Source organism: Condylostylus longicornis, unplaced genomic scaffold (genome assembly GCF_029603195.1).
Source record: "Condylostylus longicornis isolate FDR11 unplaced genomic scaffold, ASM2960319v2 ptg000022l, whole genome shotgun sequence".
NCBI classification, from domain to species: Eukaryota; Metazoa; Arthropoda; class Insecta; order Diptera; family Dolichopodidae; genus Condylostylus; species Condylostylus longicornis.
In genome coordinates, this window is record NW_026577991.1 from 4,923,625 (window position 1) to 5,211,982 (window position 288,358).

The 288,358-nt window shown below is 24.0% G+C and overlaps 15 protein-coding genes across 19 annotated transcripts; 7 read left to right on the forward strand and 8 right to left on the reverse strand.

Annotated features, from left to right (window-relative positions):
• Positions 1 to 1,833: 1,833 nt before the first annotated feature.
• LOC129606790 (adenylyl cyclase 78C) lies at positions 1,834 to 100,248 on the forward strand. Of its 4 annotated transcripts, XM_055517349.1 has the most exons (28): positions 1,834 to 1,911; positions 43,094 to 43,665; positions 44,044 to 44,365; positions 74,536 to 74,872; positions 74,950 to 75,415; positions 75,946 to 76,202; positions 76,284 to 76,449; positions 78,957 to 79,153; positions 80,457 to 80,646; positions 83,931 to 84,064; positions 84,345 to 84,437; positions 85,197 to 85,358; positions 85,438 to 85,574; positions 85,661 to 85,801; positions 85,863 to 85,960; positions 86,022 to 86,398; positions 86,784 to 86,897; positions 87,090 to 87,229; positions 89,442 to 89,599; positions 93,619 to 94,928; positions 95,175 to 95,270; positions 95,396 to 95,576; positions 95,797 to 95,903; positions 96,673 to 96,793; positions 98,040 to 98,215; positions 98,318 to 98,546; positions 98,688 to 98,833; positions 98,984 to 100,248. In XM_055517349.1, the coding sequence occupies exons 4-28, from the start codon at positions 74,612 to 74,614 to the stop codon at positions 99,086 to 99,088; spliced, it is 5,562 nt and encodes a 1,853-aa protein (XP_055373324.1). In that variant the 5' UTR covers positions 1,834 to 1,911; positions 43,094 to 43,665; positions 44,044 to 44,365; positions 74,536 to 74,611; the 3' UTR covers positions 99,089 to 100,248. The 4 variants fall into 4 exon arrangements, with proteins under 4 accessions (XP_055373324.1, XP_055373320.1, XP_055373322.1 ...); XM_055517345.1 differs by having other exon boundaries at positions 43,094 to 44,365; XM_055517347.1 differs by lacking the exon at positions 1,834 to 1,911 and adding an exon at positions 30,595 to 30,688 and having other exon boundaries at positions 43,094 to 44,365.
• Positions 100,249 to 100,567: 319 nt separating this feature from the next.
• LOC129606951 (uncharacterized) lies at positions 100,568 to 105,811 on the reverse strand. The gene is made up of 8 exons (XM_055517600.1): positions 105,673 to 105,811; positions 104,319 to 105,610; positions 103,521 to 104,234; positions 103,265 to 103,461; positions 103,068 to 103,205; positions 102,341 to 103,004; positions 102,097 to 102,282; positions 100,568 to 101,997 (listed from the first exon to the last, which is right to left on the reverse strand). Exons 2-8 carry the CDS (start codon positions 105,478 to 105,480, stop codon positions 100,568 to 100,570), a joined length of 4,491 nt encoding a protein of 1,496 aa, XP_055373575.1. The 5' UTR covers positions 105,481 to 105,610; positions 105,673 to 105,811.
• Positions 105,812 to 106,621: 810 nt separating this feature from the next.
• LOC129606757 (monocyte to macrophage differentiation factor) lies at positions 106,622 to 108,076 on the forward strand. The gene is made up of 3 exons (XM_055517275.1): positions 106,622 to 106,772; positions 106,885 to 106,951; positions 107,016 to 108,076. Exon 3 carries the CDS (start codon positions 107,171 to 107,173, stop codon positions 107,969 to 107,971), a length of 801 nt encoding a protein of 266 aa, XP_055373250.1. The 5' UTR covers positions 106,622 to 106,772; positions 106,885 to 106,951; positions 107,016 to 107,170; the 3' UTR covers positions 107,972 to 108,076.
• Positions 108,077 to 114,386: 6,310 nt separating this feature from the next.
• Positions 114,387 to 116,159, reverse strand: LOC129606756 (DNA-directed RNA polymerase III subunit RPC5). The gene is made up of 3 exons (XM_055517274.1): positions 116,003 to 116,159; positions 114,895 to 115,950; positions 114,387 to 114,826 (listed from the first exon to the last, which is right to left on the reverse strand). Exons 1-3 carry the CDS (start codon positions 116,033 to 116,035, stop codon positions 114,524 to 114,526), a joined length of 1,392 nt encoding a protein of 463 aa, XP_055373249.1. The 5' UTR covers positions 116,036 to 116,159; the 3' UTR covers positions 114,387 to 114,523.
• Positions 116,160 to 116,892: 733 nt separating this feature from the next.
• On the forward strand, positions 116,893 to 118,484 carry LOC129606891 (phosphatidylinositol N-acetylglucosaminyltransferase subunit C). Its single transcript, XM_055517509.1, has one exon. It carries the CDS (start codon positions 116,939 to 116,941, stop codon positions 117,755 to 117,757), a length of 819 nt encoding a protein of 272 aa, XP_055373484.1. The 5' UTR covers positions 116,893 to 116,938; the 3' UTR covers positions 117,758 to 118,484.
• A 9,717-nt stretch (positions 118,485 to 128,201) lies between these two features.
• Positions 128,202 to 166,707, reverse strand: LOC129606867 (zinc transporter 10). The gene is made up of 9 exons (XM_055517477.1): positions 166,556 to 166,707; positions 133,615 to 133,801; positions 131,557 to 131,681; positions 130,390 to 130,487; positions 130,128 to 130,243; positions 129,287 to 129,562; positions 129,076 to 129,188; positions 128,769 to 129,006; positions 128,202 to 128,688 (listed from the first exon to the last, which is right to left on the reverse strand). The coding sequence occupies exons 2-9, from the start codon at positions 133,789 to 133,791 to the stop codon at positions 128,485 to 128,487; spliced, it is 1,347 nt and encodes a 448-aa protein (XP_055373452.1). The 5' UTR covers positions 133,792 to 133,801; positions 166,556 to 166,707; the 3' UTR covers positions 128,202 to 128,484.
• A 2,573-nt stretch (positions 166,708 to 169,280) lies between these two features.
• On the forward strand, positions 169,281 to 171,263 carry LOC129606775 (WD repeat domain phosphoinositide-interacting protein 2). Its single transcript, XM_055517320.1, has 7 exons — positions 169,281 to 169,549; positions 169,621 to 169,792; positions 169,872 to 170,223; positions 170,287 to 170,515; positions 170,576 to 170,716; positions 170,781 to 170,908; positions 170,990 to 171,263. Exons 1-7 carry the CDS (start codon positions 169,491 to 169,493, stop codon positions 171,070 to 171,072), a joined length of 1,164 nt encoding a protein of 387 aa, XP_055373295.1. The 5' UTR covers positions 169,281 to 169,490; the 3' UTR covers positions 171,073 to 171,263.
• Positions 171,264 to 171,590: 327 nt separating this feature from the next.
• Positions 171,591 to 172,995, reverse strand: LOC129606776 (probable deoxyhypusine synthase). Its single transcript, XM_055517321.1, has 3 exons — positions 172,720 to 172,995; positions 172,386 to 172,623; positions 171,591 to 172,322 (listed from the first exon to the last, which is right to left on the reverse strand). The coding sequence occupies exons 1-3, from the start codon at positions 172,906 to 172,908 to the stop codon at positions 171,679 to 171,681; spliced, it is 1,071 nt and encodes a 356-aa protein (XP_055373296.1). The 5' UTR covers positions 172,909 to 172,995; the 3' UTR covers positions 171,591 to 171,678.
• A 108-nt stretch (positions 172,996 to 173,103) lies between these two features.
• Positions 173,104 to 174,260, reverse strand: LOC129606914 (uncharacterized). Its single transcript, XM_055517545.1, has 4 exons — positions 174,054 to 174,260; positions 173,858 to 173,990; positions 173,439 to 173,774; positions 173,104 to 173,371 (listed from the first exon to the last, which is right to left on the reverse strand). Exons 1-4 carry the CDS (start codon positions 174,258 to 174,260, stop codon positions 173,235 to 173,237), a joined length of 813 nt encoding a protein of 270 aa, XP_055373520.1. The 3' UTR covers positions 173,104 to 173,234.
• A 308-nt stretch (positions 174,261 to 174,568) lies between these two features.
• Positions 174,569 to 175,874, reverse strand: LOC129606905 (uncharacterized). The gene is made up of 4 exons (XM_055517534.1): positions 175,593 to 175,874; positions 175,401 to 175,533; positions 174,918 to 175,337; positions 174,569 to 174,855 (listed from the first exon to the last, which is right to left on the reverse strand). Exons 1-4 carry the CDS (start codon positions 175,803 to 175,805, stop codon positions 174,716 to 174,718), a joined length of 906 nt encoding a protein of 301 aa, XP_055373509.1. The 5' UTR covers positions 175,806 to 175,874; the 3' UTR covers positions 174,569 to 174,715.
• Positions 175,875 to 176,603: 729 nt separating this feature from the next.
• On the forward strand, positions 176,604 to 182,014 carry LOC129606765 (ATP-dependent DNA helicase Q4). The gene is made up of 9 exons (XM_055517292.1): positions 176,604 to 176,786; positions 176,892 to 178,176; positions 178,275 to 180,030; positions 180,084 to 180,171; positions 180,228 to 180,643; positions 180,707 to 181,015; positions 181,074 to 181,249; positions 181,311 to 181,627; positions 181,690 to 182,014. The coding sequence occupies exons 1-9, from the start codon at positions 176,685 to 176,687 to the stop codon at positions 181,921 to 181,923; spliced, it is 4,683 nt and encodes a 1,560-aa protein (XP_055373267.1). The 5' UTR covers positions 176,604 to 176,684; the 3' UTR covers positions 181,924 to 182,014.
• A 579-nt stretch (positions 182,015 to 182,593) lies between these two features.
• On the forward strand, positions 182,594 to 188,579 carry LOC129606803 (mediator of RNA polymerase II transcription subunit 24). The gene is made up of 12 exons (XM_055517367.1): positions 182,594 to 182,745; positions 182,826 to 182,912; positions 182,968 to 183,125; positions 183,176 to 183,291; positions 183,356 to 183,880; positions 183,940 to 184,129; positions 184,183 to 184,349; positions 186,521 to 186,717; positions 186,783 to 187,577; positions 187,638 to 187,750; positions 187,820 to 188,311; positions 188,388 to 188,579. The coding sequence occupies exons 1-12, from the start codon at positions 182,638 to 182,640 to the stop codon at positions 188,485 to 188,487; spliced, it is 3,048 nt and encodes a 1,015-aa protein (XP_055373342.1). The 5' UTR covers positions 182,594 to 182,637; the 3' UTR covers positions 188,488 to 188,579.
• A 3,350-nt stretch (positions 188,580 to 191,929) lies between these two features.
• LOC129606861 (NEDD8-conjugating enzyme Ubc12) lies at positions 191,930 to 193,340 on the reverse strand. The gene is made up of 3 exons (XM_055517467.1): positions 193,082 to 193,340; positions 192,502 to 192,803; positions 191,930 to 192,421 (listed from the first exon to the last, which is right to left on the reverse strand). Exons 1-3 carry the CDS (start codon positions 193,182 to 193,184, stop codon positions 192,281 to 192,283), a joined length of 546 nt encoding a protein of 181 aa, XP_055373442.1. The 5' UTR covers positions 193,185 to 193,340; the 3' UTR covers positions 191,930 to 192,280.
• Positions 193,341 to 194,219: 879 nt separating this feature from the next.
• Positions 194,220 to 196,019, forward strand: LOC129606906 (zinc finger protein 708). The gene is made up of 6 exons (XM_055517535.1): positions 194,220 to 194,607; positions 194,660 to 194,889; positions 194,957 to 195,216; positions 195,304 to 195,601; positions 195,680 to 195,756; positions 195,865 to 196,019. Exons 1-6 carry the CDS (start codon positions 194,318 to 194,320, stop codon positions 195,976 to 195,978), a joined length of 1,269 nt encoding a protein of 422 aa, XP_055373510.1. The 5' UTR covers positions 194,220 to 194,317; the 3' UTR covers positions 195,979 to 196,019.
• A 7,020-nt stretch (positions 196,020 to 203,039) lies between these two features.
• LOC129606743 (uncharacterized) lies at positions 203,040 to 269,146 on the reverse strand. Of its 2 annotated transcripts, XM_055517255.1 has the most exons (18): positions 269,003 to 269,146; positions 259,595 to 261,025; positions 257,199 to 257,335; positions 241,412 to 241,599; positions 237,625 to 237,728; positions 234,599 to 234,994; positions 232,977 to 233,107; positions 222,953 to 223,174; positions 219,608 to 219,649; positions 206,058 to 206,249; positions 205,504 to 205,925; positions 205,214 to 205,432; positions 204,811 to 205,141; positions 204,477 to 204,743; positions 204,213 to 204,402; positions 203,877 to 204,083; positions 203,555 to 203,756; positions 203,040 to 203,441 (listed from the first exon to the last, which is right to left on the reverse strand). In XM_055517255.1, the coding sequence occupies exons 2-18, from the start codon at positions 261,015 to 261,017 to the stop codon at positions 203,336 to 203,338; spliced, it is 4,779 nt and encodes a 1,592-aa protein (XP_055373230.1). In that variant the 5' UTR covers positions 261,018 to 261,025; positions 269,003 to 269,146; the 3' UTR covers positions 203,040 to 203,335. The 2 variants fall into 2 exon arrangements, with proteins under 2 accessions (XP_055373230.1, XP_055373231.1); XM_055517256.1 differs by lacking the exon at positions 219,608 to 219,649.
• Positions 269,147 to 288,358: the final 19,212 nt, after the last annotated feature.

Genomic DNA, 288,358 nt, shown 5'->3' on the forward strand with positions numbered 1-288,358 from the left:
TACTCATATACAATTCCAAAAGCAGTTATCAATAAAGTTGTTATTTGATTAATATATACGCTGTTATTAGTATATGTGATTCCGTCGGTTATCTAATAGTTATTCATTTCTACAATCGTTCTTGTTGCCAGACTTTGATGTAAAATTTTCCTCGAAGCTATGTCTTCTTATTATATATAATTTTTTGGTAACCGCAGGATTAGAATGTATTTCGAAACCTTCCCACGGTTCCTTAAACCAATAATTCCCACTCCGCTTCTACAACTTCTGCCTAACCTTAGAAATCAAAGTTAAGACGCACTCTATTGTAAATATTTTTTCTATATCATGCGGTAAAACAATATTCTCAATTAATAATTCAATTTCATATTAAAAAAACAAGACATTTTTCTTAATTTCAACTATCGAAAACAAATAAGTATCCGTTTCGACTCTTTTTCTCTTTTGTTTTTTTATTTATTTATAACAATCCTTTGTGTAATTATAACGGAAACATTATAAAATTAATACATCCGTATCCTTTGACAAAAATACAAAAGCCTTTTCTATACTGCGTGCAAACATACATGTATACCTAACCTTAACTCGTATTGTTATATTGTAACACACAACAACAACAACGACAAACACAAATACAATAAATTTATAGCAACATTTTTTCATTATAAATACTTGGTTGATTAAATGGTTATTTGGCTTGTGAATGAATAAAAACAAAATTGAAAACAAAATAAAAAATAAAAAACAAATAAAAACAAAAAAAAAAACCAGTATAAAAGTAAACATAAACAAAATATAAAAATAAACTATTGAAAGCGTAAATCTAGAAGCCGGTCAATTATACATACAAACGGCAAGGCAATTTCTCTACCTTTATTTTCTTTTTAACAACACATTTAAAAATCAAACAACAAAATATTATTCACAAGCTTTTATGCTCTTTATTTATGTTTACAAAGCTAATATGTACATACAAACATATATATACACAAGAGAAGAGACAGAGGAGAGGATGTAGTCAAAAAGAATAATAATAAATAAATAAAATAATAATAAGAAAAATTAAAGAGCAATAATACGGAAAAAATGAAAAAGCTCTCAATTTTTACTAATTTTTGCAGTTTAAATGTCTATAAAGAAAGTTTACAAACAATAATAATATTGCAGCTACATTTCTGCATTGAAATTATATTCCTACTCTAAATTGTTTCTATACACATTAAAATTTGCAATATTGTTATATATCAACATTTACTCTAATTCTAATATAAATTTTCAAAAATATTTGTGTAGCAACATTTCTCTTTTTACTCATTCTACATATTAAGAAACATCATACATAAACGGAATTAATATTTATTTAAAGATTAGTTTGTTTATTACCGTGGTCGGATTATGTTGTATAATAGCGGGGAAAATTTTTTTAATTGTTATAAGTACCGTGAATACTAACAAATGTCAAGTGTATAATACAATTCAATAAAAATAATGATAATTCAAATTTTAATTGTATATTCAAAATATTAAATTAAAAGTGTAATTAAATTATTGGTACATATAGCTAATTAAAATATTATAGTATATTAAATGAAGTGTTTTATAAATATATTGATTTTATTTAAGTAATTAAAAAAAAAAAATATTTATTCAAATTTCAAGTTTTCATTAAATTTTCAAAAGTACTTAATATAAAAATTCTGAAATTTTTTAATCAATTATGTAGTGTTTTTATTATTAAAATAATCGAGAATAATAAAATATTTAAAATTATAAATCTTATAAAAAATTTATTAATAATTAAAATTTATAATTCTTAAATTTCATATTTTAATATTTAATAATAAATTTAAGTACAGTAAAAATGAAAAAAAATTATTGTGAATTGAAAAAAAAGGTGCTTGTAATTAAAATGTAAGTTTTTGACAAATTTTAGATTAAAATTTTCTATTATTTTTATTTGATTTGATGGGGAAATAATGTTGAAATTTTGGTGGAAATAAGCTGTAAATGATTTTGAATGATTTTACAGCACCTTGAGTTGCAAACATTTAAGATTTTCAAGCATTTATTAAATTTTTCAGCTGTTTTACTTTATGATTTATATATGAGGGTCTTCTGTTCTTTTTGATAGTTTTTAGTAATTCTAGTTGCAAATATTTTAGAGCTTCTGGCAGTTTTTAAATATTTTAAGAGTCTATTGTTCATATAAATATTCTTTAAGTTTTTTTAAGTTTAAGTCTGATAAATATAACAAGTATTATACTTTAAACAGTGGAATTTATAGTATAAAACTTCAATTTGTGTGGGAGCAGAGTTTGCATTTGTTATATATAGCGGAATACATTATACATGTAATAATATACATTTGTGTGTACTTACACTTTTTCAACAAATTTAATATTAAAAAAGTTATTTATAATATACAATTAAGAGTATATCCTGTATTGAAATCTTATCAGTATATTAAAAATTTCATGTTATCTTATACAGTGATTTCAATTTTTATTAAAAATTTGAATATTCAGAATATTACAAAATTTTTTTGTTGTTTCATCTTATCAGTAGGTATCGATTTTAATTTTCAATAAAATACACAATATATTTGTAATTAAAAGATTAGGAAATAGATAATAATTATTTTTTACTCATATGTAAATTCCCAACTAACTACTTAAGTAATATGTTCAAAAATGTTAAGGATTTTTCCCTTCAATTACCCGACAAACAATTTTCAGCTTTACAAACAAGCGCAGCTTTAAGACGACATCCAATTAGAAAGGGAACAGATTTTAGTCTTATAATGTCTTGTGACTTATAAGTAAGAGCGTAAATGTGCGATTTAAAAGTATACTCGGTAATTTTTTAAGCAAAATAAATGTAAGTGTTCGATTATGTTTTGTTTGTCGCGGGTTAAAATTTCTGTTAATTATATAAGTATATGGTACAAAATTATTAATTAATTTTGTATTAATTATTAATATTTATAACGAAACATTTACAAACGTTTATAATTAACTCAATTTTAATTCAATTAGGTCTATTTTTTTTTTAAATTTTAAATTTATTATAGAATTCAATGAAACACCTAATATATCAAATAGATTTACGATTTATGTTCATATGTATGTATATATATATATATATATATAAATTCGAAATAGTTTGTTAATTACTTGTCAAAATTAAACTAGAAAAAAAAAATAACTTCTATGATTCAATAACTAGTTTTTTATTAGCGTCAATTACTAAAAAAAAAAAACGTGTTATAATTCTCTAATAAAAGTTACTATTTTTAACAAGTTATATAATTGAGTTAAATGCTAGTTGGATAATAACTAATTAAATATATTATTGGTAAAATAGTTTTAAAATGAATCACAAAACTATGGATTGGAAATTTTTCTAGTTTAAACAAAAAATTTAATTTTTCTTTTAATTTTTCCTGTTAAAATTTTTTTTAAACAGTGTGAAAAACCAATTTACTTTGGTTTTTGCGTTGAATATATTTTTGCTTCATAATTTTATGGTCCGATGGTCATTTTTTTTAATGGAAATCTGAAATTTGTGTTCATATTTAAATTTTATGGTAATCGTTACCTGTACAACATAAAAAAAAAAGTAGAAAACAAATCGAAATTTCTCAATCATGTCATAAGGATAATTGGAATAAATTAATCGGTATCAAAATTTAAAATTAAAAATTTCTAGAATAAAAAACTAATTTAGATGGCAAAAATCATCCACATTAGTGTGAAAGACCTAAAAATAAAATTTAATTGGAAAAGTGAACAAATTATTTTTTAAAACAAAAATTCAGAAAATCAAACTAGAGATCAGTAAATAAAATCTACCTCCCCAATCCGAACTACGTATATTATAATAATAAGATTAACTGTATATATATATTATGATTATTATAAAGTAAACAAGATTTGATCTAACTGTAAAGATTTCTAATTCAGTTGAATTATTCTTATTAATATATTTACATTATGGTATGTCATTATTATTGCATATATTTAGGATGAGTACAAAATTAAAAATTTATGAAACAAAACAAACAAGCAAGTTACTTATTTCTCGCGCATACTGAATTCAATAAATTGTTTAAATCGTATAATATGCTGTGTATGAAGAGAGTAAGACTGTGTAAGACTTGATTGCTTTAGACATAAATTAATTTTAAATGGGTAGCTCTTTCAGAAATTTATGATAAAATTAATACCTCGATATTGCAAATACCTCAAATTAATATTTTCTTGGCAATTATAATACTTTTTATAAAAAAAATATTTCACAACTTATATTAAATTACATATTATGTTCCTTAAACTATCCATTGTGCTCTTGTAATTTGAAAAAAGAAAAACGGAATTATTATTGAATTTAGCTTGTTAATTTTTTTTTTGTTTTTTTTAGGTTTAAGCTTATTTAGCATAAATTTTATTGTATACCCCACAATATTGAGTTATATTTTTAGTTTAGTAATTTAATTTTAGATATTGTTAATATAATACATTTGTAATATAGTATTAACCATTGATTTCCAAAATACAGTAATACGGTAATAATAGACAATTCAGCATTTTATACTGCATGTAAGTCTTACTGCATTTTATAAGTCATGGATAATGCATACATATATATTTAATATTAAGATATCAAATATAATAAATATATATAATTATTTAAAAAATATTATTTTGTCAAATTAAATTTGAAAAAACGGGGAGTAGATATAAATTATCTTTCAAAACAAAATTTGTGTTCTTGAAGGAGAGTAAAAGTTTTGTAAACGCAAATGCACAGACTGTAAGGGTTAAACTTCCATTTACAATGTTTTTGCTCGTAACCACAGAAATATTCATAGAAATTTTTTTACATTTAATTCTTTTAATATTGAATTCTTATTCACATCCATATTTAGTATGATACATTTAATATAATTTAAGAACTACACTTTTGCAAAACCCAAAATTACTGCAATTTTTTTAAAGAAATAAATTCAATCTATAAAAATTTTAAATTCAATTCAATATTTTTTTTTATAATACTATAGAAACTTGCTTGTTGATTATTATTTTTGGTAATTTTATCTTTAAAATTGTTTTCTTAACTACTTGATATGAAATTCAATTACCAATTTAATATAATAAAAATAATAAACATTATCTAGATCTGTAAAATTTTGTATAATTTTCATACTTAATATTTAATTTAAAGATTTTTTGTTTTATACTGCTTATAATTGCTTTATAAGATATTTTTTTCATGTACATTAAACGTGTTCGAAATTTTCTTATATCTAAATATGCAACCTAAATTTCTAATAAAATTTCTCTACATACTTATAATATTATCTTCTTTTTAGAATCTGAATTTTTGTTTTTTTATTCAATATCTATCCAATTTGAAAATTAAAACCTTGAAACTTTTTTTTTTTGTGAAAATTTAACTTTGTTAGAGAATTTATGCTACTGCATACTTGTATCGTATACAATATGAATTTTTCTTATAATATGGGAAACATACAATTGTACACATATTATAATTGCATATATACAAGTAAGATGTGTTGGAATTCTTTTGTTGTATTGGTCTCTCTCCCTATACTTTGTGAATATAAACGAGAATAAGAATAAAAAAAAAAGTTTTCATACTTTTAATGATTTTAATATTTTTTGTATTGTTTCAATTCCTTGTATATGCAACTATTATTTTTATTTTCTAAAAATATATTTCTTAATGAGTTTGGAAATGAATGTTGAACATTTAATGTACATACATGCTTACATATACTATATACAATATGATAAAATACGGAAATGTGAGAAAGAAATTAAAAGGGGGACAAAAAAAAATGAGACATTAAATAAAATATTATAAAACTTGTAAAAAGGACTCTTAAAGGATTCTATATGAATATAATTTGTGTGTGTAAATATATGAATATGTTTGGATTGTATAGTGAGGATTATTTCGTTGGTCATTCGAGTATTAATCTGATACCAAGATATATTAGATATAACAAGAAGGAATAGCAATAAGTAGAACGGCATTTAAAAAAAAAATTGGGTCAAATAAAGTTTAGTATAATTATACTAAGAGGTACAAATTATGTGAAATATCTTCTAGGTATGTGTGTGTGTTTATTTCTTTAAGACATTTCTGAACAATAATTGTTCTAATCTATAATAGTATAAGGAGAAATGATTTAAACGGCAAAATAAGGATAAAGAAAATCACTCAAAAAATCTCATAAGCAACTTATCAAATGTATACCTCACAAACAATTAACTATATAAACCTTAACTACGATTTACTTTAATTATTTTAATTAATTAAATCTTTGAGCTTATAAGTATTAATTCCAAGCTTGAGACAAAAAACCAACACATTATTAATAATGCCATCCTTTAGTAAGTACCGAAAATATCTCTCCTTCGAACTGCAAATATTTTCCGGTGATACGTATCGGGTTTTCTTCCTCATAACCTGAGACTGGCGTTTCGAATTTACTACCTCATTTATTGATTATGTAAAATCGATTCGAAGTGCAATTGAAAAACGAAGAAAAACGATTGAATAGCAGTATTTGATGGCGTCCTGATTTGTCAATATTCTTTATTATTGTAATTTTCTAATCTAATTGCTCGATAATCTGTTTGTGTTTCACTAGAGTACTTGTATAAGACGAGTAAGTAAATTGTTCGTAGTAAGTTTATGTGTTACTACTCATGATTTAAAATTGAGGCTCAAAATTCACTAGAGATTGGTCAATTTGAGTTTGGAGTAACAAAATAATAGTGTGCTTTAATGGTATTTGGGATCTAGAGGAAACAAATCTGGCAGTTATCACATTGAACTAAATAGTAGTTAACATTTTGAAATACCTCAACATAACATACTTCATATCACTTGAGATTTTTAAAAATTTACATAGAAACATACATATATACATTGGTATATTACAATTTATTCCACATGGTTACCATTAAACGGTTCTCATTTAAAAATGAAAATAAAAAATTTGTTATTCGCAAAAAAAAAAGAAAAGAAAAAAAAAATTATTTTCATTTTAATTCAAAAATAAATTTTTCGATCTTTAAAATTTCCGAGAAAAATAATAATAATAAAAAATTTCAATTCCTATCGAACACTTAACCTTACAAAAATTTGTTTTAACCAATCTTTATTGATTTTGTCTATTCTACGGAGCAATGAAATGAATAAGAACGAAACAAATCAAAACAAAAAGTAAAATAAACCAAAAATTTGTAATAAGGAATGCCAAAATGTCATTGCACTAAACTGTTATACTAGCTATGTTAATTTTAATGTCAGTGTGTCACAAGGCAAATTTTTAAAAAAAATTGCAAATTATAATTTGTTTTTCATTTTGTGTTCTTGATGTTAGAATGATTGATTTTTTTGTCTAGACAAACATTTTATTTTTATTCTTGTAAACTTTTCTCTTCTTTTTTTGGTTAATTTGTAAAATCGATTCCCAATATGCAATTGAATAAGTTGAATAGGTTTTATTTATTATAAAAAAAATTGTTCTACAGAAATGGTTTTCATGAGATTATAAATGAGAATGAATTAAAAAGGATTAAGTTTTAAAGGACTATCTGGAAGGTGAGAAATAGAATTTTTTTCGGATATAATTAAGTGGTAATTTGAAGATAATTGGATTTCAAAAAGGTAAAATTTGGAATTATTGATGATAGAATGAAGTGCAAATTTTAATATCTTCTTTGTACTAAGTTACAGTAGAAACTCCTTGATTTTCAAAATAATTAAATTTTTAGAGTTCTCAAGAAAATTATTAATTGTTTGTGTGTTCATAGCAATCATTGCAAATCTAAATTATAGCTGAATACGAATATGTTCTAGAACGGCCCCCTAAAAATAATAAATAATGAATAACGGAATAGAAATAATGACTAAAAGATATTATTGGACTCTGCTAAGGAAAATCTGAAAAAGGAGAAGTATCTCTTATATAGTGCATGCAAAATAAAATGCCACAAATCCGACAAATTTAATATCGATCAAACGAAAAGAACAGCAACAATAAGATTATAAGAGAGGAGAACTTTAAATTAATGAAGAACAACGGACAAGAAGACTAGGAATACAAAATTTTGAATCCTATTGCTTCTAAACATTTACATGAGGCGAATTACACAACAGTTAATAATCTGAATGTTATACGAGAGGCAAAAGAAAAATACAAAAGAGAAATTTGTGAGATTATGCAACTATATACATAGATTGAATAAGAACTACCTTTTGTATGTGGGTGGCGATATTGCAAATCCCTGGCTAAAACCTGCTTTTGAAATATTTTGGGAAAATAATGATCATCGAGGTTGATTCATCCTATTGTGTCGAACATCGAATTTAACATATCACACGATTAACTAAGTTAAAAGCATGTCTGTAGCCTATAAGTAGGCAATAATTATTAAATTTTACATTTCATCTAGAAATTTTCTTTGAAGTTGTAGTTAATTTAAAAAATCATTAAAAATTATCAAAGAATTTGATGTTGACATACAAGTCACTACCAATGCAATTTATACTTCCACTAAATCAAAACTTACCGTTATAGTGAGATCACAACTATGTCGCGTTGTGTAACATTACAATATTTGTTATGATCCTTAAACTTTTATTTTACTATAATTAAGTACTTAAGACTTATTTACTATCGCAAGCTCTTCATAGATTCAAGCACGTGACCTACTTCTGAAAACTTTTTCAGTAATAAAAAATTATTTAATTTTTCAGTTAATCTTAAATTGAAAGCTTTCAAATTATTCTTTTCTAAAAATCTTCAAATTAATTTCTTTCACGTTTTTCATTTTTCGTTCTATTTTTTTTTTGTTTTTAACTTTTAAATACTTTTTCTTTGGGGATAATTTAAGATAACTTACCCTAAGATAAAGAACACTGAAGACAATCCAAAAAAGTTTCAATAAGGTAAAAAGAAAAAAAAATTTTATTCTCATTCTAAGTAAAATTTTAAATAAAGAAAAAAAAAACAAAAGTTTTTAGGACCTTTTAATGAAAACAGAACCCTTTTCTCGTATTATTTTTGATCCTTTTTTAAGTTCTTTATCTGACACTTCTATAAAGTACTTGTATTTGTTTTTAAAGGAAACAAAGGCAAAAAAAAAACAAAAACGTAGTATTTTTTATTTGAACACAAGAAAAAAATGCTAACAAAATAAACTCAAACCTACACACACATACATACAATTTTGTATATATTATGTACAATAAAATGTGACATAGGAAACATTTGTGTCCATATAAAGATTTATGAAGTTGTTTATTTAAAAAATAAGTATATATAGAAAAACTATTTGTATTCCTTCGAGGAGGATCTTAGTCTAGACGCTATACAAAATAAGTACAGAAAAATGTTTTCGTAATAAACTTTAATTTTATTCAAATAATTTTTATTTCACATAATAAATTCAAATACGATTAATGTAGTAGGAAAATATACTTACTTGAAATTTATTAAAATAATTGATTGAGATTGAAATTTTAACGGAGATAAGGAGATAAAACTTTAATTTCTAAGTTTAACTAGGTTTTTTTTTTTGAGAAACTTGTAAATCAAGTTTTTTTATTATAGAAAATCTTAAATTAATTTGGGAATTTGATGAAAATTTTGAATTTTATATTATGTAGTTCGAACTTTTCATATAATATATAAGTAGTAGGGATTACATATAGTATTAAGTACGCTTAACTCTTTCGCTACCTTTCCCCTTTACAGTGGACACTATATTGAGTTGATGTAGCTTGAAAACTATTTGATATTTTTGAAAAATTTCTTCTGCAAAGTTATACAGTATTCAGTATATTTTTAGTAAGAAATCCAATTTAATTTTAATTTCGAGAACGTAGTCGTATTTCGGGATTATAATTGATTTTATGCAACCACGCCATAATTTTTCATTCTCTCTACGATTAAGCACTCTTTGTAATACAAAAATATTTTTCAATTTTTCTACACAAAATTATTTGTATTTTTCAATAATACAAAAAAAAAATTTATGTCTTTCAATTTTAGCTGGATATAGGAAAGGGTTAATTATCTACATTTTATGTGGTTGTAATAAACGTGAAATAAATTGCTTAGTTAAGAAAAACTGATTTCATATGGTTAACTCATTTCATATGTGTTAAATTTTACTTAGAATTAAGAGAATTGTATTGGAAATCTTCATAAAATAATTTTCGGTTAAAATCCATATGAATCCCTTAATAAAATTATTACGATTAAAGAAAATCATAAAGTATTCTAGAAAACCCCAAATGATTTCTTAAATTTTAAGATTTTTTATTTAAATTCATAATGTTAACGTTTACGATTTAAAACATTCCCATATATAGTACTATAAAATAAAATTCATAAAAAATGTATGATTACGTTTTATGCTCTAACCTCATTTCATAGTACTCTTAATCAATTTATTATATTAGAATTTAAGATCAAGCAATCACCATATATTTATTAGCTTATAACAGGAATCCCCAAAAATCCTTTTCCTGAAATAACAAAAAATAAATTATTATTTAATAATCAACTTATTTTTAATGCATTTAAAATTCAGGATTTCTTTCCTCCTACTCTCTCACCCTCAGCCCCATCTCTTGTGGTTTTTTTTTATTTCTCTTGAAATTTCATTCAATATTTCATTTTTAAAATCATATTTTCCTTTATATACGAGTATTGTTCTTTTTTTTTTCAATTCTTTTACACAATAAAAACAATGTGAAACAGGATAATAAAGGAAAATAAAAATAATAAAAAAAAAATATTTAGAATTTTTTGTTTTTTAAATTTGTTTATTATAAATCAAAATGTATATTGAGTATCTGTGTGTATCTCTGTTATATCTCTAATAATAAATATAATAATAAAGTATAATATAAAATTAATCTGCTATAATTTGAGAAATAAAATTCGAGAAAACAAACCTGATGTGGTCAGCACATAACCGCCCGAATCGTGTACTATAAATTCCAATAAATCATGTAAGTCTAACGAAAGTTTTATACAAGACTATCAAAATATTTCTTTTAACACTGAATTCGAATTCTACGAATAAATGTACTTTTAAAATCTTAACATTGTTCTCGTTAATGTACTTTTAAAAATATTAATTGAGTTCGTAGTAGAATTTTAATTTGAAACTCACCCGAAATCGATTTCGGTTATCGAACTCCGATATTTTTCAACATCTTGTCTTGAGTAAGCTTATTATTTTAACAAACAGGGTTGAAATAATTTGAAAAATTTAAATGCTGGTAGTAAAAATCTAGTTGCCTAGCGACTTTATTCAAACTAACCAAGTGACCAGACTAGCATCTCGCTAGACTATTTATAGGAAATTCGATGACATCACAATACTTCCTTTAATAAATTCATTACGATCAGTAATAAAAGATATTACAGTATATAAAATAATATTAGGTTATTCTATATTCATTCTATTGGTTCCAAATCTCATGAATTCAAATTACACATGTAAACATGTGTGTAAAAATCCTCTGATATGGGGTAGATACTGAAAAAACAATTGAACACATTCAAAAATCAATCACGTTACATTGTTTCACTATATGGAACTTTAAAATACTTGTCAGAGCGAGAAAATGGCGGCGGGATAAGGAGACTAAAAGAAAAAGGTTGAAATTCATTTTAAATTTTTTTTTTTTTTGAGAAAATATTAAAGGATTTTTAAATAAATTTAAGTTTATTTTCTTATTTTCATAAATAATTATTAAATTTTATTCAATTTTTATTATTTCAGTTAAGGAAATCCTAAGAAATTATTTTTGGGAAGGATTCAAATGTTGTTATGAATAACCATGTAGAGTTGACGTTTTTATGTACTCGTATATCCTCTTAATATTTAATATTGGATTAAATTGAGTTAATTTCAAAAAAATATTGAAGATTTGAAAATTTTGTGGCAACAAGGTTAAAAATTTAATCTCTCGGTATGAAGGGTAGAATTTATTCTCGTCGTAGGAGGGGGCGGGGGGTGAAAACCTTTGAAAGAAGTTTATAAATAAAAATATTCGTGAGTACTTAGTATTAAATCGAGTAAATTAAATCGGTTTTGGTGTGGAACCAGTTGTTAACCTTAGTTCATATTAGTGACTGGAAATTGTAGACTAGGTTGTAGACTTGCATAAATTGGAACAATCTGAGGTCTGTTTGTGTAGATTTGAGTATACATGATAAAGATGAAACTGTAAAGCATATTTTCTGCTTTTGGGAAGCATTGGAAAAAGATTAATTAGTTCTCTTGGGGTACTATGTGATGGCATACTCGAACTTGCGGAAGATGATGTTCGGACAAATCTGTAATTTCGAGAGAATTATAGTCCTAGATGGCACTTTATAAACGGTCAAATGTTACAATAAGTCTTTATATGGCTACAGTGACCTGGTCTTAGAAATGAAGTCTGCCAATCCACAAATCTAATCGAATCTAGTGACATGTATTCAAAAGAATTAAGTCGAAGGTCTCAACGCATGTTAGTGTTATTTATATGAGATTTGAAAAAATAAAATAATGACATTAAATTTAAAAAGAAAAAATAAACTTTAAATGAATTTTCTTAGTTTATATTTTGAGTACTTATATAAAAGAAATATGATATTTGACATTGATTCAAAAATACAAAAATTGCAAGAATAAATTTAGAAACGTTCCGTAAATCACGTTCATGTACGATACATGTATTTTTAGAATAATAAGGCAACTGTTTTAGAAAAAGGATAAAATCCGGACATATCAGTTTTGGTTTTTTTTTATGTTTGTTGAAAAAATAGAAATTAATTTGCATATGAAAAGAAAAAGTGTAGAAAGCATTTGTCAAGTCGGTAGTCTAAAAGAATTTATTTCATAAAATTATGGTAATTCATATTCCTTATGGGTTTTTTTTCTATATTACAAATTGGTGTCCCAGAAGCTAACTGAAGTGTATATGTACATACCCAATATGTGGAGATTTACATACACCTATAATCGTATAGATATACACTTGCTTGTTAGCTTGATATGCATTTGAATGTGTAAAACATTGGAATATGCTGATATTAATAATTTTTGTGGAAATGAGCAAAATAAAATGGTTAACCCAAATGTGGTAGATTTTTTTTTTCATTTGATTTTAGATGAATTTTTAGCTGTAGTTCATTTTGTATTCTAGACCATAAAAATTTACGTACGAAGAAACATTTTTGGTTTTCTTCTTTTAAATTTGTGCTTATTTTTTTTTTTTTTGGTTAAAATGTTAAAGAAAAAATCTATTGAAAAAAAAAATTATTTTATAAATTTATTTTTAGAATAAATAAAAATCTAAACACAAAGCAATAGAATTCATCCATATTTTAATTACATATATGATTATTTCAGTTTATTGAGGTAATCAACAGCTGCAGGAATATTACCAAAAAAAAATATAACGAAAACCCTTCAAGAATATCGTCATATTGAAGGGAATATATCCTGATTTCATGAAAATTCAAGTGAAAATACGTAAATCAGAACAAAAAGTATGGCTAGCACTGATTACCGGTCAACACGAAAGCACAATTAGGGTTACATGGAATGCTGCAAACCTAAAATAATATGATATTTACCAAATATATGGAAAATAAGGCTAAATGAAAGTAAATCTGTAATGTGAATTTCACAAATAAAAATTAAGTGAACCGAACCATAATATAGTTTGAATGATGCTAAAATATCAATCCTAGGTACTACTTTGGATGTCAAATTCAGATGGAAAGAATATGTAAAGAAGAAAAGAATATAAATAAAGAGAAAGCTATTGGCTCCTAGGTTGTAGGTCTGGATTGTCAACATACAATAAGCTGTTGATATAAAACCCAATGGTAAAGCCTGTGTGGGTGTATGGCTTGCAGCTATAAGGTTGTGTTAAGCAAACACTTAAAAAAGAAATAAACTTTCCAGAACGAGATCCTTCTTAATATTGTAGGCTCCCCCTGGCTGTGCCATTAAACATAGAGCACATTTGAGACAGCATATAAATGTCAAGGCCTCCCGACTTATATGGGAGAGGGTTTGCAAAAAAGACTGAAGCGAACGAGACTTCTCGAATTAGCCTCAAGTGCCGTGACAGCACCTCCTTGCCTTCCATCACAGAATGTAGACATTTAGATTAGTTTTAGGATTTTATGACCATCCAGGTGTGTTTTAGGTTGGGTTAACGTCCTCCATTATTATCCCCCATTAGATCTGATAACAGGTTGGGTCCACCTATCTTTGTCTTTCGATGATTTTTAACACAAGTATTAACAAAAAAAAAAATATTTACCAAAAGAATACATAAAAAATTCTTGAATGCTGTAAACAACCAAAATAAATAAATAATAAATTCTTGGACAGGTTACTGTCCTTATCAATTAAAATGCTGCATCTGCACATTTTATGCTTTTTGAATTATGTAAATTTAATTACTAAGCATAAAATAAAAATGACAAAGAAATTGAAATAATTTAAATAAATGTTTGCAGCATCTACACACACAATTTGTGACCACATTCATGAAGTGTGAGCGAATTTACATTTGGTAAATGAATTTAATAAATTGCTTTGTTTTTTTTACTGAATAAATTACAATGTTTAAAGTGTAAATAAAGGAAAATGTTGGTTTCAGAATATTTTATAGTTGAATTAACCTTTAAAAAAGAAAATCATGATCTTTGTAATTTGCTTTTTTGGTTGCTCTTTATTAATTATTAATATTTTTACAACATACAAACCACAAAAAAGGAGAAATGTAAAAAAAACTGCACCATTTTAAAAAAATTTAATGGTGATTAATTTAAAAAAAAATTTTTTTTTGGTGGAAAATATTTCACATGTTTAGTTTTGTGTGCTTTTGAATTTACAACGTCTGGTATATTTTTTTATTTAATCTAGGGGGAAGCAGAAAATAGAAGAATTTGATGGCGTCTTTATAATTAGTATACTTACTCTGGTAAATCATCATGACTCTAACTGTGGGCACAGGCTGATATTATGTTGGGAAATATGAACCTTTTGCAGTTTACAAATTGTGGCAGCATTAAATCAGATTGCAGTTTAGATTGTTATTAGTTTAAATCCTTACACTTTCATGATCATTGGTGTTCTATTTGAAAATGTGAATGAAATTTATTCATATAAAATATTGTTTCAGCAAAATTACGATATATGCCTCACTGCAATGATAGCAATGGACTTTAATTAGAAAGAGGTAGACCTGCAATTTGACTTTCAAAGACATGTAGAAGTACGGTTGTATCTTACAGGATATGAAGTCCAAAAGCAGCCGCGGACTAATTTTTATTTATTATATAAGCATGTCAATGTCAAAGATCATGTCAATGTCCTCTCTCATAACATTTGAAGAAAAGTCTACCATGAATCAAGGTTTTCAATCTAATTAATTCATGAAAAAATGTTCTTCTTTAGTTAGCAAATATGCAAGTAACGTAACTGTAGAGAATATTTACCGTTAAAGTTGTAAAAATTGCTTGTGTAAAAAATTTATAAAATTGTTCTTCTATACATTTATGAATAGTTCATAAGAAAACTTTAAAGAGGGACAAAAAAATTGTAAAATTAAAAGCATTTACATTTCTTCTTCGTCCTCTAAATATTTACTTCTTCATCCCTTAATGGAAGTTTAAATATGTAAAAATTTTTACAATAGAAATTTTTAAAAATATTCCAGTATATGTGCATAATTTTACTCTATACTTATGTGTTGAGTGGTTTTTTTTGTTTAAATGGAATAATTATATAACCTTGGCTATAATATATGTATATTATAAGCTTATAGGTATAGTTATTAATTTGGATGGAGCTTCATTATCATTTTTATAGCAAATCGTAGGTACTTATGCGTGAAAAATGAATTTTAATTAATGCGTTCCCTTCCATGTCCTTCTACAGTTTGATGTGCGAAACGTTTTCAATTATTTTTCATAATTATCTGAATAAAATATTAATTTTATTTTTTGGATCTAATGTATGCTAAGATTTTTGTGTACCAATAGTATTGAAAAACTTATATAACATTTTAATAGAGCATAATTTTTGGAAATATTTCAAGATTCAAATTTAACAATATTTATATTGGATTACAATAGAAAGTATTCGATAAAAAAAGCATTAATTCTACAATCACATTAAGAATAAGCTAATACTGTGTGAGTCTATTAAAGTTAAATTTAAGATGGGAGGCCTATTTATAATATACTTGAGAAATCTTCATATAATGTGATAAAACTTTTAGAAAGATATAGCTCATCCTTTTAAACGAAATTCAGTGTATTTCTAAATAGGATTTTCAAATATACCTGTTCACGTGTAAATGTGATTGGAAAAATTAAAATTAAATCGCGGTTTTCCATAATTTTATTATTCATATTCTTCCATTTTATATAATTTTTCCTAACAAATTTATGTGAGAGAAATTCTTACATTAGTGTAATCGATCGTATAAATAGAAACGAAATAAATTAATGTCACAACTAACAATAAAAAGTCTATGGTTCGTTTATGCACTATTTCACACATTCGGCAGTGTATTCAATTTTAATAAAATTTTTAACTTTACTTAACGAAAATTAGCTTTATAAACATCTTTACAACATGTTTGAAATGCTTTGCAACATGTTCGAGACGTAGAATTTTTTCTTCTAATTGGGATTGAAAAAACTTAGGTATGAGTGTATTTACCTTTCAAAATGGCATGGAACAATATGAATTGTAAGTAATGACTCAGTTTATCAATAATTCACATTCTCATTACATTTAAATTACTACTCCGCATTTATTGTTGTATGTAAATTCAGATGTTAAAAAGGATTTCCTTTCAGAAAGTTTGCACATTTTTAATCAGTAAGTCGTGCCATATAAAATGCCTTACAATTAATAAATGTTACTTCTAGTACATTGCGTAGTTTTCATCTTGCATACACCAATTCCCGCTTTTATTTCTTACAGTACTGATTTTTACAATTTTATGATAACTTTTTATAAAAACAACTAAGAAGGTATATATTTGTTATTTGCTTATTTAAGGATTCATTGTGAAAAAAAAATTTTAAATTCTATAATTCAATTTTTTTATTTCCGGTTGAAAAACATTGATGTTTACAATTTGAAAGCGATTTCATAAGCTATAAAACGATAACACTTTGCTATATTTTTTATGTTATTTATACATACGAGTATTTGATTTTGCTGTAAATATAATGTACTTGAGTAAATTTCAAATGGAAGTGATAAAATAAAATCAATATAAGTTAAATGTTCTTGTGCTTTTGTGAAATATTAAATTGTATCATGGAAATCTGAAATCGTTTACTTTTCAACGAGAAATTTTGCAAAGGATTTGATATGATGTACGCTTTCATATATGGATTGGAAAACATGTGTGAAGCTTGTGGCTCAAATGTGTACTTGTTTGTGAAATTAATCTGTATCTAGGTAAATTGAATAAGGCTGCATGATTCTTTATAGAACTCAAAGAGGTTACGATTATTTAAGAGTTTCCAAATAAACAATTTCAAAAATGCCATTTAAAGTTAATTCGAATTCGATTAGTGAATTTTCGAAAATTCACTAATCGAATGTTATTTGAATTCGCTGTATTATAAGTTTTATTTTTCAATCATACTCATACTTAAAGATTTCATGCAAACTGTATTAAAGCAGATAAACATGTCAGTACAACTGCTTATTACGAGTATTGTAATTATTATTCTTCCATGTATTTGATTATTTTCTCTTTCTCTCTATTTAGAATATTTTTGAGATAATTCAACATATTCAAACAATTACTTCCTATTCCTCCAATATCACACGTATTGTATGATACCATATTTGTGTTTAAATCATACATGTATCTCTTCAGACGTGCATATATGAAGGTACCTGTGAATATACTTCTTATTATGATGTGAGATAAGTGAATTTATAATTGTGGTAGAGAAAATAATTTCATTGTCATATAGAAAAAGAAAAAATAATTACTGAAAACGTGTTGAAATCTAAATACAACATTTACTTACTTTCTGTACTCTATCGGCTCTTCCCCCTACCAATTTTCAGTATTTCTTTAAATTTTCAAATACTTATGCAAGTAATAATAAAATAAAGTATGTTTGTATCTTATTAGCATCTTAGCTCATTTCAAATCCTCCAATTCCACAGTTGAAGAAACTGAAGTCTTTTATAATATTAAATTTAATCAATTGTTTTTATAAAATTTCAGCATCTTATAAAATTATTCCATATTTCAAGTTGTAAGTAAATAAAAATAAAATTAATATGAGGAAAAATATAAAGCAGATATTCTGAATTTTTTTATGTAAATTTTATTTCAAATCTATTATATAATATGGGAAAATGATATTTTTGATTTAATTCAAAAAAACAAAAAAAAATTTACTTAAGAAAATCCTGACAAAAATAATATGTAAATTATATGAATATATTATGGGATTAAAAATATGAAATATAAAATAAATATAAGATAATTCTTATAACATGGTGTTAGTAAAGAAATGAAAAGTGGGCTATAATGCTAAACAACCGGTATATGATGAAGATAATATGAAGTCTTAGAATGAATTATAGTCAAAAATAGAATTGAATTATTTCACAGAAATATTATTATTCATTCTGTGATTTCAAAGTCTTTCTTTAATATAGGTTCCATATATTTCAGCTATTAAAGAAATCCATTCCATTTCAAATCCGTTCACAGAATCCTTAAAAACAGCAATAGACCTTTGAATAAACAGCACTGCAAGCTGACATATTTTTGCATGTCAGCGATTTTTCAAAAGATTCAATTCAAAACCAAATGATTTCTTTTTATATTTAAAATTTTCCCCGGTAAATATGCAATTTGTTTTTTCTTAATTTTCAAATTAAACTATATATATTTCACTAGTCCCTTAGAATTGCGTTCCAGGCAAACTTACTTCCAAAATCCAGCAGTTTTTTTATATAAATTGCATCCCAGACAAAATATTATATCAGTTATTTAGAAATAAATGTTTGCCCCTAAAAATATGCAATTTTTTTTAAAAATTTGCAATAGCATTATTTTATTCAAAATTTAAGAAATTCTCAACTCTAAAATTGAATATAATTATTTTTTTTTTAAATTTCTAAAGCGTAATGAATTGATATTGGTAATATTAAATTAATTATTTTCTTTTTTCATCAAAAATTTGTAACCGTAATTCGGGTTAATTTTCAATCGAAATTTTTTTTCCGTTCTTTATAGTCTATTTTAGCAACAACACAATAATATTAGAAGCAATCGAAATTATAAGAATGATTACAAAGAAATTAGAAGATCAAAAAAGAAAAAAAAAGAGGAAAATGAAATTTTTGGTGTTTTCTTTTCCTTTTACAAATCCATTTTTTGGTTTAGATTATCCTTTCATCCTTTTTATTTAAATTATTGTGTTCAAATATCTTAAAAAGCTTAGCAAAAAAATGTTAAATTCGCGGAGGATATCAATATATACACACAACACATACAAACATTTATATTTTCTGTTTTAGATTTTAATCTTTAAGAATTCACTAATCACTAAGAAATCATTCCACTTTTCTTCATTATCCTTGTATGTATATATATATACATAGAAATTATTTTGAAAATTATGCTGATGATTATACCCTAAGGATTTCATAAAATTCCATATTCAATGAAAAAAAAGAAATAGAAAACAAATTTAAATGAATAAAGAGCAACAAAAATTATAAGAAAAAAAAATCTAAGTATAATCACCCTTTATTATGTCAGGATTTATATTATTAAATACATACAAATAAAACATTAAAGTAAAATCGATAAATAACATAAAAAAACCTTTTTTTTTTTTGAATGGTTATCAATTTCAGTTGTGTTAGTTGAAATGGGTTTAATTTGAAAAAGATATCAAATGCTTACTTGAAAATTGGAAAATGTTACTTAATAAAGACAGTAAAATTGATAATGCAATAAAAATCTGTTTGTATAACATAAATTTATAGGCTGTAATGAATGATAAATTGGTTCAATTTGTAACGAAATAGGGCGCAAGACGTTTGGGAATGTACAAAACTATTTTATGATTATACAATATTTTCCTTTGATCCTTTGAGCGTAAAGTATAGTTGACAAAATAACACCGGGTAAAGGATTAATACTTTGAGAAACAGAGTAAGAATGAGAGGAAGAATAAGTAAGCTACGGATTTCCATTGCAATTAATTGTGAAAAATAACATGCTTCTCATAAAGGAACTACAACTTTTAGAGGAATGAACACGACTACAATTTTTTTCCTAGATTAAAAGGTTTCTCTTGAAGATCAAATTGTATATAAAAGTAGCTTTCCACGTTAAAGGGTGTAGACGTTTTGTAAATAGTCTCACGGACAACCAGCAATCAAAAACAGTAATCAATAATTTTAAAACTGCTTCCTGTATATTTTTTGTCGCTAAATGTTAAGACTACATGTTTTAATAAATAAAAATGTAAAAATATTCATATTAAATATTTTATTCAAATTATAAAAAGAAATTTCAAAATTTATTTAGATGCAAGTGCAATTCTCTAATAAAGACTCTCACTTCAAGAACTTTATAGGAAAGAATAGTGAGAACCAACAAATTATGTACAACAATAAATTTATTTCTAAGAAAAATAAAAAGATGAAGAAGAAGTAAAAAAACTTATTAAGTATCATTAATTTTACAAATTTATTTTTATAAAAATTTATTAAAATAATTTATTTTTTGTTTTTACATTCAATTTTTTTGTACTTGAAATGAATTTTAATGTCATATGTGTAATATGTCAAATAACACACAATTCAAATAAAATTAAAGAACTTTTCATTCAGCCACGTATACACCCGAACTTTTTGTTTTTCTTATTTTAAAATTTATCACTCACTTATTTTGTTTGCATCAATTTATTGACTTGATTAATGACAGTTTTACAAGTTTACATTCGCATTATACATCATGTATCCATATATGTAAATAAATATAATATGTGCATGTATAAACATGTTTACAATATCCCAAGTAAAAAATTTAAGACTCAATGATTTCTTATGACGTTTTATAATATAAGAATAACAATAGCCATAAAAGAAAGCGACATCTACATAACAGAAGAGTACATAATGTATATACAGATATGAAAATGATGGGAACATAAATAGCTTAACTTTATTCTAATATAAATTGAGTATAAATAGATATATGCACATACCAGGTACATTATGTATGTGGTATATGAAGAAATATATTTATAAAAATAAACTTAGAACGGAAGTTATTTTGTAATTTTCGAAATATTTTTTTTAGTAAATTTGTTACCATTCTTTCAATATTAATAATGTCAAACTCATGAAATTTAATATTTTTATGTTTATATAATATACAAAAAATTCTTTATATTATATACATAGTATGTATACAAGTATTACAATTACTTTTTGATTTTTCTAATTCGGAAAAAAAACTTAGAATTTCATTGATTATTTTTTTATTCATATAATTTTGACATTTTTATTTAATCAAATAATTTTAATAAAATATTCTCATATAGATGGAGCTTTCATACGAATTCAATTTTTATCATAAATGAGTAACTGAGATTATGTCATTTTAATAACATTTGTCAACGTCATTCTAACTTATGCTAATTAAATTATGGTCTACATATAATGTAACCTTTTTCTTTAAATTTTTCATTTAATTAATTTAAGTTAAATAAAATTTAAGATTAACATTTATTTTCAGTTTATTGGAATGCTTTACGAAAATCTGACAGTGAAATTGGGTGATATTCGAAAATTTATATACCAATATTTTGAAAATTAAGAAAAATTGCCTGAAATTCGGGTCAAACAGAAGAACTTAGTTGTTAATATCAGTTCTTTAATGTTAGATCAGTTCCAGGCATTTCCGGCATTGATTTAGAAAGTTTTTCAAATTCTCGTCACTTTATCATTTCATCTGCGTCAATTTTTTTTGTAAAATATAAGAAGCAAAGCCGTACAAACAGTAAACAATTTTGTGTTAAAGTTTTGATAAATTAAAATTTATTCAGATTTTCGATCTTAAACTCTTTCTTTTAATTATTGTTATACACTTTGATTTATGAAAATTCAAAGATTTCTTATTACATACATACATATATAAATTCTTGTACATACTAAATGCCATGATATGCAAATTTTTTTCTTAAAATATTCAAATTTTTTATGTTTTTCGGATTTTGGTAAAGTATTCGTACATATTCCTTATAAAAGGGATCTTTTAGATAAGGATTGGCTTTAAAAATTATTATTTTTATAGAAAATTGCTTAATAATAACAATAATAAAGTTTATAAAAATTTCTTTAATTAGAAAACTTTTCTGAATATATTTATTATGTGATATTTCATCTTTATTAAATTGTTGCCTAGTGATTTTTAAACATTAAAAGCAAAAAAAAAAAATATTAATTTGTACGTAGTAATAGAATGAGCAAAAGTACTCAATATTTTATTTAATATTTAAGTAATAAAATCTATTAAGAATTCATTATTTTATTTAGAAACTTTTTATTAAATAATTAATGTATAGAAATTCGAAGCAAACCAAAAAGGAAAAAAATTGTGAAAAAAATAAATTTAAATAAGAAACCTAAGACCACTTATCGAATTTAAAACACTAGCGTATTGATAGGAAAACTAAAACAATTATTACTCCCGTAACAATATGTTCAAGTTCTTGAATTATACATAGGGCTGACGAGATATTACGAATTAAATAAGAGGAGAAATATTCATCGCTTGAAGATATTATAATACCACAGACGACTAAAATTGTGTTTGCTGTATATCTGTGACAATCCACGAATAAAACTGGTGTCAAATGCAACATTTTTTGACAATACTGCAATAATTGCTGTATGACAATGTGTAAGTGGGGTTATGTACAAAGTTTAGAAATCCAATAATAAGATAGGTTAGAAAAAAGTTAATGAAATTCAATTAAATCGTTTCATCTAACTTCACTAACTTTCAATTCAACTGTAGTTGGCTATGACGCTAGATGGAAGGAGCATATAAGAAAGAAAACATTTCTCATTAAATGAAAAATAAAGACAATTTTAAACAACTTCCCGGAACGAGACTCTTCTTATATTAAAATTTTCATACACCATAAAATAATCAAACTCACTTACTGTTGTATTACCTTATTACTATTGTTAAATGCAAATGTAGGGTAACATATAACATTACGTGGACCTACTTTAAAAACAATTGAATCAAAAATTAATGAAGTTCAATAGAAAAATATTAGAACACATAACGGTTAATCGTTGTTGACTACTTTTGCAGGATAAATGTAGTTAATCTTAATAGTGAATAAGAGTACCGGTCTTTCGTCTTTAATCAGCAGAACCTTTCGAAATTCTCACATTCTATAGAATGCGGAACAAGAAAGTGAGAATTTTTACTTTCCTCTCTTCTTAATTATTATTTTCATTATCTGTTATATAATTTCGTTTAAATTCTTTTAATAAACATTCTATATTAGATAATGTCGAAATTATTTAATTAAATTCTCATTAAATGTAATAGAATAAAAATTACAAAATATTGTTGTGATGTATGCGTTGAACAACTCAATTTAGTTTTAAATAGCTTAATTTCTCACGTATATGTGAAATTTTTTTATATATACGCATATAACAACTATTCATTTGTCCATTCGATTCACTCATATTTGTTATACATAAGTTGATCCAAAATTATAGCCACCACATACAATTGAATAAAGTGAGTAAATTTTATTTCAGAATAGAAAAAAAAAACTTACAAATTTAATTTGTTTTTGTTTACTTTTCCATTTATAACACAATTTTCATTCTGTTATACTTAATGAAATCGTTTCTATAATTCTTTGATTGTGTACTACTATAATAATTATCAAGAAAATATAATTTAACTTTTTTTTTTATTTTATTTTTTGTATTGTAAAATCATTCATTTGAAATTTAAAGCTGTCTTACGCCCCTCATTCCAGTCTCATCACATTTCTGTTCAATTTACTTTTTTTGTTTGTAAAACTTTTAAGTCGGTTATTATTGTAATTTGTCGTAAATTGAAAAGCTTTCATTATGTAGTAACAAAAAAAAAAATTGTGTAATTTATCAGCTTCAATTGTTACTTTGATGCGAAAATGATTGAAAATTAAAAAGTATAGAAAAAATGGCGATATAATTGTGGAAAAATTTCGCATATAAATACGTACATGAATTTAATTTTAGTAAACATGTGTAATGAATTAGGAATGTTGGTTTGAGTTCAAAATATGAGATTTTACAAAATTTTATAACCAAGATAATTTCAATCAATAATATACGAGTATTAGGAAATTTCATTGATGAACTTTGAGCGTAAGTAAAACAGTGTAAGGTGACAAACATTCAATATGAAAATTAAAGTGATAAACATTAAGAAGTAGAAATATAAGTTTCTTTTCAATCGCCGGATTAAGATGCACCAGTCAGCTGCCATTCCTCACTCGAGTTTAGAGTTGTGATCCGAAACACTGCCACTCATCACTTAACCAGCTGAAAAAACCTACCCTTTTCTAGAAATATCACACGGATGATGCCGAAAGCTTCTTAAATCATGGAATTGGTATTCTTTCAAAGAACATCTTCTCAGTCACGTATTCAGACGAAGACACTCGCAGAACATACAGAAGGTATCTCAAAACCGTAACGTACTAGAAAAGTATTGAAAAATATCGTACTAGATAATCTTCAGCTGACTAAGAGTCAGCTTAATTAACAAACATCGTCCCATTAATATAACAACTGCAGTAGGAACCCCAAAAAAATGGAGCGGTTACCTTACCAATGCAAATATTTCTAATGTCGTCAGCTCAATCTGCAGCCTTAATTTCCATTTTCGATCACAAATTTATTTATCCATCTATTGCTTCAAAGTTTTGCTTGTTGTTGTCGCGAATTTCGATTACTAATTTTTAGGAAATTCACTCTATATTTTCAAATAATTTGTATATAAAATAACATTTAAGCAGCTTATAAAATGCTTTAAAATTACTGTTAGATGTTTTGCAATTTTCTTTTATCTAGTTTCAATTATCACTTTCAATTTTTATTATACTTGTATAAATAAATCAATAAATTAAACATGCTTTATTGATTTTAAATATTGGATTTTGATAATGAATTTAATTGGAAAAATAAAAAGTAGAAAAAGAGCAAATAAGCATTGAAAAAGAGATAAAAATGAAAATTTTCTGCTCTTAATGTGAAACAGGATAAAAAAATCAGTAGAAATTTGTAATAAAATAGTTAAGTTTCAAATATTTTCTATTCCGATAAATAAATTTGATGAAGTTGCAAAAAGAAAATCCACAAAATACAAAAGTTAAAATTTTCTCACGTTCTAAATTTATTTTAAAAGATATGAGAGATGATTTATGATTATAAAAGTTTTAAGTTTAATGAAAAAAGTTTTAAAAATGTAAGAGAATAATAAATTTGAATAATTATACCATATAGGATATCGATATATAAGGAGAAATATTATATTTGACCTCGAAATTGTTGTTCAAATTTCTCTATTTTATTGATTATGTAGTTTATTAATTGGGGGTCGTCTATTCTTTAAATTCTTTAAAAGAAGAGACTCAAAAATACAATTTAAGTTATCATTAGTAATGTAGTGTATAGTTACCCTATGAAAAGAGGTATTTTATTTCTAAAATATATCCATTAATTAATTATAAACATAAGCCTTTACTTTTACATATGATTGCATTTGTAGAAGCTCGATTAAACTTAGAGTGTTATGAAATTGAAGATAAAAATTTTGCAAAATTTAATGGAAAACAACTCAGCCGGTGGAGGAAATACAAGAAAATTTTGTTCTATTAAAATAAAGTACTTATTAAATAAAAAGTTAAGAAATTTATACTAATTTAACTTCTATTTTAGGAGAAAAACGGTTTCCATTCAATTCTATTAAAATTTGAAAATTTTAATTCAACCATATGAGGAGGAAGCGGGGATACTAACCACTATACTACCGAGTAAAATTCAATTGCCATTGGTTTACAGTATTCTATGATAGGAGAATTAAATATTGATCCTCCTGCGTTTACAGAAATTACTATTACAATCAGTGTACAAAAGCAACAGAGATTATCGACAGTGATTGTCATACTTTTCATGACAAAATATGTACAAGCGATAAACAACCAGGCTCAAATAAGTAGACTAACTTCCACGTTTCGGTTTTAAAAAACCGCTCGCCTGCCCTTATACGGGACGCCCACCCTTCTACCCACTATAGCCAACTAAGCCTTCACTTAGAATCTTGACAGACCATAAAAGTGCTCACGCCTTTTTTTAGGCAAAAAATTTTCTAATGGAAAAACTTAATGTTTCTACTTTAATTTCTAATTTTCATTAAATATTTAATTTTTATTCTATGCGATGCTTACCAAAATCGCTTCTTTAATCGCTTAAATATTTACGTAATTATTGAAAAAAACAAGAAAAATAAAATTTTTATCCTAGTTAATTCCTTTTCGGAAAAAAAAAAATTGAAAATAATAAAATTTTTTATTCAATATGTTTACAGCATTTTATATATAGAATGTTTTAATTAATCTACCATATTCACCACATTCACCAATTATATGAATACCTATACATATGTATATTTAAATATACAAAAGTGTATAAGAATGAATCACGTATTATGAAAATATAGGAGTGAAATTATTCTATCGTCACCAATGAACTAAATAAATAAAAATAGAAAAAATATTATGTATGTATTTACAAAAACTTCTATTTTCTATTAAAAATAAAAGAAAGCACAAAACAAAACAAGAATAGAACAAAAAGCTCATCCTGTTGAAGGAATTATAGAGAAATTTCTAATATGATGGTGCAATAATAATGTTATACGACATATGGTGTGGTATATAACTTATTCTTCTTATTCAAACAACTTATATATTTTATGTATATTTATACAGGATGTTTTTTGGTTTAAAAAAGAAAATATTTTTCTATCTCAGTTTTTCTTTTAAATTTAGATTGTCTCAACGAGTCCTAAAAGAGTGATTTCTACTAAATGCTTCCACTAGTCCGACTTGATGCTAAATGAGGGAAAAACTAAGATTTTAAAAATTAAATACGCGTTAGTAATAAACAGCCGCAATACAAAATATGTTAGTTTTCTAATATCGTAGAAGAAGTAATAAACATTAAGCTGGAAAAATTAATATTATGCAAGCCCTCGATATCAATAGGTGATAAATAGGTGATTTTTGCGGCAAAATGTCATCTTCTTATTACACATATACAGACCTTCATATGTAATCCATAATTTTCCGACCACTCATTCCGAACATTTTTTGACACCTACCCGTATATTCTAATAATCATTATCCACTTTAATGCGAAGCATTCTGTACGTAATATACAATTATTTCCGCACCTTATATTTGCATACTTACTTAAGTTACAATATTATAACAATCTTATTATTTTATTAAATAAAAAATAAAAACAAGTATAATTATGGAAAAGGGGAGTGTCAATAATAAAAAAAATTTTTATTGATATTGTCAAATTGTATTTTCTCGAAAATATATAGAACGGATTTTAAACTTAAATATTTAGTATAAGATCATCAGCTTAGGATCTCTATGTAACATACTACATACATATTGTGTCTATACACAATAGATCAAAGAAATTACAGGCATGTATATTCGAAAATTTAACTATCATATTATATATGAGAAAAAAATTTTCTCGTTTAAAATTTCAACTTTATTTTAAATTGAAAATACAAATTGTGAATTTTGCTCTCACTCTCATTTCAAGTTCGACTGCGAACCTGACTGTGATTTTGCCTTCAATTTTGGCTACGGCTTATACTTCGATTTTGATTCTGACTGGTACTTGCTCGAGTTCTGTTTCTAATTTGAACTCCGCGTCAACTCCATTTTCCATTACCACCAGTACGACACTGACTCCGAATTTTACTCCGAAAGTCAGAGATAACATACAATAATTCTTATAATTTTTTTATTCTAATTTTTAAATTTTATAGAAATGCAAAAACGGTTAAAGCCCTAGGCCCCTTCCTCATTCTCAACAATTGTAGTTAACCGGTCAATTTATCAATTTTTTACATTGAAATTCTTAAGGCGGTATTAATTTTCGATTAATTGTATAACATACCAATTTTTACCTTAAAATACATTAAGTTAATAAGTAATTTATACTGAAATTCTGTAGGAGACGGGGCGCCACGAGACATGCGAAATATATAAATGTTTAAAGTACGTTTTAAGTACCTCTGATTTATCCATTATTATCGGGTATTGGAAAAAATGCGATAACAGAATAAATTTGCATAAAATATGAATATATTGCTAAAAGAAAGTTATTTTAAGAAAAAGTGGAGACGCTTTAATTGTTAATGTCCTTAATTTCATGACGCATATTGTTATAACGTTTAAATGCTAATGCATTCTTTTATTGTATATTTTATAATAAAAATAACTTTTGTATATTTGACAACAAGGACAACATATTCTTTTGATTCTTTATTCTTTTCTATTTTGTTTTTTCATTATCAAGGCTATTAAGCGAAAACGTTTCATTAATCATTAGTCAAATTTCTATTTGCGGAAGAAAGAAAAAAAAAAACACAATATTAGACTGCAAAATAAAAATTATGAAAATTTATAAAGAAAAATAACGGAAAGAGGGGAAGGGGAGGGAGATAAGGCTATTACAATGGTATTGAAAATGCTTCTGCTTTTATTTTATTAGAAAAATATTAAATTAAGCTCAGCTTAGAAAATAGATTTTTAGAAAATCATTTTATTTAATGATTCTTTTATTTGAATTTTCAAACTTTTTAACCAGATAAATAATAAAACTTTGGTATTCAAGTAGTTACAATTCTACTTATTGTATTCTTACTTAATTGTATTCTTACAATTCTACAAATTATTGTATTCTTACTTAACAGATTTAAGAAAAAATACTTTTACTGCAATAATTAATTCATAGATTTCTTTACAGTGCTTAATACCTTAGCTAAGTTACAAACTAAAAGAGATTTTAAATTAACCGTGTATCATAGACCCCTAAAACTATGCTATTTTTTCTATTCTTTAAATAGAAATAAAGAATTCAGAAAATTTTTGTCTCTTACTATTAAGTAAGTGATTATTAATTAATTGTGAATAATAAGGGATAAGAAAAAAAAAATTTCAAACCTTTATAATTAAATTTTCATATTTTTTCCATTAATTTTGTTAAAACTATTAAAAATACTTTTTATCCTTTTCTTTTTCTGTTCTTACATAGCATTTGCGTCAAAGTTGCGCCGCAAAAAGGAAAAAAAAATTATTATTCAAATCGAGTGTTTTGCTTTGCATAGTCTATAGATAAACATAGAGTTTTTTTTTTGCAATAATAGTAATTTTAATAATTACTATAATTTTTAATAATTAAGTACAGTAATTTTAATATTTATAAACATTTTCAAGACACCAAATAAATATTTTGAATTAGAATATTAAGAATAACAATATTAGAATGCAGTGAGATTTTTATGTAAAGAACACCTTAAACAAGATAAGTTTTATACATAATTCTCAAATTTACATACAATAGAATCTCTATATGTCGAACACTCTTAATACTGCAAATTTCGTTGGTATACCACAGAAATTTCATAATGTCTGCATTAAAGAATCTACATCACAAACAATTATAATCTATGTCTAAATATATTATAAATTATGTAATAAATCAGAAACTGTCCCAGCTTAGTGAAATGTTCGCTATATGGAGATTCTACTGCATATTTATATTTCAATACTATAAACCTTTTATGACAATTATTTATAAATAATCAAATATAGACGGTTAATACTTATCTAAATTTCGTTTTTCCCCTTAAAACTCAATCAAGGATTTTAGAAATCTCTTATTGTACATAGATTGGATAGATACGTAACGTGATTGGTGTATTACATGCTCAGATTTAAATTTAACAGTACATAAAACTTTTCATTTTGAATTTAAAAATTTAACTCATATATTTATGGGGAGGGGGGGGGGGGGGGTGGGAAGGGGTTATTGACCAACTGGTTGATAATCTCTATAATATTATAATTTTCCTGCAAATACATTATATAAAATACCTTCGTATAAAAATCTCTTCCATTTAAAAAGCAAAAAATTATGTAGATGACCTTTACTTTGAAGGTCTTTCAACTTTAACTTTTGATTATTTATTATTTTGTAAATATTATAATTTTATCTTTACAAAGTTAAAGTTTCTTTTGCCACCTTTTAAAAATTTTACCATGAATATTCTTTGTTACATTTATTATAAGTATGTGTAAAATAATATTAAATTATATATTTTTTTTACTTGTAGTTCCATGATATGGCATGAGTATAAGTTTCAGCAATCATTTGCGTTTATTTTGGGAAAGATGATTCAATGGAACAATATTGAGCAGTGTGAAATGGTATGAAGTATATTGTTCAATGGAACAAGATTGAATGGTATGAATAACACTCGAATTACTGACCACATTTTATAAGTTTGACAAAATGATTTTTGAAAGTTGCAAACATTTATACAAATTCATCTTACCTTATCTGTGGTTCGCAAATCAAATGTTGCTAACGAACTTGTATGATTCCATCAAAATTTAATAAAAGTTTGATTTGCAAGAGGCATTGTTTGATGCGTATAACCAGTTTTGTTTGATTGAATAAAAACATATTGTAGATTGTAGATATATACAACGGAGGCAACTGTGCACCGCAACCACGTATAAGAATTTATTGTGCGCCCTCTAATCCCCCACCCAAGTTTGAACCAAAACATGTAGAATATTGTTTGATTCTCATCCAGCTAAATTCATGTTCTATTATAATTGTTGTTTATTCCTGTTTTAGTAGGGACAAGAAATTTGCATCGTCCTTTGATGATTAATATTAAATTATTTGTGAGACATTTGTTTGACTTTTCATTTAAATTGTTTTACCGCAGTTGACACCAATCAAATGTGATGAATTACTCTTTGTAATTTGAATTATAAATTACCAGTACTTATATATGATGAATTATTTTGCACCTTTGAATTTATAGAGTTATGAACTTAACCACAATATAAATTATTTTCTGATCTTTCAACATTTTATATATTAGGTTACCATATAATTATGTGGGAGTTCTTCCTTAGGAAACTACATAATATGACCACATAATATAAATTGAGAAGGTGTGTCCTTGCGGCATTATTAGAGATTCACTATAGGTACATTTACATAATTAATATTACATTGTATACTAACTACTACTGTCCTCTTTTTTTCTAAAAATCGGACATTACAATGTAAAATGCTAAAAAAAAATAAAAGAAAAATTAAAAGGAAGGTAAAATAAAACCGGAGAATTTTTTTTTTTGAACAAGATAGTACAATTAAATAATGTGTGACAATTAGCATAAAAGAGAACTAAAAAGGATATTCTAGGATAAGTAAATAAGGATCAACATAGAAAATGAAAAAAAGTACTTTATTTTTTTCTCTCTATTCATTCTTGTTTATTTTTTCTTGCTGTTTTTTTGCAGTAATCTTAAAGGACTCCCCTTTATTTTTTTATTCATTGGGGGTTCAAATGTTCTATAGAATTTTAATTTTTTTTTTCTTGTTTTTATTATTATTTGCTTCTCAAGGATATTTTGGCACATGGTATATTATTGTAGGTTATGTGTAATGAGGTTAAATACCTGTAATCAATCTTTAGGTGTTAATACAAAAGGAAAGAGGAAGAAGAAAAATATAAAAGCATAAAATGAAAAGTGACGGAAAAAGTTTCAAAATAATGAGTTTTTACACCTTATTAAAGTGTTGAAAACATTTTGGTAACATTATTGGGTGGTGGATAATAAAAAGAAAATGAAAAAGATTTTGTGGTTATATTAAATGAATTTTTTATGAAAAATGTTTTGACTACTGCACGTGCAATTTAATAACTTATGTTCATGAATATTAGAATAACTGGAGCTAATAATTTTTGAATTATTTGTGATTTATACTGCTGGATTGTTTTGAAGGTGAATTTAGTGGTAATTTTGCAAAAAAATATTGCTGAATAAAATTTATTTTTTTGAAAAAAATCTGATTTGACCTTGTTTTTGTAGCAGTCTAATTGTGTTAATGCGAGTTAGTTATAAAATACTTGAGTTTCAGTCAACACGATTAAAATAGGACTAAATTAAAGAAAAATGAGTCTTTGAATTCGTAGTTTTTAACGTATTACGAATATTTTCGTTCCGGCTTCCATTTAAAACTTTTTCGAATATATAAAAGTAAAAGAAGGAGTTGCGGATAACTGATCCTCACACAGCGCTTGGATTTCTTTGAAAGGTAGGTCTCGGAAAGGCACAATAGATTCAACTTATGATGGGCTGATATGTATTGTCACCCTGTTCTTGCAATCTACAATCTAGTGCGTACTACCGAGCAACTTTAAAAAAAAACAATATTTTAATACAAATTCAATTACAAGGGCGTGATTCTTCCTACACAATTAAATTAAACTTCTCAATTTAACAATTTATTAATTTCTAATTAAAAAATTTTATATATTCTTCTTCCTCCAATATTAGATTAAAATATAAATAGAATTCTATGTGTAAAATATTACATTTGAAAAAAAAATTACATATTACAATCAATATGTATGAAAAATATTTATTTTTACATTTTAAGGCTGAAACTTTTTTAAATATTGGTGACGTCTTGATCATTTACAACACTTAAATAACTTACGAATGATCTAATTATAAAAATATCAGTATATGAGCAACAAGTGTTTTTCTTTCTAATATTTTCCCCCTCATTTTTCTAATTTCTTAGATTATTTCTATTGACCTTGAGTCTTCAAATAGCGATTGCGACAACTTATTGTGTGCCTAGATATACCGGGTTCTTTAACTATTTTTAGAGTTTACTTTTATACTTAAACTTGTGTTTTTCAATATACTTAGCATTATTTCAGGTATAATGCGAGGATATCATTATTTTCATATATATATATATATATATATACGAAAATAAGAATGTTGGTTAATATTTTGTTTGTAGTGTAAATATTTTGTTAGTAAATTTATTTACCTTGTTTTTTTTTTTTGATAGTAGACAATATATTGTATGGCTACAAAAAATAAACAAAATTCGATAAGATTCTTGTATAAACAAAATAAAAAAATTAAATTTTATTATTTTGTGTTTATTCAATATTAGCCGAAAAAAAATTGAGGTACTTTAATGGGAAAGTAAATTATAGCTTATATAGTGTGAAACAATACGAAATGTGTAAAATTATTGAAAAATTATTGCTTTAAACCGTAGAATAATAAACTAAATTAAAAAAATAAAATAAATGTTGTTCGTATATTAGTTCTACGAATAGCTAGGAAAAGGATAGTCCGCTACGCCTCTCTCTGAGATAAGCTGGTATTAGAGAGAATTCCTTTGTAGCAGCCAGTATGCTTTCAGGCTAACATATAGTGCACTGAGAACAAATCGTGTAATACCCACCCGATTGAATGGTAAAATTTATTGAAGAAAAAATTATTGCCGTTATTTCAAGCATATTGAGATTCTCTTAGTTTTCAGATCTCTCTCTCTCTGGATTTTTTTCGGTGTATAGTTAAATCTGTCATACTGCCCATCGGTATTTTTGTCATGCTTATCGCCTTTGCAACTCATGTATTTACTGCACTTAATCGTCCTCACCGCACAAAAATTGAATATCGCCAGAACAGAGCCTGATATATTAGAATAATGCTTAAATATTTCCTATTTTAAATTTTTGTATTAATTTTGTAATAATTAATGCAAATTTAGTTTCAAAATTATTTCATATTTTTTAAATATATGCAACAAAATCTAAAAATAAAAAATTTATTATTTAACAATAATTTTTAATCCAATAAATAAATTTAATTTTGTTTTTTTCAAATTCGTTTACACGTAAATATTGTATAAATCATGAATAAACAAGTAATGTGCGAATATGCACATTATTAAAGATAATGACAAAAATATTATTATTGAAAATAATGTTGTGAAACATGAAAATGTTTATCAACATTCCATTGTACGTGAGCTAAATTTCATGTTATTAAAATGTCATTTTTAAATTTAGTTTTTTTTTTTGTTTTGTATAAAGTAGATAAATTTGTTTCTAATACAGTGTTTGCCATAAAAAATAATTTAGTATTCACATAGATCTTCATTTGAGTAACGTGTGGGTGCATATGTAAATGTTTCAATTCTCAAATATTGAAAATTTTTAAAAACAAATTGATTCTAATTAATCTTATATGCGCTAGCACCTGTTAAATTTTTTTGTTAATCTTATATGCAAAAAATAATAACTTATTTTTTTTTTTACCGTTAAAAGTTAGTATTAGAAATTTTTATTATTTTTCGTTAAAATTTTGCATTCCTATACAAATAGCAAGTTAATTTAGAATATCGATTTTAATAATATTTATTGCTTAGATGACATAAAGAGGAAAATGTGAAATTGGAACATGGGAACAAAAAATTCTTTTGTGTAATAAATTTCAAATTTAATGTTTTTGTATATTGCCGTATTTATGGTTCCAATTAACACCTTACGGCAAATTTAATATTTCATATGGAATTTTTTTTATAAATTTCAATGGAAAATATTTTGTTTTTTCAAGAGAATTGTTTTTTTTTTCAGATACTTATTGAACTTTGGTGACATTTAATTTATTTTGAATTTGTTTTAAAAGAAAATAAACAAAGTCATCATAACAACAATTGAAAATATTCATAAATTTATTTGCTAATTTAGTCATACACTTAAAGTTGATTTGTGTACGATTAGATGATGTCAATAATTTGTATTAAGGTTTACGTTATGTAGAGAGTTTATATTATGTGGCAACTATAGTCCTTGAACTATAAACTCCAACTTAAATTCTTACTTATCTTTAAATTAAATATTTATTTTTGTTAATTAAAATAATTAATTAAAGTTTTTTTAAATTATACAATCTAAGATTGAGGTTTGAATTTTGAGGTTGATTTTTATTATAACAAAAATTTGACTAAGAATCCCAGTTCCCCCTACCGCTCAATGTGTTGAATTTTTTTTTAATGCAATTATACACATAATATAAAATCTGTGTTCACCATACAAAATTTGATGTGGTGAAAATAAAACATTAAAACAAGGAAAATATAAAATTTCATTCTCGCATTAAAATTTAATTTTTTCAAAAGCAAAGAAAAATTTGCAGTCTATGTCATATGCCACTATTCTTTAACTTAATATTTCAAATAAAAAAACAAATAAAATAATTTAAAATGAAGTCTTAATGCAAGTGCATAAAAAGGATACAAGAATGGCTACAGTATAGCATATAAACAGACCATCTAAAGATTTTTATTCATGCACAGTGCGACAAAATCACAAAAAAAATGAACAAAAAAATGTAAAAGTTAACTATGGTTATCGCCAATGGTGACTGTTATGTCATTGCCTGCTATATAAAATTAAAATATCAAAGAATCTTTCATTTACCAGAAATTATTTTAATCTTGTTTAGTTTATTTCAAAAATTTATATACGGGTATGTGAAAGGCAATGATATTTGTTCCTTGCTGAAGAAAATTTCTTATAAAATTTATCATTTTATGAATAGTTTTAAAGCAATTGAGCTCATGATTATATTACAGACCAAATATCTTTTGTTTTCTATTTTTAATTTATATATTAGTCCATAAAAATTTTAATAGAATCATATTAAAATTTGATATATCATTTTATATATGTAAATTTTTAGTATTGTTAGTGTTCCATTTAAGAGAGTATAACACTCATAGTATATAATACTCGTATAACACTCATGGTGTATAACAGTTTTAATTACATCAGACTGTATAAAAAATCGGTTAAAGTAAGTAATGATGCAGAAGACTTTTTATTTTTATCACAAAATTATATAAAATGTGCTTCGTAATATGAAAGGTGCTCCCCGGAATGTACTCAATAGTGATATTTATCGAGATTTGGGTGTCCCCGAAGTGAATTATAAAATAGGGAGCGGTACCATGGACGCGTTTGGAACAGCATATAAATATTGAGTTCTATCAACTTACTTATACAAGAGAGGGTCAGAACAGAGAGACTGAAGCGAATAAGACCTTTCGATTTAGCATAAAATGTTGAGACAGCACTTCCGTGCCTTCCTTCACAGAATGACGACATAAAAACACGATAGAGAAAAACTAATACGGCTGTTCAGTTTAAGCAGTTTTAGGTAATTTTAAGGAAATGTTTCTGTTTTTTGTTACGATAAAGTCCTGTACTTTTGATATAGATATATAAAAATATTAAAGCCATCTATCGGAATAAAAATAAATAATTATTCTATTCAATTTCTCTTTTACTCAGATTGGCTTAGTTTTGAATAATCAGGATTATGGCATGCTCTTCAAAAGAACGTAACCCTGTAATAAAAAAATGTAAAAGTAATAAAATTCTAGTTTTATAATCGGAAGAATTAAAAATTTATCGTTTTCGTCACATGAAAATATTGTCACTATATAAAAATTTTTTAATAGTAAATTTTAATAGTAACTGTAGAAATATTTTTAAAGTATAATCTTTTATATAGCGTCATTAAAAAGAGGAAGCAAACCATTTTAAAACTTATTTAAAAAAAAAAACCCAATTATAAATGATTGTGCAGTTATTTGTATTCCAAAAAAAAGAATAATATACTAGTGAATCTTCCGGTACAAAATTTAATTGCATTTGATTTTGTTCTTCTTTTTTTTTTTAATTTAAACTGATCAAGCTCAATTTGACTCCAGACTGTACGTGTGCTCACATATAAAAATGCGATTTCGTCAGTACGTGAGTACCTTATATGCAAAAATATTTTGTTTCTTCTTTTGTTGTTGCTTTATAGATGGAGGCTATTAATAATAGGGATATTTTGTTGGAATGTTCTTTTACTAAATTGGAATCTAAATTTTTTAATGTTTCATTTTTGCTTTGTGTGTAATTTAATCTTTCCAAATTTCTAAAGTATAAATAAATTTAAATCTTATTTGTATTTATAGAATTTAAATTTATTTATGAGTGACATTTAGTGCCACTATTCTGCTATTCTTAAAAGCGGTGTTTGTAATTAAGTGTTCGAGAAAAAAATTTGAGTATACTGAGTACGTTTTTCGCGAATTTTTTATTTTAACAACAATAAATATGCGATTTGACTCTCCTATGCTTAACACAGAATCTAAATCATAAAATTTTCATTTATACCAGGATATTCGAATTGTTTCCAATTGAATCAAAGAAAGCTTAATTAAAATATTTAGGATTTTAATACTTTAATTGGCCTACCGTTACTATCCAATTTTAAACTATAAATTTGATGTGGAATAGGGATGTACATCAAAAGCTGATGAACAACAATGGTAGATCGTGAAGAATGTTTTGAAAGAAAATTTTCTTTATGCATACCGGTACAAGTTACTTTTTGTAATAGTGCAATATTATTGGAAATTTGGTATTCATAAAAGGAAAATCCGAAAAGCAGTAAATAATTCGGCAGTAGTGCCAGTTATTTGTCTCTTATTCCTTTCTCAACTGAAATAACAAGGAAATTGTTATGATTTTAAAGAAAAACTGTACCCAAAGACTGCCTGCAAAATAATCACTCCTCGAAATTTGAAAAATTTGTATTTTAAGCTCCTCTTATCTTAACTTTTATGCTCTTATCTTAATTTTTTTGGTTTTGCATACATAAATTTCATATGTTCAGGTTCATATGCACACGCTTTTAAATTTCCAATTATTTTAATTAAAATTTATTTATTGCTACAATGAATTTTGTGGCAAATTGCATTCTTAATTGGTATAAAGAAACTGATTTCCGTTTTTTTTTTGTTTTTTTTTTTTCATTTTTCCCCCAAAAAAAAATAAATTATAATTTGTTGCACATTGATTTTATCTTATATAAAATAACAAAATGATAATTTTACTGACCGCATCATATCCAATAAGTGAGGTATTGTAACCGTATTTCGACGGCAACACAGTTCTTTTGTTGCAATGCTCCGCGAGAGAGAGATTTTTTCTAACAAAATGTCTGCAGGTTCGTCAGGCTATTGACAGAGAAATTTCAAATGCAGCTGAACAGATTCTCACAAAAATTTATATCTGAGTTTATTATACGATTTGATAAACTTTTAGGGCATACAACCTTCAGTCATTTCAACTAATTTGACATTTTAAATATATTTAATTAAAATATTCGCTCAAATGATAGAAAATCAGGGGCCATTGACTAGAACTTTACTATAAAAGGCAAAGTAAAAAATTTGCCCATAATGTATACGAGAAAATAGTTAATATGGAAAAGCGAAACTTTTATACACCAAACGAAACTGTTATACAAGTTTTATTTTATAAACTTCGAAGAAAATTAAAGTGTATTAAGAATCAAATTTTTGTTTTTGAAGTTGGACGTTTACTGAGAGAACAATATGGTTACGATTTCATTCAATTACGTACAGACCACATCCTATATATTTTTTAATATACACATGCAAATTGTTCCTTGATCGTCCTTCACCTCATTAATAATGCATTATTATGGTAAAATGCTAATTTGTATATGATAATGTGTACGTAGGCAAGGAAAATGCATTAAATAAGATAATGTACAGGAAAAGGATATTGTATCGGTAATAAATTGGTAAATATATGCAAATTAAGTTCATAAAATATTTTAATAAAGATTATTTATAAAAAAAAAGGATTTCTGGTATACAATATAAAAATTATTTTTTTTATACCGGTACGAACGTATGTTCGAAGGGTATACTAAATTTGCCTTACCGTTTGTAACGCTAAGAAATAATGGTGTTAGATATAGACTCAAGTGTATGTTTTTGATCAGCGTCAAATTCTGAGTTGATTTAGCTTTGTCTGTCCGTCCGTCCGTCCGAACGATAACGCAAAAACTAATTGAGCTAAGTTCACCAAATTTTCACAAATGATTTATTGTAGCAAGTGCCAGAACCCTATTTAAATTTGACGTGATCGGGGTACCGGTTCGGGTAGCTGTCATACAACTTCAAAAGTTATTTGGCTATATCTCAGAAACTATAAAAGCTGTGATATTGAGATTTCACACAAGTGAATATATTAATAGGGCCGATGTGCTTGATAAAATTCGCTAAAATTTCTTGGCTCTTTCTGGTAGCTGCTATACAACTTTAATAGTAGTTTGGCACAACCAGTATTTTGAAAAACACATTGTACTGAAATTTTGCATAAATTAATATGGTAATACGGCAACTTAAAGTCATAGTCTGCCCCATACTTAGTTACGGCACATTAGTTATTCGCACATAGGATAACAAATTCGTACGGGTATCACAGAGTTGACAAGGTCAACTCTACTTTTTTTCTCGTTTAATAATAATTTTGTATTGGTTATGCTTCACTTAATAGCGAAGGAAGTTTTATTTCCAATATCTCATTTATTTTGTATGTGTATATATTAAATTATAAATGTAATAATGTGTGTGTTCATTTTGGTGTTTATTAAAATATATTATTAATGGACCATAAAAATTACATTGAAATAAATGAAAATATTTTTTAAATGAATTTCAAGTTGAAAATTTTTTAAAATTATGAAAACTTGTTGAAAATTTTTTTTTAATATAAAAGTTAATTATCGGATATAGCGAAAAATTAATTTATTGTTTGTTCGCTTAAAATTCCTTTTAATTAAACTTTTAATAAAATGGCTTTCATTTTTTGCATATATATATTAAAAATAAATTAATAACAATGTTTATCAAGGTAATAATTTTATTTGTAGAAGCATAATAATTTCATACTTCTTTATCATACCTTACTACTAGAACTATTAATTCTTTAGGCTTGTATAAATATATTGTGTTTGTAGATTTAAAATATATTTATAATTAAAATCTCCTTATATAATGCAGTTATTAAATTACATAAAATGCATTGAATTTTACACGGTTTTTAATGGTATTTATTAATTATTAATATACGTATAAGGTTGGACTGTGTGGTTATTTAATTATTAAGGAGTGTTTTAAAATAGTTTTAAAGGCTGTAATGGAAGTGACATATTAATTATCGGAATATGCAAATATGTTTTCAGCTCATCATGCTCATTGTGTTCCGTAATTGAAGTACTTTCCTTATAATCCTTTAATGTACTATGTTCTACTATGGTGTAGTAGATAAATTGAATGATTCCCTTTCCTTTGCGACTTCTTTATCATATTGCTCTTAGCCAAGATTTTGTTAAAAATCTCATTATCCAATTCATACAAGTTATAATCAAAATAATTTCTTGTAAAAAGGACCTCAACAAAGTCTTAATTTGCGCCTAAAAATATGCTATAGTTATTATATTGACTTTCCGTTTTTGTTAAGTTTATAAAATTTTGCCTAAAGAAAAACATTTTTTTTGTGGCATTCTGTGAAAATATTTAGAAATTATTTAGAATTCTGTGAAAATATTTAGAAAATATTTGGAAATCTGTGGATATTTAGAAATTAGGCGCCTCACTTCCATCCCTGGGTATAGGTAGTTTTTATATTATGCAGTGGCTTTTTATATTTTTGGATATCACGCTTCTTTTGTCGAAATTTTGAAAACGTATCACTCTAAACGCCCTTTGGCATTTGATTTTGAATAATGGAAAACTCGTTGAAAGAATTTGAGAATCTGAAATTATTAAAAAAATTAAACGATTAAACACGTTTAATATATTTTTTTCCAGATTTTCAGAAACAATGAAATTTTAAAAATATTTCCTCAATTTCATTTTACTGTGTGATTATACTAAAAATATTTTCAGAACAATTTTTCTATGAACCTTAAAGGCATACAAATGTATATAATGAAATTTTATTTTGCAAAGTCAAAATTATTAAACATGAAAAATTACTTAAACATAAAAACAAAATAAAATTTTCCTTTTTCATGTCATAATATCCTTTTAATTATGATTTGGATGAATTTTAGAGAATTTAAATGATAATCATTAGTAAAACACAATATTTCAAATATAATTAAAATTTAATTTATTTCTAAGAAACTGTTTCTTATATTTTAATGTAGCCGGAACAGTAAAATTTTATAAATTGCAATTGAGGATATGCAATATTAATGCTAGTAAATCATCATTTACGTACTTCGTTCACCTTAATAATATTTTGACAAATAAATTTTATAATCATTTTAATAATTAATTAAAATATTTCAAAATTACCATGACAAATAAATTGTTATTATTTCAAGATTGTTGAAAAAAATTTTAATTTCTTTCCTGTACAGAAGTAATTTTTCAATTAATTTCATTGGTTTGTTTTTAGAAATTGTAATTACAATTTAATGCTATGAGTACATTATGTAAGTTTGTACATGTTTGCAAAATCTTATGTAATTAAAATAATCCTTAAATTTTATTTCCTTCTTGTTCTAATTGCCATTTGTATGTAGACGGTATTCACTCACGTAAATAGAAATTCAAAAGTAATTTAAATAAGTCAAAAGTTACAATTTCAATTAATTTTAGTGAATTCTATGGAATGATGTAAAATATTAAGATATTCAAGTACAATAGCTAAAGAAAACGCATATTTTATATATTGTATGTAAGAAGAGGAAAGAAACATTAAAGAAATATAAAGGTAAAAAGTCTAATTTTATTGAATTACGTAACTCAGTTGCATTTAATTCATATTACGGCTACTATTACTATAACTTATCACAAATCTTATCTTAACTTCGGTTTGAGCGCTGGAGAAGTCTTCTGGGGCTGCGGCAAGCCAAGGAGCTCCTGGGAGATTATGACCAGAAGCGATTTAAGAAAATTATAGGGATGGGCAAGAACCAGGTGAGAGTCCTCACTGTCATTTTGACGGGTCACTGCAGGCTTAGAGGACACCTCAGTCGGCTGGGCCTGGAAAATGAGGATACTTGCAGATTCTGTGGGGAGTATGGAGAGACCTCGGTGCGCCTCCTGGGGGAGTGTGATGCTCTTGCTCGTAGAAGGGGGCTTTGCTCCAACGGTGGCGGAGTTACGGTCTTCTGGTCTTCACAAGTTGCTTGGGTTCATTAGGAGGGTGGGCCTCGAGCGTGTTTTGTAGGGCATGCCCCGCACTCGGATAGGGGCGCACAATAGATCCTTATACGTGGTCGCGGTGCACTGTTGCCCCCGTTGTACAAATCTACAAATTTAAAAATCTATCTTAACTTCCTACTATTCCGACTTCAAATACCTTTGATAAGGTGTTAAGAATCACAATTGTTATAATTTTTGAACCACAGTGGAAAAGGTCTGGAGATTTTAATTTCATTTTTATAAATTTTAAATTTCAGTAGCTTTCTTTTTTGCAGAAATACTAGCTGTTATCTAATAAATTTTGATCTAGTAGAAGAATATTTTATTATAATATTTGTGGATTCATGCCAAGCAATATGGACAAGAAATTTTCAAATTCGAATTTCATTATGCAAATTTTAATAAATTTTAGAATTGGGAAGTTTTGAAAATGAAATTGTAGTAATTTGACGAAGTTATTCTATAGGTGCCGGACATTAAATTGGTTGTTTAAATTCACATCGTCCTTTCCCTACGGAGTGTTTTCACTCTCTTTCATAGATTTTAAACTAGTAACATTAAAAATCCCTGTAGGTTTTGAAAAAAAAAATATACAATTTTTTTAAATTTTTCCTCAAAAAATTTTATTGTACGATTAACCTTTTTTAAAATCGCTATTTTAATTTTTATTTGTTTATTTTCAGTTTAACAACAAACGCGAATTCAAACATCAATGGCCATAAATCATAAACAATTAAATGCATTTGGTATTTATCAGACTTTTCAAAAACATTTTTAAAAAATAAAACAAAAACTAACAATACAATAAAAGTTTTTCCATCGTAAATCATAATCACAATTTTGATAGCCGAATAAAGAAAATAGAACAGAAAATAAAAGACAACAAACAATTCTATATAAGCTCCCCATGTTATGTAAGAATTAACAAAAGGAGAATTTATTGCACAACGCATCAAAACAATAAACAGTTGGCAACAAAAAAAAATATTCACCATAACCAGACTCTTCTAATTGTTATAAAACATAAAACAAATTTATGGTAACCATTTTGGAATATTTACAAAGCACCATCTATATATTTACGCCTGAATATATGCAATAAATCGTTATAAATGGATAAACTGTGAGATTAGTAATAGCTACTGGAAATACTAACAAACATTAAATAAATAAATAAAAACAGAAGGATTTTTCAATATTAACAGCATATCCTTTTTCAGGATAATTTTCAGTTGCAACACTAAACCATAATATGGTATGGAGATCTTGTGTTCTATACTTAAATTTTGTTTAATTTTAAAATCTATCAGTAAAAGATAAAAGAGAAAAGGATATAAGAGAAAAAGGTTTAAAATTTTGAAAAATCAAAAAAACCAAAACAGTCAAATTCAAAAGGGTTGCAAGATTTTAATAAATTTTCCTATACTTTTATGTGCAAAACTACAGAAAAAAAAAATCGAACCAAGTTTCAAACAATTTTTCTTTAAAGTACTCAATTTTAATTTTTATAGTATCCTTTTTAACATAAAATAAAAAATAAAACAAATAATTGGTTTTTTACATAACAATAAACAAATTTTCAATAACATTTCACATTTTTTTTACATACACACACATACACATACATACAAAGTATACAAATATCCTCAAATCAAATTAAATGGGCAATCAATAATGGTACTAAAAATAAAAAACAACAGCAAAACAAATAACACAAAGCTTTCTTTAAAGTGATAACAAAAATGATGTCATAGTAAGTGAAAATGGTTTAAGTGCCAATTTAAAAAAAATTTCGAAATATTGAAAATTAATTATAAAATTTTGCATAATGTTAAAGTGTTATAAAATTAAAGAAAAATTCAAATATGAAATCGTATTATGGAAAATGGAAAATCAATTAAACAAGAGAAAATTATCAAAAAAGATGGCTAGCAGGAACGAAATTAATAATTTAGGTAAGTGAATTTAAATATTTTTTTGTTAAAAAGAAAACAACAATATACGAGTAGTTATAGCAATATTAAAGACGCAGCAAACTGTTATAAATTTTCTGAATGTTAATATGAAATAAATCCCAAAAATTATTTGAATTTTAAAAATTCAATTCTGCTGAATGGGATAAGGTTGCATATTTTTTGTTCATATCCAAGTTTTGAATTTCAGTCAAAAAAATTTAAAAATTTTGATATTATACCATACATGGATATGCGCTTTAAAAAATTTTTATATACAAAATTTTGAGTTACAGATGATCGAGATAAATCGGGATAATACTCAATTATAATCGGCGTAAATATTCTGTAAATATATTTATTACTGGAATCTGGACCAGCACATACATATATTTTACTTTAAATGAAATAGTCCAAATCTCTTACAAATACAATCACCAAGAATTGTTCTCTTTCGCATATTTAAGTACAAAGTTGCTATACAATATGTGCTGCACAGCCCCCGTTTCTGATTGCATTCCGAAATCCTTGCAAATATAGTCATCCGTAATGTTATGACTAATTGTAATATTGATTTCGTTCTATTTCAAAAAAAGAAATGCAAAAATTGAGAATAAAAATTCATGTATAAATAAATGAAAGTTTTAAAAAAGGATCATTTGCACTCTAAAAAAAAACAAACCCCAATACCATTGTATGCAATTCAAAATAAATGAAAAAAAAAATTATTACTCGTAAAGTGAGAAAATAAATTTTAATTTTATTATTCTTTTTCCCATTTCATATATTGAGTGACCATTTGAAATTTGATGTAAGCAAATAAAAATTTTTTATTACAAATGCATATTATGTGCATAAAATGGAAGTTGATCCTTTAAACTGAAGTCAAAGGATTAGTTAAAAATATTTTGTTAAAAATCAGATTTACATTCAATCAAATATTCAAGTACCTACTGATTTTATTTGTAAAATTATTTGAATTTCATAGCCTTGTCCAGTTTCTATTTAAAATACAAAAGCACATTGTGTACAACAGTGCAAAATTTTTGGAATTTTTCACACATGAATTCATTGATTCTATTCTAAATTAGAACTAAATTTTGTATAAAAGCCAAATATGTGAACGCATTGCTGTATAAATCTCAATGATTTTGTTGTTGGGATGAACGAATGTGTTGAAATTTTAGAGTTGTTTTAACGGAAGACCATTTATTGCTTCCGGTATAAAACACTTGGAATTACAAGTGAATTACACGTGGTTTAAGAATTATTGGAACTTTTCCATAATAGTAGTAGTAGTCTCCTTCATCTTATTTACTAACTTTACAATTGAATTAATTTGCTTTGCAATATTTAATAATTTTAAAATTGAATGGCTGCTCTCTTTCTATGTTTTATTTATTCAATGCAATTGATGGAAATTTACCAATGAATTGCATTTGACAATCACAATTTATGTCATATTTATATTTTCATATTCCACTCACTCTCACTCTCTGTTTTCGATTCTATCCCAACTCCTCATCCATATTTACTCACATATTGAATGAACTATTTATAAATTCGAAAACAATATTGAAATTTCATATTTTCAATAAATATTTAAATTTAATATTGAAAAGAGAAAAAAAAAATTAGCTAGCTTGCTCATTTTTTTCCAATATTTTTTATTATAATTTTTTTTTTTTATAATTGAAAAATATGACATAGATTTTTTTTTTGTTTACATGAGTACAAACATATGCAATGAGATGTAAGAATAAAAATATAAAGGACATTATAAGGGTGCCATTGTTTGTGAGTTCCACGAATTGTTCATTTTTTATTGGAGCAATTTATAGAGGAAAAAAAGAGAATATGAAAATATAAAAATAATTTTTTTTTTCTTAGACTTTTATAATAAAAAATTGAGAAATTCAATTTAAATAATAATAAAATAGATAATAGAGAATAAAGCTAAAATACTCTACCATTTAAACTTTTGGTTGTAATTCTAACCCCATTAAAATATTTTACATGAAATATTTATTTTTGAATTCGAAATTCCTCGGAAATCTGACAGCTTTGAATTTAAAGCAAAATAAAATAAAAATAGGAAATTTGAGTATAGTCGAGGAATTCAGACAGTAAAAATCACAGATTTCGTTTTCTCCTAAATTCTGTCCGAAATTTTCCATAATTACGTATCCGCAAAATAGTAATTTTTCGATATGACTATTCGGAAATTTCGGAGAAAAGAATTGAGTCATTATATAGCACTTTTTTCCTTTTTAATTCAGGAGCTCTCCCATCAACTCTCAACAGGATAATAAAATTGATAGTTTGCATTAGTTTTTCATTATTATATATAAAATTAGCAAAAATTGAGGTTACCAAATTTCGGCAAAATCCTACGGAATTACGTTCATAAACCAAAATTTCATTTAAGTCGTAATTGTTAAAAGAAAATAATGTATGAGTCATTTAGTACACAAGTTTTCTATAAGGTAAACTTATAGGGTATACTTTCAAATATTTTGCTTGTTGCTTCATTTCTTAGATATGAATGTCTTCTATACCATAATACAAAATTTTTAATAGAATATTGGCAATTTAAATTATTTTCATATACTTAAATTGAACACGATATTTATTTTTCTTACTCCTTATAGAATAACTATTTTCTATATATTATTAAAAAACATAATAGCTATATGTGTGGGATTTTTAATTTAATCCAGAAAATCTGAAATTGAAAAAACCTGTAGCATTTAAATTGTGCATAAAATTAAAAAATTTATTAAACATGCTATTGTTTTAAATTTAAATTCAATTATGTGAATATTGCATGTCTTATCAGTTTTTTCATTCTTATTATGGTTAAAATTTTATTTAAAATAATTAAGTAATTGTATAAAAGGATAATTGTGTAATGAAGATTATTGTAGAAAATTTTTATAAACTTTGTCCAATAAATTTTAATTTACTTTTAATTGGAATTAAGGCTATCTGGCTTAGTGTTAAGAAAAATTTTTTATTATGCAAATAGATTTTAAATATTAAATTTAAAAAAAATTATTAAATAAAATTTTCGAATGATTTTTAAATATTTGAATTTGAATAGCTATTAATTAGCTAGTCAAAAAAAAGAAAATGTGAAATTTGAATTGGTTAAATTTGAAAAAATTGCATACTTTTCGGGGGAAAATTTTATTCGTTTCATTTCAGTTGTTAAAATTTGTTGTTAAAAGTTTTTTTAATTAATTTTGTTTGTTAGTTTTAGTATTGCTGTTTTTTTGGTTATTGCAGCTGCATTTTAACTTATAAGCAATGTAAAACTCGTACTAATTAATATTTAATAAAATTTGCATACTTTTAGGTGAATTTTTTTTTTAACAGTCGCATATTTGATCCGTTTATTAAAGTCAGTCCGATTTTATTGGTATTATAGTAAATACGAATTTAATTTCTTTTAATATCACGAAAATAATTCGGGACATTAATAATTTCGTAGATTTTCGAGTATTTATATATTTTCTTGATTTTATTCTAATCAATATCTTCTGAACAACTAACTGAATGTGAGTTTTTCACCGTTCTCTCTTTGAATTTCCAAATTATCAATTAGAATTTCAATTGGGAATAACTGTTTTTGATTTCTATAGCTTCTTCTTCATTTTTATTTCATATTTCAAAACCATATTCATTAATCTTCTCAACTAACAATGAATATATTAAGCAGTTGAATGAATATTATTCCAATTTATATTTAAAATTCAATTAAATTTACATTTCTAAAATTCTAATTAAATTTCCTATACCAGCAATTATTTTCAATATTATTTTCATAATATGCCAAAAAAAAAATAATATCATAAAAGGTGTGATAAATTTTATTACTCTTGTCCTTTTTCTTTTCTATTAATTTTTTGATATAGCACTTCTCTCTACAATATGTTCCTTAAAAAATAAAAAAATTATAATAAAAGGAATCCTTAAGAGGAAAAATGTGAAACCGAAAATCAAATTTAACTTTGTCGATTTCCTTTAAAAATCAAAAAAAAACCAAACCAAATAGACCTCAATTTATATTTAAAAAAAATACAAATTTCTTTTACAAATATGAAGAATAAAATTCAAGGACAGTTTCATTTCTATGTATAGGTTTTAATTAAATAGAAAATTTTTGTTTTGCATTTAGAAAACTTTAATATTATGTTTTTGACAAAAATTTTTTCCAAAAAATTTTCATTGTAATATTATAAAAGTTAATGTTTAAGAAAATTTGAAATTCCTAACATTAACAAAAAAATATTTAAGAAAACTTTAAAATTCAAAATTTTCTTGGGACCAAAATTCTCTATATTATAAGTAAAAATTAGATGTTCTTGGAAAAAATATAAAATTCATAAGAATAAAAAATTATAAAGTCGCATTTTTATAAATTCAACACAAAATTTTTTCTAAAAATCTTTAAAGTTCAATTGCATTTTAGGAAAAGTTTAAATAAATTGCACGTGTGTTTATTGAAATACTCGTGCACATACCCACGAACGAGTATCTCAATCCGAATAGAGTCTTCAATTTACGAAAAGTAAAAAATTTTTAAAATTAATTGCATAGTGTTTTGTGAATTCAATATTCTACTTAAATGGCGTATATGGTTCTTATAAGGTTACAAATAAAAAATGTAATCATAAATTAAAAATCTCAGTAAAAAATTTTTTAAAATTTCTTCAAAATTATGTAAACCACATACATAAACATAGAACCACATAAAATTATGAATTTATTGCACATAAGAGTAAGTTACACTTGTACTAACTACATTTTCTCTCGCTTCCACACAAATTATAATTAAAAATTGTTTCTAACATTACAATATTGTACACTTACTGTGTTCTTGTAGCTTTGATGACATTAAATTGCATTATCAATAACAAATTATTATTTTTTGAATACTCTTACTGTTATACCTCTTTCTCTTCATTTCTCTTTTATTAATATTCAATAAATTTTTTTTTTATTTTAACATTAAAAAATATAAATCTCTCTCTCCCTCTCTCTCACTCTCTAGTGTATAATATTACAGATTTGCAATAACAATGTTGTAAGTGTACAATACACATGTTAAAATATGTGTTTTTGGTATTGTATTCACATTCAAGAGTTTTTATAGTTATTCGTATGAAGTATCTGTACACAAGTATGTATAACAATTTAATTATTATATATTAATTATCTTTACCAATATGCTCTAAACTAGATATAATTAGATGATGTGCAAAGTTTGGAATGACAAGAACTCGTTACGTAAAATGAGAATCTAATGTACTGGTTTCGACTAGATGAATACTCCCCGAAACCTGCATCCTTGATAAATTTGAGTATTTTATAGAGTACTGCTATGGAAATCCATTAAGAACGCAATATTTAACTTGTTTAGTTACTTATCTAGGTATCGAGTTCTTACATAATTTGTTTCCGGGACTAAAAGTTCCAAAATCTGATACCGTCGGGTAATGTGTAATGTACTCCCATCGTCCGAAATGAATGAATTTCCATTTGAATGAAAATATTTTATATATGTATATGCCATGCAAAATTTAGCGGCGGACAGGAAGAAACGTAGAATTTCAAATGAAAATAGCTTAGAATACAACTGGAACAAGCTACTTTTTTGAAAAGTTCATTACATATTCGACATGCATTTTTATTCGAAATCGAAACATAGAAATATAGGAACCCTTATCCGAAACAATATGCAAACATAGAGTTGATCTAGGTATAACCACAAAATTTCTATCATTCTCCTTAGTTAATCTTTTTTCGTATTATTAATACTAGTAGTATGTAAATTGCATTTAACATATAAATTTGAATTATTTGGAAAATTGCCAACAATATTCTTTTTTAATAGAAAGGACATATGAAAATATGAAAATAATTGCATTGTATTTGCTATTATGATTTTTAATTATATTTGACAACATATGGAAAATACTTCAATTTATTGTATAAAGGACATCATATAAAAATGATTATCTATTGTACATTAAGCTCTATATATATTTATAAATATGTATAACAGAACACATATCAAAATATATAAAACTGGTATACGTTTATAATAAATCTAATATAAAAGAGTAAAAATAAATATTTATTTCAGAATGTCCTTCCTTGCTCAGTATATATTGGAATCTATATATATATATATACATATATATATATATATATATATACATATATATACAGCTTATATATATAATATTAAACAAAAATAAATATTCATAATAAAAATAATTCAATGTATATGTAAAGAAATCCCTTTCATATGAGTATAACACAATTTCTAATTAAAAAATTTTCATATAAAGTATATTATGGGGAATGAATAATTTTGAAATATAGAGGGGCTTTCATATAATGTACATACAATGAATTTATTAGCATATAATAATTAAATTATTACTATATATATGAAAATATTAAAATAAAAATAATTTTTGGGTTATTTATGATAAAAGAACTCTTATTAAAATACCGAGAAATTGAAGCTATCTAGAGCAAGAATTCATGGTCCTTGTTATTGCAAATCATAAATTTTTTATCTCTTTAAAATTATCTTTTAGAAGATCAGTTAGGAGCATGAGATATGTGGGTGCTTTAATATAAAATTAAATGATTATGATGATATTTACATATTCCAAATAAAAATAAGGGTTACTAAAACAATTATACTTGAGTGATATAAATACGGATATAATTCTCTTTCTTCTCTCTTAATAGAGAGAGAACTTAAGTGATAGAAGGGAAGTTAAATGAAGATATTATAAGAAAGAAACTGATGAGAATATATTCATATATAAATTGAAGAAAAATTGACTGTTAAGAACAGATGGAAGCAATTTGATTAAGGCATGATAACTTTTTCAATATTTTAACAATTCCTAGCAAAAAATCAGCTCTAATATCAAAAGTGTACATCACCATTATCAACTACAATTAGATAACCAAATAAGTTCTTAGAAAACAAGTCCTAAATTATTATAATCATAGCCTAAGGGTATTCAAAAGAAAAGTAAATAGGAAAATATTTGAGGTAAGAAAATCAGAAAACAACGAATACCAAAAAAGAAGCAACGAGGAAATAAACAAAATCATAGGTGGGGAAGATATAGTAAGATTTGTAAAGGCTCAAAAATTGAGATAGGCAGATTACTTAGTACGAATGCATGAGAACCGGGCTCTATGAAAACTTTTCAAAAGTGGATGAACTTACACCAGAATAAGAAGTACGCCAAGGTTAAAATAGAAGGACAACAATGAAAATAATGCGAGAAAAATTGGCGTTGAAAATTGGCTAATTATCGCACACAACCGTTCCGATTGGAAGAGAATTGTTGAAAAGACCACGACTCACCTCGAGCTGTAGTCTCATAAGAAGAAGAAATTATTAAAATCACGGCTATATCAAACATGCTAAATTAATTGTAAAACTACTTATAAAACTCAATTCTATTTTTCAAATTCTAATATTAAAAACTTTAAGTTGTGATAAAATTTAATAAGAAAATTTAGATTTTCATATAAAATTGTAAGAAAATCAATTTCAATATTTTCTTAAGAATTTAGTCTCCAAAAATAATATTTATTATGTGTCTAATAAAAATAATCTTTTCAATTTAAAAAATTCCATTAAATATGATAATTGGCTTAATAATTATATTTCACACACGCATACATAAATAATAATATATGTAAATGGAATCTAACATTACCGATCTAAATCTACGTGTGTAACCATAAAAACACATTCTTATTATTTAATTTATCGCATCTACTCGTAATATACAAAAGAATAATGGAATAACAAAAGTGAATAAGAATTTATTAATCTTCTTACAATTAAGTTCTGTATATACATATATATGTAATGATTAATTGTTAAAAAAATCGTAGATAATAAAAATCGATTTTATTCGATACTCGTATTTTGTATTCGATGTCATTTTATCCTATATATATGTAAAAGATAAAATTACTATAATAAATTTAAATTCGAAATAAGTATGAATTTGTTAAGAAATTTTATCCTTGACATTTTTATATAATTTATTTTATTTTTTCAAATTAATTATTCTCGCATATACATATAGGAAGTGTGATTGATGGTAGTTTGACTGTAAGAGATAGTAAGAATCATAATTAGTAAAAATTATTTAATTAATTTCATTTTATAGTCATTAACATTGAATTCTGAATTTTGCATAAAATATTTATAGTGAGAAATTTAAAAATTTAAGTATGAAATGTATTCTCCTGCATTCTTCCTGTTAAATCTACCCGCCACTAGGCTTGTTATTATGAACAGTGCATAACCACCTACTGGTAAGAAGGTTAAGAACAAAAATATTAGGAATTAAATTAAAAGTTTCTCTAAATATCAATAATGCTATTAATGTTAAGGCACTATACTCACTAAATACGCACATACCACAAGTCACATTGTAATTTTAATCTTAATTAATATATTTGCCTGCTACACTGTACACAACTAACTCAAATAATTTCATTCGAATTCAAACAATAAAAATTAATCAAATCTAATTCAATTTAGAAAAAATTATTAAGGTCTAAAAGTTTTTAATTACTAAGGGTCTTTTAACGTTTTCTGTTCTGTTTCTATCATACTGTAATAATTTTTAACAAAAGGACAACCTTAAATTTTAAATTAATTAAGTATAAAAACAAATATACTTTAAATTTTGTTAAAAAATAAAAATTACCAACTTAAAACTAAGCCCTATTGTCCTTTTTTTAAAATTTATTTATAATAAGAATAAAAATTTTACAATTAGAAATATTTTAAAATAATAAACTATAAGTAAAAACAAAAGGTATAGATGTGGAATAGAAAAAAAAAACCAGAAATAAAAGGACGAAAAATTAAATTAAAATTTTAAAAACAAAAAAATTACAATTTTATTTTTACAAAATACATAGGTATATTTTTTACGTATACATAAACCAAATCAACTCAATGTCATCATATAAAGCGGAAAAAGAGCATTTTGTAAACTAACTATAAAATGGAAACTATGTATATGTGTAATCATAAATATGATTTTATCTTTCATTTCCACATTTCTATTGCCATCCCATTGATATAGAATAATTTCTACTTTTGATTCTTTTAGTTTGCGTCCTTAAAGGACAATAATAGTGGAACAATATGACTTCGCTAAAATTATTCTACGTGAAATAATGGAAGTATTGTAAATTTGAATGACAATTCTAACAAAAAATTAACTCTAACTCTAGCTTTCTATGAAACTCAAAATCAATACGCATTAGCAAATTTTACTATTTTGAAACAATTTTGATAGATTTCATCCGTAAAATCACTAATAGCATATTTAATATTGTTTTCGAGAATAAGAATCCAAGAATATTGAGACGTGGAAAGAAAATTCCTGTTAAACTGCAAATCATCTTGCCTGCTAACAAAGAGATCTCAACTCGTAATAGGAATTTTCAATAATCACAAGGCTATGCGAGCTATGTGGAATGTTAAACATTTCAGTGTCATTAACATATCAGAGAGGCTCAACGTTTTGTATTTTTTTATTTCTTAAAGTATATAGTAGTAGATTCGCTTTAATGCTGTGTGGGTGCGGTAAAATTGAGAATTTTATTAACTCTTTTGTAGCTGTAATGTGTAGTAATATTTCTCTCTCATTCTTACTGTACGCTTCCTTATTTTTAGCTTTATTTTCATGGTAATGTAGGTCTAGCGTGAAAAGCATTGTCCATATTGCTTCAGTCTTTCAATGATAAAATGATGAATTCATGAAAAATCATTCATGGTTAATTTTACAATGGCTAATCACACTATGGTTTTACAAACCTTATAGAAGTAGAAATCTTCGTACATAAATTCAGTTTTTCTTTATTTAAAGCAATATCTTATGAGATCACTAGGTAAAATTTTTAAAAAAATCCTTTAAGTAATTAAAAAACCATTTTCCTTTCCTATTCAACATTTCAATTTTAAACCTTTAAGATATTTTTAAGATATATTAAATGCCAAATTGTATTATAAGATTTCTCTCAATTCTTTTAAAAACCTTTATAATTACAATTAAGTGAAATTCTTTATAATATTAAAGTTATACCCCTAGAACCTTTTTAGGTAATTTTTAAAAACAAAATTACAAATGAATAAAATAGAAAGTGTTTATAGTTGTTGTTGTTTTTTTCTGTGTAAGACCCAAAAGTAAAACTAGCGTCCTTTCACATAAATATGTTTGTGAAATTTTTTCCGTTACTATTTTATACCCTACTTTTCTCTATTAATTTTTCCTTTATATATGTACAGTTAATCCTTTTAACCTTATATACATTTCACTGAACACAAAAAGGATCTTAATGAAAAATTATCACATAATATCTAATCTACATACACATGTACACATTTATAATAATTTGCAATTAAATTTTACAACAAATATATAGAAAATTTAAATTTTATCATTTAAAGCCGAATTAATGTCAGAATAATGATGATGTCATTGAGATTTTTAAACGAAATTCTTTCAGATTTCTGGTGGATATTATATAATATAGACTATGTTATAAAATTCAAAATATGTATATTAAAAATTTTCACATTTGAATTTTAAAATCTTTGCAATCTAGAAAAATATAAGCTACTTGCTCCCTTCCCCTCCCCTTCTTCCACATGCCAAACACCGTCTTAACTGGCCATAATTTGATGTCTTTCACAAGCTAGGAAAATTTAAACTATTCTCTTACCGTACCCTCTACCTCCAACCCTCCCCCATTCCCTTCTTCACACCATTCAATATTTTAAGAAGCGATCGCTATTTTATTTGTCTCCCCGTTTACCCTCCATTCCATCCTTGATTCTACTCACTATTTGAACTGTTTATCATTATCATATTTCCTCTTTTGACTTATTTTGGTTTTCCTCCTAGAAGTATGCAAATAAAATCTAATTTAAAAAAAAAACACCATAATTTTAATTGTAAATAAAGGAAATGTGCTTTGTTGTGAACCAACGAATCTAATCCGATTCCATTCAATAATTTGTTCCTTTTTTCTTACAATTTTTACCAATCTATATAGCGCGAATATTTCAAGGACTGTAGAAAAATTTTCAATGTATTTCATATTGTATATTATGTAGGTTGACATTAGAAAATGCCTAAATATATGCAAGGCCCATATACATTATGCTAATAATATCTATATGACTGTAAATGTTCGCATTCACAATACATTTAAAATGTATGCATTAAGATTCAGCGCAAATTTTCTTTTTTTGTTGTCCTCTTCTAATTGTGTTTACGTGTAAATGCAAATATACATACGCTCTCATGTGCATTTATATACGTACAAGTATGAGTATATTAAGTATATAATCATGTTTTATTTTTTCCATTGTACTCGTATATTATTAGGTAAAAGAAGATGAAAGAACTTTCAACTAGGTTGCATTTTGAACCTTATTGTTTAGCTTCTTTTTATTTTAATATTGATTTGAAATTGCCATTGTTTATAGTTCAAGGTTCTTTTTTTTTTTTATTGTTTTATTAAAATTTAATTTTAACTTTGTAACAAAGAAATAAAATATCTAGCCTTAATTTAGTTACTAAATATATGTACGTATGTTTGTATGTATTTGATTATATTACGAAGAAACGTGATTAATTTAGATGCAATCAAAATCAAATTGCAATTTCCAACTGAATGAAATTATTTTTCCTTGCCATATACACAAAATTTTTGTGATCTTGATATTTAAAAAAAAAAATTTGTATTTTATTTTTTTACCATAGAACCGATTTTTATGTAAAATTACAATTGATATGACAATGAATTTTATTTATGTATGTATGTATGTATGTATGTATGCGATTATATACTTTGAGTATATAGGAGCAAGAATAGAATCAAGTTTAAGTTTATGAAGTTTTTCGTTCGATTCTGTTTTTTTTCTTTTTCAATATGACCTTGATGGAAAAATATTTGTAAAAATAATTTTTTACATACCTATATATAAAATGAAGGACACTTAAAATTTTAAATTTAAATTCATTCACAAATTATTTTTTTTTTTTGAAAAATTTAAAATTAAATTTATATAAATTAAAAATTGCAAACTGATTAATGAATTTTAGATTATATTTTTTGAAAAAAAAAAACTTAACCTTAAGTACTTTTTGTAGTTTCAAGTACAAATATTGACAATGAAATTGTACTATATGATTATAAAATTTGGAGGGATTTCTTTTATTAAGTAGTAGTTAAAATATATTGAGGTTGTACTTGAAATTAAAATTTGTGAATTAAGACATAATTGTTTGAGCAAAAAACTCAAATATGACCTTCTCGGGTCAAGCCGTAAGATATTTTGGTTTCCTATACCCAATTCCATACGTTTATTACCGAGACGAGCAGCTTTGCTGCACTCAATTCCAAAAAGATCATTGATCATGAGCACAAATTTCCTGATACTCAGAAAGCAAGTTTTCTTACTCAGCTCAAAGCGGCTCTACGATATTTTTTTCCAAAAAGAGTCAGTTTGAGCCGCAACTGCCTGACGCTTACACAACAAGTACTCTACCGTTCCATTTTCCTATAACTAAAGCTAATCTTTTTCTTCTTCTGCTGGCGATACATCCCGTTGTGAGATTTGTCCTTCTTTACAATTTGCACCATTATTTCCATTCGTTATCCGAGGCATTTGTAAAGATTACATAACACGGTTCATTTTTTTGGAGTGTCCGGTGTTAACCGTACGACTAACCCCCAACCTGGAGGACTGGGTCATTTGATTTCGGAGTTTCCGTCTCCTAGTCTTTAAGAAGCCAATCTCACGTCATGCAAGGCAGCACCACCGGCAGTTGCTTCGGAATTTTGTTCTGCATGAAGGAGTCTAGATAGTTATGCTATCAAGCCTTCCCTAAAAATCAAAAAACTTACTCCTTGCACGCTCTACGTATTAGTCCATTTTATTGGTGACCAGGAGGGACCACGAGGAGGTTGGTAGAATGCGGTTTACTCCCCCCCCCCCCCAATAACTAAAGCTAATAGAATCGAAAATCATTTCGGATTTTGTTTTTTACTAATTTTTTTAAAAATTTTATGCTGCAAAAATCTTTTAAAACTTTTATGTTGTAAGAAAACCTTTTTTTTTTTTCACTATTTAAAAATATTAAAAATGAATTCTAAAAATAATTTTTATAATTACCCTATCCATTTACGAGTTCTTGTACATAAAAGTATGATTCAAATATCATGACATTTAATAGCACTCTTCGTTAAATATAGCTTCTATCTCCCTCTTTCTCTCTCCCTCATACTCTCTTTTTCTCTTCCTTCCTCTCACTTTCATAATTATTTTAAATGTGTATTCTTTTAACAGCAACAATCGTTTCATATTTTATTTTTTACATTTTCCATGACTCCTTTGAACTAAAAAGTTATTCTTTTCATAAATTCACTTCCTTTCATACAGAATTTTTCCATATTTACATGCATTTATGCATATTCCCTGTACTGTATCCAATACACTTCTAGGATAATCTCTTATATTGTGTATATACTTAATATACACGTATATAGAGTAGTTGAGGAACCTTCAACTATATTTTTAAAACTTTTTTAAGAACAGAAAAGATATGAACGTTATATTAATAGTGAAAAGATTTTTACTTTAAAATTTTCTGAAAAAAAAAAATATTATAATGAACTCATATTAAAAAAAAATAACAAAAACATTTCAAATATCTTGTTATTCTTTTTATGGAAACATTATGATGTACTATAGTAAATTGTATGATAATAAAAACCATAACGAAATGTTCAGCTCATACCAAAAAGTGAATGAATGAATAGTGCTCTTTTAATTTATCTTCTCTGCTTCGTACATACATTCACACATATTTATATATATGGAAAATTTGGAAAGTAAAAAATACAAATTTGGATACAAAAAAAAAAGAATTATTATTTTAATGATGAAAGATTCTGTTTGACTTTGAAAACAGGGTCTCCAAGACATTATGGTATTTACGAAGCCAAATTGAGTTTAAAATAATTAAAATTTTCATATTCGATACCGACACGTCGATGTTTATGGACGCGATGTAAAGCATGTATGTCGTGCAATATCAAAACAAACGTGAGATTTAAGGATATACAACTGTAAAATGAGAGAAAATTTTATCAATCAACGTCAAGAGTACCATTGAACATTGGACATCCTACATAAATGCATATAGAGCTAGGTAATGTGCGAGAACGAATGCTTGAATGCATCAGTTTAACAAAAATTTTAAAAACTGAACTGATAAAGGGAACAACATGCTGTAGTGTACGGTTCGTTAATTTAATGTACAGGATATTAAAATGAAAGTTTCTCATAATTTCTCATAATTTGTAGTAACTGTAACAAAAAATTATATTTTTCTTGTGTGGGTGACATTTAATGTTCTTTCAATATCTTCTTAATTTCAGTTAGGCAAATTTCCTTTTAGACACAGAATTAAAAATAATACTCTTATAATGATTAACTCTGAAGTTAATGTTAAGATGAAACACCGTTTTTTTTGCTATTAAGCTGTGGAATTTAATTTGTAACATCTTTAATGAAATTTTTTTAAATTTTTAATGCTATCAATTCCAGAAATTTTGTAGAATGTTTGTTTTTTCTGCGTAAATTTAAAGTTAAAACAGAAATTTTTAATTTATACCTTATTATTTTTTACATTTATGTCATACTTTTTAAATAGTATGTCATATATATACACATACTATGTAGTCGTTTTATTGCTTTATGAAGAATTTTAATGAAAAGTGAAAATTTTATGCTACATTGAACCTGCATCATTATTCAATTAAATTTATTCGCCTTTAGATATGCAATTATTTAAAAAAAAAAAACACATTGAAAATTAAACATTTTTAAGAAATCATCATTAGTTTAAGTAAAAAATACAACAATTTTAATTTTAATAAAATTTACAATATTGTCAGATAAATGATTCAGGCAATTTTAAGAGTCATGGCCCTTCTAACATATCCAGCTATTCCATTTATCAATTTTCGACTTATTTTTTTCTTTTTAACAAAATAAGGTTATATTTTCTGTCATAAGTTGTTTACTATTATGGAAAATAAAGGTTATTGTCATATTAAATATTTTTTCTAATAATAGTAATTATATCACTAAAACCTTTCAATGATCATAGTCTGCCGAAACGACAACGTTTATTTTAAGATAACCAAAACAACGAGAGAAGTAAGAGATACGTGAATAGAAAAAATAGATCCAAAATTGTTAAATGACACAATTTCGTCTTCCAAAAATTTTTAATTTATAGTTAAAAATATTTACTTATTTCAAATTATTGCAGCCTTCTATGTGTATATACACTATACTTACATATGTATTTATTATTTCTACCTACGACGTGTAATTCTTAGGGGCTAGTTTAATATATAACAAAAATTTTTACCTACCGATCGTATGGCATACAATATGGGAGGTTATATGATAGCACCAAATTACGGATCTCGAGTTTTCGGTGGAAATGAAAGTGCAGACATTTGACAGGTGACAGTTGACATTTGACGAGGGACACTTGACAGGTGACAGTTGACAGCTGTCAATTGACATTTGACAGTTGACAGGTGACAGTTCACTTTTGACATGTGATAGAAATGTTCAACCAATTTCCTTGCAATTTAATATTTAAATTCTGGGTGCTATGTTCATTACCTATACATTTGTTTGAACAGATCGGACACTGAACTAGGGGCCGATATTACATTTTTTATCATATCTACGGCACAAATAGATGAAATTTCTTGGAGTTTAACATTTGAGTTCTGGTTGTTTCCGAAACTGACCGGCGAACTTTTCGGTTAATTCAAATAGCACAAAACGAAACTCTACCATGAGATACACTTACATTTTTCCGAAAAATGTTAACTAAGAGTTTACTAGCGTCCTTAAAATTGTAAAAAAGTGTTTAAAACGCATTTTCATAATCTTCTTTATCACTTTCACTAAACTAGACCAAAAAATACATTGCGGTCGGTTATGTGCTGACCACATCAGATTTTTTCATTTGTTATCGCTGTTATTTATACCACTCGATTTATTAACCAGTTCGATTAGTTTTTTTTTTCTTTCAACCAGCCCCCCTTCTCTCTTCCTCTGCATATGTTATTTGATTTGCATATTGAATGGCATTTGGTTTGGTATTATAAATTTAATAAAGCTTTTTTAATATTTTTAAAAAATACTCTTTTTTTACTTCCGATATTCTATATAAAAAATTTTTAATATGCCTAAGTTGCCGGATTGGACGAATAAAAGAAAAGGAAACAACAATGCACTTTTCTCTGTAGCATCATACGTTGTTAACTAGAAGGAGGCTTTCGCTTTTATCAAGTAACAAGCTCTCTATAAGTTTTTTTTAGCCGAATCACATATATCGTATATTTTAATTTCTCTAATTTAAGTTTCTCTAATTCAAACTTTTTTTTCGATATTCACAGTTCCAGATATATTTCATATTGACACAAGTTTCACGGTATAACAGTTATCTGGAATTAGGTATTTTCAAAAAATACTTTTTTAATTCTTTTATTATTAGATAACTGTTATACGAATAAAACTGTTATACAGAGACAAGTTTCATGGTATAACAGTTATCTGAAATTAGATAATTTAATAATATAGAAACATAACATTCCGACGGCATCGGAAACATTATCCGTTAATACGTTATATTGATCCTATACAAATAAAATTTCCCGTTCTCTTTATTGTCAAGAATAATTGGCACTAACTCTAATTTCGTTATATTATCATTGAAAGTCTCTTTGACTGTTTATGTTAACAATCTCTCTCACTCATCTCTGCATAGTAATTAAATCAGCGTGTTCATTATTAAAAATAAATGTATAAGTACAGGTTATAGATAGGTATAGGTAATCATATCAATGTAAAATAAAAGAGAATAACTCTCATTTCAAGATAAAAGCTTTCAATAAAAACAAAATATATTACAAATTTTATTAATCATTTAGTTATTAGATTTTAATACGATGTGGCGGTAGTTTTTATTACCAAAAAAAAAATGTTAAAACAATAACATTGTCTTAATTAATAACAAAACAAAAAAATAATAACATTGAAAAGAAGAATTGAGAAAAAAAAAATTACAAAATTGTTTATTTAAAATTATTAAAAATCTCAAACTGTGTTAAATTACCAACAAAATTAAAGTATGGTGAATTAAACTAAAATAATTTTAAGATACCACGGAGGTCATGTTAATCGTATTGATAATTATGATTATTTTGTGATGTTAATAAATTCAAATTAAATAAAGTCTTGAGTGCAAAAAATTAAATATACAATTATAAGTGAGTATAACACTTAATTTTCTATTTCAATTATTATATAAAAATTTTTATCGTAAATATTTTTTGAAATTCAATTAATTTTATTATTCCATTAATATGCGTAACAACTTTATCAATGTTAATTTTTCAAAACATATTTTATTTAAATGTAAAATCGAGCTAGAATTGCATTCAATCGCGAATTAAAAATTATTCACAGTCATTATTATATTGAGTTTTAACAAATTAAAATTCTCTTTTAAAATGCAATCAAGTTTGCAAAGTTTTTTAAATTATTTTAATTATTTCATTAAAGATTTCATGAAATTCTTGGAATAAGTCGATTTTTAATTAGTAATGATGCTATAATATTGTGTGTACGGCAGTAAAGTTATGTTTAAAACCAAATTTAATATATTTTTCTTTGGCCTGACTGAACTTAAGCACTAGTTCTATCCGGATTTAAGTTAGTATTTTGCAGATTTATAATGATAAATCGAAATTTAGAAAATTTTTTTAAATTTTTTAAAACTAATTTAAATAAATTTTGAGTATAAATACGCAATTTTTTATTGTTAATTAAATGAAAAAATTTTACTACTTACTTATACTACGAATTTTAATTATTTATAATATATTCAGTTCTTCCTCTAAAAAAAATTAGCCGAATTCCGAATTTGTCCTGATTCATTCTAATTGAATGAAATTTTTATTTTGATATTTACAACCTCTTATAATCCTATTGACCTCAGACTTGCCGCTAAGTAGAAAAATCATATTAAATATTTGAGAAAAATAAACTGATTACAATAACAATCAATTTGAAAAGCTAATGATTGTGACATCCCATTTGACAAAAGGACGGGCTTGCTTTAAATAATTCGTTCACATAGAACAGATACGTCGGAAATTTTTTGTGCAAATTTTGTTCTTACAAATGGTCTTATAAGTAACGGCAATTTATTATGTCGATTTTCACAAAGAAACGCAAAATCAACAAATTAAAACCAAAGGGTGTCAAATAGTTAAAATTAGAAATAAATATATTATTTTAATCATCTTTATTTTAATAGATCTAAAAATACTTTTTAGCACTTTTCCAAAAAATTTTTGAAAAAAAGTACTTATTAGTTTCACTCTGTCCGTCCGTCCATCCGCCCGTCCGTCCGTCCGTCTGTCCGTGTGTCTGTTTACAAAACTTCTACACCTTTGAAGATAGAAAGCTGAAATTTTGTATGCACATATATTTTTACTAGAATCTTATTTCCGTAGAACAAAATTTTTACCTATCTCCCCCCCCCCTCTAGAAATTATACCCCTCCAAAACCCTAAAAATAATCTTTAAACCATAAACATTTTAGAAATTTTGCAAACGCATAAAGGCAGCAGCTTGCTTCCCCTAGCGCGGTATACTATAGTTAAATTTTAGAAAAACAAAATGGCCGTTCAAATTTACCGTTATCTAAAGTTTTTTTTTTCCAAATTTTTGATTTCGTTTTTCTTCTAGACCTCAGCCTGTAGAAGGTTGAAATTTTATAGGCTTTTAGACATTAACAGTTCATTAGTTCATTTTGTTAGAAGAAAATTTTTTTCCATCTCCACTCCCTCTCAAGCTATCGCCTCTTGAAATTTGTAAAATTTGAATTTTCGACACTTTATATTTCCGAAACCGCAAGCTTTTGCAAATTTCTATAAACACAAAAATCTAACGGTAAATTCCATGACATTGAAAAATATAATTATTTTTCTTAACTCATACAAATAAACCTTAAAATCGAGCACTATGTTAACCCCTCTGTATATTAATTTTTGCGTTATTTCAAAGACTGCATGTATGCATCATCCTAAGTATATGCAATCCTAGAAATAGTTTTGTATATGAATGAAAATAATTTTAAAACTGTGATAGGTATACATAGACTGTATTTAAAAGCAAAATTTTCACTTGTTGAAGGGAAAAGTGCTAAAATACAAACCATTGGTTTGACCCAACTTTATTAAATATAATTGCATACTTACCTCTATATATGGTTTACGCAATCGAAACCTCTCTATATGTCATAATTTAATTTTTATAATCTACATTAATTTCAAAAATCAAATCACTTTATTAACGCCAATACAACGTCATCACTTCAAATGTCTACAAGTATATTGTAATACATGCTACGTGGTGATACATCATTAATACTTTATTATTTATTATTATCCTTTAAATTATATAAATTGCGTCACCTTGAGAATAAATAATGTCAAATACAATAATTGATACCTGAGATTTCATTTCTTGTTTTTTGTTTTTTTTTTCATATGTTTTATTTTTGATTTCTTGTTTTTATTACGCTAAAATTACACGTATCTTCATACAAATATTATGTTCGTATATATATATATATGTATGAGTTTAAATGATAATGTTATTGACAGCTTAATATATCATATCCTGACAAATGTTTAATATTTTTTTTTTCTATTTTTATTAATTCTACCTGCTTGACCAAAAAGAAAACATAAAATAAAATATGAAAAATTACATGACATTATTGTTCAATTCCATAGTGGTTATAACTAAAAATCGATTCTTAAAATTTGACGTTTATATAAGAAATGTGATTTTGTATCGAAAATTTTATTGTAGTGTTACTGTCTGTCACTAATATCATTTATTAGCATGTAAGAGACCATGATTTTGTGAAAGAATAAGAAAAAATTTGATTTTTTTTTAATCTGGCATCTCAATTGATATTTGGAAGCAATATTCAGCGCATGTTGATTAAAATACCTCAGATGACGCGTCGTCATACAGGCTTGCAGACGCTAATTGTTACAGAAATTATGAATAGAAATAATAATGCACATTTTTGTAAGCAGCTATATTTTGTATGACAAACATTCTTAAGGATATGACTCTCTTTTTAAATTTCATTAATAATTAATATTCTATTCTATCGCCACCTATAATCAACTTTAATAAAATTATAATAGAACACAAATCTTAACCTTTAATATTGATTTAATTGACTTTGATAGAAATTGACTAGGTTTATGTACACAAAAAGATTTTGGAAAAAAAATTTTCTTCACCATACCTTTGAAACAAAATGATTGTCAAATGCTACACTAATTGTTTCATTTCAAACTGAATTTCATTCCAACAAAAAGTTATTTCCTAATATTAACAATTAGGGGGAACGAAAGGGTTAAGAGATTTTTTGTTATTTTACCTGTTTTGCAAATAAATGCAAAAACTATTCTTTGCAACAAAATTGAAAAAGGTTTAATTACATATTTTCATGTTATGCCTTCGAGAGCAACCTTAAATATTTTATAATATTATTAAATTTTCTTTCAATATTGAAAATATATTAAAAATTCGTATGAAAAAAGCAAATCAATAAAACGCCTTAAAATCAAAAAACTATCAAAATATCAAATATGTATTTTGGTATTTAAAGCAAATATCTGCAAAGAATGAAAAAGGAGGTGTCCGCATTGAATATCTTTAAAGAAAAGGACCAAAATGAATTCTCCGAATAACTATATAACAGTATTTATATTCTTTTATATAATTATTATTAAATATTTGTATTACTACTTGTATTGTGAATGGCAACAATAAAAATTGAGAATATTAAAATAGAAGACAATATAGAACTCCATACTTCCGCAGCTCTCAAAAGGAGAAAATAACATAGAATATAGATAAATAGGGTATGGTCATTTTTCGAAATTAAAATGATGAATATAGAGATGAAAATACGAATGAAAAGAAATGTTAAAAATATTTTCAGTTTCTTTGTATATTTTATTGTTCTTTTATTTGTTCAATTGTAAATCATATACGTATGTGACTTGGCAAAATTTTCATTATATAGCAATGGCAAAACTTTTGAAATTCATTATGAATTAAACATTTTCTTTTTTTTTTATATTGAAATTCATTGAATATATAGAAAAAGAAGAGATTTTTTTTTTACATATAAGCATTTTTAATAAAAGTTCCTTTATTGAATTTATTAATTTTTGTTTCCTTTTTCATTATATTTTTGTTAAAGATTTAAAAAAAAATAGAGTAACAATGGATATATAGACTCTAGCATCCCTATCAAACATAGTTGAGTTATAGATTTGCATCTCTTCCAGAATAATTTAATATTTCACACTTATGATTTATTGTGATACAAAACAAAAGAAATCTTCAGAGAAGCTACAAATTTTCACATCAATTGTAAAACATATAAGTTTACATAATTTGGCGTTATTCATTCGGTTAAAAATAATTCGAGAATATTTAGAAATGTTAAATTATGAAAAGAAATCCAAATGAAGGCGAAAATCTATTGTAATTAAGTAGAAAACTTTAGAATGTGTGAAAGAGTAGAAAGGAGCCGAATAGTTGAAATAATAGAAAATCGTGATAGCTAGACTGCGCGAGTCTAGAAATGATAGATTTCAGATTGAGCCAAAAATTACCAGAGATCCATGTTAAATTATTTTAGTTCTACTGTATTAAATAGAAATCGTATTGTAGCTACAATTACGCATTTACATTCTAGAATATTTTTGTTTGTTTTGTCAACTATACAATTCCAATACAATTTTTACTTATAAATACAAAAACTATCTAAAATTAACAAATTAAAATAGAATAATTTTTTCATATCAAAGAAAAATTTTATTCAAAATATACCATAAATCTAAAAATAAAATCAAATTTCCATTATCACTTTTTTTTAATATCCTTTGTCCAACAAAAAAAAAGCTGAACAAGAAAAACTACATCATAAATTCTCGTACGTATACTAACACATATGTGCACATATATAATTATATACGATTACGATTTTACCGTATTATTTAATTTTTGCTAATTTTATTTCTTATCTTCAACACCTTTTCCCCATAAACAAAATACAATATAATAAAAATGAAAATTTAAATAGAAATATTTAGATAAGAACAAAAAAAAAGGTTTTACAGGAGCGCAATATATCATTCGCCATATTTGCGTATGTATGTAGGAACACTCGCACACACACACATAAAAAATTGGTTATCAAAATTATTATCACATTACCAGCTCACATTTTATTTATAATTAATTGTATAAAAAACTACGAGCATAAAGGCAAAATTTTAGATAAAAAATAAAAAAAAAATTATTGTTCTCAATAAAATAAATTATAAAATATTTATGGTACAGGGTGATTTTATAATAATGGAAATTCAATAAAATTAAAATTAGATTTCTTCGTAAACTAGACTCGAACCAGAGACATTACACTTTCTAAGCGAATGTGGATACAACTGCATTTGGAAAAATATAAAACTATAACATCACCCGTACCCAAAGCAATGTTTCGTTGTCAAATTTATTAGAATCTGAAAAAAATAATATTTGAAGGCTTTTATCTCGAAATTCGACCAAAATTAAATGAGAAAATATGCAAAATACCGAAAGTTTTCGCGAAATTTCAAGATTATATGCGAAATATCGTGTTTGACGAGCTTTTTTATATAGAGACGCACACCTCTCAACACCCATCAATTACCTGTAATATAAGCACCTGTAGTAAACAGCTCCGAAGATATAAGTATATTCATTTGTATAAAATAAGAGTAGATTCGCCACTCAGATTTTTTTTTAAAAAAAACTGTAGCTTAAAAACGGCCGTATCTGGACCCTTTCTCTTCTTCCACCATTCATCATTTTTTTTCCTGGAAATAAATGAAATTTTTTGCTAGAAATTTAATCACTTCAAAAATCAATTGCAAAATTTATGCGTAACACCAATTTTGGCAATTCTTCGCAAATAAAACTTCAACACTGGTTACTCGTATGTTCCTGAATCAACCATTCATTTTGCTATGAATAAACTCTTATACATCCTGTATTGTCCTAGTCTATATTATCATATTAAAATGTATCATATAAAATATATTTCACCTGTAAATTCCATGATAATAATTAATATACATAATAAATATAGAAAAAATTAATTCTCAAACAAGTGGTCGAATAAAAAAATAATTATATTTTTTTTTCTAGCTTTATCTTAGTCACAATTTTATCCCCCAACAAATACATATGCAATATTTTGAATTCATAATAATTCAATTGAATTAATAATCACATTTTACTTTTTCTGTGTGTATATAATTAGTTCTATAGTGAGTTTGCAACGTTAAGGATGAAATTTAAAGTTTACGTTCCGATTCGTGTAGATTAAGTATTGTGAAAAAAAACAAAGCTCTAAAGTGATTAATAAAATTTTGAAAATTAAAATTATGTTAATGAGATAAGTGAAAGTAAACGACAGGATAATTTGTAAGAATACACTGGAAAAAAAAGAGAGTAGCATTAAAAAATAATTTAAAATAATTTTTAATTACTTTTTGTGTTTTTGTAATAAAACAAGAAATCAAATATAACCGAAAGGAAAAAAAAAGGTTTTTTTATGAGGAAACCCAAATAATACAAAAAAAAAGGTTATAAAAATTTTTATTATAATAAGAAAAGTCATTATTTAGTAATAAAAAAGTGGGGAATCCTTTTTGATTCTTTTAATGAAATTTTGTGCATGAAAATCTTTTATTACAACACGAGTTTTTATGGTATAATTAATTAGGTTTTTACTTGTTGATCCTTTCATTTCATTTCTATGGAAAAATTCTTATTGTTAAATTAAAAGGAAGTTTTAAATATACAATTGAATTCTATATAATTTGATTTTTACATGTCAGAAAATTAATAAAGGAATTTTTGAAGTCTTTTGATATGCAATTATTTTAATTAAATTTTAAATATATTTTTTGATTACTGATTTTTGTCAACTACAATTTCTTATATTTTGAGTAATAGCAATTAATTAACCCATTAGAGGCCAATTGAAAACGCATATGCTAAACGTATAATAAGCACAAAGTCTATACAATTTACTCTTAACAGGTCCCTTCCTGATAATTTATGACATTTTAAATTTTTACAAACGGAATCTGGTCAGCGATAAATTACTTCATTCAGTAAAAAACAGGTAGTCTCGATTTCTGATAGAAGTTGGTGAACAATTTTTGTTACATCAGCCACTTCTCTGCTCGATCGTTGAGGGATTACACTCTATTACTGCAGTAATTTATATTGATTCAAAAACCCAAATCAGCTCAATGCAAAAATATACGCCTAACAATACCGTAACGAAACTTAAATTGAAATTCACTACTCGATTTTTTTACTCATTTTATAATTTTTTATATATTTTTGCACCAATGTTAGTAACAAAATTTTTAGTAATAGGCTCAATACAGCTCAATGTTCAATAATATGCTAAAATAAAGGTGTCCGTATTTCTCACTTAATTGGTAGAAGAATGATTAATAATTTGAAAAAATTATTAATATTAAAATCGCATATTTTGAATATTTTAATATTGAAATTTGTCAAATATTTTAGCCTATTCAACACCTTTTATTATATTAGGAGCAATACTGATTAAAATATTATTACAGCACGGCAACACCATTTTAACTTCAAAAATATCTCGATATTTTTGATATCTTCAAATATGATAATTAAAAATATTATAAAAACTCTTGCGCTTCATTCATTAATCTTCAATGGAATTTTAATCCAAACCTTTAAATTACAATAATTAAAATTATTATAAATCATTTACGTGATTTTATTTCAATACAAAATAATTAAAAACGGTCAAAAAAGTAATTACAATTATTTTTATTTTATATTTTTCTTTTTTATTTTCTCTTGGATTAATTAATGAATTTACACAATATCATTTGAAATAATCTTAGGTATATGAAGATTTAATAAAGGTTAAACGAATTCAAAACGCAATTTGTGCCTATGTAAGTAAAGAATTGATAAAATAAAGGTGAAATAATTTACGTTTGTTATAAAAGTGTTTGGATGTTTGTTAAATATACAAAATTGTGGTGAAGTTATTCAAGTTTTAAAGAAAATAAAATTTAATAATGATTAATTTGAAAGGCTTTTATAAAATTATAAGAAAAGATTTCTTATATAAATGAACTGCCCCCCCCCCCCCCCACCCCCTCCCTTTTTCATTTATTCAAAAGTCACAAGAATTTTAAAGAGAAAATTTAATTTAAATTTTCGTTTTCTTTGTTTTCCTTTGTTTAAAAAGAAAAATTAATTACGTGCTTCACTTCACTCAAATTGAATATTTTACTTATTTTAGAAAAGATGGCGTATATAGGGTAATTAATTTAAAGTAAAAATAATTTTTAAATGTTTTACAAAATGTGTGACTTTGTATATTGTAGAAACAATGTCGATTGATTTCGTGTACTGTAGAAAATTTTTCATTATTTCATAGTTTTTCTACTTGTTGACTTATTTTGGTTGTACTGTCGGCTCACGGAATTTATTTAGTAGAATTAACAGGAATTTTAGAAATTACGTGCCGATAAATCTATTTATACGTGTTTGCATTGAGTGTATGCACAACATTTACTTTGTGTTTCTCACGTTCTCAAGTAAGCATTGAGCGTACACATTTAATTTGTACTCCTCACATTCTTTCATCTCTCCTACATATGAGTTTTATTTTTATACAAGAGAGGATGTGAGAGACATAAAAGAATAGAGTGTACACGTGTAAACAGGCTCATTGCGGCTCAAATTTTTCATAAATTTATATACGATTATTTCTCGGTAGAATGTGTCACTCAAAAGGTATTTACATTAACTTTTTCAATGCTTATTGATTCTTTTACTAAATTGCAGATTTTTGTCATTTTAATTTTAATTTCGTTTCTATTTTCAGAATAGTATAGTTTCAGAATAGATTACTTATTACTCCTCCCTCGTACATTCAATAAATTTTCATTTGATGCCATTAAATTATAAATTAAATTGAGAATTGTAAATCATATTTTTTTTTTTTTTTTTGGAAAATACAATTTAATCAATATTGAGAATAAAAATAAAAAAAAAGAGAAATTAAACAAAAGATTTTATCGCTTGGAAATTTTAATTACAATATAATGAAGATATCACCATATTATTACCTAATTATATGCAAAATTAATCGTAAATCGAATTAACAAGGCTCGTTAAATAGCACATTTCTTTTAATCGAATGAGATGAAGAAAAGGAAATTTTTTTTTTTGTACTACTCTTGTTATGTAAACTGCTATTAATATTTCCTAACTTTCAAAATTTCAAAATTCTAAAACATGTCATATGATAACTGTCAAAAATGACATTTCCTAAATTTAACGTAGGAAGATTATGTTAAAATTTGTTTTTAAATTAATACGTTTTTCATGACAGCTCGTAAGTAACCTAACATTCTATCTTAAAAGGCATAGGAGTTTGTTAAATAAAAGTACTATAAAGACCCGAACGAATAGACAAAATCAAACTATTAAGCATATTTTTTTATTTCTTCAATTTTGTTCGAAATACGGTAAAAATTATATAAAATATTTAGATATTTATTTAGCTTAATGTATATTTATATATAAGACATGATAAAGATAATAAATAATAATATGATTTTAATACAAATTCAAATAAAATAAAAATATAATTTATATAAAATGATATTGAGTTGAAATTATTATAATTTTTTTATCTCATTTTATTCAATTTTATTAATTCTACATAGATACACGTATTTCGAATGAATACATACATACACATACGAATAGTTTTTGTTATAAAATTTCTATTCAAATTATGTACATTCGTACGCAGCTCAGAAGGAATTCCAAGACTGAGTGAAAAATATTTTACCCCATTATCCGATTCTGTACTGTTCTAAAATGAAACTTGATAATTTTTCTATAATATTAATACATTTTTATTTGTATAAACCTATACATTTGCATAATAGAAAGAATTTTTATTATATATTTGTTTAAGGATATTTCAATAATATACGAATTATTATTTATATATACTAATTATAATGAAAATTGAAAGAGTTATTATAAATACCTTTTGAATGACACATTCTGCTGAGCCATAATCGTATAAAATTTATGAAAAAAATTGCATACATTAGGGCGTACGTTATCATAATATAGCGAAATTGTAATAAGAGAATCAATTTAATTAAACAATAGTTAAATGATTTAAAAAATATAAAAAAAAATATTTTAATGAATCACAATAGAAATTACAATATTTATAAAATTACAATATTCAAAATATTCAACAATACAAATAAAACAAATAATTTTATAAAATTTATTACAAAATTATTTTTGACATTTTCACATTTACATAAATTAAAAAAAAAAATTAATTCGATTTTATTTAAAAAAAAATATGGAATATCACTGCATTAAAATGCATAAAATTAAATCGAATTAAAAATAAATTTTGTATTTATTATGCAAATTACATGATATTATTAAAAGTATTTAAAATTATAAATATAAAGGGTCGATCATTTATAATTTTGTACTTAATTTTAAGGTAAAACATAAAATGGGCAAATACAATTTATTTGCAGTTTAATAAATAAATTTATTTTAATTTTAAGAGAGAAATTTATTTCATTTTCTTTTGTATTACATAATTTCATGCTGTCAAACTAAATTAACTGTCTGCCAAATTAGCAGTCAAAAAAAATTATATTTGAGCTACGCTCATTTTTCATTTATTGCTTATATTACTGGAAATATTATTTTTGCGTAAATTACAATCAAAATTTTATAAAAAAATTCAGTACAAAACCGAGTAGTACAATTATCGCCCAGTAGATTGATTACCTTGTCGTACAATCGGTAACTGTTTTATAGTTGATTTAGTGACATCCAGTAAATTTTAGTAATCAAACAATTATGTTGAATAGAATGATTTAAAGTGTACACTTCAATCATTTTCAGTTGACTTGTATAACAGTTTCTACAATAATATAATTTTGTTTAGTTGGGACAGGAAGGTCCGTTGTAATACCGTCGGATTCACCAAATCCAGCACTAATTTTTCAAACCGGCTAAGGCCCTTAGCATTAACATTCGCCAGTTCCGTAGTCCGTAAAAAGAAAAATGAAACAAGGAATCTTAGCCTTCTTTCTGTTCACCACTGTTTCCTTCTCCTCTTCGTTACAGCAGCTCCTGCAAAGATCGTTTTTTACGTAATTAATTATTGTTAAGAACTTCAACAGCCTACTATTATATCAAAATACAAAACCTCAAAATATACTACTTAAATTCCATGAGATTTAAATATTACAAATTTATTCCATTTATAACTCACCGCACAACTTCCCTTTTTTAACAATATTTTAACTAAAACACGATAGCTATACAATTTTAGTAATATGTGCTACAAATATTCTTACAAATCACACAAGTTTGTGTAAAAATACTTAAAATTTCGTTTTTTGTATACAGCCTTAAGGATTTATTCGAGGATAAGAATATTATTGATCGGATATTTAATATGAAAAAAAAAATGGAAAAAATCTTCTACTATGTCTTCTTTAGCACAAACATTAAAGCAAAACATTAGTCTAAATGGTGTACCGCAAAAATTATGTGTCTTACTAAACAGAAACAAAATAAAATACAAAATTTATACTTTTTCGCCTTTCGGGACAATAAATTTTAATAGCAATCGATTATATATTTAATAATTTTTTATAATATTTTTCCACTTATTTTACAACTATAGATAGTAAAAATAAAATGAATATGTTTCTCATATATACCATAAATAAATTTATTACAATAAAAATGAAAAACAATAATTTATAAACTCAATTTCTTTAAAACTTTAGAATTAGTATAGAATTTTTTAACCTTCGCAAAAAAATTGATTAATATGGTGCATATGCAATATTTGTATTGTACCAGCTCCTTACTATATGCAACTTTTATTAATTTGCTTTCCATTTATTCTTTCATTCATAGACTACTCAATGTACTTTAAAATTGGAAGTTCTTCATCCTCTTTGAATTATATCTATTGGGAATACAAATCTTTACAATTTAAATTTACAAATAGAAATTTACCTAACCAATCCTCTAATACTAAAAAATAATGGAAAATTGTGAGAATTTTCAAGTGCATCTTTTAAATTAATTGTTATCATATTTACGGTTTTTTTGGTTTTAAGATTAATTCTGGCTTGGCGGGCAACTCGGAACAGTAGTAATTTTTGGGCAGTATATCATAAGAAGTGATAAAATATTTTAATTGAAAAAAGCACAATTTGTTTGTAACATCTTCTCGTCACCATTAATATTTCTTTTGACAACCGCAAAATGTCAATTTCTCAAGAAATTATATTGCCTTAACACTAGGGGCGTCCCTTAGCTTCTATAAAAGTAAATACAATTAATACGTTAATTAAATATTAATGTACAATCTATTTCACGCTTAGCTTGTACATAAACCATCTTTTTTAAATAATTATTTTAAAATTCCTCCTATATGTATGCAATATGGTAGCATTAATATTACGTTATATTAGAAAATTAATTTTTAATATTAAATATCAAAATCCTTGTTATCAGTATTAATAAAAAATAACTTTTAAAATTCTAATTATTAAATATTTAGACAATTTTTCCAAATTTTCCGAGTTGACGTATGAAAATTAAATGTAATTGCAACTACTTGCATAATCATAACTTTTTATTAAATAATTAAAAATTAAAAACTACTCAACTATTTTTAATGCAAAATAAAATCTTGAATTTAAATTTAACTTATTCTATTTTTGTTTTTTATTTTCTCTTCCAGAAAACACTCATCAAGATTATTATTATCTTCAGAAGCAGAAAATAATTTTAAAAAATATTATTGAGTTTAAAAAGCAATGGAGAAACTTTTATCAAAAGAAGTTGAATTAAAATCCTTTACTGAATATCCAAAATTATCAAAAGAATTACAAAAAAATTTTTATCAACTTGAAAAAAATAATGTTGATTCAAAGGACATTATCATTAATTTTAATAATAGTAAAAATATTTTTAAATTAAATGATTATTATTATGATGAAGGTGGCATTATAAATACAGCACTTAATACTGATTCAGACAATTTATCTGATAGTGGTTACGATAGAGCAGAAATTGAGGTAAGAATAAACAAAAATTTTGAGGAGAGCCAAGATTTACAATTTTAATTCTTTTTTTCAAAATTATTCATTTATAGGAAATCTCACAATCAGATAGTAGTATAATGCCACGTTTACCTGGTGATAGTGATCCACATAGTGATGATGATAATTGTAGTATTACAAATCATGATAATAATAAAGAAAATTTTGAAAATTTAAAAGAAATTTTAAGAAATAATAATAAAAAAACTGATATAATCAATACGAATTTAAATCAAGAACATAATAATCTTGATTTAATAAATAATAGTAAAACAACAATTAATATGTTGCAAAATTCTATAAGATCACCGGTACCGACAACATTAAATGTTAAAGGAATTGAAACTGGAAAAATTATTGAAAAAAATATTAATAATGATTTTATAATAAATGGGACCAAAACAACAAATACAACAACAACAACGACAACAACAACACCAATTGAAAGAAGAAAATCATCAACACAAGATAGAGCGATAATTGGTGAAGAAGGTCTTAATATTAATGGAATATCAGGAGGTTTGTATAATTTTGAAATTTAGTTTTTTAAACGCTAACGAAAATCTTATTTCCCGTCGAGTTCTGCGCTTATTGAGCTATTTCAGTCCGTTTTTTTGTATGTCTGTTTGTATATATAAATCGAATATTATTTCCTCTGAGCACGTCAAATTTTTAAAAATAGTTAAAAATAGTAAGTACACAAACCATATTTACTTTAAATCCAATCAGGATGACGGTTTACAATCAGCTGTTGTACAAGTTTAAAAATTGTTTTAACACATCTCAAAAACTATGTGAGTAACAGTACTGCAATTTACACTCAGCGCAGTTTTCAAATTTTCCTTGAACGAGTTGTGAAATAAAGCCGCACTGCCCCATGATAATTTAATCGTGAACTTTTATAAAATTTCTTATTTCCCCTTTTCGTATTCTACTACCAGTTTCTTGCCGTTTCGTTCTTAATAAAATTCTGCTTGCTAGTACAATATTTTTTTTAAGACCTCCATAACAGTAACCTTACGTAATATTTCTTATTTTATTAATTACAGGCGATTACGATTCATTAAAACAAAATCAAAAAGTATTTAATAATGAAATTTATTCAGCATTTAAAAAAGCTAATGTTGTTAAAGGTATTCTATGTCCGTCATTAACAAATTCATTTAAAAATCGATCACTTGAACGTTCCTATTTAACATATACACATCGTCAGAGGCAAAAATCATTAATAATTGTGAATATTGTTGATTTTATATTAAAGGCTGTGTTAGCAATAGTATGGTTACACAATTTAGACAAAGATAAAGTAAGTAGTACAGATAAAGTTCATAAATAATTTTTTAAAAAATTGGAAAAAATTGAATAATTTTAACTTTTTTAATTAAAGGAGAAACGTACAACTGGAAATGTTAATATAGAAAATCCAATAGCTTGGTCAGTTTGTTGTATGATAGCAAATTTAGCGATATGTGGTTTAGGTTTATGGAGATGTTTTGCTAATAATTATTTACATTGGGCCGCAACATGTACATGGTTATTATTTAATATACAAGGTAATATTAGAGGTAAATTGTAAATGTATCCGCAATTTATGAATATTTATAAGAAATTTTTAATATATAGACAAAAAAAAAAATATTTATATTTTCAATCCTCAAATTCACTTAATTGGAAAAGTAACAAAATTGTAAGGAATTTTTTGAGTTTTCTTTTTTCTATAACCCTCTATAGAATTTTCAAAATGTCATATAAAATTTTAATTTTGTATATTTTTTAATAATTTCCCTAAACTGGTTTTAAAACTTGAAAATATTAAAAATATTTTTCAATTATTACAAAAGAGAAAACTCCACTGAAGGTATTGTAGTCGTATCAAATTCAACATGTCGGGTTAACTTTAGAAATGAATTTCAATATGATTAAGATATCTAAATAAACAAAGCTTTCTGATAACGTGAGATATGATTCTCTTGTCCTAGTCACAATATAACAATTCCTACTTTAATATTAGATACTTTTCATTTTAAAGGAAATAATTCAAAAATTTTCTTAAATTTTTATATGGATCATGTATAAGCTCTCTCTGCCACTCATACAAAATCAAATTATTTTACTTTTACAAAAGGGGAAATAAATATTTTTGCCCTTATATATAAGTAGTGGGAAATATTCCCAAGAAACAAAAGAAATTTACCTCGACTCTAGCGGTTGAAACCGTAAACTAATAAATTTTTGGAAAATATTCGGCACAATTCTCTAATCCTGATTTTTCTCATTTTGATGATCAATAAATTTTTAATTTTTTCATTTTGAGTTCCTGTTCGTCAATGGAACTGTTTACCGAACAATTTTTAGGATAATAAGACTCCAGTAAGTGAATATGTTCCAGGATCCAAATAAAATTCACGAATTTGATCGGACATGTGCTGAACACATAAATTTTTTTTTTCTTTTTGATTTTTATAACATAAACCGAATATTTTCCAATTCAGCATTCATTCTTTTCATTGTTTACGTTTCAAAAATAACTTAAAATTAAGAGAAAGAATTAAAAAATAAAAAAAAGGAAAAAAATCCATCATCCTTGAGCAGAATTTTTCTTTATTTTTCATTTTGTTTAACTTTACTCGTATACGTTTCGAAAAATGTCAATAACAGATTTTCATAATGCAAAAGAAAACTGTGGAAAAAAAAAACAAAAAACCAAGAAAAACAGGAAAGTAAAAATTTAATAAAGAAGTAAAGAAGATGGAAAAACAAATTTCAATGTTCAACAAAAGGACATTGTTATTTGACTTTAATTTTATATTCAAATAGTCAATAACTTGTCAAACCAGAGGATAATGACCACCACCATGCACCATACATAATGTAATGGAATGATTTATGATTACATATTTTTTCTTTTATCGGTTTAATTTACAAAAAATTTAAATTCAATTAATTCTTAATTTTCATTCCATGTATTCCACTTTATTGGTATCAATTGTAGTGGGAAAAGGAAACACAAGTGAAAATCATTATAAAAATTTCTTAAACTACCAGCAATTAATTTGAATTTGAATTTTTTTAATATTGTTTGTGGGCAACAAAGAAAGTTAAACAGAAATGTTAATAATCCTGATTTAGAAATTGAATGAATAATTAAATTATTGTATTAAAAATTTCAACAATGTGAAAATTAAAATATAAAAACTTTTGATTTGAATTTTTTGTGAAAACTTTAGAAAATTTAACTGAATTATTTTTGTGTACAACTTTGTTCATGGTAACGTTAAAACAATTGATTGCAAAAATTATTTATATTTCATCTTTTATTTAAGAAAATTAATTTTATTTTGTGAAAATTTTATTCGGAATGTAATCGAAATGAGATCAATTCAATATTGTAAACTTTTGAGAGGAATTCAAATTTATGGCAAAAATTATTTACTTTTTTAAATCTTAAAAACTAAAGTGTGCTGAATGAAATATAAAAAACTCCGATTGAAATTCGGCCCTCTATAATTCTAATTGTATAGTGTATAATTCAAGCGAGAAACAGAAATTGTTTCCAACACAAATAAAATAAGACCAAATTTTAATCGGAACTTTCCTCAAAATTTATCGATTTTAAAGTTTTCCAATTGGAATTTCGTACAAATTTTAAATTTTTGAAAGAATAATTCTCCCATATTTACAACTATTTTAGATTTATTCAAGCATTTATTTGAAAATTTTTTAATTTAAAGCAAAATTTCGAAATTTTACGGAAATATTTTCATATTGCCCCTAAATATATGCAATTTCATTTTTACAGTGAGTTACTGTTAAAATGCATAATATTTTACTGAGGATCGAAAATTGATTGTGAATATTAGTCCCAATTTTAATTATTTATACTTAATAATTTTACGATATTAAAATATTTACGATATTAAGAACATATAGCCAAAAATTTTAAATAATTTCATACCATATATTCTTAAATTCTGAAAAAAGAAAATTAAATTATTTTTAAAAAATATAAAAATTTAAAATTTTCAATTTGCAATTTCATTTTTTTTTTTATCTCATATAGGTTTTGTTGGCGAAGGACTTGGTTTCGAAGATCGTGAATATTATTTAGTTTGGTATATTTTATTTATTATTTTTGTACCATACGCAATGTTACCGTTACCATTAAGATGGTGTGTTATAGCTGGAACAATGTCTGCTTGTTGTCATTTAATTGTCATAGCTATTGTTAAATTGACAAAAGAAAATGATTTGGAAGGTGTAAGTATTCAAAAATTTTTTTAATTTAAATTAATATTTTTGTATTGTTATTTATTTAATTAATTTCTTTTTTTATTTAAATAATACAGAGTGTTTCAACTACTCACCCCTTTCCCTTTTGAAAAATTCTTCAGAAAATGCAATTCGGATCTAACAGATGTCATACTTGACTAAAACTTCACCTCACGTGTATTGCTCAATTTTTAGGATTTCAATTGCTTGGAGTCCCAATTGCTGTTCGTCGCATATTTCCAGTCACGAATAATCTCCAGATCTCAAGTAGTCCTAGTACAGTCATCACCACATACTTCTCCGTTCTGTCTCAAATAATTTTCTTTTTTTTTGTTAATCGGTGTTGCCGCAGACCACCAAACTAACGCTTCACAGGTTAAAATTACGGACGTATAGAACCAATAAATCAAGTGAACACGTAAACCCTAACATTATTTACAAGCAAACAATTACGTTTGCGACCCTCCCTACTCTATATTTTCATTATAGAACACATTTTAGAGAATCACGTTACATTCTTTCCAATGGCCATTACTTAAAGTTGATTCATCGTGTACTATTCGTAATACACTGCTCCACTTCCACAAGAAATAATTTAAATAGAACACGATTTTGATAAAAGTCAACTGTGCTTCCGCCTGTTTAATTTATATGTGTTTCTAAATTCTCATTAATTTCATTCGAACGTAATTAACCCTAGCTTAACTACAATACTATATTTGTTATAAAAATTTAAACAATTTCGACAAAAATATTTCAATTCGAGCAAAATTTAATTGATCAATTAATTTTTGATTCAAAACATTTCTATATTCTATAAAAATTAACATATATTATGACAATACATGTGGTATGTCGAAGTACGACACATAATGTCTAGAGGACTTCATTACACGATGAGAATTTTAAATAATTTTTTGTCCTTTTCACAAAGAGAATTCCCAAGAATTCTCATTAAAATTCTTAAAGATTTAAGAAATTTTGTAAGACAATTTTTTTTTCTTAGGAAAACTATAATGTCCTTTAACAGGATATTATGTTAAAATGTATAGGACACAACATCATAACATAAAAATCTTTATAGAAACTTTTATAAATTTCTTTCTTTTCTTTTTTGAAACACTCTGTTTAAATTATCCTTAAAAAATAAGAGAAGCAAAAATATTTTGTCTCCTCACAACTGAATTTTTCTTGTTTTCTTTTTTTTTCTATTTTGTTTAGAAATTTTCCTAATATTTTCTAATATTTTTTTTTTCTCTCTATTTCTATATTCTTGTCATTTCTTATATAGACTGATTGTGTCCTTTATCAAATTTTCACCAACTTTTTATTATATACGGCAATAAATGTTGCTGGTATGTATACAAAATATTTAACAGATAGAGGACAACGTTTGGCATTTATTGAAACTCATAAAGCAATGGAACATAAAAAAGAATCAGAAAATGAATTTTTAAAAACTCAAAAGTTACTCGATTCAAGTAAGTTTTTTTTTTCTTGGAAAATACAGAATGTTTTTTAGATTATATACGAGTATGTGTGTATGCCTGTGTGTCTTTTTTTCCAAAGTTATCTTTACAAAATTATCATATACTAAAATAATATTCATTTTTATAACTTGATAACTAGCACGAGCAGATTGAAAGCGATGCAATATGTACAGCAGAAGCGTATACAATAATTTATTTATAAAAATTTTAGACTAGAATTTAACAGAAGTTTTCAAAAATATTAAAAATTTTTCTAAGAATTTATTTTATATACAAAGTACACAAATAGTACACCAAATAATTTAAGATAACTAGAAATTTTCTCAATCATTTTAAGTTATTCTGTTGTGGAATTTCAGAATTAATAATCTTTTTTAAACAAATTGCGGTCATAAATTTTTAAATTTGCATTTTTAGACCAAAATTTGTATATTTTGAAATTAAAAGAGATGAAGAGTATATTATGTATGAATTAAGTATAAATATAAAAAACCTCTGTAGATTTGAAGTAGACTTATAATGTTGGAATAATTATTATTATTAATCTAGTATTGTAATGCGAAATTCACCAGAAGTTTTCCAGAATTCTGCGAAAATTCAAAAGCTTAATCATATATTTACAAATTGAATTGAGGGTAATTACCCGCAATAGGAGTAATTGATCTGCCTCTATAAATTACAGTTATCTTTGACCGACGAGGTAATTACCCTTAAGGATAGCACGGTAGTTACCATTAGACATAGTCGAGTAATTACTCCCGAGTGTAGTCCTCGAACATAATTGTTTAATTATCTTCTACCGCAACAAAATAATTAACCTCAACAATGAAGGGTAGTTTTTTTGAGTAAAGGAAGTAAAGAGAGTAATTACCCTCCAACAGAGTAATTAATTTTGACTGTAATACTCTCATATGTAATTAAGTAAATATCTTTGCTATCATCTACGTAATTACTCCCAACTACCTCAAATAATTACCCAACTGTAAATATTACAGATTTGAAAAGAGTATGTTGCTGAGAATGTAGACAATTATGATGAAATTTCACAGTAGACTACAAAAATTTTAGAGAATAACCGAAAGTTTATATCAAGTTGAGTTGAAGTCGAAAAGTTCAACAGTAAAAATATTTGTTAAACTTTTCAGTTGACACGCTGTAGTCTGTACTGTCTTTCTACCCTCTCTACTAACAAGATTGCGTAGAATTGTAATCAAAAATAGATTTTTTTAGTAAAGTTCCTCTTTTATTTCTTTACTTTCTTTTTTATTGTTGTTTGAAAGAGTTTGTAATTTTACTATAACTATGATTATGTGAATATTTGCGTATAGTTCTCTCTGGTTTTGATAATTTAGTTAATTTTGACCTATTTTTAAATTTTTATTTTTCCTATTATTTAGAAATTATGTAACCTGTGTATATGTATGTGCACATATGTACATATTTATTCGTTAAAAGTTAAAAAATTTTTTTGTTTGAATTTAAAAATTACATGAATTTTTGTTCATTTATTTTTTAAAATTAGAATTTAAAATATTGTTTTAGTACAAATATAGAATATTTTGCAGCAGCCTGACATTTTTTTGACTTGGAAAAATGTGAACAATTTGAAATTTTTACATTTCCATATAAAGTTGAGGGTAATTTTGTAATGAAAAGCAATACAATAGAATAACAAGAGAAAATTGTTTCTTAGTAAAGTGCTTCTATAGAATAAATTGGAAATCTTGTTTTGAAAATCCAAGACCTCTCTTCCCCCCCTCCCCTCCCTTGTTCAGCTTAACATCCCGTAGAAATGTTGAACATATTTACAGTCTAAATTAAATTTTTAATAAAAAATAAATTTTTCGGTTTAAAATACTAATTTTCAATAAAAAAAAGAAGTGGCACGTGTCTAGTAAATAGAAAAAATATTTTAAAAAAGATTCCTTTTCTGAAAACTTCATATAATATTTTCTTGCTTATTTTTATATCTATTCCCGGCCCGAATAATTCCAAATTTCTACTTTGTTTTTGAATTTAGTTTTATTATTTCCTAGTCTTAGTTTTATTACTGAGGAAATTATTCTACATAAATTTATTTTAAAGCATGAAATTTCGTGTTTTTCACTGATCTTTTTTTTTCAATAATTTTGGGTTTCAACAGAATTTCAATAAAGAAATTGAAATTCTAGAACTATATTGTTACTTCTTACTTGCTATATTGTAATAAAGCAAGACACGTTTTCTGTTGGTCAATAGTATTTCAACTAATTAATGAAATATGACAGAAAGAGAGTGGGTGGAAGGGGGGGGGGAGGGGAATTATTTTTTTCAAATAATTGAATATGAAATCAATTTGTGAGAGAACATGAAAATTTAATATGAATTTCCATTATATGGAACTAATTTATTAAAAAATAAAATACAATATGCAAAATTAAAAATTTGATAATTTACAAAATAAAATCAACAACAATTTACCAACAAATTTGATGCATCTGAAATCTTCACTTACATTCCATTAGGGAACACATGATATAGCTCAATGGATTCCGCGGCATACTGTACCAGTATGAAAGAAAATTAATAATAAAATTAAGTATTAACAGGAAATATCACAAGTTTTCAGTGTCCGATAAAAATTTCTGATGAGAAATTGTTGATGCACCATACGAATTCATATAGAATCCATCCCTAATGAGGAACGAAATAATTACTTACACTTACGTACTAATTATACTAAAAGTGGGGCTACTTTTATTAGCTATTGTATTAAAATTTCTTGTATGGTAGAGAATGTCATAATATTCTATTAAATAACCCGATTTAGCAATGATGAATCAAAAACGACCACAGACACAGCATTGAAGTACACATTCTTACAAATATTTTAATCAATACACATACAATTGGATTCACAATTCAGTCTATGTATACTTATAAAACATTCTGAGAAAAATTTTAAAATTAAATCCCGAAATGGAACAGTATATTAAAAATAAGATTAAGATTACGTTCCTGTCCCAGTTAATTTTAAAAAATGTTGGTTTTTATTTAATCTTTTCAACCCAATTTACCTTAATTCTGTTCATATACAATATTAAATAAAGATCCTTATATAAATGGTTTAGAAGTTCATAAATATATTTTTAAATTATTATATATACACACATATACACACATACTTTATTCGTGCACAAAATAATATTAGTAGAACACATTAACGTCCTTTAAATAATAATAATTTTAGAAAGAGAATTTCTTTTCTTCTTTTGTTTTTTTTTGTGTTTCTCCAGTTTTACCAACTGTAGTTAACAATGAAATCCGTAAGGAGATGTACAGAAGTCCTGATACTAATGTTGAATATCAATTTAATAAATTATACGTTTATCCAATGGAAAATGTCAGTATCCTTTTTGCAGATATTGTGGTAAGTTGCTATTTTTTACTTTTTTCATAAATTATCCTTTAACTCCTTTACAAAAATCAGCGATTTCATAAAATGCAATTTTTTGAAAAACTAAAAAAAAAATGAAGACAATGTTTTTTAATTTTAGACAACAAATCTTCTGTTTATTCCGTTTTTACTTTAATCTCCTTACATACATAAAAATAAATATTTTCCAAAACACTAAACTCATAAAAAATCCAAATAGATGTTATAAAAATAGATCATTATTTTCTTTTTTTAATTTTTCTTTAAAAAACAGGGTTTTACAAAGTTTGCCAAAGAAGTGAAATCAGCCCAAGAACTAGTAAAAATTTTAAATGATTTATTTGCAAGATTTGATCGGATTGCTGAGGTAAGATTTCTACAAGTTTTTTGTCACAAAATTAAATTTAATAAGAAAAATGAAAATTGAAAATAATTTGGATGTTTGTTCGGAGTCCCTACGAATTGGTGAGTTATTAATTGTCATAGATAAGAAAACAAGGAGAGCGGAAGAGGTTATATATGGGCCCCTGTGTAGACGTATGACAGAAAATAAGCTTTCTAACCGACGAAAGAAACGGCAAGTGCGTTGGACATATCATTTACCATTGTAAAAAATGTTGTCACTCTAAAAAAATTTGGAAGTGAAAATGAACGTGCGAAACATACTATATGCAATTGCCCGAATTTGATGCAGAAGCGAAAAGGAAGGGACTTGGCCGAATACGGAAGAAATGGCATGTCCAGTGGATTTTTTGTTGAATTTTTGTTAAAGACGGGAATATGAAAGATTACTGATTAGCCTTCTATTTGCTTTGTGTTGGACGGTCACATTGGAAGTAGCGCACCATCCCGCCTCCTTAAAATTTTAAGTTTACATCAAAATTTATTTATATAAATTTGAAATGTGATTCGTTTTTTGTGTTCTTTTAACGATTACTGAATAAGGTTCCCGAACTTTTACGGAATCCATTACCAAAATTTCTCTTATATTTAAATCTCATTTATTTCACTGTTAATCTAGACCCAAACACAATTCAATCAAATTTAATTATTTCATATATGCAATCAATAATTTTTAAAACTTAATTAATATTTTAATTTCTCATCTCTTTCTATACATAAAAAGGATAATCATTGTTTACGTATTAAATTACTTGGTGATTGTTATTATTGTGTTTCAATGTTTGAAGATCATAATTGGAAAACGAGACCAGATCATGCTGTTTGTAGTGTTGAAACTGGTTTACATATGATTAAAGCAATTAAGGATGTTAGACATAATACACAAGTAAGTAATTCAAATTAAATAATGAATTCACAATAGTATATTTAATTATAATTTAAATAATATATATATATATATATAGGTTAATCTTGAAATGAGAATTGGTATACATAGTGGTTCAGTTATGTGTGGTGTTTTAGGTAATAAAAAATGGCATTTTGATGTATGGTCAAATGATGTTATTATTGCAAATCATATGGAACAAGGTGGTATACCAGGGTAAGTTTGAAAATAAATTAAAAACAAAAAAAAAAATTTTACTAAAAAATACTTGAAATCACTAAAATAATTTATTCAATTTCTAGGCGTGTTCATATATCTGAGGCAACTTTAAAATGTTTAAATGATGCTTATGAAGTTTTACCAGGAAATGGTGGTACACGAGATTCTCATTTACAAAAATTAAATATTAAAACTTATATTATAAAACGAGATGAGCCATTAAGGTAAAAATTTTTATTATTATTTAATTATTTAAGATAATTTTTGTTTTTCTCTTCTATCCAGATTATTCCGTAGATTTGGTAATCGAAGTGAACGTAAATCAAATAATAGAACAACAAAATTAATAAATGGTAATAGTGGTGCCAATGGAAATAATGATGGTAATAATATTTAATAAAAGAAAAAATAATAAAATTTATAATATTAAAATACTCAACATAGCAACAACAATTATGACGACAACACCAGCGACACCTTCAAAAATACCAACAAATATAATACAATCAACAAGACAAGAAACAATTGTTGTCATGAATACTGATAACAATAGTAATAATGATGATAAAAATGTTATTAATGATGAAAGTATTAAAATAGCATCAGTAATAAAAAGTACTGGTGGCAGTAATGATGGTAACATTATACAACCAACCAATACAATTACAAGTACAACTAGTACAATAGGAAATAATAAAAATAATAATTTAAGTGATAATAATGTTATTGGTGTTGTTGGTGGTGGTGCTGAGGATAGTATTGCAACAATACAAGAAGATGAACCGACAACTGAATGGACACCTGAAATACCATTTAAAAATGTAAGAATTAATATTAATATTAATTAAAATATTAAAATTTAAATTATCTGAATTGTGGATTTAACTTGACCATGCAATTGAAAATATTTAAAAAATTTCTTAAATTTACCTTGTAACAAATAAGTGTGTGGTGGATAATTCAAAACTAAAAAACAATTATTCTAATTGCAAAAAAAGTAGCAATATTATGATTGTAGTGAAAAGATTACAGAGCTTAAGGGTGCTTCTGAATAATTTTGTAAATCAACTATGTTATGTTGCAAGATTGTTATGTAATGATTATAAGTTCCTATCATACAAACATATTATATTCAGTTTAAATTTATATTATTACTATTCCACATTAATTTCATATACAATAATAAGATTTGTATAATCTTAATAGCTTAACGAGTCAGAAGACGGCCTCAATCGATCAGATTCATTTATTGTTGGAGGTAATGGTATTGATATGACAAAACAACAACCATATAGTGATTCAATAAGCACGGCTGAAGAGGTGAGTATTTTAAAAAGTAAATGTTTTCAGTTCATTTCATCTCATATCATTTGTAAATCAGTTTAAAATTTTCAATATTCAGAAATTATTCCATTCATTAATTCAAACCTTCACAACTCATTCAAATTTATTAAAAAAAAAATTAAATTTTATTAAAATTACTTTTTAAATATTTATTTTACTGTTACCCAGATTGACGAATTTATTGATCAAAACATTCAAATCAATTCTAATAAAGAAATTCGCCAAGAATATCTAAATAATTGGACATTGAAATTTAAGGATCCTGAACAGGAGCAGAAATTTTGTCAATTACGTGAGGATATGTTTAGGTATTATACTTATTAAATTCACTTATACAATATTATTTTTAAAATTATTTATAAGAAACGCACAGAATTTTTTGAGTTTTCAATTCTAATTTTAAATTTTAATTTTAAGAAGTGAATAATTTGTTACAAAATGACTCTAGGAACACTTCATTAAATTATATATGAAGAAATTTTAATAAAATTTCAAATTAAACCAAACCAATTTTAAATAAGACAATCTTTTCCAAAAAATTAATTATAAAAGAAAATGAAAATTCTAAATAAAGATCTTCTAAAATTTTAATATTAATTATTTAAGGAGTAAAAAGGAACAAGTTACGATTCATTAATTTTATTATTACATTTCTTCTGACTTATTTACAAGAATAAAGAGAACAATAATAATAATTTTAAAGAACAAATAAATCACAATTAAAATAAGTTTGCATGTATGTACATGTTGCTCTTCAATATTGCTTTTGGATTTGACCTCATTTTTAACGCAGAAATAATTTAATTTTAAACTATTTTTGATTTTTTTCCTTACAATTAATTTGAAAGATTTTAAAGCTTAAAAATTTTAGGATTATTGCGTATGTGTGAATTTGTTAGGTCTTGTCACCATATAACTATTTCAAAATAAGTTTTTCAAGAAAAAATTTTCAAAATTTTATAAATTATCTAAGAGAAAAATCGTAAAAAAGCGTATATGAGAGCTGTTCTACGATTTTGTGATGATCCGTTACTTAGAAAGGGTATTGTCATCGGTCATCATAAAATGTCGCGACACAATAAGTGCCGGAATAAAAAAAATGTCTTCTTAAAAATGAACTGGTTGGAGGTGCTCAGCATTTTCGGGCCGAAACGGGTTTTTGTTCTCATCAATGACAAAAAAATATATATAGACATTACCTATCGTGCCAATTTCAGACGGAAAGCCTTGTCCACATGGAAAATGAGGCAAATATATGACCTTAGGAAATCGGATGGGCACATTGCCCGCCTTAGAGTAATCTATACGAAATATTGGCCGTTGGGGAAGCATTTTTGTATTATATTGCAGTTGCCCGGCAATAGACAAGAAAGAGACTGTTTTCCATTATATCTGGCAGTGTGCAACTCTGGGAGTGCAACGCAAAGGAAGTTCGACGGGGCTGTTTGTGATATCTAAGAATAAGCATCGAAAATTTAGATAGACTCCTCAAGAGAACCGAATGACTTAAATAGGTCACCAGTAATCGTATGCTGAATGACGGCCTGGTGACCACGGGGAAGTGTTGGCAAAAAAGGCAAATATGTGCTAATTTGGGAGAGATGGATCTGCTGCACCGATCACGTGAACCAATCTACCTACCAATATATTAAGGATTTTGTAAGGCTATAACTGTTAAAAGGAGTCGTGATTGTAAAAAATTTCTTCTTGTAGGACAGACAGAATGAAATCAATAAGCAAAATTTTTCATAATCAACAAGTTTTCATATAAATATTTCAAAATATTTCCTTATATTTTATATTTATACTTTTAAATCACGCAACTACTACAAACAAAAAAAAATTGGAGAATATTATGTTTTAAAGGACCCTATGATTAAATGTTTAACTTAGTTAATTATTTCTAGATTCTTGATTTTTATAAATTCCATTTATATATAATTTATACATGTACATATGTATGTGTATATTCAATATCATATATGGTTCTATTACTCAATATTTTTATTAAAAAAAATTTTAGAAGTCCTCATTTAATTTTAGTCATTATCCTTGTACGAAAATATATTTAATTTTTAAAATAAATTTAATTATAAAATATATACTTGCAATATATAGGTGATTGAACATTATATATGTGTATGTAGATACGCATACATATATGTATATAGTGTAAAATGTTTATGTACATAGGGCTTTCTATCGTGTAAGATAAATTAAGATTTACCCTCTTTAATGTTACAATTGAATGATTATTTTTTTTGATGAAATGTTTTAAAAATGTTCCATACTTTGAAAAAAAGGTTCTTGTTTTACTAAGTATACATATATACTCATTTTATATAAGTGCTATATATATGTGTAGTATAGTCAAATAATAGAATTCTCTCGAAAGATTTAGGATATTTGTATACATAAAATTTGATAGATTATTTAACAACTTCTCTATAAATTAAATTTTCCCTCACCATTCCGTATTAATTTTAAAAGAAAATTTTTCATTTTCTTTGGAATTTTCAGATCGAACATGCTGTGCATTTTTGTTATATGGATTTTTATTGTATTATGTCAGGCAATTATCATTCAAAAATGTACGTATTTAATAATTTGTTTAGCTGTTGGAACACTTTTATTGATAGCAGGTGGAATTATATTAGTTATGGCTGAAGAATTTTCAAGTAAGTATTTTTCTTTTCAATTTAAAATTTATTAATTTTTTTTTAGGTATTTAAACAAAATTGTGTTCAAATTAAATGATTTAAAGGTTCTTGGCCTTAAATGGTTAGCTAAGTGATACCATTTCCTCCTCCTTTCCCCACTTTCTACAGAAATCATTTGCGTGGCGACATATCGTGCTTACATGTTCGCCAATCAAACAATGATCCGTCAGAACAACTCTTGCCAGAGAGATTTCAGATTATATGTGCAACGGAAGTCTAGCTTTGGAGATAATTCCTTGTCGCATTACACGTTGTTCAATTCGCCAGTTGTGAGCACTTAGAGGCTTGCATACTTGTGAGTACTTAGAGGTTCTCCTTCCCAGGTAGAATACCGAGGGTTGTGCCATGTCTCGCAAACTTGTCCACTTTACTGTTCTCCCGAACCCCATTGTGTAATAGTAACTACTCATAAAATATAACACTATTGCCGTGCAATGCTCTCAACTATAGCAGCCAATATAAAAGCTGTTATTAGGATTATCATGATTACTTATATTTGTACCGGTAGATGGCCGCCTATTTTCATATGTATATAAGAAATAATCGTAAAAACTTTAATGTTTGCATTTAAAGAATACTGTTGGTAATGAAAAATCGAGATATAGTGCACTAATACTCAATTCAGCTGATAAGTTGTAATTGCTGAATTGTGTATTAATATCGTATTTACACAATTTAGAAGTCAGAATTAATATTTATTTCAGTATGATCGAAATTACTCCTAATATCAATATTTCTCTTTTGCCGGGTTAATTTGAGTTATAAATCTTACTTAAATATGAATTAACATAGTTTTTTATAAAATCCCAAATTTCTGTTAACATTCTAATATTATAAATTCAGCACTTTTCTCTTTCTGTAGTTTCACTTTATTAAGTAAATTTTCTTTATGAATTTTTTTTTTTCTTATTTTTAATAAATTATACAAACATTTATCTTTTTAAAACTAATGTAGTATAAAAAGGCTCTTAAAGGAATTTAACTTTATTATCAATATCATATTGTCATCATAATCATTATCATTGTCATCCTGATTCAACTGTTTCCATTTGTATAACAAAGAAATAAAACGAAAAACCTAAAAGTAAATCATATATAGTTTTTTTTTCTCTTAATAAAAATAAAAAACAAAAATAAATCTTTGGCAAACAAAGAGAATATTTCAATTTTTTTTAGCATATCCTTTACAATAAAATTACAATTCTGTCCATGAATAACAAGAAAAAAAAAAGAAATAGTAAAAAAAATCAATGTCCTTTTTTAGAGAATATTTCCTCTATCCTTTTGGCCATTGACCTAGAATAATTTTTAGAAAAGATTCCTTTTTTCTTTGTTTCTTTTCTTCTCTCTTTTGTTGTAGTTCAAAGTTTCTTGGACTAAGCGATGACGCATTGAAATAGCGGAATAAAGGAAGAAATTAATAAAAAATGCATTCTGTAGAATTTTTTTTTATCATTGCACTTGAAAATTTCAACAAAAGAAATTTATTTTTTTCCGTATCAAATTGCAATTGTAATTATTTTATAATTAAAGGATTAGCTTAGAGACCCTTGTATTTCCATATGTAATCGACGAAGATTTTGTAATTGCCAATTTTTTAGCAATTAACGGATCATTCACCTAATTCAGCAGTTGAAGCGTGTATATAACTGAATAAAATACAAATGATCTTAAATTTATATTTTTTGTTAAAAAATGTATGCCTCATTAATTTAAAATTAAAAAACAATGTTTTTGATATCAGAATCACAGTAATAATATATTAATACACAATTCAGCAAATAAGAATTATAAGCTGAATTGTACTCATACAATTTTTGTTCAAATTCCATAATCCCGGTATAAAGAGTATCAAATTAAGAAAACAAAGTTCATTTTAGCTGAAATATTTCCTAAATTATTATTGAAATGATTCCAAAATTATTTTTCTCGAATAATTTTTAAGGCTTCTTAACTTGAGAAGAAGGGCCTAAAAAGGCAAATTTCACTAGGTGTTTTTTGTTCGTTTGCTATCATTCTATTAGTTTGATTCAAGAGTACTGTCGAATCTCGGATATCTTTGTACACATATTCTACTATATTACTATACAATTATGAAAATAACTTATTCAGCAATGTCATTTATATTGCTGAATTAATCAATGTGAAAAAAAAAACCAAATCCGACTAGAATTTATTGAATTTTCTTTGACTTCAAATTTTTACTTAAAATATTTTTTAAAAAAAATTTTGTTCAAGAGATTTTAGACCAAATTTCTACCTTCCTACCAAAATTTTTTAATATTTATTTATACAATTCTAATGAGATGAATTTTTTTTTCGAAATCTTGTTTCTCTTTTCTCTTCTTAAATTTTCTACAAATCAGAAAACAAAGTAAATAAAATTTTCACTATATTTGACCATTTCCAGTCAGCACTTTTAAACTTTAATTTTTTTTTTTATTACATTGAAATACTTGAGGAATTTTTCACTTACTTCACTTGTACATGAACACACACACATAATATAGAAAATTAAAAATAAAACAGATTTTATCCTTAAATCATAAGAGACGTAAAAATTTATAAGAAAAATATTTGCTTTTTATTTTTCCTTTAACAAAAGAAAAAAAAAAAATTTATCCTTGAACAACAATTTCATTATAAAATTTTTATAATAAAAAAAAATCAAAATAATAGCAAAAACAAAAATAAAGGACCTTCTTAAAAATTCAATTTATTCATTCAAATTTTTTCCTTATTAATATTAAACTTCACCTAAAATTCTGTATAAACACAAGTGATTAACAAAAGTGATGAGGAGTGCTGATTAGTGAATATAAAATATTTAAGACCCGTGGTCATTAACAAAGTCATTTTCACTATTTTAATAGGAATTTTACAACATTCAACTATAAAGGATTGGAAAGAACTTAAACTTCATATTCGAACGAAATTGGAAGAAACCTCCTTTATATTACATTCATTCTAAGATTTTTGAGAATATTCCGGGAATGACATAATTCCGGGTGCAGTGTAATCTAATTTTCAATCAACTGAAATTTATAAAAATTTCAAAATAAAAGTATTCATTTATTTTAGTAAAAGACTATAAAAATATTTTAATGAAGAAAAATTTTTCAATAAAACCTTGAAAAAAATATTTTCAAAATATTTATTAGAAAAAAATTACTTATTTAATTATTGAACAACAAAAAACAAAATAATTCATTTTATGTGTTGTTTTCAATATTAAATTATGCTATAAATAAAATTTAATAACCTAAGCAGTTCTAAGATACTTTGCGTCCTGTTACAAATAGTAATGCATCGCAGATAAGGTTTATATATTACCTCCTACTCCAGCGCCTCTCTTCTACTTACTAGATTCATTTATTACAAAATTCCTTCAAGACTAGAATCACTAATGACTTCAGCGAAACAAAGCTACACCACCGTCCTTATTTTTTATCTATTCATACATAGTGATTCTTTCTCTTATATAAGGACTAAACAAAATTTCGCTCTCTTCCAGAAAATATGCTGAATATCGCTCCAATTCTCAAAAAATTAATCAAGTAACGTCAGATAATTATGCTTAATTTTCGGAATCGTTTTATCAATAGCTACAATTGGTTCAACAAAATGTGAGCAGAGACTCTCAGAAATGAAATTATATATATCGCTGAATTAGTCAAATTGATATTAATATATTTATTAAAATCTGTTTATAAATTGATATTGAATGTTGTACAAGATTAGCACATATTGTAAAAATTTACTGCATAATATGCCCTTACTTAAATATAGGTTGAATAATATATTCAACCTATAACTTGCAGAATCTGAATTTATTGATATCATTTGCTATGTTACAAACGAAATCATAAATTAATTTTACTACTCAATAATACTTAATTTTCAATATAAATATTTAAGATGGCTTGTTAATACAATAAGATCAATAAAATAATTTTAATATTAAAATTTTATTTCAGTATTTCCGTCCATATTACAAAAAAGTTCAGCAACATTAGTACATCGTCGAAATCGTCGTACAATATTTATATGTTCTGTTGTAATATTAATGTCAGTTGCAAGTACAGTCGGTTTAGCATTTTGTCCAGTAGAACGTGAAATCGATTTAGAAAATGAACAAATTATAATACCAACAAATACAAATAGTGATAACATAAATAATTTCAATAATAATAATAATAATATACAAAATATAATTACAAATACAAATAATAATAATGAAATAAAATTAAATGTTCATATATCAGCAACAATACATCATAATATAACAATTAATCAATCACCAATACAACAATCATCATCATCATCATCGAATACTGGCACATCTAATTTGAATTCACCAAATACAATTAATTATATTGTTGATACAACAATTTTAGATGATAATTTTACAGCAAATACAAGTCAATTATCAACAAATAATAATTATAACAGTAATAATAATGTTATTGGTAATAGTATAACAAATGATATTGTTGATCCAAATTCAATGGCATTAGCATTAGCTGCTGTTGCGATACCAGAAAATGTAGAAATTGTTAAAAAAACAATTGTTGATGTATTAAAAAGAAATCATTCAAATAGTAACAGTATATTATTAAAATCATCATCGTTGCTGGCATCTCAATCATCGTCATCGTCGTCGTCATCATCATCGTCATCGTTAACATTAGAATCATTAAAAGAACCGGGATCATCACATTCTTTAATTTATGTGCCAAATAGTAATACAAATACTAATATTAATAATAATAATAATAATATTAATAATTTAGAAAAATCATCAACTGATAATAATAATAATAATAATTATATTAATGGTTATAATAATAAAATATATACAAATAATAATAATAATAAATTTATAAATATTTATTATGATGAAAATAATACAAATTATTATTTTGATGATATAAATAGTAATATATATAATAATAATAATACAAATCAAGATAAATTAAAATGTTTTCGTCCAGAATATGTTGTATTTACATGGATTTTATGTTTAATTGCATTAGCAACAGCATTAAAATTATATTATTTAGTTAAAACATTTATGGCTGTTATAATGGTTGCAACATATGCAATATTAATATCAGTTGTATTTAAACAAATGTTTGATCAACCAATAATACAAAAAATTCATGGTAATAGTAATAATAATAATACAACAATTGATGGTAGTATTACAATGCCAATGGCAACACAAATGTTAATGTTATTACTTGTATTTTTTACAATGGTAGCATATCATGCAAGATTAGTTGAGGTAAATATATAAATGAATATATTAATTATAATTAATCATGACTTTCAAAATTGCAATAATACAATATTAATATACAATTCAGCAAATAAAAGTCATAAGCTGAATTGCATATTAATACAATATTAGTGAAATTTTGAAATAAGAGACTTTTATAATTGTATTACATGTATGTATGTATGTATCTTTAACGTGACCCCTAACGCTATGCAATTTTTTTTTAAATTAAATTTTTAATTATATATTTAGGTAACATCACGTTTAGATTTTATATGGAAGGAACAAGCAGAAAAAGAATTATGTAATATGAAATCAAATCGTAATCTTAATGATTTATTAATAAAGGTAAAATATAAAATTTAATTAAAATATTATGTTACAGGTGCGGTGCGGTGTAGCGCCTAAAACAAATACCATAAATATTTAAAAAATTTTTGTTAAATTTATTTTTTTTTTTTTTTTGTTTTTAGAATATTCTTCCGGATCATGTAGCAACATATTATTTATCACATGAAATGAATGATGAACTTTATTCAAAAGATCATTTATTATGTGGTGTTATGTTTGCATCAATACCAAATTTTCAAGATTTTTATAATGAAGATATTGAAAATGGTAAAGCATGTATAAGAATATTAAATGAAATAATATGTAAGTATGCTTATTTTCAATATTTATACTATAATCCCGAATTTTAAAAAAATTAAAATAATAAATATAGTGTTTATATACAATTCAGCTTATACAAAATCTATTTGCTGAATTGTAGAATAACTCAATTATTTTTGAATTAAACGCAATTTTTGATGTTATTAAATCATAAATTAACATTTTAATATAACAATTTATATAACAAATTTGCATTTAATAGGTGATTTTGATGCATTATTAGATGAAACACGTTTCACATCAATTGAAAAAATTAAAACAGTTGGTGCAAGTTATATGGCAGCATCAGGATTAGATTGTAAAGAATTGGTAAGAAGAGAAATTGAAAATCAAACTCTAAGAATAATTTAATTTATTCAGCAATTTAAAAAATTGTATTCAGCTATTGCTGAATAAATCAAATTAATAATAAAAATCACATGAATTTTTTTATTCTGACATTGACTATACTTTATTACTATCACTATTCAACTTATATGTGTTCGCTGAATTGCTGAATTGTATAATAATGCAGTATTATAGTAAATTTAATATTTAAAAAGTAACTCTCAATTATATAATCTATATTATGATATAAGAGTTGTATACGACTGCTTTTGCACGTTCTTTTTAAAAATGCCCAGATATGAAAAACAGAATTATGGAAGAACATATCAATTTTAAAATTAATTTTATAAAATGGCTTATTATTTTATAAAATCAATACTTTTGTAAAATGCTCTGTCGATAGTTCAAAAGAATGTTCAAAACCAATCGAATACAACTTTTTAAAAATTCACATTAGAAAAATATAATAGATAATATTGTTTGTCAGCAAGACTATAAGCGACCCCTAGTCTATATTATAAAATAATAAAATTAGTTTTGACCGCAAATACTTAAACCACTTTAATTTAATTGTTATATAAACTAAATGTTATTGTTTTTGCATTCATTTATTTAATTAATAAAAATAATTACCAACACGTACACAATTAATTTAAATATTTAATTGAAATAATGCAATTTTATTTTTTTTTTATTCTATAAAATCTATGTAATTCTATTTATAAATGTATATTTCTATATAAAAATATAGGCAAATCGAGGACAAACTTGTGAAGATTCTGTTTGTACATTAGTTGATTTTGCATTGGCAATGAAACAAAAATTACAAGAAGTTAACAAGGATGCATTTAATACATTTCAATTGAGAGTTGGTAAGTTTTGTTTTTACTTTTATTTTCAAATAAAATAGAAATTTTGAAATAAAAATAGAAATGCAATTATATATGTGTTTAACTATAAAAATAATTTGTTTAAAAACTTTCTGATATTTTTATCGTGAATTCTCAGTATTCCTACTATAATTTTTTTAATATATTTTTTAAAACTATGAAGCAGGATAAAGTTGAAATGAATTCATTTAAATATAAACATTTTTTTTTTTTTGTTAGAAATTTTATCCTTAGGGGAGAAAATTAGTTTTATGATTTTTATATTGTTAAAATACAAAAACACAAAAAGAGCAAAGATTTTCTTTAACATTTTCATTCAATAGTTTTTGGTTTTTAAATTCCCTATTCAGTATTTTGGAATTTTTCTATATTTTTCTATATAAAAATATCAAAAAAAAAATGCTAAAGTTAATTATACTCTTGTGAAAATTGTGTGTTTTTTTTTTTAATATTTTTATTATATTTGTAAAAAAAAAAATAATTATGAAAGTTTTTCAAAACTTTAAATGACTGCTTTCTATTTAAAAAATTCACTAAATTTTTGCTATGAACGTAGAAAATTATTATTTAAAATTTAAATTTTTTAATCAATATTTACATACATATACGTACAAATGCCATGTATAACTAAAATATTTTCGGCACATTCAAATAGGTTTATTCACTTGAATACGAAAAATTAAAGCAGCTACCTATAACAATTATTTCAGATTTGAATTCTGAAAGAAGAGAAATGAGTAAATAATTGGCTCTCTTTTTCTTACAATTTTGAAAATTTACAAAAATTTTTTGACATTCCCGTTATTCCTTCTGATATTTGCTACTATTTTCGAATTTAAACTATTCTAGGGCCTTAATATTGTACGTAATTCGATTTTCGTAAAACTATTTTTATATTTGTAGAAATAAAAAATACAAATTAATTCCTACCTTACTATTTTTACGGATACGAAAATCGAATAACATATATAGTAAGGCCCCTGATCTTAATATCATTTAGTATTTTCGAATCTGCTGATCTAAATTAGATTAAAGATTCTTATTCTGATTTAAGATTCAAATCATTGTTGTTAGCAAATCAGTTATTCGTGTTGTAAATTGTATGTTCTCAAGAGGATCCATTTTTTTTTTTATAAAATTATAAGAAATAATCACATCTTTTATTAAATTATTACCTATTTAATTATATTTAATTGAAAATAATTTATAATTAATATTCAAATTAAAGGTATTAGTAGTGGACCATTAGTAAGTGGTGTTATTGGTGCTAGAAAACCAGTATATGATATATGGGGTACAACAGTAAATGTTGCATCTAGAATGGATTCAACTGGTGAAAATTGGAGAATACAAGTACCATCATATACAGCAACATTATTACAATCAAAAGGATATACATGTGTCGTAAGTTTAATTTCATATTTTAAAAAACTAGAAAAAATGCGGGAACTAGAAAAAAATATACTAATATTAATAAATTAAATTTTTTTTTTTTTTAAATTGTAGGAACGTGGTGAACGTGAAGTAAAAGGTTTAGGTCATATGAAAACATGTTTTGTTCTTGGTAAAGGAATATCATCTAGTCAAGTAACATCACCAATAATAATGCCAGCTGGTATACCATTAGCACAAACACCATCATTACAACGTCAAACATCACAACATGGTAGTTTTAGTGCTGTTGTATTTGGTATGATGCAAGCATCAAAACGTAGTAGTAATTTACAACCAACACGTAAGTTTTATAATTAAAATAAAATTAAAAATATTAATAATATACAATAATTTTTTTAGATAATATTTATATTATATATTTTTAATAGCAACAAAATATATTCATGATTTAAAAAAAAAAAAAATTATTTTATAATTGTAGCAACCGGTACACCATCTCCACAAATAAGACGTGGACGTCGTGGTAGTACATTCAGTTCTGTAAGAATATCATCAAAAGATACAAAAATAGTTACAAATCCAGTTAGAAGAAATACAACAAGAGTAAGAGGATATCATCAAAAAAAGGTATTATAACCACCATTTATTATAATTTAACATTATTGTAAATATCCCAATTCATGCCTAATAATATTATAGAAAATGAAAATTTTTGCTTATATATTTATAAATTTACAATTTATTTTATTAATTAATTTTTGATTTTTCATTTTTTAGAGTTCTTCCAATAATTCAATAATAGTCGGTAATCAACAAAACAATTATATTCCAAGTTTTAGAAAATTTGAACAAAAAGAAAATAATCAAAATTCAGCTCTTTAATAAAATTTTAATAATAATAATAAAAAAAAAAATTTAAATTACTTATATTATAAAAAAAAAAAAAAATTAATTGTATTGTAATTTACCATTAAATCAGGCTATTTTAATATAATAATTATTAAATAAAAATAATATTGTATTTTTATGTAAAGTATTATAAAAGTAAAAAAAACAATATGTATTAAAATCAAATATTAAAAAAGAATATGCAGGGTGTCTCCAATTAATTAATATTAAAAAATTATTAAAAAAAAAAGTATATACAAATTAAATAGAATTTTACTACGAAACTATTAAAGTCTATGTATATTAAAAAAAATTCCTAAATATTAAGATTTACAAAAAAAAATTTCTCTTTCTTCTATTAAAACCTGATCACCTAAATCATTTAGAAGCCATGTAAAGCTTTGAATTTTGAGTACATACAACGTGTTCATTTATTATTTAAAATATAAATTTCTTTTTCTAATTAATAAACTATAAAAATAATATAATCGGTTCGTGTTGTGTAAATTTTTTATTAAATTTTAAAATCAAACCATTAAAAAACTTTAAATTATAAACGTACAATTTAAAACTCTTTGAAAATTAAGTGAAATTCAGATAAATAATTGAGATTTTAAAACTTCCCTTATTTAGTGATGAAAATGTAATAAATTCAATTTTTAAACAATATTGCAAAATATTTTTAATTACAAAAATTAAATTACTTGAATTTGGAGCATGAAACACTTTGCATATAAAGCACAAAAAATATAATCAAATCTTTTTGAAAAATTTCAAAATATTTTTGAATATTTTCTAAATTTAGAAAAATTATATTTTAACAAAATTAGTAGATACTTATGTAATAATAAAAATAAATGTTAAATTTAAGAATTCGTACATTTAATAATGAAAAGGTGAAGAAAACAGTTTTACAGCAACATTCAATCTAATTGAGAGAGCTAATGTACAATAGAGCTTTAAATAGTGTTATATAAGTAATAGATAAAAATTAAAATATAAGATTTTACTTTTATTACAAAAAGAAATCATTAAATTAATAAAAAAAATTTAATTAATGTTTTATTAAATATGTAAATTAACTAAAAAAAAAAAAAATTAATATAAAAAAATTTAGATTAATTTATTTTCAAGAAAACACAAAAATAAAATATATCAAAAATAAAATTTCATAAATAAAAATATAAAAAATTTGTTTAAATTTTGATTAAATATCTTGTCCCTATAAAACGTTCGTATTAAAAATAGTGACCATATTATTGGAATTGTTAAATTTCAAATTAATTATGACTTGAATTAATTTATTAAAATATTAATATTAAATAAAAATCAAAAAAAAAAAACTATTTTTAACGTAAATACAAAAATTTTATTCAGGCTTCCATTACAAAAACAGAAAACTAAAAGGTACATGATATTTATATTTTGAAAATATACAATTAATCAACAGCTTAAAAAAATTCAAGTATCAAATTATGAAATCTGTAATATTAGAGAATTTACAATATTTCTAATTGATACAATATTTTTATAATCACTATGTGATAATAAACCATTTTTTGAATTATTTAAAGCTATTGTAATTTTTTTTTTGATATCATCATTCCAATTATGTTTATTTAAAATTTCATTTAAATGTTTTATAGATTCTTTTGACCAAAATGGACTTGGCATTTTTGCACTTAATAATGGTTTCTTTTCAATCTGAGAATTTTTTTGATTATTTATTTCATCCAATAATTGTCCAATTTTATTTAAATTTGCAAAATATAAATTATTTTGAACAGATTTTTCTATTGTATTATTATCATTTTTATTACTATTATTATTATTACTGTTAGTGTTATTATTATTATTATTATTATTTATTTGATTTTGATTTAAAAATGTTGAAAAACTATTTGAATTTGAATCAGTTATATTTAAAAATAATTTTGGTATTTTAACATTTAAAAGTTGATCAAATCCAGTAAGATTTTCTTTTCTTTTTAATTGATTTTGAGATTTTTCTAATTCCATTTTATTAAGATTATCAGATTTATTTTCATTTATTGTATTTGTAATTGATTTTATTGTAAGAGATGAATTACCCTGTTTTATTCTATCACGAATTTTTAATAATGGTAGGGCATTATGACGTTTCATTGCATAATAAGCATCAATTAATTCATTATAATTTGGATGTTCTATTGGAGAGAATATATATTTCCATGATTTATCAATTTCATCCCTTATTTGAGATGTTACAATACTTAATATATTTTGATTTTGATTTGAATTTTCTTTTCTTAGTTGTATTAAATGTTTCATTAATATTTCTAAATTAATTTTACCATCACGTAAACCAGCTTGACCAAGTAATATCATATTTAATTTTGTACGAATTTTTTGAGCTTGTCTTAAACCATTTTTTGATTGTTGATGCTCATATAATTGCAATTGTTTATGTAAATCAAAAACATTTCCAATTTTACTATCTAAACGCTCTAAATCATCCTGCAAAAATTTTATCAATACTGAACGTTTCTTTGGTACACGTAAACTTTGTTCTAATAAATCATTTTTAATTTTCTTAGGTAACGAACGTAATTCTAGCATAAGTTTTATATGGAATTGATTTTGATTTTCTTTTAAACCTTCAAGTACAAGTACATTACCAACCGATGTCCAATCAATACTAGCTTTAATATTATATTTATTGGAATTTTCTATTAAAAATTTATTTCCATTTGGAGAAAGCAAATAATCACTGAAATTTTTAGGTAAAAATATTTTTCCGAAACATGGTGCTTCTGGAAATGTACTTTCATCAACATCACTTTCAGAAATATTTCTAAATTTGTGCGATATCCCGATTCCAGTTGTGATATCTTCTTCATCATCTTTCTCTTCTGTAGAATCCTCTTAATTATGAGAAAATGCGTTTGATGAATGTAAAAATAAAATTATTTTTTAAAATACTGTATATGAATCATTTAAATTTTTAGAAGCATTAAGGTTACCTTCATTATTTTGAACAAATTCAATGAAATTTTCATTTTCATTAGGTTCTTTTTCCAAATTGTCGTCATTTTTTTCCTTTTCTTCAGTTTGAACATTATCAATTACTTCTTTGTCAGAACTGCTTAAAGGTATGAAATCTAATAAATCACCCATTGGACGAGATATCCTTTGAGGTTTACTTAAATCTAAATTTTATACATTAAGTAATTATATTATAAATTATATATTTAATTTACAACTAACCTAATTCTTTTGTCTTTTCCTTGAAATTAAATGTTGCTTCAGTTGACTTTGATTTAGCAGGTGTTGATTTAGGAACATCAAAATGGTCCGAAAAACTATAATTCGAATCCGAATCACATACAAAATCTTTAGAAACTGAACTTATTGCATCTTTTTCTTCTGACTCATTATCCTTTTCTGATATTTTACTTTTTTCCTCATTTGAAGCAAGGCTCTTTTCTGTTGCTATTGGTGATTTAAACTCATGCTCAACTGTTTTTTTCTTAGGTTCATTTGATATTTCACTAATATTAAGCAATTTTTTCTCATTTTTTTTTTTTAAATCCAAATTATAAACTAAATGTTCCAACTTAACAGCTTTTAAAAATCTTCCATAATATTGGTTTAATTTAAATTTTTTATTAAAAGAGAAAGTAAAGCGTAAATTGCTATTTGGTTGATGTAGTAAGTTATATGTTATCGTACTTTTGGATAGTAAAGAAGGATTTGGTTGACTCTGTATAGGTTTGACATAAGACTTTATTTGAGTTGATATTGGAGAATATTCTAAATAAATTTTTGCAAATCTACATGTCTCTGCAAAATGACCACGGCCTGCGCACACAGAACAATATTTTATGTTGCTGTATTTTACATTACTATTGAGATCAGAGTTCGGATTAACCTAAAATAAAAATTTGATATTGATATTTAAATAAATAAAAAAAGATTTATAAAGTGCGCATACTGTTGAATGATATCTTCTCCATTTATCTGGACACAAGGTAACATTATGACCACTTAACTTACAAATAAAACAAGTTTGCTTGTTTTGTGAAATACACTTAACACATTGCCTTGTGTAACTTGAGGTTTTTGATCCACACTATAAAATATATTTGTTTTGAAATCAAATTTATTTTTCAAAATATTTCAATATTTTACCTTTAAGCAAATTGTATTTGGGCATCGTGGTTCACGATGTCCATGCTCGCCGCACATATAGCAGACAATAGGTTTTCTCGGTCTCGTGCATCTTGCTGAAATGTGACCAAATTCACAACAATTGAAACACTTCATTCTCGATGATTTAGTAAATTTTGGGAAACGATCGCTTGAATTTATATTCCAATTAGCTTTTCCTTAAAAAAATATAAGAAATTATACAATAATGTTCCAGCAACTTTAATAAGAATATTACGGTCTAATGTCTGTTTCATCTTTTTAACAGAAAAATTTTCACCACCCCACGACATATTATAAAAACGATACATTTCTTCACACCATCCTATGTTGTCAGTTGTATGTGAATCAACTCTATAATAAACAATGCCATTAACTTCAGTTGAGTTTTCTTCAAAATTCATTTCATTATTCTCCACTTCTTTATCTTGGTCGTTATCTTCAATATCACTTTGTGTTATATCAAGAGAAACCATTTCTGGTGTTAACTCCCTAGAAATTTTAGAGCTAAAAGTAAGATTATCGATTTCCTCAAAAGCTGCTTTTAATATTTGCTCATTTTTAGCGGGTTCTCTGCTCATATCTTCAATTTCTGTTTGAGCTTCGAGGGAATCCTTGTCAGAAATTACATTTGTTTCAGATGACTCTTTAATATTTGTAGACCGTGATTCATGTTTAGTTTTTTCAAATTTGTTTTGCTGTGATTTTTTTATGACATCTTCAGCAATTTTTCTTGCGGTCACACATTCCCTTGCATCATCTGATACGTCGCTTTCGTTACGAATATTCTCCATATTCCTTGCAGAGTCAGGAATTTTTTCTTCTTTATTTTTGTGTACAATTTTACTTAGCTTCGAAATAAATTCATTGTCCGAAGAATTAACGTCAATTGCAATATTCAAATTAGGTTCAGACGCCCTCCGCCTTTTTTTCGTACTCTCTACGGCTTCTCCTAAAAATTAAAATACAAGTTAAAGCAATATTCATATAACAAAAAGTTTTATGTATTTCTTTAATATGAGTTTAAGTTACTAACCTTTACTTATATACGGAAGGCCTGTACTTGTTTTATTTATTTCATTTTCACTTTCAGACTCAGTATCTTTTTTATCTGATTCTTTGTTAGAAGAAACCCTCCTTTTCCGCAATCTTTTCACTTTTTGTATTATATTTTCTTGACAAGAATCAGACAAAGAAGATGATGATGATGATGTTGATAGGCATAACGCAGACGTCTCCCCTTTATTATTCAGTTGTCTTTTGCTTGATAGTGATCCTTTCGAATACACACTTAAATCAGATTCACTTTCATCATAAACATCAAGAGCTCTGAAGTCGTTTTCCTTAACCAAATAATCATTCTTTTTCTTTTTTTTCTTACATACTTGCTGTTGATTTTTTGGTCCTGCATCCAAAGGAGGTGGCATGTTGCAAGCTTTGAAATTTGATAACTCATCTTCTATTATTGTAGTTGATTTGTTCTGTCTTGAAACGAATGAATCTACAGTTTCGGCTAAAGTTAAATCATCATCATTAACAACTGAAGTTTTCAGTAACTTCGATTTTTCTCCTTGAGAAATGAAATCATCAGTCGAAAAGACCGAGCATGGGCTTGTACATCGAGAAGATTCATTACTTCTAACTATCGATGCTGGAGCAGAACTACTCTTTTTATTTTTAGGTTTTGTAAATGTAGTGGAACTTAAATTACCAATAGTGTCTTTTTCGATGGATGAGTTCCCTTTTAAATCTTCTGTATTATCAACATTGTTACTTTCGTTATCAGATTCATCTATTGCAATCAATGGTGGTGGTGAAACAGGAATACATATAACATCGTCATTATCATCATCAACATCACTATCGTCTAACAAAACAACCTCAATTCCTTTTTCTTCATTTTTGATTTTATCGCGAACACTTTTGGATTTCGCCTTTTTTTCTCTTATTCTTCTAATAGAATCCAACTTTTTCTGTTTTGTCTGATTTGCCATGGTGATTTTTGTTTTGCTAGCAATATTTTTATAAGACTGGATTAACTGTGCATTTTGATGTAGTTTTCTTCGTTGTTTATTGTCTAATTTTTTGTGATTTTTATATTTTACATGTATCCCTGTAGATAAATTCTCGTTATGATCACTAACGACACTTTCCTGGCATTTATTAGCTTGAGAAGTATTAATACAATCATTTGTCATTGGTGGATTAAAAATTATTGGTTCATAGGGCTTTAAAAAAGACGATGAAATCTCTTTTGTTGTAGTCTCTTGTTCCTTTGTGGAAGACTTTTGTTGCTTAACGTCTGCACTTAAAATAGGTTTTGGTTTCCTTAAATTTTTAAACATGTTTATCATAGGTTTCTTGTCACGAATTTTATTTTCGGAACGAACCCAATATCTTTTTTTTTGAAAGGCTAAAACCTTTTGATTCGGGGTGGCAGATGTAATATCATTTAAGACTACTGATTCCTTTTCCAATGTATGATCGACATGGTCATGAAAAACTTGCGAATAAAGTCTTGATTCAATTTCTTGTAGATCTTCCGGATTATCAGATTCAATATCCTAAAATGATTACTTTTTATATTGTTTATATTTTTTAAAGTAAGAGCACATACCATTATAAATTGTTTAATAGCAAAACTATCATATTATGTACTATTCTTTTATACATTAAATGAAGTTCTCTAAAAACTAAAAGTGCAAAAATATTCAAGTAATTTTAAATCTAAAATCAACAAATTAAAAAACATGGATGAGGAACTAAATGACAGTACTATTGACAATTGAATACTCACGTTTTTTTGATTGACTGTTTTTGAGTGTTACCGTTTCAATTAAAAAAAATGTCTACAAATTTATAAGGTCTCTTGCGGAATCAAAAATTAAAAAATTTTCCGATCGTTTATGATACCATAAGCATACTTAAAAACTATAAGAATAGCAAAAACGATCAAAAACTTTTTATTTAAGCAAAATAACAGAACAAAAGCGATTTTTCGCTTCGAATACATGTTTAATATTTAATACAAATGTATAAATAGGATTATGGCTGCCGGTTTTTTTTCGTCATCATTTGTGTGGTTACATTATATGGAAAATACTGAATAGATGATTTTGTCTTTCCGCTATTGTTTGGTTTTAAGAAGTGAAATCGTTCGTTCCGATCAAAATAGTAGAATGAAATCAAAAAGTTTTGATATTACTGATACTCTGAACGTAGTATAAATCCAATTTTATGTCAGCTGTTTATTTTTATCGTTTCGATAAACTATTTATCTGTCAAATGGCAATTAAACTAAAAAAGTTTTTTAATGTGAGTTGAGTTGTGTTATGACTTTAGAACGTGAAGGTAATTAGACTAAACTAGGAAGTAAAAAGTGAAACAAACTTATTAATAGAGAGAAATCTTTTTTTTTTTTTTGTAAAAATCAAAATTAATCCTTAAATAAGACAATGATATAATAAATACTCCTTTTAAATCCAAAGTGGTAAATATCTTTTTATCCTATTATTTCAATTTTTCATTTGTTGAATACAAAAATTAAATTATCCTGGTGATATAAATTTACGATTGATGTGAATACGTTGTACATATTATAGTTATCTAACTAATGAAATTGAAGGCTGTTTATTAGAATTTTCTTAAGTAAAAACATAAACTTATTAGGTAAACATATCCTTAATTTTTAATGTTTTTTTTATGAAATAATCAATTTTCTATTGATTTGTAGATAAAGATGCGTTAAAATTTTAAAAGACTTCCCAATTAATAAAAATAAAATGTAAAATAGATAAAATTTATAAATAAGAAAATAAAGAGTAAAACGAAGAAAAGGAGAAAATAAATTTTTTTGAAAATTTAGTTTAACAAAAAAACATATTAAATATGCTGCAACAACTTAAAATCGATATGATGTGGAATAATTTAAAATATTCCGGTAAAAGATATTATCATCGAGCTATGAGAATTGAACTAAAACAAATTGCATGGAAAAATCCAAGAGCAATGCCAGGATGTCAATATAGTCCAACAAGAATTGAACATTTTTTAAATATTTTTACACATGGTATTTGGATATTACCAGCATTATTTGGTACTGTTGAATTAGTTTCACGTAGTTATTCAAGAACCCAATTAATTGCCGCATGGATATATGGTTTAGCGCTTATATTTTTATTTGTAATATCAACAATATTTCATAGTGTATCATATGTTAATTGCTGTAAGGGACATCGTCGAAATCGACAAATAAAAGATGTTTTTCATAGATGTGATCGTGCTATGATTTATGTATTTATAGCTGGATCATATTTTCCATGGTTACATTTAGTACATTTTGCACCATATTCTTTAGTATTTGAATCATTACAATGGATAATATGGGTATTAGCAGCGCTTGGTATTACTTATCAACAAATATTTCATGAAAGATTTAAATGTTTAGAAACATTTTTATATATTGTAATGGGATTGGGACCTTCATTAGTTGTATTAGCTAGTGGACATGAATTTCCTGGTATGGTAGAATTAAAATGGGGCGGTTGTATTTATATTATTGGAGTTTGTTTTTTTAAATCAGATGGTATTATTCCTTTAGCTCACGCAATTTGGCATTTATTTGTAGCATTAGCCGCCTCTGTACATTATTTTGCTATATTAAAATATTTATTTCCCATGGAATTGTAAACAAAGACAAATTAATATTTAATTAATGTAATGAAGTTTTTGGCAAAAAAAAAAAAAAAAAGAACAAAAAAAAAAAACAACCTAATTTTTATTTAAAAATCTATAAGATTTTGCTATTATGATAAAATTATGAATAGTGCTAAAAAAAAAAAAAAAACGACAGAGTATTGTTTAAATTGAATGTTTAAATTTTAATTTTAAAGGCATTCAAATCATATTTAAACCATTTAAGAAGAAAAGTGTGAAATTATAATTATATAAAAAATAAATGTAATATTTATTCTCATATATAATATATATGTATATATATATATATATTTTTTTTTTTGCTACCAAAGATATACTTCATTGCCATTTTAATTGTTAGTTTAATTATATAAGCATATCAAAACTGAAAATTAGGAAAACAAAACAGAAACAATTTCAATTTAAGTATATATTTTTATTTTTTAAATTAATTTTGAATATTATCCATAGTCACATTATAATAATTAGTCTTCTGATATGCAAAATTTTCATTACAATATCAATTAAAAAACAATATAAGTTTAAAGTCGAAAGCAATAAATTTTTTGTTATTTTTAGCTCATAGTTTTTCATATATAACATACATGTAATGTAGATATATGTATACATATTACAATTTTTTACCGTAGTTGCCAAGACCGGAAAAAAATTTTCAAAAAATTTTCCGATAATATTATTTATTTTTTTTGTAAATTTTTATTTTTTTAAGATATTTCCTAATTAGTCTTCAAATCATTATAAGACTTCCATTACGTATATATGTATGTACAATAATATTACAAAAAATATATTATAAATTTAATTAAAATATTAATTATGTAAACAAATAGTAATTTGAAAAAAGGAGGAAGAAAGATATTATATAAAAAAGAAATTTAAAACAGTATTACATTATTAATTAAATTTTAGAAAATACAAAAAAAAAAAAAAACGTGGATAAATGAAAAAGATTGTAAAAAAAAAATTCAAAGAAATTCCAATTTCTTTTGTCATTAAATGGAAAAGTTAAAAAACAAAACAATCCTAATTAAAATTCATAAAATATAAAAAAATTTGTAAAATGCACTTTTTTTCTATAACAACCTATACAAAAATATCTTTTTATCTTTTAATTTAAACTAGAACTTAATCTAAAAATATCAAATTTATTACTCTATTATTATACAACTTCTGAAATTAATGATTTTAAACATGTACATGAATTAAATACAAATTAAATATAATTAACAAATTACAAAAATTAATTTCATTTCAAAACGTTTTCCATTATATTTAAATTTAATTAACTTTGCTTTCTTTTTTAAAAACAAATTTATTTTAAGTACATTATGTAAAAAATTAACACATTATAATTATGTAGAATTATTATATGGTATTAAATATTCATTGCATAAATATTAAAATATTTAATTGTATTTAAATACAAAAATATAGTAAAAAGAAATTTAATTAACAAAAAAAAAGATTTGAAAAAAAATTTTAATCTCATTATTTTTGTAGTCCAGTGTAATAATTGAGCAATTTATTGAAAAACAAAAAAAAAAAAAAAACTAACAAATAGAATTTTGAATTAATAAGTGCACATTTTATAAAAAAAAAAAATGCAATTAAAATAACAACAATTAAACACTATTCAAAATGCTACCCTCCGATATTATATAATATATATACTAATATTATATAAAATTAATTAAATAAAATCTGTCCAATATTACTAATATTCTAACTTTTCTTCTTTATTATCTCTATTTTGCAAAATTTATATAAGCTCTCGTTTCATCTTAAATTTTTTACACAATATTAAATTTAATTTAAACTATAATATATAGTTATAACATTATCATTTTATAATATTAAATCACATTAAAAAAAAAAAAAAAAAACTAAAAAAATAAAAAAAAAAAAGGTGTAAACTAAAAAACTTTGTATAAAACTTATCAATAAATTAATGTTTTTTGTCCATTATTATTAATATTAAAATAAAATTTTCTTTAAAATTTCAACCTTAACTTTAATTCTACATATTTAAATAATAAAATACACTTTTTCAACTTTTGTCAAAAAAAAAAAAATAATTTTAAAAAGCCAAAATCAAATTTATTTAATAAATTATTTTTTTTATTTAAAAATAAGGGTGCAGAAAGCACTAGTAACCACTAGCTTAATTGTTTATTTTCACTTAAATGACTAATTGTTTAAGATACTTAAATTTAAAAAATATAATTCTATTGAAAGTTATTAATATTAATTCTTTATAAAAAAAAAAAAAAGATATTAATTCAAAAACAAGGATTAATTGTTCATATATTGTAGCTATTATTTGTGATTTCATTAAATTTCAAGTAAATGAGTCTTATGATGCTAGAACTGAACCTATGCTAGCAATTTTAACAAATTGTATAGAAATTGAAGCTGCATTATTTTTTTCTTTTTCTTTTGCTAGCAAAATTATGTTAAAGCATAGGAAATTAGAGTATATAAATATTTTTTTAGATTTAGTTAAAGTCAATAGACGCATTGAACTTTTTTGAATCAGTAATAAAAACAATTAGTTTTTAATCTGAAATTTCTTAAATTTTGTTGTTAAAAAATACTGAAACAAAAATATATTTGCTGTTAAGGTATCGGAATCAAAATTTTCATTTAATTTTTTTTTTAAGTTTTCCAATTGTTAAAAAAATTGTAAACTGTTCGGATATTAGTGCTTGCCTCTTCTGCCTTATAAATGAAAGAAAATTTTTATAAATATTTTTGTTCACAATTTCAATTTTTTTTTTTTTTTTTTTGTTTATTTTAAGTATTTCATCTAATTTTATTTAATACATTTCGCATACAATACATTCTATATTAGTTTTTAACAAATAAATATATACAATTGTATTAATATTAGCTACGTTTTTTTTATTACAATTAAAAATTATAATTAATTATTTTTTTAGATAAGGGTTTTTTATTTTAATTTAAATTATTTGCAAGAATAAAGAAAATTATGAGAAAATTTATATATTTAAATTTTCATAAAATTATTTTTATAAAATTAAAAAATTTGTGATAACAAAATTAAAAGCATGTTAGAGTTCATTATAACCATTTTCACAGATTTGGTTTTTTATTATTTTAAAAAAGTTGAAAAAGTATTAAAAAATATGTTAATTTTAAGGTAAGGGTTTAGAATTTATTAGTTTTAAATTAAGTAAAATTATAACGAAAATCTAATTTAAATTGTATAAAATGTAAATTTTCATAATTTATATTATATTATTTTTTTTCGTTTTTCATTTTATTTCGGTACCTGATCATTTAATTTTAAAGAAAATAATAAAACTGAATGTAAAATATTATTTTTTTTTATACTTATACGTTATTACAAACATTGTATACACATAAAAAGAAATAAAAAATATTTTGATATTTTTAATTATTTTTGTGCGTTTAAAATTTAATTTTAAGTTCGATAAACAAAAAAAAATAAAATAAAATTTACTCAAATTATGTTTTCCTATTAAATTATAAATTTGTAAACTAATAAATAAATATAAAAACAAATAAAAAACAAATACCATGAGCAAATTAGATTATTTTTATTAAAAAAAAAATATTTAATTAAATAAAAATATTAAAAATTTATTTTTTTTAAAAATATTATTATTATTTTTATAAAATTTATTCTAATAAATTAAATAAAATAAATTTGGGAAAAAAAAATTGTATAAAAAATAATATGAAATTATAATTTATATTTATAATTTCATTTATCTAGTTAATTATGTAAGTTTAAATTTTCAATTGAGTTTAAAACTCTCCCATGAAATTGTAGTAAAAACAAAAAAATTACAAAAAAAAATTTAGTAAAAATTATAAATGTTATACAAAATTAAAAAAAAAAAAACAAAAAAAAATACAAAAGAATTGTAAAGCTATACAATTAAAAAAAAAAATAGCTAAAGTTCTGTAGAAAACAAAAAAAGAAAAGGATAAAATATTTCTATAAAAAAACTAATAAAAAATTTTATTTTATTTATAAAAAAAACATCAAATCACAAATAAGTAATGAGCTTGCCTTTCAAGAGCCTTCGTATTATTAAAAGTATGACAATTTTTGAAAATTTAATTCTTACTTCAATCCTAATATAAAAAGCATGTTCAATAGTCCAAAAAAAAACTAAAAAATTTTCCAGTCTAGCATTTATCGGATAAATCTTTTGTAAAAAAAAAGACAAGCTTGTATCGAGAAAATCGTAGAACTGCTTAAAGTTCTAAGATTTTAAATGCTGCAAAAATATTTGAAATTTGCGAAAAAAATCACATGGAAAAACTTAAAACGTATTAAAAATCTGAAAAAAAATGAACAAATTTTGTAGCTCTTGCAAATTTGTAATTTTGCAAAATAATATATTTTTAAAATTTAATTTAGAGCTTTTATCAGTTCATAGCTGAACTATTAAGAATCCCCAAAAATTTTGAAATAAAATCGTGTCTATTTGAAATTCTTTATAAAATATTTTTTACCTCCTTATATAGACAGTCCAAAATTTAACAAAAGATTTTGGTATCATACGAAATTTTGATAAATGAAAATTGTGTCGAGAAATTTTGTTTTTTAACAATATTTTCGGACCTCTAATCTGAGATCTCTATATGATAATGAAATATCCTGTTTGATAATACATACATATTTACGATAATTTAACAAAATTAACTAAATTTTTATCTTGGGTACTTATTGGAGAAAATCCCTTTGAATTTATTATTTAATGAGCCTTCGAATTAATAATGCATAATTAGTGACAACATTCTTTTACAAAATTACTTATATTTTGATATTGGTTCAGGGCGACTGTAAATTTATTTTCTATATGTTTTAAGATATTAAAAAATAAAATTTACAATTTTCAAATAATTAATTTAAGTTTTTGATTTAAGTTTTTTGTTTTTTTTTTTTTTTTTACAGATTAGATTATTAAATGAAATACTAAATTAATAGCTAATATTATCCGATATGTGCGATAAGATATCACTTGTCTTATTAACTGGTATGCCAGGTAAGTTAAATCAATCTACATTATATCAATGGCTTAATTAGATTTACAGCTTATACACATACATATAAGTATATGTAAGTAATAGCTCTGTACATTAAGGGACTATAATTATTCGATACTACATTTTATTTGGTCTGGAATTATTGTGTTTTTACAATTTAAAATTGTGTTCATAATGTGGCTAACTAAATTGTGTTTAATTTATAATATAAAAAAAAAATTTATTTACTTAGAACATTAATTTTTAGCGCCGTCAATATTTTATTTTAGAACAATTATTTTAAAATTTCTATTGGTTATTTATAGACAAAAAAAAAAAAACGTATAACGTAAACATACCTCGTGTCTCACTAAAAAAAAAAAAAAGAAAAATAATAAAAATTCTCTTAAGTAATTTTGTTGAATTGGCTATAAAAAAAAGATCACTTTGCTCCCCACTTAATCTTATTATGAGGGAAAATTTTCAGTATATCTACATATACTTATGTATTAAGAATATTTGACCTATGATCCTGAAAAATTCTAATTATTTTTGTAATTTACATTGCCACGATCTCTATCAATTATACATACATATATAGTTTTTTTTTTTATTATCTTAAGATTATGACACCAAAAATAATTCTTAAATTTTTAAAATATTTGCAAAATAAAGAAAAAAAAAAAATTTGAACTTTCTATAAGACCTTGACATTATAATTTAAAATTAGAAATATAATCTTTTTTTTGCATTTTTCAGGTGTTGGCAAAACTACAATAATAAAAAAGCTATTTAATTCATTAAAAGATAAACAAATTCAATGTTATGGATTCTATACAGAAGAAATTCGAAATAAAAATAAAGGTGAACGTTTAGGTTTTGATGTTATAAATTTAAATGAAAATGAAAGGAAACCTTTAGCACGTTCTGAACAGAGTGCTATAAGGAGACCAAAAATTGGAAAATATTCTGTTTACATAAATGAATTTGAAGATATTTCTTTAAAAATTTTCTCAAATCTAAACGATTTCAATTCCACAAACAATAGATTTTGTTTAATAATAGATGAAATTGGAAAAATGGAATTATTAAGTAAAAAATTTGAAATTGAAATACGGAAATTAATTGAAAAAATTAAGTGTAATAATATTAAAATTATTGCAACAATACCAGATCAAAATCGTGTCAATTTAAAAATAATTGATCAGCTTATATCATTATCAAATGGGGTAATATTTAATATAACTAAAGAGAATCGAAATCAAATTTATAATGAAATTGAAGATTTGTGTCACAATATGTTGAAATAATATCATAAAACTTTCGATAACAGCCCAAATTACAAGAAAACGTTGTAAACTTTAAAAGAAAAAAGTTTATGTATTTAAAAAAATAACAATAAATGTATCTTTTACAAGTAATTCATAATTAACAATATTATTGGATATATAGTATTACATGTTCATAATATTTCAAAAAATATGAAATTTACATTAATGTTGTTCATGATTTTGGTTCTACTTTAACTTCTCTGAGTGATCTCTTGCGAGAACGTTTTGGCGATTTTTCAAAATCCATTCCCAAATATTTTTCTTGAGTTAAATTCCACATTCCTTCTTGCCGCTGTACTAAATCGGGATATCGTGATTCAAAACCAACATCTGGTGGTAATAGTAATTCCCATTTTTTTTCTGGATTTAATTTTGCTATCGATGTTAAAATTTCTGTTGTTTCTTCTGGAGGTAATTGTGTGGCTATTATTACTTTACGACGATGTAAATATTCTTGTTTGGAAAATTTATAAATCTACACATAAAATAAAAGTCATAATTAGTATTTATATAATTGAAAATCAGTATTTTCTAAAATATTACCACATAATCTCTAGCACGGCACATTAATTCAGCGCTAACACCATTTGTTTTTGATACAGATTCTTCTGGATATAATATTTCTGATTGTACAACCCAATTCCCTCTAATTAAAACACCAATTAAAGGTAAATTTCTAAGAACTTTTTCGGTTGTGATATCTTGATCACATTTTTCTAAAATTGTCATAATATCAATGAATGATAACATTCGACCATCTTTCAAAATATGTTTTAATTGATTAGTTATATTCATTGTTTTGAGTTTTGCTTTACTAACAATATTTGATGGTAAAATAGATTCTAAATTTTGATCAGAACGTTCTGGAGGAATTAGTAATTCTATATATTTTTTACCACTCATACTCAAAGCATAATCTGCTATATCAGTTTTATTAGAGAATAGTTTTTGTCTTTCCTTTTCGGCAGTCGGTGAATTGCTTGGATACCACATTGCCTCACACCATGGTTCTTCGGCAGATTTTTTTATAAAATGTTCATAACTTTTTTCTAAAGCTTTTTTAACACTTTCGGATGTTTGACCTGTTTTTGAAAATTTTACAGTAACTTGTTGTAATTCTTCATCTTCATCATCAGCATCTTGTGAGGCAGCAGCTTTTTGTTCTGCTTTTGTTCTTTTATCTTCTTTATCAAAATATGAAAAGTTAGGACGCATTTGTAAAATGTCTGCAATTGGAGTCAAATGCATTTCTTTATCAAAAAATATTCCCACAAAATATTTATTGGAATTTTCAATTGGCTTTGAACTAATATAAGCTTGTTTGTCCATAATTCCATTTGGAAAACTTGGCCTTTCATTTTGATTTTTAGTTGATGTTTGTGTTTTACCATCTGATGCTATTGCAAAACTTTTCCCTTTAAAGCGATCATAAAATTTAGATTCACTATCCACGTGGAAATCTATTTTAATTTCTCGATTAATAGGCTTTATACAAGAATTAACTATATCTTCACCGTCAGTACTTCTATCGCTACTTCGATTCGGAAATTGTAATACAAAAAGGTTATTTTCTAAAGATTTTGACAAAAATATTGGAATCTGAAAATGAAATTCTTTTATAATTTGTAACAAAGATAAATTAGATATTTACTTCTTCAACAATAGGATCATCATCTTCATCCATATCTCTTCAAATTTTAATATTGTAAATTAATTCAAAATTAGCAAATTTTTCTTATTAAATAATTCTAAATATTTATATAAAATTTTTTTGAAGAAAAATAAATAATTTTAATATGTAAATAAAAACAAAAGTCACTTAACTAGAACCGTTCATATAATATTGTATATACATATACACAAGAATGGTATATACATAAAACATTTCAAATTTGACATTTTATAAATTCACCAAACCGGCTTTTTGACAATGGTGAATAAATTATGACAGCTAGGAGCTTCAATTTCCCGTTTAACAATTTATGAGTAAGGATGAGGAATCTATTGTAAAATTTGTTCTTCGTATGGTAGAAATATTGGAAGTTAATCACGATCTATTTCTGACAAAATCATTTACAAATCTGACGGACTAAAAATGTTGGATAAGCTTCAAATTTTTATGTATTTAATATTTTTATGTATATTACACGTTTTTTACATATATTAAAAATTCAGTCGAAAATATTTCTGATTACGTAGAGAATATTGAAAAAAAATCCGTTCAGTTTTAATATGAAAGAGCAACAATTGACGCCCATGTACGAACTTGTCAAAAAATATTTAATTCCATATTTTAAATTTAAAATTCGAATTTTTCAATGTGAAAACTGCAGGAAATAAAAATATGTACATATATGTGTTGTTTTCGTTTTTTACAATAACATCAATTTAAATAATGCTTTTTACAAATAAAATTTCGATTTTTATTAAATATGTCAAACAAAGACAGAGTTATGTGTCAATAAAGAGTTGTGTAATATAATTTTCTCATTCGCTTATCAACATTAATAAAACCCAATCATTGGTTTTGACATTAGTCAGCTGTTTACAATTTTTTTACAAAATTGTTTTAAAATTCCAAACATTAATGGATAATTCAATAGAATCATCTAAAATTAAGAAAAAACCTTGGAAGAAAAATTTATATGAGAATAAGGATTATGATGATAATTATACACATGAGCCAACTTTTTTAAAGGATTTGGAAAGGAACAAAAATATACAAATTTTTACATTGTCAGAATCGATTAAAGGAGCAACTTTACTTAATAATCAAATATCTTGTATTACTGCATTTCTTATTGTATTTTATTTACTATATGATAATATTCTTCAACCAACATTTGTTCTTGCAATTAGTGGTATATCAACATTTATAGGATATTCAATATTTATAGGTGGATCATATAAATTATTAAATTTAAGTGATGATTTAAAAACTGTTATTACAGTATTATTTTTTGGTTATATATTTTCACCATTATTGTATCGTTTAACTGATAGTGTTAGCACGGATACAATATTTTCATTAACATTTTTTGTATTTTTCTTAAATTTAATATTTTTTAATTATGGTTTACCGGCAGCTATTGTTTCAAAACCAATATCAATTAATTCAGCTATATTTGGTTCAATATGTTTAGCATCAAGATTATCATCATCACATCATGCATTCGTTCTTTTAGTAGTATCCGTTCAATTTTTTGTATTATATCCGATGTTTACTGAAAAATTTTGGAAATCATATTTTATTATACCAATTATATGCTGTTGTTCATTAATATTATTTATATATTCTTTATCAATTCTAATGACATATTTATTTGTTATGATTTTTATTAATTTTTTTTGCCCTTGGTTATTTGTAAGATTACAGAAATACAAAAATAATATTCATGGACCATGAGATGAAGCTATTGTTAAAAATTCCATTAAATTGTAAATTAATAAAAATATTTATGTAATATAATATATAATATTGTATTTTAATAAAATTAAACATAGTAAAATATTGTAAATTAATTAAATTTTTATTAGGTATACAATAAATATAATTTTATTTAACTGCAACACAATTGAAATAGAATAGTCATTAATATATGTACATATGAATTTTTTTTTATTGCTCATATTAAATTTTGAAAAAATGTTTTATTGAGTCCGTATAGCTCATACGGAAAGTTTCCGCTTTTTAAGAGAAATATACCTAGCTAATTAAGATAAATCTACATATATGGTTTTGCTATTAGAGTTTAAGTAGATTTTAGGTCCAAATTTGACTCTGTTTCAACAAAGAACTAAAAAATATTCAAAATATGTCATAATTACTTACAGATTAGAGCATCGTGTTATAAGAATAAGTAAGACATCCTTACTATCACTGCCCCCCCTATTATTTATATTTCATATCTGGGATAATGAAGCAAGCAGTATGTTTCCAAATGTATTGTTTATTCAAATCCACTGCTAATAACAATTGAAAAGATAAGTAGACACAAGGGGTTAACTAATATTTTGACGAAATGATCGATTTGTTCGGATAGAACATCATTAAATTTCATATATTTTCAACTGTGATTACTCTTATAGCTAGAAACTTAATAGAAGACGAGATTGACAGTGCACATTAGGAGTTAAGTAACAAATAGAATTAATATTTTTACAATTTGTTAATGAAAAAAAAAAAGTATCAGAATGCAAATGTAAGTTAACCCTTTTGTCCACTTACCCGCTTCAAATTGATTAATAATTCAAGAATAATAAATTTGAATAAATAAAATAAAATTAAACAATTTTTTTTAGTTTTTAACGTTCTTCATATAATTTATTTCTTTTCACTTTATTCGTGTTTTATTTGTTTTTTTTTTTAATAACTTTTTTTTATAAAAAAAAAATACGGGATTTATAGTGTGATTTTGTTTCAATATAAACAATAATTTGATAAAATTAATTTTTTAACCTACAAAGACCAGTTTTTACTAGAAAATTAAATATAGATATAAATAAGGTATTATTTAAATTCTTTTAATTAAATCATAAATGAAATTATTATAGCTTTATATTTAATTAAACATAATTAAAACAAAAAAAAAATATTTTTAAAGTGAATCTTTTCATATTTGAACTGGTTTTTTTGAAAGTGGTATAAGTCCACTTGTTAAAAAGGCTAAGTTAATGGTAATTTTAGTGACTTATAGACAACTTCTCTCCACTATTTACAATCAAAATTTCAACAGAGTTCTATGTAGACATAAAACTAACAAATTATGTTACTATGGCCAGAATGTTTAAATTGATTCAAACGCAAGCCCATAAATATCTGAATATGTAAAGAAATGGACTTATACGACTTTCAAAAAAACCAGTTCATTTTATCAAATTCAAAATTAGGTTTCCCTAATTTGTTATGTTACAAATTTAATACAAATGTATATAATAAAATAATTAAAAAAATATTATATTTTTGAAAACATATATTTTTTTTTTTTTAAAGTGAAATTATAAAAATAATTACGTTCATATTTTCTAAAACGTATCATTTGAGGTGAGATAATATATTCTTTAAAAATTTTTGTAATTTTCAGAATAAAATTAATAATTTTAAAATTTGAGGTACTATATATATATAGATCTACGGTAGGCTAGTCAAATACCTAGCTAACTCTCTATGACTATAGAAACTAGGGCATGATAGATATCATGCACTAGCCCTATACTTCTCCTAGGAGTGAAGAAGGAAAACAAAAAATATATATATAGGTACTGAAAATATAATGCTTTTTCATAATATGCGTCTAACACATAATCTTTGTATTTAAAATAAAATTATTTATTTTAAAAACTGAATATATTTATTTACTTTTTTGTTTTGTTTTTTTTTTAAATTTTTGGTATATAACACATTAGATAGGAGGTAGAATTTATTTAAAACTTATGAAAAAATATATATTAATATTATTAGAAATAAAATTTTTACGAATAAAATTTAAGATTTTATTTTTAAAAAATTATGTTCTCAATATTTACGTACACTAAGTCCTCGAGATACGACATCTTCTAATACGACATTTCGTGTTACGACATGATATAAATTTGGATCATTTTTATTCGGCTTACGACATTGTTCCTAATACGACATTGAAAATTTAAAAAAAAAAAAAATGTTTTTTTTTGACAGATTTTACTGTTTTTTGAATAAAAATCTATACCGAATTTAGTTATAAAACGAGACTAAAGCACATACTTCAACAATGAACTCTTTCTAGTTAAAAATTCTAGTTAGTAGTTAAGAATACGAATTGAAGTGATAAAATATCAACTTATTTAGATTTTATTTTATTTATTTTTGTTACATCATTGAATTTTTTTGATTTTGTTATTATATTTTGTTGTTTTTTTTCAAACTTTGTTACCTTTTTGTAAAAAAAAAAAGGTAAATTATTTTATAACATAGTTTGTCTAATTCACTTTTTGTTTCAATACATTTTTTTTTGCTCCTCAAACGACAATTCGAGTTACGACATAAATTTCTGGAACCAAAAATGTCGTATCTCGAGGACTTAGTGTATTTGTATAATAAAATTGGGATATTTCTTTTAAATTTTTTTTTAGAAATAATACATTTGCATTTTTTAAATAATTTAAATATGTGTAATTTATAAAAAAAAATAATTAAAAGAATTAAGAGTAAGTAACAGAATAATAAATTTGATAACAAATTTTTTTTACAAAAATTATCACATAGATTTTATTTAAAAATTTTAAGAAAAAAAAAAAAAATTATTAAAAAAATAAAAATAATTAAACCCATTCTCTTTTATATAAATAAATATGTACAACAAATTTTAATAAAAATTTTGTTCGTTTTTTTTTTCAATTATTCTTAATTTTTATCATTTTTTTTTATTATACCAACTATAATATATATTCAATATTGTTATACAAATTTAAATTCATAATTTTTTATTTAATAAACAACAAAAAGATATCAGCATTTTACATTTTATTTCTTTTTTTTTGTATATATTGAATTTTTATTTAATTTATTTTTATTTAGTTTTCTTAATTAATTAATAATAAATGGAAATATAATTAAATATATACATAAAATATAATATATATATATATATATATTTGTTTTTATTTTCTTCTATTTTTTATTATTTAATTTTAATAAGTCACTTTATTTATAAGATATTTTTTAATAATTATGGTAGTTACATATAACAACAATAAATTAATACTAAAAATATTGTAAATAAGTAGAGGAAAAATTTCAATAATTAAGTGTAAATGAAAAAATATTTTATCTGTTTTTTTTTTTTTTTTTTATATTTTAATTATTTATTTTTTTAATTATACATATTTTATTTAAAACGGCTAAAAAAAAAAACACAAACATCTTGTATGAAAATTAAGTTTTTGTGGGTTTTTTAACATTTTCTTTTTTATTGTGGGGGGGGGGGGGGAGTTTCGTTTACGCACGCTGCGCTGATTTAAGTTCTACATTTGAACTAGAATATCTAAATCGCAGTTTTAAACAGTATGCGAAAATTCTAACTAAGTTTTTTTTTTTGTTTACGCAGTCTACATATTCTGAAACTTTTAAATAATCAGTAGTTCGAAAATAACAGTAATAATATTGTTTATGAAATTGTTTCCTAAATCCTTTACGTCTTCCAATTCATTGCAAAATAAAAAAATTTAAACAAGATTTGAAAAGACTTATATCTGAATGTGCCATTTTAAAATTTAAAAATTTTTTTTTTAATTTTTAAATTTAATTTCTTTAATTTTTAAATACAATAATTTCTTTATTGAAGATTGAATTTCTGAATGCACTTTATATTATGCAGCCAGTAATTTCCGAACGATCTATATTTGAATTGAATTGAATGAAAGGTGAATTTTCGAACGTACTACAAGCTAAAACTATTCTAGAACTGAATAAACGAAAACCCCCTAAGATATTTTTTTTGTAATTTTTAATCTGATACGAAAATTTCTATAAATTAATTTTAATTTTGCAAATTTGAATGGTAAATAATGTTAGTAAAAAAAATGAAGAAATTTGAATTTTAATATTGCTTGGAATCTATTGTTCTTTTAAAAGTGAAATCATGTCGGGGTGGGGGGGGACAAAAATATAATTAAATTTTCATTTTGTCTAAAAGTGTGAATAACCAAACTCTTATTTACATATTATATTAGTAAAAAAAACAAGTTGAAATAATCAGATAGCACATGGTTTACAAATTAATAATTTAAAAATAAAATTTAATAAATATTTTGTATTGTAATTGATTCAATTTAATTAAACTCGAATTTTATTTAAAAACCAAAAAAAAATATTTTGTAAAGAAGATAAAAATACAAAAAATTTCCAAGCTTTGAGAAAATTTTTTTTTAAAAATTCATATACATATGTATGTAGAGAAACCTACAATCACTTAATTATCAAGACCCGGTTTTGTTATAAATTCAACAATTTATATTATTGTTATTATATAATTGTGATCTTTGTAGATTTATATTGTTTGTTTTGCATCTTTTTTTTTTTTTTTTTTTTTGTAACTTACATCACAGAATTTTTTCAACATGTTTTGTAATAATTTCAAAAATATTAAAAATAATTTTAATTAAAAATTTTTATATTTAATTTTCTTTTAATAAAAGTAATATTTTGTTTAAAAATATTTTAAGATTTCCTATTAATATTATAGAATGTGATATTATTTTCGAATCGTATTAGAATTTATAAAACTCTAATCTTCGGAATTTTCAAATTAAAAACTATGAAATGGAATTCTAAAAATTACATTTTGCTCAATATTTTTTTTAAAATAGTTTAATAAGTTTTTAAATTAAATTTTTATTTATCTTTATCTTTTTCTTTATATATTGCAAACAAAGTGGTAACTTTAACAAAACAATTTCAACAAAAGCTAGTTATTTTAACTGGGATAAGCCCAATAATCTTTATGTAATTATTATGAAAAATCCAATTATAATCCAGTTAGAAATGAACATGATTTTTCAAAAAATTTTCATATCACATTCTATGACAGAAAATAAAATTGAATTTTTAATTTCTTTTAAGGTTTGAATTTTAAAAATTAAGTTGCTTTATTATTTAATTAAAAATATAAAATTATAAAAGAAAAAAAGCATATTAAAAATTTATATTCAATTCTGTTCACATTTTTTCTAAACATATAAAAAATTTAAAAAGTATTTTTATTAGAAAAATTACACTTATTATGAATTAAAAATTGTTTTTGAATACATTTAATAATTAAAACATATGTTTTTTATTTTATATATGGTAAATTCTTAAACGTCAAATTTTACAAAATCTGAGTTGTCTGAGTTTACGAATACTCTACTGCGTTTTTACTTTCAGTCAAAGTTTAAATTCTTAAACGTTTAAAAAAAGTCAATTAGGCGTCAAAATTACAGATTTTTTTTTTTACCTGCAGACAGTCTGACGTAGTAATTCAGTAAATAAATTAGATGTATTGAGTGACTATCATTACGTTAAAAATAATATAAAAAATATTTTTTTTCTTAATTTTTAATATGTAAGTATAAAATTATTTTAAATCTAAAAAAAATTTTTTTTTTTCAAAGTCAATTACGGGTAAAAAGTTTACTACATTTCTGTCCGTAAAAGTTTTATACGTCAGACAGTTTGCAGACTGAAAACAAAATTTTGACGTTAAAGAATTTGCGGATAGTTACATGTATGAGCTAGGTGTTTTTTTTTTTTTGTTTTTGATTTTTGAATTTTAATTGAATCGATCAAATATTTTTAAAATTTTTGTTTTCTTTTTTCAAAAAACACGATTTACACAAATAATTAAAAAAAATTTCCACATCAATTTACAAAATACATAAAATTTTTATACATACATAATTATAATCTTATATTAAAAAAATGCAAAAAATATGAAAAAAAAAATAAAACAACATTTTACAAAAAAAAATTTATTTTTATCATAATTATGTGCTTATGTACGTAACTTATTAATTTTTAAAATGTAAAATTTAATTAATATTTTTTTTTTTAATCCTGTAATTTCTACAATAAATGTTTATTTTTATTTATTTTTTTGTTTTTCAAGAAATCTTATACAAAATTCCTATATCATAATGGACTTTTTAATATTCATCATTGATATTATTTATATTATTTTATTTTAAAATTACAAATATATCAATTTAATCGGAAAATTAGAAAAAAAATTTAATTAATACTCAATATTTAAAAAAGATTATCACACCATATTCTGTAAGTTGCAGTACTAGTTATTATTCAAATATTTTTGATGTTTTCAGTAATGCCATATATATTAATATATATACATATATGTATATATATCAGGCCTCAAAACTGAAATTATTTTCCAAATATTTGAATCGAAAAAATTTTTTCAGTATTCTTTAGTAATTCTCTTTTTATTTAGTATAATTTTAAAAGCCATCTAGATTGTAATAATTATTTTTTTTTCACGTTTTTCTTCAATTTATTTTTAAATTCTATTTCTTATTCAAAAATTTTTACTGAATTACATTCAGTACCCTTCCATTTGGAAGACAAGAAGAGGTTGTCCGGGATTTTTTTTGAAATTTAAATTTTAAATTTCAAAAAATATGTAAAATCAGTAGACCCAAAAATATTAATCAAATTCCTAAACACAAATAAATTCTGACACATCTTCCATTTAAAATTAATAAATTCTATTTTTCATATAAATTTGTAATTTATTTTTAATTTGCTTTCTGATTATGATGGCCTAATAGATATTATATATGACATTATTTTCAGAATAAAATCAAAATTTGATATTCTATACTGACAGCTTAAATACTTTTTAATAATATCTCCCATTACCAGTTGCTCAAATTACTGGCAGCAAAATTTTCTTGCAAGTTGAACTGCAAGTAAACAAGCAAGTAGAAATATTTGAATGTGTTAGTAAAATTTTTGTATGTATTGCAACTTTCTTGCAAGTAACTTGCATGTGTAAATGCTGGGTTAAGTAATGGGACAAATAAACAGAATAATGGTTGTTACTTTTCTAATTTGTTTTCTCTTTAAATTTTTGCGAAAAAAAAGAAAATTATTTCAATTTTAAGAATATTAATTAGTAATAATTAGGAATATTCTATTATATTATTCAGAAATTGTATTATTAGGTATGCTGTATAAAATTTTTTATTTAATAAGTATATATTATTTTTAATTATTATTTATTATACCTAAATATGCATTAAGAATCGAAATAATTTTAAATTTTCTTCCTAATTTTTTCCAGAAAAAAAACTATTTTAATTTTTCCTTTTTTATATTTATAAATTTTTTTAATATTTCTATTATCATTGAATCGTTTATTTTTTTATTTTATTCGTAAATATTATTAAAACAAGTAAAAGTAAAATTACAATAGGATATTATAAATATATTTCATACAATGAACACAGATATAACAATGATTACTTATATATATCGATAAGTAATCAAGGTATATATTAGACGATAATATTTTAATACTTTTAGAATAGAAGCAACTGAAAAAAAAAATTACATTAATTTTTTTTTTATATATTATTTATATACTCTTCTATTCATATATATATATATATATGTTTCAATATATATTAAATATACATGTTGTGACGTAAATATTTAAATATACAATTAAAATAACAAAAATAAAAAAATATTAAATATATTTTCTTATTTTTAGACATGTTACAATTACAATTTCTATTTTTCATTATTAAAACTTTTAATTTTTATTTTTTGCATTTTATTTTTCCTTTCAAAGAAAAAAAACAAAAGAAGATTGCATAATTATGTACTATTTAAAAAAAAAAACAAATTATTTGTATTTTCTTTTTTTTTTTTTATTTCTTTATCTCATTTCATTAATTTCTACCGAAAAAATTTAAGCAAGTATATACTTTATATTTCATTATCATTTGTAATATTATGTATTTTCTTGTATTATTGTATAAAAACTAAAATGATGCTATATTTTTATGATTTTATTTTTCAAATGAAATTATGGTGTATACAATAAAATAAGGCTTAAGCACATTTCTCTAATTGACTACTAATTTTATTATTCAAACAATATTAATTATATTAACATTAAAGTAATATTCAGTTCTGATAAGTTATTGTTAATATAGGAGCTGGAATAAGTTATTTGATACGAGAAGAACTGTCGATGACATTGTAAATATTCAAATAAATTCTTTGAATAAAAACAATTGGATAGACCCATAACTAGGGAAGATTACTGTGATATATCAATTATTGATTAATGTGATATAAAATTGGTGATGATCCTATTTAATTCTACTCAGTAATAATAAATAAAATTTAAAATGAAAACAGTAAAATTTTCTAATAATTTAAGCCTTATTTTAAAAATATTAACCTTAAATCAAATGAAAAAATAATTTCTCTAATGACTTAATATAAAATAAAATGTGTTATTTTTCATCCTACTATTACTAACTATTTTTTATTATCCCTACATTAATCATCACTTTTATAATATGTTTTATAACAAAAGAAACAAAAAAAAAAAATCTTTTTTATTTTTTTAAAATTCTATTTAAAAATTATTACGTGAATTTAAAAAATATAAAAAATTTCAATACATAAATTTTATTAAAAAAAAAATTACTTTTGTTTAATTAATTTTTAATAAAAAAAAAAACCTTATCATAATTTACAAATTATATGTACAACGACGAATACACACTAACAGAATATTAAAATTTAAAATAATTAAAAAATTACAAAATATGCACCATTATTCATAAAAATAAAAAAAATATGCATTAGTATATATGGTAAGTATGCATAATATTTTCATATTTCCATTTTTATATTTTAATTTCAAAAACTTTGTAAGTTTTGATTATTTACCAATCATTAAATAAGTAAATATTATAAAAGTCCTCTATAAAATTTTATGTATATTAAATATAATTTGTATTTATGATATTTTCTTTTTTTTTTAAATGTTTTATTTTCTTATTTTCTTATAATTAACATAATTGCATTTAACAACAGTTCTTTCAATATTTTTTGTTCTAGTTTCATTAAGTTTAAATTTTATGTTTAGTTTTTATCTTTCTATTTCGAAAAAAATTAAAAGCTTTGTCATATTTTATTAAATACGAATAAACATTTAAAATCATTTTAAATTTCTTGTTTTTCTGTTTAATTTTTTTTTATAATTGGGGATTTTAAATAATTCAAAGATGCACTTAAAGTTCCAACTTAAAATCTTTGTTTGCAGAATTAAAAATTTGCTTTTAAGCATTTACAAAAAAAAATGTTTTAAAATTTTAAGCATAGCAACAATTTTTTTAATGTGCATTACTTTTTTTTTGTCTCCGAAAAAAAAAAACGATCGAACTAAGATATTTTTGTAAATTTTGCAGTTTTAATTTATCAAGCGTGCGTGGCTTTATATGATAAGATTTAAGTTAAAACTGAATTATCGAAAATCCCCAATATATTACTAAAAATTTTACAATAATATTTATACATTTTCTTTTCGCAAATGTTTTCTTTTCTTTTTAAGTTTTTTTTTAATTTTTTAATTTTTTTTAATTTTTGTGTTATTTTTTAATTTTTTTTTTATAAAATATTAAAGTATAGAATGTAATAAGCCTATAAAATTTTCTTGTTTTTTTTTTTTTTTATGATTAATATGCAATAACTTTAAAAAAATTCTAAACATAAGGGAATTAATTCTTAGTTATTATTTTAATTGTTTTGTTTCATTTTTTTTTTGTTTGTTTGTTTGTATAGTGGCTATATTTTCTTTTTTAGTTTTCTATTTTTTTCTATTTTCTTTTTATGGACAATTCATTTTATATTTTAATCTTATTTTGTATAATTACTTTAATTATTAATTAAAAGAATAATTTTCGTTTTCGGTTTGATTGATAACATTATTGATTTTTCAATTAAATTTAAATAATAAAATTAAGAATTACTCAATATGAAAATTTAATAAAAAAAATTGTTTTTTCTTTTATTTTTGGTTAAAATAACAAATACAATTTTTTTTGTTATTTTTAAATATATGCATATACATATTATATGCATTTACATAATTATATATTACAATATTTTTCGATTTTTAATTTTGATTTTAAATTTATTAATTTATATATTTTTTAAAAACACATATTTATATTAATAATTAATTATATAATTAATTTATATACATATATATATATATATATATATATATATATATATAGATTTTGTTTTTTTCACAGCGCTTATTAAGTTGCAATGAATAAAATATTATTTATTAAACATCTATTAAATTTAAATAAAGTATTCATTTTAAAATTATTATATTTAATATAATTTTTTTTTAATAGCATTAAAATTAATATTATTTTTACAAATATTGATAATAATAATAATAATATTATATTTGTTAATAATGATAATAAGAAATTTTCAATATAAATAACATTTTTGGTAATAATTATTATTATATTTTGTTTTAAAATAATTTTATATATATGAAATAATTCAAAATTTATATTATTATTTTTTATTATATTTTTAATTATAAATTTTTGTTGTCAAACATTAACTTTTTGTAATTCCTCAACTTCGGCTAATGGTGCATTTGTTGTACCAGTTTGTTGTAAATTATTATCTAAATTACCAACTGTTGATATTTCCAAAAGAGAGCCAGATTCAACATCATTAAGACTTGTTCGATTATTACTTGCATTTCTTTGGCGTACTGTATATGGTGTAGTTTGAGGTGATGGCAGTTGATTCTTAAATAAAAAAAAAAAACATTAATAATTCGAAATGAAAAATTATAACAAAAAAAAAAAAGTTATATTTTTTATATTACAATTTTATTATTTGTTTGGCAGCATGTTGCTTTTATACATCCTTCATCTGTTATCGGACAATCAAGTGCACAACCATCTTGTGAACCACTTATATTTAAACTTGATACACCATCAGACATATTTAATCCTTCTAATTCAATAAATTCTGGTTGTATTGTTGTGGAATGAATACCTTCATTATGAAAAAATTCTTTTACTTTTTCAGCTATTTTCATATATTCTGATAAATTTCGACATCTAAAAAATATTAATTAATTTCATTAATTTTTAATTTTAAATGAAAATATATATAAAAAAAAAAAATACCTAATATGTGCTGAAGCAATAATTCTATCACCAGCTAATTGCCAAACATGAAATTCATGAACTGCAACTACTCCATCAACTTTTTCTAATAATCGTCTTTGAATAGCATCGACCTTTATTAATTTTTTTATTATTATATATATTTAAATTAGTTTCTTTTTATGAAAATTTAAAAATTAAATCATATATTTTATGTGTGTATATGTTATACCTGAATATGTGTTGGAACTGTTTGTAATAAAATTAATGCTGATTCTCTTAATAATGGCCATACCGAATGTAAGATTAATAATACTAAAACAATTGATAAAGCTGGATCCATATAATATTTATATTCCCAATTTGTTTTCCATACAATTAGTGCACTTATAATTACAATGATACTACCTAAAGCATCACTTAATACATGTAAAAATGCTCCACGCATATTCATTTGTGATGAAGAATGTGAATGTCCATGATTAGATTTCTTTGGTTGTGGTTTTTCCTATAAATAATAATAAATATTTTAAAGACTTTAAATTAAAATTGAACTAAGTAAATGTGAAAAAGTTAAATACTGCTAATTATATATATATGAAAAAATTCGACGAAAATTCTCCATAAAAATTTAAAAAATGCGCTTACGTCACAAGACTTTTAAATTCTTGTATAACAATAATTTATTATACTTTACAAATAATTGAGGAGTTAAAGAACAAATTTCGAAATTATTGAAATTACGAAATATAACTTGAAATATTGTATAACAATATACAAAACTAGTTAAATTAAAATAGCAGGAATGACTCAAAGAAATTATTTCTTTTCAGCATGTTTCGATACCATTATAATCTTTTAAAGCTCGTAGTCAATTCGTTGTCATTATAGTATAAATTAAATGAAGAAAGCTACGTCTAGAAAACTTAATTAAAACTTTGCACAACTGCATAACAATTTCTTCCGATATTCAAATGAAAAATTATATTGAATAACATTTAGAAAGTGTTATATATATATATATATATATATATATACATATATGTAATTAAATTTCTTTAATTACAACTTACATAAATAAATGAATTGTTGTCATTATCTAAATCATTATCATCTGTATTTGCTAATTCAACTAATTTACTATGATTGCGTGTTAAACCATGTGAATGTCCATGATGTCCACCATGCTCTATAATAAATTAAAATATAAAGCATAAAAATAATTGTTATTAAATTCATATTTTATAAAATAATAACAATTAATAAAGAAAAATAACGAAAAACAATAATAATTACAATACTAAATTTTTTTTTTTTTTTTACTCGTCAACTCACCATAAAGCAATGCTATACCGATTATATTAACTATAAGACCGACAACACCTGTCGTCACTAAAAGTTCAGGTTCATGAATTTGTTCTTCCTCAATAAATCTAAAAGTGAAAAAAAAAATGTTACAAAAAAAAATATTTATTACTCGTTTTTTTTTTTATTAAATTGTTTTTGTTCAATTTAACCCAGTTTTGGCCGAAAGTATGAAAGTTTTCAAAAATAGTATTTTTAATAATAAATTGCTTAAGAAATATTTGATATTACTGAAACCAAAAAAAAATTAAACAGTTTCTTTCCTCGTAGACCATTAAAATTTTACGTTTTAATTTTTTGAAAGATTGAAATTTTGTGGATATACCTATTTTGCCCAAAAGCAGTCAAACAGACTGCATTTTGTAAGAACAACTAATGTATAAAAAATTTTGTTTAAAATTCATTTTTAATATTCTTTTTGTATTATTTACATTTAAATCACAAGTTATTAGTAAATATTTAGGACGCATATGATATAAAATAAACAACTTGTTAGAACAAGTATCATTGCATAAAGATACAAAAAAAACAATTATTGAGCCACTGCAAATTATCTAGTTGCAGCACGTTGAAATCGACAATTTATCATATTGCATGCCATTTAGCTTGCATGCCATATCACATACTTGCATGCCATTATGGTAACGATCATCGAAATAAATATTATTTCAATACAGAACCCCGACATTGGCCATATAAGAAATTTACTCAGTTCAATACCAAATCATTTGATTATTTTAAATTTCACTAGCAGTGAAAATGAAAGCTTTTGGACAATATAGGTATGACACATTTATATACCGGAAATTTAAGAATGGGGGGGAGGGGGGGCCTAAATACGATTATTAATTAACGCATTTTTATGTTGTACAAAATTTTCTCAAATTATATCATTGCATTCATTCTAATTAATATTAACAAGCATTTAAAATGACTTCCTTAGGGCAATCTAGTGTTAAATATAACAAATAATGAGTTTAATATAAATAAAATGTCTAAAATTTAGTCTAAGTATAAAATGTCTAAGATTCTGGTACAGCTCTAATATTTTAATTTAAATACCAAAAATTGGGTTAAATAAATTCAATATTTAATGTTATAACAATTTAAAAACAATGTAAATAAATTTTTATTTACCTTTTACATGCTTCTATTGTTATACTAAAACATAAAGCTACTAAGAATACAGCATTAACTAGAGCACCTAAAACTTCAGCTCTTGCCCAACCAAATGTGTTTTTAGACCATTTCTTTGGTGACATCTAAAATAAAATAATGAATAATATAAAAAACAATTAATATGATTAATAATAATGTGAAAAAAAAAATTTATTTCTAAAAAAAAAAAAATTTACGGGAAATCGCAGTTAATCATAAAATGAAAAGAAATTTTGACACAAAAAATAGTAGACAAAACCACTGTGGCAATGATAAAAAAAAAATAAACTGAAAAAAAAATTAAATATGAAAAATGCAATAGAAATTAATTTTTAATTATAAATTTCGCAATAATAATTTTTCATAATAAATTTTTATAATTATTAATTAAATTCGCTTTTTTGTTCCTTGGTACATAAGTGTATGAAATTGAAATTTTTAATGGTTTTTAATTATTTAACTCTCATTCTTTAATTAAACAATATTGTTTGTTAAATACATACATTAAATTTTTTTTAAAATATTTATTTAATTATAATTATTTTAATATTATTTAGGTTAGTTTTTCTATATTGTTTATATGTTAAACCATTAATTAATTGTGGATTAAATCGTAATCATTTTTGTTAATAATGAAAATTATTTTGGAAAAAAAACAACAATTAAATTAGAATTATTCGATTCCCCATAAATCTAATAAATTTAGAAATTTACAAGTTTTATAAATATTATTTAAATATAAATTCCAATTTGAAAATTTTTTAAGCTAAACGCAAAAAATATAGACCGAAATAATTACTGAATTCTGAAACTGTATTCAATTTAATTTCAGAAATCTTAAGAATCCAAATTTCTATAATCCTAAAATGATTAAAATTATTAAGCTTTCTTATATCGTTCCGAAATCTTTTTGTTCTAACATAATATTTTCAGTTTCGTAGCATGCCTTAAAATTCTAAAAGATTTTTAATGATTTTTTTTTTAAATATGAAAAAAAAATATGCTGAAAAAATATTTTAAGTTTGAAAATTATCGTATAGGAAAATATAAGACACTATGAAAGAGTCAATTACATATGTAGCCAGTTTCTTCCGATCTGTAATATAATAGATAAGTTGGGATTTTAAGTGTATATCATATTTATTACATACATATATAATTCTTAGGACCTGGATCGTTTATCTACTCGGAATTAACCTGCTATTTTACTCGGAAAATGAGAAGAAAGTGAGTAATTATCATATACTTGTATAATGTAATTTTCCCGAGTGAGAAGGAATTATTTCATATTGCATATCTTGTTATTTTTTTCCCCCAAAATGTATACAACATTTATTCACATTGTTTTTGAAAGTAAAACATTCAGTCAATAATTTGAGAAAAAATGCAAAAATCCAATTTGAAAAAAAAAATAAGTAATCTTATTGGAAAAGTGAAAGATCAATTAGAAAATACTTATAATTCTGATTTGAAAGTGAATAAAAAGTGAGTAAAAAAGTGAGTAATCCACGATCAGGTTGTTAATTTCAATTTTAGTTAGTTATAAACATGTAAAATTATTTCCAAATAATTTACAAGTTCAAAGCGAATACAAGTAAAATTTGTTATTTACTTACTTAACACAAATAAAAAATTAAATTAATTAAATAATTTTAATTAATTCGATTGAAATTTAATTATGTTTTTTTTTTAATATTTAATTTCCATCATTTTAATTTTGAGCTTATTGAACACGTACTTAGAAAGAAAATTATTAATTCATTCTCACCACATTATGTGTCAAAATAAAATTATCTTTCAAAATTTCATTGAAATTCCCGATCATAATTACTTATAAAGAAAAATACATCAATACGGATTACATGTCAAAATAATTTTTATAAATATTTATAAAACTTATTAAAAATTTGAAATATCGTAAACATTTTCGAATTTTTTTAAGTTTCAATAACACAAAATAGGTTAGAATATTTGACAATTAATAATATCATTTGCCTTAAAATTAAACTAAAAAAAAATAAAAAAAAAAAAACTCACCTTTACTGATAAAAATGATATTACTAATGCCGCTATATCACCTAACATATGAAAACTATCAGCAACTAATGCCATTGAATTTGTAACATAACCGACAACAATTTCAACAAAAAAGAAAAATGCTGTTAACCACATCATCGATAATAATCGACATTTTCTACCAGTATATTTTCCCATTTTTGAAAATCTGAAAAAGATCATAAAGAGAGAAAAAGAAAATTATTAAAGATTTTAATATTTAAAAAAAAAAATATTTGAATATTTTTTTTAATAATAAGAAAATTATTTGCTTTTATTTTTTTTTTACATCATTATTCAGTTTTTTTCCAAAACTTTTGCTTTTTAAGGCAATTTTTTTAGTTGCTTTTGTGCACTTCCTTCCTTTTTCAGTACAAAGAAACTTTTTGAAAATTAACAAAAAGTTCTTAAGTAGGGATTTTTTTTAGTAAAACAAAAAACGAAAATTTTTTAAGAAAAAAAAAAAAGGACTATAAATTAAAAGATTTTTAAAATCAAACAAGAAAAAAATTTATGAAAATAAACAAAAAGAAAAATCTTTTATTCTTTTCTATATTTTTTTTTTTGTTTGCTGACGCTCGATGCTACTTGAAACGTCTAAAAGTTATTGATAATGACAACTTAAAATAAAATTTTGTTTTGTTGAATGGTGAAAATTTTTTCATAGGTGGTGTTGATTGTGTGTGTGTGTTTTTTTTTCTCTTGTTTCTTGTCAAACAAGAAAAAAGCAAAGAAAAAAACAAAATTTTTGTTTCAAAAATTCGGAAAATATTTTAATTTTTTTTTTTTTTTTTATTTTGACTCTTTCAAGTGAAAATTTTAAGAAAAATAATAATAACAAATTTTTATTTTCGTTTGTAAAAATCACCTTTCCGTGGTGATTATTATTATTTTTTCATTTTCTGACTTGTTCTGTTCTGTTCTGTTCTCTGACGATAATGAGCAAACAAAATAAATGCAAGAAAAGCAAAAGCAAAAAAAAAAAAAAAACAAACTAAAGAAAAAAGACAGAAAATGGCATGGTGAATTTTTTTCTATTTTTAAAAAAAAAAACAGAGGGATGATGAGTTTTTTTTTTTTTTTTACTTTTTATACAAATTTTTTCTTTTCCCTTTTTTTTTTGATCATTTTTATAAGTAGTGAAAATTTTCTTTCTTGTTTTTGCCTTCTTGTTTTTTTTTCATAATTTTTTACGTAGTTAAATAAAAAAACTCATGTTTTGCTACATATATTCATACATATTTAAATAAAATAAATAAGAATAGAAAAATAACAAAATTAAAATATGTATTTTGTTGTTATTTAATTTCAATAAATAAATAGGTAAATAAATTAAATAAAAAATTCAACTATATTATATTATATACATACATAAATAAATGGGTAAAATAGAAAAAATTGTGACTCTCAAAAGGTTATTTTGAGTATATTTAATTAGTATCCTGCTTAAACTATGGTAAATGGGCATATTTAAATGTGTATGCTTTGAGAGTATTTATAGTATTTACTTACTGGTTCTCAAAACCCCTCTCCATAGTCCAGGTCCCTCTCTCTGGAGTTGAGAAGTACAAGGCGAAAAATTGTAAAGAACATGAACAAAATTTTGTACGCTCAATGTATGTACACGTGTAAAAGGGCTCAATAACATGTTTTTTTCGAATGACATGCTAAGAAAAGCGTTTAGCTACAAATTTTGAATAAGAATTACATAATTGTTCTAGAATTTACGGTAGACTCGTCACCTACTTAGCAAAATTCAATGACGTGCATCAGCCATATGCTTCTCCCAGGACCAAAGTAGGAATAAAAAAAAATGATTCTAGAATTGCATATTATTTCAAAAACATTTTTCTTTATATCTCATATTACGCAAATAGAAAACTCATATTGCTTAATTTTATATTAAGGGTCCAAGCTCGAATAAGATTTTCCCGAATTAAGAACTTTTATTGAGATTTTCTAAAATTTTAAATTACAAAATCTGAGAATTTGTTTTACTGCATGAAATTTTTAACTAAACTGTTTTTTTGCTGTAAGTTTACGATATTTATTAAATTTACATAGATATTCATTCAAAAAATTTACATAAAATATTTAAGAACATCTGTTATACATAACGTATAAAATGTTATTATAACATGAGTAGATAAAATTTTTTCTTTATAAAGTTGTTAACCTGTATTATTAGCATTTTTTTTTTTATTCAATGTGTTATACTTCAAGTTGTTATACATATGTATGTATGTACGTGATATTTCATATAAGTTTGTAATATGCTCTTTTTATATTATTAAATATAATAGAAATGTATAACCTACATGTAAATAAAAATATTATATATCTACACTTATTTATTTGAATATGCATTCAAGTGTATATAAATATATAAGTAAATATGTATATAAACTTTTTTTTTATACAAAATTATAAGCAAATATTGGCAGATTTATAACCAAACACAAGACAAAAAAAAAAAAAAAATGAAAAGAGAAAAAAAATAAACAAAAGGAAATTGTTATAGGAAAAATGATCAAAATTGATTCATAACAACCAAGCTAATAATATAAATACACTCAAAGAAAATTTTAAGTAAAAAATATTTAATTTTAATACTTAAATATTATAAACGAATTAGTATTTGCTCAAAATTAAGTACTGTATTAAAATTTGACTGACTATATTCTTCAATTGAAATAAAAAAATTTAATTTTAATATGCTAATCGTTTCCAAAAAAAATTATCATATTTGAATTATCATTTCAGGGATTGAAACTAAAAATTCATACACTGGAAGCATATACTTACCCCAATTATATTAAAATTAAATTCATAGTTTTCGGCGTTGCCAAGGTTTGAAACTGAATTATTACAAAATATTACAAAAAAAATACCCAAAATTTTTTGAATTTTCTTTTCTTTTTCAAATGCGATAACGCATTTTTATACAATTCGAAATACGTTACATTGTAAAAATTTTTTTAAGATACAATATGGAACGTGATACTCAAAGTTTGCGTTCTTTTTTTTTTTTCTTACAATACGGAATATTGCCTTACTTATATATTATATAATACTTATATAGTATATAAATACTATAGTTCTTCTATTAAATACAATACTAATTTTTGCACTTTTATTATTAGTTTAACTGTTATATTGATTGCAATTAATTTGAATTGAGTTAAACATGCTATAACATTTCATTTTCTTTAAATTTATTTTATTTTTTACATTTATATTTTTTCTTTGAGTGTACAATGAACAAAAAATGAAATTTTCCAATATGAATATTAATCAGAAAAACAACGGAAAAATATAACAAAATAAACAAATGAGGTGCTATAAAAATCAAAAACTGTTATATCGATAAAGTCTAAATAATAATAATAACAATAATATAATGCACATTATTATTTTTATATAAAAAAATTTATACTTATTTTCAAGTTAACAGTATAAAGTAAGTAAATGCATAAGTAAATACCATACATACATATATATATATACATATATAACACATTTTTATTACTACCTTGTTATGGTTAATGACATCTATAGGAAAAAATCAACAAAAAAACAAGAATACTTATAATAAATAAAAAATTAGGGGTTATTGAATTCGTGCCAATAAAAAACAAAATTCGTAAAAGTTAAGAGGGGGGAAAAAAGTTCTTTTCAGAAACAAAGAGTAAGAAAAATGGCAAAAAAACAAGAAAAACAAAAAAAGAACTTTAAGGAACAAAAAAAAAATTTTCTTTTTCCGATTTTCTTCGAGTTTTTCATAATTTTTTTTTCTTATAGGGAAATTCCAACAAATTTTTGTTCATATAACAAAATGACATGTAATTTTAAATCATTTTCAATAAAAATTTTAGTAAATATAAAAAATTTCCACTTGATATTCTTAAATAAGTGTAACTACCCTACATTTCTTACATTAATATTTTATTTTATTAATAATAATAAATATTTTTTTTTATGTGGTTAATATTAAATTTTTTTTTTTTGGGAAAAATGAATAAAATACCCTGATTTTTTCTATTAAGGCCAACAACAAAAATAACAAAACAAAAATGAAATGAGTACAGTTATATTAGGAAATTTTTATAAGTATACGTAAAATATGAAACCCTTTTGAAAAGTTGAAATTACTTCAATATAGTTACTCATGCACTACATGTGTACATACTTAACTACATGTATATAAACATACATAAAAAGTATACCATTCATTTCTGTTATATTTTTATTTAGTATACAGAAACGAATGTATATTTACATATATGTGCCGAAAATAAAGGATAATAGGCATGTAATAGAGAAAAATTTCCTTTTTTTCTTCTTCTTGTTTTTTTTTTTTTACAATTTGATTGTTAATGAGAAAATAAAATGAGGTTAATGACTCCCTCTTGAATAATTATGATCACATTTTGAAATTGCTTTTTTTTTGAGAGAGAAAAAAAAAACCTAATTTTTTCTCTCTGCCCCCCCCCCCACTCTTCTTTTTATTATTATTGTTGTAAATAAATAAAAAAAATGTTATAAATAAAAAAAAAGCTAAAATAGTTAGATAAATATTTTTTATTTATTAAAAAACAAAAATTTAGATTGTAAACTATAAATAAAATGTAATATAAATCGAAAAGAGAAAAAAATGATGTCATCAAAAATACTGAAATGTAATTTGAAATCAATGGGAGATGAGAGAAATGAGAGAGAAGAAACAGAGGAAGTAATAAGGAGAACCGTAATTGTATGTTATTCCTATTAAATGAAAATATTTTTTTTTTTTTTAAAGGAAAAATATAACTGTAAAAACATAAAATCACTTAATTATTTATGCATTCTTTGAAAAAATGAATTTCTATTTCCCGTTATTTTCTTTGAGAACCATTTTTTTGCAAAAAACACAAATCCTTTGTACTCTTTATGCTTTATGTGCGTATTATTTTGATGTTAACGAAATATAGTACATATTTATATAAATATTGGATACATAGGTATAACAAAAAATTAAAATATTCATAAATACTTGTTATATTTTCGCGTATATTGTTATACATTCGTGTAATTGGCATAAAATTCAGATCATGCAGAAAAAAAAAATTTCTTCCAAAAATTAAATTGAATTTAAATTAATTGATTTATTATCATTATTATATATTAAAAATATATATGTATATAATTTTATGACTTTCTAAATTGGTGTCATTAGTACATGTCGTGTCAGTCTAAAATTGTGACAAATTCAAAAAAAAAATGCAAGATAAAAATTAATGAATTATAATTAGAAATAATAAATTATAAGAAAATTTAATTTCTATTTTAGAATTTCGATTCTATAGGAAATATTTCGACAAAATGTAAAAGAAATATTTATAGTGCAAGACCAGTACAATTAATTTAAATCACGACAACTCCTGATCTACTTAAATCATGGTAACTTCTAAACTACTTAAATCACGATACTCTCTTGCGTTTCCTGAAGTAGACAACTGAGTTTTTATTTATTTATCATTTTTTAAAAATATTATACTATATCGATTAAAAAAATGAATTTCGTACACTTGAACTAATTAAGTCTTGAGTTCGATATACTCCTTTAGTACATTTTAAGGAATAGTATGTTTTTGCATCCCTATAGCTAAAATTGATATAAAAATAGATAAATGCTTGGAAAATTTAATATTTTCAAATGAAATTTCAATCGACAAGACGTAAAAGAATTACTTAATTCTATTAATTCGTGGTAGTTACTAAAAATAAAGTAATTATTTTTAAGCTTAAAGTAATTACTCTTAAGCTTGATTTAAATTTTCGATCTCAATTTTTACATAAACTTCAATTAGATAAGCTTCCAATATATTAAAATGCCATTGAATGAAGATTAATTGTACTATTTAAGATAATTTTCTCAGTATATTGAAATTAGTAAAGATTTTCAGGTTGTTATAACACAATTTAAAAAAAAAACAATTACTAGATATAATTTTAAATTCTTTAACAATATAGGATCTTTTAAATTATTTATTGCGACTCGCAAAATAATTATGAAAAATTCAACATCCTTTAAAATATTGTTCCAGAACTAAGAACTTGAAAAACATTGTACAGAACAAGGTATAGACTTAATATATAAATTCTCTGTATAATAATCAAAAAATCAAAAAAATTAATTAATATAGAATGTTGAAAAAAAAAAAAATTGTATTGAAACACCTACGAATAAGATTAAAGATGAAATTAAATATTCAAAATTATTTTAATCGCCTGTAAGCTATAAATTTCGTGTTTTTTTTTCTATTTTACAAAATTTCTATGTCAATTCGCAAAAAAATTGTTTTTAATTAAAAATTTATAATTAAATTTCAATCTTCTTATACAATAGCAAAGAATGTCACTTTGCCAATATTTTGTTTATATGTATATACATACATACATACTCTACACGACTTACTACCCTTAACTTGTAAATAACAAAATTATTATTATGTAAATTATTCATTTGATATTTATCCACTATTTTTTTTTTATATAAGTAACCAAGGTGACATAATTCACATAAATCACATGACTTATATAACTTGTTATTCAAAAATAACTAAGTACTTTTACATGTATATATTTTGAAGTAGTTGTAACAATATCATATTTTAACCAAAAAAAAAATTAATTTTGGTTATCTAAGATTAGTGATTACAACGCCAAATTTGACATCACTTGAACTAAAATGATTAATCATTTTGTTATTTTTATAATTAATCACTATGGTCACACTATTTTTTTTTATTTTTTTATTATTATGTTTTTAATCTTATCAGATATCCACTTGAAATAATATAGTAAATTCATTAAATAAAAAAATTGATTATAGGATAAAGTGTTTTCCTTTGAGAACAAAAAAAAAAAAATCAAATTTGATTATTGTTAATTAATTTTGCCACAAATATCGAGTAAGTTGATAAAGCTACCAAATTATATGCATTAAGCCTATATAACAAAAAAATTAAAATTTTTAATTTTAAAAGATTTTAATTTAATTTAAAATTATTTGTTACATGAACTAAATATAGCTCGAGTGTTATAAATACTAATAAGTACTTTTAAAGTGCTGTATGCCTTTAACTCGTTCTTTTGATTACGTCATCCATCTGTTCTGCAGTTGCATGAAAAAATTTCCATTAAGTTAAATTATTAGTGTAATAAGAACATTACTTATTAATTTCACAACTATGATGTTGTATTAGTAAAATTCATAATATGCTGTATGCTCTTAAAGAGAACGCAAAGAATGGTAACGGTCTCTGTAACAAAAAATATTACGTAGAAAGGATTCTTTTTTTGAAATAAAGTAAGTAAGTAATTATTTTTTTTTATTAATGAAATCTTTATTCGATAATAGCAGTTATTGTGAACTGTAATTGCTGAATTATTTAACGAAAGCACGAAATAACAAAATGAAAACATAAAATGGCATAATGAAAAGACAAAATGTCATACTTAATGAAAACATGAATTGTAACATTGAATTATAATATTTGACATTTGTACACAATTTGCAAAGGCCATGAATTCCAATACTTTATGACACTATAAGATCATGAATTTCAGTTTTTGTTGCTAACGCAAGTGATTCTAATTTCTTGATATTTTTTGTGTACATTTAGTCATTACTCATTTTGATGTAAAAAATTAAAATGGGTAGACGTATATCAGTAGACAAGAGTTGCTTTACTTGCAAAAAGACTTCCATTTTGAAACGAAAGTGATTAACGTGATTGATAATATGATCGTCAAATTGATGAACATCGTAAGAACGTTTTCTTCACATAATAATTTCAATGATGCCATTCATAAATATTCAGAACAAAGAATTTATCACTCAATTATAAAATTACTATATATATATATGTAATGGATACATCTTTCTGTACATCTAGACTAAAAATAATTTAAATAAGTATTAAATATTCTTATAAACCTATATACAAATAAATAATTTAAATTCAATAACGAATAACAAAAAATTAATTGAAAATCACAAAAAACCAGGCGGATTTATATTTGAAAGTCAATAATCAAGTGACTTTTTTAAATACGTACTTAAAAGAATTGAAGTTCCTGCTTCTTATTGTTTACGTTTTAAAAATAAACTCATTCCTACACATACTTGCTAAATAAAATTTTTTTATCATATTTGTCAAAATAATTGTACACAAGAGTAGCAAAATTTCATCACATTGTTATTTTTAACTGAATTACGATAATGTTTTTTGTTTTTTGGTGATGATTTTTTTTTGTTACTTTTGAATTTTAATTTATTTTATCTTATAAATTGAATCAAATTTACATTGAAAATAAAATTTTTTTTTCTGAATATTAAAACTTATTACCTATAAATTAAAATAAATATATATATATATATATACAAAAAAAAGCAACAAAATTGTTTTAAAATATTTACCAATAAATAAGAAAATTAAATTAATAAAAAATTAAATTTTATAATATTAACGAACTACATAAGTGAATACAAGAGTAAGTAAAGTATTTAATAAGAATTTCAATTATTTGTCTTCTATATTTTGTCCCCAATAATTTTATATTTCAAAAAAAAACAAAAAAAAAATGACAAGAAGAAGAAAAAGTACAGAAAAATTTAAAGGATTTTAATCGGACTTAAAGATCTAGCAATTTTTTTTTTTTGGGAAAATTAAAATTAAATTTAAATTACAAATTTCAGAATTAAAATCAATAGAAAGTAAATTTTTTTAGATTAAAAATTTTTTTAACCCCAATAGCGTTCATAAAGGGGTAATTTATTAAATTTATGTGACTATATCAGTTACAACGCCTTCATAATTTTTAAAAAAGGAAAGTATATTTTTATTTGTGGTAAGTAAACCATTAGAAAAATGAGTGATGAATATGAAAGAAATATAAAATAAATAGAATCAGACCATAAACCACCATGCCAGAATAACACAATTTGAAGCCCACTAACTAATTATCACGCCTTCATAGAACTCTCTTGAAAAAGAAAAGTGGAATGTAAGTATTTAAATGTATTGTTTGAGGAGTATTGTTTATTAGCAAAATCATGTACGAGTATGTACTTTCTGGCTCAGAAGGAAAATTAGAGATTTCACACTTAATGAATACTGTTTCAAAATGGCAATGTAAAGTTTAATTCCGATCTAATGACAATATAATCTTTATTGTTATATAATAAAATAAGTATATTTGAAAAATTTTAACAAGAACAATAAAATTTTCGATAAACATTTTCAAATTTATTTCAATTTTATGATCATTGCCCCGAAGTTGTGCTGTCGTATCTTATAAAATGCTTAAAATAGAGAAAGAAATTCCAAAATCAAGACGAACAAACGGAATCCTTTCCGCGGGCATATTGCCCATTTTTTAAGACATGACACTATAACTTCGGGGCGAAGTTATACCGACAACATTATTATAAAATTATTGGCGTTAATACTTGTTATAAGAATGTTATTTTTCACTATATTTAAGCTTATCATTAAAGCATCAATTGCATTTCATTTCAGCAATAAAAACAAATTTTAATATAAAAAATTTAAGAAATATAAAAATTAAATGTGAGTACTTACATATGTATTTGTATTTGCTCAATATATTAGTTTATTCTTCAATCTTCCTTGTAATTTAACTTAAAGTTAATGAACTCAATTACATATACAGTTTCATATTCTGAGGCAAGTATTCATGAATAATACAAAACTTGTTCAAAAAATAATATTTGAACAACTTTTTCAATATTGCAACTTGAAATATGAAAATATTTTGTAAATTTTTATAAAAATTTTTTGAATTATAAAAAGGAAAAATTATACTTTAGGAAATTACTTGGCAATAATTTTGTTTAAGAATTTAATTTTCTATAACGACAGGAATTTGAAGAAGGAAGGTCATATTTTAGAATAAAATAAAGGAATTTGTAAGTAATTTAGGGGTCAGAATTAAGGAAAATCAAGGTTAACAATAACGCAGTACATATAGGAAATTCACAAATGTTTACTTGAAATGAATAACTGCAGACATCTACATATGTACATATGTCAAATTGTACGAGATACCTTGTTTAGCATTAAAATTAATATGAAATTATTTTTTTTCTTTTTTTTTTTTGTATATAAGTAACTTCTTCAATGAATAAAAGTAGCTATAAAACTTTACTTAAAACTCATAAATTTAACACTTTTTTTATTATTATTGTTTTTTTGTTTTATTTAAGTTTAGTTTTTTTTTTTGAAAATGTTCAATTTAAGCATATTCAATTGATTTTGTGACATATTTACCTCATTTGTATTCAAAAAGTCGATGATTTAAAATTAAAAATGCTACTTATATAAAGAGCAAGAGAGACCATTATAGTTTTTACTTACGAGTAGTTGTGATAGAATTAAGTGAGGGAAAAGGGAAGTGAAACGCTTACTTAAATAAATTTATTATTTGATTGATTTAAAACTTAAAGACGCAAAAATTCAAATAACTAGTAACTTATATATGTATGTATGTAATAAGAAGTAGAGAAATGAAAGGAAAAATGAATTAAATTGGCGCATTCAAAATTCGATTTGCTTAACTTGTAAAAAATTTGTGTTCGTAAATAATATTACAAAATTTTGTATTTTTATATTGTAAAGAAAAAAAATGTAAAATAATGATAACATTTAAAAACTTTCAGTAGAAGAAACAAAAAACAAAAAAAAAAAATTAGGAAAATTTACAGACAAAAATCAAAAAGAAAAATTGTGTAACGCGTTCACGCTTTAAAAATCGTCTGCGCTTGATTTTCTTCCTTTTCTAATAAGTTTTTAAAAAAAAAATTTAATTATATAAGTACGTACTTTTCCAGAACATCATCAAACTGACGATCATATCTATCACATCATAATCAGACTATTTTCAGTTTGTCAAAGATTCGACGGTCATGTTAATATCTGTCAAATGTAAAAATTTTATCGATACTACATATTAAAACTAGTTGTTATCGCACCGTTATATGTTCGCGTCGTAAACAACTTATCTCTGTGTTTCATCTGTTAGCGTGGAACTGGTGGAATAAAAACAAAAACATCCTTGGAGTGGAAAGGGTTAATTACGTTATTCGCTTGATTTTACAAGTGACAATCATCTGCAATTTAGCAATTTTTTATAATTGAGTTTTTAAAAATTATTTCTTGCTTTTGCATTAACTTTTAAACAAATGAAAATAAAAATAAAAAATAATTATCAGTTGCATTGGCAACGTGTTCATAATCAACGTCAGTTTCACGCATTTGATATACTGGCAAACGGCCTCCCCTTGATTTGTAAATAACAATCATATGCAAATAAAGAAACCTCTTGTCACCTGAGTTTTAACAATTAGTTTTTGTTAATACTGTAACACAGAAATAAGTGCAAAAAAAAATCAAAAATATGCAATCACTTGCGTTAGCAACGAAAACTGGAATTCATGACGCTAGCGTCAAAAAATATTAAAATTCATAAATCTAGATCCTTATAAATTGTGTTAGAAATGATGTTCTGGGAAAGCATATATATATTTAACATAAATTTCTTAGAAATACTCTAACTTTTAATAAGTTTTACAAAATTCGCTTAAAAATTCACTATTTCTCTCAGTTTTAAATACATACAAAAATCAATTTGACACTTTGACTGGCATATATATGTAAAATTTTTTTCTATTATTTTAATTAATATGTTACAAAAATATTAAATTAAATACAATAGAATTGCATCCTTAAAATTATTATTTCATTTAATTTAAATTATTATTTAATATACAAATTAATTTAAGAAAATAATAAAGATTTCTTTTAATAGACATTCTTTTTATTTTCAAATCCATAGTTTAATTAAACCTCATCACTTACAAAAACAAATTATTTAAATGCACAGAAAATGAATTAAACTAATTTATCATCATTTAAATAACTATAGTAAATGGTTTTTTTTTTATTGCTCTAAAGTTCATATGAAAGATCAAAATAAAAGTTGAGTAAGTGCATGCAAAAATTTTCTATACTTAAGCAAAATTAAGCAGAAAAGAAATAATAAGGAAGAAAAATTTCTACCCACTTAAAATTTTGACTTTGGAATAATTATTTATTCTTGTGTAGATGCTTAGTTGATAGTCGCTTGTGTAGTGCAATAAACATAGTCTTTGCCGACCTTATTGCAGTATTCAAGAATTACAATTAAATTTTAAAATGTAAAAATATAACAGAGCCCCATGTTTGCATGTATTATAAAAAGAAATTTAATTCTCTTTATTCAATAATTGAATTTTAGTTCTGCATTAGGTACCTCCAGTCAAGTGTTATACTTATACATAATTACTTATACTTAATTACTCAACTACAACTCATAATAACTATAAGCAAAATATTAGATTACTTAAAATATTTTTATAATGATGCATAATGGGGCTATGCAAATATAAGACTTAAATTACAATAATTTTGATAATGATAAAATAATTTCAAAATAATTATATCACATTTAAAATAAGTGAGTGTAGTATAACAATTGTTTCAATTTTAAAATGTCAGGAAAATTAATTCATGTGTATAAGCAACTTATACTTATATAAAATATTTATTGAACTTGATACAATATAGAATTTAAAAGGAATGACCTTTAGAGCTCCGTACGAATGAAATTCTATAAATCGTATGCAAATTAAATCAACAAAAATTAAGTATAATCGAATGTATGGCAATTAAGTATAATCGAATGTGTATTCAATAATCGAATATTACTCGTAAATTATTTGACTGTAATAGTTAGTTGAATAGTAACAATCGTACGAAAATTTTAAGCTACGTTCAAAAGCGCAAGAGGTATATATGACAGTTGACAGGACGCCATGTCACATGACGCGTATATAGATGCATATTATAATTTCTAGTGGTTTAACAAGACAAATTATTTTCATATCTGTGTATAACAGTTACTTATTTTAAGGATTCATTTTTCAACCACAAACAAATTTAAATGAAATAGTGCCGGCCCTGTTATTTCATTCATTTATGCGAAATTTGAATATGAATATGATCAAATGGTTTTTACTGTTTTATGGGAGTTTTTTGAGCCACTGCTTCCATGAAATTCAAATTGAATAGGGTTTTATTTGGCATACAATTTTAATAATTGTCTATACATCAGGCTGCTATTTTTTTATAGTATTGCAAACGGAATTATAAATTTATAATTCTATTTCGAGTATAATCATTCGGTTATAAATATTTGGTAACTATGTGTTAAAAAATTTACAAAAAAAATTATTTATTTACTTAATTTATTGTCATATGTGTTAAGAGTTGATTGTATTCATTTAGAATTTAAAATTTTAAAAAGTTATAAAAAGAAATTCTTTAAATATAAGAATTTTTCCTTGACGGAGTTAATAAAAAATGATTCAAAAATCACGATTTTTAAAGTTCAAATTACTCTACATCTATGTTCATTCCTGAAATATTTTTCCAAAAATACATGGTTCTCGCATAATCTTTGCATTCTAGTGAACAATATTTCCTTATTATGATTTTTCTAGAATCTCGACAATCATAATATTTTGATATTGAATATTGATCCTAATTTATTCGGCGCATATTAGCCCCACTGCATTGTCATTCTCATCATCTTCCTTTTGAATTTTTGTAAGTAACATTTATAAGTGTAGAAGAAGCTATATCGAATCATATTATGTTATCCATATCAAAATCTTAATGTTGATTTTCAATTAAAAAATTTTTATAAAAAGCATAAGGACAAATGAATAAATTTAAAAAAAAATAAAATATTTACTCAGTGAGTACCCAGTCTGAGTACAGAAATGTTTTCAATTGCATTCCGTCTAATTATTATTAAAATAAATTAAATTGTTATATATATATACGTATATATATATATATTCACTTTATTAGAAATAATTGAAAAATTAACTCATATACATACTATAAATGGCAATGACCTAATATATTTAAAAATTTTTCCCTATAAAATTGAATCTAAATTAAATTTAATAATTTCTTTAAATTATTTTGTAATTTTAATATATAAAAATTTTAATATATGTATGTATATATGACTAATTGCATATTTGAGATAAAATTAAAATTTAAAAATAAAATATGTATTTAATATTAGAATATTTACTGAATTATAAAATTATAGATGAACGTAATTATACACATACGAGTATGTGTGTATGTATACTATATTTATAATCTTTATTAAATTATACAGATGGGTTTCTTTGATTATCGTATATGGATTACCATCTGTGATTAATTCCTTTCTCAATATATTCACTCCATCTGTTCAATTGCTCGTGGGTTGACGTGAGTATAAACTGCTATTCTTACTCTTTATCGATGTTAATTTACGATGGTTTTTATTGAAGAGAATATCAATTATTCTATGGTGTAATCAGCCGATTTCAGCGGCTATTTAATTGTAGAATTTTCTCTTATAATTTCTTCACAATTTATTAATTCTTCTACATATTAACCTTTTTTTTGTTCTTTCTCTGTTCAAACACATGTTTCATCTGAAATTAATTCTTTCTTCTCATATCTGATAGTTCCCAAAATTTCTTCAGCGGCTGGACAATAGGAATTTTATGTTTGTTTTTGATTTCTGTTCTTACATCCGTTCGGCTCCTGTTCTATATGTAATACAAATTCCTGCTTTGTATCTTCTGATTTAATCTTGTGACTGTTAAACCGTTTCAACTTGCTACCGTTCGTGACTCAGCTAATTTAAATTTATGTACGTTGATAGAAGCATATGATCGATCTGAACACCCGCTCCTTCCAACTCCTCACGACCATTATTAAATTTTACTAATTTTCGAGCTAAGCATATAATGATTTATCTGATTTTTGTTCTACGATCCGAGAATACCCATGTATATAATTATATATTTCTTTGGGTGAGAATAATTATAACGGTTATCACTAACTCGTGTTGTTCGAACATATCTTTTACTGTTTCTCCATCCAAATTTTGACGTCGCCAATCTTCGCATTGGAGTCCCTCTCATTATTATTAGAATGTTAGTTTTATGGACAGAGCATAGTACTGATGTTAAATGCTCGCAGAATTCATCTTTAACTTCAGCCGTTTCGGTTTCGATAAGAGCGTATAGTGATTTTCTTTATTCTTGATTTTCTTTATTCTTTTAATAAATTTTTTTTGAGCGTTTTATCTATACAATTTATCGACTATGTTTCATCTTCGCAGACTGTTGTAAACTGAGCATATCATAAGTGTGAATATTATAATAGTTAGCTCAATTGGGAGAAAGTCTGTCTAGGTAGCGGCAGGTTACTGGTTAATTTAATGAATAAAATTTTTTTTAATATATCTGCCTTGGCTTATTCAATTTGAAATAAGTACTCGTAATAAATTTTATATGCCTAATGAGAATACACAAAAATTCTAGTATCACAAACATTTAATATTTATAAGTAAATTTCAAATAATTTAAATCTTATACTAAAATCTTAAATATGATTTCTGAAGCTTCTTATTTTTCAACACAAATATTTTTCTTATACATATATGAATAAAAAACTGTGAACATAAAACTATGAACTTTAATAAATGAATACTTATATGTAGTGAGAGAACCTCTTCATTAAGAATGAAATGAATAGTTAAGTATAATATAGAAAATCTATAAATAATAATAAAAAAAATAGGCGCATCCTTGAACGTTCTTTGAAATTATTGAATATTATTAAATAGTAAAATAATATAAATGACACGTACAGGTTTCTATTTATACTCATATATATATACATATATATATATTATACCGAACTTATAGTTATATATAATGTGTGCATGTACTATACATATTAATTTTTAATTATATACTTACTACTTTTATAGTTGATATGAGCATTACGTGAGCAATTATAAATGAACTTTAAAAATTTTTTTTCTATAAAGGCAGTATAGCTAATATATATATATATATAAGTATGATTTTAATTTTAAAATGCAACAACGACACTCATACAGAACTAATAAAGGCGTAGACATATATTTATTTAACATATTTATACACATGTTTATAAATATATGTATTTGGTATTACTATAAATAAATAAAAATACTCAGAATATGGAAATTTAATTATGAAAATTTTTCTTTCAGGATTTTTTAACAATTTCTAAATTTTAAGAACTTCAAGCAAAATTTGCTTAAGCTAGAAATGCGTACGCATCCTGTGTTTTCAGAATATGTTTACCTCATTGTATATAAATATTTTCTTATAAGTAGATATATAATATAACTATAGAGTTGTAATTTATGTATGTATGTATTGAAAAATATATATAATAATGAATTTTTAAAATTTAAAAAAAAGAACCATAAATAATTAATTAATTTATAAATGAATTTATTTTGAATAATTAATTAAATTAATTAATGTAAATGTCCTTGATTATTATTTGATTAAAGCATTGAAAAATATTAAAAAGCAAAAACTGTGAAATTATTACAAAATATATTTTCTTCCCTTAAATATTAATTATTAATTTAATAATTAATGTGCATTAATGAAATTTGTAAATATCATACAAAATACTTGATTAATTTTAGTTAACCCTTTAAGGCGTAAATTAATTATTTTAGCCAGACAGAAATTTATTGACAAAATCTTTAAAATTAATAAAATTATTGAATAATTTATATAGATTTAACACCTGTAAGTGTAACTCAATAAGCAACCTCACCCAATATTAAATTATTCAACTCGGCATTGAAAGGAATTCAAGTCACTGATCTGTTTGCTTAATCTTTGCTTAATATTTACAATAATGCTTAGTGCAAAAATTCAATTTAATGAAATTTTTAAAATTTGCCATTACTTATTACTGTAACTGTTTTGTGTTAATTCAATTAGTTAAATACAAGGTAATTCCTTAGGTCCGACACTGTTCCTGTACTATTTTAATAGTTAGCTGAATTTGAATAGAAAAGGCAAAATTCATAATTATATACATATAATAGATCTACTTATATGGACGTACAGGAGACAATCAAACGGAATGCAGAAACAATATGTAATTGAATGGAGCATCAAAAATATTATAAAGAAAAAATTGGTTTTAAAAAAAAGCAGCAAAATTTCAAAAAAAGAAGAGGAAATTTAATTGAAAATCCCAATAATTCAAAAATTTCTAAAAATCTGAGTTAAAATTTTTTTCATATTTTCACAATTATTTTCAAATTTAAACACATTCAAATATTTTATTAAGATCATTTTACACTTATTTCTTAAATGTATTGTATATATATATATATATATATTTTGCAACAATATTTTTATTACAAATTATTTTTATTATTCTAAATAATCTCTTAATAAAATAATTACCCCAGAATTTATTTGATTTTCAATTATCAAAGCAGTTTTAACTGGTATAAGCTACACAATACTTTACATCCACAATATATGTACTTAATTATTAGCAAGTAAGTATAGTACAATTATAAACCATATAAATTAAGTAGTTAAGTTGAGATGTAATTTATGGAATGAGAATAATAAATACTATTGTATGTACTTACTAAATAGTACTTATGCTAAATTTAGAATTGATAACATCTTCATCTTATTATTATATTGTATTGCATTATACTACTAACTATACTTAACTAAATAAGTATATATTCTAATTAAAATGACACTATAATCCACGTGTAACTATTAAGTATATGGATTGCTGACACGAGTGCTAGAGTACAATTACATATAAATTTTTTTTTTTTTGTTTTTGCTTTATCATGATAAAGAGGGATGTGAAATATGAATTTTATTGTAGAAAAAATTGCAATTATGCAAGTTAGAAAATAAATTATGCAGGTTTAAAATTAGTTTGTCAAATTTTTTCCGCTTTCGATTTTAAAACGGAAAAAGAATGTTTGTTAACAAGGTAGAAATACCTATTTGAAAATTATACAAGTGAAGTACCTAATTATTGTGAAAGTATAGGAAGTTTTACTCCACTACTTATCCGAAAAAAATTAAAAAGATTAGAAAACGATATTAGACTACTTATAGGTTTGTGCCAAAGCTAAAAATTTCTCCGAAATATTATAAAAGTACGAATGTAACATTGACCGTTTTCTCATCTAAAAATAAACTCGAATTGATTTGTCAGTTATTTAATATAATTTTCCATCTCCGACCTCCAAATTATAGCATCTTGCAATTCGTTATTTTGTATTTTTCGTGTTTTATATTTCCCAAATATCTACAGTTTCTATAAAAGTAAAACGTATAATTATTTATTTTGATTCACTTAATTAACCGTCGAGTTTGACTATTATTTAAAAACGCTTCTCTCAATTTATTTTTAAATTGCTCATCCTAAATGTATGCAATAATTTGATATGTATGTCAGTATATTTTGGTATTAGAATGAAAGTATCCAATTATATACATAGCAAGGTATAGTATATTGTACTTAAAAGCATTTTCAATTGTTCCAGGGAAAAGTATCTACTTTACAAACAATTGGTTTGATTCCTTTTTTAAGAGTAAGTAATTATGTGCCGTTTATAAGATAATGTAGAGTATGAATACATATTGTGTACTAAACTCAAATGTCACATTATGACATACTTAATTGTCTAGAATTCAAATTGGAAATAATTTTTAAATTTAAATTCAACAACAGTAAAACTTAGTACTTATACAATTAAACATAAATTTTCATTTGTATTCTAAAATTTTTCTTCCACTTGTTAGAATTTTATTTTTCCTTCTTCTTTTTCGAAATATAATAAAATTATAATTACAATAGAAAATGAAAATATAATATAGATAAGTGCTTAAATTACTTATTATAAGGTTTAAATTCATCTACGTATTTAAGTATAATTATTATTTAAATTAAGTAAAACAATAATAAATTATTGTAATAAAAATTGCACTTTTAAGTAAACCTATTCAAGTTATAGAAAACTATACATTTAATGTTATTTGATATCATTATTTAGAGAGACTCAACAGAAAAGACAACTTTATAAAAATGTCTGTATATAGGTATGCAAACACAAGTACGTACGTATATATAGCAAGATGCAAATGAACTGCATTTAATTACAAAGTTATTATAAATATATGCAAATTTTTTAAATAAATATTTTCTTAGTTAAAGATTTTTATAACAAAGTTGTTTTGTACGCTCATTCAAAAAAAAAAAAAAAATTTTTTTTCTTAGAAAAAAAGCACATTTTATAAGGAAAATTAGAAAATTTAACAAGTACATAATTATACAGCAATGATTAAACTAACCTAGTTAAATTCTATGAAAAATAATATTTATTTGCTTTGGTTTATTAATTGACTTACATACACAAGGTACGAAAGTAATTCAGTTAATACAAATATAAAATTGGTATATAGGTATAGTAAGAGTAAATCAGAATTTGATAAGGCTTTACAGTTACATTCTAAAGATTACTGTAATTATTACAGTAATCTTAAATATTTACGGAATACTTAATTAACTGTGTGTATATAAAGAATACAGTTTTAAGCAAATACCCTTACATACTCCTCAATAATAATTGTGATCTAATTTTTTTGCTAAAATTAAGTAATTCTTCTCTTAAATCATTCCTACTATAACTATCTAGTACTTAATTGTTATGAACGAAATTTTTTTTAAATTAAATAAATCTGAAATAAACGTCATCTTTCATGACAACCCGCCCAAAAACCTATAAGATTGAAGCTGCCACCACAAAAACCTTTCCAACGAATTCTTCACCTACCCACATTTATCTACCCACATTTACCCACATCTACCCACATCTACCCACATAAGTATATACATGTAATTTATTTACCACATCAATTTTTTAATAAGTAACTATATATATATACTTAAATATTAATAATTTAAATGATAACAAGGATATTAACATTTAAAATTAACCACAATTGTATGATTAAGTAAGTGTACTTACTTACTTACATCGAATATATAAATCACAAATTTACATATATGTAATTTAATATAGGCTTTAAATAATGCACTTATTTGGTAATGTTTTTAATAAAGTTTTATTTAATTTTAGATGCCTCAACTACTTCCAAGTATTTTTGAAAAAAAAAATCAAATTATCAAAATACAATGTATCACAAAAAAAAAAAATTTTTTTGTATAGAACAAAGAAAATTAAATATTGTGGAAGATAAGTTATCAAAAGAAAAATAAGGCAATTGTATAAAATTCGAAAGAAGAACAAAATAAATTCAAATGAAATTAATGGTTTGTAAAAGAGCACATCTATTTTATCTTAAAATACTCTTATAGAAAGTGCATGTATGCATATAGGCTCTTAAAATCATTAAATATTATGTACTCTCTTATTGCATATCTTTGGTAAGATAATAAAAATTGAGAGAAACATTACCATTATGACGAAATAATACAGTTATAATTAAGTTTTCAGACAGGAGGATAATTACTACCGTTGCCGATTCCAAAAATTAAAAATTTTCCAGTTTTATTAATTAACGATATCTCCGAAGCTCCAAAATTTATATTTTTAACATAACAATTCTCCATAACACAACATTAATTTTGAATTATAGAGTTTAAGAAATAAAATAAAAATGAGCTTCTCATCTTAAATAGGGTGCAGAAGATTTTATTATAAATAACACTTGATTCACGAATGTCAGGACAAATAAAAAATGTTAAGCTGTATTTACAAGTTCGTTTGTAGAAATGTGCTATAAAGACAAAATATACTTCAAAAAAATTTTATTAAAAATCAAAACAAGCGAAAAAAAAAGAAAAGAATTAAATCAAAAATTTGATGTGGTGACGGAGCGTTTACAAATTTTGTAAAAATTTTACTCTTTGCTTGTATTTGTAAGTAAACAGAAATAAAAGCAATATGGGAAATTACTTTACATTTAATAATTAATTAAAATATTGTTCATTCAATTCCAACATAAATTGCTAGATATAGCTGCTAGGTATATGATGCTGCCTTTGCTAAAGAATGATAGATAAATATTAAGACAATATTTACGATAAACTGAATTAAGCAAGTAACTACAGTGTTGCAATATTAACCTAATTTATATTAATTTCAGATAAATGCAAAGCGGGAATCCCGTTTTTCCAATATGAAACAATTAAATTCAATCATGTACTTGTGATATGACTAACATTTTAACGAAAGATTGTACTTACTATAAATTTAATCTTACAAAAGGAATTTTCCTCAATAAATTATTAATGAAAATTTTTACTAACTAAATTTTTTCTTTAATAATTTAATATTCAGTTTAAATTAATCAATAATTTACAAAACAAACAATAAAAAAGAGAAATTTTTTTTGAATTTAAAATTTTTTTCATCTCAAAAATAAATTCTACAATTTAAATTTTATCCTTGACAAATTTATCAAATAATTGAATGAAGATAAAAAAAAAAATTTATTAAATTTATTATCACCTTTTATTCTACCAAGATTAGGGAAATTTTTTCCAGTATTTTTATGTTGTACTTTAAAAATCTTACATACGAGTATAAATTTTTTTTTTAGTAGAAAAATAAATATTAAATAATTTTGAAATTTAAATATTTGCCAAAAAAAATAATGAAAATTTTATAAGTTTCAAGAACACTTAATAAATCTAAGAAGTAGGTGCTGTAGTTATAGGTAAAAATTTACTGATAATTTAAGGATATAAGCATGACATTGTCAAAATTTCATTATGTAACTAAGTATACCATAATAAATATCCTTGATCTACAATTATTTTATTTGTTTGTATAACTAAGTACTTATATGATTAAATATTCTTTAATATTTTAATAAAATACACATAGAATACCTTGTAGTTCTTTCTTTATTAACATAACAATATTCTAATCTCAAATTATTGTCTAGACTTATACGTTATAGCATAAGTGGTTAAGATAAAATAAATATTTTAATAATTTTATTTTTACTTTAATTCCATATACCTATAATTTAATTTAAAAAAATTTATGCTAGAATAAAAACGTATATTAATATTATTCTTTTATAATATTAAGTAAAATATGTGTTAAAACACAAGGTACTTGACAGTTATATATAAGATAAATAACACAAATTTGCGTAAATAAACAAATAAGTAGAAGTAAAAGTGACATGACATTTATTAATCATAATAATAAAAATACCTAAAAAAAATTTTATTATGAATAAAAGATGGTATGTGACATAATCGTACATACTTACCGTAAAATTTGGTATTTCATATAAATTATTTATTCTAAGGTAAAAATATTTCATAATTTTTAAAACAAAAAAAATTTTTATGGGTCAATGAAAATAATTTTTTTTTTTTGTTGTTTCTTTAATGTGTAAATAAATATTTTGATAACTAATATTTAAATATAACTTATATGGTTATATTCTTAGATTTTTATAGTATAGAAGATTAGTAAATTAGGAAGTATAATACCCTTGGATACTTAAATTCTTTTATTCAAAAATATAAGAGAGTAATAAATGTCATTTGTATTACTATGAAAAATGTCATACTTGAGAACATTATTTGTATAACAAATTAAAATTTACAATCCGTAATTACTTAGACTATATAATTTTTAATCAAAAAAAATTTGTTAAAGATTTGCTCAAATATCATTGAAACTCGAATATACACAATTACATAAAATTTACTTATCCTATATTTTTTTAATGGATTTAAAAAGAAAAGCTAAGAATATATAGGTTCTTATGAAAACGCAATTTTAACTTGAACTATATTGCTATATGTTAAGTATTTTTAATGGAAACAAGTTCAACTTTAAAACTGAACTAGTTAAACAAGATAAAGAATAGTGAGAATAATTTTTATATGTAAAAGAAATAAAAAAATAACAACTCTCATCAATATATAATCAAGTTTTTTTTTTTGAATTTAAGATTAGAAAGCCGTACGAATTATGCATTTTCAAAAGAATTTCATATTCAAGACCAAAAATTATCAATCAAATAGATTTTATCCGGGGCGAAATTCGATTCATTATCAAATCGTATAGTTGTATAAAAGTACTTAAAATTCTCAACAAAATCTACTAAAACAGTTGGAACTCAACAAAATCTACTTATATTTTACCTTATAATTCAAGTAATTTTCTAAATGTATTTTTCATCACTGCCGCTATTATTTCTAGGACAATAAACTTTTATACATATATAAAATATTCAAATAAATTAAGTAAGTAAGTAAGTAAGTAAATCATTTTTTTTTCTTTTTCTTAGTATATTTAATACTTAGTAATTTCTGTTACATTTTATGATTTCCAAGTATTTTCCATACTTACATATTTTATTTTTACTTAATCATTTTTTAAACAAAATAACAAAAATGAAAATGTTACAAATTATAAAAGCAAAAAATTTCCTATCTTTCTTCTCATTCCGCATCCCCCTCCCCCACATTCCTTTAATAATATTATGTCATTCTTACTTTATGAAAAGCTTTTAATTAATTTTTATCTTTTTTCAATTTATCAACAAAGTTTTTTTTTAAGGTAAGAAGATTAAATATTTATACAAAAATAATAAAGACATAATTTGTATTAATAAAAAATTATTACTTATTTTTTTTTTTCTGTAAAATAAAAAGAAAAGTAAAAAATAAAATATTAGAGTTAGAGTTAGAGTATATAAAAGTTTTTTGATTGTTTCTAATTAAAATTAAAAATTAATTTTTGGTTGTGGTATTTTTAAGAAAAAGTTTCAAATTTTCTGATCTTTTTTAAAAGTACTTAATTTATATAACTTAAGTATTTTAGTAATTCAAAGAAGAATTAATTAAAAAATTATTTGAATATTTCGTACTTGTTTAACAACAAATTTATATTGTGATTCTTAATTATAGTGATTCGCAGAAATTGCTTAGAGATAGTGAGTAAGTATACATACCCTTTAATGGATTAAAATACAATACAAAAATATACTTAGTGTATTCTTTGGCATTTTTTAATAATTTTTTATTTTATAACTAAAAATACTTATTATAGGTACATAATTTTTGATTACAAATGTAATTACGTAGATAATCATAATTTTTACAAGCTAAATATTGTATTATTCTATAGGTTCATGACACAAGTCTATAAATTATCCGTTTATGAAAGCTTTGGAATAATGACATTCACCGGGATTTGAAAGTAAATCAGATAGCAGTTGAAATAATGATTTATGCATTAAAGCACCAAAAAATAAATCACACCAATATCGAAATGATCCGTTCATAACAAAATATAAGATTAAAGAAGTTGAAATCTTTTGACTTGATTCAATGGAGTACTGCATACATGGTTTTAAGTAAGTATATTAAATCAATATTTTGATGCCCTCTTCTCTTCGTTCATCGCAATATATAACGGTATATCAGCAATATTTCTCCTGAAAAAATATTGCTGATATTGAATCATAGCTTATTTATGGTATCATCTTCTACAATTCCAGTTTGAATACAATTTTTGTACTAATAAGAACAACTCTATATTTTTTTGTAATATAATAAAAGACCTCAATAAAATGTCCCATGAAATTGAAGATGCTTTTGATGAATTTTACATTGATACTGAATCAGAATTTTTAGAAGACGAAATGTGTGGTGGATAGCTTATTATTCAGTTGAAATTCGTGCGGTCGGCAATATGTGTTAATGAATAAAAATTAAAAAGTTAAATTAAATAATATAAATATCTATAAAATGTACATGTCTATAGTAAAAGAAGAAATCCCGTCAAGAAATACAAAATATTTAAATATGTAAATATAAGTATGTAACCAGTATGCTTTACGTTTTTTGCTATTATTAACTAGTTCTGTTAATTTGCCTAAAATTATAAAATACAATAAAGAAATTCATACAATAGACATAAATGGCATCTTTCCAGCTTGTAATTTGGATTTGAGTCCCAACACAATTTAAAATTAAACGCATATAAAGCAAAAAATCTGTACAGAAATTCATGCTGCCATATTTACAGTATACACGTATTTATCATTAATAATGACTTAATGACATTTTATCTAGAAAGAATAAAAATGTTTATCTTTATTTTCTCTTATTTCATAGAGTCAACATACGCATAAATATACATAAATACACACACAGACATATTCCCAGAAAAAATCAAATCAGCATTTTTTTTTATTAATTTTTTGTTTCCTTTTCTCTTAATTTTTTTTTTCTTATAGTTTTTTTTGCATATTTTTGGAATTTTTTTTTAAAAAACGTCATCTCCTCTCCTCAGTAAAATTTTATTTTTATCATAAAAAAAAAAATTTAATTCGGTTTTTTCTCTTCTCTCGTCAATATTTTTCTCTCTTTTTAACCATTATTGACAAAATCGAAAGATATTTTAAATAAAGTATAAAAGCCAAAGTACAAAATTATTGTTAATTCTTAAGAAATATAAAATCAAAACAAAAAAAAACGCGATAATAAAATAAATCAAGTGTTTTTTTTTTATTAAAAAAGAAAAAAAAAACATTCAACTTTTTTACTCATTTTTTTTTTTTTTTAGAGGGAAATCCAAAGATAAACAAGTCAATGTGTAAATTGGTTGGTTATTCACCACAATATTTTATTTTTGTTTGAAATCATTTAATTTTAAGTATTAATACAATACCTATACATATATATACGTATATATGTACATACCTGTATATAATATATACATACATAAATGCACATACTTATTTACAATTAAAAAATTTCTATTCTAAATCTAAAATGACGCAATTGCTTAATTAAAATTATGAAATTTAAACCATGTTCGCACAATTTATCCACCGTTCATTTCAAATAAAGGGTAGTTATTTATTTTTCAAGTAAATAAAAGATTATATTTTTCAAATGTACACATGTATGTATGTAAATTCATATTTTGTTAAAGAAAGTATTTCCCATGATTGAGTTAAAAGTGTATTTTAATTCTATTAATTACTGGCTTAATTAATTATTGTAATAAACTCAAAGCAGCAGACAAACAAATCGTTTAAATACATTAAATAAATATTGTTTACATTTTGGATTACACTCATGTTACAATATTTGTAAGTAAGTACTTGCACATCAACAATTTTTTTTTTAAATTGACATGAGTACGAACATTAATGAAAATTTAATATTAACAGAACGTTTATAAATTTAATATTAACCTAATTAATTAAAAATATTTAATAATGAGATCTTTTATAAAAATTGTGATTTTGTAAAGAAATTAAAATTTATGTTGTTAAAACGGAATCCAGAATGGGTGGTTTATTTTGAAAATGACCCAAATTTTGTAGCAAAATTATTAAATTTGACATTAAATTTGAACGCCATCAGATAATATTTCAGTTTGTTTTGTAAACAGTCACGAGACTTTACCGTAAATTTAATGTTTGATTTTGTCGTTCAATGTAAACAGTAGCTAACTGCTTATTTACTTATATTTTGTTATTTAAAATTGAAACCGAATACCTATGTTATTCAACTAATAAAATACATTATTTATCTTCAAATTTAAGAGTTACCATATTTGCTTAAAAAATTCTGTCTGATAAAATAATCGGTTCAATTAAAAACAAAAAAATTGTTCATCTAATATTCCACTTTTTTTTTTTTAGTTTTTGTGACTCTATTTTTAAAATTTATACCAAAAAAATTTCTGATATTAATATTTATTTTTGATTTGAATAAATATAAACATTAAGGTATATACATATGTAGTAGATGAAAATTATAAAAAAAAAATCAATTTAAATTCACAATATTCAAATTTTTTTTCGGTATACAATTCATTCTAAGTAAACAAATATTAAAATTCTACACAAATATTCCAAAAAAAAATAAAAATATATTATGTATGTACATACATAAATACAAAAATTGTTTTTTTTGTTTTTTTGTGCCGAACAAAAGGGTTAATCAAAAACCGTCAATAAATTTTTTTTTTATTATTATTACGGTTGACCTGTTTCTTTGACACGTGAAAGTTTTATTATTGTACCTTATTCTACTTCCTTTTATATCCATATAGAATACGTATATGTAACGTAGATGTAATTTGAATGTATTTGATAAGTGACTGCGTCATATTGTAGACGGAAAAGGAATCAATGCAAATAAAACTGACATATTCCAACTTATTGAATATATTGTATAGATTTAATTTTAAAATTTATGACGACATTCTAAATTCTATATACTTATATAGAATCCATTTAATATTGTTTAAACAAATGGGTAAATTTTTAGAGAGAGGGAGAAAAAAGACAAAGATGATCAAATATTGGACATGACTACGTATAAGAATAAAAAAAATTATTGGAATGTACATACGAGTATGTACATATGTACATACATATATAAAAAAAACTTATAGCAATGAAAATATTATTACATGTGTCATCGTAGGAATCGTCATCATTGCAAATTGAAAAATAATATTGACTAGACAATCATTTTTTCTTATAAGAATTTATTAAATTAATTCAATGAGCCAATTTTGTGATGCACTCCAAAATTAGTATTAATATTGCCAAAAAAAAATTTTGTTCAGCATGAGTTTTTTTTTCGATTATTTTTATACTAAATATACTGTACTGATTACATTTTCAAGTATTTAATCTTAAAAGTAATCAAACGATTACTTTCGAAACCAATTGTGAGTAAAATATTAAACGCTTCTTCTGTTTTAAGAGTGCCAAGTATTTTATATTTTAGAATATAATTTAATAAGTAATCACTCTCAATTTGTTATTCATATGTTTACTTACATACGAGTATACCATTAGTGTATATTGTACTCGTATGTGTTTTAAAACTAAAAATTACATTTTATTAAATAAAAGAATAAATTCAATTCATTTTTACCACACTTATGTATAAATTTATCATATATATATTTCTGATTATTTACACAAAATTATACATAATATATAAACAGTTGTTTACTAAACAAATATATGTACATAATATGCAAGTTTGTATATTTTTATACACAACAATGTATACTTATATTTATAATATTGCATAAATTTTTGTAATAAGTTCATTAGTCATTAAGAATAACAACATTTTTGTAAGTCATTTATTAAGAATTTTATAAATAATTTTTTGGAAGATAAATAATTCATATTTTTTTTTAAATAATTTGCCAGATAAAATTTATTACTTATGTATATACTTAATAAATTTCGTAAAATATAAGTACATACATATCTTTATGATTACATTCCTTTTTTTTCCGTATATGCTTTTCCCCGTGAATTTTGATTGGTTATTTAACCAACAATTTACTTCTAGAAAAATTCTCAAATGGAATTCAATTACTTATATGAAAAATAAATAAAAATTATAAGTACCAAAATAAAAATTACATATTTTCAATGAATATCAAATTTGTGATTACTTACAAGTGTCAACATATTTTACTTACTTATCTGTAATTTACAAAATAAAAATGATTCTTTTTCTAAAATTCCACAATATAGGAAGCATAAAATTTTTACAATTAAAGTAAAGAAGAAAATTAATTATCATGTACAAAGAATTTTATTGTAAGGCGGCGCGCACTTATTTTATCATTAATTAAATATTATCGGGCAGATAAGATTCTTAACATTAGCAACTTAGCATTTTTAACATTAGATTCTTACTATTCATACATTGAAATTTATATCTAAAGTAGGTACCTAACGTAAGTAGTTCAGAAAAACAAAAATATGTATTCCTAATTGATAATTACCCAAAAAATGAAAAATATTGAAATTTTATTTATAAAGTAGGATTTACTTCAAAATTTAAAAATTTTTTCAAAATTTTCATTATTTAAAATAACAATAGCGTGTTGTTGAAATTTTATTTAAGCATTTACCAAAACTTATTTAATTTTTAATTCTAAACATAATCAATTTAAAATTGGTATTAAATACTTGGTTATCATAAGTACCTACGTGAAATAATATGTACTTGGGAGTATTGATGATTAGATTACCAAATATCTTATCCGTACTTAAGTATTTACCCTATCTAATTAATTACTTAATATTAGATTACCAAATTTACTTAAAACGCATTTTCTTTTTTTTTTAAATAAATTTTTGAATAAATATTTTTGAAGATTTAAACATAAGTTAGTTAATTTAAGAAATAACAAAATTTAAATCAAAATTCGATGCTTAACAATCAAAAATGTTTTTTAAATAATTTTACACACTTAGTGATCGAAAAATTGTTGTTCCGCATCTAAGTAAGTAAACTATTAATTTAATATATGTACATATGTATGTTCTTAAAGATAGTGGATTCATTGGTTCGTCATTTTTGAGTTGAGCAATTTAAAGTCGAACTATTTTTTCTCTTGATTGTTCATTGGTTCGTCTGAAACAAGCTGATCGTTTGTTTTTATTATAATCCATTCATTACTCTTTTGATAAGAATTATTATGTAATTGTAATAGAGTAGTATACAATGAATTTGACGTTTTAAAAAAACCTCCGCACTAAAGTTGAAGTTGATTCAGAGAGAGCGAAAAAAAAAAAATGTACTAAAAATAAAAAGAATGTCAAAAATCCAAATTTTCATATAAAATAACGTCAGCTCGTTGTTTAACTGACGAACTGATGAATTCAGCTTAATGGTAATAATTAAATATTATTCCGTATGGACACACGAATCTTCATTTTCTTTCATTACTTGAATTTTTATACTACGTTTCGTCCCTCTTTCCAATATTTGTACATTTGTAGTTTTGTAGTTATAAAATTTCTATCTACTTTTTTGAATCCAAAAATTTTTTGAGGTTATTTTTCCAAAGAAAAATTTTTCAGTTTTTTTTTTTATCGCCTACTTTTAGGTTATCCACTTTTTTTTTATATTCTGTTTTTAAAATTTGCAGCCATTATGTTATAAATTTTGGTTAATAACTCGGAAAATGCAAATTTTCAGTAGAGCCAAAAAACTAAAAATCTCTTCTTACAGCTCAAAAACAATTTGTAAAATTGTAAGCCTACTTAATAATATTTATCCCTCATTTTTTTTTCATTGTTAGGTTTTCTTCTACAATTGCCTTTTCCCTACTCCTTTTTATTTACTTCAATTTATTTGTTTTTTTTTTTTTTTATAATATTTTTCTTTGTCAATTAACAATATTTGTTTTTTATTTTAAATTTCAATGTTGATTGACATTGATTATTGAAGTTAAGCATTTAATATCTCTATATTTATTTATATACATATATATATATAATTATACGTATATCTACAAGTACTTATTTATTCTATACCATCTATATACCATCCATATCATAACTACTTATGTATGTATGTATATTCGAACATATATTTACATAAATGTAAATTATTGAATAATACAAAAAAAATAACAACAATGTTAATTATGTAATTGAAAGCTTTGAATATTTGTATACAGAAAATTACTTAAAAAAAAAAAAAACATTGTAAATTTTTCAATCTATAAGGAAATCATGAATGTATGAAACATTATTAGAATTCAAATGATCATTAAATAGTTTGTTATTTTTTTTTTTCTGTTATTATTATTTAATAGGCAATTTTATAGATTGAATTAAAAAAAAAAATTTTAGTACTTAATTGAAAATTCTAGTATTTTTTTTTTACAATAATGCAAGTACTTAGTATGTTCTATTAGTAAATAATAAGAGTAAGACCAATTTTTACTTAAATTATCAACAATAATCAAAAGTTTGTAAGAATAAAAAAAGATATTGCTGAAAAATTAAAAAAAAACACAAGAATATAATATGTTCTTCCGAAGCATCATAGATTTATTAAAAAAAAATCCTCAATACCTACCACATTTTAAAAATTTTTAAAAAATTTGAAAATCGTTCGGAAATTATAAGTGTTTTCCTAGTAGGTACATTACAAATTGATATGTAGACTGCAAATTAAAAGAGATGAACCTTATTTTCAAAAATATTGCAATTTAATTATTAAATAGTACTTAATTGTTGTGAATTTAATAGATTTTTTCTACTTATATCATTTGCAAAATATTTTCAAATTTTTTTCTTATTTTAAATAGAGGGTTTTTAGCCTCATAAACTTTTCCGATATACATAGTACGAGTACGTATACATATTTCCTTTTTGTAAATGAAAATTCCATACCTACTAATGTAAATGATTCTTTTGCAAAAAAAATATCGTATTACTCTTACAAACTTTTAACCAATAATAATGATAGCCTATCAGAATGAATATTGTTATACCTATACCTAAAATTATTATTATACTATACCTAAATTTACTTATTTACATAATTAAATGGAAATGTTATTAAAAATGCAGCTTAATTAACTATTCTACTTTCATATCACTCTACTATTCAGGTCTCTACTTTCATATACTGAGTTCTTTATCAAACATCCATCAAATCAAACATCCTTTAAGAATATTTGCAAATTCCTTTCTTTATTAATTTTAAACCTAAAAATACTTTATATCAAAACAGTATAAACCTAAGTCCTTATTTACAGATAACTTAGCATTAAATAATATATTAATACTTAATTATATAACATCAAATTATTGTATTAATAAATATTTTAAGAATTTATGTACTTAATCAAATTCTTTATTTAATATTTAATTTAAATATTTAAAATACAATTAACAATGTGTAATATAATTTAGAATACCTATTAGGCACCTTATTTAATAAAATATACCTATTAGGCACCTTATTTGATATATCCTTTTCTTGCTTAATCTAGGGCAAATAGGTATATTGTTTATAGAAAATCTTATACTCGTACGCATATTATAGTATCCTAATATACGAGAGTAAAATTTCACTGAAAAATATGAAGTCGTTAATATTATTTTTTAAAAAAATATGATTTTTGTAACCATTGTACCTGTTTTGGGTATTTTATTTAATGCTGATAAAAAATAAAAGACAACAAAAAACCAATTTATTTTTAAAAATATGAATAAGAACAAATACTTATGCTGACAAATCATATTTATACTCGTACCTACTTTCCAACTAAATTGGTAATTTTTTTTTTCAAAGAAATTTAAGTATATACTTAACTAGTTTATTAGCTTGATGTGTGAAAAAGATAAGAAATAAAAGTAGACAAACATTATTTGGAAAGATGTAAGAGTTTCACTTATATAACATGGAAGATAACAAATTCATGGTTACATAATTCGGTTTGATCTAATTTAGTTTCTGTTTCTTGATTACTGAATTTGAAATATAAAATTTTTTTGGCAAAATATTTCCATAATATATCTTCCTCCAAATTTTCATTCAATACATAATACTAAAAAAATGTAAAGAAAAATTAACATTTACAAAAATAGAAAGAAATTGCGAAGATTTTATGTACTTCCAAAACTAAAAAGAGGTGAAAAGATTAAACATGTAAATAACTTGTTACCACGTAGAACTTGTAGATAATTATAATGTAAAAATTGACCAAAGTGGGTAGATATCTTCTTAATTTTTAATATTATTCTTGTACATATTCAGGTAGGTAGTTATGTAGGTATATTTCCACTATCACAACTATTTTGCTTTAATTACATACTTACAATTAAGTATACCATCTGTGTTAGAAATTTGATTGGAAGCCTAATAATTTCTAATTGGGCTCAGATAAAATAACAAATTCATATTATTTTATTTTAGAACAATGCGTAAAAACGCAGACAATCTTATCTGTACATATTTATTTATAATGAAAATACCTATATAAATAAAATTATATATAAAAGCTTAAAAAAAAAACAAAATACTTAATTTTTACTTACATTTATAGCGACTGTATATTAGAATCCTTTTTCCAGAAACAAAAATAATAGACGAATACTTAATGACTGTCTTTTAATTACAGAAACTTTTCTTATCTCTGTTCCCTCTTTGATTTTGGATTTAGGTACCTATAGGTAGGTACTTGCTTGATTTTTTTTTTGTTTTCCTTTTTTTTTGTCTTCTTATACTTATTTCTTCTTTTTTCTTTCAAATCACTTATCTTTGTTTATATAAGTAAGTATACTTAGTATTATGTATGAGAACAAAGCTTATACTTGTATTTTCAGTAGAACAGAATATATAGGTTTCCTCATCCGAAAAAAATGAGGCCAAATAAGCAGGTTAGATTGCTAGGTGATAGGGTGTACTGTGTAGTAGTTGACTATATTCTTTTTTTTTTTTGTCTTAATATATTTTTTTTGATATTATTGTTATTTTTTAATTTTTATGTATGTATCCCTTGAAAGGATACTATACTTTCTTTTGTTAAAGAATAAGAAATTATTTTATCAATTTTTTTACGTACATGGGTATATACATGTACATTTATTGATGTTTGGTGATGATACGGTAGGTAGGATGGTAGTTACCTACTTAATTTATAAGCAGTATTTGTACTAAAAGAATGACTGACTGCACTTGTTTTAATATTCTGATAAAGAATATAAAAAATCAATTTGTCATACTTAATTTTGATATCTACGTGTTTAATAATTTTACAAAATTTTATCAATAATTTATAAATCTTTTATTTTGGAATTTTATTATTTACGCATAGGTTTTTTTATAATATATTAATTTATAATTTATTATGCAAATCAAATTTTATTTTTTTTAGTATTTTTGCACTCGTCACTTTGCAATCAAACATTTATACTCAATTTTTTTTTTGCCTTCATTTAAAAGAAAAATAACAAGAAAAACAAAGAAAATGAAAAAACGAAATCAGTGACATTAAAAATTATTTTATATCTAGTCACGTTTAAAAAACTATACATACATACTTATATAGCTATCTATATTAAAAATTTTTTAACTAATGAAGGTTTTTAGACCAAAAGATAAAAATTGTACACACACAAAATTTTTGATTAAAATTTTCTTTCATTCAATTTTTTACTTCAATTTATTTTGTAATATAGAGAACGAAACCGAACAAAAAATAAAAAAAAAAAAACGTAAAAAAAAATATGAATTAGAAATCACAAAATTTTAAATAATCAATTTATTATATTTTGTTTTTTTTTTACTCAAGATTAAATTTGATTTTAATTAAACAAAAAAAAAAAAAATAAGAATTTCTCTAATTTTTTCCTTCTTTAATAACGTTTTAAAAGCGACCGAACTCGAACTGTATATTGTGGATTCAATGAATTGACAATTCGAAATTGAACTATCAAAGGAAACAATTTTATTGTAAAGAAGAAAAAAGTATTTTTTTTTTTAAATGTAGTAGAAAACCCAAAAAACATATAATATTTTTGTGATAAAAAATATGACAGTAGACAAAGAGTTGTCATAATGTCTGTATTATTCTCTAGAAATTTGCTAAAGAACAGATTCACATCTGTCAAAATTATTCTTACTGCTCATATAAACGCTACTTGACTTAAAATTTTTAAATCATATTTATCTGATAAAATTATTAGATTAATTAAAAAATTTACTGCATATACGCTGATTGATAACTTGAAAATGATAAAATAATATATATGACTTGTCAGCTAATGTCAAACTCAAGTCGATTCAAAACAATATTATTTCAACTTGTATAGTATATAAGTACTCTGCTCTTCATGCAAACGAAGTATAAAAGTATTTAATTTTTTACTTCAAAATGATTAGAGCTAAAATTCTTCTTCTTTTTACAAAAAAAAAAAAAAATTTCGGATTTGACACTTTTTTAGATTTTCAAAACTATTAAGACTAATTGAGAGAAAAAATTCTATCGTGTTCATTTTTAAAATGAGGGCTTCTGGTTTCAAATTTTTTTTTTTGATTATTTAAAAACACTCGAATGAAAAGCTAAAAAAAGAAAAATTTTCCACGGCGAAATGTCAAACAGGGTTTTAACGAATATTTATGAAATTAATATTTGGCCTTAGATATTGAATTAAAATTGATATATTTTGAACAGCAGATTTTGCTGTTCCGCTGATGATAAAAAAATTTTCATGATTTACATATATTTATCATATATCTACTTATCACTATCAAAGTTTAAAGCAGTCTCATTACATTTACAAAGCTTTTAAAAAATTAATTTAATTATAACAATCTCATATTTTCACGCAATTTAATTTTAAGATTTAAAAACAGCAGAATTAGTTGTTATTAACACAACATTGAATAAGTTTTTTCGTTTATAAGTTTTCTCGTTTTGTAAAACTGCCATGGTACTTAGTATTTTACCACCTCGTGATACTAAATATAACAGGTGAGGTAAGAGAGACTCGACTGTTGTATAAAAAATTTTGACGTTTAACAATCGATACATCAACTGATTGAACATCTTTTGTTTTGCAAAATTTCATACAAAAGAATTACAAAATATATTTTAAAATTTTTGTATTTAAATAATTTTTATAGTATTTAGTATATTTTAAATTAAAATCAGCTTTTATTAGTCATCTAAATAAACATATAAGCAATTTTAGTTAAGTAAAAAGATTTGAATACGTAGATTCAAGACAAGTTGGTAATTGTTTAGTTAATGTAGTTATTATACGCAGAAACATTTTTATTTTAATTCTAATATCAAAACTAAGCGTTAAATTAGAAGTTGAAGATTCTAAATACTTAAGATTTATTCTTTATATTGCAATTTAAAATAAGATTAGAATTATTGTAATATATTAATTATAATATATTAAAAATTTAGAATTGAACTTTGTTTAAATATCAAGAATCATTAATTACTTTTGGAATCGCATAATGGCCCGAAATGATACAGATTCGGGAGGTCTTTTTGTAAATTTTAATCAGAATATAACGTAAGTAAAAGAAAAGTTTTGATTAATTAATCTTTTAAATATGAGAAAATAATTTTTTTTTTATATTTTAGGTCTTTAGCGGTCGCATCTAAGTCTGGATATAGTCTCGTTAGTTTGGCTAGTGTTGATTCTGTTTTAGAAAAAATTTATAGCTGCAAAATAGATGAAATATTTTTAATAGAAAGACTATTTGAAAGTTCATTAGTCGCTGTGGTATCATTAAAAGCACCTAGAAAATTAAAGGTAACTTATATTGGCATCGTGCAGCTAAATTAAAAAAAAATGTTAATTAAAATTTGTATGTTTTCATCTTGCAAATTAGGTGTGTCATTTCAAAAAGAAAAGTGAAATATGTAATTATTCTTATTCTAATACGATATTGGCGGTTAAATTAAATCGTGAACGTTTAGTGGTCTGCTTAGAAGAAAGCTTATACATACACAATATACAAGATATGAAAGTAGTACACACTATTCGTGACACCCCAAGTAATCCAACGGGCTTATGTGCATTATCTTCGTCTTCTGAGCATTGCTATTTAGCTTATCCAGGAAGTGTTACATCTGGTGAAGTTCAAATTTTTGATGCAATTAATTTACACGCAAAAACTATGATTCCAGCTCACGATTCGCCATTAGCTGCTATTGCTTTCAGTCCGTCAGGAACGGAAATTGGTAATTTTGTTTAACTGTATTAGATTTTAAAAACTGTATTTGATAATTTTATATAATTTTTAGCTACTGCTAGTGAACGAGGTACAGTAATTCGAGTATTTTCTTTAGATGGCACAAGATTATTTGAATTTAGACGCGGCGTAAAACGTTGTGTTTCAATTGGATCTCTGTCATTTAGTACTTGTTCTGAATATTTAGTATGCAGCTCGAATACAGAAACAGTTCATATATTTAAATTAGACCGAACATATGCAGAACCCGAAAGTAAACAAAGTTCTGACGACTGGATGGGGTAATTTTAATATTTGAAAATTTTTCATAAATTTGAATTAAATTATGTATTGTTTTGAAGCTATTTAAGCAAGACTGTTTCGAGCTATTTACCCACACAAGTTGCTAATGTTTTCACTGGGAGAGCTTTTGCTTCTGTTGTATTGCCAGAAGCTGGTATAAAACGTTTATGTGCAATAGCTACTATTCAAAAGACTCTAAGGTATTTTTATTATACTGTTTTTTTTTTTAAATGGTAAACATTTTATTGTTAAATTTTATTATAGACTTTTAGTGGCTTCTCAAGATGGATACTTTTACGTTTATTCTATACCACAAATTGAAGGTGGTGAGTGCCAATTAATAAAAAAACACGATTTAAAAAGTGTTGAAAACATAACGATTGAGTTAAAAGGTGAACAAAAATAAACACTATTTTTAAAATATAATTTATTATTAAATATGTTTATATAATTTAATATGATTTCTTTATTAGAATCTGCCCCTGCAAATATAGAAGAAAATAAAACTTCTGGTCCAAGCTATGCATCAGCCGTTAAAGGTAGTGAAACTCAATAAATGATTAAAAACTTGAAAAGAAATTTATTTAAGAAGATTTGAAATTAAAAATATTAATTTTTAAAATATGTAATCTATATTTAAACAAATATGGTGAATTAAAATTCTCAATTTGTTTTTTTTTTCAAGTACATAATAAGTTCCACCTCAGAATAAAACTTTATATTAGGGTTTCTTTAATTATTAGTCTTTTGTTGCTGTGTAATCAAAAATGCTATTTTATTGCTATTTAAAATGATTATAAAATAATAATGTGAGTATCATTGTGAAACAAACAGCACAGGCTTAAGATTATATTTTTTTTTTGTTTTTTTTTTTTTCGAATAAGAATGGATTTTAAGACAAGTTTTTAACCTATTTAAAACAAGTGATAAATTTATTTCATAAAAATATATTATATTTAATATAGATCTTGAATAATGTCTTGATTCAAACATACAAAAATATGTTAAATAAAAATAAAAATTTTGTATAAACTTAAATAAATATTTTAAATGTTTAAAAAAAGACTATGTTTTAATAGATCCTCTTTTCAGGTTTATGTCTTTTGGAATATGAAAAAAGCACACATTATTTGATTAAATTCTCAAAACTTTCTGTATTTTATTATGATGAGAAAACACGTTTAGCAAAAGTTTCAGCTACAATTAAAGGAAAAACTAAATTTGCTTCAGCATAAATTTTAACAGGATTTGAATCTTTTCTGATTTTCCCCCATGAAATAGCTTCATCTGGTCTAGCACCACTGTCACTACCATCAAATTCAGATGATGTATTAATGTAAACTGAAAAATCTGCTCCATTCCGCATTAAATTTGCATTGCAAACATGATGTTTTATTAAGCCTCCACCTAATATTATCATACCAGAATTAATAGCTTTTACAGCTATTGAATTTAAACGCTTTAAATCAGATAAAATATCGATAACTAAACCAGGATTTCTATGTGAATGAAAATACATCATGTCACCTAAACTACCATCAGTTAATGCCGGACTAAATACAGGTATTTTATTTTTTGCTGCCCAGTAATATATAGATGATGTATCATTGATACGTTCACCCAGATGTTGAATAATTTTCGATGGAGTCCATAAAATCTGTTTTTCTTTTTGATCATGAAGCATTTCATTTAGAATTGGCATAATCCAATTCTCAAACTTACAATAATTATCATTTGGTACAAGTAAATTTCCAATTCTATTTATACCTTTTTCCCTTAACTCTTTTCCTTTAAGTTCAAATGATCCTTAAAATAAATCAAAAAATGTTAATTTTCTACCTAAATAGGTTTAAAAATTAAATCTTCTACCTAAATAAGTGGGTGCTAGACACTTAATTAAATCCTCTTCAATTCCACCGGCTGTCGATACAATACAATCTACCATATTTTTTTCTACTAAAAATCTAATTGTTTCTCGCATTCCGGAAGATGCCATATTCGATGTGTATCCAAGAAATATCGTGCAATTTGATTTCCTCTTGATAAATTCATCCTCTTCATAAACATCAATATCTTTTTCATCAAGTGGTTTTTCCCTACAATCAAGCTTTTTTTTTATATATCATATTAATATTTGAATACATAATTATTTACACGTTAAAAGGGAATTAAATTACATACTTATGTATCTGTATATATTTACCATTTTATTTATTTCATTCACAGCTAAACCGAAGTTGGTAGCTTGAAATCCAGTATTAAGAAAAGACTCTAATAATGCGGAATAATTTATACCATTATTCCATTCGTAGCCTTTAATTACAGGTGTACCTTCTGGAATGGGTTCGGAAGTCACGAGAACAGCATCTTTAGCAATGCTTGGTTCAGTCATATTCAATATTTTTGCATAAAAATTTTGAGTTATTTAATTTCCTAGTTTCTTTTCTATGTAACCCTAAAATAATTTGTTTAATGTTTGTTGTAAATTTTGATTAGCCTTAGTTTTGACATTTCCTCTTGTCACGTTTCTTTTATTTATAAAATTCAAATTTTCAAGGTCGTGGGAATTGGAATAAAAACAAAAATATAGTAATGAGTCCTTTTTATTATACCTAAGCATTTTTTTTAAAAAGATGATATTTTTCTTTATGAGGAATTACAATACAAATTTATATATAGGAATTAAAAATTTCAGATTATGATTTTAGATTTTCCACCTTAGTTTTTAGATTTTTTAAGTTGCAAGAGTTGTTCTTTAATTTCAAGTTTCTTTTTCATAATTTTTTCCATTTCTCTGTTATGACGCTGCATTTCACGAAAGGTTCCCTTTTGCACCAGATAAGTGCGGTAAACTCCTACGGGTAAATATACATTTTTAAAATGATTCAACAACTAAGGGTAAATTAATAGGTAAAATCTTACCTCTATAAACCTTTTTTAAATCGTTTGTGATTTTCTTTTGATTTTGTCCAGATTGTTTAGACCAATTCGCTAAACTCTCATAAACATTTTTTTGTAGTGAAATCTGAGATTTTAGCAAAGAAACAGATTCTTCAATTTTGGAATCGTATTGAGATATTCTATCTTCAGAATCTGCACGAATTGATCGTTCAATTGATCCATCTCTATTCAATAAATCGTCTAAATCATCATTAGGTGAAGGTGGATCTACGTTCATATAATCATCGTTGACATTTTTATTTTCGTCAAATGATATCGAAACTTTACCATCAACATTTTTAATGTATTTTTCAAGACCTACAAAATAAAATTAACAAAATATACATTTAACTATGCTCTTTCAAACATGTAGATAGCTCTTTCTAAGATGAAGAACGGACCTGAAATATTCACCACTTTTTGCTCTAATTCACTTAAAAAACTTAATTTGCCCAATCTTCCATCTGTAATTTCGATATTTCTCTTATTACGAATTAATTTCTTCTTGACGGAACTCTTGTAATCTGACCATACCTTTGTCGAACAATAAATAATAATTATGTGCGGAATTTATAATAAAAATTTTAATATGTATACTTTTCTCCATGATGTTGTATCTTTTGTGGGTGGACCTAATTTGTTGAGCTCAGATGAAACATATTCCCAAAAGGCATTTACTTCCTCTTTACTTCTTCTAGTAAATCCATGAGCAATATCTTGACGATCTGTTAAAAGATTTATAAGCTCAGCATATTGTGCTGTTGTAGTTTTTGCGGAACCAAAACCTACCGGTGACGCTGCCATTGCTGTTTATAATAAATTTTGTTTTTCAAAATGTTTGCTCTCAATGAACATATTTGGTTTATTGGGATTTGTTTGACATTTCAATTTTAGTGTTGCCGTTATGAAAAAAAAAAAATTTTTTTTTAGAGAAAAACAATGAAATTCCTCCAAAAATTTTGACAAAATTTTTTATAAAATTTTTAATTGACTCTCATTACAATCTTAAAACATTAATATTGTTCCCAAATGGTGAAAATAACATACAATTCGATTTTAAAAATTCGACATATTTCTATATTTTTTGTTATTCGTCTTAAATGTAACCGCTATCAAATTTAACGTCATACAATTTTTGCAGTAGTTAAGAGAAAATTTTAAAAATACAAAGCAGTATTCTAATTTGAGAATACTGCTTATCTATTCTTTGAAAAAATTAAAATGTTATGAATAAATTTTTCTTGTAATTTATTGAAATGTTAATGCTTCCGTGATTTTTTTATTTCTAAAATTTGTTCGTTAATTCTCAATTTCCTTTTCATAATTCTTTCGACTTCTCTGTTGTGACGAATCCTTTCACGTAAAATACATTTTTCAGCAATATAAACATGAAATAGACCTTAAAAGAAACAAATAGTTTAACGAATGTCCACAGCCTAGTCAAGCAAATTTTTCACTTACCTTTGTATAGCTTTCTTAAAGCGATATGAAATCTTTTCATTTTATAAGTGTACTTCTTCATGTTTGTTATTATTTCCTCAAGATTCTCGTTCTGGCGCAAAATATCGGATTTTATAATTATTAAAGAAGTCACCGGGTCCTTGTCTTTATAATCTTCTTCGTCTTCTTCTTCAGAACTCGTTTGAGATACTTCTTTTAGATATCGTTCAATTGAATCTTCTTTATCAAATTCGATAGTTTCTTCCTTAGTTTTTTGTTTACCATTTTTACATCCATGTTTATATTTTATTGGCGCAGGCGATGGAATGTCTAAACTTATATCTGGCGGTGGTTCAAGAGTAGTAGTAGCAGGACCTAATCTTCCTTCTTCAAATGATATAAGAACATTCCCGTCAACAAGTTTTATATACTTTTCCAAACCTACAATTTTAAAAATGTTAAGGAAAATATGTAACGTGTTATAAAAAGATGTATATAACATACCTGAAATCTTTACTACTTTTTGTTCCATACTATTAAGAAAATGAAGTTTTCGTGGTTTACCATCCGTAACTTCAATTTCTTTTTTATTTTGTACAAGTTTTTTTTTTACATAACTTTTGTAATCAGACCATACCTAGAATAAAAGAATTCTTTATTTGCAAAAATATATGGATTTAAAAGAATATGACGCACTTTTCTCCAAGCTATAGGATCCTTTGTTGGTGGTCCAAGCTGATTCAATTCTGTGGCAACGTATACCCAAAATGTCCCTAATTCATCTTTATTTCTTCGTGTAATTCCATGAGCTATGTCTTGACGATCACTAAGTATATTAATTAAATTTTGATATTGACTATTTGTTGTTTTAATGCCAATATTTGCTGCTGCATCATACGGATCTACCATTGTTGATATTTTATTTAACCTTTCTTTTTTGGCTTTGGAAATTTAAAAACTATATGCGGCAGAAATATTGTATTAATAAAGTGACATTTATAGCCAAAACTAATAAAAATAGACATTTGATATCCTACAAATGACGTTGACATTACATGTGTTCAATGACTAAATATTTTAAGCCAATTCAATCACTCTAAAAAAGCTGTCAATCTGTAATATAATAGAAATTCAATAAGCAACAAGAAATAAAAAAAGTAGAGAAATAACACAATTGTTTTTGGACTCTAATTTTCCATTAAATTCGTGGACATACTTTTCAAACTTTTTTGTTATATTTAAATTTTTCGGTAAAATCCACGTTTATGATTCATTACTGTCAACACATTCCTCTGATCGATCATATAAGCTTGCCTGAATAAATTAACATAACTATAGTATTTTTGTGTATATAAATATTTGACACATTTTTGTTAACAGGTTTTGTTGAAAAAATTGTACACATCAGATACATGAAATTTAAATTCTTTATTTCTTTTTAAACCTTTCTATTTTGAATCCTCTCTGTGTTGAAGAAGTTATTTGTTACCTTGGCTATTCTAGATAAAGAAGTTTGACAACAATTTGTAGTTTATACAAAATCTAAACCTAAATTTAACTCTTTGACAGTTCTTTTACACTACTCCGATTTTTTTATAAAGAAGTAAATTCTCCTTTGGCCAATGTTTTGTTTCATTTCCATTTGAATTTTGAAGTTTCGTTATTCAATATCTTTCATTCAGAAATCAGAACAGTATTGGCGCAAAATTTATTTTAAAAAAAGTTGCATTGTTGTACGAATTGAAGGAATAAAAAAAAATATAGGCACAAAATTTGACGTCAAAATAAATGGATGATCCAGTTTTTAAACCTAACTATGAAAAATATAAAATTCGTGTTAAAAGATGGGAAAAAAGCTTTATTAAGAAGTATAAAAGGATTCCTTCGAAGGTAGGTACATTTACGTACATAATATATATAGAGCAAATTTTTGTAACAATGAATAATTTAATATTGAAAATTTGTATGTATTAATTATTCTTTTAAAACTTGAAGTATGACATTAAAGATGCCCCAAATGAAATTCGATATTCGTATAAAATGTATTATAAATTGAAAACCACATTTTTGGAGAACACATTGGGTGATATCTTATCAGATGATGGTTTTGATGTGTTTGAAACTGAAAATTCTCAACCAGATATTGCAGAAACTTCGGGATATGATTTTTCAAAAATTTTTCTTCCCTCAGGTCAAAGTTTTTTAGAAAGCAATGAAAATATATCTTTGAATTCGAACAATTCTGAGAACAAAGAAATAAATAACACAAATTTGATTAATGAAGAACAGAGTTTTGTAGCAGCAGGTGAATCCGAATTAAACAAAAAAGCATGGGTTGGTGTATCAAAAAGTAAAAGCTTAAATGAAGTTAAAAAATCTCCAACTAAAGAAGTTGCTATATCTCGAGTAAAATCAAGTTTAAATACTAAACTATTTGAATCATCTAAATCATTTTCAAAAAGAAATCCAAGAAAATCGCTTTCAAGGTTGAGTAATACTAACTTATCTAGTTCACTAAGCTCGATTAATGACCAGCTTAATCGCAACAAGTGTGAAGAAACACTTCCAGACTTAGAAACAATTTTAACGCAAAAAGCGAAAGAACAAAAGTCTCCATTACAAAATGCAGCAGTAGGATTTTTATCAGCGAAACCTAAAGAAGTGTCTATTAATGTTGACAAAAATTGGTTAGAGCGTTGTTCGAAAGAATCTTTAAGCATTGAAAACACAAATCCAGCAAATACAACTTCCGCAACATCAACAAATGAAAATAAAACTTTTGGAATTTCGAATTTAAATTTAATGCGCACGAAAAACTATGCAAGTGATATCCCTATCATAAGAGAAAATTCGGCAATTAACGAAGAATGTAAAAATTCGAATAATATTTATGAATTGGGCAACGATTCAGATGAAGTTATATCTAATAGCGAGGAAGAAATTGATAAAGTAGACACTTATAGACACATTGCAAAAAGACGTCGAATATTAAGGGATATTGATAAAAATAAATTAAGTGAAAATGAAAATGTAAAAAGTATGGACAAACCTTGCCTTGAAAAAAAACTTTTGGAAGCGACAATTACGATGAGTAAGGAAAAATACGAAGTGGCGCAAGAAACGTTAAAGTCTAAAAATGATGAATCAGGGAAATCGCACATTTCGGAGGAAGAACCAAAACCAAAAAAGAAACATGTGAAAAAAACCAAAAAGAGAAATTTAAAAGCTTCCAAAAAGTATTCTGATGAGAGTAGTGAAAACGAAAGTTCTGGTAATTCTGGTAAAAATTCTTTTAATTACTATAGTGCAATATGAGTTATATATTATAATAACCTATTCTTTTTATATTAAATCTTATAATTACCGTAACAATTTTAGCAATGAAACCAAAAAGAAGATATAAAAGAAATGCGAAGAAGGAAACTACTAAAAGAGTAATAAACTCTAGAGTAACAAGATTTTCAAAATCTAACTTAGATAACCCGGTTGATGAAAAAGAATCAAACGAAGATGAAACTTTTCAAGCCAAAAATTTAGTACTAGAAATTGATCAAATTAAATCTCTACCAAGCGCTAGTTTTGAAGAATTGAAGAACGTTGAAGCTGTTTTGGAATCCTATGTAAGCAATGTTGGTGGTACAACAAAAGACAAAGCTGAAACAAAATCAGTAAAATTAAAATCTGAAGCACAAATCAAATTAGAACAGAAAATAAAGGCTGGAAAACTAAATGAAAATTTTGTAAAAATTGATATTAGCAAAAAAGTTTTCGTACGAGGAAAAAAATCAATTAATTATAGTCGCTATAAAAAAAAGCTCTGGAAAAACAAGAAAGAAAATAATGCTCTATGCGGGCCGAATATGGATATGCGTGGTTGCGACGGCGGAATTTTGACGTGCTTCAAATGTGGACAACCTGGCCATTTTGCAAGAAAATGTAAACAAAAAGGTGATAACCTAATGCCTTTAAATGAGGATGAACTAGAAGAATCGCCATTCTTGTCCTTGGAAGAAGCTGCAAAAATTGCTAATGATAAAGCATTATCAGCCCATAGCCGAAATATAAGTAAATTACCGCAGGCTGCTAATTATCAGATAAATAGCGATGAGAAACCGAAATCAGATGTGGAAAATGGCTCAGAGGATAATATTGTACAAATGCAAAATGGTAGTGAAATAGAAGATGAAGGCGGAATAAAAGAAAATTTGAGCGAACCACTCATAGAAAATCAAAATTTGAGCGAACCACTTATAGAAAATCAAAATTTACATGAGGGCAGTGACTCCAATAATTCAAAACCAATTTACATAGGACATAAGATTCCAGAAGATTTTTTGGAAAAGTGTGGGCTTTTAAATGAAAATCAAAGAGACAAAGAAGTTACACCAGTATATGATCTAAATCCAGATGGCAAAATAAAAGATATAACACCTGAAGTCTTGGAAACTTTAAAAATGTTTGGCCATGAAAGTTTTCGAAAAGGACAAGATAAGGCTATTATGAGAATTCTTTCGGGTCTTTCAACTCTAGTAACATTAAGTACCGGTAGTGGAAAATCTTTATGCTATCAACTACCAGCTTATCTCTACAGTCGGCTGAAAGGCTGTATTACATTGGTAATATCCCCATTGGTTTCATTAATGGAAGATCAAGTGCATGATATTCCACCATTTTTAAGAGCATATTGTTTGCATACTAATCAAACTGCCCAGCAACGACTTAAAATTATGGAATTGGTGAATAAGGGAGATATTGATATCTTGTTAGTTTCACCAGAGGCTGTTGTTGCTGGAGAACGATCTACTGGTTTTGGTGCATTATTAAGAAATTTACCACCAATTGCTTTTGTTTGTATTGATGAAGCTCATTGCGTTTCTCAATGGAGCCATAATTTTCGTCCTAGCTATTTAATGATATGTAAGGTTTTGAAAAAAAGACTTGGTGTTAAAACTATTTTGGGTTTAACAGCAACCGCAACACTTCAAACAAAACAAAGTATAATTCGTCACTTAGAAATAAAAGACGAAAAGAGTGGTATAATAAGTGATATACCTTTGCCTGACAATTTGATTCTTTCCATATCCGTGGAATCAAATCGTGAATCTGCTTTAATGCAAATTTTGAGAAGTGAAAGGTAATTTTTGAATTAAAAAATGATTAGTCATAATTTAATTATTTATGCCAAAGGTTTGAACCTTGTCAGTCGATTATAATTTATTGTACAAGACGAGATGAGTGCGAAAGGATAGCTGGTTTCATAAGGACTTGTATGCAAGTAGGTTTTGAGTATTGATAAATAAATCTATACTTACTTATTTTTTATACTTATAGGATAAGCCTTCGAAGGAAAGTTCTGGAAAGCGCAAAAGAGTTAATTGGCACGCAGAATCATATCACGCTGGTTTAAGTGCATCAAGGCGAAGAGTGATACAAAATGCTTTTATGAAAAATGAACTTCGCATTGTCGTCGCAACAATTGCTTTTGGTATGGGTATTAATAAACCTGATATTAGAGCAGTTATACATTATAACATGCCAAAAAGCTATGAAAGTTATGTTCAAGAAATTGGAAGGGCTGGCCGTGATGGGAGGCCAGCTCATTGTCATTTGTTTTTAGACTCAAAAAGGCAAGATGAAAGTGAATTGAAAAAACATATATACGGAAACTCTATAGATCGTCACGTTATTAGAAAATTATTACAAAAAATTTTTATACCATGCTCATGCAATAGAAATTTGAAAAGCAAGTAGGAACATAGAATTTAGAATCTGAATATATATATATATATATTAATTGCAATACTTTTTAGAGATTTTCTAGAAACTCACTTGGAAGAAATTAAAGCTATTCAAAAAATTGATTGGGATGATGATTTTGATTTAACAGAGAACTCTGTTATGTCACAAATGAGTGATGTTAAACCTAAAAATAGATTGTGTCCAGGACATGAAATAGGGTTTTCTATAGAAGAAATTGTTCAGAGTTTAGATATTCCAGAGGAGAATATTTCAACTCTGCTGTGTTATTTAGAATTAGATGGACGTTACAATTTGAATATTTTAAGTAATGCATACACAAAATGTAAAGTTCTGTCATATGGTGGGCCAAAATATTTGAGGTAATTCAATAATGGGTGTTCAATATAAATTGCTTAAACTTTACAACTGATGTTGCAGGAATGCGGCAAAAGATTGCCCACCTTTAGCTATGGCAATCGCTTTACAAATAAAGAGCGGAACGTTTAATGAAGAGAATAATATTGTAGAATTTTCTGTAATAGAAATCGCCTCAATAATCGGATGGAATAGTGGCGTTGTAAAACAACAATTAAAAGGATTGGAATGGACTTCAGGTATTATTTAAAGAAACATTTTATTATTTTAAATAATTTTTCGTTAAACGTAAAATTTTAGTGAATGGTCTCCCAAAACGCTCGTCTATATCTGTTTCATTTTATGATTTGGGATTTCGTGTCAAAGCTCCTGGCGATTTTACTAGCGAAGAAATAGATGAAGGCTTAGATTCGTTATATCAACGCTCATTGCTACAAGAACGTACACAATTAATACAGTTGCAATGCATATCGGAAGGATTGCACTCGGTGTCGTTTAAATCATGTTTGCCCTGTTGTGATAAAAATTTTGATATCGAAATGTCAAATAAGTTAAAATCAATAATTAGAAATTATTTTCAAACAAACTGCTCAAATGAAGTGAAATTAAAAGAGGATGTAATGAATATGAAATTATTTTTATGTTAGTTTTTTTGATTCTTAAATTTCATTATTTTTAGGTGCATGATACACCTGATAGTGTTATAATTAACGATATACAATCAATGATTCATATGTATCCAGATAACAATTTCACTGGTAGAAGTATAGCTCGCATATTCTATGGCATCGCAAGTCCAAATTATCCTGCGGTTATTTGGGGCAGGTGTAAATATTGGCGAGTTTACATGAAAGTAAATTTTAATAGATTAGTTAAATTAGCTAACGATGTGATTGTAAGACTTCGAATGTGAGGTATTAAGTTTATATTATATATTGTTTTAATTTATTTATTATAATATTGAATGGAGTTGAAAAATATTAAGCAAAGATTTTGCAGTCACTATGCACATGTTAAACTTTGGTTTTATTAAATAAAAATTGAATTAGGATAAATACAATAATTAATTATATATACCTTATAGTTCGTAGGTTCAATTAAATAAAAACTAAATATTATTTTGAGAATTCTCAAATGAATGAAGAAAGTTCAAATAAAAAAATATAGCTTCAGTTACAGTACAATTGTTGTTTTCGAAATCTGTTCATGACATTTAATATTCTGGCTATGTAGTGCGGAATGTTGTTTTCGAAATCTGTTCATGACGTTTAATATTCTGGCTATGTGCGGAATATAATAAATATTTCTCTAAAATTTGCATGCTAATTCAATTGTTTTAGCTTTCATTTGATATTCTTACATTTCTGTTATATTATGATGATTAAAAATGATTATAATAAATGTATTATAATAAACTTAAATTGATTAATTTTATTTTTTATTTGGCAAATTAACTATGTTTTGTAGCAGATGGCAACACTTTTAGCATTCTGAAATTGGCTTTGACAGCAAATCGAAAGTGACGTATTCTAAATGTCATCAAGCTTGTATCAACAATTATTATTAAAATTTGGTGTACGATCTCTAAAATATTGAATTTTTTTTGAATTTGAAACTATTAAAAAAGATGAAGGATACAAAAACAACAAGCCGAGCCGGTCTATTGAATCTAATGCTCTTAAAAGCTTGGAGAGAAAGGTGGAGTGATGCGAAGTGGGGAATTAATATCAAAACAGTAAGCATTTTTGATTTTCCATTCAGTAATGTGCTTGTATACATAGTATTATATGAATATTTAATATAATTGTTTTAAAGGTATTACCTAGAGGAGTAAGTGGAGATGTATACAATTTAGCTGACTGTATACTTCAGCAGGCTGTAATAGGATCCAATGCGAATTTGGTAAATTTTTAAACATAATTTAAAATGAATTCAATGACATGAAACATTTTTTTAGCTCGCGATTTCGTATTTGAAACATTCACTTTGCGCACATTTGATTTCTCATGCTGCTGTCTTGAAACGAATATCGAAGTTTGAAGATTTCGATAAAGTATATTGTTTAACAGCTTTATTGGATTTACTAAACTCTATAATGGATGGAGTAACATGCAGGTAATTTATTATTTATTTGACATAAACAAATTTCGAATTTTTTTTTAAAGAGGAAAGCCTGAAGAAAATGTATTACCGGCTGCTGTAGTTTCTCTTGTGCTTTGGTTAATCAAAATTTTAGCAGCAGTGTTGAAAGTAAATGATTCGAATAAAGAACTACAAGCAGGTACCTATTTTAACCATTATTCTTTACTTTCAATAACTATATTCTCTAACATTTGTATTTGTAGAAGAACAAAACGTGTTTAATAAAACAATTGAAGTCATTGATAAAATAATAAAAAATGATTTTCTTATTGGTATTTTGTATATTGGAAAACAAGAAGAATTAGATTTGTATCAGGAAATTATGAACAAGAGCCTAGAAATAAATATGCTACTGAAAAATTCCAAATTTACGCAATCTAACAAACAAATAGAAATTTATATTAATCAATTGGCAAATCTTGATGTTGAACAGCTTGATATGAAAAAACTAAATTCAAAAACCACTGAAACAATAACATTTTGCGTTCAACCAATGTTTGCTGTCGCTTTAATTGTTAATCCTACGAGCGATACTAATTTGTATGTGTCTCAAATGCTTATGGTACAACGTTTAAAAGGGTTTACATGTTCAAGATTGTTTTATGAAATAATGAGATCTGGCTTCATTTCTTTAAATACACCGGATGTAACGCATGATGTTATGTGGAGTGCAATTACATTTATGAAAATGCCTCATATAATAAAACAGATTTACGCAAAAAAAGAAAGTAAGTTAAATAAAAATTTTAGAAAAAGAGTGTACTTTTATAATGATGTTTATTTCAAGTGAATTATACTTCAAATTATGATCATATTCCCGATGTTATTGAAGCGTTAGATATGATACTTGACGATTCATTCATGTTTGATTATATCGATGCAAAATGTGAAAAAAATTTTGTTGAATTTTTATTAAAAGAATGGGTTAAGCAACGGATTGTGAATGAAGAGCATGTTAAGATATTTGCAGGCAAAAGGTAACTAAAAATATGACTTTTTGATTTTAAAATAATCTTTATTTTATTTGAAGGGAACCAATATCTCCTTTGTCGATAAATGTGCAGGTTCAGTCTGTAATAAAATTTATCACGTGTGCTGAAGTTCCACTCTCTGGTATACTTAAAACATTAAAAATTGATTATAACAAAGCACAAATACAAGAATCGTTGCAACAGGTTTTGTGTCAAATATTAATTGGTAAGTTAAAATCCTTTTTTCTTTTAATTAGGAAGATATTTATTTTAATTTTGCAAGAAGACAATATAAGGTATGTACGTGAAATGGAATAAGATTTCATATTTCATTGCAATAGGTAATTTTTGCAACTTTGTTTTTACTTCTTTTTTATTCTTTGTTATTCTTTGACAGCCTTAAAATTATTAATTTTGCTCACCGGTCTTTAAGCCCGTAGTTGAAGTTTTCCTTTGTAAGGTGTACTAATTATATGTTAAAAAAAAGAGCAATTTAAAGAAAATGTAGTAAAAAAAATTTAAATTTTTTACATAAGAACTTCCTAAAGTTCTTAAGAGATTTTGTGTTCCAGAATCGTTGTGATTTTCAAATGGAATACGTAGAAAAAATATAATTGTTCCACCTATGAATTCTATAGCACCAAATGTTATCATACAATATTTTAAATCTGATTTTAGTATATAAAAAATAAATGGACATGAACAAGCAACTAATCTTGAGAAAATTATACAAGAAAAAACGAAGTGTCGATTTTGATTTGATTTTGCAAAATCAGTTAAACTTGCTATCATTAGACATTGACCAAAACTTACACATAACTTCGGTATCCCAATTACCAGAATCCAAGCAAAGTAATGCTTAAATTCGTCTACTGTAATTAAAAATAAAATTTTTTTTAATATATTTTTTGTCATATTTTTACTTACATTGCATTGGTATTAAAAGAGGAAAAGCGCATATAAATCCACCGCAAATATTTGCTATCGCTAAAATAGCCCATTTTTCCTCTCGATCATATTTTTTTGATACGTACAGAGCTATTACACAACCGATTAGTTCTGTTACAGCTAAAAAATAGATTATGTTTAGATAAAGGAAACTTTTTAATAAATTATTACATACATATATATATTACTGATAAATTGAATTTAGGTGACCCTACAGATCGAATACTAAGAGTAAATCCAATATAGCAAAGTAAAAAACATGAACATGTTATATGTGCCAAAATTATATTCAGATATTGATTTTTATATTTCCATAAATCTTTATATGAAACTGTAAGGAGTTGAATTTGTTGCGTAGAAAGTTCTTCCAGTTTTTTATTTAAATTTATTGGTATAAAATTATTACGTTCGTTCAAATTTGCAGCATTAATTATAAAATTATGAACGTCATTTATTCTACCTTTTTTTAAAAGCCATCCCGGTGCTTCAGGTATAAAAGATTTTAAAAGAAAAATAATAATTACAGACAATCCAATGAAATTATAAAGTTCATTCCACGTATCAAAATAAACAGAAAAATTAGCTAATATTATATCGCCAATTGGTCGTAATCCTTCAAGTACTACTAAAGTAGCAAGTCGTTGTTTTTTATTGATTATTTCTGCACCTATAAATATGATAATAATTATGTATTTCATTCATTAATTATATATATATAAATAATAATTACAAATTATGTGGCTGGACGCAGATATGAGAGCGCTAGTAAAACCTAATAAACCTCTGAAAATTAGATGTTGAGTTAAATTGAATACATTGCCCGTTAATAAGGCACTTATGACAAACAACCAAGTTCCATCAATTATAAGTGTTCTCGGACTAACCCTATTTATATTGTATACAATTATTAATTAATTAAATAGAAAACAAATTATTTGAAAAAATTCTTTACAAATGCCAAACATTTGATCCAATGAAAAAACCAAAAAGGACCCCAATTAAATGTGTAAGTTGAGATATTGCAATGAAAATTTCTTTAGAGCACACTAATTGAAATTCTTCAGTCATAGTTGAAAATTTTTTAGTTCTGTTAAAAGAGAATTCTTCGCATGCTTCTCCAGTTTCTAAGAAGCATTTAGTTGTTTTACTGAAATTTTTTGTTTCTGAACAGCTATACTCAGATTCTTCAAGCTTCGGGGTAACAAAAATAATCATTATCATTGCCCAATTTTGTGGTATTTTAGCCAAACATAAAATGAATAATGATTGCAAGTGAAATATTCCAAAATTTCCTATTATTTCTGTTATAAATTCATTCGTCATTTTTTTTTAATAAAATTTTGAATTGACAAGTTAAAAATTCTATAAAAATTTTGTAATTGACAAGTTTTTGACAAAAGATATAGAAAAAGTATAAAAATTTATTTATACCCACATATTTAATTTCAGGCAATACTTTTGATTTAATTCTGCAAGTTGCAACTGTTGAAGGACTTCTGAAAACATTCATATCACGTTTAATAAAATGCAACGAACATTGTAAATATATACCGAATGAAACCGATAAATCGGCATTAACCCATTCTATTCTATTTGATGTATCATTTCTAATGCTGACATATATTGTCCAAAATTATGGTTCTGATGTAATAATTCGAGATTTTTATATTATTAAAATGTAATTTTTTTTTAATTTTTATTTATATTTTAGATTGTTTTATCGGATAATGCCGACTCATTTTTTGCTAGATGGGTTAAAGAGTGTATGGTGGAACATAATCGAATGAAATATCCTAAAAATATGGTAGCACTTTGTGATGAAACCATTGTGGATGAATTATTATTAACACTAAAAAAACCAGATGGACAGCTTAAAAATTGGTTTGTAAATAATTTTTTTTTACATTGTATTCTTATTAAATTTTTTTATTTTACTCTTACGAAATATAGTAATGCATCTTGGCATGAAATTTGTATGAATATTCCTGGTGTTTTATATCAAGTATTAGTTGCATGGGAAAATGAAACATTATCGACAACAGATGTTAAAAGAATTTTAGAATATATTAAAATAAGACCATTTTCATATTCAGTTTGTGCTGCATCATATCTATGTGCTTATATGCAAACCGTTAAAGAAGATGAATTTTTAAAACCGCACAATATGATTCATTTATTGATATCAACACCTAGTGCGGAAGATATGCCTACACCGCATCAAGAACACATTAAAGAACGTTTTAGTTTAACAAATAATATTATTCGTAAAATGTTAAATGATGTTCAACCTACCACAAATTCCAAAATACGTAATTCAATGTCACAGCAAATTGTTTCGCATCCACCATTAGAAGAACAATTTCGAGAGGTGTGGAAAGGTTTTATGGAAGCTGGTTGGTTACCAATAAAATTGGGACAAATTTTAGAAAGTTTATTAAATACTTGTGGTCCAACTTGGTTAGTTAATCGTTTAGTTGAAGAAATTTTAAAATGCAAATATACTAGGGTATACTCAAGTTTTATTGTTTTATCAAAATTTTATAATGAAAGTTATATATTTTTCTAGGAAATGTATAAGACAATGGATATGGTATTTGCAATTATGCATTTAGATATTGAAGGAACAACTACCGCTTTATTACAATCGGTTGTGCCAACATTTCTAGTGGATAAACAAGTGTAAATGTTAAAAAAATTTAATTTTAGCAAATGGAATTTTATGTTCTTTTTTTCCAATTATATTTTCAGTGAACCACAATCATCTGTATTAGCTCGATTATGTGTATATTGTATAATATCATGTTTGGAAACACCTATTTTATCAACAACTAAAAAACGTCAACGTAATGATGAAATGGATATTGATAATGAAAATTTTGGTTCAGTGAAATCACGTAAATTAAATGCTGATGATTCATGCTCCAATGATTTTATAGCTGAACATTTTAGTAATAGTAATAGTAGTAACATAAGTAATATGACTAATAGAGATAATCAAAATGTTATATTAAAAGAATCATTACAAATTAGTTTACAAGCATTATTTAAAATGTTTGCTAATTTTGTAACAAGTAATGAACTATCACCAAGAATATATTTTGTTTTTCAATTTATAACATTATTAGTTGAATGTGGTAAAGATAGGGTAAAACCAATTTTAAAATTATTGCCAAATAATTTAATACAGAATTTATTAAAAGTAATGGCAACAGATGAAATTAGAGTTGGATTAATTTGTAGGTAATATTTATAATACAAAATTTTCATACATATACATGAAATTTTAATTAAACTATGTTTTTTGTTTTATTTTTAGATTATATGATTTACGTGCAACACCCGGTAGAGTTTCAGCAGTTTCTGATCTTTGTTTATTGAGAAATATAAGAATGAGAAAACAAAGTATTAATCTTTAAATTAAAAAGCAGTATATTAAGTATGTAATAAAAGAAATATTTGAATAAAGTGTTGTAGTAAGAATTATTTTTCTAATTTAAATAAAATATCAATTAAATCATATATGAAACATCTTTTTAAAATATATTTTATCTTTCCTTTATATTGAGAAAAGTCTGGGCAATGTTAGTAAATATAAAATAGTAGTGAAATTATTTAAAAAAACATGATTACTATTTTATATGCTAACGCAGAAGAAAATTTAAAAAAGAAATATTCAAAATATTTGGATGTAGGGGTTGGATGCACCCAAAATTTTTCTATATTTTATTAACCGTAATTCTTAATATATGCATATATGTATATAACGAACTTTTAAATTATTAATGAGAAGCGTATTGCTTTAACTACGTTTATTCAAAAGAAAATGACAACCACAAATATGGGGATTTTCGATAATTCAGTTTTAGCTTAGGTCTTAGTATAAATCACGTATGATAGATTCAATACATGCCTAAATTATCGAAAATCGTCTCTAGATAGAAGCTCAAATTAAATAAAAATTTTTTGAGAAACTAAAATTTACTTTTGTTTACATCAAAATTTTCGTTATTTTTATTTCTTATGATTATATATATAATTATAAATATATTTATATTTATAATTACTAAATATATAATATTTTATAGTTTGTAAGTAATGGTATCTTTCATCATTTTTTCACTTTATTTTTTTTTTTTAAGACAAAATTGTTTTTAAAAGCTTTGATTAAGATTTTTTCATATATATATATTTCCTATATATAAAGTTAAATTTTTCTTCAAACTTTGTTTTTAAAATTTAAAAGTTAACTTAAACGTTTTTTTATAATAATAATAAAATATATTAACCGAAATTTATACAAAATATATTTAAAAAAGAAATTATTAAATATAAAATACATATTTATACATATATATGTATGTATTATACTATGGTTAGAATATAATATAAATTGAGATCTGTATAAATTTCGCATATTAAATAAAGTTCTATTTAATAAACAAAAAAAAAAAAAAATATAATTATACAAAAATTATAAAAAATTTGAATCCTTTGAAGTACGTGTAGCAGTAGATTAAATGGGGGTTATTTTTTTTTTTAGTTTTTAAAACTCAAATTTTTACATATATATTCCATATTTTCAAATAAATACACTAAATTTATTTAAATTTCAATTTCCGACTTTATTATGGCTGTGGCAACACTAAAGAGTAGCAAAATTTAAAATTTTGTACCTATAATATTGGTACCTGTAGTGAAAACGTTTTGATTAAAAAACAATTTTAATCTTTTAAATATTGTTATCTTGAAAATTTTGGTTACCTTTCTTTTCTTTTTTGTTATCAGTACACCAATTAAAGTGAAGGAAGATCAATTTTGTCTTATGCCTTACTTAAGCTACTGTTTATTGTGCCCACAAATTAAAATTTTGGAAAGCGACTGATTCAGACTGTAATTATTTTTTAATATATATTGTATAAAGTTTTTTCCCTTTACTTTGAAAAAGGGTTAATAAAATATAAGTTCTTTTAATAATTTATTTAAAATGTAGATGCTAAAATAAAATGTCTTCTTATAAAACTTAATGAAATAAAAATATAATATTAAAATATTCACCCATATTCTCTTGTACGCATCACTTAACGAGATTACTCGAAAAAATTTGCCATTTTCAATTTCAGAATAAAAAATCAATTTTCAAATGTAATATTTTATTCCGAAAATTTCAATATTTTGAATAATATTCCATCCTTTCAAATGATAAACCTATCAAACAAAATAGGGGTGAATTACAAAGAATAAAAATAAACCAAATAATAATTATCAAAAATCCGTTTTTTCTTAAACTTTTTGGAGCTGGTTTTAGGCAAAAAAGAAAAATTGTTTTTGCACTTGTCAACACTTTTTTTTTCTTATCTTGAAATCATGTAAAAAATTTTTAATTCAAATTTCAATTTCAAAGTCAATTTTAGGAAAAATTATACTTTATAAAATTAATTTGCAAGATTTTGTGCAACTATTTTTGCTAACCAAAAGCGCAAAGAACGCAAAAATAACCTAAGTTTTTGTTTTTTTTTCTTTAGAATTAATAAATAAATTCGTATATATGTACACATTATATATATATATGTATATATATTAGTCATGTATTAACTATATTATTAAAAGTAATCAATAAAAAAAAATTAACCAAAAATATTTTTAATTATTTTATTTTACAATTTTTTTTTTTCAATATTACTTTTACTTTACATAAGAGTAAAATTGTTGTTAAAGAAAAAAAAACTTATAATTTTAATTATTATTTTATTTAACCTAATTAATTCTAGGTATTTTTCCTTTTTTTCTTTAATTTAATTTTAATTTCATTTCTTCTGCATTCATTTTATTTTCCTTTCGACTTTTCTATTTTCTATTTAATTCCTTTTCTTTGACAATATTATTTATTAATAAATTTTTTTGTTTTAACTATTAATATTATTTAAATACGTAATTAATAAATCAGAAATACACAAATATTTATAATACTAGATTTAAATTAATTTAATTATTATGATTTTTTCATGTAATTTTACTTTTAAATCTAGAATCTTAGTACGAATTTATTAACGAAAAAAAAAAAGAAAAAATTAAAATTAGAAAAATTAAGGAAATAAAATATATATTTTCGTACATATATATTTAAATATAAAATGAAAATAAAATTAAATTCGCTGCACATTTGGACAAATTTTTTATAGAATTTAATTTGAAAATTGGGATTAAATTATTATTTTTTACGATTTGTAGCTATATAATCAATTAAAAACAGAAGGGAACTATTTTAATCTTTAATATTTATAATTAAAAAACTGAACTGATAAAAAAAAAACTGATATTCTATTATTTTGAAAAACAAATTACGCCTAATCAAGAGTTTTACGTTTAATATTCTAAGATCTAATTATTATAACGTATGCTAAATCTTATGAAAAAATGTAATAAGTTTTTATTTTTTCTATTTAATTTATTTAAATTAAATTAATTAGGATATTTTTTTTTCAACAGATATAATTAATTAAATCTTAATTTTTTTTAAAGAAAGTTTATATATTATTATAAGTAAAGAAATATCTAATTCAAAAATCGCTATTTAACAGCTTAATAAATAATAAAAAGTGCAATATACGAATTTGTTTTAAAGTATGCAGCGGGTATATATATATATAAATTTTCTACTAGGGATTATTTTAAATATTATATATATATATATATGTATTTATTTATATATATATATACACACACATATATATATATATATATATATATATATATATATATATATATGTATATTTTTTTAATTATTTTATGTAAAATTCAAAATGGGTCCTTATCACAAAATAATTTGTTTTTATGAAAGAATGGTATTTTTTTTTAATATTTTGTTTTTTTTTATTAATAAGAAAGTTATTTTTATTAAATATATATAATTTTTTTTGTAATTTTAATGTACTTTAACTGTTTTTTTTTCTCTATAATTTTAAATTCTTTTCTTGTATTTAAAATTTAAATTATTTTTAGTTAAAATTTTTGTTTTAACTTGCCTTCTTTCTTGGTTTTGGATGTTACACTTTCAAAATTGTTTTTACTTCGTTCTTAAATAGGTAAATTCTTTTTTCTTTTAATTTTTCATCTTTAGTTGTAAATTAAATTTATGTAAATTCGTCCACCCAATGTTGTTAATATAATTAAGTAGACACAGTACCTAAGAGTAAATTTAGATTTTATATATCACTTAAGACAATATTCAAAATATGTTTCGCCGATATAATTTCCTCTCATCGCTTTAGCAACATTATGCTCAAATAATCTTCGATTTGTCTGCAAAACATCAGCTGCTTCTTTATTCAATGGATCTTCTGGATTTGGTTCCTAAAAAATTTATATTAATAGAAAATTAAAGAAATAAATATAGGTATACATATGAAATATTTGAATATTATTATTTTTACCAAGAATAAATACTGTAATCCATATACAATAGAATTTATTGTTAATACAGGTTTCCAATCTTCACGTAAAATATTTAAACAAACATTTCCTTCCAAATCAATATTTGGATGATAAACTTGAGTTTCACATTTTACTTTAGGTGGTTCATGCGGATAATTTGGCCCAACACGAAAATTAAATACAAATTTTCCGCCTTTATAAAATCCTTCATCAGGACAAATAACTAATTTGAAATTTAGAAGATCATCTGGATCTGGAAAATCTGTTGTGCACGTTTTAGGTAAATTTAATTCATTAATATCTGAAAAAAAACATGTCAAAAATTATTGCGTCCTTCAAATTATTCATACTTCTTATTACACTATAGTAAACTATAATAACTTAATGGGTTACAAAATTTTTTTTTCCTTACTCATCCCACTCTAATATTGGAAAGAAAAAATCTTTCATACTAATAAGTTTTTTTTTCATACAAAAATATAAAAATAATATATAATACACTAAAAACAGTTCCTTAAAACTGAAAATTGCAGAAATTTGTAAAGTTAGAAATATTTTAAAAATTATGCTTTAACCAACCTTTTTGTATTCTTAATTGAGCAGCTGAGGCCTTTTTTTGTGGACCAGTTTTAGGATTTTGATCATCCTTTTTTTGTTGTTTTAATGAGAATAATTTAATCATTATAAATTTATTTAATTTTATACTAAATTATTATCCGAATTAAAATTAATGGGAATAAAGAGAAAAGCAATTTAGGCGACAAGTTTACTAAAATTTTTGTAGAGCCTATTTATGAAAAGTAGACTGAACAAAAAAAAAAATTTACAACGTCAAAATTAACGCGAAATTTTTTTGACGTACTACTTCATACAACTGACTTTCCCATTGACATTTAAATAAGGCAAAAAGTGGTTTGTGTTTGTGTTTATTTATTGTTAAACCAGGTTCATACTTTGAAAAGTTTTTTTTTTTTAATTTTTTTAGGTACAAGAACTCGTGAATTACAAAATTTTTTACAAATCTCAAAATCATCTTTAAAATTTATCTTTTAAAGCTTAATGTGAAGCTGTACTTGTATTAAGCATAACTAAATTTTAACAAAATGTTAAAACCGTTGCTTATAATCCTTGCAAAAAAATGAAGAAATATATTGACATAAATAATAAATTTTTTAAAAACGTAAAAGTACAAATAATAAAAATACTTTTCCTTTTTAGGTAATTGCGTTCGCTTCGATTAAAGGAAGATGAAAACACGATTGGACTGAAAGAACATGTCAGTATAACTCTACAAATGAGTGAATACACATTTAATGATGTTGGTCATAAGTATATTACAAATTTTGTTTGCAAGCTATTATTTTAACGCAAAATTATTGTCATTTTGACTTTTGGCTCATAAATTTATTGTTGCTTGCTGGATGAAAAGAAATTAATAATTGTCATAAGAAAATAAAAAAATTAAAGAAATTAATAATTGAACAAATAAATATTTTTAAATTTTAATTAAAAAATTGTATTTTTTATTTATTTAATTAGATTTTATATATTGCTAGTATTTCAAATGTTTTTTAAAGAAAAGATAAAGAGCAAAGTATTATTCCTACTTTTCCTACTCTTCTTTGCGGCAACTTGTAAACTTTCCCTATGTAAACGGGTTTTAAAAAAATTGCTCGCAATCGCTGTCACAAGTCACAGCTCTCAATTAATGTAAACATTCAGCTGCTTTTGTTTGGTAAACAATTAAATTTCATTGTTTCAGTGGTTTTAATGAATAAATAAATAAAAAAGATAAGACGAAGTCTTTTTAAAAAAATGGAAAATGAAAGTTTACCAAGTGAAGTTCCAGGAAAAAACGAAGTGAAATTAGAATCATATGAAAATATTATATTATATGTTTGTAGTTTATGTCTCCGGTCTCATCATAGCTCTTTAGGAAATTTAAGAGAACATATGATTAAAGACCATGGGTGTCGTGTTCGCAAGGATATAAAAAGAAGATGTTTAGAAAAATTAAAGGTTAAAAAACCAAATCCAGAAGATTTAGTGCCCGTAGTGGGTTTTAAGGATTTTAAAACAATATTAAAAAAAAGCTGTACATTTAAGTTGGTAATTCTTTTTCTATATTAAAACATAAATTTATATTGATTTTCATAGGTGCCCTCTAAAAGGATGTAGTTTTAGTTTTGATTCTGAAGAAAAACAAGAAACACATTTTCGTTGCCATACAACAGATGACCCAAATAAATTGACTGATTTTAAATGTTTTGATTGCGGACAAGAAACTAAAACTTGGAGAAATTGCAGTAATCATATGTGGTCAGATCATGAGATTGATGTCGATTTATTATCATGTCCGATATGTTCCTTTAAAGCTATGACATGTGGTAAAATTCAATATGAAATATTTCAATGCGAAATTTTTATTTGATTTTTTTTTTCTTTTTTTTTTAGTAAAAGTTTGGAAACATATGAAAATTCATAAAAAGTGGACTAATAAAGTCCTTGAATCATCAAATCGTAAAAGAAATTCAAAACCGAAAAAATTAATCAATAATAAAAAATATTATTCTCAAAAAGTTTGTGAAATTTGTAACAGGGTGTTTGTAAATGGAAAAACTTTATCGAAGCACATAAAAGCTGTACATAATAAAATAAAACCATTTATATGTAGAGTTTGTGGTTTAAAATTAGCTAGAAAATCAACTTGGTTGGTAAGTTGTATATTTTATTTACTCACCTTAATTTATAATTTATTTTGTCTTTTAAAAATTGTATTTATATTTACATTATTATATTAGATTCATCAGCGACAACATACTGATGAGAAACTTCAATGTAAATATTGTGATTTTAAAGCTCGTGATCCTAGTGTTATATATAAACATGAATTAAGGCATAAACAAATTAAACCATATAAATGTAAATTGTGTAATTATTCATCAATTCAAACAAAAACCTATAAGAGTCATTTAAAATATTATCATCCGGAAGAATATAAAAAAATTGCATGTGATCAATGTAATTATGTAACAATTACTGAAGAAAAATTAGAGGCACATAAAAAAGATCATAAAAAAGGATTAGTTGTTAATGAAGGTAATTTACAAGATTTACAATTTTGTTTTGAAATATTTAATCTATTTTATGTTTTTTTTTTGATAATTTTATTTTTAGACTCAGCTGATGTAACTGGTATATTTAAAAATCCACAAAAATTCTATAATCAGGAGAAATCAATAAATAATATTGAGGTAAAATTTATGTAATATCTTTATATTATAAAATATTTTATTATTGATATTTTTTTCATTAAGGATTTATTATTAATAAATTATTCAATTAATATTCATTTTGAACAGTTGTCATCGGATTGTTTTCTACCACTTGAAAGTATTGATTCTATACAACATGACGATACAGGTGGCGTTACAATTCCAGCACTTTCAGAAGATACACAATTTCCGAATTTTTAAGAATTTGTGGTAAAGATCAAATATTACACAGTAAATATACCTATAGATAAGGGAAAATAAAAATAAAATAAAATGAAAAACATGTTGAAAATTTTTTATTTGATATGATTTTTTTTTTCATTACTATTTTAATATTTAATTTTTAGTACTAACATATTTTTTTTTTCATTTTGCATTTTTTTTTTTTTTGCTTTTTTTTAATAAATTTCCTTTAGTAGTAACAAGATTCAATGTTCATTTATAGTTTTTTTCTTTTCTTTTGTTTATTTTCTTAATTTCTATATTTTAATTTTTTATGTATACAATTAATTTTCTAAATGAATAGAACAAGCAAAAGAATATAAAATAAGTAAAAATCGATTTAACTATATATAAATTTATAATATAATTTAGTATAACAAAATTTTTTAAGCTAATTTTTTTTTTGATTAAGTATTTTCTAAACTTGCCTAAAACTTTATATAATATAGATTCTAGATTTCTAGAACAATATATAAAATAATTTAATGATAGAAAAAAAAATGTTTTTTTTTTTTAATTTTAAATTATTCTTAATAAATAATTAACAATAATATTTATATTATGTAATTTGATTTTTAGTTTAAAGTTTTAAGAATTAAATGTGATTCTTGTTCGATTCGTTTAGAAATATACAATAATTTTTATATTTTTTCATATATTTTTATTAAAACGTTTTTTTTTTTTTATTTCTTGTATTCAATTTTAAAATTCTAAATTTTTTGTTTAAAATCGATTTTCTATAATAATGAATATTTTTCTTTTTATAATATAATATATTTATTAGTTTTTTTTTTTTAAATTTCCTAACATTTTAATTTTAGTTTATATTTTTTAAACAAATCTTCTGATTTAATTTTTTTATTTTTTAATTAATTTGATTTAATTTTTTTGTTTTTATCATATTAAATGTATATAATTTTCTTTTGTTCAACAAATTTTGTATTTTAAAGTTTTTTTTTTAATTACTTATTTTAAATTTTAGATAATAAGATTAGTAATTAATAATGTACTTAAATTCTAGACGTGCATATTTTTTTAATTATTTACAGCTTGCTTTTTCTTGTGTATTTTTTTTTTATCATTCTATAAATCCTGTCTTTTAATTTCATACCAACAACTTTATTTCATATTTTTTATTTTTCTTTATTGTCTGCAAAAAATTTTAATTTTAATTATTTAATTTTTTTTTGTTTCTATGTTTACACTATCGTTTTATTTTATAATAAATAAATTTTTTTCTCTTTTTTAATTAGTTATTCTCTTTTTTTAGTTTTTAATTTACTTAAATTTTAATAGCTTTATTATTTCTCTTTTCTATAATTAATTTTATTGAATTTTATATAATTTAATTTTTATTTACTAAATAAAATAAAATATTGTAGTATATAAATATAAAAAAACAAAATAATTTTACAATATTGCGAATAAGTACATATTTTTATAATAACTTATATAAATATACTCTCACTCAACGATAAGTTTAATATAGAAAAAAAATTATTTAAATTAAAAAAAAAACAAAAATATTTTAATATATTTAAATTTAAATTTTTATTAAATATTATATTGTCTTCAATATAAGGTAAAAGGGAGAATTGAAAATGATTATGAATAATTTTTAATTATGGAAATTTTACAGAAAATATATTAAATATGTGTATAAAAAAATTACATAATTATTATAAGAAATATAAATCTTAAGTACATTTTACATACTAAATTCCTAATTAATTTTACACATTTTTATAAATTATTATTATATTATATGTAATATGTTTCAATAACAATTTTTAATTAATTTTATTATCAAAAATGTGGAAAATTCTTTTAAATTAAATTTGTGAAATAAAAATTGAAATTAAATTTACATTTTTTAAAATTATTAAGAATTTCTTAATTTATATTTAAATCATTAATTTAAAATTATAAAATATTTAATTTATATATATTTAAGAATTAATATTAATTATTTTTTTCATTGAAATATTTCATATAGAAAACAAAAAAAAATAATAAACTATAAATAATTAAAATATCTTAATTATTGTTTGTATTTATAAAATGCTATAATGTAAATATTTAAGTGAAAAAATAAAATATTTAATAAAGATAGGCGGCGGCAGTGATTATAGTGTTATAGAAATTTTTATTATATTATGTCAATAAAATTCACATTTTCTTATGTTATTCGTACTAAACATAATTACAAATGCAGGTTATGTAGTTCTAATTATGTAGATCTACATAATTAGAATAATTACTAGGTAATTTTTTTTTGTTTTTTCAAAAATGTTCTTTTTATTAAAAATTTTTTACAATAAAAAACAAAACTCAATTATATTTCGGGCTTTTTTTTTTGCCTTCTTTTTTTTGTTTTTGTAAATTGTTTTTAAATCTTGTTATAGATTTTTTAATAAGTTGGGATAAAATGTTAACAATTAGTTTTTTATTTTAATTTCATTTTAATTTTGGTAATTGTTTTGTTTTTTTATACGTAATATATTAAAAACTTTTTTTTTTGTATTTATTAATAACTTATATAATATCGTACGTGTTTATTACGTTTATGTATAGTATTTCTGAATAAAGTATAATATAAATTTCTTAAATTTGTGTAAAAAAAATAATATATGATTCGAAAATTTTTGATTAAAGAATTTGAATAAACTAAAATTTTGAATTTAATGAATTTAAATTTGATTGTAAGTTATTTGATCATAATTTAAAAAAAAGTAATGTTGATAATTTAAAAAAAAGTAATTTCCACCGCTAATTAAATTTAAAATTAATTAGTATGTTGAGATCTTTCTCACAAAAGGTTCTACACTCCTGACTTGATTTTTAAATGATTGAAAAACACTTTCTTGAATATTAACATACTCTCTTAAACTTGGCTTAATTATGTATATTTAATTTACCTACATAATGATTCACTTACACATTAATAATTTAGTTTAATTTCGAAAAATGAATTAACTGTAAAGCCATAAGTACAATAAAGAGCATTTTTTACAAATATTATTGTACTTTATTCAGAAATATTAATAAAGAATTTAAAAATAATTTCGAAAATTTATTTAAATTTAATTTGGCAGATTTTTTGTTTTATAAACAAAAAGTTTATTATTTTTTTTTAATGTTTTTTGATTTTTTATTTGAAAAATTTTAATATAAGAAAAGTTCAAAATGAATTTAAAACCCTTGTTTCTATATTTCTATTATATTTTTATAATAATAAATATTATGGCACTGCGCAAAATTGATTTTTCATTCGATTTTTATTAAATATTATGATTAAATACAATAATGAACATTTATACTATAAACATATTTTTTTTTTCTTAAATTGGAAACTTAAAAGCATTATTATTCTATACGGCAATGATTTACAATTTTTTTTTTTGGTTTCAAATATTTTAAATTTATGTATTTAAATTATGGTTTATTTTTTTTTTTTTGGTCCATATAAAATATTAAGGAAATTTTAAAATTTTAATTATCTTATTATATAGTATTCCGATTACATAGTCTAAACAATCTATGGAAAATAATTTAGAATAAAAATTACAAAATGTTTCTTTAAATTGTAATTAAATGTTACAATTATTTTTTCAATACAGCTTGTTAAGACGGAAAAAGAAAACATTACAGTTAAAGAGGAACTGCAAAATACGAAGATAACTGCACAATACGTATATATGCACGAATAATATTATGACCGAAAACAACTTATATATTTAGAATTAGAACTAAAAAAGAAATAATAAAAAATTTATATTATTTTTTATATGAATATAATAATTTTTATATTTCCTATAATTTTTGTTTTATATTGATAGTCAAATCTTATGCTTTGCAAAATGTCAAATATTAGTTATAAAATGTTTATAATACGTTTTCGAAGAAACTTTGTCAAAAATATGATTTTACCTCGTATGTATAACTAGAATAGAATAATAATAAAATAGAATAATAAATAGAATAAATTAATTTTAAATTAAAAAATAATAATAATTTTTTTTAATAATTAGTTTTATCTTCGGATTTTTAATTCTGTATTTTTTTTACTAAATATTTTTTTTTTTAAATATTTTTCTTTTTATTTAATAACAATATTATTATTATTTTATTCATAGTTTTTGCATTAAATTTTATAAAATTTAATTTTATTTAATTTAGATTTTTTTTCGTACATATTCAATGTCACCTACAGTTTTATGGGTAGTTTTTATACTATAATCATAATTAATAAATTTTTTTTTAAGGAAATTTTTGTTCTTTGAAATTATTTATTCAATTTTTAAACTTTTTATTTTATACTCGTATTTTTGAATAATCACAAATTTTCATTTTACTATATATTTTATATTTCTTTTTATACAAAATATAAAATTTAATATATTTAAAATTTTATTATATATTATATTGTTAATTGGATATTGTTTTCAGAATTTGGAATAATAAGAAAAAAAAAAAGAGATGTATGATGCATTTGAAAAAGTTTTGATTATACGTGAAATGAATCAGTGATGTTTTGATGACAATTGATTTGAATACTATTAAAAAGCACTCAAACACTGACGGAATATTTAAAGAAATATTTTAATTAATTTATTGTTTTGTTTTCATAAATTAAATAATTTTCGGAAAGTAATGGATTAGAAATTTAACGAGCGAAAAACTCAGCTTGATTTTGTGTGATAATTTTAAATTATTTTTTTCTATACATAAAGCGCCCCTTTGTCCTATCCTTTTGAATTCTCTTCATTTTGACGGGGTTTCACAGAGAAAAATTCCGAAAAATGAACTATTCCAAATTTTATTTGCTCTTCATATTCTTAATCAAAGCGATTATTTCATATTAATTTTATATTAATTATATTTTATATTCAGGTATCAATAATATAAATATGCTTTATTTTTTATTACCTATAATTAAAAGTAAATTTTGAAATTTTATTAATATTTTATATATAGTATTACTAAAACGTAGTACAGATTTAGTCAACAGTTTTTTTTTTTTTAAATTTAATTAAATTTTAATTTTTAATTTTCTTATTATTATCATTGTTTAATTTTTGTTTATTTGTTTTTTTTTTTTTTTTTTTCAAAATTTAGTATTTTGTATAATAGATCATTTTATAAATTTTAAATTAACATTTTTTTAATTTTATTAATTTTACATAATATATGTATATGATTTATGTGTATGTATGTGTCTATGGATTTGTATAGTAGGTATATGGAATTTTTGTTCCTTTAATTGTTTAAACAATATTTTTATTTTATTTGTTTTATATGTATAATATAATTTTTAATTTAATTATATTATGTTTAATATATATATACATATATATTTTTTTTAATTAATTTTTTTAAATATTTTTTTATATATTGCATTCATGTACTTATAAACTGTTAAAATTTATAAAAAATTAAAGAAAATAAAATTTTTATTTGTTTTTAAATTATAATATTGAATAATTAATTAATAATTGAAAAATTTCGACATTTAATAATGAATAAATATTAATATTATACAATCGATATTGCATAATATAAAAATTATTTTTAATTATAATAATAATTTTTGTAATATTTATTTTTAATTCGTTTATAATTGAATTTAGGAATTGTGCGCTTTGAAATTTAATATATATTTTTTTAATTGTATGTTTTTTGTTGTTTTCTTACGATTTGAATTAAATTTTTGGGAATCATTTTAATTTTATTTAATTTTTGTTTTAAATAATAAACGATTTCTCATAAAATATTGCTTTTAGTTTAAAGTATAATAAGCAGATTCATTCAATTATAATTGTAATGAAATCTCTATGAGTTTATTCTTTTAAATCGGATTGCAGTTTACTTAATTTATCTAAAGGTTGTTTTTATTATTTTCTATTATATACGAAGGTGAAATCAGAGTAAAATAAAATTAGAAAAATTTTATGTATTTGTATAGTTTTTGTTCGGTTGAAATTTTAATTTTTTTTTTACCAATTTGTTAAATAATTGAGTGTTTGACAATAATTAGTAAATTTTATTGCTATTGATATTGACAACTTTCGGACAATTAATGACAATTTTTTAATTTGTCTTTTTTAACATTTAAATAGAAAATTATTTCTATTTTAAATTAATAATATTTTTTTTATAAAGAGAATGGTGTATTTAGAAAATAATATATAAAAAAATTAAATTTTATTAATTGAAGTGGTCTGTTAATATTAATGATTGTTATAAATTTGTGTAATGTAATTTTCGAGTGAACTTGAAAAACGTTTTTCCAATTGCATATCTCGTTTTTTTCTAAAATTTATTAAAAATTTAATCATTATTTATTTATTTTGCGTTTGTAGGTGGTAGATTCAGTTAATAATTTGAAAAAAATATAAAAATTTCAATTGAAGGGATGTGTAATCTTATTAGAAAATGAAATAAAAATAAAAAAAAAGGAGAATTCTGATTATAAGTAAAATTTTGCTTTACTGAAAAAAAAAATTATTTGAAAGTGAAAATATGTATGCAAGTATAATTAGATTGTATTAATGTAAAGTTAAATAAAAAATAAATTTTTTTTTCCCCGATTGAAATTGTAAGAAACCGCCTCAGGTTGCCGTTTCGTTGCATACACCTAAAACAGGACCCGTTCGTAAAATAAGTTCAAAATTTTGCTTATAATACTTATTAAATATAATATTTTCATAAATTACATTTAAATATTATGTTGAGTTTAGTGTTGTCACATAGGTTCAATTTAATTTTATCAAATACAATATTATTAATATAAGAATATTCTATTTTTCGTAAATAAATTGTCAAAACAAAATTATAACAAATTTCTAAAAACAAAAGTCTTAAATTGAATTTAATTGAAAATATTAAATTTTTTGATAGTTTTTTGTTTATTACAATATTTTTCAAAAAAAAATTTTTTTTTATGATTTTTAATTAACAATTTTGTTACAACTTTAGTTTTACATTAAAAAATGAAAAAAATAATGTTTTAGTTTTAAATTTTCAATTACAATTTTTGTAATTAGTTTTTCACTTTGTTCTAATTTTAAAATTAAAAAAATAGCTTTGAATTGTTTTTTTTTTCTTTTTATTGGAAGTTTTTATTTTGTTTTTTTTTTTTGTTTGTTAAAAAATGATAAAACATTTTTAATATTTAATTATTTTATATGATTATTGTTGTGTTTGTCAATAATTTATTTCCGGGGCACAATTCTGTACGATATTTAAATATCAAATTAATAATAATATGATATTGATGTGGTCAGACGGTAGTTACTCTATCAACTTCCACATATCGTACAGAATTGTCGTTTTGTCAGCAAATTACATCTTTCTCATCAAATACAGCTGTATCCATTGAACTTAAAGATTTTAATCGTGTTTGTAATACTGATGAACCACGAAGTTTTCGTTTTAATTTTCTATAAAATATAATGAGAAATTTATTATTTTGATTTTTATATAAAATGTTTTTAATTTCATTTTCATTTAAATTTATTAAATAAAATCATCCTGTAAATTTTTTTTTAGTTACCTGTACGTGTATGCCATTAATCCAAAACATATTAATAATAGTACTATACATATTGTTGCCAATAATTCAGCTGGAAGTTTCATAACTGATGAGCATTGTAAAAATGATTCATCGTCACCAGATGGACAATGTACAACCCCATCACACCATACGCTAGCATTAACACATGCATCAATTTCGGTACATTTATATTTACAGTCTTCTATTTAATTTACAAATGTAAAAAATTGTATATATATATGAAATAATATTAATTAAAATATTTTGAAAATTTTAGTAAAAAATTTGTTCATTTTGATCTAAAATAAAATATAATACAAACCTACTAATCCCAAAGGAGGTCTAGGAACCATTTCCATCCAAGTAAAATAATAATCACCATTTGTTGGTCTTAAAAATTCAACACTAATTGCTTTTGAACGATTCATAATACCATATAATGGTGGTTCACCCCATCCAGCACTAAACATTTCAACAAATTCATTACTACCATGATCTTCACTTAAAGGACATGCAATTATTGAAAGACCTATCATAAAAGAAAAAATTAAATTAAATGATTTAATAATATTTAATATGGAAAGAGATGATGAATTGCGCTTGATGTTTGCTAGTATTACCGGACATAAATTAGTAAAAGAAAGGAGTAGAAACAAACCTTCACTTGAAGTTAAAACAACTCTTGATTTTGTTTCACATCTATATGAAGCAGTTCGTACAAGACTTGCATTTACATGTTGATATAATTTTGGATTTACTCGTTTCAAAAATATTGCTCTTACTCTTATATATAAATATTTATTACCATTTGATGGTTCAATTACCCATGGTCTTGTTCTACATTCAATCTACAATCAAGTATAATTTTTTATTTAAAATTGATTTCTTAAGGAAACTTATTACTATTTATAAGTTTACTTACATCACCAAATGTCATATCTATTGTACCACTCGGTCCATATTTTCTTCTACCATCTTTACATGTTAATGGTCCTTTTACAAATTCATAAATTCCTTCGAAATTTACTGTTTCCGGATCATCCAAACTGGTCATATTTACTGCTGTAAAATGTACTTCTAAATCACGTCCAGTTGATGTATATTCAACTGGTAAATGTGATAGATCTGATGAATTACATAAACAAGCACGTGGTAAAAGAATTGAATCAGGATATGGTTTTTCGAAAATCTTAAAAATTTCAAAAAGAATTTCTTATTAACGAATTCTATAGATTTTATTTAATGTGAAAACTTACTTCAACTTTAATTGATGAATTACCATAACAATATGAACGATTAATATCTTCATCAACTCTTGAACTACATTCTCTAAAACCAGTATTAACTCTTTTAATTTTAATACGTATACGTTCACCACGTTGTGCTTCAAAACGATAAACACATTTTAAATTTGTTGCACCACCACGTCCAAACATAAAAACATTTCGTATACTACGAAATATTGCTGGATCTTTACGTTCCATAAGGCTACTAACAAATTTTCGACTACACTCATGATCACTTGCTAATGGAAGACCGTCTTGATGTAAATCAACAAATTCATAACGTAATTTAAAATCTAATGGTCTATTTAAAAAAAAAAATAATAATTAATATAATTTTTTTTTGGAAATTTGCATATAATAATTTGGCATATACCTTAAGGCAGTTGAATCAGCATTTTTTAATTCTAATGTTATTGAATCACCAGTTGATACATAACTTTCTGATATTGTACATGGTCTTGCAAATGTTTCATTAATATTTGCTCTGTCACATGTTCTTGGTATTGATCCTTTACAATATCTTGCCAATATATTTGTAAAATTTGAAACACCAGATTTTCCAACTAGTGGACCTTTTGGTAAATCTTGTTCACTATACAATTTTAAAATTAAAGAATTTTTAATTATGAAAAAAGGTTTTTAAAATAAATATTTTTTGCATACCAATCTAATTGCTGGCAAACTGGTGGTTCTCTTAATGGTCCATCCCATATTCTTAACATACCAGAACAATCTTCGGGTTCTGTTAATAAACTTATACCACTTTGTTCATCTAATTTACCAAATGGTGGTTGTAAATTAAATTTTAATAATGATATCCATACTTTAAATCTTGCTGTTTGTATTGGTTTTGAAACAGATTGTCTTTGTTCTTGTGCTGTTGGTGTACGTTGTAAATTCATATGATCATATGTTCGAAAAAATGTTCCAGTTCCTTGTAAATGATATAAACATGTTGTATTTGGTGCTAATGAATGTTTTGGATTTTCTAAAACACCTCTACCACTACCACGTACCCAAAATTCACATAATTTTTTATTTTTAACAAATGTTGGACTCAATGCATCAACAAATGTTACGTCAACCTAAAAATATATATATATGTATATATATATGGGGCATAGGAGGAAACTAAAATTAATTTTAGATTTTACATATGTACAAAATAAATTACTTTTATTTAACCATTTAAATTTGGTGTTTATTTAATCTCTTACTTCTAATTGAAATCCATAAAGTGGAAGAATTTGTGATGATGCACCCATAAATGTACCATATGGTGATGTTGTAAATTCAACTAAAATTTCTGGACCACTTGATGTTGATGCTGGAACTCCTTGACCACCACCACAAAATTTTAATAATACTGGATCTCTCGTTGTATAACCATCATATATAGTCACATAATCCTTTTTGATTTATTTTATAATTTTTTGCATGAATATTATGTGTTTGTTTATATTATATAAAAATTTTGTTGTATATACGTGTTTTGCGGCAGTTGTAGTAAAAGTAATTGAAATTGTGATGAATATCAAAAAATTTTTAGTACAAGGATAATGTTATATAATGTTGCATTCAAATTTTATAAATGATAAGAAAAGTTTTTTTTGTTTTTTGTAGATGTTTGGTGTTTTTTTAGTAATTTTTTTTTTTTTTTGAATTATTCAGCGTTATTTTGGTTTGGTTTCAAAGATTCAATGAAATGAAAAGATAATAATAGATTTTTGATGTGTTAGTATATTGTTTTTTTTTTATTTTTTGGAACATAAATGTACAAATTTATACTATATAAAAAAAAATATTCATTTATTTATTCTACAATAATTTTGGATTGCATTGGAAAGATTTTACTCAAAGGATAATATTTAGCTAAATATTTTAATAACAAAAAAATAATTAAAATAACGAATTACAAAGCAAAATAAAAATATTTTAAAAATTTTCATTTGAAATAAAATTTTTATAAAAAAGATTTAAAAATTATAGAAGTAAATAAATTAAAACAAATTATTAGAGTATTTCCCCATAAAAATAAAAAAAAAATGTGCTTTTATTTAAAACTTATTTTTTATTACTACAGTCGCCGATTTAAAGCTAAAACTCTGTAAGCAATTACATGACTGATGACAATCATCTGTAATTAAACAAATTTTCTCAATTGACATTTTAAAAATTATTAAGCAGTGAACGGCAACGGCGAACGATTATGGCCGTCGAAAATCATTCTTGTCCTGTTTTTGATTTAGAACGAAAAATTTTAAGATTTCAAAACTAAAATGTTTTCTTTGTCACTCATTTACAACAAAATAACCAAAATAATTATCAGTTGCGTTGACAACGTATACAGCGATTTATGACGTGTACGTCAAGTTACATTGAAATCCATACCTAATGCCATACTGGAAACGGTATTATTCAGAATTCATATTTGAAGCCAAACGTTGATATCGACTTATCTCCCCTGAATTCATAAACGATCTTACTTAGTTAATTGATGATTTTATAACTTTAAATCACGATTTATTTTTAAAATTTAAAAATTCTACTTAGTTAATTTTAGCTTTAAAACGACATAACGTAATTCGTGTACTTATATACAATATTAATATTTTATGTAGCACCTATACATATATATTTATGACATACAAATATACAAGAAGCTATATAAAATTTTTTATATGGCATAATTTGTGCTAAATTTAATAAAATTATTTAAAGCATTTTTAATTCTATTATATAAGTGTTATAATATTTAAATTATAATAATAATTTCGTGATTTGCAAATACATTTATGTACATATACAAAATGTAAAATGTGTATATGCATAATAAAAATTAATTAATTTACAATAAAATTTATTACTTTTTTTTAATTTTAATTTATTTTTTATTCTATAAATTTTTATATTATTTGGAATAAAGTGCATTATTGTTATTATTTTTGATATTATGTGGTTATATTATTGGTGATTTTTTTTTTTTTTTTTTGTTTTCGGAATAAACATTTACTTAAATTATCTAAATTAAAAGTAAATTATGTGATTGTTATTTTTGTGTACTTTATTTACATTTGTATCTAATTTTTGTAGTAGATTTGTGCTGTTAAAGTAATTGAATTATATTTTAAATTCATAATCATTTTATAGTAATGTAATTACTAGTAGTTTGGTTCTTGAAAATAAAACAAAAATCTACTCTTAATTAAATTATTTTATTTATTTGTTACTCAATTAAAAATTAAAATTTAAATATTTTTAATGTGAGTATAAAAAAATGTTTCATTGCAAAATGGAACATGTTTTAATTTGACAGATAATAAAGGTAACACGTCTGTCCAGTTTTTTTTTTTGTTGTTCAGGTCCGGGAATATAAGTAGGTTTAAACTCCGCCACGAAACAAAAATTTTACAATTTTCAAAATACGAAAAAAAAAGTAGTTGCTTGATATACACGGAATTGAATTTTAAGAAAAGCTGTACATAACTTAAAGCCTGGCGAGGCTTTGTTTCAGTTAAAGGAATCTATGGGGTATAAATTTTATAGTGGAATGAATGAATATCAGGTCAATATTTTAATAAATTCGGGTAAAATTAATTATTTCTAATTATAATTGAGGTGAGCCATTTTCTTGCTCAAATGCATGCTTATCTCTTATTATTGCTTGGTCCTTTCGACTTACGAACTGAAGATTTATTACTAAAGTTCATGTAGAGAAACTAGCAAGTTTAAATTTTCACTATACTTCAAGTATGAAATACAAAATAAATTTTATTTAAATTTAAAAAAAATTTACTTTAATTAATAATAAAATCTTTTAAGTATTGCACTCATACTTTTTGGAATAATGTAGGTTATATTTTTTATTATACGATTCAAAGTCTATCTATTTTTAATTTAGTTTAAGGTGACTTATTTTGATTATGAAAATTTAGAGATAATGTTTTTTTTGTAATTCACAAAAAAGAAAATGAATCCAAAAATCAAGTGAAGTGAAATTTTCAATCAGGAAATTGTCACAATCTAATAATTTTTGAAAAAATAAAACACGCTTTTCAATTCTACAAAATATTTTTTTTTAAACCATTTTCAAATTTATAAACATATACATATATAAACAAACTAGATATTTACAGTTTTATATTTGTGCAAGGATTTTTAAGGAATGAATTGATTCATTAAAGTGAACGTATTAGAAAGGAGAGAAAAATTTGTGTTCAATATATTTTTTTTTTACTTTAACAAATTGATTTTTTCCATAATGCACACATAGGTATTCATGTATGTATATCTATATCGCACTATTAAAATTTTAACCTACATATTACAATATTATGCTATATATAGATTATTTTGTAAAATGCATTAGTGCATTAATATCTTGAAATCGATAATAATAATTGTAAAAGAAATTAAATATAGTACAGTATAGTAGATTATAATAATTGATATTGTGACCTTAACACATAATATTTAAGCGATTTGATTGATCTAGTAATAAGTAGTATATAATTTTAGATATATTATACAAGTGCATACAGAAATTATGAAATTACACACATACAAATATATTAATGTAGATTTTTGATTAAAATCCTTTTACCTTAAATAGAATTTAACCTAGATAATAAAAGAACAACAACATTTCATAAGAAAAATTTTTAATATTTCAAATTCTATTAAAAAAAATCATTTCATTCACATTCCAATTTAATAATGCACTCAGTATAATATTTTTCCTACCCGGTTTCATTAATATTATTATATATATGTATATGAGTGTATATAAAAGAAAACTATGAAGTATAACAGTTAGTTGAAATTTGCTTTAAATATTGACATTAGTTTGACATAAAAAATATTCTTTTTTAAATAATTTATAATGAAATCTTTTGAACTTTTTATAGTATAAAATTTTAAAGAGATCGCGCGATATTGGATTTTGATTTGATAAAGTTGGATCAAACCAATGATTTGTGAAGTAGCACTTTTCTTCTCTCTTGAACAAATCAATATACTGTTTTCCACTACATTATTTATTATTTTGTAATCGAATAAAATTTTATTACAACTAACCGTCTCCTGAGTGTAGACTCCTACAACTAATTGAAAAAAAAATGCTCTCCAGCCTTAACTATTAATCTGGAGAGCAATTAATGAGAGAGATTAAAGGACAAAAAAATTAATTTGATCACAAACACTCAAAAACAACTTGTAAGATGGAAACAACATTTAAATGAAACAAATAAATTGGGCCAAGAAAACCCCAAAAGAAAACTAGGAGATTAACGGCAACATCGGTCACTTTAACATCAGCCTCCATCCCAAAACAAAATTATTGCCCGCTGAAGTGCTCAAAGCTGACCCTAATGTAGTAATTACACTTTTCGGCCCATAATAAAAAATATTTGGGAAGTAGATAACAAATCGAAATAAGAAATACTTATAAAGCCGCCTAAGAAAAGTAATCAACAAAACTGCACGAATTGGGCTGGGGAGGGGGGTATCGCATTTTTCAATAGAATACAAAAGATACAGGTGCTGACTTTTATGAGCAGAATCGAACCATAAATAGACAGGCCGGATTCCGCAAGAACGGAAACTGTATAGACCACCCTAATACACTTATAAAATTATCATAAAACAATTAAATGAGTGCAGCAGTTCTGTCAAATGCAATTTCGAGTCGATTTCGAGCAAGCTAATTTTTTCCTTTTTTAACTCCAATAAAATTGAAGAGTACGTTATTATAAATTTGCTAGATTGTTTTTTTTTTTTTTGGTTGCATTAACATAATCTTATCTGAAATTATACAGCACACAAATAATTATGTAAAATTGGCGTATATGTACATAGACACAATAGTATATGTCTTAAAAAGGAAATTATGTGGAACATAACATTGAACAAAAGTAAAATAAAAATAAAAACGAAAACAAAAAAAATTTTTTTTTTTTTAATAAAAACAGAAAAGAGATAAGATGAAAATAATTTTCCCATTAGGAAAATTTTTTCTTTATATCATCCTTTAATGACCTAGTTTCTTACAACGAATGACTCTAACCTAAATCCTTGTAAAGGAAGGAAAAATATATTTTGTTTATAGATAGTATAAAGGAAGAATCGGAATCAATTTTAAAAATCTTTGAATTCCCATAACATTATACACAGAAAATGCAATTTTCAGCTAAAAAAGAAAACAAAATAAAATCTTTAAGGATTAATAAAGGAAAAAATAAGAAAAAAATTTTTCGAATTTTGAAAAAAAGAAAAATAAGAGTATAAAACTTTATTGTCTTCTTTATATCTATTCGAACTACATTTGTCGAGTATTATAAATAGAGCATTCCGTACAATAGAGAGAGTAGCACTCCATTCAGGAAGCTGAAAAGTAATAGTTTATAAGAACTGTACTAAATTTAATGTAAGATGAGTACAAATTAGCTCATTTGTGAAGGAAGCATGAGAAGACAGTATTTACAAGGGCCACAAGGTGGCTCATGGTATGCCAGTCCGCCTCAGGAAGAATGTGAGGCTGTTCCGCGCTTGTAATGAGGCGAATGCAAGCCATGATGGTGATTCCTGTCTTGACCTACGGGGCGGGAATGAAAAAACCTCTCTGAACACTATCAGGAGGGGCCTAGAAAAATTACAGAGACTTGTATATATCTGCTTTACAGGACCTATGGGAACTTGCCTGATGTCAGTTCTAGAAGTGTCACTGCGAATTACACCATTGTATTTAGCGGTCAGTTGCGCGCGTCAAGACTGTTGAGGCTTGGCAAGAGTGATGCGATGAGATAGAATATTGTCGACTTTAGAGATTCTGAGAACCTCTCGAGAGACGTGTTTAGAAGTTTTCCAGGGATGACATGTTTAGAAGTTGTATTTTTGAGAAAAATTTTGCATCAAAGCTGGGCAATAGCATAAATAGGACTGGAGAAGTGTCGAAAACTTTGTTGTATGTATATGGATGTGATAATCTTGTTGTATATATAGATCCAAAGCTAAGTATTTCGAATCAATGGGAATGTATCTGAGCGTCTTCCAGATCATCAGATATTATTTTTATAATTGGCAATTTTCTACAAAATAATAATTTATGGTGAATCTTAATAGCAGCTCATATGTAGTATAACATAATTGAAGTGATCAACTCTATATAACTACTTTCTTTTTTATGCAATATTTAATTTTAATTCTTTTCTTTCCAGATCTTTATATTTATATAGTTCTCAGATTACAGAGAATTAAACTGTTCAATTTAAAAAGAAAAGTGCACATATGAAAAGTGCAGAGGGTAAATCGAGTGCAATTTTTATACAATACAATTTTGGCTTTACATCGTAATTACAAAATAATTGTAAAATGTGACATTCAATAGCCATAATAGTAATTAAACTTAATGTTCTTTTTTGTTTTATAAGTATATCTCTTTTGTATAAAAGTTAATTATATAATTAATGTGAATTACAATGCATTATACCATACCTTGTTTCAAATAAGATCAAATTAGAGCTGAAATTTTTTGAATTTAATTTGGATAGATTTTATTCAATGTTTTGTTTTTTCCTTACAACTTTGATCCAATTGAATTATAATTAAGATTCTTAATATTCTAATTACATATTCTCTAATTCAAATTTATATTATTGAAATTATTGAACCGCCAATATATAATAATAAAATATTCAATATTTGTTTAATAATATTAAAATTTTAAAATATTCATAGAATATGTAACAAAATATCAATAAAATTACTAGAATAACAATCTATACGTTTACATAATATAAGATTAAAATATATACGTGAAGGAAGTTGTGTATGTATATTCCAGTAAATAATTATATAATAAATAATTTATATATTCATTTGAATATAAATATATAAGAATAGAAATTCAAAACCCATTAAAATTGCGGAAATGAGAAATAATAAAAGTCAAAAAGAACATTGAAGATTTTTAGCATTTGTTTGTGTATATAATCTATATGTGCTGACGTAATAAAATATCAAAATATTATATGAATTACAATATTTGTGCAAATACACTGTAAAAACAAAATAGTTTAAAAGTTCTTATACAATAAAATGTTACGAAAATGAACTGTTCAGTGCTTCCGCCCTTGGATGAGTTGAAAAACATTATAGATGAGGAAATTAATAGTAGGGAGTAATTGTTTTGGGATGCCGAGCGAACTAGTGCAACAACAAGGAGCCTATGACCAAAAAAAGAACGATGCAAGAACGATCGATTTTCTGTGCATTTGCTCATTGGATGCTTGCTGAGGGTACTAGGACGTGCAATGCTTGTGCTGCTCGTTATCCGTTCTGATGCGGAAAAGATGCTTTTTGAAGAGATATTGGTTTGATGATGATTGAGGATGATATCTCGGGGGCGCCCTCAAGAGTTGATATTATTACATATATTTTTTCTTATTTGATCGTGTAAATTTTTTACTTCAATCGTGTATCTTATTTTTATACTCTTCTTTTAATTTTTGTAATAATTTTTACGCAAATTTTTTACAGTGTATTTAACAAGTATTGAAAAACTTCAAATTTATATTTTTTTGTAGTAATAAAATCTAGAATATTAACTGTTAATAATAACATTGTAAAATTTATGTAATATACAGGATGTTTAATTTTCTTTTACATAATAATTGTAAAGAAATGAAAATAATTTTGAATTTTCAAATGATTTTCGACTTTATAAATTGCCTGAATATGATTTATACTACAAAATATAAGGCATCTATAAAAGTATATACGTATTTTATTCCCTGAGTATATTTTCAGAACATAGTCTCTCTGTGCATATACATAAAGAATCTCTCTACATAGTTAAAGAAATTGAAACTGATTTATTTAACAACGTGAATATTTAGAAAATACAATATTCAAATTTATTCAAATTTATATAGGGAACTGCTCGTGCACACGGATATTTACAATTCTAACACAATTTATGTATAATAAATACTATCGTATACCATTTATATACACACAAGCTTGAAATTATTAATGTAAATTGTATGTATAGGATTCATATATTTTATTTATTTTTATATTTTAGAGAATTTCTATTAAGAATTCATAGTACATAATTATTATATAATATTATTATCAAGTAGGCAGGCAGATGAAGGATAAAATAAAATATAAAATTTTTTTGATATACTACATTACTATGTATATATAACAACAATGATTAATTATTTGATGTCCTTGAAGTTTTCTGCGCTCACTTTTCTTCCTTCTATCTCTTTATGTATACATATATTAAATTTTAAAATAAATTATAATAATGTTTATAATATATACCATATATACATACAAATGTATATAAACATATGTAATTATCAAATTAATGCAATATTTTTAATCTTTATACCAAAATGTATATATATAGGCAGCAGAGTATAGTGAACTAAAGGATATGTAATTCAAAAAAAAAAAACAAAAAAAAAACAAAAAAAAAATATGAAAAATGAGTTCAAGAGTGGAAAAACAAGGACAACAATAATGAAAACAACAAAGAACTGGTATATACCCATAACCACAAATATGTTGGAAATATTCCATTGGAATAAGATAAATGAATAAAAAAAAAAAATAAAAAAAAAAATTTTTTTTCCTCTATTTTTTTTTTCTTTTCGTCCTCATTTGAAAATGTTTTTTTTTTTTTTTTAATTTTTAAAAAAGAATGCGGTCGCTGAATTCAGAACTCTTCTTTAGAAAACTCTTCTCTCTTTTTCTCTTTTATATTGAAATTCTATATAGAATGAAAATATGTGTGAATATAAAACTGGAAGAGAAAAAAAAAATAAAATTTCATGAGGCCAAGGTCAAAATTCAGATCTATTTTTAATATAATGTATATATACAAACGTCAATATATATATATATATATATAAAATAAACGAAAAAGGAATAAATTGAATTCACAATATTGAATTGAATTTCTCTTTTTTTTTTTGAAAAATGCGGTCGGGTTTTTTATTTTAAATTAAAAAAGTGTATGAACTTTCTGTTTTTTTTCTCAATTTTTTATTACACAAGTATATATGTACTATATATGTACGAATGTATAACATAAATAACTTGTATCCTTGAGAATAAATTGGATTTAAAAAAAAAAAAAAAAAAAATATTCTCAGGTCCGAAAAAAAATTTGATCTCTTTAAATGAATAATAAGAGTTGTATTCAAAGTTAAATAAAATTATAATGTTATTATCCTTTTTGAAAAATTTATTAAAATTCAATAACATTAAAATATTTAGGTATAAATAATGTATGTGTGGCAAAAATAATTGAGGAAAATTGTAAAATTATATAGTAAAACGGTTTAGAGTATACTAAAGAAACTTTAGTTTTTGAAAAAAAAGCAATGTAATCATCATAAATGCAATTAGATCTGATCCATGATACAGTGGTTATGGTACCGGTTCTTTAACCGAAGGATCTCGAATTCAAAACCTAGTCCGATCATTATAGAAATTATCGTGAGGTTTATGGTACAACTAGATAACTTGCAATTATTGGTTTAGAGATATTTTACCTTTAAAGATACAAAATTTAGCAATAATAAATAATTAATAATGAAAATTATCATTTTCAGATATTTAAGAAAAATTTTATGATTAGATATTGGTCGCAGATTAAAGAACATTTGATTTTTGCCAAGGTAAGGGGTCGTGCAAAATTTTAAAAAAATTTCAATTTTTGTTAAGGTAGTTTTAAAATTTTGCACGACCACCTACCTTGACAAAAATTGAAAATTTTTTAAAATTTTGCACGACCCCCTACTTTGGCAAAAAATTAAAATTCAATTTTTTAAATGTAAAAGTAATTGTGTCCCTAATATTCGATACTGATTGTTAATGACAATAAAATATCAATAAACTTCAATATTTAATGTGTAATGAATACAGTTTCGGCAAGCTAGTCAGCCGTATATAGTAAATACAATATGACTTATAAAACTGAAATTTTATTCTAGAAAGAAAAAAGTCAAGTGGAAGGTCTTAATGATTCCAAATGGTGTAAGAACAAAAAATAGTCAATTGAAATGAGAAATGAGCTTTGGTGTTGTGGCCTGTTTTAAGAATTAGAACTTCCAATAAAACGAAATATGAATTTAAAGAATGTGTTGTTCTATTTTCGTGTTCTATATCCGTGTTAGATTAGTTCATAAACTATTATATTTCAAAAATAAAGTTTGCCGATTTTTACGCTCCTTTACCTTATATACCATGGAACTGATGTTCAATGAATTTGCCTGTTATTTTCTTATAATTTCATAGATTGCAATTTAAAATATTCAATGTATATTCAAAGAAATTATACCAATTCATATACTTAATATCCTTACTAAATAAAAATCCTGCTCAGATATTATATATTTTATATGCGGACTATCATTTCATTTATACAAATATTTAAATCCACACTTTATTTATCATTCCATTTTTATTAAGTGCAAGTGAAAAAGTAAAAAACATACAAAAAAAAAAAACAAAAAATCCACAAAATACAAAATGCATTTTCCATATACTTGGTAAAAATCTGATATGGTTTCTTCTATTTTATATGATTGTATAATATGTACATGAATTGGCTATTTGATTACATGTGTATACTTATATAATAAAAGGTGAAAAAAAATCTGTGTATACTCATAATATAAAAGTGAAAGATTCTTTTAAATGTAATTAAAATTTATGTGCCTATGTATTGTGGGGTTTATATGGCGACTACTATATAGTTGTATATATGATAAGTTTTTATATACTTAATTTTGTATATAGCATATAGAAGAAATACATGGTAAGTTTTTTTTTGTTATTTTCAATTAAGGAAGTGAAAAAACATTATAGCAAATTATCATTTAGTTTGTGCATAAATATTTTTTATATATATACCTTATATTTCTATATTTATAATGAATATATATATATAGTGTATATATAACATTGGAATGTGGTAAAATATTTGAGATAGATAAATTTTTTAATATTTTGATTTATATATATATATATATATATATATATACATATACAAAGTGTTCGAGATATGACCACCAAAGGTGATAGCAGAGACCCAGACAAATAAAAAATAATATGGGATTATATTGATTTTTCCCGTTCGCTTTTTTGAACTTTTATAGTCTTTAAAGTTGGTCTTCAGAAAATCTTGTTGTACTGAGATATTTCTAATAGATTTTCGTTACAACTCAGGAAATATGACTGGTACATGTTGAAATTCGGGAAATAAGCTAAGTTAAGATGATTTTGCGTACTAAATTTAAACCATATAAAATTCTATTTCGTTTGATATTATTTCATCAAAACGAAATATTTTTGTGAAAATTAAATATTTTCAGAAGTTTTTTCGGATAGAATCTTTTTTCTCATAATAAATTATTCATTAATAGCATGTTAAGTTTTTTATACGAAGTATAGAAGTTGTAGCTATTAATTTTATTTTGATACGAAATTTGTGGCAAAAATCTGCGAATAAATATTTGTATGAAGAAAAAATACGATCAAGTCATTGAAAAATTATACTCAAACAAAATATTTTTAAATGACAAACTGCTAAAAAAAAAGATTTGTATGCGCTCTATAAGGAAGATTTTACAAGTCACGCATATTTCCGGTAAGAAAACACTGTCACGTTTTTTGTGTAATAATAAAAATGCAAAAAAGTGGAAGCTTTTCAGTAAGATCATAGCTTTGTGGTCTTATTAACACTAAACGTAGAGAGAGAGAAAAAGAAAATATCTCATATTATTTTTTGTGCGTCTAAAACTTATATTATCACCCTTTTCCGATAGTATCATCGGTTATATATACTGAATACTCTGTATAATTAGGAATATAAATTAGTAAGTATATATTTTATATTTACGTGCATTTAAATATTAATAAAGTGTGTATTCTATTAAATATATAATAATAAAATATAAGGAATTTGAAAAAAAAAAAAATATATATATAATAATATAGTGTAGACAAGTTTAATTATAAAATATTTTTTATATGTGGTTTTTATTTTTATAATTACCTACACATTTACATACACACACATAATTTCAATGAATTAAAATCACATTATGTTTAATGAAAAAGTTGATTATTTTTTTTTTGTTTTTACTATTTTTTTTTTTACTAGTGTTTTTGTGTTTTTGCTCTTATTCACACTGAAAAATTAATTAAATTTCTAATATATCTTCTATATATAAAAAAATATAGGAAATAATTTTTAAGGTTATGTTAATAAAAATGAAAAAAAAAAATATATATATATATATATATATATTTATTTTATATTTTTAAGGATTTTATTTATGGTAAAATGTTAATAGGATTAAATTATATAATTTTTTCTTTTTTTTTTTCTATAAATGATAAAGTTGCAAATTTTTATGTTTTATAGAAGAAAAATGGCGATTATAATGGTAATTATTTAGGTACATATTCTATTCTTTAATTTTAAAGTACTTTAGCGCCCGAAAGTATGCAATGATGTGAAGAATTTTGTATGAATAACGTAGGAATAAGTAAATAAATATACGAGTAAGACGCCCATGGTTGTATTAAAATTGATATTGAGACTGTGCAGATATTTAATTGCATTGTCATTTAAAATTAAAATTTAAAAGAATAATTTGGTGAAAAATATGTTAATATGAAGTTTTTTCGTTGAATTTTGCAAGAAAATTCAATATAAAACATAAATACTTCTCGGGTTTTGAATATTATTGAATTTTACAAGAATTGTAATACAATTGTTTGGCTCCAAATTTAGGAAATTATAATAAATCAAATGGAATCACAAAAGTGTCCAACAACCGAACATTATAATATGTTGGGAAAAAATTCGAAGTCAAGAGAATTCATGCAATGTAAGAAGAAGCCCATTGTAATTTCTTATAATTTTTATTGATTTATTTCGGAATTTCCTGTGTAAATTAAAAGCATTTACTAAACGATTTTTTGGTAAAATGCTATAACGGTAGTAAGAAATTTTCGTGCGAGAATTTTTAGGAATTTTGCTATTAATTAGAAAACGCACTTACGCCCAATAATTCCAAACAATTTTTATTTAAAATTTAACAAAAATTTTTCATTTGAAACAGAAAACTTCCACGTATGTAATATAAGAAAAACCATAGGGCATTTCAATATTTGAAATTGAAAATTTTTTCAAAAAATCTTTAGGTTAATTAATTTTGGTAGAACTGCTCAATATTCAAGCTTTACTTTTAAAATTAATTTATAGAAAAGTTATTATTAATCATTTTACCAAAATAAAACAAAAAGAAGGATTTGGATTATGTCATTTTTCAATTATTAAGCAGATGGGTTTTTAATGTTTCTTTTTTTATATGTGGTAAGGAAAAATGAAATTCACAAGTCTACGACTATTGACGAGCTTTTTGGAAATATACAAAAAAAAAATAATTTGAAATTTCGAAAGGGTTTTTAAAGAAAAGTCAGAAAAAATATTTTTTATTATTATTATTTTTGTTTTTTTTTTTTTAGAGTTGTTACTTTAGTTTAAAAAAAAAAAGAACAAATTACATAAGAGTGTGTTGCTATTAATTTAAAAAAAACATAACATTCAATATGAGAATGTGAGAGGGAGGACAATACACTATTTGAAAAAAAAAAATACTAAAAGAGAAAGGAAATTTTTCTCTTTTATTTTATTGTTTTTTATTTATTTTTGTTGCTATCTCTTTTTTTTTATTACCGTTGATCTCCATTTTTCATTTGGAAGTTGTTTGTAGTTATCCTATATGAATTTTGAGAAAAATACAAAAAAAAAAATTTAAAAAAAATGAAAATTAAAAATTTTTTTTTTTCTCTTTTTATTTTTTGTTTATAAAATTTCATTTTTGATTCTCTTTGAAATGTTTCTTCGTTTTGTATGTATACTCGTATTATTCAAAGTTTTTGAATATTGAGGTATGTAGAGTTATGTAGAAGTTAATCAATTCATAAATTTTATTTGATTTTCATGTATAATTGATGATTTTTTATTAATTATTCAATAATTTTAATTTTTTTGAGTGCCAATTAAAATTTTGTTTAAAGAAATGTTAAAAAATGTAAGTATATTTAATTATGGTAAATATACTTATATGTATTTATAATTATTATTATTATTTTATAAGAGTAAATAGTTAAAATGTAAAAGTTTTTGTGTAATTTCCTTTGAAATATTTAAAATGAATAAAAGTGTTAATTGATATAAAGTGAAAATGAGTAAAAAGTTGAATAAAGTTGAATAATTTTGCAAATTTTTAATTAAAAAATAAAGTTATTATATTTTAATGTAAATTTGTATATAGAAAAAATATTTTTATAGAATGTCATAAATCAGGCAATTTTTTGTTTTGTGTTCAGCCTATAAATAATTAAAAATATTTTGTAATCAACCATTTCTATATAATAATGAAAGCTGGAAATATCTTAATAGTATTTAAGAGAGAATTTTTAAGATTTCTTAATTTTGACTTATATATTGCTTAAATTTCCAGTTACAATTGTGCGATTTGTGACGCTAGAATTGCTAGGATATCGGATCATATTTTCGGAACTGATAAATTCCGAAAGTAAAAATATTTTCAATACAAAAGCAAATAAAAGTATTTTGGAAAATTTAAGAAAATATTCTAATTTTATATTACTCTTCAATAATTAAATTAAAATATTATTTTTTCTCGAATTACTTGTAATATTATATGAGCTTTCCAAACTTCCGAACTAAAATTCTTTATATTTTAAATTGAGTTCTACAATTGTACAATATGAGAATTTATAAGATGATTTACGTTTTAAATATTGAATCTTATACTTATAAAAATTTGTTTTCTGTATGTAAGATTTTCATTTAAATTGGAAATTAAAATAAAAAGAATTTTATATAAATTTTGTAAAAATATTGAAATCTTAGACCGTAAATATAATTATTATAGTTATTACTTATTATATATGTATTCGAATAGTTATACTCGAATATTTTTGAAAGTCAATTTGTGTATTAGATCATATCTCAATTTTTAGAGTATAATTTAAGAATTTTGTTTGTAGATATGATTGAGAATGATTTTGTATATTAAGTTAATAAATTGCCATTCAAATCAATAATAGTATTGCTTAAATTTAAGATGTTTGTGTATTTAATTAAATTTTGTGTGTCTCATATATCTTCGTGTATATACAAAATATATATATATATATATAATTTGTTTTATTTTATATTATACTTACATAAATATAGATATAATCTGTATTATATTAAATGTATAGTTTTAAAATAAAATATATGATGAAATTAAATTGTATAAAAATATAAGAATGAAATGTTATATATAAAAATGTTTTTTTCTTAATTTTTGCAGTATAAGCTGATAACAATATTTACAGCTTGATAATTTTGTTTTTTGATTTTTTAATTACAGCGTTAAATATAATTTGTTATACAAAAATATATTTTAATATATGTATATAATATATTTATAAAACAACAATAAAAGCATTTATAGAAATAATAATAATTCTGTTGGCTAAAAGGTGGCTTCTTCACAAAGTCTATTCTGGTAGAAGAGAAGAAAATTGAGATTTTCAAATTTTTTTTTTTTGAAATTTTTATAATTTTTGACATATATTGCATATAAAATTTAAAATTTTCACAATTTGCTTAAGGACGACACAATATAATAATTAGTAATTTATCGTTTTATCGTACATAAGCAAACCAAGCCGTAAATTGAACAAAAACCAAGCCGTACAAAAGCTACAGGGAATTAAACAAAATCAACATAATATTGAAAACGTATAATTGAATTTTAAAAACTTTCTAATTGATTAAATAGACCGACGCGGTCCTCTTGAAAGAACTACACTCATAGACCATTCAAACTTTTTTAGGTTTAATGGATTTAATATGAAACGCATTAAATTCTAAGTTATTAATACAAACGTATGAGAAACATTGAAGGAAATTAAAATTTCCCTTTCCTTTTGTCTTTGAATATATAGAATTTTAGAAATATATAGAATAGAAATAATAAATTTCAAATTTTGAATTTCTAAAGGTTTAAATTTATCAATTTATTAAATTATATTTAATATTTTTTGTCTTCTCTTCTTGTGTCTAAAAATTTGATAGGAGAAAACTGCGAAGAAGATCTCACATAATATACAAAAAATGTATGCAAAATATAATATTGAATTTCAATAAAATTTGTAGAAAAATTATAAGATATCAAAATGAATAAGTTGTTAAAAAAATTATTTTTATTTTAAATAATATAAAATTTTCACCATTTTTGAATTGTTCAAATTCAACAAATTTAATTTAATACTTGATCTCTTGAGAGTTTATTGAGAATTCTCAAAATATTGTTGTGGAGTTTTAAATTCCTAGAATATGAATAACCATAGAGAAATTGCAGCCTTTTATATAGGTCAAGATACATACAATACAATCTAATATTTCTCTCTCAAGATTTAGGCTTTGTTACAAAAAATACCCTATATTTTATAAGTTTAATAATGTGTGAAAATTTATGCCTTATTTTGAATGCTATCTTTGTTTTTTTAGCCACAGATTTTTTATTATGAACATAATTTATATAATTTTTTTGTTTAAAATATTAAATAACATTTTGATGAAAATTCGCTCAAAAAACAAAAAAAAAATATAAAGCACCCCTATAAGAAGCATTGTAATAAAATATAGAAAAGATAAGAAAGAAAAGAAAATTTTGTATAATTTTTTTTTTGTTCTAGAAAAATAGTTGATTGTTTTGGTCCTTTTTTAAAAAATATTTTCTTATTGTTTACACAGAGAAAAAAAAATTAAACAATTGTTTTGTTTTAAAATTATTGTTTTGTTTTTTGTTTCATGTTTTATCCTTTTTCAAAGGTTTTTCATTTCTTATTATAATTAAAATGTCAAAAATAAGAAAATTATATGAAAAAAATTTTAATAAATAAAAGAAGAATAATTTTTTTTTAAAATAAAGAAGAAAGACAACAATTAAATCAAAAATTAAAATGTGAAATTAAAAGGAAAAAAAGTAATTACCTGAATATAATCACATTCATTCCATGTTTTAATTTTTGGTTCATATTTTTTATCTTTATCTGTATTAGGTCCAATTCCACCAGCAATACCACTACTAACACCACCACCACCAATATAATTACGATTTTGTCCAGCTGTATTTGGTGGTATTGCTATCCAAATAAGATTACCTTTTGATTGTTTTATTGTTATTAGAGCATGTTTACCGTGTGGAACATCATGCTACAAAAAAAAGAAAAATTATATAAAGGATAATATCAATGCTATTAATATTAATATTTAATTTTAAAAATTAAAAGGATTTAAAAGATTTTCATTTAGATAATTCAATATTTTAGAACAATATTTAATTAATTTCAAAAATATTATAAAAAATATACACTAATATACAGCAAAAACAGGCCTGAAATGGAAGTATATTCAAATAAATGGAAATATTAGAATATTACTGAGGGAATAAATTTCTTTGAGAATATTATTGTAATATTGCATACAGTAGATTACAAATTAATTCACATTAAAGTCAATAATAGCTCCATTTTATGCTAAATAACTAATTGAGCTGCATGTAATTAGCCCAACTAAGGCTGTCTCTAATTATTCCAACTGAGGCTGTCTTTTATTTGACGAAGAGCTTATTATTCCCAACTAAAGCTGTCTCTTATTTGACTAAGGCTTCCTGAATCTTTTTGTAAATTATTGTCATTATTTATTTAAATATGATAAGAATATATGAAAGGCAATTTAGATTTCCCGCAAAAGGATTATAATGGTATATTTATTGCTAGAATATAGAAAATTTTGCATTTTTGAAAACGCGATGCACCGAAGTAAAATTAGTTTTTTTTTTATGGTAATTAATGAAAACTTATCCATTATGTGGAAATTTGCATATATTATGTGGAAATTTGCATATAGTTTGTGTTTAACTTTTCTTTAGGTCAATAACAACCTAATTATCATACATTAATAAATTAAATAATTATTTCCTCAAAAAATTTTCATAAATTTTAAAAATTAATTCTTTTATTGTAAGAATACAATTGAATTTAATGTAAGAACCAACAAGCAAACAAACAAAATGCAATAAAACGAATCCCTACAGTATATCATAACATACCCCTAAAAGTATGCAATTTTAATATGTTTGTTTCAGTTAATTTTCTTTATTAAAATGGTAAATAAAATTTATTCTTTTTTTATTTAAAATTGCTGCAAACAGTAATTTACCATTGTGATAACAAAATTCTACTGTTATAATATTAAAATTTTATTGTTTAATTTACTAAAACCTTTTGCCTAACATTTTATTTACATAAACTTTCATTTATATTTTTCGATTTACATAATTTCACGTACCACAGAAATTTATAAGGATAACAAAAAAAAAAATTTAATACCTTAATTTTTACAATTAATCGGAAAAAATAAATGGAATAAAATACATAAGTGAAAACAATGAGAAATGTGAAGAAATATAAAATAAAAAATCAATAATTAAATTCAAAATGAATGACATTGACTTCCGCAAAGTGACTTTGAAAATGAATGAACATTTAAAATAAAATTGTGAACATTAATATATATATATATAGCCTTTTTTCGTATTTTATTTTCACATTTTTATATTGTATTTTTCTTTTTGTTTTTAATCCTTATAATTTCTCAAACTGATGAACTTATAAAATAAATTTTACCAACCATTTCAAATCAATATTAATTTAATTTAAGAGTTCAATACACATTGCTAATCGTATAATAAAAAAATATATATACACACAAACACATGTACAATATATTGATAGTTGTAAGTTAAATATATATATATATATATATTATGCAAATGCAAAGGGTATAATTGATAAATTTATAGTATAGAAAGAGGGTCATAAAATACACAAAAAAAAAATGAAAAGCAATTGAAACACACGACGGCACAATGGAGGAAAACAATTAAATGATTTTTGTATTTTTTTGCTAAATACAAAAAAAACAAAAATTGGATTAAATGTCATCAGATCACTACATATTGGTATAATTTAAATGAGTAATAAAATTAAAGTTGGTAATTGAATCACTATAAAATAATTAAATTTTTTTTTTCATTCATTTAAAGCATACCCTACAATTGATTATTGTATTTTTAGAATAAATTGATTTTTTTTTCAAGGAAAAATGTTTAAATAATAAAGAATTTGCTGGAAAATTTAAGACTGTAAATAATTTTGGAAATTTAAAAATTTATCATTACTATACAAACGTACCAAAACCTTAATACCATTAAAATTTTTTTAGAAATTTTTCAATATTAAAATTTTCTTAAGGGTTTTGTCTAAAATCAATTAAGTCATACTATACAGTGTATGTATATCCGTACGATATACATTAATTTTTGAATTAAAACTAAGACAAACCTTGAAATGGTATAGGGTATACTTAATATTCAAGTGTTTATTTTACTTTATTAAACTTGACTCCATATTAGATATTGTTGATTGTTCCCTGTTTTTTTTTTTTTAATTTTTTATTTTTATTGAATTTTAAATTAGGATTAAAAGAGATTTTAGAAATCGATTTCAATATTAATATTAAAATATATATAAATATACTATATTATGGTGATTACGAGTAATTATTTTAAACTCTTATATAGGATTGGGTAATATAATGGAATTATGTACAAGATTTATGGAAAGTTTAAAGTTATTTAAAATTTGTTATAGAATTTGTCATTGTGATTTTGAATTTTAATCGTAATAATATAGCAAGGAATTAATATTAATTGAAAATATTGTAATTAGAAATTAAATTAATAAAGTATTGGAAATATTTTGTTACTACTGCATAATTTTGTTATAGCGATTAAAGAATATTAAAAATTTAAATGGAACAATGGCTTTGTTCCTCCAAATTATTTCTTCAAAGAAAATTTTAATAAATGGTAAATTTGGGAAAGAGAACCTTTCGATCAACCAAATGTTGTAATAATTCCGGAATTTTTTGAATATTAATGTAGAATTTGAATATATTTTAACAGGATTACTAAAACATTCTTAAAATTACATGAAATTTTTCTTAAAAATATATTCATAAAAAATCTTTCTAAGGCCAAGAACTAAATAAATTTTTGTTAAAAAAATGTTGATGAACTCAGAATAAATTTGTCAAATTTTCATTAATTTCTTATAATATATTTATTCCTCATAATTAACGTTGATAAAATCCTTAAAAAGAAAATCTGAAACAATTTCTTTTCTCCGCTCTATCGATTTCTTGCAAAAAAACAAAAAAAATTATTGATTTTCTCATTTTCATAGCATACGTTCTTTATAAATAATATTTTTATTTTTAAATAAAGTTGTTTGTAGAAAGTTATAATACCTTGACAAGGTCTAATACCTTGATACGAAAATAAAGAAATTTTTGAAAAATTTTTTTCATTTATAAAAATAGAATTGGTTTTTCGGTTTTTATGTTAAAAAAAATAAGCAAAAATAAAATTTCATTATATATTTTGTATATATGTATGTATGTGTGTACGTATACAAATAAATAAAATATAAATGTTAATAAGTACATATGTATGTGTTATAATTCATTCATGTATGTTAATATTGATGTTGTAGACTTGAAATGTCCTTGAAAATAAATTTTCATTAATTTTTTATTATTTTCTTTTTTCCCCATTTAATATAAAAGGAAATTTTATTGTGTTAGGAAGTTTTTTTTTTTTTGTTCCTTTATGATTTTCATTGAATCTTTTTGATTTAAATAATGAAAAGGAAAAGAAAAGAAAAGAAAAGGAAGAAAATAAATAATTATTCTTATAATTATATCCTTGCGGTATAGGTAATTAATTTGGCGTAATGTGCGGTTGATCTAAACGATTAAATTTATTAGAATTTTTTTTTTGCAAAAAATCTGGATTCAATTAAGAAAATAATTATTATAAAATGGTAAATGAGGTAAAAACAAATTGAAATTACTTAAAATTAACTACAGATATTATGGTTAATTAATAAATATGATTGCATATCCTGAATTTAATTTTATAAATTTTCATTCAATCAATTTGTTGGCTTCTTCCTCTAATTTGTAATTTTCTGTGAAATTATAGGGTTATCAGTAATTTTGTTTAAGGATATTTTATTCAATATTTACTTAACTATTTTCTACAAGTTTATCAAAATTAATACTCTAACCATTTGCATGACATTTTCAGTCATCATCCTATTTTAAAACAAATTATAATTTACTCTTTTAATTGTATTTTAAAATTAAAAAAATAACATTAATTTTTTATTGTATTGTATAAAAAAGCGGGATTTTATTTTAAATAATTTAAATAAATTCAAATTAAAGAGACAATTTGTTTAATAAATGACTGAAATTTAAAAAACAATTACTAACAATTAAAAGTAAATTTTAGGAATACAAGATAAGAAAATTAAAATATTCAAATAGAAATCATTTTTACCAATTTCTATTTCTAAAGTAAACTAAAAGAAAAAACATTTTTTTTTTGTATATAATCAGCGATAATAAAAATTAATGATAATATTTCTATAAAATTGTAAATTTTCGATGGGGGAATATAAAAGAACTGGCTATATAAGCGTATATATAGTTTATTTATTTAAAACGATTATATTGTTTAAGTTAAAGTAACTATAATGAATTTAAATCACGCATTTAATTCTGATTAAATCACCATCATTTTCTTTATTTTTATTTGAATTTTCTCTTATTCTTCTCCTTGGTTTTTTCGTCCTTATAATTTGCAATCAAATGTTTTTATTATTATAAATTTGGATAAAATTAAGAGTTCTGTAGAGTAGGACATTTCGGCATAGAGAAGCTCAAACGTTTTTGAAAATATACAAAATTTTTAGGTTTTTAAAAAAATAACGGATTCGGAATAATTATTATATTTAAAGAAGGGGCGGGGGGGAGAGGAGGTGGGATAAATTAAAAAATTTTCTCGTAGAGAAGTAGGTTTGTCTTGGCACAAAGATCCTTTTGTTTGCTCTTTGTGTTGAAGAATAAAAATATTTTGTCAACAGACCCAAATTAGGCTCGACAAAATGAAACTAAGCACATTTTTTTTTGAAATTATTCCCGGGAATGTGCTTAAAAAAATGAGTCAAAATTTCCAAAAAAAATTCTTTCCACAAGAGTATAATTAGTATTTTGCGAAAGATGACTAAATTTTAGTTAAGGATCATTGTTTTCGTTATGAATAACTGAATATACATAATATGGAAAATATACAATGATTTGTTGATGTGACCGGTACCAGCACAATTGTATCATTTTGTTACCATTGCCCGCCATTCAACGTTCGGTTAGAGGTCGCTCATGTAAGTAACCCGATTCTTAAGAGGAATACCACTAAGTCGACCATATCTATCTTCGTTACCTCATCCGATCTCGCCAAATTTGTCGACCCGATATGATTAGTTTGACCCGCCGGACACTCGCAATGTTATTGAAAAAAGATCTCCCAATATCTACGTTATATATAATTGAAATCCTTGGTTGCACACTCCTCCATGGACCTGTGTGCCATGTACATCGTCGCTAGGCTAAATTGAGGCACCACCAGCAGTCTCTCGATTAAGGTTATATTTGACCACATTTTCCTTGATACTGTCTCGCGTGTAGGTAGAATCTGCGGTCATGGCATAATAGATTATGCCTATATATATTTATTTTAATAGCGTTGACGGTAACAAAAACCCTTCCCACCTCTAAAATGTCTCTGGCTGAGCAACGTTGAACTACATTGCAATTACAATTAATAGGGCATGCCGCACTCTTTACGAATGATCATCTCTCGAGAGAATCAAATTTATTCTTTTCTGGGAAAGCAGACCTTCTTGATCTGATTAAAGGGAGGCAACGGAACATCAAAATAATGTTCATCGGAGCGTTCTCCAAATCGTTAGAGAGGCTAATCAATTAACATACCGTAAAACTCAGATAGCTTAAATTAAAATTTTTCCTAATTTTTCTTTTTACGTTTTAAATTATTTACAAAAAAAATAAACACATAATGGACTTATTTTATATTCATAAGTCCTTGTGTACACCTGATTTTCGTAATATTTTTAATTTAAAAAGGATAATCTGTTTTTTCCTTACAATAATTTATCTATTTATTTTATCTATTTGTTGTCATCATTGTTGTTATCTTTAAAGTTGTTTGCCTTTTAGTTTTCATCGCATTCACGATATCAACAAATGATAGCGTTCATTGTTGCCATTAAGTGATTTAGAGTAATTACATAAAATAATTATAGTCTTTAAAAAATTAATAGGTATATATTAAATGTTTTTTTCCTGTAAATTTAGAAGTTTTTATAAATTTGTAGTTGTATAGTGGTTTTGCGTTAGAACTCTTATTAATTTTGAATTGGTGTTGTTAAAATTTTATTTTTTATTTTAAATACCCTGAGAGCATTTTAATGAAGGGTGAAGATTTAAAGTACAAACTTGTAATTGAGATGTCTAGTAATACTGAGTAATTCCTCTTGAATTTTTAATAATTTTAAACTAAATATTTAAATGATGCATAAGTATTTCAATATTTTATAATATGGTAAAGTTCATGAAATTTTAAAATTATTTGTTGCATGTATATTGTGCCCCCTAACTAAGTACGGACATGTCATCTAGTATAGTCCACCGACAGCCGGCACCTTGTTTTCAATAAATTCAAGTATTTTTTTAGAAGCAATTTTACTTCACAGCCTTTCTCTTACCAAGAGCTCATTAATAAAATATTATTTAAAAAATTTAAAAAAACATATTAGCCAAATTTCGATTGGCTTTTGCATATTTTTTCTTTAAATAGTTAATATTTTCCTTTTTTCTTATAAAAAATATTTTCCGTGTCATTGAAAGTGCCAATTTTTTAAAACACTTCATAAATTTATTCACAAATTATACCGATACATGTGTACATACATATAAGTATTATTTAAAGGAAAATAAATTATGCTTTCCAAAAAAAAAAAAAAAATACATAATTATAAATTTTGCTAAGAGAAAATGAAAAAATGAAGGGACTAAAACGAATCCATGAAAAGGTCATAAATTTTAAATAGTGTTCAAACGATTTGGATAAAGTGAGAAAAAAACACAAAACTAGAGGGAACGCAATGAATATCCTTAAATATCCTTGAAAAAATAATTACTTGGTGTGTTTAGTAAATTACTCACTTTTGGAAAATTATTAAAGTTTACCAAAAAAAACAAATGAACACAAATGGAACTTATAAATAAACAAAAAGTAAGAAGAGAATGTTTTAAAAAGTTTTTGAAAAAAAAAAATGAAAAAATAAAGAAAAATAAATTTTCTTTTTCAGTTTGGTCCTTTTATTAAAAATTCATAAATTCTCATGAAATTGTTTTGTTTTTTTTTTTTCTTTTTTTAATACTTACAAAGGATTTATTATTATATATGTACTTACATAAATAACATTGGATTAAAAATTTTTGTTTTGGAAGATTTTAAATTTAGAAGAGAATTTTTTCCTTTAGTTTTAATTTTTTGTTTGAATTATTAAAAATTTTTAAATTTTACATTCGTAAGGCTTTCTTAAATAAATAAAATTCTAATTTCGAATTTTATAACACTAAAGTATATTGAAATTCTTTAGCACTTATATTATTTAAATTGAAATAGTTGGAACATAAAACATAAGAAAAGAGAAGGAAATGAGGAAAATAAGCCTACAGGTGTAATTTCTCAGAAAGTAAGACAAGAAAATTAAAGCCTTGCTTTTAAAAATATTTTATTTTTTAATTAATATTATTGTTAAAATAAATACTAAAGGATAAAATGGAATTTGGCTAGAAAAATTATAATAATAAAACCGGATTTAATTTAATGACCGTAGACATACTCGTTTTCGAGGTACAGCCTGTTAAGAAAAACAGGTACCAGATTTCTTGTTTCATATAAATAAATTCTTATAACTATCTAACCATACGACATAAAATTACCATCGGAGTCTTGTTCTAAAGGTGATTGTATAACTTATCAAAATGGTAACAATTTTGTATACCGTAATATTTAAATTAACTGTATTTATGTTAAGAAAAGAAATTATTTTATGAATATACCTTAGGAAATAATTTTGAGGTCATTTACTGGTTTGACTATTAGCAATAGAACAAAAATTATGACATACTTGAAGAAATTACCATGGAAAACAATAAACTCGTCTTGAATATTTTCAATATGTCTCGATTCTCAATGTTTCTTTTTGCCTTACTAATAACTACATTCGAATCTTATAATTTTTTTTAAGGAAATCTGCTGTTTTTTTTTTCTAATTATTTTAAATTCTTATATCCAATATTTTATTTGTTTTTAATTTTTGTAAAATTTTTTTAAAATTATTTTTGTAATAAGAAAATAATTTATAAGAAAAGAAAATTAAAGAATAAATGTTAAAATAATGGTAAAATAAAATGAAAGAAAAAAAAAATAATTATTTAAGGAGAAACATTTGCACTAATAAATCGACATTTTATATACACATAACTTTTTCCAACTGCTGATCCCCTGCTCTCCATATATTTTTTCAAAAGATAAACTAAATAAGTGCGACAGAAGGTTTATTAAAATACAAAAATAAAATTATTTTAATTAAAAACAAAAAAAAAAACAATAAGAAAAAAGAAAATTCAATGATTAAAAAATAAATTGCTATAATGTTGACTGAGCATAGAATAATTAGGGAAAAGGAAAATTATAATGCAATTTCAAATTTAATTTTAGTTTTTTTTTTTATTTTAATATCTTGAAAAACATTAAAACACTTTTGAAAATTAATAAGTTTAAAAAGAAAATGAAAAATTCGAAAAAGAAAAATTTTTCTTCTTTATTAATTTTCAAGAAATAAGGATAAATTTTTTGATGTATTTGTTGTTTTTTTGAAGAACATTGCTATCACCTAAGGCTAGCTAGCTATAGGTGAAATTAGATGAATTCTTTTTAATTTATTATTTTGTATAGATTAATAAATTCCATAAAATGGATTTAAAATTTAATAACGAATTCATAAACATAGTGTAATTAGTGTAAACTTAAAGATATGGCGCTAAAAATCGATATATTCTAATAAAATTGTGTATATTCGAGATCACAACTATGAGACACAAGAAAAATCATAAAGCCATAACATTTTAATCATAAAGTGAACAAAAAATAAGGGTTCGATATTCAGAATCTAAAAAAAAAATAAATTTAATAAACCGAGAAAGCTCTAATTAGAATTGCTGGGGATGGATTGAAATCTGATTCGTGCTATATTGCGAGCTTCTCTATTAGACATTTTTAATTGAAATATCAACTGCAAGCAAACTAAGTACATTTGACTCCAATTTATGTATATTCTGCCGAAGCAATGAGAAAACTGATATTTATTGAATAATCACACATTTAGTGTGATCATTCCCTTATTATTCTAGTGGTTTACGCGGTACTTACCCAATATTTAGAAACTTACAGCAAATTCTTTAAGGATTATATCTGGATTTTTACTTAATACCAGTAGAGTATAAGTGGGGATATGAGAGGCTACAGTAAGGTATAATTGAATAAGATGGCCGAAAACGAAGATGTTCCCTTACTCATATTTCTTTTCGGAAATGAACCGTCTACAATCTATAATAGGATTTGTGTGAATAGTCGTTTCATCCCTTGTTTTAAAATTTAGTGTATGAATATATATTTATGCAAAATACATTTTTATAATAAAGAAAGGTTAGTTACAATATTATAACAATACTAACTTAATACTAAAATTATTTGATTTACAATACTAATTCCGAATTGCATACTTTTAGGATAATCTAACCTATATTTCTTCTATAATCCATTTAATTGTATTCTCAATGACTACCTATTTATAATAATTTTTATTGTTTAATTAAAACAAATGAAATTTTTAAATTATAATAAAAATTTTTTATAAAATATTATTTATTAATATTTTTTATTAAAACTTACTTGTCTAATTGCATAGTAGCATGTTAAATTTCTTGGATAAATTCCAGGATAATTAGGTGATTGTAAACGACATATTTTTCTATCACAGTTACTATAGATTCTAGAGCAATATGTACCCTGAATTAGGTCACCTGTGCAAAAAAAAAATATAAAATAAAAAATAATAAAAATTTTTATCATTATTATTGCAATCATTTATCTAAAATATGAATGAATGTATTCTAGTTTCGTTTATTATTCTTTTCTCTTCTAAATGTGAATACGTCTAAAAAAAAAAAAATGTGATATAAAAATAGGAAGTTCACAACAAAAATAAAAAAAAAGTAAATAAATTTCTAAGGATATGAAAAATTATAGAAAATTGTGAATTATTTCTTTTTTTTTTATTCTATTTTTCTTATTTATTTTTTTTTTATTTTAAATTACAATATTTAGACATTGATAAATTGTGATGAAATATGAAAGAAAATTGTTCTGATGAAATGATGTTTATTATATTGTAGGTACATTGTCAGTATATACAGTGGAGTCTCAATAAATTTTTTTGGAAAATAAGAGAATTTTCCTATTCAACGTGAATTTTCAATACTGTAACATTGAAAATACATGAGTTTATATGAAAATGGCCTATATGTAATTTTAAACGTAAAACTTTTTAAACTAAAAAATTAAGCTTTGAATAAATTAAATTTTAAGTTTAAATTTAAGCTCTTAAACGAATTCATGATACTTTTTATAGTTTTTTCCATAAATTCGCATTTAAATGAGCTAGATTGTTAAATTTTGGTAAGATACTGTTAGAACTATACAAATAACTTAAAATTAAATCAATTTTCAAAAATATTTCCAATTTGGCTTAGAAAATTTGATTAAAAATTACTTTTAATATTTTAAATTTCTTTTCAAATTTTTTATACTTTTTTCTATAATTTCAGAATTAAATGAGATACACTAACTAAATTTTGACAGAGCGTAGATAACATTATGGAGAATCCGAATTTTCAATAAACTGAAAAACTTAAAAAATGATCTTAGGCAGTTTTCGTAGCAGAATGAACTTACTGGTAATCGAATTATTACCTATATTTCATGTATTTAGGTAGAAATGCTATGATTTACTATTTGTTATTCACTTTCACCACGTTTATTGTTTGTTTCTTATTAGAAGAAGTTAAAATACAAAGTAGTTAAGCGACATTTTCGAATTTTTGAGGAAATCGGACTTTTATTTTTTGGTTTATACAAATATGTGTCTTTGGATATCGAAGATTTAGCCTTTAATGGTGTTGCGAAAATCCAAATTTTCTCACCAAATTTTTAATTGTTAACCCTCTATTTTATGAATTTAATTTTTAATAGAATAATTTAATTCGACTGTACATCCTATTTTTTCACTTTAATAGTAAAAAAAAAACACTACAATAAATCAAAATTATTACACTTAAAAAAAAATCATTTTAAACATTTAATAAAATAAGAATGTAATGATAACAATGAACTCATATTTTTATTAAGGATGCTTCCTATATAAACCTATTTAGATCATTTTATTTATATATTTTATGAAAAAAATCAACATTAAAATTAACAAAAAAACAAAAAAAAATATATATATAATTTACCTAGATAATAAATCGGTTCTGTATAATTACGATATTCTCGATTTGATGGATCAGCTCTATCAACAGCTTTATGAAGTTCTTTACCTTTTTCATTCATATAAGCAGAAAATATATTACTATCTGGTGGATATTGTCCGGTATTAACACCAATTGGTCCAGACATTATATTATGTGTTGTATTATAAAATTGATGTTGTTGACCGGAACGACTTCCACTACCACCAATACCACCACCACCACCACCAATACCGATATCTAAATTACCATTACCAATTTCATAACCAGCATATATACCATAACCAGATCCAATATTATTATTATTATTACTGATACCGCCAGAACTTACAAGTATATTACTAGAATTACTTGCATAAAGATTAAACCAAGGCGCCACATCTGTGGAGAAAAAAAAATGCAATGATAAATATTTTTATATTTTTTATACATATACATATACATAACTATTAAAGGATATCGATTTAAAAATGCAAAAACTGAAAGAAATATGTGGTTGTTTTTGTTGTTTTTTTAAAATAGTGTAGAGTATACGTTGATCGGGGTTAATTCAAGATTTATTACAGGAAAAAGGAAAACATTTTTTATTGAAAATTTTTCTTTTTTTTGTTTTTTTTTTAAATTTATTACATACAATCTATAAAGACTATTAATATACGTATATGATTGTATTCATGGGCCTGTCATCTCTGGATTATAATATTTTTGGCATTGTACAAGAGTCAAAGTAAATTTTTGTAAAAAAAATATTTAAAATGAATTTTTAGAGCATAATTTAAACCAAATCAATTTTTTTAAATTAATAACTTTAATACTTTATAGTTTTGCCTAAATTCTTTTATAATATAGCATAACTAAGTTCTACTCAGGCTCGGGGATTACTCCTGCCACACTCGGTTCCCTTGAAATCTACAATCTACAAGTTCTACTAATTTTATAGTGTTCGAGAATGAATGTTAGGAGAATGACTATATGTGTCGAAAAGGAAAAGACCCTTAAAAAATCTTGCATATGAAAATCTGTTATAATGTTTGTTGACGGCGAAGTCGATGACAGTGCATAAAAGTTTGTTTTGGCATTTTCGGAACTGAGCTCCTTTAAAACAATGTAAAAGAACCTTAGAACACAAAATTTAAAATACATCAACACATTTACTATACTGTTAAAGCTTTGAAGATCAATTGAAGGTCAAATATAAAATTATGAATTCGTCTTTTATATAAGAGATGGCCTAGTTATCTGTTATTTTAGCAGGTCTTTAAAAGTTATTAAAATTATTTTTCTCGATCTTATGCTCAAATTCAGTCGCTGATTTGAATTATACCGCATTTTTATAAAGAGAAAATCATATTTATTTAAATATTTTACATTTTCAATTATATTACTCTTTGTAAATTTTAATTGAAAGTTATTGAAATTCTAATTTCTATATTTGAAAAAACTTTTTTTTTTATTTAAAGCCTCCATATTATAACATAAATAAATTTGATAAATGGATTTATTTTATATTAAATCTCAGAATGGAAAATAAAAATTTTGATTTTTCTTTTTAACTTTATTTACATATGAATTTTGTTTTTATAAAAAAATTATAATAGAAATTCGTACCTCTATACACAATGTATAACACAAACACAATAGCAAATTTTACAATGGAAAAAATAAGAAAAAGAAAAAAGAAGAATGAAAAATTCAATTTCTTAATGTCAATATACTTTATATCCTTTTAATATTTAAATAATATCTTTGTATAATAGATAAAGTGTAAATATTATCGTTTATTTAAAATAAAATCAAATCATAACATACATAATGTATACATATAAATATATACTGAAGACCATTTAAATTATAATAGAGAATTCATAAAGCCTGTATATAAAATTGAAATTTAAGTATTTTATAATTTTGTAAAGTATTGACTTAAAAATTTATTTAATGTTAAAAATATGAAGATTTTTCAAACTGCAATTTGTGTAAATTGTTATCAAAATGGAATATGAAATTTATAATTATATCTGCCAACTCGATTTAATATGGACGATGGACGATGACATTAGAATTGCAAAAATACTTAATCACAATTGGTAATTCAACAATTATTAGTTGTAAGCTGAACATGGTACTTGCAATAATGAAAGAACTAGAATTTTATAAGCTAAATTGTGTAGTAGGCAATTTAAAAAAATAGATCTTATAAGCCAGTATTACCGTAATTACTGATGTTAGGGTTAGATAGCTAACACGCTAATAATAAGCTAATTTCGATTTGATTTTTTTTTTATTAATTTAATTTACTGTTCTGATACCCTAATACATTCAATTCTGATGTACGTTACTTTATACATGATCCCTTATTCTGTTTCTTATAAGCATTTAATCACTGCGTTCTTTTCACTAATATTTCGCTAAATTTTCGCTAATATTTCGCCAATTTTTCGCTAATATTTCGCTAATTTAAAAATATTTTCGCTAAATATTCTTAATTCTTTCTCCTTCTGTTTAAGGATATACGAAATCGACTGTGGCATAATGTGCATAGTTTTCATTTAATGATGAAATTTTTAAAGTGGGCAATTGTAATTACTGCAAAAATTTTTATTATTTACAATAAGAAATATAGTATAGATTTATTTTCATACACTGTTACAAAACCATATAACAACCATGTTATTTAACAAATACATAAAAACAATTTAACTATATAATGAAAGCAAATGTTTTGTATATTACAAGTACAACTATATTGAAACTCAATCTGCCATCATTTACATGATTTTCATCATTTATCCCCACTTCATAATTACTATACTTCAATTCAACATTGAATTTCAATTCAAATTCTGTTCTATATTTTGAAAACAAACAATTTTATTGCTTGCAAAGAAAAACAAAATAAAAAAAAAATTAAAAAAAAAAACCTCTCACTTCTTAACAAAATATTTTTTTTATTATGTTTTGTGTTTTTGAAATCCTTGTAAATAATTTTTTTTTCTTTTCTGAATTTTTACCTTCAATTTTAACTCCACCATAACGGGTAACTGAACTATCTTTTGCAAGGACTTTATATCGAATACGGAAGTCAAAATTGTAGCCACTTTGATCTCTTGCCAATCTGTAAAAGATAAAAATATAAAACATTATAAAAACAAAGATGAGAAAGCAAAAAAAAAAAAATGTAATTTTTCCTTTTTTTTTTTTTTTGAAAAAGTAGGACATTTTTTTTTAATAAAAAAAATAATAATGAAAAAAAAAACAAACATAATAAGAAAAAGAAAATTTGTTATTTTTTATTCTAAGAGAATTATATAGGAAGGGAAAAATCAAGGAAGACAGAAAAAAACAGCAAAAATGGAAAGAACAAAAAAATAAATGAAAAAGTATATTAAAATAAAGGATAACAAAAACAAGAGAAAGGAGAAGGAAAACAAATGGAACGGAGGTAATTATAAGGTAAAAACAAAATAAAAATTTTAGTTGTGGATGAAAATATTTTTTTTAATTCTTTTTTTTTCACTGTCTTCCAGGTTTAAAATGGAATTTAATAAAAAAAAAAATAAAAGAAAATTGATGTGACCAGCATATAACTGACCGCATTGTATATTTTCTTGATTATATCCTTAAATTCCAAGTAATCTATTCCAAATAATTTTCCTAAATTTCTTTATAAATTTAAAATTTGCAGAAAATTAATTAACATTCACTTCTTGGAGTCATGTGGTTCTATTAAAAGCCTGGTTTTGTTTTAAGAAACAGAATCCAAATATGAAACTTTCTTGAGTTTGACTTACAACTGACTGTTCCTCAACAAAACTCCGGCAAGATCAACAAACCACTATTATCTTCTCTACCCGGATACTGGTTCATTCAAAAACTCACAAAAACAATAACTTCACAAGCAAGACCGTCAAACAACTCATCAACAACCTTCACAGTAAGTTGACTCAACTTTCTTGACCTCTAATACATTCAACAATAGAATGCGGAAACAATAATATATAATTATGTTAATTTAATTAATGATCTGTCGTTTACCTGGTGACCTATAGTTAAAAATTTTTCCATCCCAGAATGTTAGTACCTCTATCTGTAACATATTAAATGTTAAGAAATTCCTTTCATTATGGACATACATCTTATCGAAAATGTAAAATCGGACCAGACCAAATTTTCATTTGCAATTGTTAAAACTTACAGAGTCGCTTTATATACGTTATTGTAAGGTAGAGGAATTATATTAAATACCAAGCAATACTCTCAATTATTTTTCTTAAAAATAATTGAAAATTTCAAATCGGCCTCAGTATAACTTCAATGGTTTGGATCTGACTTATATACCAAAAAATAAAGTCAAATATATATTTTCGTATATAAATAGGATGGCCGAATTTATGGGACAAATCGACTCATAAATAAATAAACCGACAGGCATTTCGTTAAAAATAGCTGTGTTGAATTTCCCTACTATTTTGAAATACATTTCAATCAAAAAGTCAATATGGTAAATTTAATACGATCACAATACTTCCCTAGTTCAATACAATGCGGTTGGAAAAAAAAATAAAATAAAATGGAGAATAATTTTAAAAGGGATATGAGTACTTTTACACACATATACATTTTTTTTTATTAAATATAATATATTTATACATACATGTTATATGTCTATATTGGGATATAAATTTTAATGCTTATTGAATCGTACAAATAATAAAAGTTAGCATTAAAAAAAAAAAAGAGGAGAAAAAAACAGAACAATCAATGAAAATATTAAGACTTTTTTTATCAACTCTAATGGGGATCCAATGGGATTTACTGTGAATATTTTATATATATACGAACAATTTTAACTATATATAAATATAGAAATTGTTATAATATTACCAAAGATCATTTATAATATTTTTAGAGAAATTTGTATTCTGTGTAATTTTAGAAAGCTAATTATTTTCAATTGTAATTATCGAGGAAGTCTGGTTGGCACAATGAGAATTAAATTCTCTAATTAGAGTGTAAGTTTATTATTTTTAATCTTATAATTCTTTTATACTTAATTTTCCACCAACTATATGAAATGAAAGTAGATTTTCAATGTAGATTATGTGCAGCTGTGAAACATGGCTGGCAAACACAGTGTATATTAATAAGTCACAGGAGTATATTAATCGACGCTTAACAATAATACATTTGCTGAATATTCTGGCCCAGAACAATTAAAAAACAATAAACTTCGAAGCCTAAAAATGCGGCTTTAAAAGAAAGAATATGGAGATAACTGTGGCACATGGTACAGTGGTCGAATAATACGGTAAGTAAGCACGTATTATATTGGAAAACACAGGAAAATGGGATGGTGGTACCCCGTAATACGTGACGACGAACCACACTTAACAAGGCCGATTTAAATGGAAAATGCTGTTCCGAAATAATGTACTTTACCCAAAACAGAGTGCGATTCAGAGGATTTGTTGAAATTCTATGTTCCCACCGGGAATGAACTGAGGAGAGAAAAAAAAATGAATTATTTGTAAAAGTAACAGAAGCGTGAGTCGGATTGAAAATCAGAAAGATTCGGCGCGCCGAAGCCTTTGTTGACCCATTTCTTGACAAATAATATGTTCCGCGTAATGAGTGAAAGTACGGCCGACATATAGGATTTTTAGTGAAATTTATTATATTGAAAAAAAATTTTTCCATAGTATTATGTGCCATTCTTCGGGTACGGCACAATAGTTCGGAAAATATATATGCCACTATCGTACATTCTTCCGAATTAAAATAAATTTTAAAAACAATGTGATAAAAGTTAAATTTTAACTTAAAGGTTATAAATATAGTTTACAAAGGAATGCATTACTACAATGTATATAAACACACAAATTACACAAATTACACATAATGGGTCCCTACATATATGTACATGACTGTATTAAGTATATATGTTAGTACACGTGTTTTATGTTTAAATAGATTTTAAATTGAATAGAATGGGATAATTTTGTTATAAAAATAAAAATCAGTAGTAATGGAGGATGTTCATTTATTTTTAGTCTACCGTATCTCTATACTATCATGTATTATTTGGAGATCCTTTACAAAAAGTTTTGATATTTTTTTTTTGGTTTTATAATCTTTCATCTTCTGGAATGGGATGGGATGGCGACCGCCTCATTTTTAAATTTTTTTTCTTGTTTTTGTATAATATAGGGTTTATACATTGTAAACTTTTCGTTTTAAACTTTGTGGCAGGATGAGATTTAAAATAACAAAAAAAAACAAAAATATTTTATTTTATTGTGGTCTTTAATGTTATTACTTTTCAGGAGGGTCTTACGAGTATATATGCAATTAAATTGTGAACAATTGAATGTTGAGATCATTTTAAAATAAAAGAGGGGATCACTGGGTTTTTGTTTGGATGTTTGTTGTTATTTTTTTTTAGTTATTTAATTTTTATGTGAAAAATTTTTTTTGGGATAAAAATCTTTTTATTTCCTTAAAATCTGAATTTTTATAATATTATATATATGTATGTATGTAGGTTATATATATGCAATTGTAACTTTTTAAAGTCATTTTTAAATTCTGAAAATTTTCTTATTACATAAAAATTTTATTTGTTTTATTAAGTATTAAAGTGAATTTGTTAAAAATTATTCTTTAATAAGAAATGGAAATAGTTTTTGAAAATTTCCTTTAGAGAAGTGGTCAGATTTAGAATTTAAAAAAAATAAAAATCATTGGGAAATAATAACCAAAAATGTCCTTATTTAAAATTAAAACCGAAAAATTATATACCTATTTAGTTTTACTGTAAAAATTAATGCTCTGGTTTCACTATAAAATAATACAGGACCCCATGATGAACCGCACCACATACCACCAATTGGACTACGAGTTGCTTCCGATATAGATAATGAACCATCAGGACATCCATCTTGTATATATGATGTAAATCGACCAACTGTAAAACTATCCAGTGTAACCTGAAAGTAAGAAATGGAGAATCTTTTTTATGGTTGTTTCTCAAAAAAATTTTAATAACAATAAGTTATGGTGTAAATAAAGTAATCGTTAAATCTTTAACACGCGAAAGTATCACTTTTTAAAAACCTACTATTTAAATCTACTATTTAACTACAAAGTACGTAATTACTCACAGAAGGGGGTTATTACCCGATAGGAAATTCCAAATTTAAAAGAGTATTTACTCTCACAAAAGAATACTACTTGTTTTGTTATTGAGAAATATTTTTAGATTAAAGTTGGTATTCGCCGCGTCGCAAACCAACCGTACAATAGGAAGAAATTATATCTTGAAAAGGCGGCACACAAAGAGATGCCGTCATCCCGAAGGTAATTCTTTGATATCACGCTGTGGTAAGTTTATTTGAGATGATTACTGGCGACGGACACAAACCAGGAACGTGGCATGGCGAATTTCTTTATAGGATACTGCCCTATAAAATAATACCTGCATAATTTGGGAAAATCGGTGTCCGCCTTGTGTAGACTTTGTGAGGACAGTGACGAAATCACTATATACATTTTTTTGCGACGAGCAGTCTATTCTGCAACTTTCGGGCGGCGTGTGAAATTGTTTCGGATGGGGTTTCATTTATTTGAGGATATGTCCCACTTTTTTGGAACAGAGGTACAATAGGCGGAAGTGCGAAGGAGAAATACCATCTTGCCGCAATTTGCTTCCCTCATTTCAATATAATCTATAAAACAGACCAAAATACAATAATTATCGGATTTCTAACTTTAAATTAAAACTATAGCTTCTCTCACATTCACCTGACTGTAGGCGAAAGTGTTTCTCTTTACATAAAATTATAAGAAAACGTGAAAGCAATAGCTATTCCCTATTTATTTTATATGTCAATAAAAATCGTAAAGTATAAGACGCACAAATTACATTTTCAGTAAAAAAAATAATAAATAAATAAATAAATAAATAAAAATTTTCATGGAAAATGGAAAAATGAATGAGAATATAAATGTAAAACGTTCAAAATTTGTTTCCTTTAACATTTACTTATATCGTTATTGTTGTTTCAATTATATTCACATATCCTTAAAAATTTATTTATTTATTTTTTTTTTTTTCTTTTCATACAATTTTACTTTGAACAGAGTGGAATGGTAGAGTGCTTATAAAAATATTATTGTGTAAAATTTAATCAAAGATAAAATTTGTATTTCTCATTTTTTTATTGTATAAAGCCCATTATGTTTTAACTTTAGCTACTTAAAAAACAGTCGAAACAAATAACACTCATTTTTTATCATAACATTCTTAGAAATTAAAGAATGATGATTCAAATTTCATATTTGCTTTTCATTGTCTGAATTCAAATTGTAATGTGAAAATAAAGATAGAATAATTTTACGTTAATAAATATTTTAGAAATTGTTTTTTATTGTAAAAAAATAAATATTAAATCCTTAATATTTAAAATAAATATGCTGGGTTTTTACTCTTGTGTAAAAGGATTTTCTAACGAAATAGCATCATTTTTACGAACTACTCTCAATAACTCCTCTAATAGAGGAAATTTTTTCAATGGGCTCTTATAGAGGAAAGGTAATTAATTATACCAACTCCATAATCGAGGACAACATCATCTTATTATGCGAATTTAGGGCGAAATTTGCTGAAGAACTAATGCAGATAGTGAAATTTTGTTTGTTACTCGCATATGTGTAATATTATTTTAAAATTTAGAAATTATACTTAATATTCAGAAGTGAAGGAGCCAAGTTGAGTATTATTTGTGTTAGTAAATATGAAATTTAAAATATGCTGTTTCTCTATTTTTAGAACGCAAAAAAACACTATTTGCTCATATGACTATTAAAAGTTTAAGTTTGTAATAGATTATCTAAGAAACCGTCGTATTTCATAGAAATTTCTACTTTAAAAATACTATAATATGTATCTATGTGTATGATTTCTAAATATTTCCTCTTAGTCATACGTTTGCATATAAATACTCGAAAGTATAGATTATACAAATGTAAAAAAAAAGGGTATTTTGTTTTCTAAATTATATTTTTTCTCTTGTATATTTAGATAACCCACATATATGCTGTATGTGGAAGAAAAAAAAACAAAATATTATTAAAGACAACAAAAATAAATGACTAAAAAAGGAAGAAGGATTTGCTATTTTTTTCTTTTCTTTATAGAGAAAAGGATAACAATAAACGAGGGAACGGAACAAATTTAAAAAAAAAATATGGAAACAAAAACGTATAAACAAAGCAAAAAAAATATTCAAAATAATATGCAAGAGATGAAATGAGAAATTTTGTTTTATCTCAAACAGGAAATTGTTAACATTTATTTATTTATTCACTTATATTTATACATATGGGCCTATATCGAAACTCATTTGTTAAGAGATCTGTAACATAATGAAAAAATTTCAACCATTGTATAAATAAAGAGACTTGTGCGTGAAAATTCATGAATGTCACATATTGTTAAAGAGAATAAAATATTTTTAACTATAAAATTTTATTATCCTTATACACAATTTTAAGGAATTACAAATTTTCTTTTGCATAAGGTTGAATTTTTATAACAAAAATTTAAAAAAAATGAGAAAATAATAAAAAATTTTGAGTAAAAATATTAAATTATTTACACCGAATATTTTTCATGTAAAAAGTGGTCGAGAGTAATCCTCCACAATATACGCCACAAGATTTTAAAAATGTTTCATATAGTGTAACATTTTTTCATATTAATAATTTTCTTGTCAACGGATCAATTGGATAATACTATCCACTTCTAGACGACTCCAAACAACTTGGTGTGGATTTATTTTTTCATTTTTCAGACCAATGAAGCGTTTTGCAGACGAAGGTGGTCGCAATACAAGAGGTTTTGAAATGGGTGTCTGGAATGTTATATTATGTAGGTGTATCTCCATTTTCACAAACAGTCAGGCATCAACAGGCAGTTTGAGGCAGAGACGTCTATTTCTGGAACGATCTAACATTGCAAGCCATTTCTCAACGAGATTTTAAATAAGACGCAATTGTTCGGAATTGATTTTATTTGCGTTCTGGGTCACAGCCGAATTCAAGTGAGGGTAGGTATAGGGAGATTCAGCGATATTACAACGGCCCTACGTGGCCTAAGATATTTTTTTTGTTAACCACGTTAATCTAATCTGTGATCTGTGATAAACGTGAATAAAGATTTTTAAAAGCAGCTTAAAAAGTTCTAGAAACAACTAAAACATTTTATTGTTAAAAAGGGACAACTTTTTGGGTGGCAGACCGGACACCCGGCATCTGTTTACACTTACACTTAAAGCATTTTTTATGGTTTAAAATTTAACGAGCTTTTTACTGTTATAATATAGATAAAAAATTTTAGCATTATCATCTTATGCAACTGAGTTCACAGAACCTACATAAGTTCAACAAACTTAAATTCTTCCGAGTTATTTTAACGGAGTATGCTTTGAAAAATATGTTACTCATTGATCAAATGAAATTCATTGAACCCTTTATATTTTAATATTTTAAATTGAAATTGTTTTTGCTTTTTTCCAAAATAAAATATATCAATATAAAATATTTGGGTTCACAGATAAAACGATTCCCATAAAGTGTTTACAAATAAATCAATAATTTTTTTAAATTGCAATATTAAATTCAAAATTTTTTTTTATGAAAATATGAAAAAATTTTGGTATTTTTATAATTTATATGAAAAATTTGATATATTGTTTATTGAGCCTCGAGCAAATCAATGCCAGTATCAGTGTGAATGAAATTGAGCAATTTTGAGCCTTGAGCGATGCTAGTATTAGTGTGAATGAAATTTAATTTTAATTTAACTCAAATGTTTTATTAAGAGTATTATTATTAAATTAAAATTAGAAAGAGAATAAAATACAGCACCATCTCTTTAAATCTACTATTTGATTAGTATTTGATGAGCGGTATGCGTAGTTTTAATTCTCCTGAGTTCAATGATAGCACACCAATGAGCATTAGTAATTAGTTTTCCTATACTATCACAAATATTTCTGGGTGCCTTCACAACTGTGTTAAAATTGAAAAACTCTTCCACAAATTGTTTATAAAAGTATTTTATGAGTATTTAATGAGTTTCTTTTTCTATTCCTTAAACTTTTAAATACTATTTTTTTTTTGCTACAGACATTAAAGAGAGTAAAAAACTTTTATTGTATATGAGAGGAAACATAAAGTGGTTTCCTTAATTTTTCATTGGAGATATATATTTAAGTGGAAAAGACTACAATTATTCAATATTTATATAATTAAAACAATAAATCTAAGAGTGAAAAGAAATACAAAACTTTGAAAAGTATTAAATAAAATACGGGAACAAAGAATTTAGGCATACACTTTTTTTTTTGTTTTTACAAAGAAGAAGAAAAATTAAAGAGTTAAATTTCGGTAAACCATTTATTATCCCACAAAAAATTTTCTTCCTTTATTTTCTTTTGTATTTTCAATCTTCTAGGATATTTTTTATATTTCTTAAGGAATTTGAAACTCAAAAAATAAATAAAACCGCAATTTTTTTTTTTTCTCTCTCCTTATTTTTTTTCTCGCCTTATTTTGTGTCTACAAATTTATTCAAAAGAAAAAGTTTTGTTGCTATTCCTTGCATGAAATTTTTGAAATTCTAGTTTAAATATGGAATTTAAAGGATTGATAACTTCAAGTCGCCTGCCCCCAAAAATTTTGCTGCAAGCGAGGCGTCTGTTTGACCTGAAGAGTCGTATGGTAGCATTTTTAAAGTCCACAGATAGATTTCGGTTCATTTCTATAAAAGAGAAAATCTGTTTTCTCTATGCTGAATTTGAGCTACTCTATCTTGCATCTCTATATAAGTGGGGCGTGTTTATTTCAGTCCTCACTCAGTTCACAGCCATTCTTAGACTTGATGTAAATCAAGCAACCGGATTGATTTATGATTATTCCATGAATATGATGGTGGTTTGGTTAATATATTTCCGGCGAAAACTCTCATCCGAATACATGAATATAATGGGCAAATCTTCACCTAATGGAACAATATAATGAGAGAAGAAAATTCCCGAGATCGAACCCAAGGTCTTGGATATCATAAGATAAGCCCTGAATACTATTCAGCTAAAGTCAAAAGTAGATTTTTGGACCAGATCTAGCCAAATCAAGCCGAGATCAAACTCAATGTTGAGTTTTGATTTTATTAGAAATATTTTCCGGATTCTAAAGACAATGTTGGCAATAAGATTTCCTATATTGTACGCATTGATTTCATGGTCTACGAACGAGTTGTTACATTAGAAAATACTACAATTTATGTACTATGAATTGTTACGGTTTTATTTCATATACATGTACACATGAAGATTAGCACCAGTTATTTAAAGTTTTTTCAACTTTATTTTCTACAATACATGGAAACTTTTAATTCTAATTTAAAATTAGTTTTCATATTTTTTAAATTTTCAATTCTAGTCGGATTTTTTTCTAAGCTTAAATATATTTTTCCCCATTTTCTGTACGATAACAAAAAGTATTTTATAAATTTTTACTTGCTTTTTTTTGTATTTACACAAGGATTAAAAGAATATAAAAAAGAAAAAAATTAAAAATTAGAAAAAGAAATTTGAAACTCTAAACATTCTAAACATTTCTAAAAATTCCAGAAATCCTACCTCAACTACAATTTTATTCCTAAAAGTGAGGCAAAAGTTTTGTTTTTCTGATTTTTGTTTTTTTCATTCTACTCTATGATAATAAGAAGAAATGAAAAACAAAAGCAAAATATACATGAGATTTAAGAATGTATGTGTGTATATTTTAATGGGGGAAGACACAACTTACATAATGTTATTTTAAATCAAGATTACTATAATAATATGTAGTTAGATGTTGAGGCGGTTATTGCTGGTTAACCCCATTTATTTTTTCAACAAAATAAAAAAATAAACTTTTGCAAGTGTGTTTGTAAATATAGACAGGAAAGTAGATGTTGTAAACTGAATGCATGTATGATTATTGCATTGTAGTATAGTATTTAAGTTAGAGGAAGGCAAGGTTTCATGAAATTTTATTAAGCAGAAAACTTTAATATGTCGAATCCTATAAGTATAACTAGACAAATGTATAGTAAAATTCAAATTTGAATTAGACCTATTAAAACACTAAGGATCACCTTTTCAAGTGATTGTTTTTGGCCCACAACGTTAACACTTAGTCATGATCATAGCAGCAATTGTAAGGAAACCTATAAAATTTAATATATAGCTGATATAATAAAGGGGTTTTGAGTAAAGAACGCGGAAGTAAAAAAGTTCGTACGTCTAATAGAGTAAGTGAAATTATTCATTATTTTGGTCTTTCGTTTTAAGTCAGCAATGGGGTGTTACATCGCCCTTTTACAAGACTTCAAGGACAAGGCTAAAAATGATGCCCGATCGAATAAAAAAATTGGCAAGGAGCCCTCGTTAGAACAAAGAGGAAATAGGCAAATCATCGAAGTCAGTCGAACTCTCTTACAAATTACGCAACTTTGTGATGGAGACCCTATAATTCTTTATGCCGATGAAAGAAAAATTTACCCAGTACATGCGCCTCTTTCACCCCATCAAGAACGTTCACTCAAAACGGGATTCACATCGTCCACTACTGCGATATCCACGGCAGGCTGGTGAGACATTGAGACATTGTTCATGTGATTTAAAATTGGAATAACCAGCACCACATATGATTCACTTAACCAGTATTATCTACAATTGCGCTCCAAAGCAATTTTTTTTTCGAAAGAACTGGGCTAACTGCAATATGACACACGAATTATATAGTAAGAACGCATTGACAATAGATTTGACGAGTTGGTGTTTCGACCCATACAAATTTCATGTTTTACATATTATTGTTAAGCAGCTACCTATACATATAATATTCTACAAAGGTAATTTAAGTAATATTTAAATTTTTATATTTTTAAACACTTTAAAACACAAGTAAGTATAATGCATGTGTCTGTGTGTTTTGTGGTAAGCATATAATATGTAGTTTGTTTTAATGGTTTTGGGGATACATTATGTAAAAGCATGTGCATTTATTAAAACAAACAAAAATTTAGTGTATAAACTTATATACGGTGTATATATGTATATTTTGTTTTAAAAAGGACAATTTTTTTATATCAGACTAAAAATTATTTAAATAGTTTTATGAACTTTTGTGAAATTTTTTTTTTTGTTGAAAGTTTATTTTTTTATACAATTAAATTTGTATGTATGTATGTCAGGAAAGGTAGGAATTTGTACAAATTTGTACTTTATATATTACAATATATATACCATAAACCATATATACCATATAATATACCATATATACCATATATACCATATATGGTAATATATACCATATAAATTATTTTAAATACTCAAATGATTTTATGCATACCGATATTAAAGTAAATGAATTTTGCTCATTTACAGTATGGTGTACTATATTTGCATGAGTATATAACGTTATTGTAAGAGTCTATCTACTGTAAAGTCGCTCATACATTTAATTGTTATATTACAGTTGTTCCATTTATTAAAGCAAAATTATAAAAATTAAATATACTTTTGAAAACCTTTAGTAATAATCGGTATACATTGAAACCTATATGGTAATTAAATAACTTTATAAATTAGTTAACGATCGGACATATTATAGAGGGTATATGAATACAGAGTGTTATAACATATATAGGTGAAACAAGGTGTTACATATAACATAAATAATTAGAAATTATATTTGACAAAACCATGAAATGCCATTATTTTTACGGCTTTGCTATTTTATCAACAAAAATGAAGAAATTTTACGGACTTATTAAATTCAATAGAGTTAGAAAACGAATTTTTATAAAATATTGTATATGAGACCCATAATATTCTTATAGATTTTGTTAATATAAACAATATATTTAGTTATTGAAGGAATTAACCTGTTAAGAAGTTCTTTTAAGAAAATTTTGTAGTGAAATTTAAAATTCTTAAGCGTTTGTTGAGATTTTCAAATTCTACACTTGGTTTACAAGTTGATATAATGAATTCTCATTGAAAGGATTGTCTAGTTTGCCATTGTATTACATAATTATCATTTAATTTTAATTACCATTAATTGTTTTTCAAAACAAAAGAAAATATAAATGAAATCCTTTTTATTATATAAATTACATTTTTATTTTCCATATATGGAAAATTGTCTTCCTATATTCTAAATTCTAAAATATCTTTCTAAAATTCTTTTTATTTTATATTTTTCATTTTTATTATAAACAAATGTTGAATATTAAGAATAGCATTCAGGAGAAATATATGAAATTGTAATTATTGAATTTATCTAGGTTATTTCCAAGAAATGAATTCTATAAATATCATATTAAATTTCGTCATAAATTCCAACTATAACTTTGCATTAAATTTTAAATAAAATATAGCTTTTTCCCAGAATTTCTTGATTTTGTTGTAGATTAACTTATTCTTAAAATTAATAAATATTTCTCAATGAATTTTCTTGGTACTTTACGAAAATTTTAATATTAAAATCAATTTGCCTACAATTTTATTATTTTTCCTTGTAAATAAACCTTTCATTCTAGTCTTGTATTTTTGTCAGAAAAGAAAACCAATTTAATTACATAAAAACTCTACTCATTTCTTTTGAATATCCTTTTAATAATACAATCTTGTTTCTAAGACCAAAACGCATTTATATTTCAAAATTTTAATTTTAAAATGTTAAAATTTTCTTCTTTTCTTTCAGGTCTATTATTATTCTTATAAAAATTGGACCCTTTATATAACTGATGATAATCATAATATTCATAAAAATTAAATAGAAAAAATACAATAAAAATGGTAAAAAAGGAACCTCTTTTGAATTTAAAAAAAAAAGCAAAATATCATTGTGTATGTCAGAACACAGTAGTATGTTTAGAAAATATCTCAAGCTGTATATGTGTGTATATTCGGACAAAAATAATGTTTATATTATACGCACAATAGAAAAGTTATTTGAAAAAAAAAGGATAATTGACAAGTACTTAGATATTTCTTACCTCTACAATGTATGTATAAGGAAGGAAGAAGCAAAAACAAGAAAAAAAAGAAAAATTTAAATATGCAATGAAACATTTATAAGGATGATTATCCTTTTTCAATTTTTTAATATACCTAACTATTATTCAAATTATATATACCTGTGCTTTGTTAATAAGTTGTCCGAGACTTAATGGTATTCCAAAAGTAGGGTAATAGAATTGATCCAATTAAATATAATGCAAGTCGTTTTCATATTTTTTGCTCTCATTTTCGGGCTATTTTCGGCTTTAAAATTGGCCTTTCAGAAAATCATTAAATTTTTACACTTTTCCTTATAACTCAAAAAATACTCTTACGAAAATTTCGATTTTGGCCTTAAAAAAACGATAATAAGTGTAAGAGAAGAGTTTCACGAACTTTAAAGGAATTCACAGGAAATCTACCGGTTCCTGTATATAATTCCTTAGCTATAAAGCAACAATTTTAAAATTGCAGCAATGTAATCCAACTAAAGGATATTTGGGCAGAACATGGAAAATATTTCCTATAATTTTTTTGCTAGCACAAATCCATTCTATTACCCTAATTCGAGGGTACCATTCAGTCTCGGACATCCTTTAAATATGTATAATTATAGTATTCGTATATACAAAAAATTATCTATATAAGTAATTAGTTTACTTAATGGAAAATTCTGTTAGATTTTTCTTTACAAATTAGATATTACGCAATAGTATACACACATAATGTCCTACACACATCCACGTACATTTTACATACATTATATTTGCTAAAGGAGTAAAAAAATTTATTTTATTTTCTGTTTTTTTCTTTTCTTGTCCTCCTCTATTGCTCAGGAGAACTTTTTATTGCTTTTCTACAAAAGTAACTCCCCTGATTATCTCAAGATGAAAAAGAATATAAAAAGATTTTTTTTTTTTTGTTCTTTTATTATATTCATTCATCCATGACAATGGTGATATTTTTGTAAATTTGGTTTTTCATTTTTTTTTTTGTTTTCAATTTCAGACATGGCTTATTTCAAGATCTTATGTAAGAAAGAGAAGTATAGAAAAATTAAAATGAAAAATAGGTAAAATCTTTTAAAATTTTTGAAATGGCAACCAACTTTTTTTTTTAGCATATTTTCAATTTTAAAATTTTTAGCGATTTCTACCTTCTGTAAATGAAGTTTCATTTTGTTCTTATTTGAAACAATTATGATGAGTTGATTAGGTTTACCATTTTTATGAAATATTTTTATAAAACTTTTTCAATTAAATTTTAGTTGTTGACTTAGTTTTTTATTTGAAAATTTGGAATTGCAGGGATCTGAACTTGGAATATTACAAATAAATTGATTTTACTCTATGAAAATTGTAGCTTTAGAACAAAATTTTTATCTAATTTCTTCTCCTTACATGCAAGTCCAAGTTTAGGAATAAAAAATTCAAAAAATGTTAACTTTTGTCAAATTATTGAGGCGAAATAAGAACGAAAAACTATTGAATCTTTAAATAGCGAAAAATCGTATAAATTTTATTTTTTCTACCTGAAAGAAATTGTCTCAGTCTTAACTATTAGTCTAAATTTTTAATGAAGTTTTTCTCCAAAACAGTAAATTTGAATTAGTTTTATTATTATGTCACTTTAATTTAATTATGCCACATAAATTTTACAAAATTAATTGTTTCTCTAAAATTATTAGATCTAATGAGCTTTTATATAATTAAGTAATATGGTAAGAGAGAAAATTGTGTCATATCAATTTAAAGTTAATTTCATTAGTTTCCGCCGTCTCATTATCAGGTACCACAGTTTCATTATTTTTTTCAAATTTCTTCCATTTTTTTTAATATTTCCTCCTAAATGTATGTAATTCGATTTGGTTATAAGCAATTGATATCAATTTTACTTGATTTTTTTCAATTTTCGTTCATAAAATTATTAAAGGTTATAAGTTTTTTGCTCAAATTATTGGAATAAAATGAGATCTATCTAAAATCCTAAATTAAAATTGAGGATGGTAATCCTAAATTTCGCTTTTATTTTAAATTTTTTTTCTTGTTAATAAACAAAAAAAAAAAGTTCAAGTAAGTTGAAAATAATAACCTTTTAATCCTTTTTTCTCTTCTTATAAAGAATTTTTCTCTTTCGTTCATTTTGTCATTCGTTCATTTTTTTTTATATTTTCTCATTATTATATACTTTATCCTTTCCAAATATAATATTGTGTTTAGCTCGTATTTTAAGAAAAAAGAAATACGATGCGAACGAATTAAAGAGGGAAAAAACCAAAAAGCGAAAAAAAAAAATTGAAATATTCTTTTATTATTCCTTTAAATTTTAAGATGATAGTAAAATTGAATAGAAAAGAATTTGAAGAATAAAAAAAGGACCTCAAAAATATTATTATTGTGTCTGTTTTTTTTTTTTTCATTTTGTTTAGTTTAAAGTTGCTTGGGATATGGGATATTTATACAAAATTGAACCTAAAAGGTCAAATGTACATTTCAAGACCTTTATGTTTTTTATTCTTCTCTTCTTCTTCTTGCTATTATATAAGAAACCATTGGTTAACATTATAAAAATTTTCATGAAAAGAGGAAAATAAAAATAAAGCAAAATTCAAAATTCAAAAATATTAAAAAAAAAAAACAATAAAAATGTTGTTTTAGCTTTTGGCGAATTAAGCTGCTTTCGTTATATTTTTTTTGTTTGTTTGTTTGTTTGAATGAATTTTGTTGAACCCTGTAAGATAACATTCAAATAGAAAGAAAGAAATGTGAAAATATAAAGGAGTTATAAAGAAAATGATCATTATTAAGTTAAAAAGGATTTTGTATTGTATTAGATAAAAAAGATTTTTCTAATTTTATTTTTTTTTTTTTTTTTGTAAATTGTGCACGAGATGTCGTTGTTAAAATTTTTATTATTCTGTTGAGTTATCAAAGTACAATAATTGAGAGAGAGAGAGATACTGAGAAAATATAAAGGTAAATTTTTTTCATCTGTGTAAAGTAAAAGTATATTGTAAAGAAACCATAGATGTTTTTGAATTTATTATACAAATAATAAATAAATTTTAATTAAGCACGTTTTTCTATTCTATTAAGATTTTTATATATAAAGTATACAATCACCAGTACACAAGAAAATTGACGTACATAAATTTATATACGCACATTTTATTGAAATATGTTCCAAAATAAATTTGATTTTGATGAGTGTTTCGTTTTGTGGTATATTAGGAATTGAATTCTGTTGGTTAGCGATTCATGACTTCGAAAATGCAGTAATTCTGGTACTAATATCAATTTATTAATAAAATATTAATATAAGAAATTATATATTTAATAATATTCTTAAATATTTAATATAAAGAAAAAACTACGGGAGGCTAGTCACATACCCAGTTAAAACCTAATGACATAATGAAACTGGGGTATGACTATCTATCATGTTATGCATTAGCCCTATGTTCCTCCTATAGGGACGAAAAAAAATACAGTATTATTACAATTTTAAATTCGCAGGCCTAAAATATTGTTGAATTAAAAAAAAATACCATAGTTTTAATAATGAAATAGATCTGCTATTCAAATCTGGCTATTCCATATTTTATCTTACAATAATTATTGATATTATTTAAATTTTTTTCTGCTTATATGATATGGTCTACCAAATTCCAGGTGTAATACGTCAATTCAATTGATTCAGCTTTCAAAAATTATATTATCGAATAATTGTGGTCGTCAATCCTATTATTCAATAGCTTATAAATTCTAATTTAATGATTTTTTTACAGAATTGTAAAAGTTTTTCTAAACAATCAAGTAATCAAGCATACTCTTAAATAAATCTAAGTCCACTATTCTCACACACTATCTTAATGGAGAATTAATTTTTAATTGCCTATTGTATGAAAAAAACTATATAGGGGTATGAGTATATAGGGGTATGAGTATATGAGGGTATGAGTATATGAGGGCATAAGTATGTGAGGGTAGTATGAGTAAAATATATGAGAGTATACTGTGCAACCTTTACCAATTCTACAAGCTTAAAGGTTTTCAAATTTACAAAATTTTCCAAAATTTTGATCAATTATATTTTACAAAGTAGCTTTGGTTTTTTTTATGCTTGAAATAAAAAAAAAACCGTTAAAAAATCATAAAAAAAAGGACATGCTTTTAAAAATTTTTTTTATCATTGTGGGTTTTTTCTTATTTTGTTTTTTTTTTTGGGAAGAGGCAAAATAAGAATTTCTTTATTTTACCTTTTAAGTTTTCTTTATAAAAAAATTTGAAATTCAAAGATTTCATACTTTAAAAATGCTTGTGTACGTGTGTATATGAAGTCTTAAAAGATAGGGTTTGAATAAAATTATCTTGTGTGTGTTGCTTAACAATAAAGCAATTCAAAAAAAAAAAAAATCATAAAGAACAAAGAAAAACAAAGATCATAAAAGAATGTCCTTTTTTTGTTGTGCAATGTTGTAATAAAAATATTCATTTATTTTTACTTGGTTTCTCATTATAATTTTTCTTTATGAGATTTTTTCTCCAATATATAAGTGTATAGGTGATATACGAATAAAAGGAAGTTAAAGGATTCGTTTATGAAATTCAAATGAATGTTATAAAATCCGTTTTTTTCTTACTCACTTTTTTTTTTATTTTTTCAAACTCTTTTTAATACTATTTTAACAAAACCATTATTAGATTAGATATAGAGGATAAATCTAGAAGAAAAAAAGAATGGGGATGAAATATAAAATAAAGGTGAACCTTAACTGTATAAAGGAAGCAAAGAAGACATTAAAGTTAATCTAGTTGATCAGCTTAAAATGGTCAAACGAATAAATATAATAGACGTGTTTTCTGATTTTGAAAACCAAAAAATTTGCTATGAAATGCGATTGTCTATACAGAGTGCTAAATTCAAAATGGGAATTTCAATTTTAAATAGTATTTTGAATGACGTTTGGTTTATTTGTTTAATGACAGAGGAACACAATTCAAATGTATTTCCCTCCATTACATTTATAATATTAAATATGGAATCCCTTTCGTCCTGTTTCTCAATATTTTTCCTTATTTGATTTTTCTAAAAGAGAATAAGATTTTACATTGAAATCTTTTTAAACTCATTCAATTTTAACTATCAGTCACTTAAATTGATTTGCCTATATTTCACTCAAATATTTTCCGATATAAATACTGAAACCAGGCCAGGAATTGAACTCAGGCTTTATTGAACGTCCAGGAATAAGTAGTGATTTATTTTCTGTAGGGTTTGTTATCTCGTAAAATCGTGACTATATTCTCATTTTGGTTTACAAAATAATTTGTCAAGTCATTGTCCTTTAAAATAATTCAAAATTAATTATTCACTTATTAGATCAAGAATATTTTCAATTAGATATCTTAGTTTATTGTTAAACTAGTCTATATGCGTATAGCTGACATTTTAGCAAAGAGGAAGCAAGAATCTTGAACAAAACATATTGTTAATTCGACATTGTATACCATGTTCATATTGTTTACTAGAATTTTGTAGTTTTCCACTTTAAAATTTATCCTGGAAATAAAGGTTGACAAAAAACTTTTTTTAAGGATGTTATGGATATTTCTTTTTTTACAGGGATGTATGGATACTAGGTAGAAAAGAAAATTGTTATAGCCACTTTGACACGTGTTTAAGAGAAGACAATATGTTGCAAGGATAAAAATAATTTTGTTTTTATTTTTATATTTTACTTTTTTAAAGAAAATTATTCAAGTATTTTAAAACAAAAGATTTTAGAAAAATAATGTAAAAATATGCATTATTTGAATTTTGTTTATTTACATTGGTTACCCTAATATGGTTAGTATTGCAGATTGGTCGGTTATTATCCTGATTGTTTGGTTGTTTAGATGTGAAAATTTCAATGGTATTAAGAAAGAACTAACTAAATGGGGGATATGTTTGTTTCCGAGTAAATATAAGTTTTAATTTGGTCTCAAAAGTAATTTTACATTGTTGTATTGCAATTCACAACTAAGTGAGGTGAATCAAGGACATACACTTAACTAATTATGAAGAACACAAATTCCTAATAAATTTAAAATCTATCCTATTAGGCAGTTATTGCTTGTAACCACAGATTTAGTTACATTTAAAACTTAAAATATTTTACATTTTTTTTGTGATTTATTTAAAAAAAAGCAATTTGCTACATGAGGGACAATGAACTTTATATATATAAACTCAGAAAATGATCAAAAACCAAACATTTTATATGTACTCGTATGTGTATCTCAAGATATTTTAAATTTATTCAAAAAACTTATCTTCAATTTATTATGCAATAGTAGATTTTGGTTAACAAAGGATTTATTTATGTAACTATGTATGTAAATTAGTCAAAATTATAATAAATATCTGTATATATATGTAATGTACATATATAAATTTTTAATATATATGAAAGATTTTTTGCTTACCTGAACAATATCACCATGTTTACCACCACCAGCTGATATTGTAAGCATACATATAAATGGTATACGATCCTGTTTTGGTCGATGTAATTCTAATGAATATGTTAATCCTATATCACCATAATAGGTTCTATTACATCCTGTTTGAGACAAAAAAAGTGAAAAAGAATGAATTTTAAAAAAATTGGTGAAACATAAAATTATAAGTAATTACAATATTATAAAGGAAATATACTTGTATGTATGCACATATGTAAATATTATATGTGTTAGTATAAAAATTAAAGAAAATTCACAATTGATTCCGAAATTGGGAGTCTGACGTACAAATAAAGAATCAAATTTTTATGAATTCGATTATAAAAATTTGTGGTAATTTCTTATTGCCGAAAGGGTTTAACTGTAAATAGCAAAACTCTTTCAATAACGTTATAATAGAGCAGAGTAAGTAAAAAAAAATGTGCCGTTTCGTTTGGTTTAGAAGCGAGGGCTATCTTCAGTTAGTGCTTATTCCGAAGCGACCGCTTAAAGTCACATGATATCACATGTGTTTCTAACTTAAGGAAATATACTGTGACTTGAGGAAACATACCGTGCCACAAAATCATGCAATTACAAACCAAATTTAGTCAAGTTAAACTGAAATCGATTGAGAAATATCTTTAATTTAAATACTAACTAGTACATTATAATATGTACTTTGAAAGCTAAAAATTGCTGTTAACTTAACTTAACTAATGCTTTATGTGCTCAAAAAAATGTTCGGATGTCATTGAGCTCATATATCTACTTTCTTTGACATTTTAATGCACAAAACTTTCTTTGGCTCTCAAATTATAATTTCTTTTTCACTTGATAAGAGCATGCTCTGACAAATCTGAATCTAATCAGTTTCAATCTTTAAGCACAGAAAGCAAAAACGCTCAATGATGGGATATTGTGCTCATGTGAAGTCAAAAAATTAGAACTGCTACTTTATCATATACGTAGTTTTCATTTGGAAATCAAGTATAAAAAATTTACCCATGCACCTGCTCCAAATTATTGCAAAACTATTTTTGTAAATTGTAAAAGTCTTTTAATTTCTTCTATCTTTTGAGGAATACATTAAATTTTTATTAAATTTCCGTAATTCAGTTCAAGATAATTATTATTTTCTAGAAATTTAGGCGGTTTTTTTTTTTTTCAAAATCAAAACGCAAAAATAAAAAAAAAATTGTTTCAGTGCAAATTTTTTGCTCAAAAAAAAAGCAGAGTTTGTTTACAAAAATTTTTTTTCTAGAAACTTTTTCTGTTTTGAAAATTATGTGAATTATCAAAAAAACTAGACTTTCCTAAAATTTTAGTTTTTAAATTTGGTTTTTGTTTTACTTAATGATAAAAAAAAACTGTGTTTATACAAAAGGGTTCATTTCTGTATTGCATTTACCATTAAGTAAATAATGTTATACGTACGTACATAATTTTATAAAGAAAAACAAAAACTTTTATACAGAAAAGAAGAAAATTAAAATAAAACTAACATACTAAATAAAATAATATTTTGGGGGAAAAAAATTACTTTTGCAAATTCATTGGCATGCCAATTGTATTTGAACATAAATGAGATTCATATGATATAACAGTATGTATACTTTGCATAATGTACATAATATAATACGTACATACATAATAATATAAAAGTTTAAATTTTTTTTTTGTTTTACATAAAATTTTATAAAATTTTTGCATATTTAAATATTAAAAAAGAAAATGATTATTTGTGGATGCTTAAACAGCACATTTTTTATAATATTGTAAAAATGTGAAATGTAAAATAAAATTTAAAATATTTAGAGAATGTAAATTTACATTTTTGTATGTTTGTATGGATGAATGAAATAAACTTTTTATAGTGTGTGTATGTATAGTTTAAGTAAACTCAACTTTTAACTTTGATATATGAAAAAACAAAGAGTTTACATATACATTTGTACATATGCATGGTATAGTTTTAAATGGCGCAATTCTATAAAATACTTTTTAAATTTACTTGTACTGAGTGCTGTTATGCAAAATTTACAAGACTCTAAGCAAAATTTTTTTGATTATAAATTAAATTTAAGTTGATTATTTTTGCATAAAGTAAATTTGAAATTTGAACATTGCTTGAAATATTTTTAAAAAATATGTGTGAAAAATATTTTTCATTTGAAAATTATTTGAAGCTGTATAACAGTTTTATTATTTTTAAAATTATGGGCGGATTGTAATATTATTTAGAAATCAAAAATTCTTTTAGAAAATGTTTTTATTAACTGGCTACTTATTACTTATGTAATGTCATTTATAGGCCCAAGAAAATAGAATTTCAGAGAGAGAGAGAGAGAGAGAGAGAAAAAATTAAAATTTTCACTTACTTGTACAAAATCTTGGTTCATCACTACCATCACCGCAATCATTAATAAGATCACAAAATTTATTTAGTGAAACACATCTACCATTTGTGCATGTATATTCAGACATGGAACATTGTTTTTTAAGGCTCATTGGTGATGGTTTTCTACCATCACCACCACTATTATTATTTCTATTTCCACTATTACCACCACTGTTATTATTATTAATACTACTACCAGTATTTGATCTATCTTGTCTACTATTTCCCTTATTACTATTATTTAATTTATTTATATTTATATTATTATTATTATTATTATTATTATTATATGTAATATTGTTATTTGTCACAACAGTTGCTGTTACATTTAACATAACATCATTTTTTGTTGTTGTTGTTAAATTCGTTTTAGTAACTAATAATTTTGGTGCAATTGTTGATGACAATAATAATTTTTGTTGTTGCTGTTGTTGTTGTTGTTGCTGTTGTTGCTGTTGTAATAAATTATATGATGATGATGATCTTCCAATATTATCACTATTATAATTGTTATTATTATTATTATTTTTATTATTTTTATTACGACGCTGTTGTTTTTGTTGTTGTAAATTTGAGCTAGATGATAATACTGCTAATGTAGCTGGAGTTTCTAATAATAAATTGTTATTATTTTCTAAATAAATAGTAGGTTTTTCAATATTATTTATTGTTTGATTAAATGATGGTAATAGTAAATAATTTGATGAAATTGTTGTTGTCAATGTTGTTTGTGTTGTCACAGCTCCTGATACCATTAATGGTATAAATGTTAATAATTTTATTATACCTAATATTATTATTGCTATTCCATTTTTACTATTTTTTATTGTTGACGTTGACGTTGACGTTGATGTTGTTGATGATGATGATATTGTTGTTGAAGTTGTTGATGATGATGTTGATGATGTTGACGTTGATAATAATTGTAATAATGAATTATTTCGAAATTTTTTAAATAATAATAAATTATAAAATAAAAAACTAATTGAAAATTCTTTTATAAAAAAATCATTATTATTTTTTTTTCTTTGTTTTAGTTGATTTTTTTGTTTTTTTTCTTGATTTTTTTGTAGTTGCTCTAATTGTTCTTGAAGAAAATAATTTTTATTATATCGGTGGTTGTAATGATAGTGATTTTCATTATGATAATGATAATGATGATATTGATGTTGATTTTGATAATTATTATTATATTCCTGATCCAGTTGATTTAAATTATTATTATTATTTTTTTGTTGTTGTTGTTTTAGTTGATTTTGTTGTTCTCGATAATATTCGTCTAGTGAAATTTTCATGTTATATGATAAAAATTCACCGGATATTTCCTGTGAATTTTTTAATAATAATTTTAAAGTTGAATTTGTTGTGGTTGTTTCTGGAATTTTTTGTCGCCATTTCGTCATTTTTTTATCTGAAATAAAATAAAATAAGAAAAAAATATTAATATTGTTTTCAAAAATATAATTGTAGAAAGGGAGAGAAAGCAAAATTGGATAAATATTAATTATTTTATTTTTATTTTTCAATTGAATTGAAAAATTCAGTTTTTTCTTGTGCTACTACAACTATAGAAAAAATATTTCATTATTTTTTTATATTTCAATTTCAAGTGGAAGCAAAAAAAAATAAAATGAGTAGGCAAAGAGGAAAGTAAATGCGAGAGGGAAAAAAAATTATTCTGAACTTATTTTTTTGTACTATAAACTACCGTTAAATTTATGAGATAACGAGGTAAAAATATTAAAAAATTGTTTTAAATTTTTTTTCTACATAAGATTACCAAACTGTTATTAATTGCCATATGTATGAGAAATTCGGTTTTAATGTTCAGTTAATTTTTATAAAATTGTTATACTTAGTACATTTGCCGTATTTCACTCTACTAGATCGAGAAATGACATGAAATTTGGATTTCATATACATAAATCGTATAACAGTTTGAATATTAAAGCTTGTCATGAGCTTTTCATTAAACACGTATTATATTTTGTTCCTATTGTTTTCGAGGAGTAGTAAATTTCGAATAATTTCCGAATTAACTCCAAGGTATGTGCTTTTTAAAAGAAAATATTCGTACTATACACATTACCGCGAATCACATATATTCTATTAGCACAAAACCCACAATATAACACATTCTGATCTGAATATAAATTACAATATGGTAACTCTATTAATTTATGCTTTATTTAAAATTATATTATATCTTGTATTTAATTTGATAGTATAGTAATGCTTACATATTATGGAGTATGTATGAAAATATATGTGGTAAGCAAAAATTATCGCCTTTGTATTTGCATATCGCGTACATATACATTTATTGTACTGGTGCTGCTCATATAACGTGATAATGTGGGTTTATACTATTTACAGTTTATTTATAATTATGCATATATACATACATTCGCATGTATAGACATCGCCGTGTGTGCATATATAACAGATATTTTGTTTAATTTAAAAAAAAGAAAAAAAATTTATTATAAATTTCAATGTTATTTAATCGGATTTACATTTTTACATACAATGTTATACATATATAAAAACAGGAAAAATAAAATGAGAAAAATTTATAGGAGAAAAAAGTGTAAAAGAGAAAATAAAAGTGAAAATGAAAATGAAATAAATTTTAATTATATTTCCCTTTTTTTTTTTTTGCGTAGTTTGTTTTTTTTTTTTCACAATTAAGTCGGTCAATCGATATTAAAATTGATGTGAAAAAGAAAAAAGCAAAAGAAAATAGAAAATTAAAAGAAAAAAGTTACAAAATAAAAAAGTATCCTTTTAAAAATTTTCGTGATAAAAGTGCTCCCACTTTTTATTTTTTTTTTTTTAAATTAATTTCGGGTCAAATAATAAAATAGTTATTCATTTCGGTTCTATAAAGTATTTGTATGTAAGAATATATATGGAGCTTTTCGGAATTATTGAGAAGTAGAATAGGAATTTTTGAGATTATCAATTGTATATAGAGAAATGCCGAATTTTTCAATTTATTTATCAGAAAATTTTAGAACAGAAGTGTTAAAATTTTTCTCTAAAAATTCTTTTCACTACTTATTATAATTATTTAAGTTTTCCAAATCCGATTACGATTATTGATTTGAGACTTTATCGGTTATACTTTCCATTATAGAAATATGTGGTCAAAAAATTTAATTAATTAATTGAAATATGGCATTTGATATTCGAATTGAATTTAATTTATTTATATTTTCTTTAATGTATAAATGGCATGGGTAAGTACAATACCGGATCTACCATATATGCAAAGAAAGCATTTGCAATGAGCGTCAGGAAACAGGTGCTGCGATTGAACCTTAAAAAAAAATTAAAAAACCTTAAAAAAAAAATTGGATTTTACAGGGAGAGCTCACTTTTTGGAAAACCGTGTAGGGTGCTGAACAAGTCAGAACCATGCATGGTTAGATATATAGATTAAATTTAAATTAAAAATTTGAAATCATTTTAAAAACTAATTTTCATTCAATTCATTTCGGTATAATAAGAAATGTCATCATGCAAAGCAGCCAACTGAAAATGCTCACAAGTTACAAAATTTAAATTTTACTCATCTATAATAATTTTAACTTAGTTAATTGCATTTAATACTAGGCTTCGCTTGGTAACAAAGTCGAAAATGGTATTTTCAATTAGAGGTTGACATGCGTTTTATTCCCCTTGCCAACAAAGTTTGTTCGCAATCCATTGATACAAAAATCGTTGTGTAAATGCAGTCAATTGTCATTCAAACTTTTTGTCATTATAATATGTATAGTATTTATATTTATTATTTTTTTATTATTAAAGAGAGATATGGGCAAAGAAATTTCCTCCCTCGGACCACCGCAGCCAGCCATGACTTATTGTAGTCCTCCCATATCGCACTTACACTATTTCGGTTCCAAGCAAATACCCGAAGATATTCTTCAGAGAGTTGGACGCGAGCTTCGTAACATTGAGAAAGAATCGCCCAAACCATCTGCACCTCCTAGCAGCCAGAGCAAGACAGTTACACAGAATATGTATCGCCGTCTCCTCATCAGCTTCTCAGAACGTAGACAAAAGGGAGTCCGATTTGCCCAGTTTGTGCAAGTGATATTTCACCGGATAATGTCTAGTGAAGCAGCCAGTAAAGGCACAAACCCGGTCAGTAAATATTATAATATAGTAAATTGAGAAAATTTCCCCAACGAAAATACTGTACGTCCATTATACGCGCCTATAATTTTTACATGATTTTTTTGTTTAAATTTTAATTTATACTCGTACAAAGTAAATTTTAATAGTGCTTACATTTCATATGTGAATTTGTTCATATACACATACAATTTGAATATAATTAAAAAACATTCACTTGTATTGCCTTTGATTTATTTAATAAAAAGTGACTTTGTTGTATTTTTTTTCCACATTTTTCACATAAATATATTTTACATTTTATATAATAAATTTTAATTAATTATAACATCCACAACATAATATACGTGTGTATGTATGTATAAAAGAAAAAAAATATTAAAAATTAAATTATTATGTACATAAAAATTAAGTTAACATTTATTTAATTAAAAATAATTCATTTAATATAAATATATTCTTTCTGTTTTTTTTTTAATATTATTTTTTGTTCAAGGATTTAAATTAATGTAAAAAAAAATTTTTTATTGCTGTACAAATTGTTATCCTTGAAAATAATATTTAAATAATAGTGTGTATGGAATGAATTTTAAAATAATTTTTAAAATTCATTCCATACAATGGAATGAAATTTAAAATAAACTTTAAAATTGTTTTAAAGTTATATAATTATTATGATTTATATGTGGTAATGGTGGTGAATTTTAAATTAGTTAAGTATAATTTTTGTGATTTTCATATTGGCAATATAATGAGAAATAGCATCATTCTTAATTTTTAACTTACATGCGAATGCGTGTTATTTATTGACATTGTCTGCCTAATGACAGTTTACCCGGGACACTGGCCGTTGGGGGTACATTTGGCTAGGCTGGGATTGGTCTTCAACACAACGTGTCGCAGCTGCTAGGAGATGGATAAAAAAGAGATAATTTTCCACTAACTTTGCGAGTGTCTTACTCTGGGCGAAGACAGACTGGTCAAGTGAGGCAGAGCATATGTGACGGGGTTGAACTAGATATCAAAGATTAGTGGGGATTTAGATAGATTGTTCAAGAGAATCACAGGGTGATTCAGGGGTATTCAGGAATGATCACAGGGTAGTTGTAGCAAAACGACATACATTTGCGATGATTGGGGTGGAAAGGACCTGATACACCAGCCACGTCAACCAATCAACTATCCAACTGTAAATCGGTTATCCCAGTTTTGAAAATTCACCTAGAAATCTCCTTTTACTTCTAGTTTAACAAGGAAATGAAAATAAATTATAAAAACATTATCGTATAACTGCAGAAAAAAAGGATGACGTAGCCGAAGAGTTCTGCCGAGTTAAGGCAAAAAAATTAAAAACTTTTCTTTCCGAACTGGACTTGAATCAGAAACTTACGAATGTGACGATTTTTCAAAATTAACAAGTAATGTAATATTTTTTTAAGTTACTGTATATGCGCTCAATTCAATAATTTCGTTAAAACGTTTTATCTTTAGAAATTTAGCCAGAAAATACTCTGCATAATAATTGAAATTTTCTGGAAAGCCGAATAAAGTCAGTATATTGTTATACTCGTAATTCAAAAATTTTAATAGTCTTTTCTCATCCTTATTGAAAATTCCACGAGTTTATGACAATTACTTTAAAAATTTATGTATTCGCAGGAATATATAAGCATTCTATTCGCAATATTCTATTTGATACTGTTAAAATAACCATAATCTAGGTGATAAAATTCTCAATTATTTAAAGTTGCTTTATTATTTATGTATTCTATGATAAATTTTGTATAATACAAACGCCAGATGAACTAATTTTGCGTGGTATATGCAATAAATGCAGATATAAGAACATGTAAGTCAGTGTTATATATGTTTATAGCAATAATAAGGCATGATAAAATTAAATTTAAAACAATTGTATTAGAATTATATTAGAATTTCCTTATAAATTAAAAATATTTTAGAAATTTTCGAAATTTCGCATAAGAATTTTCAAATATTTCAAAAGCGTTTTAATATTAAACTAATAATTCTGATCTCATAGTATTTCTGTTGGATATTAACCTATGATAACCTTATATACACAATAATATTTGTTTGCATATAAAATTCATAATATTATTTGAATATTGTGCTTGCATATATGAAAATCTTTATCTATTTTAAATACTAATTAATTGAATATATGAACGTATTTAGATTTACTATGAATAATTTTAATGTAAAATTACAATGTATACACAAAAATATAGAACGTCATGTGGTCTATTTATTTTCTTTTTGTTTTAGCTATTAGTGATGGATATTATAGTTGCTGTACACAGTTAGACCCAAAATTTGTGCTGATTGCGCTCGTGAGTTTAATTTAAATTAGTTTTCAATAAAATTATAAATCTTATATATGAATTTTATATTCTAGGCTATATAATAAATAATTTAAAGGATATTTTGAGTCTTTTTTGGAAGTCATATGAGCTTATAGCAATATCATTGCAGTATAAGATAATTGAAACAGAAATTTTAATTATTTAAAAAGAATAAGTTGATTTCGTACACTTTCTATTATGCTTCATGTACATAAACGGTTTGTATTACCATAAAATTAAAAAATTAATTTTCAATTTAAATATGGCCTTGTCACTATACCATACATGTACACCATAATACAAACATGTTATTTTATATAGTATATAATATTAAACCACTTATTAGGAAATTTTCATTAATGTTCAATTATGAAATTCAAATATATTTGAAATGAAAAAAAAAATGCTTTATATTTTTAAAATGCACATAATGTGGTTGCATGGTTGTATGTATGTTTGTATTTAAAATTCAAAAATTTTAATAATCAATTAAAAGAATTTTTTTTTGTATTTTTGTTTATGTTTCATAATAACATGTTAGGTATGTAAAATGTAATAGTATAACAGTTGTATATGCACCATAAAATATTTTCCCGAAAATTCAAATTTATTTTAGCTGATGCAGTTGAATTCGATTTAAGAACATTTTGTATATGAAAATTGGTATGTAATTTTTAATTTAAATATTATGATAAATTTTAAAAAATATGTGCTTTAGTTTCAATTTGTCTGTCTGTACTCAAGTAGTCATTAGTATGGCTTATAAAAATTCGAAGTAAAAAACTGGAATTCAATAAGAATATAATTTTCCTTCCTCTTCTGAGCTATGACTTCTAAAATTATGAAAAAAAATTCGATTCCCGGCCAGTTATTTTAACGAAGAATGTCTTCTGTTATCCAATATTAAGAGTTAAGTTCTTAATTAAATTAACTTCCTATCAAATCCTTTGCTATGCTAGTACAAAATTTAATCCTTTTTATAACTTTCTCCTAAATGTATGCAATAAAATTTAATTTTAAGTAAATAATTTTAATTGAATTTTTGTTACTGACATTTTCGAACTTAAAATTTTAAAAACTAACTATATGTATAACTACAGTTAGTTTTGAAACTTACACGTTTTAGATTAACTAACTGTATTCTCCTAAATGTATGTTTTTTTTTTACTCCAAATACAGAAATAAGGAAATATGCTGCATAAAATATGATTAATCTTAATGAATGGATTTTGATTTTTAAATAATTACCAAAATCATAATTTTTCTTTTAATATAATTTGAAAATTTTTTCATATACAATTATATTTGCGCTATATATAACATAGTTAGAATATTTTAATGTTTGTATAATATTATAGCATATAATAATGCCATAATTTCGAAAAATTAAATAATAATAGATTTTGAATGATTATATTGCAGATAGAATTAAATTATTTTTGTTATATTTGGTTTTAAATGTATTATATAAGGAACTATCATGAGATATCCCATATCAATTTATAATAGTTAAATATAATTATTATGATCACCATAATATTACACGTGGATGGTGGTAAAATTAGAATGATTTTTTTTGAAAATAGAGCACAACATTATTTATAAATCATTATTAAAGTGCGGATATTATGTTGTGCTATAGAATATCAATTTTTATTTAACAATGTAAAGTTTTATGTATAATAAAATAACATTAGAGTAAATTTTAAAATATTTTATTCTATGATTTTAGAAAAATTATTTTTTTGGTATTTAGTAACAAATGGTGCATATGTGTACATGTAAATAATTATTATGTTTATTAAATATGATCAGTTTTAAGAATATTATTTGTAGTTTTCTTTAAATAATTTTATAACACTATTCAAATATGTATAGATTACTAGAAAATCATCTTATTTAATTCCAATTATGGTTGTTTCACTCTATTATTTTCCTTTTTTAAAGCTTGATTAAATGAACCATATTGAAATTTTAAATTTTAAAATTTTTTTCTCAAGCTATATTTATAAATGAATTTAATGGGTTAATCTATGTACAGTGATAGGTCTGGTTTGGTTGAAAACCCAAAATTAAATTAGGCCTTTTCCTATTAAAATTTTTAAAAGGTAAATAATACTGCACTATAATTTTTGGATAAAATCACATTTGTATATTTTAAGAAGAGCATTTTAGTCGAAAATTTTAATACGTTTTAAAAAATCTATTATTATCGAAATTTTCGAGTAATACAATTGGTTCCATTAAAGTAGAATTTAAATTATTCAACTATGTATTTATAGTCTTAGTGATGATTAATTTTATTCTATTAATCACAGCTATAATTCTGGGACGCTCAAAAATATTTTACGTTAAACCCATAATCGATAAAATTTAGAAGAATTATTTCCGCGCATTTTACTACGTTTCGTTTTTTTTCTTTATTTCAAATTACAGCCAATACTAGTTAGTTAAAAAATTTAAAATAAAAAAAATCCAATTTTAAAACATTCAATATTAAATTTAAATTAACAATCCCTATAAATATGCAATGGTAATTTAAAAAAATTTTTTAATTTCGTTAAAAAAAAAAAAAATTGTTTTTGCTGTACATTCACAATTTATAACAGGAATTGATTGCTTCGTCCTTTTCAATTTTTTTTTTTTCGAATTTCACCAATTTCGAATAAAATAATTCACTTTTTTTTCATTCTTTTTGAACAAACGGTATAATATAATTTTTAATTTAATTTTTTTTTAAGGGCTGCACCTTTAGTATAGCAATTCGTTTTTTATTAAATCAAATCAATTTTGAAAATTGCTTTAAACTGATGAAAATAAGTTGAATTGCAAAAAAAAAGAAAATTTTAAAATTTTAAATAAAATTTTAACAAAATTATTACCTTTTTTTCCCTATAGTATCGAATTTTAAATGATCCTTTTTCTGAGGAATTTTTTTTTTGGTTCATAAAAGGAAAAAACGACAACCACTTAAAATTTTCACACACTCACTGAATATTTTCCATTAAATTACAAAATAGTTTTCGTTTTTTTTTTATTAAAAGTAAAAAACAAAAAGCAAAAAAAAAGGTTTGAACTCTTGAAATTGAACTCTTTTAGGGTACCGACGAAAGAAAACTATAAAAAAAAATTCATAGTATTTTTCTTATTTTTTGTTTTTGTAGAAAAATCTGTCTCGATCGTATGCTGGGTGTGATGGATTGATTAATGATTGCACTTTATTAGACTGACACAAAATTTATTGTGTTTATTGGGTGACATATAATAGAGAATATAATTTTTCTTTTACTTTTATAATACTATTGTAGAAATATGCATGTGCATACCTACTACATATACAGTATGTCATTTTGTGTATGCATCGCTTCAATTATGCTCTTTTTTCCTGTTTTTCACTGGTTTAGTGTATGGTATTATGTTGAATTAGAAGGTTTTTTTTTGTATAAATGATGTTAATAAAATTTTATATATAAAAACTGCAAATTTAGTTTCCCATGCATGGAATTCGTGTTAAGAAAATGTATTATTTAAAAATTCGAACCAGTTTAAATATCAGAAGTAAAAGCAGAAGGTCAAAAACGGGGTTTGTAAATATGAGAATCTCATTCAATATGTTTAAGAATAAAAAATAGGCTGAATTTTTTATATATTTTAAAACCTATTGGCAAATCAAATAAATCACGAATATTTTTTTCTGTAATTACTACTCCTGGCCGTAAGGAAATATGAGGGGGGAACTAAATTTTGTATTTAAGTAGAATTATTAGTATTTAAATATGAATGAGAATTTTGTAATGATTCAATTTGAATTGTGAGAGCGATACTCTCTTCTTATCCCTTTTGAAGATACTCTTATTGTAATTTTAGTTTACCTTCAATTGATTTAATTCATACCATATTCGAACACATACTGCAAGTGCTACAAATTATTGATATTGCAATGCGCCAAAAATTTAATAATGTACGAGTAGATGTTTTACAAATTTTAATACTATGGCTTCCTATATCCAGTGTCTTATAATTTATTATTTTAATTGTAGATGCGATTTTGAGATTAACAAAATTTTAAAACTATTCTTTGGATAACGTACTTTTTATAATAATGCACGTAATGTAATTTTATTTTGTATATTATTATGTGATGGGGATGATTTTTTTCCTCTTCAATCATTCTATATGCAGTATATTATGGTTTATTTAAAAAAAAAAAAAAATATTAGAATATGTGGATAGTAAAGCACTTTATCTTTGATTTAATTTTACTTCTACATGTATATAGGAATATGTAAAAAATTTGCGAATTGTATATGTATTGATGGAAACAAGTTCTATTTACTGCCATCATCAGGAAATTCTTTATTTTACTACAAAATGTATATAGCATATAACAGCATTCATATCACATATTCTTTTGTAACTTACAAATATTTGGGTTAAGAAATTATTTTCGGATATTGCATACTGTATTAAAGATTTCTAAATATTGGATTAATTAATAAATTATATTTAATTCTAAGCTTTTATTATAATATGCTATTTTATGTATTTTGGATAAGTTAGAACTAAATAAGAATAAATATAATTTTTAATAAACCAAACCAGTATTACGGAATACCTCCCGTTTACGAAATTAAAGAGCTCTTGCATCATATGCTTCCTACTAGAAGTATTCCTATTAGAAGTGAAGAAGGAGAAAAAGAAACTAGCTCATTTAGATTTTCTTACTTATTAGTACGCGTATGTAAACAAAATATAGTAAAATAAAATGTAGCAATTAAAATGTAGTAAATGTAATACTATATTCCAGTATAAGATCATCAACCGAGAGAATTATTAAAAGTAATTGATTGTAAGTAAAATCATTTCATTTGTTAACTAACCATAAATAATAAAAAACAACAAAGCAAAATTTTAAAATGAACATTTTTTTTTTGTCGTATTGTTTTGTCGTATGCAACGAAAACACTAAAAAATAATGAAAATTAAAATAAATAAAATCAAAACGGAAAATAAAAATTTGCTACCCCAACAAATTTTTTGTAATACAACAAGAGTAGAGCAAAAAAATAAAAAAAATTATTTTATATATTTTGTCATTTTGTATTTTAAAAGCGTGCTACTTCTTCTTTGGCGTCCCAAACAATTTTTATATTTTTGAATGTACATAATTTAGTTAATGAGTTTTCCAGACATGTATGCAGTTTTCTATTTTTTAGTATAACGTAAAGCAGACTACCCAAAATAATTATATAGTATTTTGTTTTTACACACTTAAATCTAGAACATTTGAAAAATATTATTGAGGGTGAGTTTTTATGCTAGACTGTAAAACAGAAAAATTAAAAGAAAAATTTTTGTTATAATTTATTTTTCTAGTTTTTCTGAATTTTCTAGTTTCTGATTTGGTGATGGTAACATGATAGTTTAGCAAATATTTTTTTTAGTTTGTAATAAAAAACAAGAAACAAAGATATATGGGACGTGTTAAAAGATAATAAAATGCTGTGTTTTTTTTTATTTCACAAAATTTATTTTAGTTTTTGTTTTAATTAATTTTTGTAAAATGTAGTTCAGAGAGAAAGCAAAAAAAAACAATTATTTATTTTAAAATACAATTATTGTAGGTATAGTATGAGTTTGAAATACTCAACATGCACCATGGAGACAAAATTTAATGGGATTTTTAATTATAATAAAATAAATGATAAAAAAAAATTATTAATTAAATTTTTTTTTTTTTGCTTAAATTTCCATAAAATTCTTATTAAAATATTTAATTTGTTGTTGAATTTTGTTTAGTTTTTTGTGTGTGTGTATGAACATTTGAATTATATTTAATTTGTTTGTGACACCAAACATAGTTTGAGGCTATATTTAAAATATATTTACAAATATAATTACAATGACATTTAAATTTAATAAACTAATTATTATGTTTTTTTATTTTAGTACCCAGTATGCCGGAATTATGCACAATATTATTGTAATTGGAAGAAAGCATGGCGCGATAATTGCCTTCATTGCTTCTTATATACTGTTGTTATAATAATGTTAAATATTTTATTATATATATATATATAGAAAATACTAATTTATCTCTATTTTTTTTATAAATTCGTACGTTTCACGTAGCTATATACAGTTAAGTTTTATATTAGCATTGAAATAATCAAGTTCATATTATTGAATTTATTGAGTTTTTAAAACAAATACGAATTCCTTCTTCTTCTTCTGCTGCATATCCACTGCTGGATGTAAGCGTGTACCTTTGATGAGTTAGCGAATGCTGGCATTCAATATTAGCGTACTCCTCACGATTTGATGCTATATGAACTAAATTTCCAATTGTTCTTATATTTGTCCAGTTTCTAATATTTCGTAACCAGGACATTTGCTTTCTTCCCACTCCTCGTTTGCCTTCAATTCTTCCTTGGATAATTAATTGCAGAAGTTCGTATTTCTGGCCCCTAATTACATGACCAAAATATGCGGCTTTTTGTTTTTTGATTGTCAGCAGTAGTTCTCTTTGTTTCCTTAGTCTGTTCAATACTTCAGAGTTTGAGACTCCAGTCACATATTATTAAAGAAATAATATCCGATGGTATTACTAGCGATTAAACTTGAGTAAATGAGATATTTTCATGGATGTAATAGATTCTGCAAGAATTTTTTTTTGAATAGATTTTACTTCATATTGCGATATTTTTCAAGAAATATTAAAATAAAGTTGCATTATTCGTTTATGTTCTTATCTATAGTAAGGAAGTGTTAATATTTTGAAATACTGCAATGATTTTTAATTTTAAATAAATTTCTTGTTAATTCGGTAATGTTTTTTTTAAAACCACACAAATTTAATATTAATTGATTTATTTGATTAATTTTTTTTCTTTTTAAAAAAATATCTTTGATAATTTGTGGTGAATTTTCTAAGGCAGGCGTTTAAACGATAAATAATGTCGATCATTGTGTTATCCTACTCCCTAGTGGAAAATCAATTGTTATTACCTACAATTTAATTTTTTTTAATTATAAATATAAAAATTATAATAAATTTTAAATACGAGTAATATTAAATTACTCGTATTTAATAATTATGCTTTTATAAAATAATAAATTTACATAATAAGATCTGAAAAAATTGCATATATCTAGGAGAAAATTAAAATTTCAATTATTATTGTTATACATAGATTAAATTGTTAGTTATTAAAATTTATTGCATAAGAGATTATTAATATTATTAATTGAATTTTTTTAAATATTTAAGTGTTATACAAGATTTAAAATACATTTTATTACATATATATATATATATATATATATAAATGAATTTATATTTAATTAATTAAATATTTTGAAATTATAATTACAATAAAAAATTCTTATAAAATATAATTATACGTAAATGTAAATATAATTTATACGTAAGTTGTGTGATGTAACATTAATTAATAATATTCTTCTATTGAAATTTCTCTATAGTAAAAATTTTTAATTAATTATGTAATCAATAATCATTATTATTTTTTAAATTAATTTCAATTTATTTAATTTTAATGTGATCAATTTTGCTTATGACACATTGTTCTTAAATTTCAATTTGAATGAATTTTTAAATCGTATGTATAACAAAATTTTTCTTGACTTATTCTTTTGCTTAATAAAGTAGTATAATGTTCAATATGTCAAATTGAAATTATGAATTGAAAGAAGTTTAAAAATTTCAAAATTTGATTTCAATTTTAAAATTGAACACTAAATATTTATATTTTTTTATTCAGTTGCAATAACAAAATTAAAATAACTTGGATGTATGCTTTATAGCTCAGATATTTTCATTATTATCACATACATATGCATTATGTATATGCTTAATCATATTTCTAAATTTATATCGTATCATATACTATCAACTCAGATGCTTTATAAATTACATTTTCCTTATGTTTTATAAAATCAAATGCCATTCATTTTATGTACATATATAACCACAATAATGTTGTTTTCAAGAAACAAATGAAGCCTACAGCAAATAATAACAAAGAGATGCTTTATACATTATAAAATATTAATATACTATGTACAAATATAGCTTTAAGGTAGTAATAGTATAACTTGTAAAACATACAAAGATTTCTATAGAAACCCTTTACTTATATTATGTTTTACTTTTTTTTTTTTTTTTTCTTAAAAAAACAATGATCCATGATATTCGTTTATCTTTTCTAATTCATTAAACAAAATTTGGTTGATTGCGATAGTAGCACAACTATATACAGTCATTATTATAAACTTAAACTTTGTATATGAATAAATTATATTTTGATCATTTCATGTATAACACAAAACGAGTATATTATGATAGTTGCTTAAATGGTTCGTTGGTTGGGGGTTATTCTGTTTTTTTTTCTTTTTGATTCATTCATCCATTATCCATATTATATTTGGTTTTTTCTCTCTTGTGTGTGTAGGAAATCATAATCTTAAAACTAAAGAATTTTGTTTATTTTATACACCTATAAAGAATCACTACATACATATTATACGGTAGGCACTATATAGTAAAAGTGTATATAAGTTTGAGTAATTCAGAAAAATTTCCAATTCATTAAAGTTTATTCTGTCCATTATATAAGTAGGTATATACTCGTACATATAGAAATATCTTGAAATAATAAGGAAATTTGTTTTTTATCAAAAAGATTGCCTTTACAATGTATAAATGTGTTGTAGATGGTTGTAGGTTTTTAAATACCTAAATATTTTTTGAACGTTATGTGCCTAAATCTTTGTATAACTATTTAAAAATCATATACATTCAATGTTGTATTGTAAATAGAAATGTGTTATACGTATACAATATAAGTATAGTGGACATTTTCTTTGGAATTTCTGTAAAACTATTCAAAATGGTAGAAATTTCTTTTAAATATGTTTTTCTTGTTCTTCTTTAAATTGAAAACAATTTTGTTACAAAAATATTTTTCAAATTCTTTTGTAATTAAACATGTGTTTTTTTTTTGTTTTTGAAGAAATTTACTTTCAAAAATCTAGTTTCTTAACAATATTGGAATATTTTTATATAGTTTTTAATATTTTAATAGTGGTATATATTATATACAGTGCGAATTAAAAATACTTGGTACCTTAAGTAGGATTCCTCAACGGTTGGAATGATTTCTATAAATTTATAAGAAAGATTAATAATTGTTTGATAGGAAATTAGGAAAATAAAGCTAGCATACTTGATGTATGATTATTATAACACTTTACTATTAATATTTTTCGACCTTTATAAGAGGCGACATTATATGAATTTTATGGCTATTGCGTACGTGGTAAGGCTCATTTAAATCTGAATTGAAATCTCTAGTAGGTCTAATGCGTTTATATGTATCTGTTATACATACTCGTAAACATTACGTTTTGAACGAAATTTTTTTGTCGCGGTTCAATTCCAAATTTCGGGTACAGGATTTACAATTTCCTCTCAAAAACAGCGTACAATAATCCTTTTTCCTTTCTTGTTGTATACAATTATATAAGTGTTATTTGTGGTTATACAAAAATTATAATAATAAAGGTAACAGACATATGCCACAATATTTTTTAGAAAAGAATGAGGCATTTAGGGTAAATATAAGTAAGTGTGGGATATATAGGGGTGTTTCGCATTCTTTTAATGAATAGAATAAAAAAAAAAACACAAAATAAGAAAATTATAATGATATGGGAATGTACTTATATTGTATGTTAATCTCTTTGTGTTATGAATACCTAGTTTTTAAGGCGAAAAAGATAGAAAAAATTACATGTAAGAAAAAAGAAAAAATTTCTTTTTGTTTTCTTTTTCCTTGAAAATACCAGGGCAATGTCTTACATTTTATAATTTAAAAACAAAAAATCGAAAGAATAAGATAAATAAGATATCCTAGAATAAACTTCATTGACCTTTTTGAAAGAAGCAAGCAAATATGTATGTTTGTAGCTGTATACGTCATCTATGCACAAAGAGAGGAGAATAGAATGAAGAAATGAATAAAAAAATTAATTTACTATGGTATTTTGTTCCTGTTATTATTATTTTATTATTATTTCCTGTATAGTTTTAAAAATATCCAAGAAAAGGATTAAAAACGATAATAATAATGAATTGTATTTGAAATTTAAACAAATAACTTTATGTAATATATTTATATATAGAGTGTGTATGTAGTACATTTAAGAATTTTTATATCGTGAATCTTTTGATTTTTAATTAAAAAGTTTCTTGTCTATTACAATAACAATTATGTGTTATTGTTGTGTATTTTATTTATTTGTTTTTTTTAATTTTGCAGTTCGGATAAAAAGTAGTTAAACCTTTGTTGCATATAAAATTCTAAGGTTCTTGATTTGCAGTAAATCCCTTGAATCATTAGAAATTTTGTGAATATATTGGTATACAAATAAAGTTTGACCTGAAATCATCAGAACAGGACCAATTGGCTCAGTTCGAAACTCTTTAAGATCAAAATATTTTAAAAATTTTAGTTTCGTATTTAAATTATAAAGGCGTGAAAGGATCTAAGAGCTCTACAGGATAAAATATGGATATTTTAATTATTCAAATTTCATTAAAAGTAAATTATTTTAAATTTTTGATTTTTACTTAGACTTTAATTTCAGACACCAAGAAACTGTACTGTTAAACTGAATACAATTAATCTTCAATTATTTTCCGTATTTATCAGGATACGAATTATTGTCTTAATTTTACATAGGACAAACGAAAAGACCTGTTACAACTAGACTTAAGGAACATTTAAGTGAGGTAAAATGTGCAAGGAAAATATGAATTAACAGGAATTTCGATTCAATTGTTGAAAAACACATTTATATAACTAATACCTATAATATATTCGATCTAATGCAACTCAAAATAAATATCTCGAAAAGCTGAAAGCAGTTCCGGTTGTGATGTAAATTAATAACGACATCTTTCGGAAAACTAATATTTACATAATTATTTATGGATAACTAAATAGCTGGACAGTAATACGACAGTAATTCGGCTAGTGGAAACTAAATGATGTTCTCAAGGAAACTGAAAAAAAATAATAAAAATTGTTGTGGTCTGACGCTTTTGCAAAATAATTTTCACAAATTTAATCAATAATTTCTAATAATTTTTCAACCAACCTAATTATTTTTAATTGTAACAATGTATATACAATATATGTATAACAATAATATTTAATTAAAAAGAAAATGAACATTGAAGTGAATTCTTTATTAATATAAAATTATCAATTATCATTGTTTTAATTGTTCAACGAAGGGGAATAGCTAAAGAGTATACGATATACTACTATCTATATGCATATATATTTATCTATTTCTTTCACATTATGTGTATTAAAGATTTTGTTAAATAATACAATATATTTATATACAAAGAGATAAAATGAATCCTCCTAATAATATGCTTTTTATTACTTTAAAATAAAATAGAAAAACAAAAACATTTTGTTATTGTGACATTATTATTTTAGAAATTCTACGATGCGGCAAATATCAGAACTATATTTAAAAAAGTTTAAAAATATTTTTGTTTGTTAAGTTTAATAAAAATACTTGTATATAAGCACAATGTAGACGACACTTTGATATAGTGAACCTTATGTTCAGTCATAACGCATTTTAAACATTTTAGGTTAAAAAAATATTTACATAATTTGTATATGTTATACATATTATAGAAATATTAATGTTATACATATGATATTGTTTTATTAAATGTCTTTATATAATATGTTTGTATATAAATAAATTTTTTGACGCTATTTCTTTAAGCTTCTTAGATTTTAAATTATTTTTTGAATAAAATGTCATGGAATATAATATTATATTGTTTTTTTTTAAATATAGAAATTAGTTTCGTACCTAGAAAAGATGATAATTGCATTTGAAGCATAGTTGTAGTGGACGGCATCATTGTGAGTACAGATATGAATAGGATATGGGTAGATCTGAAAATTTCTGTGGTCTATAGGGCGATGCCGGTTTAACAGTAAAGCTAAGATTATTGAACTAAAATATGCCTGACTAAACTCTTGTTTGCTGCATTAATACAAGGCAAGTACAGATCTAGTAGGTGAGATTTCATAAGCAGTTGCCTTTATGATATTATTACGACCTTAACAGTTCCATTAATTTGGTTTGAAATTTTTTTATGTTGTACCTGAACAATTGCATATGTATATAAATCAAGATTTTATAGTATAATCTTTAAATAATAAATTTATTATACGATTGTTTTGTTATAGGGGTGCAAATTATTTTTTATACAATATTTTTTATATGTGTTTGATTTTGAATCGTATAATTAAAAAATATAATATAATTTTCTTTTTTTCAAATATTTAAAGTTATTTGATGCGTTAAAATTAAGGTTAAAAGCTATATGAACTCTTTTTGATTTTAATGTTATATTAAAAGCGACCTTCGTCTACTATACACTGAAAAAAAAGAGTATACGTGTATATTTTTTTATAATGAAATTTTGTTTTGAAATTCTTTTTGTTTTAAAGCAAAATTTTTAATTTTATTTTTATTAAATAAAAAAGTTATTTATTTTTTAAAATTGTAATTATGTCGTCTGCCATTGAAATGAAAATTAAAGTGTTTAAATTTTAATTTTCATGTTATATTTAATTCCTTATAGAGTAACTAATATAGAAAAATCAGCTATAATTCTTAATAAATATTTAATTAATACATTATATTGCTAACTGTTATACGCTACTGAAATTAAAATAATATTTAGAGCTCATCAGAGTGTATAATTGAAATTTGTTGTATGAAATTCGTGTAAATTTTAATTGAACGATTTAAGAGAAATTATGTTGTAAGCTACAATCATGATAGTAAGAGAGAAATTATAATATTAAATAGTATCGTGAGTATTTTATATTAGCAGACAACTATCAATATGGAGAAAGAGGTAGAATATCTTTAACAATATTAAGCTTAGGATATGGTGATAACGTAAGTGTAAATTGTTATTTTGTTCGTACAACACATTAACTCATTGCAAATCGTTGCCAGATAAGGCAAAAAGTCTGAGACTTATTTATAAACATATTATTATTAACATATTTCGGAATAACCAAAATAGAATTTTGTTAACAAAGAAATTTTTTTTTATAAAATTTTTGCTCTAAACATTTTGAATAATTTTTTTCATATTTAATATTTTTTCTAATTTATTTTCATAATTTAATTTTTATATGAATTTTATTATTTTAATTAAAATATTTAAATTGCATATTAATAATATTAAAAAAAAAAGAAATTTTCAATTCTAAACTTTTATTAAAAAATATTTTTTTTTTTTTGGAAAATGAAAAATACGAGTATTTCAATTTTACTCCATTTTTATTTCATTTCTATGCAAATTAAAATTTTCTTAATAACTTAATTCTATTTTACAAGTATTTATAATTTTACACTTAAAATTCATATATGTTGGCATAAAAAATATTATAACAGTTTGAAATTATTTTGTTAATCCATTTGTAATACCTTTAAATTACTATATTATAAATAACTTTATAACAGAGGGATGGCAAATTTTTTGCGGTCGGAAATTTCGGTGTTTTAGCATGAAACATTGGAATTGAAGATTATTTGAAGAATATTCGTGTACATTTAAGATTAAGTCAATATTAAGACTTTAAATTCTAATGTGACATATTTAACTCCTTTGTGTTTACTCTTGAATTTCCATTGTTTACTTAAGCGTTTAGCCCTTGTAATAATTCTATACAATTATTCGGTTGTGTTTTTGCAAAAAAAAAAATATTACATATCCCGAGAGTTGCCTGTAATAACTTTTTTCAATATTTTTGTAAAATTTTTCCTTGTTCAATTTTTTTAAGTATTTAAAATTCACTTAGAAAAATATACAATTTTTAATATTTAAAATAAAATAAAATATAAAATTCATAAATCCTATTTTATGAAAAAATTACACATCTACATATACATACGTGCATTAAAAGATTTAAATTTTTTGAATTTAATAAAAATATTCTTAAATTTAATTTAAATTTCGTATAGACTAGAGAATATTTTTATATTTTAAAATTGTTACAAAATTTGAGTATTATTTTAAGAAAGAATCTCATATACATAAGATAATGTTGAATTGAACAATGGAATTGAAGACTTTTTTGCATTTTTACCGACCGCATTGTATACAATAAGGTAGGTCATGTGATAGCACTAAATTTTGTATGTCGAGTTTTCGGTGGGAACGCATTTCTCTATAGGAGGGAAGCGTAAATAAACTAGTTTTATGTCGATTTGTGCGTGTACGCAATTATTACTGAAACTAATTGATGAACTTTTCAGGGAATTCGGGTTTCACAAAGTGAAATCCTACTAATAGGCAAATTTACACTTTTATAAACATGTTAACTAAAAGATTGCTAACATCCTTAAAATTAAAAGGAAAAGTTCAAAATGCGTTTTCATAATCTTCTGTAACCAGTTCTCTAAACAAGACAATATACATTGCGGTCGGTATTGTGCTGATCACATCAGATTTTTTTTTGTTTCTCTTTGTATTTTTCTTTTAAGAACTTTTTTTTTCCATTTCGGAAGAGTATAAGAAGAAAACGTACGAGGATTTTTGTATAGAAAGGAACATTTCCATTTGAACGCTTAATAACACTATACTATTGTCGTCCTTGAATATGCAAAATGTTATCTGTATATAGTGCATGTATTAACAATTTTTTTTAAAAGGAAAAGATGTAGTTTACATTTAAATACATTATGTAAAGTAAGAAAAATAGAAAAAGAATTTTATCTTTGCTAAAAAAAAATAAAAAAAAAAATCCCGGAAGATAAAGTTCAGTATTCAGTTTTTTTTTTCTATATTTTTCTTTTCTAAAAATATTCAAGAAACAGAGGAATGGAAGAGAATTGAAGGGTCTAAAAATAAAATGGATTTTCAGATTCATTTCCTTAATATACGTATAAATATGTTTTTTTCTAGAATTTTAATTTAAGATATTTTTAAACAAAGAAATACGGTCTCGAAAACTAAGTGTATGTAATATGAAATTTTATTTATGAAGTGAATGTGTTTTAATTACGAGTATATGCCCTGGAAATGGTGCATTTGTGCACTTTTTGGGTGTAATTTTGCAATTTATTATAATTTTCTTAAAATTTCTTAAAATTTTATATAATTTATTAAAAAAATTTAATAAACTAAACAAACAGTCTTATAATTTGTAAAATAAAATTTTTTTAAAAAATTGCATACATTTAGGTGAAAGTAAATTATAAAAAGTAATTTTAGGGTGCTGATTTCGACTCTTAATTCACTTTTTGTATGTAAATTTTACGTTCAACTCCAAGCTTGGGCTCAATTTTCAGGTGAGAGTCCTCACCGGCATTTTGACGGGTCACTGCAGGCTTAGGGGATACCTCAGTCGCCTGGGCCTAGAAAATGAGGATACTTCTGTGGGTAGTATGGGGAGACCTCGATGCGCCTCATGGGGGAGTATGATGCTCTTGCTCATAGGAGGGGAGGTGCTGGGGGGCTTTGCTCTAACGGTGATCTAGTTACGGTCTTCTGGTCCTCATAAGTTCATCAGGAGGGTGGGTCTCGAGCATGTGTTGTAGTGCATGCTCCGCACTCGGATGGGGGCGCACAATAGATCCTAATACGTGGTCGCGGTGCACTGTTGCCCCCGTTGTACAAATCTACAAATCTACTAATCTGGGGCTCAATTCAGCTTGACCAATTCCGTACAACCTAACAATTTTAAATTTTAAGAAATTGGATTTTTCGTTTACACGACTCTTTTATCCCCCATCATATCATTTTAACATTTTATTTGACATCTTTCTTCGTATACATTTCGAATAATAAATTAACTGTTATATATTTGTAATACATGCAGTGAATGAATAAAATTTAATGCTTTCTTTGCATAAATTGAATTGTAGAGTGAGCGTATTTACTTTGCGAAAATTTTGATGCAGAAATATGGAAAATATTATTGAAGAAAATTTTATATTCATATACTTAATTTAAATTCAAATATGAAAGTAAAGTATTTTTCTAATCTAAAGGAGATTTACGTAGAGGTACAGTCAAACACCTTTAATTTCAACACGTATACATGCAATTAATTTTTATGCATAACATTTATTGACTGAATTCAACTTTTTATAAGTCTTTGTACTATTGTTTAACATTTGACTGAAACTAGTTTAAAGCAACACAAAATTTTGTATGAAGCCGTTCGACAGTATTCCGAGAAGTAAGAATGTTTCTGTTATTTTAGTTAAGAGCAGGCAAGAATAATTCTGTTATAATTTAACTGAATGAAGAATGGAGTTGCGAGCGAGAAATAAAATGTCACATCGAAATGGCTAGGCGTGCATTTAGTAAATATGCAAAGATAATGTGCTGCTTATGCTTAAAATCAGGGCATCTAGCAATAGTACGTTATGAAAAAAAACATATGACCGCTAATATCCAGGGGGGACTCTTCCTCTCTTTTATTACCACCTTCTATTAAATTAATTAAAAAAGTTATTGCAAATACTTTATAAAGATTTATAGCTATTATAATTATTAAGAGACACATAAAAAAATTATTTTGTTTCTCATTTCTTAATATTTTTTATTTTAATATTTATTTAATAATTGAAATGGAAAATTCATAAATTTAAGACAAAATTTATTACTTTGTTGTTGTTATTTAGTTTATTCTACGACTTTTATTCATTTTACTAATTTTGTAGGTCTTTACAATTATTTTTCTTATTTTCATGTTTTCGAAAATATTAGAGTGATTATGTCAAATATATTGCTTTCCTATTACCTATACATATACACATGTACTCTGTATATTTCACATGTATAATATTACAGGTATAACAGGTAAATATTAACTTATATTTATGTTTGTTAATTTAAAACTAAATAGAGATAAAACACATAATAAACGCAAAAATAAATAAATAAATTAGAAAAAAAAAACATTATTTTATTGGTTTTTTTGTTTATGTTTTCTGTTATTGTTTGTGTTATTCAATAAATACACCTAAGATAGGCATTTTTACAAATACACATTTAACATGGATAGGTAGCATAAATATAGGAGCTCTCATATATAATGTGAATAATGAAACATGGAAATGTTGTTCCTATATAAATATTAAAGTGTTTTGTATGAGTAAAGTCTACCTGGTGAGCTCTATATAATAACTCTTTCAAAATATTTTCTCTAGTAGAGTTGAATGTTTTTTTTTATTAATATTATTTTTGAGTGGCTTTAAGTGCGCCTATATGGCGTCTTTTTGGATTATGTGTATTAGAAAAATATTATTTCTGAAAAGTTTTAATGTTGTTCGTCTACGTTGAATAAGAATACTGTTATATTAGCTAAAAACAAAATAGTGCTATTTTAAAATTCATAAATTTTAGTTTAGTTTCTCTTTTTTTTAAAAGACATTTTATAAATTTTTTTATAATTAAAAAAATTCTTTAAAGGAAGCAATTTAAACTGGTCTACTGTTGTCTGTTATTAAAAACAAAGAGCGACATACTACATTTGAAATAATATGATATAAGAATAAAATAAAGACAAGGCCTAAACATAGAGAAATGAGAACAGATAAAATAGAGCTGAGTGAAGCGAACTAAAAAATTTTTGCCTGTTTCTGTTGCGTTCTACTGTTGTCATGAATTGAAAATTAATATTAAAGTAAAAACTATTAAAAATTACAATTTAGTTTTTGTACTAAAATTAATTACCAGAAAGTTATTCAATATGTTTTGGTTTATACTTGAGAGCATATAATATCATTAGTAAAATCACATTTATGTATTAAAGAAAATTATAACTATTTCCGAAAACTGTTATACATCGGGCATATAAAATCATATTTCATTTGTAATGCGATGATTTTGGAGATAGGGTGGGTTGCTATAAAGCTTGAATCAGTTAAAAATCCTGACTTTAATTTGAATAACCCTGTATATATAATTTTGAATATATGAGAGAAGTAACTGAGAGGTAAGATTATGCAAAACACGTGTCACATAGTTAATTTTATTGAAAATGAAAGAACACAAAAAAAAAAGAAGAATTGAGACGACAGTAATGATAGTAAAAGTGGTACTCTTACATAATGTGGTGGGAAAGGGAATGATATTTGATTTTTTTTTTTTTCATTTGATGTTATTGTTATATTTCTAATAAAATTTACAAGTCACGTAATCAACATAAGAAAAATTATTATTTTGAATCCTTATTTATATGTGTTTTATTCTTTTTTTCTTGTTTTTTTTTTTTATTTTCTATCGTATATAATTCTATTTTATATCCTTATTGTCAGCAAATTTGTTGAGATAATTTTTTTTTTTATTTTGTGGCATTAAAATATTCAGATTATGTTGGTTTTACATTAAAAAATTTTGTACAGATCCCGAATTCGTTTTAATATTATGATTTCTGATTTCTTGGTTTGATTGGAATAAACGAAATAATATCAGAAATCAGGGATCTTTTTTAGTCATACCGTATCCTATTCTATTATTCTAAGTTCTACGGTAGTATAGGAACACAAAAGGGAAATTCCGAAATTTCTAATTTAATTACAATTTGAATATCAAATTTTTCGCCTTAGTCTAGTATGTAAATTTGTAATACCACCAAAAACCTGCTTATAACTTTATTTTCCTATGTCAAAACTGTTATACTATCATACCGTACATATGTTTATGTTCTGCTAATGTGAATCAACTCTTAGATAATGTGAATTAACTCTCATACCAGTATAATTTCATATATTACCTATGTGCACGTCAAAAAATTACGGTAAACCATTTTTATTTTGTTACATCTTCATTCTTATTTTATGTAACTGTTATATTACAGTACTTTTTACTTCTTCTTTATTATGTAAACGAACATTGTATTTTATGTTATTTTAATGTCCTTGAAATGTTTATTGTATTAATATTTTTGTTTCATAACATATTGTAATTTGTCAAGATGGGTAGGGGGGAACAAATTTTTAGAAATAACAAAAGTAAACAAGAAGCTATAAACAATAACAGTAATTATGTAATAATTTTAATTAAAGTGCCTAAAAGTATGCAATATAATTTGAAAATAAATTTTCATAATACGGGAGGAATTTGTTAAGGTTTTTGTTGTTCAAAAAAAATAATTATGAATAATTTTTAATAGTTTTTATATCTACTTTTGTTTTTGTTTTAATTCAATTTTTAAAATAATAAAAACTTGTTTTTGTTATTATTATTTTTTTACCTTTAATTTTTAAGTATATTTGATTAACGTTCAATTGTCACGCAAAAATTTCACGTTTATATAAGTTTTTCAATATTATTAAAGTATAAAAGTATGTGTTTTGTGTTTTTGTTTATGGTAACAACCTCTATGTTTTCTATACGTATTGTAGATTGGTTTTATTGAACACAAAAACCAAAAAGAAAACCTACAAAATTTTTTCTAAAGTGATTTTCACATTTACCAAAATATAATGAGTTGTTGACATTTCATTTTGTTTAATTATAATTTTGTTATATTGTTTTCCACAGTTTCATAGTAGTTGTTGACTACTTCAGTTGTTGACATATGGGTTCTACAATCATATTGTTAAAATATTTAACTACATTTTCATAAATATATGTATGTATATAATTGTCATTGTGTTTGGTTTTAAATTTTAATTTAAATTAATTACTTTTAATAATATTTACGTAATTATTTTTTTTTTAATTATTTTACATTATGTGTTTATTAAAATAAAATGTATATAGTTTATGTAATAATTAATTAAAATAATAATAATAATAATATTTACTTTGTAATTATTAAATAAATTAGTGGTAAAATTTTAAGTGAAAATTCATTTTAATTAGTTTGGTATTTTTATACATATAAGTTTTATAAAATGAAAATGTTGCATAATTAAAATTAAATAATTTAAAAAATATTTTTTTTCCAATGAGTTTTCATATATTTTATAGTATGAATGGGGATTTATTTAAAGGTTATTCATTTAAAGATGAATGCTAATGTAGTGGAAATTGTGAATTTGAAACAACGAAAATTTGTCTGTCTGGAACGCTCTTTTTATGAGAAATCTTTAAAATGTGAAAATTCGTCTGCCTGGAACACAGTTTTCATGAAAGATCTTCAAAATATGAAAATTCGTCTGTCTGGAACGCTTTTTTAATGAAAAATCTTTAAAATATGGAAATTCGTCTGTCTGGAACGCCGTTTTTATGAAAAATCCTTAAAATATGAAAATTCATGTGTTATTTTCGTGAAAAATCGATTAAATATGAAGAAGTTTCTGTCTGTAGGACATTTTCATAATAAAGTATTCAAATTTGAAAAAAATCGTTGAAGTATTAAACACAAAATAAAGAAATATTTTTGATATGAAAATTAACAAAGAAAAATTTAAATTTCTTTATGTACAAAATAAAATTTTCATTGTTTTAGTTTGAATTCAGCTGTACACAATAGAGAAAAGTCTGTAAATATGATTAGTCTTAAGATAATCGTCAAGAAATAAATAGGACATCATTAAAATTCTTAACACAACTAATATACACGCATCATTTCAAGGATAAATTTAAAATTTTGTTTTTTTTTTTACTTTGGTATTGTTGTACATAGTTCACAAAATTATTAGAATGGAAAATCGAAAAGAGAAAATTCGAATAGATAAAAGAAAAGAGGAAAAACAAGAAAATAAAATTGAATGAAAACGAAAACAATTTGCTGATGACTTTTTTCTTTGTTTTTCATTTTATTTTGTTTTTAGTCTAAAAAATTAAGATTCTGTGGCAACAATTTAAATTTAGTTAAATTTAATCGCAGTAATATTGCCGAATATATAAAACACTCCCTATAATCATGTTATGTTAACTGCCTATTTACCAAGCTATCGATTTCCTCATTTGGAATTTGACCTGCGGCTGTTATTTGTTTTAATTCAGGCCGGAATATTTGCATTTCTGCCGGGAATTTTTGCTTTTTTTTCAGGAATACAAAAATGTTTTGCATTAAATCAGGTTTTTCTCTTACTTTCAAATTTACGTTTATAATTTTATTTCAAAATTTATTACACATGACCATCGATCATTCTTTTTTAAAATAAAAAATACAAAGAGTATTAATAACAGAAAAAAAAAATGGGGAAAAATTGTTGAAAACAAACATTTTTATGGTCGAAGAAATTTCAAAAATATAGTAATTTCTTGAAAAGCAAAAAAAAAATGGAGAATCTTTTGAAGATAAACAAAATAAAATAGAGAAAAACAACCCTATATATAGATTTTAAGTTTTCTTCTACTATAAAATTGGATGAAAACAATAAAGAAAAATGTAAAATTTATTTTATAAATCGTAATTTTTTTATTGATAATATTGTGATTATTTCATTGATATTATGATAATTGATTAATATTATGCTAGTGATACTATACCATTTGAGATTTTTGTTATAAGTTAAGCAATAACAAGAGTTTTTTCAATCAGTAGCACGACGCTGTTGCCACCCTGACATATTGAAGAGCTGAATTGCTGCTCAAGCGATTCCATCGTAAAAAAAATTTTCCAAAAATTTTCCTTATACAAAATAATGTGCTTGACCGTTTCAAATTTCGAAATTTTAATATGACTAGCCCTCATTATTATTTTCCCCTCAGCTTCTTTTAAGAAACATTTAACTGGGCTTTACTATTAAATTTTTGGTTTTTTTGCGATTTACATTAGTCGATTACTAAATCGATTAATGTAATTAGTAAGGTTTTTAGCAAATTTTTTACTTTACCCAACAAATTTGGAAATTATAATCCTTTCTTTGAATTTAAGGAGAAATTTTCTTCTTCTTTAGCATTTCAATATTTTAAAGGACAAAATTTTTTAATTCTTAAAGAATTTTCTCAAGATAGCATGAAAATGAAATTATGGAATAAACTAAAATATATTAAAAATGAGGTCATATAGCTTTGGGCATATTATTAAAAATTATTATTTTCGGAAATAGCTACCCCATTATACTCTAATGCATTTGATCAGTTCGAAATCAAATATTTTCGTTATCTTAACAATAATTTGCCATTTAACAATACATATATATATATGTATATAATAATAACAATATGCATAAGCAAACAA

Excerpts from the sequence above, each read along its gene's own strand:
- LOC129606790 (XM_055517345.1), top strand. The coding sequence starts at position 74,612 with ATGGAGAAACTTTTATCAAAAGAAGTTGAATTAAAATCCTTTACTGAA. Across the intron at positions 94,929-95,174 it reads ATCATGCAAGATTAGTTGAG|GTAACATCACGTTTAGATTT; the intron begins GTAAATATATAA and ends TTATATATTTAG. Across the intron at positions 95,904-96,672 it reads GATTAGATTGTAAAGAATTG|GCAAATCGAGGACAAACTTG; the intron begins GTAAGAAGAGAA and ends ATAAAAATATAG.
- LOC129606951 (XM_055517600.1), bottom strand. The coding sequence starts at position 105,480 with ATGACAAATGATTGTATTAATACTTCTCAAGCTAATAAATGCCAGGAA. Across the intron at positions 103,462-103,520 it reads GATGAAACAGACATTAGACC|GAAAAGCTAATTGGAATATA; the intron begins GTAATATTCTTA and ends TATTTTTTTAAG. Across the intron at positions 103,005-103,067 it reads GGAGAAGATATCATTCAACA|GTTAATCCGAACTCTGATCT; the intron begins GTATGCGCACTT and ends TTTTTATTTTAG.
- LOC129606757 (XM_055517275.1), top strand. The coding sequence starts at position 107,171 with ATGCTGCAACAACTTAAAATCGATATGATGTGGAATAATTTAAAATAT.
- LOC129606756 (XM_055517274.1), bottom strand. The coding sequence starts at position 116,035 with ATGGATGAAGATGATGATCCTATTGTTGAAGAA. Across the intron at positions 115,951-116,002 it reads ATGATCCTATTGTTGAAGAA|ATTCCAATATTTTTGTCAAA; the intron begins GTAAATATCTAA and ends TTTCATTTTCAG. Across the intron at positions 114,827-114,894 it reads GCCGTGCTAGAGATTATGTG|ATTTATAAATTTTCCAAACA; the intron begins GTAATATTTTAG and ends TTTTATGTGTAG.
- LOC129606891 (XM_055517509.1), top strand. The coding sequence starts at position 116,939 with ATGGATAATTCAATAGAATCATCTAAAATTAAGAAAAAACCTTGGAAG.
- LOC129606867 (XM_055517477.1), bottom strand. The coding sequence starts at position 133,791 with ATGGGAAAATATACTGGTAGAAAATGTCGATTATTATCGATGATGTGG. Across the intron at positions 129,563-130,127 it reads ACAACAATTCATTTATTTAT|GAAAAACCACAACCAAAGAA; the intron begins GTAAGTTGTAAT and ends TATTATTTATAG. Across the intron at positions 129,189-129,286 it reads CAGTTCCAACACATATTCAG|GTCGATGCTATTCAAAGACG; the intron begins GTATAACATATA and ends AAATTAATAAAG.
- LOC129606775 (XM_055517320.1), top strand. The coding sequence starts at position 169,491 with ATGGCCCGAAATGATACAGATTCGGGAGGTCTTTTTGTAAATTTTAAT. Across the intron at positions 170,224-170,286 it reads TCCGTCAGGAACGGAAATTG|CTACTGCTAGTGAACGAGGT; the intron begins GTAATTTTGTTT and ends TATAATTTTTAG. Across the intron at positions 170,717-170,780 it reads ACTATTCAAAAGACTCTAAG|ACTTTTAGTGGCTTCTCAAG; the intron begins GTATTTTTATTA and ends ATTTTATTATAG.
- LOC129606776 (XM_055517321.1), bottom strand. The coding sequence starts at position 172,908 with ATGACTGAACCAAGCATTGCTAAAGATGCTGTTCTCGTGACTTCCGAA. Across the intron at positions 172,624-172,719 it reads TGAATGAAATAAATAAAATG|CTTGATTGTAGGGAAAAACC; the intron begins GTAAATATATAC and ends ATAAAAAAAAAG. Across the intron at positions 172,323-172,385 it reads TCTAGCACCCACTTATTTAG|GATCATTTGAACTTAAAGGA; the intron begins GTAGAAGATTTA and ends ATTTATTTTAAG.
- LOC129606914 (XM_055517545.1), bottom strand. The coding sequence starts at position 174,260 with ATGGCAGCGTCACCGGTAGGTTTTGGTTCCGCAAAAACTACAACAGCA. Across the intron at positions 173,991-174,053 it reads ATACAACATCATGGAGAAAA|GTATGGTCAGATTACAAGAG; the intron begins GTATACATATTA and ends TGTTCGACAAAG. Across the intron at positions 173,775-173,857 it reads AAAAGTGGTGAATATTTCAG|GTCTTGAAAAATACATTAAA; the intron begins GTCCGTTCTTCA and ends TTTATTTTGTAG.
- LOC129606905 (XM_055517534.1), bottom strand. The coding sequence starts at position 175,805 with ATGGTAGATCCGTATGATGCAGCAGCAAATATTGGCATTAAAACAACA. Across the intron at positions 175,338-175,400 it reads AAAAGTAGTAAAGATTTCAG|GTTTGGAAAAGTATATAAAA; the intron begins GTATGTTATATA and ends TTAAAATTGTAG. Across the intron at positions 174,856-174,917 it reads TTTAAGAAAGCTATACAAAG|GTCTATTTCATGTTTATATT; the intron begins GTAAGTGAAAAA and ends GTTTCTTTTAAG.
- LOC129606765 (XM_055517292.1), top strand. The coding sequence starts at position 176,685 with ATGGATGATCCAGTTTTTAAACCTAACTATGAAAAATATAAAATTCGT. Across the intron at positions 176,787-176,891 it reads ATAAAAGGATTCCTTCGAAG|TATGACATTAAAGATGCCCC; the intron begins GTAGGTACATTT and ends TAAAACTTGAAG. Across the intron at positions 180,172-180,227 it reads TCATAAGGACTTGTATGCAA|GATAAGCCTTCGAAGGAAAG; the intron begins GTAGGTTTTGAG and ends TTATACTTATAG.
- LOC129606803 (XM_055517367.1), top strand. The coding sequence starts at position 182,638 with ATGAAGGATACAAAAACAACAAGCCGAGCCGGTCTATTGAATCTAATG. Across the intron at positions 183,126-183,175 it reads ATGGATGGAGTAACATGCAG|AGGAAAGCCTGAAGAAAATG; the intron begins GTAATTTATTAT and ends TTTTTTTTAAAG. Across the intron at positions 186,718-186,782 it reads TCCAAAATTATGGTTCTGAT|ATTGTTTTATCGGATAATGC; the intron begins GTAATAATTCGA and ends TTTATATTTTAG.
- LOC129606861 (XM_055517467.1), bottom strand. The coding sequence starts at position 193,184 with ATGATTAAATTATTCTCATTAAAACAACAAAAAAAGGATGATCAAAAT. Across the intron at positions 192,804-193,081 it reads TCAATTAAGAATACAAAAAG|ATATTAATGAATTAAATTTA; the intron begins GTTGGTTAAAGC and ends GTTTTTTTTCAG. Across the intron at positions 192,422-192,501 it reads GATTACAGTATTTATTCTTG|GAACCAAATCCAGAAGATCC; the intron begins GTAAAAATAATA and ends TAAATTTTTTAG.
- LOC129606906 (XM_055517535.1), top strand. The coding sequence starts at position 194,318 with ATGGAAAATGAAAGTTTACCAAGTGAAGTTCCAGGAAAAAACGAAGTG. Across the intron at positions 195,217-195,303 it reads CTAGAAAATCAACTTGGTTG|ATTCATCAGCGACAACATAC; the intron begins GTAAGTTGTATA and ends TTATTATATTAG. Across the intron at positions 195,757-195,864 it reads AATCAATAAATAATATTGAG|TTGTCATCGGATTGTTTTCT; the intron begins GTAAAATTTATG and ends CATTTTGAACAG.
- LOC129606743 (XM_055517255.1), bottom strand. The coding sequence starts at position 261,017 with ATGACGAAATGGCGACAAAAAATTCCAGAAACAACCACAACAAATTCA. Across the intron at positions 206,250-219,607 it reads ATGAAAAATGGAGATCAACG|GATTATGTGACTATATATGA; the intron begins GTAATAAAAAAA and ends TAAATCAAAAAG. Across the intron at positions 205,142-205,213 it reads GCTGATTCAACTGCCTTAAG|ACCATTAGATTTTAAATTAC; the intron begins GTATATGCCAAA and ends TTTTTTAAATAG.